Source organism: Kogia breviceps, chromosome 10 (genome assembly GCF_026419965.1).
Source record: "Kogia breviceps isolate mKogBre1 chromosome 10, mKogBre1 haplotype 1, whole genome shotgun sequence".
Lineage (NCBI taxonomy): Eukaryota > Metazoa > Chordata > Mammalia > Artiodactyla > Physeteridae > Kogia > Kogia breviceps.
Genome location: NC_081319.1, coordinates 107368590 through 107601186, shown reverse-complemented (window position 1 = coordinate 107601186; position 232597 = coordinate 107368590). Strand labels below are relative to the sequence as shown.

The following is a 232597-nucleotide window of genomic DNA, read 5'->3' as shown; positions in this document are numbered from 1 at the left end:
TCGCCGGGCCGCCGGGCCTCAAGCCTGAGGCCTAGCCTCACGGTATGCCGCGCCCTGCGCCGCACACGCCCCCTCACAGGTGTCCTTACCCCGAACTCGAGCCTCAGCCTCACCGGGGGCCTAACCCTAACCCTAGCTGCAGCCCATCGCCGGGCCGCCAGGCCTCAAGCCTGAGGCCTAGCCTCACGGTATGCCGCGCCCTGCGCCGCACACGGCCCCTCACAGGTTTCCGTACCCCGATCTCGAGACTCAGCCTCACCGGGGGCCTAACCCTAACCCTAGCTCCAGCCCTTCGCCGGGCCGCCAGGCCTCAAGCCTGAGGCCTAGCCTCACGGTATGCCGCGCCCTGCGCCGCACACGCCCCCTCACACGTGTCCGTACCCCGATCTCGAGCCTCAGCCTCACCGGGGGCCTAACCCTAACCCTAGCTCCAGCCCTTCGCCGGGCCGCCAGGCCTCAAGCCTGAGGCCTAGCCTCACGGTATGCCGCGCCCTGCGCCGCACACGCCCCCTCACACGTGTCCGTACCCCGATCTTGAGCCTCAGCCTCACCTGGGCCCTAACCCTAACCCTAGCTCCAGCCCTTCGCCCGGCCGCCAGGCCTCAAGCCTGAGGCCTAGCCTCACGGTATGCTGCGCCTTGCGCCGCACACGCCCCCCACACGTGTCCGTACCCCGATCTCGATCCTCAGCCTCACCGTGTGCCTCACCCTAAACCTATCTCCAGCCCTGACCCTGACCCCTAGGCCTCCCCCGCAGCCTGAAGCCTGAGGCCTAGCCTAACGGCACGCCACGCCCTATGACGCACACGCCCCCTAACACGCATCCCCACCCCAATCTCGACCCTCAGCCTCACCGGGGGCCTCACCCTAACCCTAGCTCCAGCCCTGACCCTGACCCCTTGGCCTCCAACGCAGCCTGAAGCCTGAGGCCTTGCCTAACGGCACACCGCGCCCTACGACGCACACGCCCCCTAACACGCATCCGCACCCCTATCTCGACCCTCAGCCTCACCGGAAACCTAACCCTAACCCTAGCTCCAGCCCTGACCCTGACCCCTGGGCCTCCCCCGCAGCCTGAAGCCTGAGGCCTAGCCTAACGGCACGCCGTGCCCTACGACGCACACGCCACCTAACACGCATCCGCACCCCGATCTCGACCCTCAGCCTCACCGGGTCCTAACCGTAACCCTAGCTCCAGCCCTGACCCTGACCCCTAGGCCTCCCCCGCAGCCTGAAGCCTGAGGCCTAGCCTAACGGCACGCCGTGCCCTGCGCCGCACACGCCCCCTAACATGTATCCACACCCCGATCTCGACCGTCAACCTCACCGGGGGCCCAACCCTAACCCTAGCTCCAGCCCAGACCCTGACCACGGGACCTCACCCGCAGCCTGAAGCCTGAGGCCTACCCTAACGATAACCCATACCCTGGCCCGTACACTCCCCCTAGCACGTATCTGTACCCCAATCTTTCCCTAACCCTCTCCCGGCGCTAAGCCTAACCGTAAGTCCTGTTCGTGAGACTCGTACAATTAAGACCTTAGTCCCTTTTTTCACCATTTTTGTGCAACCAATCCAGTTAAAATAGGAGGCGTTAACAACTGTAAAATTAATATTAAAAAGATCTCATTCTCTTAGGATTTCAGGAGCGTAATTCTGAAAGCTGGTCTGGAACTGACACTGACACTGAGAGACTTCGTAGCCAGTTGTCTAATTCTACCTAAGTAGGTTTTAACTTCTGACGTAGTATTGATGTATCCATAACAGTCGCTAATGACCACTACACATATTTCTCTTCTTTCTATTAGTATCTGATCTAACATCATTGTTTGGAATTTAATAGTTAAGAGAGGATTCCTTGAAAACGTATGGTTGCAGCTATCAGCAGACATTATTTTGAGAATGGCTAGTGGCATCCTGAGTGTGATATAGCTAAGAAATTGAATTTCAACAATACAGGAATGTGGGGACTTACCTGGCGGTTCAGTGTTTAAGACTTCACCTTCCAATGCAGGGGTTGCCGGTTGGATCCCTGGGCAGGGTGCTAAGATCCCACATGCCTCGCAGCCAAAAAACCAAAACATGAAACAGAAACAATATTGTAATAAATTCAATAGAATTACAAAATGGTCCACATCAAAAAAAAAAACTTAAAAAGAAAACAAAACAAAAATTACAGGAATGCATCTAAATCACATCTACAATGGTCACTTAGGTTTATCTTGGGTGTCTGAACCCTAGTTACTCCTTTTTGACTGTCAAATGCATTCCCGTCCTCAATGCCAAAGCAGATGTACAATTCGTATCCAAAAGACCATAAAACAGGCCACGTTGGTCAGTAAAATTTAAGTTAAACCAGGTATAAGCCAGAGTGACTTCCTCACACCTCAATACGTGAAGAGTTTTTTTCCCTTTTCATTACAAGTCTTTCAATAGAAAGCATTGGTGATCAAAATGTCAATCCATCAGTGTCAGAATGATTCAGCTGTTTGGCCCATGTGTAGACCATGTCCCTCAGCGCTAGGCCTCCTTTATATTTGCCTAGTTAATCCACATTGGGGGAATACTGATCAGCTATCGTGAACATGCTCAGAGGTATGTTAATGAGAAAACGCTTTATATAGGCCATACATTTTATTATTCATACCCAATTGTCACACAAGCATTGTACATGTGCTTTTAGCAGTAGACCTAAAGCAAACAGTGAAACATCATGAGTAAGTACATTCTGATCATTTCACTAGATAGTTTTCCTTTCCTCTTAAACATCAGGGCAAAATGAAGCCAACACAGTAACCTTCATAAATACACACTTCAGTACAGAGGTGTCATTTATCCAATTGCTCCAAGTCCTAAGTAGCTTGAGCGCAAGGACTTCCCTGTGTCTGGAAAACACAGATCAAAGCCAGTAACAAAAAACCAAATACATTATAACCATACTCACCAGTTGACTCAGTAACCAATCCTTTCATTAACTTTTTATGAAGCCATCCGATTCTACATTAAGATTTTTCATTTCTTACCCAGTTTGGCATTATGATATGAAACTTATCAGAGACCTGTGCTTGCCAAAAGGTCCTTCACATAGATCTTCTTGAAGATGGAGCACTTTTGCAAAGTGCTAGAGCACAACAGCAACTATCTATAAAACACATAAGGACTTAAAATTCATGGTTAAACATTTGATCACAATGTAAATGACAAAAGAAGCCATGATTGCTGCTACATACAACATTTAAAAATATATAGAATTATGAGTGAAAAAATTTTACCAGGACATACTAGATGTTTAGGAATTCCATGTAATTTAACATACTAATCAAACATTTCTCTCTGAGATGGCTCAAGGGCCTTCTAAAGCATCTCAAAGTTAGCTGGAGATTAAAAAAACTGTTAGAATTGGCCAAACAACACTTATTCACTGAACCAAAGCAAAGAGATTTCAAACAAAAATAGAGATCACAGACACAGGCAAAGGAACTCACAAGCTCTTTGCAATCAAAAGCAGCATTCCAAGAAAACTTTGGAGGGAGAAACCAAATCCAGGCTTGGCCTAACCCACTTCCAACAAAATCCATCTTAGAAAATCCTGGTCATGCACAACTCTTTTCTCAATGTTCCCTTTGCACAAATGTTCATCACCTTCTGTATCCATCTTATGTTGCCCCTTATTATTTTCTGCATTCAGAAACCACCAGCTCTAGTACAAAGTGACTTTCTTTTCTCTTTGTACCATCAGCCTGTTACCTAGCTGCTCACTTTCTTTATTACGTAGCTTCATAAATGCTTGAACATATGGAACTTCTTTTGTCTTTCTCTTCCTGTGACAAAATAACTCTAGCTGAAGGATAGTATAGTCATTTAGGCTACCATTCAAAGACCACCTTTCCTCGTTCTTCAAGAATGTATCCATACATTGGCCAGACAAAATTACAATAGAATTTCATTCTTTTCATAATCTTAGGTTTACAACTATAGATTGACCTGTATGCCAGGATTTTGCCCATTGGCTAGCAGATGGAACTGAAGAAGAAGCACTTCTTATGTTTGAACTATAGAACACTCACACACAGACTAAGAACAAAACAAAATCCTAAACAACAACTGAAGCCTCATCAAACCAAAGGAACCAGAAACCAAAGAGAAACCAAAAACCAAACAGCACAAGGCTCAAATCAGCTTCCAAGTCTCAACTTAGCCTGTGACCTCTGTTCAAGTGGTGCACCTCCCAAATGAGATTTCCTGGAATGAAAAGTCACCCAAATGGGAACCGAGGTTCCCCCAAATGTACCGGGCTAAAAGGACCTCAGACTGCATGCCAGAGTGTTACCCCATGCTGGCTGAGTTGCTGCAACATCCCAAATGCTATTTTTCTGGTTCCCCAAAATAGTCCCTTGAAGTAGGACATTTGGGGCACTCCAGGCAGGAGGAAGAGAGGAACGTCCTCAAGGCAAAGACAGCTTCAGCAGCTGCTAGGGTAGTTCCTCTTCCACCATCTACTCCTGCCCCAGAGTTCTAACTGCTGGGATGACTGGGGCTCGGCCTTTCCAGGCAAGGGTCCCAGGTGGTCTGACCTCTAAAGGAATTCTGCAACTCTACACTCTCTCGGAAGAGGCTGGTGTGGAGAAAATCTCAGTGTCCGATCAAGTCAGGGTACCTACAGGGGACATCCCCAAGTCAGGCCCACATTGGGTACTAAATGTAATGTCGAAAACTCAACCTCTGTGCACCAGTGCCAAATCGAATCTCAGAGAGAGGGGTTTGCAGGAAGTAGAAAAGAATAGCTTTACTGCTTTGGCAGCCAAAGGGGGACACAGAAAACTCGTGCCCTCAAAAACCATGTGTCCCAATGCAGGAGGATCTGGTGAGGAGGTTTACAGCAATGGTTTAAGGAAACAGTTGATCTTAAGGATTAGTGTGTGTACAGGGCCTTAACTCACCTTAATCTGGCCTCAGATGGTCTCTTGATGAGCTTCTCTGGAATGAAGAAGACTAAAATCTTCTATTTTGTGGGGGATTTAGGTTGGTAAAGAGCCCAAAGATACTCTTACCTGTATCCCTTGAGGGAAAACCAGGATCCTGGCCCAAGGCTGCACTATTGCTTCTTCTTCTTCTTTTTTTTTTTTTTTTGTAGTACGCGGGCCTCTCACTGTTGTGGCCTCTCCCGTTGCGGAGCGCAGGCTCCGGATGCGCAGGCTCATTGGCCATGGCTCACGGGCCCTGCCGCTCCGCGGCATGTGGGATCTTCCCGGACCGGGGCACGAACCCGTGTACCCTGCATCGGCAGGCGGATTCTCAACCACTGCGCCACCAGGGAAGCCCTGCACTATTTCTTCTTGATGGTTTCTCTCTTGTCTCTGCATCTCCTCCCTTCCCTGATTAGCAACTGTTCGAACCTGCCCTTTGGAACTCAGGGAAGGTCCCGGAATCTCTAGCCTAACTAAGGTCCTGACACTCTCCCTAACTAAGGCACTGACACTACTCCTAACTCACTCCCTGACACTGTACCTAACAAAGGTTCTGATGCTAATCCTAACTCAAGCCCTGACACTGTCTCTAACTAAGGCCCAGCATCTGTCCCTAATACAGGCCCTGCTACCAGCAATAACTAAAATCCAGACACTATGCTGAGCTAATATCCTGACCCATTTCTAACCAAGGTCCTGACACTGTCCCTAGGAAAGCCCTGTTGCTATCCCGATGTGAAGACCTGAGGCTGTGCCTAACTCAGGCCCTGATAATGGCTTTAGCAAAGCTCCTGAGGCTGATCCTAATGAGGCCCTTATGCTGCTCCTAAGTCATGCCCTGATACTATCCCTAGCTAAGGTCCTGACGCTAGGCCTCACTCGAGCTCTGTCGCTCTCCCTACCTCAAGCCCTGACACTGGTCCTAAATTAGGTCCTGATGCTCTAAGTAACTAAGGTCTTGGCACTATCCCTAGTTCATGTCCTGACACTATCCCTAGACCTTAACCTAACCTTGTGTTTAACTAATGTTGAGCCTCTTATACTAAATAAATCCCTGTCGCTGTCCCTAACTAAGGCCCTGAAATTAGTCCCGAGGCCGTGACCCTGTCCCTAACTGAGGCCTGGAAGTCCTAACTCAGGCCCTGACACTACAATCTAACTCAGTACCTAAGAAAGGCTCTGATGCTTGTCCTAGGTCATGCCCTGACACTGTCTCTGGGGCCCTGTTGCCATCAATATCTAAAGTCCTGACATTATCCTGAGCCAATATCTTCACCCATGTCTTACCAAGGTCCTGAAACTGTCCCAACGTAAGCCCTGACGCTGTCCCTAAGTGAGGCCCTGAGACTGTCCCTAACAGCGGCCATGAGAATGTCTTTAAAGAAGACCCTAACGTTGATCCTACAGAAGCCCTTATACTGCTCCTAAATCATGCCCTGACACTGTCCCTAACTCAGGCCCTAAAGATAGCCCTCACTTAGGCCCTGTTGCCGTACCTTAGTTAGGCTCTGACGCTATCCCTACATCAGCCCTGACACTGGTCCTGATTAAGGCCCTGACGCTGGTCCTAAGTAAGGCCGTGATGCTCTCAATAACAAATGTCTTCACGCTATCCGTAGCTCACTTCCTGACACTACCCCTTGTCTGGAGGCTGACTCCGTCCCGAGCTAATGTTCTGCCTCTTATACTCCCTGAAGCCCTAATGCTCTCCCCAACTAAGGCGCTGACGCTCTCAATAACTAAGGTCTTCACGCTATCCGTAGCTCACTTCCTGACACTACCCCTCGGCTTGAAGCTGACTCTGTCCGGAGCTAATGTTCTGCCTCTTATACTCCCTGAAGCCCTAATGCTCTCCCTAACTAAGGCCTTGACGCTCTCAATGACTAAGGTCTTCACGCTATCCGTAGCTCACTTCCTGACACTACCCCTCGCCTGGAAGCTGACTCTGTCCCGAGCTAGTGTTCTGCCTCTTATACTCCCTGAAGCCCTAATGCTCTCCCCAACTAAGGCCCTGACAAGCTCTAACTAAAACCCTGACACTCTCTAACTACGGCCCGAAATCTGTCCCTAATATAGGCCTTGCTGATGGCAATAAGTAAAATCCGGACACTATGCTGAGCTAATATCCTGAACCATTTCTAACCAAGGTCCTCACACTGTCCCTAAGAAAGCCCTGTCGCTGTCCCTACGTGAAGACCTGAGGCTGTGCCTAACTCAGACCCTGAAGCTATGCCTAACTGAGGCCTTGATGCTGTGACTAACTCAGGCCCTGACCATGTCTTTAACTAAGACCCTAATGCTGATGCAACAAAGGCCCTGATGCTGCTCCTAAGTCATGCCCAGACAGTGTCCCCAGCTAAGGGCCTGATGCTATGTCTCACTCAGGCCCTGTCGCTCTCCCTGTCAGGCTCTGATGTTGTCCCTACCTGAAGCCCTGACACTTGTCCTAAATAAGGCCCTGATACTCTCAGTGACTAAGGTCTTGACACTATCGCTAGGTCATTTCCTGACACGATCCCTAACCCTAACCCTGTCCCTAGCAAATGTCCTGCCTCTTATACTAACTGAAGCCTTTATGCTGTGAATACCTCAGGCCCTGAATTTAGCCCCAAGGCCGTGACACTGTCCCTAACTAAGGCCTAGATGCTCGTCCTAAATCCCACACTGACACTGTTCCTAACTCAGGCCCTGACACTGTACCTAACAGAGAACCAGATGCTAGTCCTAACACAGGCCCTGACACTGTGTCTAACTAAGGCCCTGCTGCCATCAATATCTAAAGTTCTGACAGTATCCTGAGCTTATATCCTGACCCATCTCTTACTAAGGTCCTGAAACTGTCTCTAAGTAAGCCTTGACGCTGTCCCTAAGTGAGGCCCTGACGCTGTCTCTAACAGAGGCCCTGATAATGTCTTTAACAAACCCCTTAGGCTGTTCCTACTGAGGCCCTTATGGTGCTCCTAAGTCATTCTCTGACACTGCCCCTAGCTAAGGCCCTGACTCTAGGCCTCACTCAGGCCCTGTCGCTCTCCCCAAGTCAGGCTCTGACGCTCTCCCTACCTGAAGCCCTGACACTGGCCCTAAATTAAGCACTGATGCTCTAAGTAGCTATGGTCTTGACACTATCCCTAGGTCATTTCCTGATGCTATCCCTAGACCTTAACCTAACCTTGTCTTTAACTAATGTCGAGCCTCTTATGCGAAATAAATCCCTGATGCTGTCCCTAACTAAGGCCCTGAAATTAGTCCTGAGGCCATGAGCCTGTCCCGAGGCCTGGAAGCTGTCCTTAACAAAGGCCCAAGGTCCTGAAACTGACACTATCAGTTAAAGAACTGAGGCCCTGACACTATCCCTAATTAAGGACTGAGGCTGTCTCTAACTAAGGCCCTGAGTCTGTCTTTAACTAATGGCCTCACTCTTTCCCTAACAAAGGCCATGACGCAGTCCCTAACTAAGGCCCTGACACGGTCCCTAATAACATGAGCTGTCTCTCATTAATGCCCTGATGCGGCCCATAAATGATGTACTGAAGACGGCACTAAGGTCCTGACGATGTCACTAATGACCCCAAATGTCTCTTACTAAGGCCCTCAAATTACCTGAGGCCCTAAAGATGTCCATAGCTAAGTCTCTGACACTATCTCTAACTAAGACCCTCAAGTATTTTTAACTGAGGCCATAACAGTGTCCCTAACGAAGAACTTGACATTGTCTCTAACTAAGGCCCTGAGTCTGTCTTTACCTAACGGCCTCACTTTTTCCCCAACTACTCCCTGATGCTGCCCCTAACCAAGGCCCTGATGGTGTGCCTAATTGCCTGAGCTGTCTTTCACTAATAACCTGACCCTGCCAATAAATAACACCCTGTTTATGTCCCTAATGAACAGCCTGAAGTGTCTCTTACTAAGGTCCTCAAGGTTTTCTCTGAGGCCCTGACACCCTCCTTAATTAACGCCTTGACACTGTCTTTACGTAATGGCCTGATGCAGTTCCGACCTGAGATGCTGATGCTTTAAGACCTTGAAGTCTCTACCTGAGAAGCTGACACTGTCTGTAACTAATTTCCTGACTTTTTCCTTAATTAACATCCTAATTTTGTCCCTAAATAACGGCCTGACACTGGTCCTAACTACAGCCCTGATGCTGACCCTATCTAAGGCCCTGATGATGTCCGTACTAGACTTAGATGTCCCTCACTGTGGTCCTGATCCTGTCCATTACTAAGGCCCTGAATATGTGCTTAAGTAAGTCTCTGACACTGTCCTAAGGCGCTGACCCTCTTCCTAACTAAGGGCCTTGATGCTGTCTCTAAAGAAGGCCCTGACACTGCCCCTAAATAACAGCCTGACACTGGTCCCAAGTATGGACCTGATCCTGTCCGTGACTAAGGCTCTGAAGATGTCCCTCATTAAGTCTCTGACACTGCCCTTAATAAGCCCCTGACGCTGTCCCTATCTGATGGCCTAAGCTATAACTTACAAAGTCCCTAACACTATCCCCAAGACGCTGACGCCCTCCCTAACTTAGCCTTTGATGCTGTCCCTTAGTGCCTAAGCGGTCACAAAATAATACCCTGATTCTATCGCTAAGGCCCTGAATATATCCCTGAGAAAGTCTCTGAAGTGTCCCTAACTAACGGCCTAAACTCTCTCTTACTAAGTCCCTCAAGTTATCTCTGAGGGCCTGACAGCACTGGCCCTAACTAACGTCCTGATGCTGAACCTAACTAAGGCCTTGATGCCGATTCTACCTGAGGCCCTAGAACTGTCTGTAACCAATGACCTGCCTCTTTCCCTAACTAACACCCTAGTTTGGTCCCTCATTAACGTCCTGACACTGGTCGACACTACAGCCCTGATGCTGGCTCAATCTAAGGCCTTGACGATGTCCCTAATAGCCTTAGATGTCCCTCACTGTGGGCCTGACCCTGTCCCTAACCAAGGCCCTGACCCTCTTCCTAACTAAAGCTGTGATGATGTCTCTACCTGAGGTACTGGCACTGTCTATAATAACGGCCGACTCTTTCCCTAACACCCTTATGCTGTCCCTAATAGCCTCGTGTACCTCTCAATAATGCCCTGAGCCTGTCCATAACGAAGGCCCTGAATATGTCCCTAAGTGTGTCTCTGACGCTGTCCTTAACTAAAGCCCTGATGCTCTCTCTACCTAAGGCACCGACACTGTCTGTAATAATGGCCTGACTCTTTCCCTAACTAACACCCTGATGCTATCCCTAACTGAGGCCCTGAAGATGTCCCCAATACCCTTAGGTGTTCCTCAGTATCACCCTGATCCTGTCCATAACGAAGGCCCTGAATATGTACCTAGCTAAGTCTCTGATGCTGGCCCTAACTAAGGCCCTGATGCTGTCTCTACCTCAGAATCTGACATTTGAACGTCCTGACTCTCCCTAACATCCTGACGCTGCCCCTAAGTGAGGCCCCGACACTCTTCTTAACTAAGGACTTGCCGCTGTCCCTACCTAACACCCTGACACTGTCTGTAACTAATGACCTGACTCTTTCCCTGACTAACACCCTCGTTTTGGCCCTAACTAACGCCCTGACACTGGTTCTAATTATGGCCAAGATGCTGGCTCCAAGGCCCCGAAGATATCCCTAAGTAACAGCCTGAACTGTGTCTAACGAAGGCTCTCACGTTTTCTCTAACTGAAGCACTGACACTGTCCCTAACTTAGGCCCTGACGCTGTCCCTTATAGTCTAAGCTGTCACTAAATAATGCCCTGGTCCCGTCCCTGAATATATCCCTAAGTACATCTCTGACGCTGTCCTTAACATCCTGAACTCTCTTCAAGTTCCCTCTGCGGCTCTGACACCGGCCCTTCCTAAGGCCTCGCCCCGGGCTTGTCCCAGGCGGCTGCGCAGTTTTCTCTTGTCCGCGGCTCTAGCCAGCCGCCTGCCGTCGGCCACTCTAAGAGTCTGCGAGGCAGCGTCCCACGTGGGACGTGCCTGTGTCGGCTCAGCTGTGGGAGGAGAGTCACGGCCGCTCCGCCCTCCAGGGGACGGCGGCTCAGGGTAGGAATCTCTCCGCCAGTGTCTGGACACAGGGTTCTGTGCCCTTGCTTGCTGTAAATCCCTTGGAGTTACCGCTAATACTTTTTAAATGGCTATCCCCCTCAGCATATTTATGATTTAAATTATTTACCACATTAAAATTCAGGAATGACATTATTACAAAGAGCAGGAAGACACCGGATGCCCCCCCAATGATCTAGTACTTGGAGGATTTACAATTCTAATGAGAAAGCACTCACTCTCCTCACCCTCTTGGGCGTCAGCACAAGGCGGGGATCAGCTGCGTCCTTTATTTGTCCCTCTGATTTTCCAGAACCTTTCCTTCGAGAAGAAATCTCTGGGCTCTGCGGGAACTGTGAGTGGTGGCCATCAGGTAAATCTGAGCCTGAAAAGCAAGAGGAAGAGAGCTAGAGGCGGAGGGGAGAATCGGTGACGGGGAGAAGCAGGGGCATCCACGTTCAATCGCAGGCTGAGAGTCTGGGTTAGTCTCCACCGAAGCCAAGGACCCCCAGGAGCTGGCCCCGCTGGCCTTGTCACCTGGTGTGGGGACTGGGGACAGCCAGACCTCCATGGCCACTCTCAGAGAAACCAAGAAGGTGGGAGCGCACCCCTGAGAGCCAGATTGAAAACTGGTCACGCTGTGAAACAATAAGATGCCCTTTCCAGAAAAGTGAAGACTGTTCTCTTGGTTCTCAAAGACTTGCAAATACTCCGTGTCCTTCTGGAGGCACGCTGAAGCCTTCAGCCTTTGAGGGCAGTAATGGGAGTGCATCTGGCCTCAAAGCCATCCAGCACTCACTCCTTGAGGGTGCTGAGGATGACCCGTGTCCACCCCTTGGGTGCTGTGGGCCTGAAACTCCCTAACCACAGAGGATGGGAGGGGCCGCACAGATGCTCCACTGGATACCGGGGACTGGGCTGGTGGGTTACAGGCCTTTATCAGATACATGGTTTGCAAACATCTTGTGCCATTTGGGATGGTGGATTATCTTATTCCTTGCTCCTTTCATACACAACTGTTTTTCATTTTGAGGAAGTCCAATTCATCTATTTTGTCTTTTGTTGCTTGGGCTTTCAGTAGATCTAAGAAATCATGACCAAATCCAAGGTCATGAAGATTTACTCTCATGTTTTCTTCTACGAGTTTTATAATTTTGGTTCTTGCATCTAGGCCTTTTGTCCATTTTGCGTTGATTTTGTATATGGGGTGGGGGGAGGTAAGGGTCCAACTTTATTCTTCTGCATGTGGGTATCCAGTTGTTCCAGAACGTGTGCTGTGTGGGAGAAAATACCTGCAAATGATGCGACCAACAAGGACTTAATTCTAAAATATACAAACAGCTCATACAACTCAAAAAAAGGAAAAAAAAATCAATAAGTAGGCAGAAGGTCTAAATAGACATTTCTCCAAAGAAGACATACAGATGGCCAATAGGCACATGAAAAAATGCTCCACATCGCTAATTATTAGAGAATGCAAATCAAAACTACAGTGAGTTATCACCTCATAGTGGTCAGAATGGCCATCATTAAAATGTGTGCAAATAAATGCTAGAAGGGTTATGGAGAAAAGGGAACCCTCCTACACTGTTGGTGGGAATGTAAATTGATGCAGCCACTATGGAAAACAGTATGGAGGTTCCTCAAAAACTAAAAATAGAACTACCATATGATCCAGCAATCCCGCTCCTGGGCAGATATCCAGACAAAACTATAATTCAAAGAGATACGTGCACCCCAGCATTCACAGCAGCACTATTCACAATAGCCAAGACGTGGAGGCAACCTGAATGTCCCTCAACAGATGAGTGGATATAGAAGATGTGGTACATATATGCAATGGAATATTACTCAGCCATAAAACAGAATGAAATAATGCCATTTGCAGCAACATGGATGGACCTAGAGATGATCATACAAAGTGAAGGAAGTCAGACAGAGAACGACAAATACCATATGATATCTCTTATATGTGGATTATAAAATGAGACCCAAATGAACCCATCTACAGAACAAAAACAGACTCACAAATATAGAAAACAGACTTGTGGTTGTCAAGGGGAAGACAGGGGAGAGGGATGGATTGGGAGTTTAGGATTAGTAGATGCAAATTACTATATAGAGGATGGATAGACAAGGTCTTACTGTACAGCACAGGGAACTGTATTCAATAGCCTGTAATAAACCATAATGGAAAAGAATATGAAAAATATGTATATATGTATGTATATACGAATCACTTTGCTGTACAGCAGAAATTAACACGACATTGTAGGTCAACTATACTTCAGTATCGATTAGTTTGAAGGCACTTTTATAAATTAGGTCTTATTTCTCTTGTCCTTTCATCCTGGGACAGATGTATAACAGAAACTAACCTGGATTACTCCGGGATGAACTCATATCACACAGAATTTTAACTGTTGAACAAACCATGAATACCAGTTACACCATGGGATGTCCTGATCCAATATGTAGTTTGTAAACCTTGTAGCAAGACTGCAGAATCCACTAAATTTGGAATTCAAACTGAAATGAAGCCACCTGTCCCATGACTGCTCCACGACTAGTTATACAACATCAATTGGAAACTGTATACAATCAAATGAATGTAGATAGAAACAACTATAGCCTTCCTTTTTTTTTTTCCTTTTAGATGAAGATGGTATTTAAGGCGATGTCTTGGGCCACTTCAGGGTGTTACTCAATTTCCTGGGTATCTCCCATGCACACAGGAGGTACACGTGTTAGTTAACTTGTTTGTGCAACTATATGAAGGTAATTAATACCACAGCACTATATACGTAAAGTGAATTAAATGCTAAAGTCATGTTTTGTATTTTTAATGACAATGAAAAAAAAGTGTAGTGCTGATATTTGTTACAAAAATGAACATTAAAAACATTCTTAGTGAAAAAAGCCATACAGAAAAGGCCACCTAGATCCCATACTCATCTTGTCTGCTTCAAATCCATCAAGGTTGTCCAAATGAGGGGGAAACTCAGTAATGGTTCCAGAAAAAGAAAACTGGATCAGGATGGAAAAAGACATTTTCACACAGTTGGGACAGCAGGTGAAAGTTGAAGTGGGGCTGAGTATTAAATTATACTGTGGACATCAGGATTTCCTCATTTAGGGGGTATATGCTGGTTCCTTGGGCGAAACACACTGAGCATTTTGTGTGAAGTGGCGAACGTGAGTACTTTTTGCCATGATTGCAACTTTTCTGTACATTTTAAATTACTGGAAAGTAAATTACTTTTCTAGACAACCATGTCAGTATCATGCCAGAAAATCAGAAAAGACAGACATCAAATTTTGTTATAGAGGCCAAGACTTACCCAGACCAAGTTCAACCAAGGTTGGGATACTTATTTCCCTTGTAGGAGTCCGCATGGTATAAAGAGGCACCGTGGGAAGAGTATATTAGTAGCTACCATGTCTTGGGTCCTGTGGATTACCTGGGGTGCAGTAGAAACTGTGAGATTTTAGTACTGCAATTTTTCACATTACTTCAAAAACTATGTTAAAAATAAATTCAGTAAAGTTGCAAACTATGTAATCAATATACGCAAATCAGTTTTGTTTCTATACACTAATAATGAACCACCAGCAAGAAAAATTAAGAAAACAATCCCATTTACAATTCCATCAAAAAGTACGAACTATTTAGCAATAAATTTAACCAAGGACATGAAAGACCTATACACAGAAAACTATGAAGCATTGATAAAGGAACTGAAGACACAATAGAAAACAATATTCCATGCTCATGCATCAGAAAAATTACTATTATTAAAATGTTTATTCTACCTAAAGCCATCAACAAACAGTGCCAGGAAAACTAGACACCAGACTCCAAAGAACGACACTGGTCACCATCTACACTGCACGTAAAACTAACTAAAAGCGCACAGTATTCCACGAAAACCCTTTCTCTCCCGAGTCCCCTGAAGACGCACCCCACCCCCCCAGCAGTCAGCTGCACAGGAAGATTCTCCACACTTGCTCGTTTTTTCCTCTTGCAAAGTCTCCTCACCAGTGGTTCCCAAGAAAACCCAGCTCCTGTCTGTGTGGACAATGCCTCATGGTCCAGAAACCTAAGCCCTGACAGGAGGCAAAGCTCCTGTCTGCTTGTCACGGAGCAAAGTCTGTGGGCAGGGTGCACCTGTGCCCCCAGGGGCAGACAGGTGGGTCCGGCGCCCCCTGTGGGACGTCAGAGAAGTGCCGGGAGCGCCGCACTCACAAACCCAGAGGCCTCATCCGGAAGGCTGTTCTGCTGTATATACTAAGTTTGGAAATCCAAACTGAAACGCAGCCAAGTATCTCACTGTATCTTCTCAAAAGATGGCTAAGGAGCAATTAATTACAAACCATATGTAATGAAATGAATGTAGACACAAACTTTACAACTTAAAACAAAATTCACTCAAAATTGCCCATAGACAAATTTAAATGACCAAACTATAAAAATCCTAGAATAAAAGATAATCTACATGACTTTGAGTCTGGTGACCTTATTCAGAAAACCGGAAGACAAACCACAAACTGCAAGAAACTATTTCCCAAACCCATATCTGATAAAGGATCTGTACTCCAGTTATGCCAACAACGCCATTAAAATTTGGTAAAGATTGAAACACACACCTGGCTCAAGAAGATAAACAGGCAGTAAACCATACAAGAATATACTCAGGGTGCTGGTGGAATGCATGTACAACCAACTTCAGAAGACAGTTTGGCAGTTTTTTGCCAAATCTAAACAGTCTCACCTTAGGATCCAAGAAGTGTACCTCTTGTATTTAGACAACTGCTTTGAAAAACTGTGTTCAAACCAAAACTAGCATCAAGTAATGCACAGCAGCTCTATTCATAATGGGTAAAAACGTAAGGATATCAGGATGGCCTTCCGTAGATGAATTCATAAGCAAATTAGGGCACATCCACGTCAAGGGGAGCAGAACACACCACCCCAAAATGTGCCCATTTGACAAAAGGACTATTGGGACTGATTAATTTAAGAAACAGCAGACCCAGGAGAATCTTTCAAAACCAAGTAGAAAATGCCCTTTTAGGAGGTAAATTTACATTTATTAAGGATATCTCCATTTGAAAGGGTACGTCCCTCTCTGGACCAGGATTTGGTCTAAATATCAAGAAAAGCTTGTTGGTACTTCCCTGCTGGTCCAATGGTTAAAACTCCATGCTCCCAATGCAGGGGACCAGGGTTCAATCCCTGGCCAGGGAACTAGATCCCACATGCTGAAATTAAGAGCCCGCATGTCACAACTAAAAATTCACAGGCCACGACTAAGACGCAGTGCAGCCAAATAAATGAAAGTTAAAAAAAACTTGTCAATGAAATAGGCCTGGATGTAAATCTGTGTAACAACCATACCCTTGTTTACTGGGCTTTGACCAATAACATCCCTTAACTGGCTTCCTCCATTCCCTAACATCTTTCCTTTGTTCTCAGCAGAAGATAGCATTTAAGCTAATGGCTTGGGCCGTTTCGGGGAGTGACTCAGTTTTCCTGGGTATCTTTCAAGTATACCGGAGGTATGCACGGTATGTATTAAACTTCCGATTGTTTTCTCCAGTTCGTCTCTTTTTCATTACAAGGGAGATCTCAATAAAGAACATAGAAGTGTAGAGGGAAAATTATTTTTCCTCTCATATACGTGCAATGCAATAGTATTCAGAGATATAAAGGAGTGGACCATCAACCCGTGCAAAAAAAAATAGATGCATCTAACACTTACATTGCTAAGTGAAAGAATCCAGTCTGAAGTGCTACACACTGTACGATCTCATCTATATGACATTCTAGAAAAGGCAAAACTGACAACGGTAAACAGTTTATGGAATATGTGGTTGAAACAGTCCATATGATACTTTAGTGGTGAATAATTGTCACTATGCATTTGTCTACACCCACAGAGTTTTTACAACCCAACAAGTAATTTACAATCTATTCAAACTTAGCGACTTAGGATATGGGAGCGTCAAAGACTGGAATACAGAATGTAACAAAGAATCTAACTGATTCAGAAATGTATGAAAAAACTCACTGTTGGTAGTGGGACAGATGGGCTGACCTGAGTTAACTTTGGAAATGTACACACTCTGTAGGCCAAAGACAAAATGTGCCACACATACACAGGGGACTCTATGTTCTTTCCCATGAGGGGTAGTAGCTAACGGTACTGAAACTACCATATCAGTAATCGAATGGAACAAGCGCTTAATTGAATAAATGACAAGTGGTGGAAGCCAGGTTTCTTACCACTGCAGAGGGATGTTACAGTCAAACAAAGGGAGAAGGTTACAGTATGCATGTCATAACAGATCTGGTTGGAGATATCAGTATAAACTATCTTTAGCCTACACATAGTTCCACATGGAAATCTTTATAATTATGTATATAGACATAGCCTGGGATACATGCATATATTTCTATGTACTGTCAGCTGAGCACATTTAGCTCCCACATGTAAGTTTTTAAAACCATTCTCTAATAAAAAGAACAAGGGCTCTTTGAAGAAAGGGCTGATGCTAGGACTGAGACGGTAAATATAAGAAACACGATAATCTTAAAATATCAGAAAGTAAAGAGGTACCAAAAATTTTAAAAACTCACAAAAGAAAAATTATGTAAAATGAAAACAGGAGGAAATGGAAAAAGCTCTCAACAGCCAAAGCAAGAATTAACTAAGCAGTCTAAAAATGTAGTGCTGGATTATAACCAAAAGTTTACAATAATTATTCACAGGTCCAAACTGGTAAAAATAAATTACATCGTTTTTGATGAATGGTGTTAAACAGAAATCTCCTATGCAGAAAGCTTCTCAACAATATATATAGCCACTCAGCTGTCCATCAAGGATGTGAAGCTAACCCCTCTCTCCTCAAGCATGGGCTCTGCATTATGACTTCCTCCTAAATAAGACACACAGGATGGACACGGGGAAAAAATTAACCGTACTGTGGGAAAACTTGACCAACACTACTTCAGCTGGGTGACCAAAGTTAAGAATATAAGTGAGAAGCTTCCTTAAGAGCCTGTCCTCTTGATATACAGTGAAGAGGAGTCACTTCACCTCTGTGATCTGCTTTCTCAAAGCCAAGTCTAACCACGACAAAACCACCAAGCAAATCCCAGTGCAGGGCAGTCTACAAAATACCTGCCCAGTCCTCCTCCACACTGTCAAGGTCATGGAAACCAGGAGAGTCTGAGCAACTGTCAGAGCCCAGAAGAGACTAAACAGACATCATGACCCCATGTCCTATGAGACCCTGGAATAAGGAAAGGTATAACAAAGTGAATGTGAATAGGGACTTCAGTTAATAGTAAAGTATCAATATGTGTTCATTATTTGTCATGATTCTGTAGAAAATTAGACAGGAAAAATTAAACGTCAAATAAGAAAAACCTACTGTAACAAACCGGAAATCTACAGGAAAAGGGGTATTTCTTTGTAAAAACACACATTACCAAAATGAACCCTAAATTAAGGAAAATACAAAAAGACCAATTAATCACTGAGGAACCTCTCCCCCATACTGGTTATCCTATCACTTTTCCAGGGTTTCCCTCTCCTGGGACAGGGAAGGAGCAGGGACAGAGCTGTCTGGCAGCTCCCCTAGTATATGACCCCACCCGGGGTCTTCACCTCCCCCAGCCACGCCTACCCAGTGAGGACACCTGAGGAAGGACCAGGGGTTATTGATTCAGATGTATCAACCAGGACTTTTTCTCTCCCCAGCAACTGGACACACTTACGGAAGTAAAATAAATGAGTATTTATCGTCAGGGTAGAAATGCATTAATACTTGCAAGTGGCAAGTTGAACGATGGGACTGGACCTGGCAGGTCCCGTGGCTCACACTGTCTCAGTGTGACCTTGCTTCTCTCCACGCCTTTGTCCTGCTCAGTGCCTGTGGGGGACCCCATTCACAGGCACAGGCTCTCGCACTGCCCTTGGGCCAACAGCTGTTCTAGGCTGACAAGCACTCACCATCCATTCTCCGAGAAAGAGTTCCTCCTTTTCCTGGATTCCAAGAAAGTCATGGTTTTAAATGCCTTTGATCTGGCTTGGGTGGCATTCTCACCCTTGACCCATCATCAGAAGATGGAAAATGAGACTGGCTAGATGTGGGTTGTAAACCCATCTTCGAGCTGGTGCAACACGCGCTCATCCTGGAACTGTCTGGAATGGAAGCAGGTGAGATGTAATTCCCAAAGGAAAACTGAGGTGCTTGGGCCTGAGAACAGACGCTGGCTTGGAGAAAGCAGCAGATTCTAAGTCAATGACAGCTCACTGCACAGCACAGAATCTGACACAAAAGGAAGAAAGGGGTTCACTTAGGGTCAGGGCTGCAGCTACTCATCCAGTGCTCTTCCTGTCCTCCCAAGACGGCAAGGAGTTCTTTCACTTGCTGAAAAGTCAGGATCATTGGTGGTGATAAATTCAAGTCTCTTTCCCTGGGCATCAGGTCCTCACATCTCAGAGGCTAGCCCAGAACAGCCCATGTGCCCTCAGAAGACACACAGACCTTATCCCTGCCCCTGAGAGGTGGGAGCCCTTGAGCTATGCCACCTCCCTGGCCATATTAATTACCCATCCCTGAAAAACAATACTGCTCCTTTCCCAGTTTCTTCTCTCTCCTTTACTAAGAGGAATAAACCAAATGCCAGGGTGGTAAGGAAACTCTTGTGCAATGAAGTAACGAGAAGCTCAAGAATTCTTCCATGCTATGGAACCCATAATTGGCAGGCTTTCCAGAGGCCACATGGATGCATATGGCTCTCCAAGACAATGCAGTCTCAGTGTGAACCTCCCATCGGGAGGTCCAGTTGCTCCCATATCTTTGATTCCTAATGAATATGCATGTCAAAAGTTTCTAACGGGGCTTCCCTGGTGGCGCAGTGGTTGAGAGTCCGCCTGCCGACGCAGGGGACATGGGTTCGTGCCCCGGCCCGGGGGAATCCCACGTGCCGCGGAGCGGCTGGGCCCGTGAGCCATGGCCGCTGAGCCTGTGCGTCCAGAGCTTGTGCTCCACGACGGAGAGGCCACAACAATGAGGCCCGCATACCGCAAAAAAAAAAAAAAAAAAAAAAAAAAAAGTTTCTAACGACTGAAAGGACAAAGGACTGCAGGGCCATGGCCTGCTGTATGGATGTTGTGTCAGGGACACACTCCAATGTTTAGAGGATTATTACTTCTCTTGGCAGCCTATGAGGCTGTGAGGGGGAGGCCTTTTTCTCAATCACATGCACCTTGGTAGATGAAACTTGTCAAAGGACTGTCTACACTGCCCAGGTAGCTCTTGAATTGCCTGGCATCATGGTCAGCTCTGTAATTGTCCATGAGGGCCTGACAATGTCCAGGCTGGACTGAGCTAGAGGACCATAGATACCTGCCTGGAGAGTCAGAGGTCAAGGGCTGTCCTGCCTGAGACTTGATTACCTATTCATGCCCACTCAGATGGGACAAAGGATGCCTCCAGTGCAAGGAGGGCCCCACCAGCCCTTAAGAAGGCAGCATCCGGGGGCTGGCAGGTCACTGCACCTGGTCCTGTGTAAATCCACACATGTCCACTGAGCGCCCTCCTGTCTGGGCTGCGCTGGACCCTGGGGCTGCCCAGGCAGAGTAGGGCCAGCATCACCCTCCCCAGGTAGGAGGGCCGAAGGAAACCATGCATGACTTCTGACAGGCTCCTCAATCCTTGACAGAGGTCGAGGTGGATAAGAAACAGTCCGAGACAAGAACAGACATTTCATTCTTCTCTCAGAGCTCAGGACTGGTGGGAGGGAGGCCAGAAAAACAGTTATTGACCTCAGCTCCCTGACTCCTGTCTGACCCTGGGCAAGTCCTATCCATTCTGGAGGCTTCAGAGAGAAGGAGAGGGGAGGGCAATGAGGGCCAATTGTGCATAAACCTAACTCTAACCTTCACCCTAAGAACCCTAACCCCCTAACAACCCTAGCCACAGACCCCTAGACGCTCACCCCTGACCCCTAAACTCTAATCACTGACCCTTTAACCACAACCCACTACCATGACTCTCCAACAATGACCCATAACCCTAAACTGTGATCCCTGAACCCTCACACTGACTCAACCCCAGGCCTAAAACCTGGCCTAGTGGGTACCGAGGGATGACTGTATGAACTCCCAAATAAACCAAGGAATTCAATCTTCCTGACCATGAATTTAGCAATGGTTTCTTAGATTTGACAGTAAAGCATAAGAAATGAAAGAAAAAAATAGATAAATTGGATTTCCTCAAACTTACAAACCTTTGTGCATCAAAAGAGGCTAACCAGAAAATAAAGACAGCCCACAGAATGGAAGACAATATTGACACATTATATATCTGATAAGACTCTTTACCTAGAATATACCCAGGACTTTTACAACTCATCAACAAAAAGACAAACAATAACATTTTTGAAACCGATGAATGGCTTGCACGGACTGCTCTCCAGGCAAGACACACAAATGGTCAACAAGGACACGAAAAGCTGTCAAACATCAGTAGTCATGATGGAAACGCAAATTAAAACCCCACTGTGGTGCCCCTTCACACACACTAGAATAAAAATAAATTTAAAAATAAATTTAAAAATATGTAAATAAAAACAACAAATGCTGGCAACAATGTAGAGAAATTGGAAGCCTTAAAAGTTACTTGTGGAGACGTACAATGGTGCAGTCTATGTGTTCAAAACTTTAGCATTTACTCAAAAATATAAAATATAATTACCATGTGGTTCAACAACTCCATTCCTAGATATATACCCCCAAAATGGAAAACAGGCGTTCAAACAACAACTTGTACACCAATTATTCATAGCAGCACTGTTCACAATAGCTCAAGGTAGAAAAGATTTCAATGTCCATCAGCAGGTAAACGGATAAGCAAAATAAGGTAGATCCATAAGCTGCATTATTCTGTCCTATAAAGGAATAAAGTAAAATTCTACAGCCGCTGTGGAAAACTGTATGGTGGCTCCTCAGAAACGTGGAAAACGTATGATCCCTTGATTCCGCTCCAGGGTGCACACCCAAAATATTGGAAAGCGAGGACTGGAACAGACATTTGTACCCCGTATTCATAGCAACATTATTCACAACAGCCAAAAGGTGGAAGCAGCACAGCACATCCTTCAGCAGATGAATGGACAAGTACAGTGTAGTATATACACAACGGAATATGATTCAACCTTGAAAACTAAGGTAATTCTCACACATGCTACAATGTGGATGAACCTTGAAGTCGTTATGCCAAGTGAAACCAGCCAGACACAGAAAGGACACACGTTCTATGATTCCACTAGTATGAGGTATCCAGATAAGTCAAATTCAAAGACAAAGTAGAATAAGGTTGCCAGGGGTTGAGGTGAGTTAGGGTTTAATGGCTCCGGTTTCACATGGGGAAAATAAAGCTCTGGAGATGGAGGGTGAGGATATTTTTACAACAATGTGAATGTAGGTAATGCCACAGAACTGTATACTTAAAAATGGTTTAAATGGGACTTCCCTCGTGGCACAGTGGTTGAGAATCCTCCTGCCAATGCAGGGGACAAGGGTTCAAGTGCTGGTCCTGGAAGATCCTGCATGTCGCAGAGCCACTAAGCCCGCGAGCCACAGCTACTGAGCCCTCGTGCCACAACTACTGAAACCCATGCGCCTAGAGCCTGTGCTCCACAACAAGAGAAGCCACCGCAATGAGAAGCCTGCACACGGCAACGAAGAGTAGCCCCTGCTCGCCGCAACTAGAGAAAGCCTGCGTGCAGCAACAAAGACCCGACACAGCCAAAAAATAAAATAAAATAAAAAATTTTTAAAGCTTTTAAAAATGGTTTAAATGGTAAATGTTATGTGTTTTTAATCACAATGGGAAAAAATGAATGAAATAATGATCAATGTTACAATGTGGATAAACACAGGAAACATCTAAGTGAAAGAAGCCATACAGAAAAGCCACCCAGATCAGTCTCATCTTGTACACTTTAAATCCAGCAAGGTTTTTAAAGTGAGGAAAAGCCCCAGTGATGGTTCCAAGAAAAGAAAACTGGATTCGAATGGAAAAATACATTTCCACAAAGCTGGGGCAGCTGGTGAAAGTTGAAGCGGGTCTGTGGATAGGATTATAATGTGGAAACCATCATTATTCCTCATTATGGGGTTATGTGCTGGTTCCCTGGGAGAGTGGCCCTCTCACTCTCACAGGACAAAACAAACTGGAGTATTTTGTGAAAGTGGACAACTTTATACTGCTATTTAAAGTTTTTGATACACTTGAAATTTACTAGAAAATAAAGTACTTATCAAAACCACCATGTCACCACGCCAGAAACACAGACATCAAACTCTGTTATAGAGGCCAAGCCCTACCCAGATCCAGTTCACCCGCAGTGGTGATGCTAATCAGCCTTGTAGGCGTCCACATACTACAGGAGGCACCGTGGGAAGGTTACACTGGGAGCCACTATGTCTCGGGTGCTGAGGAAGACCCGGATGTAGCTGAAACCGCGGGATTGCTGAATTCTAGTTTTCCACATTCAACCGCCAAAAAACTGTTACAACTAAAAACTGAATTCAGTAAAGCTGCGGGATACAAAAAAAGAAAAATCAACGCACAAAAATCATTTGCGATTCTATACGCTGATAATGAACCATCAGAAAAAAGAATTTTAAAAAAATCTCACTTACAATCGCATCCAAAAAGATAACGAGGAGTAGATTGAACCAAGGACGTGAAGGACCTGCACACTGAAAATGGAAGACACTGATAAAGGAAACTGAACAGACAAAAATAAATGGAAAGGTACCCCGTGCTCATGAGTAAACAGAATACTGTGAAGATATGCATTCTAAGGTGGGACTTCCCTGGACACCCAGGGGTTGGGACTCTGCACTCCTGCTGCAGGGGCCGCGGGTTCCATCCCTGGTTGGGGAACTAAGATCCCGCATCCTTCATGCCACATGGTGTGGCCCCCAATTTTTTTTAAATAAAAAATATGCATCCTAGCCAAATTAATGTACACATTCAATGCAATCCCTACCCAAAGTCCAATGACATTTTCCATAGAAACAGAACAAACAATCTTAAGTTGTGTGTGGAGCCACGAAGGACCCAGAAGAGCCAGAGCGACCCTGAGGCAGGAGAACGAGCTGGAGGCATCTCGCTCCCTGACTTCACTCTTCATTACGAAGCTACAGTCCCAACGAAGTGTGGCATTGGCACAGAAACAGGCACACGGGCCAGAGGAACAGAGCAGAGAGCCCAGGAGTCAACCTACAGGTATGCGATCAGTTAATTCACAAGAAAGGAGCCCAGAACATACGCCAGGGAAAGGACAGGCCCCTCAATAAACGGTGCTGGGAAAACCAGATGCCACTCGCCAAAGAACAACACTGAACTCTGTCTACACCCCACACAAAAGGGGCCAAACACCCAGTTTTCCACATCAAGCCCTTCCTCTCCTGGGTCCTCTGGAGACAGACACCCGCAGCGGTCAGCCACGCACAGGAACCTTCCCCCCACTTTTCCTCACCTTCTCCCTCAGCGGCATCACCTCCCGGCAGGTCCTGAGGAGACCAGGCTCCTCTGAGCATGAACTGGACCCCCCAGTGTCCCAGAGCTGAAGCCCCGGCGGGTCCTGAGGAGACCCGGTTTCCATTAGTGTGGACTTGACCCCTGGTTGTACCAAAGCCAGGCCATCAGCGTGGACTCAGCCCCACGTGTTCCTGAAGCCAAAGCCCCAGCAGGTCCCGAGGAGACAGGGCTCCTCCCAGCATGAACATGAACAGCATGATCTGAACAGACATCCGGTGAAAAAAGATACAGATAGTAAAAGTCATACAGAAACAAGGTCAACAACATATACCATTAGGGAATTACATATTAAAATCATGAGATACCACAGCACACCTATTACGACTGCTAAGCTCCAAAAATATGACAATACCAATTGCTAGAGGGTGAGGAACAAAAGGAACTCTCCCTCATAGCTGGGAGGATGCCTGTGCAGCCACTTTGTAAGACAATTTGGCAGTTTTTTCCAAAGCTAAACAAGTCTCACGTTGGGATCCAACAATCATACTTCCAGTATTTAGGCAACTGCTTTGAAAATCTATGTCCAAATGCAAACAAGGATGCAATTATGCACAGCAGCACTTCCATAATGGCTAAAAACTTGAAATCAGGACATCCTTCAAAAGATGAATGCATAAGCAAATTGGGGTACATCCATGTCAAGGCGAGTAGAATATGCCACCCCAAAATATGTCTCTCTGGCATAAGGGTTATTGGTCTGCTTTAAAAAAAAATAGGGCTTCCCTGGTGGCCCAGTGGGTAAGAGTCCACCTGCCGATTCAGGGGACACAGGTTCGAGGCCCGGTCCGGGAAGATCTCACATGCCGCAGAGCAACTAAGCCTGTGTGCCACAACTACTGAGCCTGCGCTGTAGAGCCCGCGAGCCACAACTACTGAGCCCATGTGCCACAACTACTGAAGCCCGCACGCCTAGAGCCTGTGCTCCATGACAAGAAAAGCCACCACAATGAGAAGCCCCTGCTCGCCAACACCCAGAGAAAAGCCTGCACGCAGCAATGAAGACCCAATGAAGCCAAAAATAAAATAAATTTTAAAAAAATCTCAGAAAACTGAGATTGCCATTTTATGAAGGGCATTTACAATAGAGAAATCTCCATTTATAAGGGTATGTCTCTCTTTGCACAAAACATAGAAGGATAATAAAATCGTAAGTAACTCTTTCCAATGGGGAAGTCCTGACTTAAATGTGCACACAGCCATACCCTTGTTTACTGTGCTTTGCATGATAACCTTCCATAACTGGCCTTCCCCCCTTCCCCAGCATCTTTTCTGTTTTTAGCTGAAGACGGTATTGAAGGGGATGGTTTTGGTCATTTCAGGGAGTGACTCGGTTTTCCGTGGTATCCCCCCTCTATTCAGAAGGTATACATGTTATTAAACTTCTGCTTTTCTCCTGGTAATCTGTCTTTTATTACAGGGGCGGGGGGGGGGCTCAACCAAGAACCTAGAAAAGTAGAGGGAAAGTTGTTTTTCCTTCCATACACATGCAGTGGAATACTACTCAGCAGAAAGGAATGAACCATCCAGCTATGGAAAGACATGGATAAACCTTCAGCGTGTACTGCTAAGTGAAAAATCCAGCCTGAGCAGGCTGCACACAGTGTGACCCCATTGATGACATCCCGGGAAAGGCAAAGCTACATAGATGATAAGCAGATCATGGGGTGGGGGGTTTGAAGTAGTCCATGTGATACTCTAGGATGGATACCTGTCACTATGCATTTGTCTAAGCCCATAGATGTGTGTAGCCCAAGGGGCCAATCATAATCTACTCAAATTTAGTTATTTAGGGTGTAGGATGTTGCACGATGGAATACGTCATGTGACAGAATCTAACTGTATTAGAAATATATAGAAACAACTCACTGTAGGGGATGGGGTAAAAGCTGCTGACCTAAGTTACCTTTGGAAATGAATGGAATCTGTAGGCTAAAGGCAAAATGGCCCATATATAAACAGTGGGCTTTCTTTTACGAAGTTCTTTCCAGGGTGTAGTAGCTAACAATTCTGAAACCTCTGCACACGTAACCTGGAAAGGAGCAATGCACAGATAAATGGCAGATGGTGGGAGCCAGGCTCCTTGCTGTGGGAGTGCGAACTTACAGGTATGCAAGGGGAGAGCCTCTGCCCTCGTAATCCTGGATCTGGGCTTCCTGGGAGGATGCCGACTGGCCGGGGGGAACACACAGATCTTCACGCCGGGAAGACCCTGCAGACATAGGAACTTCGCACCCCATCTTTCCATCCACACCTGCTGGAAACACTCAGCACTCCGTAATCAGTCAACTGCAGCGTTTAAGACATTCTCACCCCTAAGAAAATAAAGAGCGTGAGGGTCTTGCTTACCCCTAAGCTGTCCCAGCATCTAGGCCCTGGGTGGAGACAGTTTGGGGATTCCTGGGACACTGAATCCAGGCCCTGGGGGTGGAGCCAGGTGGGGGTTCCTGGGCCTCTGAATCCAGGCCCTGGGGGTGGAGCCAGGTTGGGGGTTCCTGGGCCTCTGGCCAGCAGGTGAGAGGAAGGAAGAAGACCAGACCTGAGGATAGAGGGTCCCTGAAGTCTGTGAGCCCAGGAGCCCCGATGGGACTCATTCCCAGCGAGGACATGGGCGGGGCCTGCAGTGGTTCTGTGTTCCCCCTGGGCCCTTTGATGAAGCCATGGCAGCACTGGGCCCAGACGTCTCCTGGCGGCGTCTCAAACTCTGACACAGTGGTTTTACAAAGGAACAAGAGAATGGAGCTGAGCCCCTGACGGCCACTCCTTTCTGGCTCTGAGCTGCTTCCAACAAGACCGCAGTCACCTGCATTAGTCTGCTGTGACCCACCTGCCCCCACTTTGCCTTTCCTCTCCCTCCCTGCGATGATTCCAGGGACATTTCCAGCCCGGACCCCTCTCCCAGGCCAGACGCCTCCGTCCAGTCACTGCACACCCATCTCACCTTGGGGGCTTAGCAGGGTTTCAGAGGACTGGGATCCTGCAGCTCCCCACACCCAGGAGCAGCCCCACCTTCCCAGGTTGCTGAGCCCAGGCACTGGGTGTAACCGAGCAGGACCCTGTGGGGCCTTCGCAGGACAGAGCCCTCCCCCACACCCTCTGCTGTAGCTCCTCTCTGAAGTACCCGGATGACTGTCTGACGCATGCTTCCTCCACCACCAAGGGGAAGAAATTAACTACTTGATGACCAGGAACAGGTAACCCCGGAGCTCCTGGTGCCTAAGAATTTATAACGTTAACCGCCCGTTACCTCACCATCAACCAGAGAACTGTGCACCAGCTGATCACATACCCTGCGACCCCCTCCTTCACTTGGCCTTGAAAATTGCTTTGCTGAAATCCTTCAGGGAGCTCGGGGTTCTAGAGCACAGGCCACCTGGCCTCCTTGTATCGGCACTTTGACAATTCAGGCTGCACCTTCCTCCGCCACCCCCGGTGTCAGTAGACCGGCTCTGCTGCCCTCGGGCGAGTGGACCCACGTTCGGTTCGGTAACACTGGGGCCTCCCAGGCTCCCACTCGCCTTGGGCCCCAGTGACCGTCAGCTCCTCCTCCACAGTCTTGTTGCAGCAAAAACAGAAACGAAGTTTCCCTGCCCCGAGAACAAGGGAAACAAGGGGACAGCGAACAGGCTAGAGAAGAAGCGTAACCTGGCCTGAAAGAGCTCATCACTCCTTGTTTCACTTTGTCACTCATTTGTAGTAACTAGATTTGTACTTCACAAAGCTAACCTCACTCCGACACTATGGGGTTTACACTCGGCACCCATCACCCCTCACCGTGTGTGTTACAGCCCCGGCCTCTCACTCCCTAACCTTATTATGTAACGCACTTACATTCTATACGCCCCTCACAACAAATCACCCCCTATAGTTTTTCATTTCAGAGACAAGGTCACCGGCCGATAAACCAGAGGCAAATGGACACAATTACCAGACTGCCGGACCCCAATTACCGGGCGGCCTGACGCCAACTATGACTGATTTGAAATAATGCAAAGGAAAGGAGGAATGCAAGACCTTCGCTATTTTGATCCTATCCTATATCCCGGGCTGCGAAAGCCCCACATATAAAACCTTCCCTGATTCTCAAGGAGGGGTGCCCAGTTCTTGAGGTCTAGCCAGCTGTGTCTTCCCTGCTGCCTGGCAGAAAAATAAAGCCATCTCTCTCTTCCTCCAAAACCCCTGTCTCCATATTTCTGTTCGGCCTCGGCGCACAGGGAAGCCGATACTTCGACAACAGCCTGTGGCCAGTTCCCACACTAATTCCCCTCTACGCCCACAGCCCTGGCCCAAGTCCGATCTTGTGCCTGGTTCCTCCATCAGACCTGACAAACCTCCCTGCCCCACGGTGCGTCTCACATCCCACCCCAACGTGCTCTTTCTGAAGCATAAACGAGACTGTGACTCTCTCCCTCCTGTAATCCCCCAAAGTTTCCCCACTTTCGCTAGGGTATCTGCCAAGGCCCTGAGAGTCCCCGGCAGCCCCACTAGGCTGCTGACTCCTGGGTTCCCAGACACTGAGCACCTCAGCAGGCCAGGTGACACGGCAGGAAACCCCAGAACTGCTCACCTCCGGAGGGGGCTGGCACTGTCACTGCCTGATCAAAGAGAGCAGAGAAGGGTTCCCCAGCTGGGACACAAACTCTGCACGAGTGGCCTCTCCTTGAGCCATTAGCTCACCTCGTGTGACTCGAGGGAAGGAAGGACCGAGGCACACTTGCTTCCTAAGGAGGATGCTATAGGCTCAGTCATGTCCCCCCAAATCCACATGCTGAATCCCTAACCCCCAGGACGCCAGGACGTGGCTGTATTTGGAGATGGGATTTTTAAAGAGGTGATCAAGGTAAAAATGACGTCACTAGGGTGGATCCTAATCCAATAGGATTGATGTCCTACAGGAAGAGATTAGGACACAGATAGGCACAGGGGGAGACCATGTGAGGACCTGGGGAGAAGATGGCTGTCTAAGCACCAAGGAGCGAGGCCTCAGGAGAAGCCAGCGTGCAGACACCTTGATCTCCGACAGCATCCAGGACTGGGAGACAGGCCTGTTATTCAAGCTGCGCAGTCTGTGGTATTGTTACGGTGGTCCCGAGCAGACTCACAGGGTAACTCAGGGCTCAGACTGGACAGAGCCCGCTCTCCATCCCCTTGTACGTGAGTTACAGGAGCCCCAGGCACTGAGGAGGGGGTCCCTGAGGAGGCACAAGATAGAAGATGCTAGGCATTAACACGACTGCATTCACGTTAAACGTGCCTGAAGTCCATTCACCAGAGATGGTTTTGTCCTGCATGTACATCGGCACCTTCAGTCTGAACTGCAGACCTTTGGCTTCACCACCTCCACTGCGAGCATTAGCTTCACCTGCTGTGGACCATCTCCTATAGGATTTCCAGAACCACAGAGCATCGAAGCTTCACAGAACCCAGAATCTGTGCGCTAGTGTCTGGGCGACCCTCACAGCAGAGCCGCACAGCTGCCCATCAGAACCCATTTCCCTTTTTCCTGTGCACAGCTACCCTGCACATCCCAGCCTTCCCACCCCTTACAGCTGGGGCGCAGTGTCTCGTGTTACCAAGGGGAAGGGGTGGAGGTGGTGAGGGCCTTGGCCAGCCTGCATCCTAGGACGGAGGGCCTGATGTCCCTGTGGTCACCCCACCCCGCTGGTTGAAACACTCACCTGGAAGCAGGGAGGAGAAACAAAGTGGGGGCAGAGCCTGGGAACTGACACCCACCTGCCCTGGACTCTCACAGGAAGGGGACAGAGACATCTTGAGCTTCAGCCCAGTCTTGGGAGACACTATGTTCCAGCAACAAACTTGGCCTTAAAAGCCAAGGTGCTTTACAAACCCCTCCCCAGCTGTCACAGAAAGTCAGGTTTCATCTCATCACACTTTTCTCAAACCCAGCTCACACTGAGACCACCTCTCAGGTGATGGTGCTTCAGAGCAGCCCCTTTAAAAGATCCCTGGATTTCAGCTCTCCCAGCTCTGCCTTCAGTTTAAGGGAGAAGTTTCCTTGACAACCTACCTTGACAAACCTGCTCAGTTTCCTTGACAACCAAGCTTCGCAATCTCCCGAACTCTTCTCCTTCAAACATTCCTATTCTAAGCTTGATGAGCCTAAAGTGACAGTGCTGTCATCACGTGCCACAGGGTGACTCCTCCAAGCCCCTAGTTACTGGTTACATGATGCTACTGATGACGAAATCCCAGAAGAGCCAGCTTTGCAATATCACCATTTCTGGACTCGGCACTGGGTCCCTTTCCACGGACAGAGTGGAGTGGCTGTTTCCACGGGCCCCGTGGTGGAAGAGCTCCCCTAATGCAGCCAGGACTTCATCCTTTCCAGGTGATTCCAGGGTCCTCATTCTCCCCAGGCCCCCACCCACATGGCTGCTGTCTGTGCCAGCCTATACGGGACCTTGGTAATCTCCTAAAATGAGGGTTATGGCCCCAAAAGATGTGTCCCCCCAGAACACGGGAACGGGACCATATCTGGGAAAAGCGTCTTTGTATATGTAGTTAAGGGTCTCGAGGTGAGGTCATCTTGGGTTAGGGTGGCCCTCAATCCAATTGAGAGAGTCCTTAGGAGAGACAAAACAGGAGAGACTCAGACACAGAGGAGAAGCCATATAACGACAAAGGCAGAGATGGGAGAGATGCAGCCGCAAGCCTCGAGACGCCCGGAGCCCCCCAAAGCTGGAAAAGGCAGAAAGAGCCCTATCCTGGAGCCTCTGGAGGGACTTCAGCCCTGTGACTCCTTGATCTCAGATGTCTGGTCTCCAGGACTGGGGGAGGATGAATTCCTGTTGTTTTAAACCACCCAGCTTGTGGTCATTTGTTACAGAAGCCACAGCACAGTCACAGGGAGCCTGCTCTGTAGGACCCTGGAAGTGCGGGTCTCATTAAAGGCCAACAGAGGCTGGACTGCAGAACCCTTAGAGTCAGCACTGGGCCCCAGAAATTCTAAAGCAGTGGCTGGACACCAGAACGTTGAGGGGTCAGTCGGAAGCCCATCGCTAAGGGTGCCGGCTGCACACGGCCTCCCCTGGTTTTTACGCCTGTACATGTTGGGGATAAGTATTTCCATCCTGATTCAGGGCCTCTGATATCACCGTTCACGTTGCTAATTAAGAACCCACCGATTACACAGATGAAAACCCTATCAGGACACTTGCTCCAGCGGTAAACAATTCTGAAGTTGGTCAGAGGTGGGGAATCGTCTCCCAGGCGGCCAGCAGGCCCCCCTCAAGGCGCGTCCTCATTGCAAAGCTGGGGGACCGTGCCGAGGCGTCCCTGAGTAAACGGGAGCTGACCCCCAGGCCAGCTGCTGCTGAGCTGTTCCCACCCTTCCCACGTAAAACACCTGAATGTGTGCAAGGACCTTACAGGTTGCAGGAAAGGGCTTGGAGCCATCCCAGCCACAGCACGCAGGCCGACTTGGGGCCTGCAGGCCAGCCAGGATGGTCATGGCCCCGGGAGCTCTTCTGGAAGCTTTCCATTTCCTTGCCCGACGTACCCCTCCTGTCCCGGCCCCCAGTATTTTTTTCCTTCCTCACCTCTGCCCGGGGAGAAATTCCAGCGGCAGGTATGGGTGACACATCCTCTTCTTTAGCAGGTGGCAGCCCGGCAACTCCTGCAGAAAGTCCAGCAGAGCCCCACTCGCACCGGGCCACGCACAGAGCCGTGGGCCCTACTCCCTCCCAGCAGCCCAGCCCTGAGACTGCTGACGGGGCAGAGAATACGGCGTCAGGCACAGCTGCAGGTGCTCTTGCTGCCTGGAGCGGTGTTTATATAGACCTCAGCCCAGGCACACCTGGGGAGGGCTGGCCGGCCAGGTCAGGCTGCCTACGTCAGCCAATCTTCACCCATCAGGGGCTCACAGTTGCAGAAATGGGCGTTGCTGCACCGGCCAGTTCCAAGGACAGGTGTGGGGTCCTGAGAGTCAGGGTGGACATTGGGTTGCAGCCCTGGCTTGTTTTCTAATCATTTTAACTGGCCCACGAGTGGGAGACAACTTCAAGAAGACTCTCTCCTCATGAGAGGAATCCAGGAGTCAGGGAGAGGAGGGCTGGTGGGTGGAGATAGAGGCCCAGTTCCCCAGGTGCAGTGGAAGCCTCTGGAAGACCCGGTGGAGGGAGGCCACCCAGAGTGACGCCCAGGGTCACAGACCTGTCGGAGCTGCTGTTTGTTAGTTCAGGTCCTGCTCTGAGGTGCTCTGTGTCAGCTCTGACCGACAGGTGGGCTGGGGGTGCTCTGCGATGAGGGCTATGTGCAGGGTTGCTGGGTGCTGAGCCCTGCTGGGTGCCTGCCCAGGGGAGCTCTGTATCCTGGGAGGAACCTGCCCATGAGAGCCCTGTGGGCTGCTGGGTGTTTGTCCAAGTGAACCCTTTATCCTGGGAGGAGCCTGACCACAGGGGCCCCGTGCGCTGGGAGGGGCTTGTGTATGAGCATCCTTTCTGTGCAGCCGGCACAGAGTTGCTTAGCGACACCCCTGTGGGCAGCGCTGGGATGAGGTGAGAACCAAGAGATGCTGGGGCCCCTGAACCCCAAGCTGGCCTCATCAGAGAGATGAGGTCCATAGGCGGGCGCTGACCTCTGCGCTGTGTGACGGAAGCCCCGTGGATACCTCTTGTGTGTTCCACCTGACAGCAAAGAGGCCTCCCCAGGACAGAGCGGACAGCCTGCCTGGGGCAGGTGGGAGGTCCTGGTGACCCTGCAGGGCACACGGGAGGGAAGGGCCGGGCAGGAGGGGGAGGGAGCCCAGGCAGAGCCTTGGGGCCGAGGGGGACTTTCTGGGTCTGAGCTGGGAGTGGACGGGCAGGTGGTGAGTGTGATCCAGGGAAGCTGCCCTGGTGACGTGAGGCTGAAGTCGCTTCAGAGTAACAAGCCTCCCAGGTGACCCCCCAAACAAGATTGAGATGAATCCCATGAAAGGAAGGTTTTGTAGCAGGAATCTCGCCGAAGGGAGGGTTTGCAAAGTAAATCCCCCTAAGAGGAGGCTCTGTGAGCCGGTCCCGGGAGGGGGTGAAGGGAACAGACGCGGAGGCTGCGGGGAGAGGGCAGTCCCCATGGGCGGGCGGCGGGCGCAGACCGCGCTCTGTGGTCCCACAGCTGTGCTTCCGGCTGGATTACTTGGCTTCTCAGAGCCTCAGCTTCCTGGTCTGCTCATGGGGTGATGGCAGCACGGACGGACTAGTAATTTGCTCAGAACAGGGTAGAAAGTGGTCTTGTGGAAATCTCGCAGAACACCATCTGCAGGCGAATCACAGGTCTGTCTTTAGGGTCAGGAGAGCAAATCCAAGCATATTTCCAGCAGAACCTGGGATGGTCTCGGTCTGGTGGACCCTCATGTTTCCTGAATCGTGGAGAGGGAAGACTCTAGTGGACCCTGGCAGGTTCATCCCACACCTGGAAACATCTGGACCTCAAGACCCAGCAGCCCCCAAGCCCCGTGTCTGGGCCTCTGAGAGGCAGGCAGGACAGGCCAGCCTCCTCATCGGCCCCCTTCCTGCCAGAATACGCGGGGCCCAGGCCAACATCAGGGAGAAACAGGGATGGCAGGGGAGCATCCCACGTGGGAAGATGACCCGTGGCAGCTTGTATATGTGACGTCCACACCAGTAATGTGGGTCTGGTGGGACGTGGACACTGGGAGGTGCAGGTGGTGGGTCTGAGCAAGCCGGGGGTCCCCGTGGTGGGGGGGTGCATTGAGCTTTGCCTGTGCCGGTCCCTGGACTCCACTGGCCTTCCCGCTCCTGGTCACCAGGGAGGAGGAGCTGAGCAGGGTTGGTGCAGTGACATTCTCATCCTGTCGGTGCTTCAAGCTCTAGGTCGGGGAGCCTGTGGGGTGGGGGGTCCAGCAGTGCCCACCAGAGAGGCCTGGAGAGGGTGGGCAGGGACCCCTGGTGTGGCTATCACCTGTGCGGAATCTTAGGAGCCAGTGTCCAGCGGGAGCTCTTGCCCTGCACGTGGGTTTCATGTCCACGGCTCAGATCAGCTTCCAGTGGCTCCGTTTGGTTTCTAGGCACAAAGCAAAGTCCTAATACCCAGTATGTCCACTTCCCCTGACAAAGCACGTCTGATCTGGTGCCAGGTGCTGCCTCTGGGCCCCTTCTGACTGGACGCCTGGCAGCCAGTGTCACCGTGTCATGATTCTGCGTCACGTGGTGTTGGGCATTGGGGGGTCCAGGCCCATGAAGGCCCATGCACGGAGCCGGTGCCATGGCTGTAGGTACGCCCTCTAGTCACTCCGTGGGCAGAGACCACCATCCCCGTATGGACGAGGAGACTGAGACAGGGGGGTGGTCTGACACGTGCGCTGGGGTCTGTGGCTGGCATACAGAATGGTCAGCAGGGGGCATGAGGTCAAGGAAGGCTCTCTGTGTGTTTACACGGAAGATGTAAACGTCAGTGCAGATGCAGAGCTGCCTGCAGACACCGCTACGAAAGCCCTGGATTCCTTCTCGAGAACAGCAGGGAGGGGGCGTTCAGGCCACAGAGCAAACAGCCCCTCTGGTTGCTCTTGTGGAGGAGAGGTAGCATAGGCAGGGGACCGGCCCACAAAAACCCCAAACAGCTCCCAGAACAACTCCCGGAATGGCAAAGAGAAGAGGTTCTTCCATCTACTAGCCGTGGAGGGAAGGGTTGGCGTCAGCAGGGCCACCCTCACCCTCGGGGACTTGCTGGGAGGCTCACAGCCGAGATGGGTCACGGTGCACAGTAGCGGGGAACTGGGGCTCCCGTGTGCTGGCCGCCTCCCGCCCACTTCTTCCCGCGAGGGTCACACGAGTGCCTCTTCCCCCAGCCACTCTTGCCCCCAGGGAAGCTCCTTAGAGACTCGGCCCCCAGCTGGGGCGGGTCACATGGTGTTGTCTGCCCTCACCCTCCAAACTGCCAGCGCCCAGGAGGGGGGCTGGTGTTCAGCATATGCACCACATGGCTTGTGCAAACAGTGTAGACACGGGGGGCTGCCCCTAACCGGAGTGAGGGTCTGGATCAGGGCAGGGAGCTGCTCACCAGCTGCATTAGCTTCCTATTACATAACAAATGACCGCAAACAAAGGCTGAGGACAGCAGAAACCTGGAGACGCAGTCCTGGAGCCCAGACGTCTGAGGTCAAGGTGTCCCAGAGCTGAGCTCCCTCCAGAAGCTCCGGGGAGGGTCCCGCCTGCCTCTTCTGGCTTCGGGGGCCCCAGACGGCCCTGGGCTCGTGGCCGCATCCCTCCCATCCGTGCCTCTGTGTTCACGAGGCTTCTCCTCTGAGTCTCGTCTCCTGTCTCTTAAGGACATGGTCCATGGGTTGAGGGCCACCCTCATCCAGGACGACCTCATCTCGAGATCCGTAATTATATCTGCAAAGATCATCTTTCCAATAATGGTCCCATTCCCAGGTTCTGGGGGTCAGGACACGACATAACTTTGGGGGGGCCCCCATTCAACCAACCACTGCAACCCAGTTCCCAGACACCAGCTGAGGGCCATCCTAGCTGAGACCTTCCTCAGGACAGCAGTCAGGCTAGAGACCTTGTCTTTCTGCATGGAGGTGTCTTTTGTTTCTTGTCGCAACTCAGCGCGTGTTGGGAGGGATGCTGCTGGCTGACTTCCCCGTCTGTCCTAGGACCGTGACGAGGTGTTCTCCCTGGGAGTGTGGGAGCGTCACCGGGGCTCCCTGTACACACTCTACACTGACTGCCTGAAAGGCCAGGCCATCATCAGGCCGGGTGAGAAAGTCTCTGAGGATGGAGAACACAGCTGCCCTTGCCTGGTGAGCCCAGGGCCTGATGTCCACCCTGTGGTCAGTCCTGCCTCCCTACATCCTAGGACAGGGTCACACATGTGTATACAGCCGGATGCACAGCAGTGCACGCAGCAGGCCTGATGCCTACTTCTGCCCTGAAGGTGGGGGATTAGTGATGGTGGGACATCCCTGCACGACGTGGGGCCGACCCCGGGAAGGCTGTTGACGTGAAGCATTTGGGGAGCATCTGGAAGGAGCCTTCCCCTGTCGGCGCAGGTGGATTAAGGACACCAACGGAGGAAGAGCAGGTGGGGGAGCCCGGGGAGGGTCCTGGGTCAGCCCTGAGGCCAGACAAAGGGTGTGGAGCTGGGGGTGATGTTGGTGAAGAGGAGGGGCCCAGTTCCGCCACCTCAGGTCCAGCCAGACCCTGGCCCAGAAGAGAAGGGAAGCCAAGTCCCCACTGCTGAAAACACCAGTGTAAGGCATTCACCCTCATCTTCACTGGGGGGAGAAACCCACAAATCTAATTGGAAAGAGTGTTGGTGTTGAGGTGGGAAAGTGTGGGCCCTTGGAGCCTAGAAAGGAGGGTTTCCTGTGGGGAGCAAGGCCACAGGGAGACGGGCACAGACAGGGACGGACGTGGCCAGGCGCTGGGCATGGGATGGGGGGTGGGGATGGACAGGGGCGAGGACAGCAAGCGTCCAGCACTGGGGCACGAGGTCCCATTCTGAGGTCTTGGGGAGTCCAGGCATCTTCCTGGGGCCCCTTGGGGTGGTAACTGCTCATGGTCAACTCTAACATTATGGAAATATTTCTTCCATGTAATTATATGCGGAAAATTTTACAGAAACATACATGTAGTATGAACACATTTGTTTAAAAACCTCAACTACCAGAAATAGATTTGTATAAATACCTATTTGTACATTGATGTGAATGCAGAGAATGGGCTGAAAACATGGGCCTGGCTACATCTGAAAAGGGAAGTTGGTTTAGACGTGGTCAAAAGAGATCTTCACATCAATCCAATTATTTTTTAATTGTTTACATGTTTTATCCCATCATTGTTCATTATTTCTGCAACTGTAGAAATCAATAGAGTGTTTTTAAAAAAGCTAAAACAGCAAGAAATTGTGAAGCACGAAGTCTATGGGTTGTCCATGACAGAATCCCATGCAGCCAGGGCCCCTAGGCATGTCTATTCTAAACCACACGTGAGGGGACTTCCCTGGTGGCACACTGGTTAAGAATCCACCTGCCAATGCAGGGGCCATGGGTTCGAGCCCTGGTCCGGGAAGATCCCACATGTCGTGGAGCAACTAAGGCTGTGCGCCACAACTACTGAGCCTGTGCTCTAGAGCCCGCGAGACAGAACTACTGAGCCCACATGCTGCAACTACTGAAGCCCACGCGCCTAGAGCCCGTGCTCCACAACAAGAGAAGCAACCTCGGTGAGAAGCCCACGAACCGCAACGAAGAGTAGCCCCCGCTCGCCACAGCTAGAGAAAGCCCACGCGCAGCAACGAAGACCTGAGGCAGCCAAAACAACACAAAAAAGTGTTATTAAACTGCATGTGACCCACAGGATCACCGACGTGGATGCTGGAAGCGGCCTTAGAGATATGACCCACTTCCTCAGCTCAGTAAAGGCATCTTTTAGAATAAATCACAAGATAGGGGTCTGTGGTAGGGAATAGGGAGTGTAGACTACAGAAACAAGTGTTCTCCAGAACCAGTGGAAATTCCGGTTCATTCTTTTTTTTTTTTTTTCCAGTTCATTCTTAATTTTACTTTCATCTCAAAATGGCCTTGCCGCATTAAATATTTTAATAAAATCTAATGTAATATAGGGAACCCTTCCAAATGCTGTCTATTGCCAAGTAATGGTTGGGACCTCTTCTCTTCCATCTCCTAATATACCCTCTTTATCCATACTCCTGAATTTTTCTTCCCCCTGGTCACCAAGAACCTTGCAGCCGTTCTAGCGACTACTTAGTCAGACTTCTAATTTCTATAGACTTCAGACTTTTAGGGACAATAAGAGCTTACTCCAAACTTCTTCTTTCTATAATTTAAAAAGTAAAAAAATAAAACAAAACCTTCTCTGGAGCCTGGTTTTTATTCTCCCTCCACCCCCTTGCATCCTTTTACTTTACCGTGCTGTCTGTACCTTCCTTTTGAGGCCAAGCCCCTGGGGGGGGAAATGCCCCGTATGTCCATCACCCAATCACTTTTTTTTCTGGGCAGACTGCTGAACTTGGGGGATTTATTGCACCCAGGTTATATACTCAGCCACAGATGACAATAGAACCCACCCAGGATGGCACCGGTCCAAGGCACTGGGCCATAGGCAACAGTTTCAGTCCCTGTTAGGGTAGCTCTTTGATCAGATGTGCTCTTGATTAGGCAGAATCTGTGGATGAAGACAGTTTCACACACTGGCTGAGTGGGCCAAGTCCCAGCCAGCAGTTCAGCGTCCAGCACCTTGATTCCACCCTGCAGCTTCTATGGACTCACTGTACCGCACTCAGCCTGTTGTTCTGGACCCCTGCCCTGCCCTTTTGCTTTGAGCCCTTCAGCTGGCTCATATGCTTCTTCCTCCAATTCGCCCTCACGGCCCAGAGGGCTCAGAGTGGAACTAGGGCTGGGGCACACCGTTCTCTCTTCCATTCCTGCAAATCCTGCTGGCACACTGATTTGCGTTGCTCAATTCTCTCCAACAGCAGAGCCGACGACCTTTGCATTAAAACGTTTAAATATTCTGATTTACTTGCTGTCGGTCATACATTCCTTACTTCTCCTTCATCTCTGGTCTTTCCTTCTTACTACCCCTTTTTTCTAACAGTTTCTTAAATGACAATGTTCCTCATTTCTGTCCTATTTCTCTCCTTGTTTTTCTCCTCTTTTCTTCCTTCCTCTTCCCTGTCTTTTCCTTCCCTTTCCTTCGTTTTCAGTCTTTGCACCTCCTCCTCATGGCCTCGTCCTCCCTTGAGGATGTACCCTTGAACTCATCTCCAGACCTCTCTCCCAGTCACTGCCTCCTGGACATCCCACATCTGGGTCCCGCGGGCACGCTGGCTTTGTCCAAGACAGACTGTATAATTCTCCCTCTAAACGTACTTGTCCTTCGTGCCTCCCCAGGAAGCATCCATCCCAGCTGTACACTTGTGCCTCGTCCTTGTTTCTTCCTCTATTCTTAGTCGATCTGACCATGCCCCTCCCAGCTGCTCACAGGCCAAAATCTGAACTCTTGGCATATCACACAAGGAACCCCATGATCTGAAACTGCCAACCTCTCTCCAGCCTCATCTCTGACTGTCTGCATTGCCCGCACACGTGCACCTACACACTGGAAAGTCTTTACGGCTCTGTGTGTGGTGCCTTTGCTCAAGCTGCCCTCGTTGATGGAATCCTCTGCTCCCATTTGCCCACTCTTGAAAGCACATGTCTTTCAAGATTCATCTAAAGTTTCTGTGATACTCCCATAAAACTATTCTTCTTCTCACAGGTAGAATTTACAGCTTCCTTTTTATATTTCCTCTGTGCTCTGGGCACACTTTTTTTTTTTCCTGCAACACAAAAGACATTTATTTGTCTTAATTATTAAATGGTAAGGCCCTTGGGGACAAATTCAGCACAGTATTAGTCACACAGCAGGCACTCAATGAATGTTTATTGCATGAATAGGTGAATGAGTGAATGACAATAACTAACTAACTAAACTAGCGAATACTCCCGCTACGAAGGCAAAAATCAGTTTTGTTTCTCAGTGGCCATCCAAAAACCCAAGTATCACTGCCTGGATGTGGGACTGGACACTTGGGGGATATGAGAAAAGTTACGATTTTCATTGCATTGTCCCATCTTCAAGTGGGAAATTTGCTGAAAGAGTACCAAGTTGTTTAGTACTATGAATGTATTGGAAGTCCAGAAACGAGAAAGATGAGCATGTATGTCCATGGTCCCTTAGGATTTCACGTAGGAGCACAGAAAGGATGGGGGCGATCTAGACTAGAAGAAGCAATATCTCTTTTAAAAAGAAGTGAGCAAGCAAAACAACTGCTAAAGCTCCTCAGTGTCTAAAAACTTCAACGATCTTCACAAATACTAGCAATATTTCTATGCTATTTTCAAATGCTATTTCAGTTTTCAATTTCAGCATAATTTCACTGTAGCTCCACATACAACAGGCACTAAATACAAGAAGGGGTCATTTATGCGGTGTTAGAAGCAGAATGAGGAGGACACAAGTCTTCTTAGATCTAACGGTGAGGCCAGGAGAGCATCTCGTTTCAGGGGATCAGGAGATCTAGGCCCTCAGAATGCAGGAGCTGGCAGAGGCCTTACTCGTCATCTAGCCTACCTAACCCCTTATCCAATACCCTTTGTGATGTCATCCAGCCTCTGCCAGGACATGAACAATAATGAGGAGCGGATTATCTTACAAGGGCCTAGAGGATTGGGAAGCATTTCCAGGCAAGGGAAAGAAACGTGGATCCAGAGAACTGCCAGGCTGATAGCTACAGGCCTGCAGAAGGCAGCTTCTGTGAGAAGATGTGCTAACATCTGGACATGTTGAGTGTGAGAGGATATCAGTAAATTCATAGGCAGCTGGCCTGTGGATGGGCACCGTGCCACATCTGGGTATAAGTGAGAGATTAGACCCCTGTAGGGAGAGATCCATATAGAAGCAGGAATTGGAGCCATGGGGCAAATGTTCTACAGAAGTTTATTTTTAAATCAACTTTTCAGTAAGAAAAAATCCAAAAGGTGTGCCAAAAGAAAGTACTTGGATACCTGGACTAGTGTACTTGAAACAGTCTCCTGTTTTAAAGGTGAATGGGTCTGTAATTTATTTTTACTGTGTAGGTCAATATAAAAAATCTGCTTTGTAAAGGCATAAGGCCTCTTAGCATAAATAAAATACAAGAAAATATGAAATATATAATGTAATCGACTGGCTTAGAATGCAATCAAACTCATACACAGTACTGAGACACCTGACTGAACTGTGTTTCAATTTCCACATTTCTTTCATTTCCTTTATGAAAGCTACACTAAGAAAAACAAACTCCCCTGAGTATTCTTATGATACCTTTGGTGAGTGAAACAGTAATCTCAGCAAAGTTCCGTCTTGGTATCAGAAAGCAAAATTTCAGGTTTTTTTTTTTTTTTTTTTTTGGCGAGGGGAGACTAACTGCCATTCAACACCAAAGACACAATATTTATTAGCACTTATTTTTATTGAGAAAATAGTCATCTATGGTTTAAGATATTATGTTATGATCTGCTGAAGTACCATATGGTTCTAGCATATTATGAATGAAATTCCAGACAGAGGTGGAATATTTACTAGGAAAAAGGTCAACATTTAACAGTCCCTGAGAATGTACGTTGAATGTGGTACATCTATATAGACCTAAATTAAAAATGCAAAGGTGACGTAATAAACAATATGGGCTTTTCTACTAACAACTGATCAATTATAAAGGATATTAAAATTTATATATATGCTAGTCTGTTGAAAATTGAGATTCAACATTGTCTTATAAAGATAATCTACTATGGTTACTTTTTATATTTATAAAATACTTTGGTTGGGAAGAAAGCCCTTCGTTACATTGGTAACCCCACGAGGGTCTCTATAGCCCTTCGGCACTCGGGTCATGACGTCGGATCAGCAAGGTGACGACGAGCAGGCTAATCACTGCAAAGTCAGGGGCTTAGAGCAAACCTCCGGGCAGACAGATGGCAACCTGAAGCGGGCATCGTGGTTTTCTACAACAGAACCCGCTAACAAATACCATTTCCTGTGATAAATATCCATGGTCTCAAGGTGGACCAATTAACAAAACCCCAAACCCTTCAACATTATCTAAAGGATTTTGCCCTATCTAAACAAACTGATAAACGCATTTTGTAACGACAACATACAAAATAAGTATAGATTTAACTTAAAATTTATTGTAAAGGACATGTAAATATTTGCTAGACTTATCTGTCTAAGCACAGGCTAACGGTTAGTTAAGTACTTGACAATCTCAAAGCAACTGCTCCCTCGAAGGCCCCTGTTATTGAAGTTTGAGGCATCAAACCTCGTCCTAATTTTTAACTAGGGCTGAATTCAAGATATCAGAACCTTATAATTTTCCAAATCCCCTTAATGATGTAGAGAAGTTTATTTGGACATGAACATTCCATTAGACAGTGCTTCAGCTATTTAACCTAATATCAGGTAACATTCTCTAACAATAGCAATATTAATAAGAGGACGAGAGGACACTTTTGGAGGTAACAGGTATGTAATGGCACAGACTGGTGACTGCCACGGATGTATACTTATACCAAACTCATCAAGTTGTTTACATTAAATATGTACAGCTTTTTGTATGTCAATCATACCTCAATAAAGTGTTTTTTTTTAAAAAAGAACTGTTAGAAGAGGAGTAGGCTGCTTGGAAGGTGATGAGGTTTGCTTCCGTGCAAGTGACAGATGGCCTTCCTCAAAGGCAGAGAAGAGGATGTCTATATCCCATCCAATGAAAAATTGAACAAGTGCAGGCCACAGACACTGGCAAGGGACCTTGGCCTTACTTTCAGGTGCTGGTGACTCAGAAATCCTACTGCTGCCCCTCTTCAGCCCTGCACACCTTTTGTAATTGGGCACCATTGAAACTGCATTTAGGGAAACTTACAATGTGTATCTCTTAGCCACTTAAGTCATAGAATGTGCATAAGGCAATAGCAATGTTGATCAAGACACTGACGTAGGACTTTGATTCCGGCCTGTCCTCCCAACTTGGGCCTTACCTACTCCTTCCTGGTGGCACGGGTATGCCTAGAGAACCTATCAGTGAAGGAGGAACCATCTCTCCTCACCAACCACCAGGTTTCCTTCTCAAAGTCAACTTCTTGCTTCCAGGAGAGGCTGCCTGAAGCCCACCTCTTCCGCACTCTCACCTGAAGAATCAGTTAAAGAGGAGTGGGAAGCCAGGGACCCAGACTCCGGAGACACGGGGAGAGGAGTGCTCTCCGTTTTGTTCTTGTTCCTCCCCAGGTGGCCCACAGCTGGAGGGCCGGTTGGGCGAACAGATTCTGAACCACCTTCGGGGTAGCACGGAGCCTCCTTATTGGCAATTACAAAGCAGTGGAGAGAAATGTGTTTCCAAGAACTGAAGCTAAGAGGAACTAGGCAAGGGTAACTGGGAAAGATTAACCAGAGGAGGCTGCTTCATGTACCCTCTGCTGCCTTTTTCCCCCACAGTGGTTCTGCAAAGGCAGCAGCTGCTATAATTGAGTCTATGCCATCAAGCAAGGTGAATTAGGGAGAGTACCGTAGGGAAAGTACCTCCAAATCTCCCACACACATTCTGCCACCTACCCATCAATGCGAACCTCTTCTAGTATCTTTTCTCTTTTTAGAGCTGCTGCTCTTCTTGCAGTGACCTCAGCCTCATTCCAGTCATACTATTATTATCACCATTTACAGATGAGAAACATTTCTGTGTTCCATAACTCTAGCAGGGTACGCATTTAGAATATGGTCTGCCCTTTGAGAAACTTACTGTTTCCTTAAGAACTGTGTGCCAGATGTCTTCCTTTGTTCTTCCAGACCCATTCTCCACCCTGACTGGTGCAGTGGAAGACAGACCAGAGCGGACCACACAATGGCGCCACCCTCTGATTTCCTGTTGGGCTCAGCCTGTGGGGATCCCGGGGGAGACCAGAAGTGCAGAGGGAAGGAGCTTCCCTTCAGGCCCAGCCGTGTTTGTGCAGCTGTCATTGCTCACCTCTCTTCCTGGGTTCTGGGCTCTCAGTATACTTAGAAGTGGTAAGTGCTTCCCTGTCACAACGGCAGGAGTAAACTTCACTTTTCTTTGTGGTTTCCCTATTCCCTGTCCACACTTATAAACAGGCCCTTTTGTTAAACCCTTCTTATATATTCTAATTTTAAAATATCTTAATCATCTGTTTTCTGCTAGAACCCTAAAGAAAAATCAGTCTTACTCACATAAAGCAGACAACAATTTAAGAGAAAAAAAAATATGTTGGTAAGAACTGTAGATTTCAGAGATGGAAAAACTGATGCGGAACCTTTGCTGTAGGAGCTCAAGCGACCCCAAAGGCCACCACGCACGGACACGTCGCTGATGACCCAGGGAAGCGCCTGTTTCCCTAAAGCCTCCTAACTAGGAGCGTGAGCACAATATCAGGGAGTCTCTCCTCTAGCTGGGTCATTGCCTACCCTTGATGCTTTCTTCCCGAATGAAGCCCTTCTACACAGATGCAGGATGGCAGTTGAAGTTAGTGCTACAGTGTGACACAGTGAACCAGATATTTTCTTCTCCGAGCAGAGGGTACCTGAAGGCTCTAGGAGTTCTTGGGTACCTGGGAGGAAGATGCCAAATGGTGCGGCAGGAAGGGAGGCAGAGGAAGGCAAGTGCAGGTCTAGAAGGCAAGCATGGGTGTGGAGTCTTCTCCGACCACTCCAGTGTGTTCTCCTTACTGGGCTTAGGGCCTGACCTTGCTTTTCAAAGAGACAAGCTGAGGACAAAAGTGGGGACAAACGAAACGTCAAGCCATTATGGCCCAGCAGCCCAGCGAGGCGTGCAGGGTCACGTGAGAGCTGTGTGTAAAGCATGGGAACCGTTTATGATATAAAGTTAAATGAGTCAAGCGGAACATTAACATGTGCCATGGTTACAACTCTGAAAAGTGTATATGAACATAGATTCTAGAAAGATAAAACCGAAAAAAACCATAGGATTATGGGTACTATTTTTTGTCTCTTATGTCTTTGTTGGAAGAGGTAGTCCTCTGTGGGCCTCTTGCCCCCTGAAACCCCTTTCTGGGAATGCCAGGGTACAAGGCCCTGACTGTTCCTTTAGCCATTTCTCAGCATTGCTTGTATAGCTGGTAACCTTGAGAGATGTAACAACGCTCCCCAGACAAAGAGCAGGCTTGCTTACTACTGGCTGTGAAAGCAGCGGATTCCCTAAGCTCTGTGTTCCTCCGCTGTGACGCAAAAGCCGCCGTGTGCACAGCATCTCTTCCAGCCCGCCGCATCGCCTGTGTGGGGACCGAGGGCAAAGGGAACTGACTCAAGCTGCTGCTGTGCTGCGAGTGATACAGTCCTCTGTGTCCGGTCCAGAGGTCTCAAGTCTTCTGCCAACATCCATTCAACAGTAGTAACGGGTTGGTTTACATAGCTTATAAGGAGAGTAACGTCCAATCTCAAAATCAATGTGTGATTATTTCTTTACTATTTCTCTTTCCCACCAAAGTATGGATTTCAGGGGATAAGATTTGCACCTGTCCTTTTCACCACTGTTTTCCCAATGCTGAAGTTAACCCGGCACAGTGTAAGCTTCAACAAACATTTGTTGGGTGACGGATTGAAGGAGCGGAGGTGTCTAAGAAGCAAGTTCTGAAAACGAATTCAAACCCAAATACGGGGTTTGAAGGTTGGAAGGACACTTTGCAATCGTATGTCCCTATTGCTCAGCCACAATTAAAGCGGCATGATTTATCGGGTACCTGAGGCCAGGCCCTCCTCTGGGGGATTTTCCGAAGCTATCACATTTAAATGCTCACGCCGTCCATTTTCCAGGCACCGCCTCGTGTACCGTCAGCCCTACGGGAAGCCGACAGGACTAGCGAGCGAGGGCTGACCTTCCTGAGGGGCTACTGTGCCCACTCGCCCTTCTTGGCAGTAGGTGTGCCAACCTGTACAACCGTCGCATCTGTTCTGTGAGCACATGCCTTGGCTGGGCCAGTTCCTCGCAGCTGGAGAGACTGTAGAGCAGAGTGGAAACTGACCTGCCCGTAGTCGAGCTGCTGCTGAATGGTCGAGCTGCAGGCCGAGCGCACAGCCGCTGGGCTCAGAGAAGAAGACAGAGAAGCGAGGGGCTGTGAGTTCCTTTGTGGAGGTCAGCCGGCCGATAAGCCACGGCAGTGTTGGAGCTGGACCCCAATCGGAGACCCAGTATCACAAGCAACCCCCCAATAGCTTCCTGGACCCCTTTCTATGGTCCGAGGGCCCTGACAGTCCAGCCACCGCAGGTTTCTGGTGACTCGCCAACTCTGCCTGCCTGGTGGCTGCTAATGGATTTGCCTCCCTCTGGCCCAGGGCCGCGGACAAACTTCAGCCAGGATCCCTGGACGTGTCCACAGGCTTGGCTGTTGCAGCAAGAAAGAGGTCAGAGGCCTCACGTTGGTGTTCCCGAATCTGAGGCCTCTGAGACCCTGCGGCTGTGTGACTCTGAGTCAGTCAGCTCTCCTCAGAGCACCGTCATCAGCGACAGGCCTGGACCGGGTAGGTCGGGTGGGCTCTGAAGTCCTTCCCTTTGCTTCTCCCCCATCGTCTGTTGCACCATTTCCTCACAGCACACGTTTGTGACTCCCTTTGGAGGGCCTGTGCTTTTTCCATCCGCATCAGACCCACTAAGTGATGCTTCCTCACCCTCAGTTCCTTTCTGCTGCCCTTGACTACCCCAGGCCCCTCCTGGCTTTCTCAGGAAGTTGCATATCAAAAGTTTCCTGCCCTATATTTTCTTCCCACGGGGCGGGAAAGTTTTGATATCTGTCCTTATACATGACAAAAGATACTTGCATTTTACCATGTAAGTTGGAATTTTGGCTCTCCAGTTAATATTTCATTTCTTCCAGGAAATCTAACGCCTCGACTCTCTTCAACTATCTCTGTTGTAAAAGGCTTATATTCCCGAATATATTCATTCTTCCAGATCAGAAACAAGTCCACTGATGTACATGATATTAACCTGGGAGGCGCCAGTCCTTTATCTGTGTGCGGTAGGCAGGAGAACGAATGAAGTAGCTAGCATGTCATCATTTAGTAAGCGAATAAACACTGATTTATTGAACACTTACTTCCTATGTGCCAGGCACTGTGTCTAGGTGCCAAGAAGACACAATGAACAAGGAAAGAAAGATATATTCAAGTAGTCTATTGTCTAGAGGGAAAAACAGACACATAAAATTATTATATATTCCAGGTCACAACACATCAACACACATGAGCAAGTGATAAACCATGTGGGGAGACCCAGGAAGGCTTTACAAAGGAGGTGACACCTGTTCTGAAAGCTTCATCTGAATTTCAGCCCACAGATCATATTCAGTGACTACTTTTCCCCACAGCTCTGGGCAGGACTTGACACAAAGATAGGTCAGCCAAAGTGTGTGAAGCCGTTAACAAGTTTCTCCATTACTCTTGAGTGGCAAAGGGTCCTCTAGGGGGAGCCAGATGACCGTGGGAAAGGAACAAGCTTTGCGGCATCTTTTGTGGGTTTTTTTAAGATTTTTTTACCACTTTTTCTTATTGAAGTATAATTGACTTAAAATATTTTATTAGTTTCAGGTATGCAACATAGTGATTTGATATTTTTATGCATTATGAAATTATCACCACTACAAGCCTAGTTACCATCTGTCATCCTACAAAGTTATTACAATATTATTGATTAAATTCTCTATGCTGTACATTATATCCTTATGAGTTGTTTATATTATAACTGGAAGTTAGTACCTGTTAATCCCCTGTACCCATTTAGCACACCTCCCCAGCAACCACGAGTTTGTTGTCTGTTCTGTGAGTCTGTTTCTGTTTTGTTTATTTAGTTTTTTTAGATACCACATATAAGAAAAATCATACAATATTTGTCCTTCTCTGTCTGACTTATTTCACTTAGCATATTACTGTCTAAGTCTTCCATCTATGTGTGTCCCCAGTGGCAAGATTTCATTCTTTGTTATGGCTAAGTAATATTCCATGTTATATATACAAATATATATATGTGTGTATATAATATCTGTATGCATCTCACGTCTTCTTTATCCACTCATCTATTAATGGACGCTTGGGTGGCTTCCATATCTTGGCTGTTGTAAATAGTGATGCCAAGAACATCAGGGCCCATATCTTTTTGAATTAGAGTTTTGGGGTTTTGTTCAGGTAAGTACCCAGATGTGGAATTGCTGGATCATGTGGTAGTTCTGTTTTTAATTTTGAGGAAACTCCATATGTTTTTCCATAGTGGCTGCACCAATTTACAATCCCACCGATAGTGCATGAGGGCTCCCTTTTCTCCACAGCCTGGCCAACACTTGCTTTTTGTTATCTTTTTGATAACAGCCTTTCTGACAGGTGTGAGATGATAGCTCATTGTACTTCTGACTTGCATTTGCCTGATGATTAACGATGTTGAGCATCTTTTCATGTGCCCATTTGCCATCTGTATGTCTTCTTTGGAAAAATGCCTTTTCAGATTCTCTGTACACTTTTTAGCTGGATTTTTTTTTTTTTTTTTGATGCTGAGTTGTATCAGTTCTTTGTATATTTTGGATATTAACCCCTCATTTGATGTATCATTTGTAAATATCTTCTCCCATTCGGTAGGTTGTAAGGCACCCTCTTTGATGTTTGTCCAACTCCTCGTTTGCAAAACATTCTTAGTTTAATCAGAGTTGTCCCCAGCTCCAAATCAGTGTGTCTGTATTGTCAGTTATCCTATAAATCTGGATGTTTCTTCCTGAGCAACTTTGTAACTTCCCTTACTTAATGTAAGAAATGAAACTGGATTTCCAGGTGGCACAGTGGGGAAGACTCGGTGCTCCCAGTGCAGGGGGCCCGGGTTCGATCCCTGGTCACGGAACTACATCCCACATGCATGCCGCAACTAAGAGTTCGCATGCCACAACTAAGGAGCCAACATGCCGCAACTAAGGAGCCCTGGAGCCACGACTAAGGAGCCCGGCTGCTGCAACTAAGACCCAATGCAACTAAATAAATAAGTAAATAAATAAATATTTTGTTAAAAAGAAATGAAACTGGAGTCTGCTGATAGTACTTGAGTGTAGGTAACAATTCTAGATCTTTGCATAAAATTTAAAACAAGCGTCCTCATGGGGAGGTTCCTTTCTTTCTCGTTCGAATGTTGATTCTCGCATTGGCTTGGCCATATCTCTGAAGGGGGATTTTTGTTTTTATGTTTCTTTTGAAGAAAAAACAAGTCTTTGAGGCCTGTCTGTGAATTCTTGTTACTTCAGAACACAGCTCTTTTTTTTCTGCTTTTTTTAAAGAAAAAAGGCAGAAATTTATTCTCCCACAGCTCTAGAGGCCAGAAGTCTGAGATCAAGGTATCAGCAGGGCTGGCTCATTCTGAGGGCTTCCTGTGGCTGGCGGACAATCGTCGGTATACCTGGCCCTTGCCTCCATCTTCACATGGACCCTCCTGGTGTGCCCGTCTGTCTCCAAATCTCCCTTTCTTAGGAGGACTGCAGTCATGTTGAACAAGGGCCCACCCTAGTGACTTCATTTTAACTGGATAACCTCTGTAAGGATTCTGTCTCCCAATAAGTTTATATTTTGAGGTTATGGACGTTAAGACCGTAACACATGAATTTGAGGGGAATACAGTTCGACCTGTAACGGTGCCCAAGCTAGAAACCTCAGACTTGGCTTTCAGTGTTGCCTCCCCTGCCCCCTAACCCCAGTCTTTAGCCAAGTTTTGCAGTTTGTCTCCCTGTCCACCCCCAGTCTGCACCTTCATACTCAGGTGACCTCTGCCCTCTGGCTCATCTCCTCCAGCCACTTCTCCCTTGCAAACCGCTGTGGCCCTAAAATCAACTGGCACCATGTTTGTCACATTTTTCTGGTTTCTCAGGGACACAGAGGAACTCTCTAGTGTTAATTCATTTCATCCCCACACTAACACCCCTAAAATGTGGATAATAATAGTAAAAGTATCTACATTTAAGGGGTGTTAGTGTGGGGATGAAATGAATTAATACAAGTATTATGCAGGTGCCAGGGACATAGTAAATACCCTACAAATGTCACCTACTATTATTGGGACTAAATCACAACTACTGCAGGACATGATTCCTAAGTCAAATTATTGCCTGAGATAGCTCTGGGGGTGGAAGGATTGAACAGTTCTGTCTGTACTTTCTACCTTCTGAATTTTTAAGAAGCGGGGCGCCGTGGGGACATTCCCACTGACGAATGGCTCCTGCGCACAGGAGGGGCGCGATTTCCCTAGAACGTTGTGCCTAGTCTTCCGGATGGGCTACCTCTCAGAGGGACACCTTGCACGTTTCAAAAAGTAACTTCCTTAGCGCACATCTGCTTCGTTTTCCTTCCTCTCTCTCCTCTTTGTTTCCTTTTTTTCATATTTAAACTTTTGAGCATATTAACGAGCGAAAAAATTTCCCCAGTACCTCTTTTAACTGCAGCATGATTCAGCACACTTCTGGTCATTCTTTTATTCTGGATATGTGGTTTTTCTTGAACTTTTTTAAGGACCGAGTTCTATGTGCTTGTCCTATGTGACTTACCGTGATGCCAGAAATAGACTGTGATTAATTACACTGTTGCTTTTTTTTTTTTCTGAAACCACAGTCACATTAATGGGTATTTGTCATTTGACATCTATGAGGTACATTTTGTGGTTTATTAATCTGAAGCCAGGATTCAAGGAAAGTACAATTCTCTTTTAAGAAGTTTAGTTGGATGCTGAAAGAATGTGTTTAGGACCACAATGCAGTTCAGAGATAAAACTGGGATTTGATTTCTAAAGAATTAATGCATTGAATTTCATACAAGAACAAAATATCAGCAAAGAGAAGATGGCCCAGTTATTCTGTTATCAGAAATCACATTCTCCTTCCGTACTCTCTGGGGTAGATGCTTAGCTGAGGCTTTCTGGGATGCAGTATCATGTGATGAGAAGCAACAGCGAGAGGTGTGATGAGTAGTGGCAGGTGACTGCTTTGTAGCACTGTTTTCTTCTAGAAGGGAGGTAGGGATCTTAATGGGAGAAGGAAACAAAAAGCACTAAAAGGTAATAGCTCCTAGAAAATATGAAGATGGAACCAAGAACTAGAGGAATTAATGTTGTTAAGGGTTATAGTAGCTTGTGATGTCATTACATAATAAAATATAAGAAAAGTCATGATGTCTGTAAATACCTAATATCTGAAATATTTTAGCAAAACTAAAATAAATACATGAGAACAATAAAGATGGAGGACACACACTATCTGATTCCAAGAATTACTATAAAGCTACAGCAATTAAGATAGTGTGGTATTGATCTAAAGATAGATAAGTAGATCAATGGATTAGAATAGAGAGTCCATCCAAAAATAGAACGATACAAATATAGTCAGTTGACAATTGACAAAGGTGCATAAACAGTTGATGGAGAAAGAAGAGTCTTTTCAGCAAACAGTGTTGGGATAATGTACATCCATATACAAAAAGATGAGCCTCGACCCATACCTCATACCCAATGTCAAAGCTAACCCAGAATGGATCATAAACCTAGGGATAAAACATAAACTATAAAACTTCATGAGGGCTTCCCTGGTGGCGCAGTGGTTGGGGGTCCGCCTGCCGATGCAGGGGACGCGGGTTCGCGCCCCGGTCCGGGAAGATCCCACGTGCTGCAGAGCAGCTGGGCACCTGAGCCGTGGCCTCTGAGCCTGCGTGTCTGGAGGCTGTGCTCTGCGACGGGAGAGGCCACAGCAGTGAGAGGCCCGCGTACCACAAAAAAAACAAACAAAAAACCCACAAAAAACTTCATGAAGAAAATATACCAACTTTTAACATTTTGGTATATGTCTTTGTAGTATTCTCTTCATATAAAATCATATCAGACTGTATATACTATGTTTGTAACCAGCTTTTTGTCACTTAGCATTATATAATTAACATTTTTCCATTCTACTAAAAGGCTCCTCTTACCTCTTCATTGAAGGCCATCCTCGGTTCTAGGATAGAGGAAAGCTATGTAGCAGGCAATTCATTACGAACTTGGGCTCCTACAGTGGAATCCAGAAACACACTTGGTGGCCCAGCCCATCCATCCTGTAGCGTGGCCTCAGAATGAAGAACACAAACCTTTTCCAGTGACAAAACTCAGAACTGTGCTGGAAAATCATGTACCACACAAAGAATCCTGAAATAAAAATACCTGAAAAGAGAGGTGCTCTCTGTAAGTTACCTGCTGCAACAGTGGGGGCATGCAGATGACTTGCTCAGTGTCAATAACTGACGCCGAGAGTATTTGGCCTTTTTCCTCTGGGCTCAACTGCCTGTGTTTTCCAGACCACAACACTCTGCAGTGTCTGTGTCTACACCTGCTACGATCTTAAGAAAATCCCGAACCACATAAATTGTAATAAACCAAGACATTTTGAATTCTACCCTTTAAGTTTGTGATCACATGTAAAAATCATGTCCTGGGTGTAGGTTGGTTGATAGTGATGCATTCATTATAGGAAATGGTCATATGACTTCCTTCTGGAGGAGAGGCCTCTGGGGGAGGGAGTGCTTTGGCCCAAGTCCAGGGGACACAGATATATTTAGCGTCTTACAACCATGAGCTGGTGGGGTTGAGTCAAACCAGTTCTACTCCTCTGTGAGGTCCTCAGGCATCACTTGGTGTATTGAGTAGATTCTATTCTCTGTCGCAGTTTCTCCATGTGAATGTAAGATCCACTTCATAGGAGCAGAGGCTGGACCACATCTGTTTTTTTCACCTCTGTATTCCAAGCATCAAACAAAGTGCTGGCATCTGATGTGTATGAAATTAAAACTGTGTAGGATGGATGGATAGATGGATGGATGGATGGATGGATGGGTGGCTGGATGGATGGATGGATGGATGGGTGGATGGATGGATGGATGGATGGGTGGATGGATGGATGGATGGATGGGTGGATGGATGGATGGGTAGATGGGTGGATGGATGGATGGATGGGTGGATGGATGGATGGATGGGTGGATGGATGGGTGGATGGATGGATGGATGGATGGGTGGATGGATGGATGGGTGGGTGGGTGGGTGGATGGATGGATGGGTGGATGGATGGATGGGTGGGTGGATGGATGGATGGATGGGTGGGTGGATGGATGGATGGATGGATGGGTGGATGGATGGATGGATGGGTGGATGGATGGATGGATGGGTGGATGGATGGATGGATGGATGGGTGGGTGGATGGATGGGTGGGTGGGTGGATGGATGGATGGATGGGTGGGTGGATGGATGGATGGATAGGATGACATGGTATTAATTTGTTGATCCTGTAGTTCAGTTTGAGTGCTTTATTGAAGTCATGTACCCGGGTGTCACACACCGCAAACATCAGCCTTCAGTTTAGGCAGTGTTTCCTCTCAGTCATGAGAGGAACGAGGTAATGAACACTCCTTTCACTTCTCTCTACTCCCTGTAAACCCCTCAGGTTGCTCACTCAGCACATCAACAACAACAGGAATTTGGCACAATCCTTGCAGCCCCTCCCCTCCTTGTCAGGGGATTCCATCAGGGCAGGATTTGTCTCCCAAGCCATCTGCATTTGCTCATTAGGGCCACGCATGTGTGTCCCTTCTGTCAGGTGTCCAGCACAGGCCAACCACGTTCAGCCCTTTGGTAATGTGATTCAGCCCATCCGTGACGATGCTGGCACCCGCTCACCTCAGGTGTGCAAACAGGCACACTCCTCCCTTGTAGACTGTGGGTCTGCGCCCCTCTGTAGCTGCCAGTTTGCTTCCTTTCTCGGATAGAGAAAAATTTATAAAGGGTCCTAGGCGAAAGCAAAGAAAGTAAGCTTTGGGGTCACTTTATGACAGGCATAGTAACTTGAAGTAAGGCTCCTACAGGGCTTTTTAAAAGTTGAAGCCCATACAGGACCCCCATTGCAAGCTTGGCATATCCCTTAGGGCGGCCCTTCAAGGAACCCACATTATCAGGCCCTACCAGGCAACACTCAAGAGATACTTGCTTTTTGTTCACCTCGGTAGAAGTTTATTGAGGGCTGAATGTGGCAGGTACCATGAATTCTTTCTTAAAGAGAATTTACAACTGGGTTAGGATAAAAGGTGATATGATTAGAGAAGAAGGCAAAATATCCTCAGAAGGTGAACTCTACACCCTCCTCGTCCAAGAGGGAAGGAGTGTCTTTCTCTGCCTTCAGGTAGAGAGTAATAAAGCAACTCCTAAAGTTAATCTATTAAAAAAGAGAAAGTTTAAAAAAATTTTAAATGTAATGACATCACACAGACAACTTATATCCATTCAAATATAAGTTGGAAACTGTTAATAAAATGAATCAGAACCACCTCCTAAAAAAATAAAATAAAACCTTCAGGGATTTAGGTTTCAGTTTCAACTATCTGAAATTTAGTTGCAAATTTAGGGGTAAATAACAAAAGCTCTCTAAACAGAAAAACAGATGCAACAGGGTTTATGTACCCTACATAAGTGAGCTCCACCTTCGTCCGGTTGAAAGAAACATAACACTCCTGCTTACTAGACAAAAACTAGTTAACAGAAGATATTTAAAGCAGAAATAATGCTGCCAGAGATGGAATCTCTGAATTTAAAAAAGAGACAGCTGGGGCTTCCCTGGCGGCGCAGTGGTTGAGAGTCTGCCTGCCGATGCAGGGAACACGGGTTCGTGCCCCGGTCCGGGAGGATCCCACGTGCCGCGGAGCGGCTGGGCCCGTGAGCCGTGGCCACCGGGCCTGCGCGTCCGGAGCCTGTGCTCCGCAACGGGAGAGGCCACGGCAGTGAGAGGCCCGCACGTACTGGAAAAAAAAAAAAAAAAAAAAAGAGACAGCTGAAAGTGAAGAATTATATAACACCATTTTATAATATCAGGCACAAGAACTCAAAAGGCAGAATAGTCTTAAGACATTTTACTCTTCAAGCAACCAGTCTTACAATTTCATGGCTCCTCAAACAAAGTACCACACACTTCAAATGTTACCTGATTTTCTAACGTGATAGTCTATACGTAACAGTAAGCTAGATGTTGGGAACACCGAGGAATGTCCTTTAGATGTGATGTGGCATAAATAACAGTTCTACCTTCAGATCAGCCCCTAAGAGCAAATGACCTCCATAATACAACTGCAGCATTTATAAATTGCAGTAAACATAACAGAAAACAAATTCTAGAGCCACTGTTCTGTTTTGTTTTGTTTTAAACACATGAAAGCCATATGGTAATACTCAAATAAGCCCATAGCTTGCAACTCTCCCCAAACAATTGATCTGGTCCCGAGCCCAGGCCCATTTGACGGAGATTGAATCACCCTTAGGATCGGTGCTTTTGCTTGATTTCCCACACAGACCACTGGAATCCAGAACAGGTAGAAATATGGATTGGGAATGTTTCCTAGGAAAAGATGCAGGGAGCGTTAGCACTTGCCTCAGTAAGGCCAGAGGAGAGCTGATTTGTCACCAGAACAGGTTCAGGGCATTCTCATCAATTTGCTGCATCCAGCCAAAGGGCATCTATTCTTTACTAAACCACTGAGGGCAGGGTCAGACCCCCTTGTATCCCCAGCACCTACTGAATGGCACATGGTAGACAATAAATGTATTCTGAGCATATGAAACAATGAATGGAGGTAGATGTCCTTTCCCAAAGAAGAGCAGCCACTGAGAGAGGAAGAGCCACCCTAGCCTAGGGGTGGGGACCTAGGTCCCCGCTGCCTCCTCCCCGAACGTCCAAACTAAGGGGCCAGAGGCCGGAAAGCCAGGCACAGGGTGGCATCTGTGAGCCACTGGGAGCCCCAGCACCCCAGGTAGCAGGAATTTCTAGGGACGCAACAGCTAATAAGGAAGAGAGAGAAATATCCAGAATACTCAGTGTCAACCGGTGGTGGCACGAGAAAGAGAAAATGCACTAGCAGCCAGAGGTGAACTCATTTAGGTAAGGGACCTGGTAAAATGAATGTTCCTACTAGAAAATCTCTCAAGCCATAGGAGAAAAAATTAGACTGTGTTTAGTTCCCTCTGAGAAACCAAAGAATATTCAATGCACTTTAGAAAGAATGCCAACAAAATGCATTAAAATTTTTACAGAATTCATTATTTTTCACGAATTGAAAGAATGGTCCATTATTTGCACAATGCACTGATGTGCTAGATAAATGGGAATTATTTCTCCCAGGCTGAAAGTTATTTTAACAGCTGATTAGAGTTCTATTTTTTTTAAAAAGTGAGACTCAATAGGATAAATCTTCCTGTCCAGTCTAATGTTAGAATATGTCTATACAGGGTTTTGAATGTCTTGATTTTCAGATTCATAAACAATGAAAATGATCTTCAGCTACACCCACCACAGGAAAACAGCTGTAATAACCAAAAGTAAAGGACTGTGTAATACATAGAACCAAAATGAATACAGCTGAAAGTAAGTTCTGCTTTTTTAGATTTAGTTCATTGTTAAATAGCTTGTCAGACTAGCAGGAGAAAGTAGATAATTCAATAGCAAGGGAGACTGAACTAGTACGTTTCAAAATGATCCATTAGTCACCCAGATCGATCATGCTATTCCCAATCCCTTGCTGGAATCCCATCTGAGCGTCATGGTTCTAGGAAGTATAGGAATTCCAGTCACTGATTATTCCTCAAACACAGTCGACAAATGGCAGGCTGCAAAAAGAAAAAGAGAGAAAATTCAACAGAGGCTAAAATCCTTAACAGAAAAAGCTCCTAAAAGTCCATATGAAAAACAAAACCAACTCAATATTTTTAAATGACAAAGGATATGAGTAGACAATTCACATAAGAATTATAAATGGCTAATAAGCATTTTAAAAGATTTTCATCCCCCTGAAGATCAGGGATACACATATCTGACAACAAGATAGCATTTCCAGTTATTAGGTGAGCAAAAATTATAAAGATTGCTAACATCCACTTTTGTGGAGACTGTAGGGCATTGTTTTTCTAAGCATGATCTGAGGACCAACTGCATCAGAATCATTTGGTGGGTTTATTAAAAGGCAAATCACCGAAACCTGGAAACAACCCAGATGTCCTTCAAGTGTTGAGCTGACAAACTGTGTCAGGGAACACGGAACACTAGGGAACACTACTCGGCAATGAAAAGGACGAACTATCAATAGGCAACAACCTGGGTGGGTCTCAAAGGCATTTACTCCGAATGAACGAAGACAGTCTCAAAAGGTTACATACCGTGTGATTCCAGACTCAAAAAGAAAGATGTTGATAGTGGCAGAGAAGAGACTAGTGTTCACCAGGGGTTTGCAGTGCGGAGGCTGTGACTACGGCTCCGCAGCACGAAGGAGCTTCTGCTGGGGTGTTGGAGCTCTTCTGTAACCCAGTTGTGGTGGTCACACAAATCTACTACCTGTGTGTAAAATTCATAGAACTGCACATGCCACCTCCCCAAGACTCAAACTTAACTGTGTGGAGATTGAAAAAAAAAAAAAAAAAACTGACAAGAATATGTATGGAGCCCACCTCAGACCCAACAATCCAAATCCCTGGGAAGGTGGGGCTGAGCCCGTGGGCTTTTCCTAACAAGCTCCTAGTGATTCTCATGGACACCAAGTTTTGAGAACCACTGGCTCTCATAGTTCCTCATATGAGTGTAAATTTGTACTGCGTCCTAGAGGATAACTAGGAATAGCTGTCAAAGTGTGGAATATGCATATGCTTTCGCTCAGCAATCCATTGTTTTTTAGGCGTTTACTGTATGGATATGTTCCCAAGAGTCTGCAAAAGCATGTACAAACATGGTTACTGCAGCTACACCCTAGAGAAAACTGAGAACAACTTAGTCTTCTACCAACAGGAAACAGCAAGATAAATTATGCTACAGCCATACTGTGCATTAGTAAGCACGCGGTGGAGAAGGAGAATGTGCCTATAATTTCATGTACATACTTACATTCTAATATATCTGGGAGGAATCTTCCAGATGTTACTGAACATGCTGCAGCCCCGGGGAGGGGCTTTACCTGCACTCACCCTACCCACTAAAAACATGAGAATGAGTTGCCACATACAAAGCTGGATGTGCAGTTCCTTCTGAAGAATCGGAAGGCCTGGCAGCTGGCGTGGCTCACACACTCTGCCCTTTCCCTCAGCACCGACCTCCGTGTGTGTCGTCAGGTACAGGAGACCTTGAGGTAGGAGGTACCTCAAATTTTGTGTTTGCTTTTTTGTATGTGTCCCTGGGTAAATTGAAATTGATATGAAAGGTCTAACAGAAAGATACAAATTAAATCAAATTTAATGTTTTTATTATTATTGTTCTTCTGGGGCACCTTCTCTCTGAAGAGGCTTTACACACGTTGTGTCTAATTCTCACAGAAGCCTTAGGGTGGATTTTGTTATTCCCCTATACAAATGAGGAAACCGTGGCACGGGGAGGTTAAGTCACTTGCCCAAGGCTCCCTGCCCACCCATCTCTTTGTCCCCTTGGGCTCCGCCTACCTTTCCAAGTAGGTTCTGAATTGACAAAGCAACCCATAAAAATAAAATTCAGCCAATATATAAGCATATTTCCATAATTTCCCGTTAATTAAACAAATATTTATTGAATGTACACTCTGCAACAGAAACCATCTGTTCTAACATTATTTAAATTTGAAATATTTGAGATGAGCAGTGTCCATTCTGTTTTCTGGACCTCCCTGGCTGTATCCCCAAGCGAGCTGTGGAAGAGTTCTTCTCCTTGTCCATAGCCCTCATCCTTCTGATTGGACCCCGGTTCTGATGGTTGGTTCCCTTGCTTACCAGTTGTGGAGCCTTTTGGATATCACTCCTTCTTACATGAATGTTTGCTTTGTGACTCTCCCCTGACCTGCATCACATCTCCCTTCCTCCTTCAGCTCCATTGCTAAGCTGTCTCTCGTTTCCAAAGCATGACTCTTGAAGTTCCTTCTGTCTGACTTGACCTTCTTTACTACTCCCTTGAGCTCTCTAACAGCCTCACGCTTCTGGTCACATCCTCTGAAAGCCTTCCCTGCCCAGCCACCTGGCCCCCTTGGTGGTCACCTCTGCCATGGACTCTTCTGCAACTGCTGTGAGTTTCCTGAAGGTGGCCTTACCTCTGTGTATCTTCCACGGGTGGCACAATACCTGTCGCCCACTGTGTGTCCAACGCATGCTGCCTGACCCAGCTGGAGACTGACCAGATGAACAGCACTTACAACGGACTGCGCATGGGGCAACCCCTCTGATTTAGTGGCTGTCAGAGCCCAGACCCCGCGATGCTGTCTCTCACCAGGCAGTCGCAGGAGTGGCCCAGCTTGAACCCGAAGGGAGGAAGAGCAGTCCCGCAAAGGCTTTCACAGCTCCACCACCTCCTGGCTTCCACGGCCTGGCTGTTAACACAGTTTGGAGCTTGCCCCAGAAGTTGCTTCAGACAGACAGGGTACTAGCCCCACCCCCACCCGAAAGCCCTGACACCCCTTCCAGTCACCACTCTAGGAAGAAGGTGCTAATAAACATTCAAGTCTAGAGTCAGAAAGTTAATGGTGATGCTGTGAGATGGTTGTTTTTATCCACAGAACATCTCCGTGGGCTGCAAAGTCCGTGGAAACAAGCACTGGAGAAACCAGTGGTGTGGTCCTCACTGGCCACCTCTCCCCCCTCCACCTGCCCAGCGTTGGTCATGTATCCCCAGTTGCCCTGAAGGACTTTTCTGAAATCGAATACCCTCTCATTGCCTCAAATTCAATGTGTCTAAACACAAAACTCAGTCTTCCCACTCGAAACGCACTCACTGCGGTCTCCAGTCTCCAGTCTTCCTGGCTTGGACCTCCGGCATCATCTCTCACTCGTTGCCCCCTGAGCCTTCCCCTCTCCTGTGTGATTAGTTACTAAGTCATTGTACTGACGAGAGGCTTCCTTCTCTGCAACTCTTACATTTGTGTTTCTCTCTCATTGCCTCAGCCACCAGCAAGTCCAGACTCCCCTTTACCTCCTATGTTTTCAGACCAGCAATATCTACGGGCAAGGCAGGGCTCAGATGTCACCTCCAGGATTTTCCATTATTCTCTGAGCCTCTGGATTCACTATGTTTCACTTCATGAAATGTCTCTAACCTGAGCTCCATCCTTCCCGCAGCTCCAGGACCTGGCATCTGGGTGCGCCTGTGGAACGGTTATCTGCTTCTAGAACGGGAGGGGGGAGGAGGGATTATTCCACTAGAATACTCACTGATGTCCTTGTTTCATGTTTTGACCCCAGCTGAACCGAAGAGTTCTCAACTTTGTGGGGGTCTGATGTAAGCTATGGAATCCCTCCTCCAAAAGATGAATAAACCCACAAAATGATGGGTTTATTTAGGGAATTATAGGCTCCTGAAGCCTATCCATAATCTCCAGGTTAGGAAGACCTGCTTCATCCTTGCACCCAATCGAGAATGTTACTGTCAAATTAATCTTCCACAGTAATCAAGACACTATGGTACTGGCACAAAAACAGAAATATAGGCCAATGGAACAGGATAAAAGCCCAGAGATAAACCCACGCACATATGGTCACCTCATCTTTGATAAAGGAGACAGGAATGTACAGTGAAGAAAGGACAGCCTCTTCAATAAGTGGTGCTGGGAAAGCTGGACAGGTACATGTAAAAGTATGAGATTAGAACACTCCCTAACACTATACACAAAAATAAGCTCAAAATGGATTAAAGACCTAAATGTAAGGCCAGAAACTATCAAACTCTTAGAGGAAAACATAGGCAGAACACTCTATGACATAAATCACCGCAAGATCCTTTTAGACCCACCTCCTAGAGAAATGGAAATAAAAACAAAAATAAACAAATGGGACCTAAGGAAACTTAAAAGCTTTTGCACAGCAAAGGAAACCATAAACAAGAACAAAAGACAACCCTCAGAATGGGAGAAAATATTTGCAAATGAAGCAACTGACAAAGGATTCATCTCCAAAATTTATAAGCAGCTCATGCAGCTCAATAACAAAAAAACAAACAAGCCAATCCAAAAATGGACAGAAGACCTAAATAGACATTTCTCCAAAGAAGACATACAGATTGCCAAGAAACACATGAAAGAATGCTCAACATCATTAATCATTAGAGAAATGCAAATCAAAACTACAATGAGATATCACCTCACACCGGTCAGAATGGCCATCATCAAAAAATCTAGAAACAATGAATGCTGGACAGGGTGTGGAGAAAAGGGAACCCTCTTGCACTGCTGGTGGGAATGTGAATTGGTACAGCCACTATGGGGAACAGTATGGAGGTTCCTTAAAAAACTACAAATAGAACTACCATACGACCCAGCAATCCCACTACTGGGCATATACCCTGAGAAAAACCACAATTCAAAGAGTCATGTACCAAAATGTTCATTGCAGCTCTATTTACAATAGCCAGGAGATGGAAGCAACCTACGTGTCCATCATCGGATGAATGTATAAAGAAGATGTGGCACATATATACAATGGAATATTACTCAGCCATAAAAAGAAACGAAATTGATTTATTTGTAGTGAGGTGGATGGACCTAGAGTCTGTCATACAGAGGGAAGTAAGTCAGAAAGAGAAAGACAAATACCGTATGCTAACACATATATATGGAATCTAAGAAAAAAAATGTCACGAAGAACCTAGGAGTAAGATGGGAATAAAGACACAGACCTACTAGAGAATGGGCTTGAGGATATGGGGAGGGGGAAGGCTAAGCTGGGACGAGGTGAGAGAGCGGCATGGACACATATACACTATCAAATGTAAAATAGACAGCTAGTGGGAAGCAGCCGCATAGCACAGGGAGATCAGCTCGGTGTTTTGTGACTACCTAGAGGGGTGGGATAGGGAGCCTGGGAGGGAGGGAGACGCAAGAGGGAGGAGATATGGGGATGTATGTATACGTATAGCTGATTCACTTTGTTATAAAGCAGAAACTAACACACCATTGTAAAGCAATTATACTCCAATAAATATGTTAAAAAAAAAAAGAAATCAAATTAATCTTCCCAAAGTATGTCAAGAATCTATATCAGAAATGTACTATCGGGTAGAGCAGAACTTCTTTGGCTTGGTACTCACGGCTCTTTACTAATTGGCTGTGCTTTTGCTCATCCGTATGTGTTTCCAGCTCCCCAGGGTATAATCAGGCTGTTGCTACCAGAGAGAAGCGTGTCATGCGCGGACGTGACCAGCACTACCGGAGCGCCTTCCCGAGCAGGACAGCCACAGCAGCGCCGCAGCCTGCTTCCCGCCACCACGAGGCTGTGCGGCCCGGCCGGAAGCCTATGCGGGTCTCCACTCAGGGCGTCGCCTCCGCGCATCAGCTTTCTTCCTCCAGCTCGCGTGCTGGTCCCTTTACTCAACATGTGGCTCTCGGCTGGGACACTTGTGCCCCCAGGACCCATGTAGCAGTGCCTGGAGGCATTTTTGGTTGTCACAGCTGGGGAATGGGAGCTGCTGGCGTCTAAAGGGTAGAGGGCAGGGGTGCTGCTTCATACCCTACAGCGCATAGGACGGCCCACAGCGCAGACCCTTCAGGCCCCAAACGTCGATAGATCTGAGGTTGAGAAGTCCTGGTCTCCAAGGATCTCTCCACCAACAGTCAATCCTGAAACTTCCTCAAGTCCCACCGCCTCACTGACATTTCCCAGGCCCCTCGAGTCTACCAGGACCTTTCCTTCCTTAGACCCTAGCCTGCTTAGCATCTCCCCAGCTGGCACAGATTAGCACTTGACACTTACATAAGTGTTGCCGAATCTTGCATGTGTTTCATCCCATATCCTCAATTAGGTTACAGGATCATTAAGGACAGTGATGTTTATTTTTCTATAGGTATGAGCATAAGGTAAATATGGAATAAATACTTGTTCACCCAAGTAGTTCCGTGAGCACAGAATGAAAAATCAACTTAAATTCGAAGTTTAATTAAGCCAGTGCTTAAATTTACTGGCTCCTCTGAAGGATGCCAGGGTATGGAAGCAAAGGAATCTTGTTTAAATATAAAAGGGAAGTTCTAGAATTTCCGCAGAATTTAAACTCTTCTTATGCTGAGGAATATACCTGGAAATGGAAGTCAAGTATCAGCTAGAGTCACAACTGTCCTTTGAAATGTAAATAAAATTTGACTCAGCCCTTCAACAATGGGGAAAATCAGCATTTTTCCCACCCAGGAACTCTCTGGGAAGTTCTGTGCGCAGAAGTCCCTTCTTCTGCACACATCCGCTCTGCTGACACTCCCTCACCCTTCACCCCCGTGGCTGCCTGGGCACGCAGCTCCTCTTCCCGTCTCCTGAAATCTCCCACAGAGGACATTTATGTGTGCAGAAGTCCTTAGGGATGGTTAGAGGGACAGGGCGGAAAATGAAATCGTAGAAAACACTATTTGTTTTCAGACAGCCCTATTTTTCAAAGTTCCTCAGTAAACCCAGTCCAGGAGCTTCCCACAGACCCACCCTTTGCTCCAAACTTCAGTCTCTTGCTATGTAGCTCCGTACCTTCTCTGCCTTCTTCCCTTTCCCTAAGACCCTCTGCAGCACTTCTGCAAAGCAGCCAACAAGTCCTGCACCCCAAGCAGGCTAGGCTGGCCTTACCCTAAGCAAAGACAGTTCTCTTCCTAAAAACCCTCCTGCCCTCTGTTCCCTCCTCTGCACAGACGTAACCCCGAGTCCAGTGACCAGAAGAAGCCGCTGCAGAGAACACAGAGCTCGGCAGGGAAGGGCAGGTGCGTGCGCCGGCCCGAGGAGCGGGGACGCTGCTGGTACAGCTCTCACCACTTCGCTGTGTGTCACAGTGGTTTTCTTTCTATCCAGACCTTGGAGGGCTGGGGACACCTTTAAAGCCCCATGTGCCAGCCGGTCAGCAGGCTGGCTGGGCCCCTCAGCACCAGCCAGCATGCCTCTGGCCGCACCCTTGCACCAGGTAAACGCGGATAGAGGCCTCGCTCACCCTAAAGAAACACGGGTAAACACGCCATTGGGGCTGGACTCACGTTTGCTGATGCACAAAAAGTGCTATAAGGTTCTTGACTCTTATTTTGTAAGTGATACAAGCTCATTATAACCTCACTGGGAGAAATGATCTCTGAATATTTTAGTGCATTTTCTGCTCTGAGAAGGGCCCTTAGGGAGTAAGACAAATGACCGGGTCAGTTTTACCCAAGGAAAAGGCCCGTCTTATTTTACAGGGTCAGAAACCCCTTCTGACCTGCTCCTGGGAAGTGTCACATACCACCCCTTAAGTTAAGGTGGATATCCCCTGCGGAAACTCAGAGGCTTTCTTAGTTCTCTTGCCCCTTAGAATGATTTGAATTGTTCGATAAATATTTACTGAGTGCCAACGATTGCTACCAGACACTCATCTAGGTGGTGGGACGCACTGGAGCACACAGATCTCTGCTCATGTGGCCCTTCCTCATGGGAGGAGATAGAGGAGGTGGGCACTCCCCTCATTTCTCTGGGCCTCAGTCTCCTTCCCGAGCAAATAAGGGAGGTTGGACCAGAAATTAAACATCTTCAGAACTTGGGAAACTCATTTGACAGTGCCTGTGTGTTTTAAGAGAGAACATTTCTTCAAGGCTTCTTTTTTTTATCTTTTAAAATTGTAATGAGCTCTGCATTTTATTTCCTGACGTGTCCAAGTGTTGTAAAACATAAAAGCAATGCTTAAAATGATTTATCATGGAGTAAAAATTGTGCCCTGGGAGAACATACCTTGATTATCCAGTGACTGACACACCTGCTCAGAAAGCCACTCCACCTTGAGATGCAGGACTCTTCCTACTCTGGCAGAACACGGGAGTAATTTCTACTGACGTTTTCTGGACAGCCAGTGAAGAAAGCAAGATATCCAGACACACGGTGCTTGAGGTGGGTAGAAGAAACCACTGAGTGGGAACAAATTTTCCGAAAAGGGAAGCTGAAGACAAACTTCCCAGTTGTGCTGCTGACGGGCCCTGAGGTCTGAGCCCTGTTGCTTCCGTCCTTGGCAGAAGAAATGACTTAATGCATGTTTTGCAGCTCCCAGACCCTTTCTATGATCTGACGTAATCCTCACAGTTACCCTGTGAGACGGAGAGCTCGGGCCCTTTTTTACAGATCTGAAAACACAAGCAGAGAGGAAGGGCAACTTGCTTAAGGTCATGCAAGTAGGGGACTCAGACAATGCCCCCTAATGCCAGATTGGTCGCTTCTTCCCTGTACTATATACACTCCCTCTATGGACCTAAAATCCCTATAAATTACTTAAAAGTACAGACCTGCTACGTTGGTCACATAGTGGCTTTGTGTTTTGCTCACTGTCAGGTACCAGTGACATTAAGCAAGGTGCCTAATGGAAGCCCACAGGCTGGCTGGGCAGCAGCTGGCTGGCCGGCCACATCTTCCTTGGGCTAGTTTGCCTCTAGGTGAGGAGCATGTGCCCGGGTCCCACGGCGGTGGTGCAGGGCCTCCCTGCCTGTGTCTCCGAGGCCCCCCCCGTCCACCAGCAGGCCCTGGTAGCTGCCTGGCTACTTTCAGTTGACCTGGCCCATTCACTGAGCCCTTTCCAGAGTAGCCATTGTGTGTGAACTCTGCTGGGAGTCCTCTAGGAAGAAGGACGACTTCTTAGAAGAACTTCTCTAGAAGCCGAGTTCTAAAGAAACCCCCAGTGTGCTTCATCGGGTGAGGACTTTTCTCTGCCTAAGAGATCAAGCGGTGGCTGCTGGGGCGGAGGATGAGGGGAGGCACATCGAGGGTGTCCATCGGGGAGCTCTGGGGGGGTCTTCAGAGCACACTCTCTTCTTCCCGCCCTCCCCTAGGTGAAAGCAGCTTCAGTTTCCTAATCTGTAAAGTGGGAACAATAATAGCCAACTCAATGGTGTTCTCCTTTGGATTTTGAGAACTGAGCCTGACTGTCTTTAGCATTATTCTCCTCTACTCATGTGCCTACTTTGAAATCTGAATCAACAGTTCTCAGAATAATTCAGGTTTGGGTGTGCGTGGAAGGGGGAGGGATGGGGGGGGTCAATGGTTTAGAACTTTGCGGAAAGGTTGGCGATGTCACGCTGACTTTCAGCGGGGGTGTGTGAGAAGCTCAACCACAGAGCTGTCCTGGGAGGGCAGGGCTGGGTGAGGCGAGGCTCTTCAGAGAGGTGGTGACGAGGAGAGACTTCAGGAACGCAGGAAAAGAAGGAGAGCAGGAGGGAATTTCTCTTTGGCCTACAAGGGAACTTGTCTCTGAGGAAGGGGAAAGCACAAAACTGACCACTGAGTAAGGAGCTACATCACGTACCAATTTTCACATACTGGTGAGATCAGTGAAAAGAGAAAGGGAAGGAGACCACATATATCATGAAACTAAGCCATAAATAATGAAAGTACCAGTTACTCCCTAGCAGTATCTGTTTCTAACTGACTTTTTGTTCGATGGGGCAGGTATAAGCAAAAATAGCAAGACCAAAGCAGCAGTTATTTTCTGTGGATAATAACTGAACATGAAAGGCTATTTCCTACATTGATGTATATGATGGGCCAAGTGCCAGCTGAGGTCTCCCGATCCTTGAGAGATGTTTCATGGCTCCATCCCTTTCTTCCACATTCTGTGGGAAGCCCATCGTCCCCTTTGGGACACAGGGACTCTCGTGGGCACTGCTGGGTCCCTGAGCTCACAATCTCCCTCGGGTCTCGGTTCCCACAACTGTCCTTGTCCCTCTCTTCTGCACAGATCCCATGTGGAATTCATTCCTTTTGTGTGAATCCCACACCCCCAAACCAAAACCCGTGATACGAGGTGTGTTGCAAAATATCGCAGGTTCAGCGGGAGAGGGACCCAGACACCAGGCTGCTGCCCTCTTCATCTTTCCCACCAGCCTGCTTCCGGGGCCCTTGCCCTCAGGCTGCCCTCCTTGCAGACATTCCTCTCCCCACTTCTCCACTCTCTTACCCCTCAGACTGGCTCCCCATTCAGCCCCGCCTTCAGCCTCAGCTCAGGCCTTCCCTTTGCTCATGAAGAACTCAACGACCCTGCTAAAATGAATGGGTTTACCCTTCAGTAACACGGAGGCGTTTGCAGATCCTTTGAAGCTTTCCGGTTTTCCTTTTCTTTCTCCTCCACCAGTCTCTCTCAATGCAGGGGAAAAGCACATAGAGGTTTTCCCATTGGTGATATCCTTTGTGCCCCATCTTCCTAGAATGCAGCGCATAGAAAACAAGCATTAGTTTAGAACAGCCAACATTTTTCCTGTTTCTTCAGTAAGTGCAAATGAGTACGATTGAATAAGGAACTGTCCTATTACTTGTCCCTAGAGTGACTCTTGCTGTGCCATACTCACCTAAATGTGAAGCAGAGGCCTTTCGTCATTCTGCCTTCTCAACCCCAGACCGTTTCCACACGTGCCTCTCCGCGCCCTCCACCGCGGGCAGCGGTCCCTCCCTCTCTCTCCTACATCACCGGTATCCCATCCTGCCAACTCCAAGATGAACACCTGACCTCCCGTGCAGGACCTGCGGTTTGTTTTCTTAGTACTCTTTGTAATTATTGCACACAACTTTGTCTTCTCTCCTTAATTGTAAAGGGACGACTTAAGGCTTCAAGAATTTTAAGTCTTGAGGTCATCTAGGTACATACACCAGCAGTGATGTGTCCTTGGTTATAAAAGCCCATCAGTCTAAGTGTCTGTCTCCTCACCTGCAAAACGGAAACGAAAATAGTACCTTCTTCAGAAGTGATGCTGTGAGGATTAAATGAGATTATGCTTCAAAGGGCTATGCACAGTGTTGACACATGAGAAGGCCTCACTAAATGTCAGCTTTTATTATGCTGCGGATGATGATCAAGACGGAAGGCATGAGCAAGATGAAGAGGATGCAGATAATTTGACCAAGTCGGTGAAATAACTGATTGGTCAAGCAAGGGGAAACACACCGGCCCAGGAAGTTACCTGAATTATTGTGGATCAGAAAGAAGCCAGGTTGTTAGCTAGACTTCTTAGCTTTTCAGCCTGTGATGGCATGTTTTGGAGACAATATGGTTTCTTGGGAGATTGTTCTAGCTACCACAAACAGCACAGTGTGTCCCCTCTGCAAATACCACTCTTGGCCAATAGTAAGAATAGGAAGCGATGGGCTTCCCTGGTGGCGCAGTGGTTGAGAGTCCGCCTGCCGATGCAGGGGACGCGGGTTCGTGCCCCGGTCCGGGAGGATCCCACGTGCCGCGGAGCGGCTGGGCCCGTGAGCCGTGGCCGCCGAGCCTGTGCGTCTGGAGCCGGTGCTCCGCAAAGGGAGAGGCCGCAACAGTGAGAGGCCCGCGTACTGGGGAAAAAAAAAAAAAAAAGACTAGGAAGTGATGGCAACGATCAGGCCACTGGCCAACTGGAATGGAAGGGGAATTCTTCCACAGATCATTGTAATTCCCCAAACTGAAAACTTGGCCAAGTAGCCAGAAGGTTCAAAAGGGGCCTCTACTTATCAACCATGGCAGTCGGTTGGGTTTCAGGCCGGGTATCAGTATGAGCTCCGGTCTGCAGCGCAGGCTGGCATATTGCTTCTGTCCTGACTCAAGGAACTCCTGCCATTCTGACTCACCAGCACCTCTTCCTGCAGCTTGTCTATACAAGACTCTCTCCCCCAAGGGCTAACGAATGATAAAACTCATAACCAACAGTTATTAAACGTGTACTAGGTGTCAAGAGCTGTGTTCTTAGAGCAGCATAACAGCCTTATGAGGTGCCTACGTCTGTTATCCCCTTTTTACAGAGGAGAAGACCAGGCTGTGACGTTTGGGTGAGTCTCCGCAGATTACAATTTGTAGTGAAATGCAGACCCGAGCTCCGTGGCTCCAAAGTCCACATTCTTAACTGTTGTACAAAGAGACCGAGCACATCTCAGCCCACGTAATTTAGGGTTATGGTCAGTATCCTAGTTAACAGATTAAATAAGTGCATATCTGGTATGATTTGAAAGGCAGTAAATGGCTATTTAAAACAAACAAGCAAAAGCCACAACTAAAATATCATCTGTATTTCCTGAAATTCTTATATTGCTCATCTCTTTAGATCAATACCCTAAGACTCCATCTACTAGGGAAAGAAATGTGATCTATTAAACAGATGCTATGTGTCAGGTAACTGCCAGGGATCCTGGGCGATTCTTGGGCACATTAAAGTTTGAGAACCTCGCCCTAGAGCATGTCTCCATTTTCTCTGCTTCACCCATCTCCCCTTGTAGATGACTCAGAACTCTCTCTGTTCCTGAGCTCAACACCACTCTTCTGGGAATCTGACAGTATCTGCACCCAGCTGTCCCTTGGGCACTCAGTGGCCTCAAAGTCAGACTTTAAAAAAAAAAAAAGTATTTATTCTATTTATTTCATTTTTGGCTGTGTTGGGTCTTCATTGCACACGGGCTTTCTCTAGTTGTCGTGAGCGGTGGCTACTCTTGGTTGCGGTGCACGGGCTTCTCACTGGGTGGCTTCTCTTGTTGCGGAGCGCGGGCTCTAGGCGTCCGGGCTTCAGCAGTTGTGGCTCGTGGGCTCTAGAGAGCAGGCTCAGTAGCTGTGGCGCACGGGCTTAGTTGCTCCGCGGCATGTGGGATCTTCCCGGACCAGGGCTCGAACCCGTGTCCCCTGCATTAGCAGGCGGATTCTTAACCACTGCGCCACCAGGGAAGGCCCAGACTTTTAAACAATCCTCTCTGACTTCTCCACTCTAGTCAGTGTTGACACCATTTCTTCACCACCCAGGCTGGAAAACTCAGTCTCCCTGGATTCTCCCTTTAACTTGAGAGAACCAACTGAGTCCTATAGGTTCTGCCTTTGGACGCTCCTTGGAATCTCCTTCCTCTGCTTCCCACTCCTGTGGCTTTGTCCCTGTTCAGGAGCTGTTTGCTCTCCACCCCACCCACCACCACCAGGACTGGACGAATGGCCTATGCTGAGAGCCGCTGTCCCAACTCCTGCCTCTCCCCGCCACCGCCCCTGTGCGCGCCACCGCCCCTGTGCGCGCCACCGCCCCGTGCGCGCCACCGCCCCTGTGCGCGCCACCGCCCCGTGCGCGCCACCGCCCCTGTGCGCGCCACCGCCCCGTGCGCGCCACCGCCCCTCTCCCCACCACCGCCCCGTGCGCACCACCGCCCCTCTCCCCACCACCGCCCCGTGCGCGCCACCGCCACTCGGACGACATTGCTGCAAAGGCTTTCCGCCGTCAGATGCTGTCACTGAAGGTCGCCCACAGGGCGGCTCTGACCTACCTCGGTGCCACCTTCTCCAACTCGCAGGCAAGCCCTGGCTCTTCTTGCCCTACCACAGCTCACGAAGTTCTCTCCTTTGGAATTCTCCTGCCCGCTCTCCGCATAAACACTCCTGAGCTTTCATTAAGGCCCTTTAAGGGCACACTTTCTCCAGGGCTTTCGCTGGTGGCTCCTGCTGCTCTGCCCCAGGAAAGTACTTGAGGACGGGACATGTGGGCCTCAATCCCAGCGCAGTGCTGTGCAGCTGGTGGTCACAGAGAAACCAGCCCTGCAGAATGGGATTGAGATGGACAGGTAGGTAAAATGTGGAATAATGGGAACCAGGCTGTCTGAAGCACCAGGAAGACAGTGTTTGAACCTTCGCTCAGCCCACGGTTAGCCACGTGGCCATAGTCGAACTGCCTGGACTTTGATTCTTTATAATTTGATTTTCTTACCGGCAAAAATGAGAATAAGTGTCTCTTTTAGAGAAGTTCTGTGAGGAAGAGAATTAACAAATGCCAAGTGCTGCCTACGTGACCCTCGACAATGGTGTTTTTATTGTTCGTATGCCTCCTGTCCAATAAGCACTGCACACAGTTACTGTGTATTGCTCTCAGCCCTTGGCACCTCCCTTAAAGCCTTATCTTTCTTTGCCATGTTTTCTACTTATTTTAAGGTTGCCTTTCCCTTGACTAAACTTGGAACTTCCTAGAAGAGAGACTGCTTCTTACTTATCTTTGTGTCTGTCATAGAAGCTAGCAACATGCCTGGCACACAGAAGTAGCACAGGTATGTTGGATTTGGTTAAATGTGAGGAGGAGAAAGGAGCCCCAGGTAGGCATGGAGGGTGGGAGGGGGTGTCCTTTGAGGCACAGCAGTGGGGACCTCGGGGACAGCTAGGGGGCAGCCTGAGAACAGCAACAGCAGAGAGACCCAGGGCAGCCAGGGTCATGAGTTTTCGGAATCTGGCAACTTCACAGTTTGCCTGCTGGGGAGGATAAGAGGCTTGTGCTGCAGTGCCGTGTGATGTTCGTGAAGGAGCAGAGCCTTCAGTCACCCAAGCCTGGGTTCAGATTTGGGTTCTGCACTTAACTAGCTCCCTCAGCCTCCCTTCACTCATCCATAAGGCCAAACAAGAATAAGACGATGAGCTCCAGAGGGTTTTGAGAAGATGGGTTCTCGGCAAAGTGCCTTGCATAAAAGTTTTCATCTTTCAACGTGATGACTGAGAGATGTGAGGGAAAATGGTCAAAGGGCAGGATTAGCCTAATTGTTAATCCTGTAGAAACTCCACCACATTTACACCATCTCTTTGGTTGTAGGAAAGCCCCCTTTTGGTCCCTGCCCTCTCATGGGCTAGTAACACAAATGCCAACTACTGGAAGTGATGCTCTACATCACGTGTTGTAACCACCTGCAGCCGGGTGCGCGCGCTGGGGCGGACGCGCGCCGGGTGAGGGGGTACGGGCACGTGGGCCGTCATCCACGCTACTTAGAGCCCAAAACGAGCCGAGGAGTCCAACAGTGGTCAAGTTATTGCCAACTTAATGCTGAAGGAAGCTTCAAATCCTGGCTTGTCTGATTTCAAAGCCAGGCTCTCTCCTTGAGGCCACGATGTCTCAGAAATGAAGAAGACAGCCCCAGTTGTCAGGAAGTTCACAGTCTGATCCCAGATTTGGAGAAGAAGTGAACTGATCGATTGCTATGATCAGAAGGGAGAAACATCACACGCCCTTAGTGACCAAAAATTAAACCGAAAAGAGCCCCCAACTCTTTGCTGATCAACTTCCTCCTACTCCCCTGCACTTTTATCTTCCCTTCTAAGCAGAGGACCAGGGCAAAGACCAGACGAAAACCTCTCCTCTTGTCTGTTTTCTGACATCTGCGCTTTGGGAGAGAGGTACCGCTTCCTGAATCAGTGTTCCAGAATCAGAGCAACGTGAGCCGTGAGATTTCTAAATCCCGTCACGTGAAGTACCAAGTGTGTGTGACGCTGCTTGGTACAGAAATCTGATTTCTTTTTTTCTCACCGCTGTGGCCTCTCCCGTTGCGGAGCACAGGCTCCGGACGCGCAGGCTCAGCGGCCACGGCTCACAGGCCCAGCCGCTCCGCGGCACGTGGGATCCTCCCGGACCGGGGCACGAACCCGTGTCCCCTGCATCGGCAGGCGGACTCTCAACCGCTGCGCCACCAGGGTAGCCCGGAATCTGATTTCTTGAAAGGAAAATGCCCTTTTCGCACCAGCATTCATACTGAAGGGAGGCTGCAGCACCTCACTGCCCTGAGGGACTGAAAAGGGGCAGGAAGGCTGGTCGAAGATTCCGCTGGGGGAGGGTGCTGACCTGAGAGACGGTGATGACTCTTTTCAAGGTCCTTAAGCTCCTCGAAGGGTTACGTTCTGAGGGTTTACCTTGGAAGAAAAGAACAGGCTGGAAGAAATAGGGGAAATATATGCTTACATGGAGGCATATACTAGACTACAGATCCAGAAGCAGCCTTGGAGATTTAGTCAGTCCAACCCTCTCATCTTACACACAAATAGATTAAGGCCCAGAGAGGTGAAGGAGCATGCCTAAGGCCACACAGCCAGCTGATGGCAGGAACCAAATTTTCTCAGCAGCAATTCAACACTCTTCCCACCACATCAAGCTGCAGAACAGTACATTACAGCCTTGGTGGGAAGTGGGGAGGCCAAAACAGCTGTGCACACGCCCAAATCTCCTCACGGATTCTGAGTCCATCCTTTCCCAGCCTGGAGTAATCAATTGACGAGTCAACACCCTTGAGGAGACAATCCGTACGTTGTCCGTTTTCTATGTCTTCCCAGCCCCACTTCCTTCCTGTCAAGCACCGCACCTCGCGGGGAAGGCACAGCAGGCGCTGGGGGCAGCGGCCGCTTGCCGGGCTCAGTACGACGAGCTAACTGAGCAAATGGAAAATGAGAGAAAAAAATCAACGGATTGTCTATAGTTTCTTTTTTACAACCTAAATCAATATCCTCCCTAGTTAATAAAAAGTGAGTGCGTTTTTAAAATACAGATACAAGAAAAAAGTATTTCACATCTGCTCACTCTTATATGTAACTTTTATCACATATTCAGATTGTATGCATCCGAATATCCTTAAATGTTATTTTATACATTTGTTCACATAAGCCCTGTATTTTCGCTATATTTATTCCTAGGTATTTTTCCCTGTTTAAAAAAAATTTCAAACCCACAGAAAAGACAAAGGAACACCTAATTGACCTTTCACCCTAGATCTATCAATTGTTAACATTTTGTCATATTTCTATTCCCTATCTCTTTCTCTGACAAACCGTCTGAAAGTATGTCGCACAAATCAGATCACTTTACATCTAAAACCTTTTGCACATACCATCTAAGCACAAGGACATTCTCCTACATAACCACAATAGCATTATTGCAGCCAACACATTTAACATATAAAGACATATAAGTATTTTCATGTGATTTAATTTGGAGCAGCCTGTGTTGACGAAATCTGGAAACATGTGATGCTACTTCTACCGCATTGACTTGAATCAGCAAAGTCTCAGTTTTGCATTAATGCCAGTCTGGGTTCTGCCATAGCCTCCACCACCTCGCCCACCCCCTGCAGATGTTGACCTTTTCACACCTTAGGCACAGGGACTCTGAAGAAGTAGGCTCAGGGGAGGCTGCATCCTTTCTCATGCAGGGGCTGGCTTTTAGGCTTCTCAGCCAAAGTCATGAAATATTAGTATTAGACTAGCTTGAGAGGTGTCTGGGAATCTCGCTGATTTGAAAACATATATAGCTTATTTCCATTTCATGGAAGCCTCTTGTTTTCCGTCAGACAGAGCAGAGCATCGTGCAGGTGCATTTTTCACCTTAATGTGATGCACTTACTTACTCTGCCTTCTGAGGTGGCGTTTCTTTTTTTTTTGCGGTACGCGGGCCTCTCACTGCTGTGGCCTCTACAGTTGGGAGCACAGGCTCCGGACGCGCAGGCTCAGCGGCCGTGGCTCACGGGCCCAGCCGCTCCGCGGCACGTGGGATCCTCCCGGACCGGGGCACGAACCCGCGTCCCCCGCATCGGCAGGCGGATTCTCAACCACTGCGCCACCAGGGAAGCCCTGAGGTGGCGTTTCTAATCGAGGGTGCTAGCTGGGCGCCCAAGTTCCTGTAAATGCTCCCGTAGGCTCCAAGTAGCTGGCTGTGTGAAACTACAGCTGGGTGGCAAAAGGGAAGGCCCAGTGACACAGAGAAGAGAAGGAACGAGTATTCCAAGAAGCACACCCAAACGGTTAAATTTGAAAAGAGCTGCAAGAAACGTGAAACAAGGGTTGGTCTTCATGGAGAGACTAGAAACTTCTAAAAAAATTTAACACAGTTGCCAAAGACACAAAGAAGCAACTTGCAACCTCTGGCAGGGCCCTTAGAATACTTCTATGTCTGAGCTCCTTAAAATGGATAGCTATGGTGACTTTAAAATAAATAATATCCTGCCTTTGAGGACTGAGATGCTCAATTAAGGGATGAAGGAAGGAACATTCGAGAGTGTACTGCTAGGTCGGCCACTAGCTTTCTTGCCTGCTGAAACGAAGTCCTCAATTTCAGTTATTTAAACACGTAGAGCAGCGTCTGGGGAGAGAATACACTTTCTGATAAGAAAGGAAACTTATTTTTTTTGAAACTGGTTAAAGATTGTCGAGTTTGTCATTCCCAGAGCTGAAAGAGCTACATTACTAAAGGAAGTGAAGACTGTGGTCCCGTATTTGTAAGATGACTGTAACGGTAACAAGAAAAATGATCACATTCACATGCATATTCACAGCTATGAAACTTCGACTTCTTTCCTAAAAATTGATTTTTATTTGTCCCAATATTTTCCTGAAAAGAAAAAAATGTAAGTGGGTTGTAAAGATAGATAGTTGGCGTTTGTTAGGGTGGAAACTACCGTAGAGTATTTTGTAACGGTCAGAATGCAAACATCAAACGAGGCAAACGAGCTAAAAACTTTGCATCAATGTCCATACTGCAGGTTCACTTTTTAAGTAGATAAGCAAAGTTTTAAGAACTTTTAAACATACTAGATCTGTTGAGGATAGAAATGTAGACCGTTGTGCTTTTCTAAATAATAAAATGTACATTGGCCTCAGGAGGTGAGGTGAACGTGCGCTTCTGAGATTCTCTTCCCGTAATGTGAAGGGTCAGTGTTCTTTTTCTTTTATCTGATGGTGGAAAATGTCATAATGATACATCCAACTATATATTCTGCTGCCTCTTTTTCTTTCTTCTGTTTGTCTGAGATCACACATTTGACTTTCCACGTCCCTGCGTGGTCCGGGGAGTGGAAATTCCGAGAGGTCTTACACGGGGAGCGCCCTTCCCTCCAGCCCCTCACACCCAAAGGCAGAGCCATGGAGGGGTCTGAAGCCTGACAAGCTTGGCTCTAAAAAGGGACGCTTTTTATCCCACGCATTTTCTTCTAAATGTGAGGGTATCATTTATTTTGGGTGAAAGCCTGCACAAAAGTGGTTGAGTAAAAAGCACATTCGAATTAAGCTGCTTCCGCTTTCACGCTTGTAGTTTCATTCCTAATTTATAGTTGTCAATTTATAGAATTGAAGCTCCTGGGTTTTGCAACAGTGACAGTAACAAAATCCTTGCCCACTTCTCTGTCTATTTGCTGATGAATTTGGGGAAGAGAGGTGTGGGTTGCACTGGGCCTCCCAGCCTGTGCTTTGGGCAGCCTCTCCTTAGCCAAACACAACAGCCAGTGACCGCAACAAACTTATGTCCCCTACTTCAAACATAGACTCTCCTTGTTATTGTTCATTACAGCAGGTGATGATTCTCTTGGAAGTAATTTTAAAGGAAGTCTTCCAGCCCCTATGGCCCTCGTTCGGCTTATTTGGCAATTACCTCGTGTAATCTTACATGGTTTTGTCAGTATGGCCTGTGTCCACAGTAATGTTTCAGCTTCCTGGATCTCACTTTGCCTGTCTCTCCACGTGCGGTGTGGGAGAATGATGGCTTAACCACAGTCCAGGTTCTAGAAGTCTTGTGAAGCCCTCGTGCGCAGTCTAGTTGGGAGAGGCACGGCTGGGGAGGGGTGGCTGAGAGTCGGACTCAAGGCTGCCTGTCTCGTTTTCAGGAAGCAGAGCCGCTTTCTTCTGCGTGCAACCAGCCTGATCCCCTGGGGCGGGGCGACCCCGTGTCAGGCCCGGAAGCAGCCACCATGGGTACCTGCACTCATTAAAGCCCGACAACCCTGAGGTAGATCCGATGACCATCCCTTTTTCCAGAAGAGGAAGACCAGGCCCGCGCGAGCTCACAGTGGTGACGTAGGGTTGGAAACCTCTTTGCAGTACAGCATGGCAGGTGGTGGGGAAGTGGGTGCCCTCAGGAAGCCCTGCCAGTGCCATGGTTGAAAAGCCACCACCTGCCTTGGGCATCAGGCAAACAAAACACCTCACCCCTGTTTTGCGAAATTTTATCTGAGTGACTTCGTCAAAGTTGCTTCGCCCTGACCCTCATCTCTTTCATATGTAAAACGGGGGTCAGAAAATTTACCCCACATTTACCACGTGCAAGCCATTAAGTGAGGGCCGGCTCTGCCGTAGGGGCTCAACGCGTGTTAGCTGATGCCCGCGCCCTCCCACCCTCAGTGCCCGAGTGACTTCACACGCCATGCGGAAGGTGGTGCCAGCTACGGCCCGCCTCACTCCCCCGTCCTCTGCTAGCCTAGCCGGAGCTACCCCGGTGCCCTCCTGCTGGGAGAGGGTGTCAGGGGTGAAAGAGAGTGTTTTCTAAGGGATGTGACGTGCAGATTTCCCAGGCACTGATTTCTCTTTTAGCTCTATTTACCCCAGTTGGAATTGAATAGCTCCGGAGAGGTGCTTATTCCCAGGGACTAGGTTGAACTGCAGGAGGCCTGGACAGGAAAGCATGATGTTTCGGAGCTCCACCTGTGACACCCTCCGGAAACATCTAAAGGACCTGAGAGCGTGGCGTAAGAGCCATTCCTCCAAGAATTACTTGCAAACATTTCTTCCAACTATGTGCCGGACAGTCTTTAAAATGAAAAATAATTCTTGCTTTACATGTGCCCGTTTTGTGCCAGGCACTACATGAGGTTCTTCACCTACGTCACTGCTAATATTTACGCCAGCTCTATGAAGTAGGTATGACTCTATCCATTTTAGAGATTAAGAAACTAAGCAGAAGTAGAAATAGATTTAGAAAGTGACAGAAGCAAGCTTCAGGTCTGGGGCTCCCTGGATACACGTAGCCTTATCCCTGCTGCTCCATCTTCGCTCTCGCCTCCACTGGCTGCACCCCTGTTCCACCTCTCTGGCTTGGGCAGAAGGTCAAACCCCCTAATCCCAGCTCTGTAACTTCACCCCAACGATCTGAGCATTTATGCCTCACGACAAGGGCTCACTCCTGCTTCTCTTCCAAAGTAACCACCTCCTGGCCAGGCCAGAGTACTGCTCTCTGCCCCCACCTTCCTGGGCTCCACGTCACCTTTGCCTTCTCTGCTCCACCTCTGTCCCTGGACCGTCCAGCCCCAGGTCTCTCGACTCCATTAGTGCACTGGCCCCCAAACCCCCTGTCCGGGCGGCTGCAGCCTCGGCAGGGAAGTAACTTCATGAAGGATATGTGACTCACCTTTTGCAGAGCCCCAGAGACAGGACTTGACCTCCTTTACGGGCACTGGCTCTGACCCTGCGTCTCCACTGGCCTCAGGCGAGAGGCAGCATTTCGTGTGCTTAGGGCTCAGGCTCTGCCTTCACAGGGAGCTGGGCGCGTAGCCAAGCTCCACGTGTGCTGGGACACCCGGGCTCTAATCAGCCATTACACTCTTTGTGAAATGGGAATAAAGTCTCCCAGCAGAGTCATTAGAAAAAAGAGAAACCTTGTTTGACACCTCTCCCATTACTGAAAGTCCAATAGATGGCAGCTCTTATCCGTTTGTCTGTGCTCTTATTTTCTCTGAAAAACGGGATCGGAGCAGCACTGGAGCGGGCACGGACGGCCACGATGCCACGTCCTTCAGCGGGGGTCGTGGTGACGACAATTAACTGTCTCTGGGGACACAGCTGGGATGATTGGGTTCTCCCTGTTTCTCTCAGATGTCTTCACTCCAGACCCCCAGCTCCCTTTGGACCAAAGGGAAGCATTTTTCTGAAAGAGCGGTCGGCCTGCGGACTTGGAGAGAAGAGAAGTCCTCTCGGACCCTGGATTGGAGACCCCGGCACCCAAGCCTCCGCATCAGGGGCTGGCTCGGCAGCACCCCCCGCCTAGGAGTCACCTCTCACGTGTGCAGTGACCTCTGACCCTGAGTACCCCAGCCGGGCCAGGCAAGGCCTCTTCCAAGACTGCCCTCACTTCCGACGCCAGCCACAAGCTCCGGGGCCCCCAGGCCCCCTGCACCTCTGCCCAACAAGCTATAAATTCAGAGGTTCCCACAGCCCCTCAGGCTTGACAATTCCCTGGATGACTCACAGCACTCAGGAAAATGGAACAGCATGATTACAGTTTCATTATAAAGGATGCAGACCAGGACCAGACAAAGAACCTGGGGTCCTCAATGCAAAGCTTCTGTGCCCCGTGTCCTCAGGAGGAGTCGCCCTCCCGGCACCTCAGTGTGTCCCCCAAGCAGGAAGCTCCACTGAGCCTTGGGGTCACGCGTTTATTGGGGTTTCATTCCACAGGCATGATCGATAGAGTCACTGGCCGTGAGGCTGAGTCAATCTCCAGCCCCCTCCCCTCCCCAGAGGTTGGGCTGACCTCACGTGACTCAAAGCCTTGATCCTCGAATGACGTCATTGGTCTTCGCAGTAAGGCCAGCCCCCGTTCTGAAGTATCTAGGGCCCACCAGGAGTCACTTCGTCAGCACAAACTATCAGGGCTTACCAGGAACAGCAGTTCCTCCAGTCACTGGGGAAATTCCAACGATTTTGGGGGTCCCACCCAGGAACTTGGACAAAGGCCAGTTAGACTCTTTATCTGTCAGGGGGATGTGTATCTACTTGCACGAACATTCACACACGTGCACGTGTATGTGTCCTCTGTCATGCACAGGACAAAACCATATCTCCTTAACGTGTCACACAAAGTCCTTCATTATGTGGCCCCGTTCCTCCTTCCCAGCTCCCTCTGGCTGCACACAGCACCTCATTCTTCCCGGGACACCAGCCCTTCCACTGCTTCCCAGGTGCACGTCTCATCCTCACTGCTGGACGTGAGGCTCCTTCACGACCAGAGAAGGAGCCTCGTGTCCATGGCCCTCCCCAGGGAAGCTCTCCCCAGCTCCTTCCAGCAAGGCTGATTGTTCAGTCTTTGGGGTAGCCAAAGCTCTCTGATCATATTTCTATAATCATAATTAACATGATTACTTTTCTATTTAATTTAATAGTTTTCCCCACTTGATTTTTAAGCCTGTGTATACATTAAATGGTGTTTTTGGCTATAAGTAATAGAAAAATCTGGCTTACATCACAAGCACTTTTCTAGTTTACTTAATAAGTCTAGAGATAGCTGAATCCAAAGGGTTTCAGCCATTCAGTGACGCTGTTGAGGACCGGGCTCTTTCTGTCCTTCTACTCTGCCATCCCTGGAGAGCGGGACTGTCTGCCGAGCGTTCATCATTTAACGCAGAGAGATGGCAGCCGCCACAGTTGCAGGCATCATATGCCTTCACAGTTGTCCTAAGCAGGAAGGGAGGGGAGGAACAAAGGACTTGCTCCTCCTGCAAGCTTATAAAAGCTTATATTTATATTATGTAAGATGAATAGAACAAAGACCAAAAAAACCCCTAAAAGCTGAAATGTTATCATTAATATTCCTAGATTATGGGCAATTAAATTATTTTTCTTTTTCTAAAATGCTCACCTTGATTTTTGTGGTTACTGCCAAGGGACACCTCTATATCTCCTGGCTTTGATGACTAGTGTGGTTTATGCTTACAGGTCCCTCAAGACTGTAACCAACAGCAAAAGAATACTTAAATAACTACCACCCCCAGGGCACAGCAAGAGGCAACAGACCTAGGAGCTCAGTCTTTCTGGAAAGAGGCCTATTAGTTAATCATCATAGCTGCAGCTTGAGGGGCTTCTGATTAAGCACACATCTGAGGGCTGACTGTAAACCTTTCCTGATGCCTCTGAGGGTGGGCACGGTCTTCATGCTATCCCTCTGCTGCATGCCAGAGAGCCAGCATTTCTTGAAGGGGAGCTCTTACACATGTCTGCTACCCCAGTTTTTATGTCTGTACCCTGGCTTTTGCAGCTGCCACTCAGGAGACACCCCTTTGCCTGACTCTGGTGGCTGGGGAGCTTGCATTCCTGGCCCCTAGAGGACTGTAACACCTAGAGGGAATGTTCTCAGAAGGCTACACCACCAGAGCTCTTATACGTGTACGGGGCATTGCACAGAGAGCAAAATGAAACACACTCCCAGACTTTTTGTGAAAGAGGCCTACTTGCTTGTCTTGGAGCGTCAGCCTTAGAGGCAACCTTCAGGCTTGGCACATCTAGAGGTCTATGGATGTGCTCGCAGGGAACATAGGCTGGAGGATGCCATCTTTGTGCTCTCCCTCAGCCTCACTACAGCTCACCAGTATCACCCAGAAGTGAGTTTGTATGCTCATCTGGAGCCCCAGATTTTGCAACTGCTGCTCAGGGAACAACTCCAGATCAACTAGCTCCGGGGACCAGAAAAACTTACACATGTGGTCCCACAGGACTGTATATATTTGCATTATTTAAAAGCTGTTACCTGAGGGTCTGGCTTCCAAACAGCCTGAATCTAAGTGCTGACTGAGATCCACCCCTTTGGGACACTGAGTGGTCTTGGCACACCTTCAACTTCTCTACTGGGAGTTATTAAAAATAAAATAGATTGCTTTAACAATCACAAATGTTCAAGAGACATCCAAGGCCATGATTTAATGATAAGGTTTTCCTACACGAGGCCAACCCTTCAAGATTGGGAGAAGTGTTTATTTTATCTAATGTGTAGAAACTAACACAAAGAGTCAAGCAAAATGAAGAAACAGAGGAATATATCCCAAATGAAAGAACAAGATAAAACCTTAGAAATACAGCTTAATGAAACAGACATAAATGATATACTTGATAAAGAGTTCAAAGTAATGGTCATAGAAATGCTCACCAAACTTGGGAGAAGAATGGATGGACACAGTGAGAACTTCAACAAGAGATAGAAAATATAAGAAAATTCCAAACAGAAGTCACAGAACTGAAAAATACAATAACTACATGAAAAAAGACACCAGATGGATTCAACAACAGACTAGATGAAGCAGAAGAAAGGATCAGTGAACTCAAAGACAGGACAAAGGAACTCACCCAATCAAAGCAGCAAAAATAAAAAAGAATGGGAAAAAAAAGAGTGAAGAAAGCTTAAGAGACTTATGGGACAACATCAAGCAGACTAACATTTGCATTACAGAAGTACCAGAATGAGAAGAGGGAGAAAGGGGCAGAAAACTTCTTTAAAGAAATAATGGCTGAAAACTTTCCTAACGTGGGGAAAGAAACAGAAATCCAGTTACAAGAAGCCTAGAGATTTCTGAAAACGATGAACTCAAAGAGACCCACACCATGACACATTATAATTAAAATGTTGAGAACTGAGGCTCAAAGAAGTGAAGTTGTCCCTATCGCAAGGTTAAGTAACCAGATAATATCAGAGCCAGGGCCAGAGTCTAGGTCTTCTCATTTCTAGTCGAGCAGTCTTCACCTCCACCACATTCTCCTAGATCACATCTCACAATAGTGACACAACTTCGACTCCCTAGAAATGTTTGCCCTCTACATTGCCTAGGCACTTGAGGTTCTTGACTAACTACTGCTGCCCAGAAGAGGAAGTGGAGAGACTCAGTGAGCAAGCCCACTGCAACTCAGGGTTTTGGAGTGCTGAGGAGACTCCGTGGGGATAACTTCTCTCTGTACCTTGAGTTATCACTATCATCATTTCAGCATCCAGTTCAGTGACTACACTCATTTCTTTGGGCAACATTATGAACAATGGCTAAAAACTGTTTATTATTTTAAAATCCATCTATTGATCTCTCTTCATTGATTTGGCAATCCCATTTTTCCTATTTCTCTGTGCCCTTTGACAGGGAATTTAAAAGTAATATTAGAGACAGACAAGTTATTCTTATGCTTGAACCAATTCCAAGAACAGTGTTTTCCAGAGTGGTGAATCAGGAGGGGTTGCTTTGGCCTGAGTAGAGGTAGAGGAACATTATCACGGCCTCAGACTGGGTCTAGTGCAAGCATCTCCTCTGATTAAGCACAGGCATCCTCTGAGATGCAACTAAAGGCACTATTGCCTTTGTGGCTCCTTTACATATAAAAATTTTTTAAAATTATTTTATGGCTGTATCGATACAATGACAAACAAAATCCAGGTTGGAGTCATCATTATATACTCACTATTATTATATTTATTCTTTCTTCTGATTTTAAAAGAAATTAAAATTAATTATTTTTGAGGGTAGCGTGGGCCCTGGGCCCTATGCCTCCGGTGCCTGTTGGAAGAGTGGGCCCTGATCAGAATTAGATGGGCTGAGGCAAATCCTGCTCCTGTTGCGTACTCTTCATGGTATCATTAGTTCCCCAAACCCCTGTTTCTTTTTCTCTAAAATGGGGATGATCATCAATCTTCTACCCAGGGCTGCTGTGAGGATAGAAGGAGATAAAACATATAAAAGGAATATCTCCCCCCATCCCTCCAAGTCCTCCCTTTCCTGGCAGACTGATCTGCAGCATGTGTCCTGGATTTCTCCCTTCTGTAATAACCGACAAACCACTGGTCAGTGGCATAGCCGTTAGCAGAATCTACTTTTCTAGATATCAGGTCATTTTTCTCCCTCTGCTCTTGCCAAGACGTTCAGAACATTGCTAAAACTCCCTATTGGAAAGCAATTGATCATTGCCCTATGGAAGAACAATTTTAAGACTATTTGTAAATTCACTTTTTAGTTCCTTATTCCCTCCTTATATGGTTCTTAGAATTCTCCCTTGAACTGGTTGTAACATCTTACTGCTTCCCTTATTTAATTAATGAGTACAATGAAACCTTTGATACATGTTCATTTTATATTTGTATTCGAGTCTGATTTTACCTTTTTGTAAAATTTTTCTTTGACATGTTTCATCACTGATGATGAGATAACTCTTCCCTCCTTTATACAACCTCATCCCCATCTGACATGGACCAAAGCCTAAAACAAGGTCTTTAAATCATTGGCCCATGATAGGTCTAGATTATCTGACAGAAGGAAAGGATATCAAGTAAAACAGATGTTATAAGGTGAACAACTTCACTATGAGAAGTCTGGAAACCCAATCTCTGGTTACTGGTTTGAGATCATCAGATATGCATACTCTCCTTTGAGAAATTTAAAATGTATGTGTTGTGCTAGGCTGAACTACATGAAATTTCTATCTTATATGTTAAAATTGTCAAATATCAGCATATTTAAACCATTCAATCTAATATATAATATATATGTAATATATGTATATATACACATATGTACAGCACACATTTATACAGAGTAAAACTCTAAATGATAATGGAATTTTCTGGGCTAATTTAAGAATAAGCAGAGAACTGCATTTCTTTGTGTTTCTCTGTTTCTTTAAGCTCTTATTTGTGAAACTTTCTGTGACATGTCAAGAGGAGAAGTGCAGTATTGTAAGAAACTTATTAATCCAGGAATTAAAAGTCTAACTCTTGCTCTAAAATGTACTTATTCCATTAGTAAACATCACCTTAGAAAACTTTTCTTTGATGATGAAGGATTTTGCAGTTTCTCTGGAGTACCATTTTGACAATCTGTTTTTCCTGACGGTCTGGAATGAACAGGAAGGAAAGTAGAGTTGGAGCTTGAAATTCTCTGTTTTACTTTTGGCTGGTTAGCATCAAGTTTTGAAGAAAAGCAATTCTTGATATGAAATTTTTTTTCGGATTGACTTCTTTCTACCAAAGGGGAGAGCGGCAAACACAAAGCCTGACTGAGATTCCTTTAGCAGAGCTTCAGTGATTCTGAGTTTGACTCTCCTGTATTTTCATTCTACAGAGCACATCCCTCCCACACAAACTCACACTCTCCCACATCCATCATGGTGAGTGTGCCACTCATGAAGATAATGGCTCAGGCACGCAGGAGGAGGACGATGCCCTGCCCATAATACCACACGTGCTCTAGGTTTCAGTTATGGTAAAGACTTGCATTGAGTCATCTTCACGTTCTCACCTTCTCCTCGGCAGTGCATGTGACCTTCAAGCACAGGTCTTAGAAAAATGACCAGGATGATGGAGAGACAAAAGAGAAAGGGTACACACTGTTTTATATAATAGCTTTATTGAGATATTATTCATATACCACAAAACTCAACCTTTTAAAGTATTATATTCAGTGATTTTAATGCATTAAAAGCATTGTGTAATCATAGACACTAATTTAGAACACTTTTGTCACCCCCCCAAAAAAAAGCTCTCTTACTCATTAGTAGTCAGCTCCCTATTTTCCTCTCCCCCAGCCCCTGGCAACTAGTAATCTACTTTCTATGTCTACGGATTTGTCTATTCTACACATTTTATATAAAAGACTCATACAATATGTGGCCTTTTTTGGTCTGACTTCTTTCACTAACCATGTTTTCAAGGTTCATCCATGTTGCAGTATGTATGAGCACTTCATTCTTTGTATGGCTGAATGATATTTCATTGTATGAATCTATACCACATTTTGTTTATCAATTCATCAACTGATGGATATTTGAAATTTTTCTACTCTTTGGCTAGTATAAAAATGCTGCTACTGTGAACATTTATCTACAAGTTTTTGTGTAGATGTATGTTTTCATTTCTCTTTTTAAAATTGAAGTATAGTTGATTTACAACGTTGGGTCACCCTCTGCTGCACAGCAAAGTGACTCAGTTATACACATATAGACATTCTTTTTTAATATTCTTTTCCATTATGGTTTATCACAGGATAATGAGTATAGTTCCCTGTGCTATATATTAGGACCTTGTTGTTTACCCATCATTTCTCTTGAGTATATATCTAGGAGTGGAATTTTTACGTCATGTGAGAACTCTGTATTTAATATTGTGAAGAACTGCCAACTGTTCTCCAAAGTGGCTGCATCACTTCATATTCCTATAAATAAAGCAAGGGTGTTCCAATTTCTCCACATCCTTGCCAACACTTATTATTTGTCTGCTTGATTATAGTCATCCTAATGGGTGCAAAGTAGTATCTCACTGTGGCTTTGATTTTCGTTTCCTAATGGCTAATGATTTTGAGCATCTTTTCACGTGCTTATTGGTCATTTATATATTTTGTTTGGAGAAATGTCTCTTCAGATCCTTTGTTCTTTTTTTAAAAATTGGGTTATTTTTCTCTTTATTATTAAGTTGTAAAAGTTCTATATTTATTATGAACACAAGTCCCATGTAAGACATATGGTTTTGCAAATATTTTTTCCATTATATGAGTGGTCTTTTCACTTTCTTGATAGTGCATTTTGCAGAACAAAAGTTTTAAAAATTGATCAAGTACAATTCATCTATTTTTTCTTTTGTCACTTATGACTTGGTTTTGTATCTGGGAAGGCTTTGCCTAATTCAAGGATATAAAGATGTACTCCTATAATTTCTCCCAAGAGTGTTATAGTTTTAGCTCTTACATTAAGGTTTATGACCCACACAGAGTTAATATTTGTATATAAGGAAGGAGACCAACTTCATTCTTTGGTATGTGGATGACCAGTTCTCCCAACACTATTTGTTGAAAAGATTTCTCCATTAAATTGTCTTGGCACCCTTGTCAAAAATCAATTGACCACAAATGTAAGGGTTTATTTATGGACTGTAAATTCTTTTCCATTGATCTACATATTTATCCTTATGCCAGTACCACACTGTCTTGCATTCTGTTGTTTTGTAGTAGGCTTTGGAATCGGAAGGATGACATCCTCTTCTAACTTTGTTCTTATTTTACAAGATTATTCTGGCTATTCTGTGTCCCTTGATTTCCATATGAGTTTTCTGCCAAAAAAAAAAAAAAAAGCCAGCTGGGATTTTGATTTGCATTGAATCTGTAGATCAATTTGGGGAGTATTTTCATCTTAACAATAAATATTAGGTATTCCAATCTATGAACATGGAATGTCTTTCCATTAATTTAGGTCTTCTTTAATTTTTTTGATGATGTTCTGTAGCTTTCACTATACAGGTCTTACATTTCCCGTATTAAATTTATCCCTAAGCATTTTATTCTTTTTGAGACTATTGTAAATTGAACCATTTTCTTAATTTCATTTTCAGATTGTTCATTGCTAGTGTATAAAATCAATTATCTTCTGTACACTGATCTTGTACCCTGCAATCTGGATGAATTCATTTATTAGTTCTAATATTTTATTTTGTGGTTTGCTTAAGATTTCTGTATATAAGATTGCGTCATCTGCAAATATAGTTTTAATTCTTTCTTTACAATCTGGATGTCTTTTACTTCTCTTTCTTGTATAATTGCCCTGACTTGATCCTCCAGTACAATGTTGAATAGAAGTGATGAGAGTGGACATTCTTGTCCTCTTTCTGATTTTCGGGGAAAACGTTCAGTCTTTTACTATATAGTGTGATGTTAACTGTGAATTTTTTATAGAAACTCTTTATCACATTGAGAAAATTCCTTTATATTCTTAGGGTTTTGGATGCTTTTATTATGAAATGGTGTGGGATTTTGTAAAATTCTTTTTCTCCATCTATTGAGATGACCATGTAGCTTTGTTAATTATTCTATTATTATGGTGTATCACATTGATTGCTTTTACAATGTCAAACCAACCTTAGATTCGTTAGATAAATCTTACTTGAATTAATCCTCTTTATATGTTTCTGGACTCAGTTTGTTAGTATTTTCTTGAGGACTTTGTGTCTATATTTTTAAGGGATTATTGGTCTATAGTTTTTTTAAAAAATTTTCATTGGAGTATAGTTGCTTTATGATATTGTGTTAGTTTATACTGTACAGCAAAGTGAATCAGCTATACGTATACATGTATCACCTCTTTTTTGGATTTCCTTCTCATTTAGGTCACCACGGAGCACTGAGTAGAGGTCCCTGTGCTAAACAGTAGGTTTTCGTTAGTTATCTATCTTATATATAGTAATGTATATCTGTCATTCCCAATCCCCCAATTCATCCCACCCTCCCCTTCCCCCTTGGTATCCATACGTTTGTTCTCTACGTCTGTGTCTCCATTTCTGCTTTGTAAATAAGATCGTCTATACCAATTTTTTCAGATTCCACATATAAACATTAATATATGATATCTGTTTTTCTCTTTCTGACTTACTTCACTGTGTAACAGTCTCTAGGTCCATCCATGTCTCTATAAATGACCCAATTTCATTCCTTTTTATGGCTGAGTAACATTCCATTGTATATATGTACCACATCTTCTTTATCCATTCCTCTGTTGATGGACATTTAGGTTGCTTCCATGTTCTGGCTGTTGTAGATAGTGGTCTGTAGTTCTGTTTTCTTTTCTTGTGGTGTTTTAATCAGGTTTTGGTACCAGTGTAATGCTAGCTTCATGGAATAAGTTGGAAAGTGTTCCTTCATGTTCTGTATTTTGAAAAAGTTTGAGATGAACTGGAGTTAGTTATGCTTTAAGCATTTGGTAGAATTCATCGGTGAAGCCATGAGAGTCTGAGCTTTTATTTGCAGGAAGCTTTTTGATGACTAATTCAATCTCTTTACTTGTTATATGTCTATTCAGATTTTCTGTCAGTTTTGGTAATTTGTTTCTGGTACACACATGTTAAAAGAAAAAACTTAATTTGAAACTTCTTTCCCTCCCTCCCATCTACCTTGTTAATTAGATTCATCTCCCTGACAGTCACTGTAGAAAAAAATGAGAAAGAAAAAATACTATCTATTTACATATTGCAGATTCCTTTAGATTTTGCTGCCCATGGTTTCTCTTCATATACATGGTCTCCTTCTAGCTACTGCTCCTTGTCTTGAAAACTACTCAACTACAGAGAAACATAAAAAGTCAGGGGCAGTGTGAAGGGGCAGGGGAGAGACTGCCCCAGTAAGATTTAAGTCCATTTTGCTTGGCCACGTGGATAAAAAGTTAGGCACACCAAATTTCACTAATGCCCCCATGTGGGCATCATAAAGCTCTTACAGTGAGTAATGCTAACACAGGTGTGATGATTCATAACTTCAGCAGAAATGAGAACATGAAATCCTGTATTTCCTTCCTCCTTAGAATTATTCAGAGGGAGAGAATACTGTTTCTTCTAGGAAAGTTAATTGCAAGTTTCTTTCCTTTCTTCCTGAATCAAATCTTACATTTATTGATGGAGAACCACTTCCACAAAGAATGAGGTAAAAAAGATTACAATTCTCTTATTAATTCCAAGGTGATTTAACAAAGAGGCATCGATACTACTGTTATTAGAAGGAGATGAATTATTTTCCCCTCAATGTACTTTAAAAAACAAAAACTAAACACCACACCACCACCAAATACCCCTTAAACTTGTATTCAGACAGCGGTGAGAAAAACTATTTTAGCAAAGTTAGCATTTTCCTAGTATTGCCCCATCTTGGATTTGAGTTTTTGAATGGTCATGGGCACTGTCTTTTCTGAGAGGTTTAACAGCCTTTTCTGCAGGCTATTCCCTCCAACTCTACCTTATCACCCTGTACTGTAATATTTTATTTTATTTACCAAGAAGTAAATGTTACAGTCTTGGGGACTTGACTGCACAGAAATTATCTAGCAGTTGTGTCCACTGAAGGGTTTCACTGCATCTGAATTTGCCCTAAACACTTCCCGCCACTGCACGGCTATTAGGTCATGAAAGGAAGACCAGCAGCTTCTCCATGACCTGGCCCCTGGCTTATGGTTTTACAGTTAACTGTGTGCAACCCTGGGATAATCATTTACATTCAATTCTATAGTTTTTCTTACATTTTTTCAAAGCTGCCATTCTTTACCTTTATAAAAATAATGCTTGATTCAAATTGATTACCAGTCTTTTCATTTACTTATAAACTTGTTATTTTGAAATAATTTCAGACTTGCAGAAAAGTTGCAGAAATAACAAAAAGGACCCCCATATCATATTTCCTTCACCAGGTGTCCCCAGGTAGTAATATTTTATCAGATTTGTTTTTCCTATGTTAATGTTTTTAAAAAAGCAGTGATCTCAAGGGGGGGGAGGATTATGGAACGTGTGTTCTCATTTCATCAAGGGGCAGGCAATCAACTACCAATAAAATGTAAAACATGAACAAGGCAGCTCTGTTGCTATTCAAAACTCATCTCCAACTTTCTTAATCAGTTTTTTTCTTGTTTTCCTTCTTAGTTTGTTTGCTTCTGGAGCCCTGTTTCAGAAAGTCTTAGAACATACGTTCTTGCCCATCTAATAAACATTGTAGGACCCAAAAAAGTCTGTCCTCAATTATTTCATAACTGAAACTAAAACAAGTTTTAGCATGTCAATCTGATATTGTAAGCTACACACAGGAAGCCCACGTCTGTCATATTGCTTCTTATAAAGTAGTCTGTAAAGTAAGGCTAACACTCATTTATCAGCATGTATAGCTTAACTCAGATATTAAACAAATTAAAGAGACCTTTATTTTCTACCTGACAGTGACAAAGTAAGTGTCACAACAGGTAGAATAATAACAAAACAAAAATATTTAATATGTCATAAGATGTTTATTTTCTAGTTTGAGAGAAACAAGGACATTATTTTGACACTATAATTACTCTTTCTTTTCCACTTTCTTTCTTGTCCATGGATCTTATCTGCACAGACTTAGATGACTCATAATCCTTGGTTCATGACACACTCACCATTGGTCCATATCTGGCTCTTTTATTAATTTACTTATTTATTTATTTATTCTCAATAATATAAAAACACCCATGAACACACTACCCATCGTCACCCACACACAAGCCAGTACTTTGGCAATAATTTGGTTCTCGTGTTCTGGTCCTCTCCCATTTTATATCCATGCTTCTCCACACCCAGCATTTAGGGCTGTAGCCACCATCCTAAATTCTTTATTTATCATTCCCTTGCCTTTCTTTTTAATGTGAATTTTTTTCTTTGCTTCTCTTGATTAGCAGATCAACTTGTTTTGTTTATTCTTAAGTCCTTCCCAGGTTTCACTCAGATATGCCTTTCACATAATTGTATTTGAGAGAATGTTTTTGTTCATCAGTGTTGAGGAAATCAATTCTTCATTTATTCTTATGACTCGCAAGGGCAGGGGAAAGACCCCATCTCACTGGACAATAAACCCAAGAAGTTGTTCTGTGAGTTGTCTTAGTTACCTCATGCTGAGTCTTCTCATGACACGCCAGCTCTGGGGGGCTTCTCCTCCACCCATGGAATAGGACCTGTGGCTAGCCAAGTTCTGTGATGACTGACGCTGTGAGTTTCCTTTTCAAGAGTTTTTCTATATGATGGCTGACTTATGAACCCACACTGAGGACGTTTTAAAGAAGGGAGGCTGACTTTGGGGGCATTTGGCTGTATTATCCATTGAGGTAAATGGAAGTTGGGTCCACAGAAAGGGAAAATTACAGAGTAGTACAAAGAGCACTGGCTTCAGAGCTTGGAGACATGAATTGTAGTTTCAGTTCTGCTGCAAACTAGCTGTGTGACCTTGGGCAAGTGGTTTTTACCTCTCTGGGCCTCAGCTTCCTCTTCTGTAGAATAAATACTTAAACCAAATAATTTCTAAGGGCCCTTTCAGAGGAGGAACCTGCAGAAAGAGTGGTTAAGTAGGTGGCTGAGGGCTCCAAGGCTCTTCTTTCACGCATTTAGTTGTAGAGTCAACATTCAATTCCTTGAGATCCTACAATGTGCCAGGGATACAGGGATGAATAAAACACTTATGGCTCCTGGCCCAGGAACTCAGAGTCCTGCCACACTGGGAAATATTGGAAAATGTATTTTTCAGTCTGACTTACTAAACGAAGATCTGCTTATGGACAGGACACCATGTTAGGACTCTTTTGAATGTAAGCAACAGAAGCACACTGGCCCTAACTTCAGCAACAGGGGAGCTTTATTTTAAGAACACAGGGGTATGGAGTGTTTCATGAAATCATAAGCAGAAATACAACTGGGACTCAGTAAAAGACCCGAGACATTAGCTTGGTTGTAAGGGGCACCCAGGAAGCCGTCTCTCTCCATCTTTATCTCCAATTCTCCCGTCAGCCTTCTTCAGTCTTCATTTTTTCAGTAGCTGTCACTGGCAGAAAATAGCTTTGACAATTACACTGTTTTATATGGAGGGAGACAAACTCTTTTCCTCTTGGTCTCAGTTCTGAATTCTTAGGAAAGAACTGTGATTGGCCCATTTCGTGTCAGCCACTCCACCCTCCCAATCCAATCTACTGTGGCCAAGTTGGGGTGGAGGTTAGGGAGGTTATGTCACATCAATATGGCCTCTAGCTTTTGCACTACAAGGATGGGGTGTGGGAGACATGCCTGGGAAAGGCATTCTGGCCTCCAGCTCTGACAGAGGCCCGTGATCAACACTGGCTCACTCATGTCTCCATGCTAGGCTCCAGCCCAGAACGGGGACTCAGTAGATGCTTTTTTTGTGGGAGAAGGGTATAGTTGCTTTACAATGTCGTGTTAGGTTCTGTTGTACAACGAAGTGAATCAGCTGTATGTATACATATGTCCCCTCTCTCTCGGACCTCCCTCCTACCCCCACTCTGTCCCATCCATCTAGGTCACCACAGAGCACCGATAAATGCACAAATGGATACTATCAACTAAAAGTGAAATTTTAAGGAAAGGCTCACCAAGAGAACCCCATTTGGGGCTTTAAAATGAAACTAAAAGAATATTAGCCCAAAAGAACAAGTCACACAATTCTGAAATAGATGTTCCTAGAAGGCAGTGAAACTTGACACTAGACACAGTGCATATAGAATCATGTATTAATCCATGTGATGGAAAGAACGGTTGATTATGACCCTTAGGATGAGCGTGTATTTTCTTATAAGGCGTCAAACAAAAAGGAAGTGGTAATAGCATGGTATCTGTTTGGGGATTTCAGTGACTTCGAGCCTTTCTCAAAGCTCCTCACATCCCTTTAAAAATAGACACCAAAAAAGAATGGCCAAGGGAGACAGGGAAGCCCTTTGCAGTTTACCTTCTAATGGTCATGACCTTAAAGTCTAAAGAAAGCTTCGAATGAAGACTTGTGGCACTTTAGAGCTGAAATGAGCCTAACCCAACATCTCATTCTTTGCCCTAATTCTATAGAAGAGACTCAACTATTCACTGCCAGCCAGAGGCAGTGACCCAGCTTGGTGTTCTGGAGAATCACAGTCTTTAGCTATCACTAATGTTATGTGTGTACAATACTTAACATCTGTCCTGTCACTCAGGGCTGAAGAGGAGAACCGAGAGCAAAGGCATAAACTAGGACCATTAACAATTTAGTTATTACCGATGTAGTAAGCAGAGGTCTGGCCCTGACCTGCATGTGCTCAGAGCTACGCATTGTGTTTGCATCCAGTCACTTGCTATGTATTATCTAAATTAGTGCTGTTATGATGGTATTTTGACCTGATTTGTGCCTGAGTATTCTCATCCTCCCGGGGCTGTCTAGCAAATGTTACGTCAAAGCCGGGCCCGAGCCCTGCTGGCCCCTGTGTAGGTGCTCAAAGGAGGGTTACAGGTCAGCATTTATACAGTCAGCCAGCTGGTCAGCATATGAACACACTGTAGTAGGTGAGCTGTAATACTGTATGTTACATTATATTTATTTTTTATAGATAGAAAGAAATAGATATGTGTGTATAGATATATATATTTACATAACATATTTATATAAATGTATATATTAAATATATAGAGAGATATACAGCTTGCGACAAGGGTATCTTTTCCTTAGATTTTATCTATTTTGTATCTCATGGGACTTTTTTAAAGGAAGGAATATTTGGCAAGTTTATTATTAAAAATTTAAAGCTGATCACGTTAAATTAATTTAAAGTTTTAACTTAGATCTAAAGTTCCTTGGGGAAAAAAGCTCATGAAAAATGTTTCAGCATCAGAATTCCACTTGTATCATTCAAGAACAATATACCCATTTACAAAGCCAACATGTTTTCTTCTAAAGCACTGAATGTGCTCTAGGAAAACATACTTCCTGGAGAAGTGATTTCCTTTTGAAAATTTATTTTATTTTGCTCTGACTCTTATTGGTTGGCTAATGATGAGAAGTCTCCCATTGGTGAGGTAATTCTAAATCTGATGCTGTCACCATAGGGGAAAGAATTTCCCCTATGAGAAATTTCTAATTTCTTGCTAAGAGGAAGGAAGTCAGTGCCTGGGACAGATAATCACTTCCCTGAAAGAATAACATCTCTTGATAAGTTGAACTTTTTCAGGTTAAAAATTAATTTTTCAATGCTTAAAAATTGAAATATTGCTATAATTGATAAAGTGGATACAAATTAAAGATTACATGTGTAAGGTAAGCATGGAAAATAAATTTTATGGAAATAGAATTTCTCGGATATTCCTCAGGTCAGAAGAAGTTGTGGGCCAGGTCTTTTGAAAGCAACCCAGAAAATGTTCTATATCTCATACTGGCAGAGGTTAAAGGAGTGTCTACATAGAAAAGGTCAACATTCTGTGCTTTACTGTATGTAACTTATACCTCATTTTAAAAGGCCAAGCAAACTAGCAAGCCAGCTAGAGAGCAGTGCAGAGAGCTTCTCTCCACACTTGCTATCAGCTTTAACCATGCCCTTCTCTGCTCTTGGCTCTGAACCAGCCAGGTACTCTACTCAGCTTTGACCAGTTGCCTGAGGGCGACGGAGAAGTGGTCTGCACGGCTCCGGCTTCCGTTTTGTTGTGGAGGAGGAATGATGTTACCCACTCCCGATTCGACTCCTCCCCCACATGCTGGAATTTGGAAGGGGAACCAGATGGTGTGCAGCCCCTTCTGCCTCTTTCCTCAGCGTGAGATGCTCATGGGAAGCCCACGTTTGCCACGGCTCCTCCGTGCTGCCAGTCCTGCAGAGACAGACCTGCCACGAGGGGAGGACTCTGACATTACCTGTGACTGGGCTGGGAAGCCCATGCTTGCCTGTAAATATAAGTTATTTCTCCATTAATCTATCAACTCATCTACCTTATTTCTTAATTGGTTCAAGCCTCAGGTGGGAGTGAAATGCGAGATCGTTAGGCTCCCACAAAGACCCTCACACTTGCCTTCCAGGCAAGAATAGATAAAAAGCTCCCTGCTTCTCTGAAACTAAAACTGGCATATTTGATTTAAGCCTTGCTAAAGCCTTGTAGAATTATTATATAAGAGTATCAGCTGGCTTTTATTTGTTAACTTTTAAATATCTTTCATTTTGAGGAAAATTAAATCTACTATTATTTTTGATGTTTGAGAATGAATTAATGACACACAGACCCAGAAGCCAGATGTGGATCAACACATTGGCTTTGCTACTGGTAAGGTTAGATTAAAAATCTTGGCTTGCGCCCAAGGCCCAAATGGTCTTCAAGTTACCACCCACCCACAGGCAAAACATCTGTAAGCCTCCCCCAGCAAGGCAGCACCTGGCTCCTTGGGCTCACCCCAGGAGGGGACAAGGACAGGTGCATCCTGTGGCCAGGCTGTTTTAAAAAAGGTTGAGAGAGAGAGAGAGAGACAGAGCACCAAGGGGAGGGAGGAGGGGGAGAAGAGAACTATATATGTTGACCCTGATCCGTAATGGGTAGCACCAGTAGTTATCCTTGCTGAGGAGTTAGAGGAGGGAAAATGTTCTTTCCAATACTTCTGAAAAGTTGGGTTGAGGCAGGAGCAGGTGGGGTCAGGGAGACGTCTCCCTTTGATGGATGATTCCAGTAGGTCACCGAGAATGCTATTGTGAGCCAAAACTGAAACTAGGCTTTGCCTAACAGGCCTTTGCTTGTAATGCACCAAAACTTGAGAGCCCAGCAAAAGTTTTAAATATCATTTTAAAAAGACTGTGCATGCATTTAAATCCCACCTCCCCAACAAATACTCTGCCACCAGCACTATAGCCTCACCAAAAGAGGTCATGAGCCCAGATCAAGTCTCAGGCCAGCCTGGGAACCAGCAAAGGTCATGGGACTAGAGACCCAATGTCCCTCTGTGGGTATAGGGAGTGTCCCTCTCTTCCTCTCCCCTGCCCTTTGCCTGCTGCATACCCTGGTGCTTCTTTTGATTTGAGGGCTTTTCCTTGCTGCTTGTCTCTAGCATCCAAATTGGTAGTCAGGAAGCTGAAGGTAGAAGAGTTCCATTCCAATAAACGTTGGAATTCTCTCAGCAGTGACCTATTGAGTACTTACTATGTGCTATTCTAGGTGCCAGATATGGTACACCAAACAAAATGGTTTCTATTCTAGTGGAAGGAAGCAGCAGTGAACAAGTGATTAATTTTTGGAGATAATTTTTCTTGTGTGTGTTTGCCTTTTACATGCTTTTACATAAACCAGTACATTAATAAGACATATTTCAGTTACTTCAAAGACTGTCATTGAGACAGTTCTTCGAGGAGTGATTATTCTAAGAAGGCATGAGTGACAAATCACAGACACCAACACAGATACACAAAATTGATGTATTGACCATTCAGGCTGTGCAACAAACACTTTCATTTAAAAGCTTACTATATTGCAGGAAGTATATTAAAACCGAAAACTGATTCTTTTTAAATTGTGGACAATAAACCTTGAACTCACTTCTCCACTTTGTTTTAACCAGATAGCCAAAAACAATAGTAAAAGCTTTTGGCCTTTTCTTTTTTTTTTTTTTTCAAATAAAAACAAGTTTGAGAGGCAGATTTTCAAACTTATTCTTCAACCAAGTCACTTTATTGATCTGTGCCCAGTGACAAATGTTTCTTGGAGCCCACATCCTCGGGCTGCCTATGCCTTTTGCCCTTACTGGCTCTTTATAAACAACCATTTATTTATTTTGCAATCCAAAGAAAAGACATTTTTGTCAGATTGCAGCCTGTTGTCTGTATGTAGACTTATAGACTCAGCATGGGAGGAGCCTGAGACACCATGAAGTCCAATCTTGCCTGCAACATAGCTGAGAGATGGTCATCTATATGGTGGCTGCAGGGCCCCAGTGAGCACATGCACTTCTGAGAAGGAAAAACTATTCAATTGTTGTCCAGATGTGACTGTTAGAAAGTTCCCTCATACGTTGTGACACACCACATTAACAAACTGAAGAATAAAAACGATATGATCATCTCAATAAATGCAGAAAAAGCATTTGACAAAATTCAACATCCATTTTTGATAAAAACTCTCCAGAAGGTGGGTATAGAGGGAACATACCTCAACATATTAAAGACCATGTATGACAAGCCCTTCACTAACATCATACTCAATGGTGAAAAGCTGAAAGCATTTCCTCTAACATCAGGAATAAGAAAAGTGTGCCCAGTCTCACAACTTTTGTTCAACATAGTAGTGGAAGTCCTAGACACGGCCATCAGACAAGAAAAACAAATAAAAGACATCCAAATTGGAAAGGAAGAAGTAAAACTGTCACTGTTTGCAGATGACATGACACTATACATATAAAATCCTAAAGATTTTATATGTATATAAAAGTCCTAGACACAGCCATCAGACAAGAAAAGCAAATAAATGTCATCCAAATTGGAAAGGAAGAAGAAAACTGTCACTGTTTGCAGATGACATGACACTATACATATAAAATCCTAAAGACACCATCAAAAAGCTACTAGAAAAAAAAAAAAAAAAGCTACTAGAGCTCATCAATGAATTCAATAAAGTTGCAGGATACAAAACTAATAAACAGAAATCTGTTGTATTTCTGTACACTAACAATGAACTATCAGAAAGAGAAATTAAGGAAACCATCCTATTAGTCATCACATCAAAAAGAATAAAATAGGGCTTCCCTGGTGGCACAGTGGTTGAGAGTCCACCTGTCGATGCAGGGGACACGGGTTCATGCCCCAGTCTGGGAAGATCCCACATGCCGCGGAGCGTCTAGGCCCGTGAGTCATGGCTGCTGAGCCTGAGCATCCGGAGCCTGTGCTCCGCAATGGGAGAGGCCACGACAGTGAGAAGCCTGTGTACTGCAAACAAAAACAAAAACAAAAACAAACCAAAAACAAACAAACAAACAAAAAGAATAAAATACCTAGGAATAAACCAATGTAAGGAAGTAAAAGACCTATACTCAGAAAACTATAAGACACTGATGAAAGAAATTGAAGACAACACAAACAGGTGGAAAGATATACCATGTTCATGGATTAGAAGAATTAATATTGTTAAAATGACCATACTACCCAAGGCAATCTACAGATTCAGTGCAATCCCTATCAAAATACCCATGACATTTTTCACAGAACTAGAACAACTAATTAAAAAATTTGTATGGAAACACAAAAGACCCCAAATAGCCAAAATAATTTTAAGAAAAAAGAACAGAGATGGAGGAATTACACTCCTTGACTTCAGACTATACTACAAAGCTACAGTAATCAAAACAGTGTGGTACCGCCACAAAAACAGACACATAGATCAATGGAACAGAATAGAGAGCCCAGAAATAAACCCACCCACTTATGGTCAATTAACCTATGACAAAGGAGGCAAGCATACACAATGGAGAAAAGACAGTCTCTTCAATACGTGGTACTGGGACAACTTGATAGCTACCTGTAAAAGAGTGAAATTAGAACATTATCTAACACCACATACAAAAATAAACTCAAAATGGAATAAAGACCTAAATGTTAGACTAGAAACCATAAAACTCCTAGAAGAAAACATAAGCAGAACAGTCTTTGACATAACTCATAGCAATATTTTCTTAGATCAGTCTCTCAAGGCAAAAGAAATAAAAGCAAAATTAAATAAATGGGACCTAATCAAACTTGAAAGCTTTTGCACAGCAAAGGAAACCATTGACAAAATGAAAAGACAACCTACTGAATGGGAGAAAAAATTGCAAATGGTACAGATAAGAGGTTAATATTCAAAATATATTAACAGCTCATACAACTCAGCATCAAAAATGCAAACAACCCAGTTAGAAAATGGGCAGAATACCTGAATAGAAATTTTCCCAAAGAAGACATACAAATGCCAACAGGCACATGAAAAGATGCTCAACATCACTATTCATCAGTGAAATGCAAATCAAACCACAGTGAGATATCACCTCCCACCTCTCAGAATAGCTATTATCAAAAAAGCAAGAAATGAGTGTTGCTGAAGATGTGGAGAAAAGGGTACCCTTGTGCACTGTTAGTGGGAATGTAAGTTTGTCCAGCCACTATGCAGAACAGTATAAAGGTTCCGCAAAGAACTAAAAAAAGAATGCCCATATAACCCATTAATTCCACTTCTGGGTATATATCCAAATAAATCAAAATACCTTGTTCAAAAAGATATATGTACCCCTATGTTCATTGCAACACTATTTACAATAGTCAAGATATGGAAGCAACCTGTGTCCATTGATAGATAAATGGATGAAGATATGATGCACACACACACACACACACACACACACACACACACACACACACACACAATGGAATATTACTCAGCCATTAAAAAGAATGAAATCTTGCCATTTGAGGCAACATGGATAGACCTGGAGGATATTATGCTAAGTGAAATAAGTCAGACACGGAAAGACAAACATCATGTGATTTCACTTATATGTGGAACCTAAAAAACAAAACAGGGGCTTCCCTGGTGGTGCAGTGGTTAAGAATCTGCCTGCCAATGCAGGGTTAGGGTTAGGGTTCAAGCCCTGGTCCGGGAAGATCCCACATACCACAGAGCAACTAAGCCCGTGCACCACAACTACTGAGCCTGCGCTCTACAGCCCACAAGCCACAACTACTGAGCCCGCGTGCCTAGAGCCCATGCTCTGCAACAAGAGAAGCCACTGCAATAAGCAGCCCACACACCACAATGAAGAGCGGCCCCCACTCGCCACAACTAGAGAAAGCCTGTGTGCAGCAACAAAGACCCAACACAGCAAAAATAAATAAAATAAATACATTTTTTAAAAGAAAAGGAAAAAAATAAAAAACAAAACAAAATGAAACACAAACAGACTCATAGATAGAGAGAACAAACAGATGGCTGACATAGGGGAGGGATATGTGGGGGACAGATGAAAAAGATGAAGGGGATAAAGAGGTACAAACCTCCAGCTATAAAAAAAAAAGCCTTTCCATAAATTTTGTATAAAATAGATACATAATAAGGACCTCCTGTACAGCATTACAGGAGGGAACTCTACTCAATACTCTGTAATGACCTATATGGGAAAAGAATCTTAAAAAGAGTGGATATATGTGTATGTATAACTGATTCACTTTGCTATACAGCAGAAACAAACACAACATTGTAAATCAACTATACCCCAATAAAAAATTTTAAAAAATTTTTCCCAAAGGAAAAAAAAATAAGTTACAGAGATATAACATACAACGTAGGATATAATATTGTAAAAACTTTGGTGACATATGGTAATTAAATTATTGTAGTGATCATTTCATAATGTATAAAAATATTGAATCACTATGTTGCTATGTTGTATACCTGAAACTACTATAATGTTGTATGTTAATTGTAATTCAATAAATAAATCCAACAAATATAAAAATAAAGAATTAGATTTAATGATTCATTACAAGAACTTAGAGAGTTTGGCAAAGCTGTTATACTCATGGTTACAATTTACTACAGCAAAGGGTACAGATTAAAATCAAAAAGAAAAAGGCACAGAGGGTAGAATGCAGGAGACCAGGCACAAGCTTCGAGGTGTCCCCTCCCACTGGAGTCTTTTTGATAACACTTAATTCTTCCAACAATGATGTGTGACAACATGCAGAAAGTGTTGCCAACCAGGTAAGCTCACCCAAGCCTTTATGTCAAGGGTTTTTATCCAGGTTCAGTCATGTAGACATGGCTGACTCTGTGGCTGAATTTGGTCTCTATTAAGGCCCAACCATAAGTCAGGGTATCAGCATAAACTCTCTGGTGTGGCCTCAGGTACTCTTAACTGACAGGGCTTAGAGGCTATCTCCTGGGAGCCCAGGAGGAGCCTGACCTTCCTTTGGAAACTACAAGTCTGGATGACCCAGACCTGTTGAGTTAACCCTTTACTGCACAGAAGGTAGTCTTCTATTTAAAAAATTTTGCTTTGATACATTTTAGTTAATTAAAACGAATAGTAAATTCAAAAGAAACAAAATGGTATACAATGAAAAGTATTCCTCTCACCTCTACTCAGTTTCCCTCCAAAAACAACCTGTGTTCTCAAATTCTTGTATGTAATTCCAGTTATACTTTAGTTGCCTATGCATATATAAGCAAATATATGTTGTATGTTTGAAACCTCTGGTACAAATAGCAGCTGAGAATTGTGAGTGGAAAAATGACACATTAACCACCAGGTGTTTTTTTTTTTTTTTTTCTTTTGAGGCCACTTGTTCTTCTTCTCCTTCTTTTTTATTGTGGAAAATTTATACAACATGAAATTTATCATTTAAAATATTTTTAGGTGTACAATTCAGTGGTATTGATTACATTCACAATGTTCTGCCACCATTATCACTGTTTCCAAAACTTTTTCAATCACCCCCAAACAGAAACCTTGTACCCAGTATGCTATAACTCCTCATTGCCTCCCCACCCCTACCCAGCCCTTGATAACCTCTAATTTATTTCTATCTCTGTGTATTTGCCTATTCTAGATATTGCAAATAAGAGTAATCATGTGATTTTTTTTGTCCTTTTGTGTCTGGCTTATTGCATTTAGCATATTGTTTTCAAGGTTCATCTGTGTTGTAGCATGAAGTAGAACGTCATTCCTTTTTATGCCCAAATAATATTCTATTGAATGTATATACCACATTTTATGTATCCATTCATCTATTTGTGGATAATTGAATGGTTTCCACCTTTTGACTATTATAAATAATGGTGCAGTAAACATTGGCATAAAGTCTCTGTTTGAGTTCCTGTTTTCAATTCTTTGGGGTATATACCTAGGACTGGAATTCTTGGGTAATGCGGTAATTCTATGTTTAACCTTTTGAGGAGCCACCAAACTGTTTTCCACAATGGCTGGACCATATTAAATTACCATCAGCAATTTCTAATTCTAATTCTAATTTCTCCACATTCTTGCCAACACTTATAATTTTCTATTGTTTTAGTTATAGTCATCCTGGTAGGTGTAAAGTGGTATCATTTTGATTTTGATTTGCATTTCTCTAATGATTCAATGATGTTGAGAATCTTTTCATGTGCTTATTGGCTGGTTGTATATCTTTTTTGGAGAAATGTCTATTCAAGCCCTTTACCCATTTTATTTATTCTTTTATTTGTCTTTGCATTGTTGAGTTGTAGTTCTCTATATATTTTGGATATCAATCCCTTATCAAATATATGATTTGCAAATATTTTTCTCCCATTCTGTAGGGTGTCTTCCACTTTCTTGATAATCTCCTTTGATGTACAAATTTTAAAATTTTGATAGTCAATTTATCTATTTTTTTCTTTCATTGACTGAGCTTTTGGTGTCTTATCTGAGTATTCATTAACAAATTCAAGGTTATGAAGATTTATTCCTATGTTTTCTTCTAAGAGTTGTATTATTTTAGCCCTTATATTTAGGTCATGACTCATTTTGAGTTAATTTTTATATATGTTGTAAGGTAGGGGTCCAACTTCATTCTTTTGCATATGGAAATTCAATTGTCCTTGCACCATTTGTTGAAGAGATGATTTCTTCCCCCATTGAATGGAGTTGGTACCCATGTCAAAAATCAACTAGCCATAGATGTATGGGTTTATTTCCAGACCCTTGATTCTATTCCATTTGTCCATATATCTATTCCTCTGCCAGTATCACATTGTTTTGACTAGTGTAGCTTTGCAGTCAATTTTGAAATCAGAAAGTGTGAGTTTTCCAACTTTGATTTACTTCTTCAAGATAATTTGTCTATTTGGGGCCCCTTGCAATTCCCTATCATTCTGAGGATCAACTTTTCCATTTCTGCAGAAAAGGTTATTGGTATTTTGAAAAGGACTTCATTGAATCTGTAGATTGTTATGAGTAGTATTAACATATTAACAACATTAAATCTTCCAGCCCATAAGCATGGGGTGCCTTTCCACTTATTTTTGTCTTCTTTAATTTCTTTAAGCAATATTTTATAGTTTTCAATGTAAAGTCTTTCCTGGTTAAATTTATTCCTAGGTATTTATTATTTTAGATGCTAATGTAAATAAAATTGACTTCTAAATTTCCTTTTTGATTGTTTACTGCTGTCGTACAGAAACACAACTTAATTTTTGTGTGTTGACCTTGCAACCTACAACTTCACTGGATTTGTTTTCTTGTGGATTCTTTAGGAGTCTGTATATATAGAATCATGTCCTTTGCAAATGCAGATAGTTTTCCTTCTTCCTTTCCAATTTGGATGCCTTTTGTTTCTTTTTATTGTCTAATTGCTCTAGCTAGAACATTCAGTACAATTTTGAATAGCAGGAGGGGAAATGGGTATGCTTGTCTTGTTTCTGATCTTAGGGGAAAGCTTTCTTTCACAACTGAGAAATATATTAACTGTGGGTTTTTAATAAATGATTTTTGTCATGTTTAGGAAGTTTTCTTCTATTCCTAGTTTCTCAGTGATTTTTCAACCATGAAAGAGTTGTTGAATTTTGTCAAATGCCTTTTCTGCATCAATCTAGATGATCATATGTTCCCCCTTCCTTCTATTAATGTGATCAATCTATTACATTGATTGCTTTTCTTACTTTAAAACACCTTTGCATTCCTGGCATAAATCCCACTTGGTCATGGTGTATTGTCCTTTCAATATGCCATTGGATTCCATTTGCTAATATTTTGTTGAGGATTTTTGCATCTATGTTCATAAAAGATATTGGTTTGTAATTTTTCTTTCTTGTAATGTCTTCTTCTGACTTTGATGTCAGGGTGATTCTGGTCTCATGGAATGAGTTAGGAAGTATTCTCTCCTTTTCTATATTTTGGGAAGAGTTGATAAAGGATTGATTGTTAGTTCTTCTTTAAGTGTTTTGTAGAATTCACCAGTGAAGTCATCTGGTCCTGGACATTTCATTGTTTGGAGGTTTTTGGATTGCTGATTAAATCTATTTACTTGTTACAGATCTGTTGAGATTTTCTATTTCTTCTTCAGTCAATTTGTCCATTTTATCTGGGTTATCTAATTTGTTGGTTACAATTGTTCATAGTATCCTCTTATAATCTTGTTATTTCTGTAAAATACATGTCCCCACTTTTATTTTTTATTTTAGTTATTTGTGTCTTCTCTTTTTCCTTTGTCAGTATAGCTAAAAGTTTGTCAATTTTGTTATTTTTTCAAAAAAACAATTTTTGGTCTTGTTGACTTTCTATTTTTCTATTCTTTATTTCATTTATCTCCTCTCTAATATTTATTATTTTCTTCCTTCTTTTAGTTTTGCAGAAGGATGTGTAGTTTTCCCTCTCTCTCTCTCTTTTTCATAGATCCTCCAGGTGTAAAGTTAGGTTATGGATTTGGAATCTTTTTTCTGTTTTAATGTAGATATTTACAGCTATAAGTTTCCCCTTGAGCACTGCTTTTGCTGCATCCCATGAGTTTTCATTTTTCTTCATCTCTAAGTATTTCTAATTTCCCTTGTGGTTTCTTCTTTGAGCCATTTGTTGTTTAATAGCATGTTGTTTAATTTCCACATATTTGTGACCAGTTTTGCTTCTGTTTTTTTGTTTCTAGCTTATTCCACTGAGATTGGAGAAGATACTTCGTATTATTTCAATCTTTTAAAATTTACTGAGACAGTTTGTGCCCTAATATATGTTCTATCTTTGGGATTGTTCCACATGTACTTAAAAAGAATGTGTATTCTGATGTTGTTGGGTGGGGTGTTCTGCATATCTTTGTTAGATCTAGGTTTATAGTATTATTTGAGTCCTCTATTTCTTATTGATTTTCTTTCTCTATGTCCTATCTATTATTGAAAATGATATATTGAAATCTTCAACTATTATTATAGAAATATTTTTCCCTTCAATTCTGTCACTGTTTCCTTCATATATTTTGACTGCTGTTTTATGCACATATATTTATAATTATTAGATATTTTTCGTGAATTTACTCCTATACTCTTGCCAACACAGTGCTATCAAACTTTCATCTCTGCCAATATGCTTGGTTTATTCGAACTTTTCTTACTATGAGTGCAATTGAGCATCTTTTTATGTGCTAAAAGTCATTTGTTTTTTCTTTTCTATAAACCCTCGGCTCATATTCTGAGCTCATTTGTCTGCTACTTAAATATTACTGACATATATATACATATATATGTGTATATATAAAATCACAATATATTGGGGTAATTAGTTCTTTGTTTCAATGTGATTTGTAAATATCCATTTACTCAGTGTATCATTTGTTCTTTGACTCTGCTTATGATGGCTTTTGTTATGCAGAAATGTTTGACTTTCATGTATCTAAATTTATGAATATTTTCTGAGTTTAGTATAATAGTTAGCCAGGGATGCTTCACTCAATGGTAGTTTTAAAAACTTTTTTTTCTTTAGTTTTTAGGGGTTTTTGTTTTGTTTTGTTTTGTACCTTCTGGTTTCATTTTTTTCAAACTTATTATTAAATAAGTTCCATTGGGAATGTATGCTGGTGCAAAGTGTAAGGTATGGATTCATACTTATTTATTTTTCCAGATGGTTTTCCAATTATCCCAGACTATGTCTTGACAACAGGCTTTTATGTGACTTAGCTTTAACAATCTGATATTCTCCCTGATCAGGCAGATTTCTACTCACCACAGCATTACTTAAGAAAAGCCCACCTAAGAATGTAACTCTGTCCTATATTTTGCTACCAAATCTGTCCATAGTAGAAAAGGCATCTATGGATCCCTAAGGTAGATAATTTGTCACCAGGTCACTATTCCTGTTTGCTCTACTCTGACCTGTTCCAGTTTAGTAAATGGACTTTCTGTAGTCAAGACCCCATCTGTACCCCATTTCAGGACCATGTCTTTATTTTGTACAGATTTGAGTGGGCCACTGCCTTGAAAACTTGTTTAGTACCCTTATTTCCTTCATGACTGAGAAATGGAGCCCTATTATAACTTGTAGTGAGAATACTCTAAGGTCAATCATTTATCAGATGATCTGTACCTCTGAATGTTGTTTCCTCAGACTTCCTATTGTGAAGCTCCATGGAGAAAGTATTTGCAAATCACACATCTGCTAAAAATAAACAAACAAACAAACACCTTGTTTCTTCCTTTTTATGGCTAATATTCCACTGTATATATGTACCACATCTTCTTTATCCATTCATCTGTTGATGGACATTTAGGTTGCTTCCATGTCCCGGCTATTGTAAATAATGTTGTGATAAACATTGGGGTGCATTGTCTTTTTGAATTATGGTTTTCTCAGTATATATACCCAGTGATGGGATTGCTGGGTCATATGGTAGTTCTATTTTTCATTTTTAAAGGAATCTCCATACTGTTCTCCACAGTGGCTGTATCAATTTACATTCCCACCAACAGGGCAAGTGGGTTCCCTTTGTTACAAAGTGAAGTAAGTCAGAAAGAGAAAAACAAATATCGTATATTAACGCATATATGTGGAATCTAGAAAAATAGTACAGATGAACCTATTTGCGGGGCAGGAATAGAGACACAGATGTAGAGAACAGACGTGTGGACAAGGGGTGTAGGAAGGGGAGGTGGGATAAATTGGGAGATTGGGATTGACATATATACACTACCATGTGTAAAACAGATAGCTAGAGGGAACCTGCTGTATGGAGCAGGAGTTCAGCTCGGTGCTCTGCAGTGATGTAGATGGGTGGGATGCGGGGGGAGGCAGGTCCAAGAGGGAGGGGATATATGTGTACATATAGCTGATTCACTTCATTGTACAGCAGAAACTAACACAACATAGTAAAGCAACCATATCCCAATTAAGAAAAAAAAACCAAACCTTGTATCTGGAATACATAAATAATTCTCAAAGCCCAATAATAAGACAATAAACTACCCTATCAAAATGTTCAATTTGTATAGACATTTTAACAAAGAAGATTAACATATAGAAAATAAGCACAGGAAAACATATTCAGTATCATATGTCATTAAGGAATGAGATACCACTTCACATCTATTAGAATATCTAAAATTACAGAGAATAACCAAAGTAGGTGTTGGTAAAAATGGGGAACAACTGGACCTCTCATACACTTTTGGTGGGAATGTAAGTCAAACATATTCAAACGTACACCTTCCATATGATACAGCCATGTTTATACAAAGATTATACATAAATATTTATGACAGCTTTATGTGTCATAACCTGAAAACAATCTACATGTCCACCAACAGGTGAATGGATAAACAAATTTGGTATATCCATACAGTTGAATAGTACTCAATAATAGAAAGGAAATCTATATTGACACATGCAACAATATGGATGAATCTCAAAATAACTGTGCAAAGTGAAGGCGGACAGACCAAAAAAGTGTACAAACTCATGATTCTATTTATATAAAATTCTAGAAAGTACTAACTAATCTTTAGTGACAGAAAGCTGGTCAGTGGTTGCCTGGGGATGGAAGGTATACAGAGAGGGGAAGGAGAGAGAAATTACTAAAAGGTTCATAAGGAAACTTTTGGGGATGATGGATAAATTTATTTACTCACTTGATTGTGATGATGGCTTCGAGGCAAAACAACAAATTATACAGTTCAAACATGTACAATTTATTGTATATCAATTACACCTATGTCAATAAAGTTGTAAAAGATAGGTATATAAGCTGAGAATTGATATTCGAGTCTGTATGCAATAAGCAAGTCACAGGAAGGTTTTGAGAGAAAGGTGATTCCCATAGGGCTATATGTAAAATTATAATCGAATTGATGAAACTCATATTTATGGGAAATTTTTTCAAATTATTACTCCCTAGAATGAAATATGTGGTACTAGGTTAGAGTTAGAGACATCAGAATGAGCTCATGTTTAGCTTAACACAGACAGACACAGATGGATAGATAAAGAAATTATAGATATTTGTGTATACATGGGTTAGTGTATATACATATATATATGTATATATGTCCTAACTCTGTCTACTAAGAGGGCCTAGAAGCAGTGGGACCATAGTAGCGATGAGCATACTCAGATCTTGATTTCTAACAACACCATTCTCTGATAAAAGGAACAAGGGATCTTTGGAGAAAAGGCTAAGTCTGTGGCAGGGAAAATACAAGGTGAGACTGGAGCATGTAGTAGTGCCAGCAATAAAGGAAGCACTCAAAAACAAAATGATTCAATCATGTCAAAGGGACACCAGAGCCAAGCTGAAAGAGCTCCCAATGGCAAAATTTGGAAAACTTTGAGCAACAAAATAAATAACATAGTATTGGACTATAACCCAAAGTGTAGAATAAACATCCATGAGTCCATACTGATATAAATAAGTGGTTGAATGAGTGAATAAATGAAGAAAGAAAGAAAGAAAGAAAGAAGAAAGGGATCTTATATATAAAAGAATGACTAATAATTTATGTAAATACTTTGCCTTCCAAGAGGTATTGTTTATCTTTCCTCCCTGCCCCAGACTCCTCTTGAGTATGGGCTCTGCTTGATGACTTGCTTCCAAGGAGAAGAATAAGGACAAGGTAGGGGTAACTTTACAGCAAGGATACCTGGAAAACACTACTTCAGTCAGGTGGTCAAGATTACCATCACTGATAAGTCACATTGATAACATGTAACCCTAATATGATCAGAATGGCACTTCACCTCTGTGGTCTTCCTTCTAAAAACCCATAACCATAGTCTAACCATGAGCAAACATCAGACAAACCCAAACTGAGTAACATTTCTACAAATACCTGACTAATACTCCTCAAAACTTTCAAGTTTATCAAAAACAAAGGAAGTTTGAAAATCTGTCAAAGGCCAGAGGAGATGACTAAATGTAATAATTGTATCCTTGATGGGATTCCAGAATAGAAAAAAGACATTAGTGTAAATTAGTGAAATCTGGATAAAATGTGGAGTTTAGTTAACGGTAATGTACCAGTGTTGGTTACGTAGTTTTGACAAATGTACTATGGTTTTGTATGATGTTAACAATAGGGGATAAGTCAGACAGAGAAAGAAAAATAAGGTATATCACTTATATGTGGAATCTAAAAAATACATTAAAGTAGTGACTATAACAAAAAAGAAGCCGTCTCACAGATATAGAGAACAAACTAGTGGTTACCAGTGGGGAGAAGGAAGAGGGGAGGGGCAATATAGGGTTAGGGGATTAAGAGTTCCCCTATTATTGTTATTATTATAAAATAAGCTACAAGGATATATTGTGCAACACAGGGAATATAGTTATACATGGAGTATAACCTTTAAAAATTGTGTAACACTATGTTGTACACCTGTAACATATAATATTGTACATCAATTATACTTCAATAAAAATTAAATAGATAGAGAGATAAAAGACAATGGGGAAAGATAGAGCAAGTTTCTGCCCTTTCTTTGCAACTTTTCTATAAATCTAAACCTATTCTAAAATAAAATGTTTATTTTTAAAAGTATTATCCACCTTATTCTGATCTTTAGGCAGACTCTTACAAAGCAAAACAAACAAACAAACAAAAACAAAGTGAAAACTATGGCCAAGATCTACTTTGTTCATCTCAAAGTGATATCTCATGAGAAAAGAAGAGAAAGTCCTCCTATTCCAAATCTAACACTTGGCTCTGGGTGTTACTGACTAAATCCCCAAAGTTTTATAGCTTAAATCTGAGGTCTTAGTATTCCCAACCTGATAAATGAAGTTCCAAAAAGGAAATCATTAGTGAGCTAACAGGGGTCTAGTGAACTTGTTGAAGGTCGCCAGAGAAGCAAATTATGTTGATGGCTTCTTCCAGTTGGGGAGAGAAGCCTTAGAAGAAAGGTGCTGGAAGGCTTTATCCAAGGACAGAGGGTGAGGGGATGATCTCCACTATCAGAAATAAAGGCTGAGAACACAAGTCTCCGAAGTTCCTGGTTGTCGTATATTAAGTCTCCCTGAAATATCATGAATTTCCTGTATCCTCCAGCTGAGTTAGATCCTCTATTCTGCTTTCAAAACACATGAAATATCCCATTTTTGCACCTGTGATTATTTAGTTAGTATTTCTTTCCCTAGCCAGATGGTAAACCCCATGAAGGTCATGCCTTTGCCTGTATCCTTCCCCACTCCCCTCAACCCACTCTGACCTTGGGCCTTGTACTCAATAAATATTTTGTATTAGTTTCTGCCCTAACATTACCACAAACTTAGTAACTTAAAACAACACAAATTCATTAGCTTACAGTTCTGTAGGTCAGAAATCTGACATGGTTTTCACTAGAATAAAATTAATGTATTAGAAAAGCTACTTTCCTTTCTGGAGGTTCTAGAGGAAATCTGTTTCCTCCTACTTTGGCTTGCTGGCAGAATCCAGTTCCTAGCAGTTGTAGGATGTAGGCTCATGTTTTCTTGCTGACTGTAATCTGAGAGCTATTCCTAGCTTCTAGAGACCATGGGATTCCTTGGCTCTTGGCCCCCTTCCTCCATCTTTAACGAAGTGGCACTTTTCACACTGCATCTTTCCAACTCACTCTTCTTTTGTCATCTTCCACTTTTAAGGGTTGAGCCAGGATAATCTCCCCATCTCAGGGATCTTAACCTTAATCATATCTGCAAAGCCCGTTTTGCCATTTGAGGTAAGATATTCACAGATACCAGGGATTAGGATGTGGACATCTCTGGGAGGAGAGCATTTTTCTGCCTACCACCACATTTGTTGAATGAGTCAAATTATAGAGTGAAAAGTTCTGTTTTAATACACTACAGGAACTTTGTAAGTTTTGTAATTTCTTCACATTCGTTATTTGTTGTTACATCATTCATTTTTTTCTGTAGTGATTAGTTTTGTTATAATTGGCAGTGAGACTGTAAAAAACAAAAGAAGTGTTCCACTTTAGAAAAGCAAATCATAAAAGCACTTACTAAGATGTCCCAGGGACTCCTCTAAGTGCTTCAGATGCATTACATCCTTTGATCCTCACAAACCCTAGGAACTTAATACAGGTATTATATCCTCATTTTGCAGATGAGGAAGCCAAGTTTAAAATATTTCATAAATCTTCCAAGTTTATACAGCTCATCACTAGTGGAGGAGCTAGAGTTCAAAACCAGTTCTGACAAAGTCCAGAGCAGACAAAGTAGCTACCCAAGGAGCAACTCTGCCTAGCAAGGAAGAGATTAATACAGGAAACCCTAGCATTAGCCCTTAGCTGAGTTGCAGAGTGAAAAAATCCCAAGAGTTGGAAAGGATGGTGTCTAACTACCAACAGAGAGAAAAGAAAAATGAATTCTTTGTGGCCTGAACAAAGGAAAAAATAAGAACAAGTAGGACAAGGCTGAAACTAGGGGTGGATGAGAGAAGCTGATCTGAGTGTGGGAAGGGATCCAGGAACTGACTTCTGTCACTCTACTGAAATTGTACATGTATAAAATTTATTTTTGTCATCTTTAAATCTTCTCAGCATTTCCCCCAACAGCGTTATTGAGATACAATTTATTGCCATAATATTCACCCTTTTAAAGTGTAAAATTCAATGATTTTTAGTATATATATATATATATATTCAGACAACCGTGCAACCATCATCACAATCTAATTGCAGAATATTTCTAATTACCTAAAAGAAACCCAGTGCCCACCAGCCGTCACTCTGCATTCCGAATTCCCGCTCCTCAGCCTGAGGCAACCACTAATTTATTTTTGGTCTGTATAGATTTGCCTATTCTGGACATTTCATGTGAAATGAATCATGCAATATTTATCCTTTTGTGTCTGGTTTCTTTCACTGTGCACCATGTCTTCAAGGTTCATCCATGTTACAGCATGTATCAGAATTTCATTTTATTTTAAAGCTAAATATCATTCGAGTGTATAATATACCACATTTTGTTTACCCATTCATCTGTTGATGGACTTTTGTGTTCTTCCCACCTTTTGGCTATTGGGAATAATGCTGCTATGAACATGATGTACTAATATCTGTTCAGGTCCCTGATTTCAATCCCCTTGTGTATATACTCAGAAGTGGAATCCTGGATCATATGGTGATTCTGTGTTTAAATGTAATTATACAGAATGTAAAAGCGTCTGCACTATTTTACATTTTCACCAAAAGTGTGAAAGAGTTCCAGTTTCTCCACATTCTCACCAACACTTGTTGTTTTCTGTATTTGGGGGGTTTAAAATAATAGTCATTCTAGTGCTGTGACATGGTATCTCATGATTTTGATGTGTATTTCCTTAATGATTAGTGATGTTGAACTTTATGTATTTATTGGCCATTTGTATATCTTCTTTGGAGAAATGTCTGTTCAAGATGTTTGCCCATTTTTGAATTGTGTTGTTTGTTTTTTATGGTTGTTGAGTTTTAGGCATTCTTTATATATTCTGGATAGTAATGCATTATCAGATATGTGGTTTGCAAATATTTTCTCTCATTCTGTGGGTTGCCTTTTTACTGTATTGATAGTGTTTTATGCAAAGAGTTTTAAATTCTGATGGAATCTGATTCGTGTATTTTTTCTTTTGTTGCCTGTGATTTGGGTGTCATATCCAAGATATTCCAAATCTAATGTCATGAAATTTTGAGTTAATTTTGTATATGGTGTTGGGTAAGGGTCTAAATTCATTCTTTTGTATATGGATACCCAGTTTTCCCAGCACCATTTGTTGAAAATAACATCTTTCCCCTTGAATGGTTTGAGTGTACTTGTCAAAAAACAATTGACATATATTTGTGGGCTTATATCTGAGCCCTCTGTCTCATCTATTGGTCTATGCTTATGTCTTCATGTCAGTACCACACTGTTTTGACTTCTGTAAATTTGTATTGTAGTAAGTTTTTAAATCAGGAAGTTTGAGTACTCCAAATTTGGTATTTTTTTCTGGACTTTTGGGGCAATATAAAGTCCCTTTCAGATTCCATACGAATTTTAGTATGAATTTTTTATTTCTGCAAAAAAAATTGTTGAGATTTTGGTAGGGATTGTATTGACTCTATAGATCCCTTTGGGGAGTAGTGACATCTTAAAAATATGACAATTGAACATGGGACGTATCTCTATTTATCTCTAATTTCTTTCAACAATGTTTTATAGTTTTCAGTACAAGTTTTTCACCTCCTTGGTTAACTCCTAAGTTGTTTATTATTTTCAATACTATGTAAATGAAGTTGTTTTCTTAATTTCCCTTTTGGGTTGCTTATTGTAAGTGTATAGAAAAGCAAATGGTTTTTGTGTGTTGATCTTGTATTCTGCAACTTGGCTGAAATTGCATATTAGTTCTAACAGTTTTTGTTTCTCTCTGTCTCTGTCTCTGTCTCTCTTTTGCTCTGTGTGTGTGTGTGTGTGTGTGTGTGTGTGTGTGTGTGTGTGTGTATGAAAGTTTGGGGTTTTTCTACATATAAAATCATGTCATCTGTGAATAGATATGATTTTACTTTTTCCTTTCTAGTTTTAATATTTTTATTCATTTTCTTGACTAATTGCTATGGCTATGTTATGGACTGAATGCTCCCCCACCCCCACTGTCAAATTCACATGTTGAAGCCCTAATCCTCAAACTACTGATATTTGGAAATGGATCCTTTGGTAGGTAATCTGGTCATGAGAGAGGAGTCCTCATGAATGGGATTCATACCCTTATTTAAAAAAAAAAAAACACACAAGAGAGATGATCTCTCTTTTTCAGCAAAGTGAGGGTACAGCAAGGGGGAGGCGATCAGCAAACCAAAAGTAGAGTTCTCACCAGGACCCATATTTCCTTTGATCTTAGCTTTCCCAGACTCCAGGACTGTGAGAAATAAGTGTCTGTTGTTTAAGCTGCCTGGTTTATGGTATTTTGTTACAGCAGCCCAAACTGACTAAAACAGGCTAGAACTTTCAATATTCTGTTGAATAGAAATGGTAAAAATTAACATTCTGGTCTTGTTTCTGATTTTAGAGGAAAAGCTCTCAGTCTTTCACCGCTGAGTGTGATGTTAGCTGTGGGTTTTTCATATATAGCCTTTATTATGTTGAGTAGTTTTCTTCTATTTCTAGTTTGTTGAGTGTTTTTATCCATGAAAGGGCATTGGATTTTGTCAATTGCTTTTCCTGCATTAATTGAGATGATCATGTAATTTTCCCCTCTGCATTCTGTTAATAGGTGTATTTCACGATTGATTTTCATATGTTGAAGCATCTTCACATTGCAGGAATAAATCCCACTTGGCCATGGTGTCTAATCCTTTCAATATGCTCATGAATTCAGTTTGGTTATATTTTCTTGAAGGCTTTTGGATCAATAATTCATAAAGGACATTCGTCTGTAGCTTTCTTTTCTTGTAGCATTCTGTGGCTTTGGTATCAGGGCATTGGTAGCCTCTTAGAATAAGTTTAGAAGTATTCCCTTCTCTTGAATTTTTTGAGTTTGAGAAGGATTGCTGTTATTTCTTCTTTAAGTGTTTGGTAGAATGTACCAGTGATGCCATCTGCTCCTGGGCTTTTCTTTGTAGGGAGGTTTTTGATTACTGATTCAATCTCCTCACTAGTTATAGATCTACTCAGATTTTCTATTTCTTCATGATTCAGTCTTGGTGGGTTTTGTGTCTCTAGGATTTTGTCCATTTCATTTTGGTTATCCAATTTGTTGGCATACAGTTGTTTATGTGCCCTCATAATCTTTTGTATATCTGTACATTTGGTAGTAATTTCCCCACTTTCATTTCTGATTTTAGTAACCTGAGTCTTTCTTTTTGCCTCAGTCCAGCTAGCTAAAGGTATGTCAATTTTGTTGATTTCTTTGAAGAGCCAACTTCTGGGTTCATTGAATTTCTCCATTGTTTTTCTATTCTCTATTTTATTTATCTCTGTTGTAATCTTTATTATTTCCTTCCTTCTGCTAGCTTTGAGGTTAGTTTGTTCTTCTTTTTCTAGTTCCTTAAAGGATAAATTTAGATTGTTGATTTCAGATCTTTCTTCTTCTTTAAAGTAAGCATTTACAGTTATAAATTTTCCTCTTTGCAGTGCTTTCACTGCATCTTATCAATTTTGGTATGTTGTATTTTCATTTTTATTCAATTCTAAGTATTTTCTAATTTCTTTTGTGATTTCTTCTTTGACCAAGAAAGAAGAAATCTTTGCTTGTTAAAGACTATACCTTTACATGATTACATATTTGTAAAATTTTTTAACATCTTTATTGGAGTAGAATTGCTTTACAAGGGTGTGTTAGTTTCTGCTGTATAACAAAGTGAATCAGCTATACGTATACATATATCCCCATATCTCCTCCCTCTTGCGTCTCCCTCCCACCCTCCCTATCCCACCCCTCTAGGTGGTCACACAGCACCGAGCTCATCTCCCTGTGCTATGCGGCTGCTTCCCACTAGTTATCTATTTTACATTTGATAGTGTATATATGTCCATGCCACTCTCTCACTTTGTCCCAGCTTACCCTTCCCCCTCCCCAAGTCCTCAAGTCCATTCTTTACATCTGTGTCTTTATTCCTGTCCTGCCCCTAGGTTCTTCAGAACCACTTTTTTGTTGTTTTGTTTTAGATTCCACATGTATGTGTTAGCATACAGTATTTGTTTTTCTCTTTCTGACTTACTTCACTCTGTATGACAGTCCCTAGGTCCACCCACCTCACTACAAATAACTCAATTTCATTTCTTTTTATGGCTGAGTAATATTCCATTGTATATATGTGCCACATCTTCTTTATCCATTCATCTGTTGATAGACAGAAATTTTTTGTTTTCTTTCTGTTATTAATCTCTAACTTCAACTTGCATTTAGAAAAGGTATTTTGTGTGATATCAATTTTAAAAAATCTATTGAGACTAGTTTTGTGGCCTAACGTATGGTCTATCCTGGAGAATGTGCCATGTGCACTTGAGAAGAATGCAACAGAATGTATGCTGTTGTTGTTGGATGAAGTGTTCTGTGTATGTTTGTTAGATCTAGATGGTTTGTTGTGTTGTTCAAGTCTTCTGTTTTCTTATTTATTTCTGTCTGGTTGTTCTATCCATTAAAAAAAATAAATTTATTTATTTATTGGTTGGTTGCATTGGGTCTTTGTTGCTGCACGCGGGCTTCCTCTAGTTGCAGCGAGCAGGGTCTACTCTTCATTGCAGTGTGCAGGCTTCTCATTGTGGTGGCTTCTCTTGTTGCAGAGCACAGACTCTAGAGCATGCGGGCTTCGGTAGTTGTTGCACACAGGCTCAGTACTTGTGGCTCACAGGCTCTAGAGAGCAGGCTCAGTAGCTGTGGTGCACAGGCTTAGTTGCTTCGCGGCACGTGGGATCTTCCTGGACCAGGGCTTGAACCTGTGTCCCCTGCATTGGCAGGCAGATTCTTAACCACTGCACCACCAGGGAAGTCCCTGTTCTATTCATTATTGAAGGTGGGGTAATGAAATCTCCAACTATTATTTGAGAACTGTCAATATCTCCCTTAAATTTTGTTAGTTTTTGCTTCATATATATTTTGAGGACCTGTTATTAGGTGTGTAAATATTTATAATGGTTATATAATCTTGCTGTATTGAAACTTATTAATATATAATGAGTTTTTTGTCTCTTACAGGCTTATTTAAGTCTATTTTGTATGATATTAGTATAACCTCCCCAACTCTCTTGGTTACTATTTACATAGAATACCTTTTTCCATCTTTCCACCCTAAATCCTTTTGTGTCTTTGAATCTAAAGTGAATTCATTGTAGGCAGCATATAGTTGGGTTATTTTTAAAAATCCATTCTGCAAATCTCTGTCTTTTCATTTGAGAGTTTAATCCATTTACATTTAAACTACTGATAAGGAGGGGCTTGCTTCTGTCATTTTGCTATTTGTTTTCTGTAGGGTTTATTGCTTCTTTGTCCTTCATTTCCTGCATTACTGTATTATTTTGTGTTTAATTGAAACATTCTCCTTCTCTTCTCATTTCCTTCTATGTACTACTATAGCTATTTTCTTTATGGTTACCATGGGGGTTATATTTAATATCTTAAAATTATAACATTCTAGTTTGAGGTTTACCAGTTTGAGTTTAATACCATACAAAATCTCTGCTCCTATACAGCTCTGTCCCCACCCTCTGTCAGTTATTGATGTCACAAATTACAAAGTTGCACACTGTGTTTCCTAAAACAATGACTAGTAATTGTTTTTCTACGCATTTGTCTTTTAAAACTTGTAGAAAATAAAGAAGAGTTACAAACCCCAAATACAATAATACTAGTGTTTTATAATGCCTATGTATTTACTTTTACTGGAAACATTTATTTCTTCAAATGGCTTTGAGATCCTGTCTAGCATCCTTTTATTTCAACCTGAAGAATTTCCTTTAGCATTTCTTGCAAGGAGGTCAGATGCTAATGATTCCCCTCAGCTTTTGTTTACCTGGAAATGTCTTAATTTCTCCTTTATTTTTGAAGAAGAGTTTTGTTAAATGTAGAATTCTCAGTTGACAGTTTTCTTCTCTCAGTACTTTAATTATCTCAATCCAATGCCTTCTGGTCTCCAAGGCTTCTGGGTGTCATATGTGTGATGAAGAACTTCTCTCTTCTACTTTCAAGATATTCTTTGTCTTTGTTTTCCAACAGTTTGAGTGTAACGTACCTCAGTGTGAATGTCTTTGAATTTATCCTGCTTGGAGTCCATTGAGCTTCTTGGATTTGAAGATTCATACCTGGCTTGAAATTGGGGAAGTTTTTAGTCATTATTTCTTCAAATATCTCTCTGCACCTTTCTCTCTCTCCTCTTCTGGGACAATGCATATGTTCCTTTTCTTGATGATGTTCCACAGATCCCTTAGGCTCTATTCCTATTTCTTCAACCTTTTTCCTTTCTGTTCCTTAGACTTGATCATTTCAATTGTCCTTTCTTCAAGTTTACTGATTCTTTCTTCTGCCTGCTCCAATATGGTTTTGAATCCCTTTAGTGAAATTTTCATTTCAGTTATACTTTTCAATTTCAGGATTTGTTTTTGTTCCTTTTATGCTTTCTGTGTCTTTATTGATATTTCTATTCTGTCCATACATTGTTTTCCTGACTTTTTCCATGTCTTCCTTTAGCTCTTTGAGCATCTTTAAGAAAGTTGCTTTAAAGACTTTGTCAAGTCTGGTATTTGGTCTTCCTCAGGAATCATTTCTATCCATATATTTTGTCTCTCTGCATGGGTCATACTTTCCTGTTTCTTTGTATGCCTTATAATTTGTTGTTGTTGTTCAAACCTGGACATTTGAATCTTATAATACGGTGACTCTGGAAATTAGATTCTCTCCATTCCCCAAGGTCTGCTGTTTTGTTTTGTTTTTTTCCCTATGAAGAAAGGCAGACAAACTTTTGAAATATTGGGAGCATTATATGCCATGCACTCTGACCTTTACATGTGCCATTTTATTGCTGAAAACTATTTGTGAAATGGAATGAGACCTTTCCCTTATGTTAAAAAATGTATAGTGTAATAAATCTTTGATGTTTGCTAGATTATTTTGAGACCTTTTCCATTTCCCCAAATTTGCAAATATCTTTGTGTCATAGCAGTTGAATTTCTTCTGAGGCTATCTCACAAAGAACAAAGCTTTTATCTATTTATGGTGATGAATAGAGTACAACAAACCCTAAATGAAATTTGGATACTGATCGGTGGGTAAGCACACACATGAACTAAGTGACTTGGTGCTACACATTATAAAGCAAAAATGATTCAAATTTGCCTCAGCAAAATTATACATGACCACATGTTAACGACCTTTGACATCTCTCATGTTTAATCTTTAAATGCTGTGGTACAGATTTAGACCATAAGTAGTATTTATATTTTTCCTTTGTTCATTTCAGTTTTCTCTCTCTCTCCCTGCCTTCCTCCATCCTTCCCTCCATCCCTCTTTCTCTCTCTCACGGCAGAAAAAAGAAAATCTGAGCTGCTTATTTAGGACAGGTCTTGTCATTGTGCTTAATTTAAAAAGTCACAACAGCCTTAATAAAAATGATAGAATCCTTATATTCTGTACATAAAAACGACCACCAAGTTCTTACCAGGGGCAAGACACTGAGTTGTTTACATGTTTCTTTGCCCTGCCCATGCAGTATAATCACCCAGGGAACTTTTTAAAACAAAGATACCCAGGTCTAGGCTCAGACCTGCTGAACCAAAGGCAGGTAACCAGTGGATTCTTGGGCTCCTAGCTACACTAGCTACTTTCATATACATCCCTTAATTCTCATAACTGTGCTAGGTGGTATCTTGTCACACACTACGCCTGAGATGACTGACTCACTTTAGCAACTTGCCCAGGGTTACATGGCTGTTGAGTGTAGCAAGATTTAAACTGAAATCTGTTTGATGCCATAGCCCATGTTCTTTCCACTGTGTGATAAGTTAACAAATGCTACAGAAATTTAATCTTTGTAGGTTTGTTTTTTTTCTCTTTCCACCATTCCTCCTTGATATCCTTGGCTGTACTGTGTGTTTTATTTAAATGGAAAAATATATCAAGAATTTCCCTTTTGTAAGAACCTCTTTTATTTTTGTGGTTCCTATAATACCAGCTGCTCCTCCATCTCTCTAATTCTTTTTTGTTTGTTTGTTTTACTGAGATATAATTAACACATAACATTGTATTAGTTTTAGGTGTACAACATAATAATTTGATATATGTATATATTGTGAAATGACATCACAAATAAGCTTAGCTAACACATATCACCTCACATAGTTACGAATGTTTCCTTCTGTGATAAGAACTATTAAGATCGACTATCTCAGCAACTTTGAAATATACAGTACAGTATTAGTAACTATAGTCACCATGCTGTTCATTATATCTGCAGAACGTATTCATCTCATAACTGAAAGTTTGTACATTTTGACCACCCTCACCCACTTCTCCCACGCCCACCCACTGCTTCTGGCAAATACCAATCTATTCTCCTTTTCTCTGAGGTTTTGTGTTTTTTTTTCCCACATATAAGTGAGATCATACTGTATTTGTATTTCTCTGCATGACTTATTTCACTTAGCATACTGCCTTCAAGGTCCATTCATGTTGTCACAAATGGCAGGATTTTTTAATGGCTAAATAATATTCCATTATAGATATAGATCTATAAAATCACATTTTCTTTATCCATTGATCCATTATTGGACACTTAGATTGGTTCCCAGCCTAGGCTATTTTGAAATTGCTGCAGTGAATATTGGGTGCAGCCATCTCTTTGAGATAGTGATATAGTGATTTCATTTCCTTCAGACATATACCAAGTAGTGGAATTGCTGGGTCATATGGTAGTCTTATTTTTAACCTTTTGAGGAAACTCCACACCATTTTCCACTGTGGTGTATCAGTTTACATTCCCACCGATGGTGCACAGGGATTCTTTTTCTTCACATCCTTGCCTGCATTTGTTATCTCTTATCTTTTTGATGACAGTCATACTAATATGTGTGAGGTGATAAATCATTGTGGTTTTGATTTGCGTTTCTCTGATGATTAGTGACGTTAAGCATTTTTTCATGTACTTATTGGCCATCTGTATGTCTTCTTTGGAAAAATGTCTAGTTCTTTTGCCCACTTTGTAGTTCAGATTGTTTGTTTTTATGCTGTTGAGGTGTATGAGTTTTATATATTTGGATATTAACCCCTTATCAAATATATGATTTGCAAATATTTTATCCCATTCTGTATGTTACCTTTTCATTTAGGTGATGTTTTCCTTTGTTGTACAGAAGCCTTTTTAGTCTGATACAGTCGTATTTGTTTATTTTTGCTTTCGTTGCCTTTGTTTTTGGTATCAAATACAAAAAAACTTTGTCAAGGCCTATGTCAAAGAGTTTACCCTCAATGTTTTCTCCTAGGAGTTGTATGGTTTCAGTTCTTATGTTCAAGTCTTTAATCCATTTTGAGCTGATTTTTTTGTGTATGGTATACGATAAGGGTCTGGTTTCATTCTTTGGCATGTGGCTGTCCAGTTTTCCAAACACCACTTATTGAAGAGACTGTCTTTTCCCCATTGTATATTCTTGACTCTTTCATCATAAATTAATTAACCATATGTGCGTGGTTTTATTTTTTGGCTTTATATTCTGTTCCCTTGATCTATGTGTCTGTTTTTATGCCAAGTCTATACTATATTACAAAGCCATAGCTTTGTAACATAGTTTGAAATCGGGAAGTGTGATGCTTCCAGCTTTGTTCTTCTTTCTCAAGATGGCTTTGGCTATTTGGGGTCTTCTGTGGTTCTATGCAACTTCTAGAATTGTTTATTCTATTTCTTTGGGGAAAAAAAATGCCATTGAAATTTTGATAGGGATGACATTAATTCTGTAGCTTGCTTCGAGTAGCATGGACATTTTAACAATATTAATTCTTCCAATTTATGAGCACAGAATATATTTCCATTTATTTGTGTCATCTTCAATTTCTTTTCTCCATGTCTTATAGTTTTCAGAATATAGGTCTTTCACCTTCCTGGTTAAATTTATTCCCACCTACTTAATTTTTTTGGATACAATTGTAAATGGCATTCTTTTCTTCATTTCTCTTTCTGATAGTTCATTGCTAGTGTATAGAAATACAACTGACTTTTGTATATTGATTTTGTATCTTGCAACTTTATTTGTTTATTAGTTCTAACAGTGTTGGTGGAGTCTTTTAGGATTTTCTATATATAATATTATGTCATCTGCAGATAGAGAGTTTTCCTTCTTTCTTTTCGATTTGGATGTCATTTATTTCTTCTTCTTCCTAGTTGTTCTGGCTAGGAATTCCAGTACTATGTTAAATAAAAGTGGCAAGAGGAGGCATCCTTGTCTTGTTCCTGAGCTTAGGGAAAAAGCTTTCAGCTTTCCACCATTGAGTATGATGTTAATAGAATCTTCCATACAGGTAAATAGTTTTGAGAGGGATAAACAGGCAACAGTAAAGGTTACCACTTCTGAAGTATTAGTGTAAAACCTTATTCATATGCTTCATATTTTTGGTAGAATCATCACTAGACATTTCTTGCATTAGCACATTAACTTTAGTTCTCATCAAATGGGTTAAATGAGATGTAACTATTAATTTAACTTAGTGAATATATTTCAGTGTTATTTGGAAAAACTTCTGCCACTACACTGTGCTGGCCATCATTATCACATAATAAAATCATGACCCAGTCATCTAGTCAGAATTTCAATTTTTAAGTTTCATCCATATTTACTTTTTTAGCGTTCACAGACATCACTTTGCTAAAGGTTCATCTAATAATTACCAGCAAGTCAAACATCAGCAAGTCAAAACACTAAAGATGGTGGAGTGGAAAGATGAAAGAGGCCAGACCCTGATGGGCACCCAAACCTAATCTCACTGCCTCCAGACCCCATTCTATCACAAAAAATAATAATTCCTATTTCTTTAACTCACTAGCAGCCAGGTTTTCTATTTGCAGCTTCAAAATTCTTAACTAATCTCTATGTACGGTAGGCAGAATAAATCCAAGATGTCCACATCCTAATCCCCTGTGAATATGCTGCCGCCTTACATGGCAAAATGCACTTTGCAGACGTGATTAAGGTTAAGAACCTTGAGATAGAGATATTATCCTGGCCCAGTCTAAACATGTGAATCCTTAAAAGTGGAAGACAATGAAAGAAGAGTGGTTCAGAGAAACGCAGTATGCTAAGGATTCGGGCTGCTAATGCTTTGAAGATGGAGAAAGCAATCTAGTGACCTCCAGAAGCTAGAAATGGCCCTCAGCGTACAGCCAGCAAGAAAACATGGACATAGGTTTGCAGCGACTGAATTCTGCCAGCAGACCAATGAGGAGGAACCAGATTCTCCTCTACAACCTCCAGAAAGGAAGGCAGCCTGCCAACACCTGAATTTTAGCCCAGTGAAACCCATGTCAGACCTCTAACCTGCAGAACTGTAAGCTAATCAATTTGTTTCGTTTTAAGCCACCAAGTTTGTGGTAAATTGTTAAAGCAGCAAGAGAAAATTAATTAACATAATATTATCTCAGGAAATTCAATTTCTCTCTCCTAGAACTAGAAGAATTTTTGTAATTCAAGAATTTAGTTTTATGAAATTAAACCCATATCTTCTCTGCATTAAAAGGAAACTATGCTTTCCCGAGACTCTCAGACATGTGCCTGGCTGTGCCCTGTATTATCGTTTTTTTGTTTTGGTTTGGGTTTTTTTGTTAGTCTATACTCTAAGAAGACAAGGAAATTTCTGTATTGCTCTCTGTTATTCTTCAGAATTACATCTGGAGTTGTGGTTCCCCTTTGTTGCTTCCTTCATCAACTTAGACAAACTCAGCCAAGCAGAGACAAATATTTATCAGAGGTTCTTCTTTTAGGAGAATTAGAATCACCGTATATGTCTAGAAATATAAGTGTGTGAAATAAAAAACAATAAGTTCTAATCTGTGATTCTATTAATCAGGTCAATGTATGAAAAATGTTTAATATTATTAAAACTTTAAAACAATTTTATTATTTAAAAAGTGGTTGTTAGAAATCCATGTGGGGTTGCTCTGTAATTATCTCTAATGAAATACAGTATTGTAAGTAAGTGCGCACAGTACAGAGAGAATTCACATTGAAGTAGCACTTAAGTGCTGGTGCCCTGAAGCCACGGCACCTGGTAGAAATACCACACTTTCCACTTACTCAGCACATGATTATGGGGAGTTACCGTCTTTTAACTTAGTTTTTGGTCAGTTAAAATGGGAATCATAGAACCGTAAGCATTAATTACCCATACTAATGCTAAAAAATTATTTGTTGTGTATATAAAATTCAAATTTAATTTTTTTTTCTGACAACCCTACCCATACTTGAGCTGCCAAAGATATGCAGAATAATTTGACTCCACGGGAAGAGGGGGAGTCCAATCCAGGCACACAGGACCCATCTGAGACTGAAGCTAGACCAGGACAACAAAGCGTTCCGTTTCCCAGCACAAAGATAGTGAGAGCTGAGGAACAAGCAGTGGCCGTCTACCACTGGGAGGTGACATATTTACACAGAATTTTTAAAATCATTTTTGTGAAATTCAGATTTAGCTCTAGCTTTACTTGCTAAATCTGGTAACGCTAGTGTTGCAGTTCCCAGCCCTCTCCCAGCGGCAGGAGCCCTCCAAGGTACTGGTATGGGATCCTGGGCCAGGACTGTTTTCTGTCCCTCCTCCAAAGACAGATCGTTTTTATTTTTAGTCTTTCCTCAGGCACAATGCATGCTCCTTTGTGCATGTCCCTCTCCCAGAGGCATAAAGCTTTAGTCGCAAAGGGGAGAAAGGCCTGGATGGGACTCGGATTTCCCTGGGCTGGCAGCACTCCCTTCCTCCACGTCTGCACCCCACAGGGGCTGCCTTCCCCCTCCTACCCCCAGCCCCAACAGCACCGAGAGGGATCTGATGAAAGTCTGTGGGGAAGAGCCTGTGAGTGGGCACAGACTCTCCTCCTGTCGCCTGGGGGCCGTTCACACTAGCTCGTACTTGACCTCTAGCAATCTGTTACCAAAATTTTAGCTCTTACCTACTTGTATGGTGCCCGAGATCTTTTCCTGCTATGTTCTACCAGGGGTGGGCAAGTGCTTGTATCCTCTCTACCCTTGAAAGGGCCTACCTTTCCTTGGACTTGGGGCTATTTAGTTTACCTGTGACCTCAGGTCTCTGATGGGTTCAAGAAAAGTTATATAGTTTATCTAGTCTTACTTGTTCGAGTGGGATCAATACTCTTTGCCTTCTGTATGTTTAGAACTCCTTGCCTCTCCAGTTTTTACGTCTTAAGTGAAATTTCAATTAGGATATAACAAAGTACATAGTTTTTTTTATTGCAATAAAGAAAATGCATGGTGCCTTATCTTTCTTATTATCCAAATATATATTAGGGGCATTTGTTTGACCAACAGTATAACCACACAGATGTTTCTGCCAGGGACTTTTAGGAGGACTGAGAGCCATTTTTCAAGGCGGCTGTCTCGCCTTTATACTACTTGTCACCCGAGGAATACCTGCTGACCGTAATCAGGGTTGTCAGAACTACCAAGCCACTGAAGTTGAGGTGGATGATAAAATAAATTATTTCGAATTAAGATCTCATAAAACCATCTCTGGAGTCTCTTATTTAGAATACACAGGCACCGGGGCTTCCCTGGTGGCGCAGTGGTTGAGAATCCGCCTGCCGATGCAGGGCACACGGGTTCGAGCCCCGGTCTGGGAGGATCCCACATGCCGCGGAGCAACTAGGCCCGTGAGCCACAACTACTGAGCCTGCGCGTCTGGAGCCTGTGCTCCGCAACAGGAGAGGCCGCGACAGTGAGAGGCTCGCGTGCCGCGATGAAGAGTGGCCCCTGCTCGCCGCAACTGGAGAAAGCCCTCGCAGAGCAACGAAGACCCGACGCAGCCAAAAATAAATATACAATAAATAAATAAATTTAGAATACACAGGCATCTTTATTGTCTTTACAGGTTTCGGTATTGCATAGTTCACTTCCTCCTTATTTGTTGCCTATTAGAGCTAATTTGAAGTGATACACTAGAAAGAGGCCTACTGCATGACATGTATAATTTGTTCTACCAGTGGGGTTTCAGAGTTGTTGCCTTTATCTGGCCCTTATTCCTATTATTATTTTCTATTGCTGACAACATAACTGGAATGTGATTTGTGAGTAGCTTAGTCATCACGCTAGTGTTCAGTTGGAAAACTTGAGACACACCACGTCCATATTTAATTTCACCCTCTTTGGGTCTCTCTCTCTCTTGTTTCATTTTTGTAACTCCATCAGCTATTCCTGGAAGACTCTATTTTATTCACCTTTCACTATTCCCTTCTTATCTCCCAATACCTATTTTAGTACTTTATGTAAAATTGGAATAGTTACTTGTTTACAAAATTATTGAAATAACATGCTTATAACTATGACCTAATCATGGTGGTATCTGCTTATCTCTCAGAACAAAGGTAGGAAAAAGAATCACTTTTTAGAGCAATCAAAATATTGTGATTTATGCGGTAAGACACAACAAAATTCAAGTCATCGTTGGGTTTTCTATATTTCCTGGAGCAATTTAGCTGTGTATTTTCTACCTAGGTAACCCAGGGGTGTCTGAAACTCAGCGTGTCCAGACAATAACCATCTCTCCCCCACCAACCCTGCTCCTCCTCCTGTGTTCCCACCCTTGTGAATGGCACCACCATCTATACAGTTACCAAAGCTAGAAACCTGGGGGGACCCTTTGCTCTTCTCCCTTTCCAATTTCCTATAGCCAATGAATCTTCAAGTCGTACGAATTCTGCCTCTTCCCTTGTCCCCAACCAGGCCTTCTCTCCATCCCCTCTGCCAATCTTTATTTAGGGCTCTCATTATTTTTCACCAGGCAATGGCCTTCTAAGTGATCTCCCCATCTTCAGCCTTACCTACTAAAATATGACATACTCCAAAAAGCCCTCAAGATGCTCATTCTAAAATCCAAATCCTGCAACAGGCCCCCAACATCTCTGAGAGGGAGTCTCAACTTCCCGGCATGGCATAGGAAGATGTCTTTAAACTGGCTCTGGCCCGCTTCCACTGGAGTCTTGCCTCTCTCCACTTGGCATTCTACGTCGCCACCTTGGTAAACCACCTCAGGTCCCCAAAGGTGCCACAGTCTCTCTTGCCAACATGCCTTTGTGTCTTTGTGTAACATCCTCTTTCGGAACCGTCCTTTATTCAGGCTTCATCATCTGGCCGAGGGCTATCAGGGATGCAACCTGGACTGGTGGCTTCTGAGCTAGGCAGGCTTGAGTATGAAAACCGGCTTAGCCATTTGCTCAACCTCTTTGAGCTTAATTCTCTTATCTGTAAAAAGGGGAAAATAATACCAACCTTCCTGGACTGCTAGGATGAACTAGAAATAGCCAATAGAAAGGGTATGGTGGTAAAAACAACACCACACACAACTCATGTTATGGTACAAGTAAGCTTCTAAGTACTTTATTCATATTAACTCATTTATTATTCCACACTCAGTTCAAGAGCCACCTCTTCCACGGAGCCCTTCTTGATTTTTCAAAACTTGATGAGATGTCTTTGCTGATCATTTTCTCTTTGTCCCCCCAAATCCATTCTTACCCTTCTCTGTCCTGCAAGTGCCCTGGGAGAGTGTACATATGGAACAAATCACTTGGGCTCCTTTGCTGGCCTCCAGGTAGGTTTATTTTTTAAGTGAAATCAGAGAGCAGTTGGAGAGAGAGGCTAGGGTATCTCTTCCCCATGGCCTCCCTGACAAAGTCATGGTTCTGGCAGTGGCTGCTTCCTTCTCTGTATTAGTTTGCTAGAACTGCTGCCATAACCAAGTACCACAGGCTGGACAGACAACATCTGTTATTTCCTTTAAGAGCAGAACATTATTGTGTCTCAGTTCTGGAGGCTGGAAGTCCAAGACCAAGGTGTCAGCAGGGTTGGTTCCTCCTGAGGCCTCTCTCCTTGGTGTGTAGACAGCTGTCTTCTCCCTGGGTCCTCATAAGGTCTTCCCTCTGTGTGTGTCTGTGTCCTAATCGCCTCTTCCTTATTAAGATAGGATGCATCGTTTTATAGAAAAGAAGAGCCAGCTAAGGCAGTCTGAGTGCCCTCATCTAAGTTCCAAAAAGCAAGTTTTACAAGCTCAGAGTATACCATATTACCTGGAAGTTATTCATGTGTAAGTCCCTATTTCCAATGAGCTTATAAATACATGTGAGTTAAGTGTGCGGCAGTTTGGGTTTTATTTCTGTATCCTCAGCTTCTAGCACGATGCATAGAACCTAGTAGGTTTTCAATAAATGTTGGTCAAATGAATAAAAATGTCACCTTAATGCTTGGAAATGGGGTCGCAAAAGGATATCTAAGGCCATGTTACCTGGGGGGCAGTAACTAGGCTGAGGGACAGTAGGCAGTGAGGGGGGGTTAAGAGAAGAAAGAGGATGCTCAATTAAAGCATTTATGTGCCCAAACCCTCCACTTTATGCAAATCTAACCGCTTTTAGGAAACTGTCCATTCTCCTTGAAATAAGTACTCTTTCAAGCATTGTTGTCTCGTCAATTTAATATTATAAGGAAAATCTATTAGGCTCTCGTGGTTACTCTGAGATAGTTCCTAGGGAAAATATTCAAATTGAACCTAACACAACTATTGATTTGTTTTGGGGAAGATCAATATGCATTTTTCTTCAGGGAGAAATACTGACATTGACTTTTCTTTAGCCAATACTTCTCTTCTGGAAAGTAGCAGCTGCTATAACTATTGAGGAGAGACCAAGTCCTGCCACATAGAAGCAGCTGAAGACAGCCTGGCTCTGTCCAGTAATGGGAGACAGCTACTCCTTTTCAACATTTCACACCTGGAACTATTTGTAAATAAAGAGGAAGGTGCTTAAATAACAATTAAGTATGTTTTCTTATTTAAAGCTAATGTGTATTTCCCCAAAATACATCATAGATCTAGGGAAACCAGTTGTCCTGGATTGCCAAGGATTAAAGGGCTTCCTGAGACACAGGACTTCCAGTTCTAAAATGAGGGAAATCCTGGGCAAACTGGGACAAGATAGTAACACTCATGACAGATGCTTTATACTGAGTGAAGGGACCAAACTGTCCCCTCTTTTTTATGTGATAACGAAACATTTTAGACATAAGAAATTTCACAAAATTAAAAAGAACAGAAAGTGACTGATACATATATTTTTTTTTAGGAAATAGGTAAAGAGGGCTAAGGGATTATTCTCTTAACTCAGTGAAACTTCACACTTAACAACTAGAGGAGAGCATGGTCTGTTTCAAGGTAGTTCTGACTACCACAGAGTAGACATTTTACCTCTGCAGCCCTATTGCAGCCAGATATGTAATTCTGGAGATCAGAATCAACACTTATACCGACTCTGAAGTTCTAGAGTTACTATTACTCAAAGAAAAAAAACACACACATACCTTTATACCAAAAAGAAGCTTCATACATGGCTTGAATAAAATAACCACAAAGCCGAGAGCTTCCTGCCCCATTTGCTTCGTTGTTATGACTGCAATGAAAATAGTGAGATTTTAAAGCAAAAGTTCACCTTAAATTGTACATTTTTTTTATTATATTCAATATCTTGCAATAACCTATAATGGAAAATAATCTGAAAACGTGTAATATATATAACTGAATCACTTAGCTATACACATGAAACCAACACAATATTGTAAATGACTATACTTCAAAAAAGTATACACATTTTTAGAAGCACTGCAGTGAGGAAAGATGTCCACATACCATACTGTCTTATATATCAATTATCTATCTCTCTAACCAACCACTGCACTTGCCCTTGGGCTTCCTTACAAAACCTTGACAAGCAGGAGAGGAGACTGCTATTTAAAAGTCACAAAGTTTTCTATGTTTAGAGACAGAGATCTCACATCACCTTGAAGACAAACTGTGCCTTTGATAGGGTAAAAGCACCATCATGGACCCTTTAATTACAAGAGAGGTAAAGTAAGGACTCCCTTGTATTTTGGAGCAGAATGGGGGAGAAACTGATGCCATTATAAAGCCAAATATAAATGTTTTTAGATTGAGACATTGCTCTAGTCTGTACAGTATGCAAGTTGTGTGCTGGTGAATCAGGGCGAGCATTGCCTCAGACTTTCCTGCCCTCTTTCAGGGGTTACTGGATGTATGAGAGGTGAAAGAGAAACACACCCGAACTTCCTGTGAACTGAATACACCTCGTGCTACAGTGGCCTGACCCTCCTTGCAGTAGCTGCTCCTGTGCTAGTGGTTGTCTATGCAGATCTGGAGTTGAAGCCCTGCATAGAAAGGACACAGGTATGACAGAGATGGTAAAAAGTGCAGGCCAACTAGCACTGGAAAGGTGCCAGTCTTTGAACAGCAACATGCAGCTCTGAGTGAAATTGTCTTGTCTGGGTGGAGGCAGGTGGTCTCCTGCAGACCAAGAGATGGTCAGTGAGAAAACACAAATGCCCTGTCATGGATAAGAAAGAAAATGATCCTGATCTACTGTTTAGCCTGAGTAACACTTTATGTATAACGGTCTTTCTGTAATTCACAGGGTTTTAATGATGAATGACAAATCAAAATGATAAATATTAACAAATTGCCCAACAGAGTGTTGAACAATGACACCATTATGTCATATGAAATGGACTTCCCCTCTCACAATAAGTGAAATTTCTCTTGGGACATTCCATCCTCTGAGGAAAGCCCCTTCTCCCTCCAGCCCCCTACCCAGACACTTTTTAATGTCTTCAGATCTAGTTCAATTTCTGTTTCACATAAAAAGGGGAAAAAAACCAAAACTAACCAACGTGAAGCTCTTCAGTAGGAAAGAACTCTAAAGTAACATTCAGCAGAGGGGGGTCAGTTTCTCTAAGGAGAGCTGCCCTTGCCCGGCTGTTTCTCAGAGCTGGGGCTTCTCTCGCCATCTTCTCTCGTGTCTTCATTTCAGGGCTGCCCCCAACCGCCAAAGGCATTTGAAGAAGCAGAAGTACGCCTCCCAGAGGGCAGCTGGGCATGCAGGTGTGGTAAATGCAGATGGATCCTCTGTCCAGGGACACTTAGGGACTATCCCACTCTCCACTAGATTGCAGGCCACGCAGTCACTTTGAATAGGGTTTTAGGAAGATGTGGAGACCGTGAAAACCGCCTGAATCACTTAGCTATACACATGAAACCAGCTAACATCACCTATTAGTGTACATTTAAGTGGTTATCAAGTGAGAGAAAGAGAGAGGGAAAGAGACATACAGAGAAAGAAATGTCGTCCCTGGGCTTCCCTGGTGGCGCAGCGGTTGAGAGTCCGCCCGCCGATGCAGGGGACGCGGGTTCGCGCCCCGGTCCGGGAGGATCCCACGTGCCGCGGAGCGGCTGGGCCCGTGAGCCATGGGCGCTGGGTCTGCGCGTCCGGAGCCTGTGCTCCGCAACGGGAGAGGCCGCAGCAGTCAGAGGCCCGTGTACAGCAAAACAAACAAACAAACAAACAAAAACAAACAGGGCTTCCCCGGCGGCGCAGAGGTTGAGAGTCCGCCCGCCGATGCAGGGGACGCTGGTTCGTGCCCCGGTCCGGGAAGATCCCACATGCCGCGGAGCGGCTGGGCCCGTGAGCCATGGCCGCTGGGCCTGCGCGTCCAGAGCCTGTGCTCCTCAACAGGAGAGGCCACGACAATGAGAGGCCCGTGTACCGCAAAAAAAAAAAAAAAAAAAAAAAAAAAAAGAAATGTCGTCCCTGAAAGATCTCATCCCTGTGGGCCCAGTGCACAAACAACACCGGCAGCAGCTGCATGTGCTCTCCACTGGCTGGAGACATTTCTGATCATCATGACTGAGGGGTGCCACTGGCATCCAGCTGTAGAGGCCAGGGATACTGCTGAACATCGTACAACGCACAGGACAGCCCCACAAGAAAAAAAAAACAAAAAGATCTAGCCCCAAATGTCAGCAGTGCTGAGGCTGAGACACTCCAGATTACAGTATGTTCAAAAGGCCAAGGAAGGTCACGTAACTACCTCCCACGTGGGCCAAGGTTTATCTCAATTCTCTGAATTATCAGCAACACCTGTAATGACCTGGCTGGCTCTAATGGCTGAGCTTCTGCCCGCGGGCTTTTACACACTCCCACCTTAAAGTTCAAAGTTATTGCTCACTAACTGGTTATCCTTAACCACATGCGTATGGTCCCTGCTGGCCCACGTGACTAGTAACCATTCCGCACTGTGCACACATGAAAGCTTTATTTGTTTGGGAGTTGCTGCCAAAATTTATGGTGTTGGCTGTGCTGCGACACAGGAAAACAGCAGGAAGAAAAGTAGAAGTAAAAATCTTACATGGAGTGGAATTCCACTAGGCTTATGATGCCTTAACAATGTTATGAAGAAGACAATGCAAGTAAATAGATTCTACTCTAAATGTGAAGCAAGTCAGCTTCATCTAGGAGTCTTCTTCCCTCCCTTCTTTCCATTATCAGCAGCTATAAAGAATAAAAGAGGAAGACAGGAAGGAGCTTGGAAATGAGTATGTCACCTGTTCAGCATGAGAGCTGAACCTGAAAATCTCTGAGGTGGTACTATGAAAATTAAAAGAGAAAACCAGGACATGTCAAAATGGATCAGACTTTCTCTTTTCCTTTTCTTTAGTCACAGAATTGCAACACATGACAATGACAATTTGGGGATTATGATGCAGAGATCTGGGGTTAGCTTCAAGGATAAGGTGGACGGGAGTGCAGGGAGATAGAGTCCCTTATGGAAAACTTTCCTGACACACCCACGTGCACACACGCACGCACACACAGACATGCACACACACACGCACACAGACACACAGGCACACAAATACAGACACACAAATGCACACACACGCCCACACCATAGCTGGTTCTGAGCTTAGGAGAACTTGTTAAGCAGATGGTCTGAGCTAGAAAAATAAGTTTATAAGAAGTGAATAAGAGAAAGAAAATGTTCCAAATGGATGGCAGAAGAAAAATTGGGTATGGCTCTGTCATTTATGGGCAAATACTAACTCAAGAATTGTTCATGTTTTCGAAAGTTCACCTGAACTGGAAGGAACAACAGCACAAGTAGAGGAGGGAAATAAAAGTCGTCCTCTGATTGCTGGCCAGGGCCTTTGAAAATTCACAGCCCAACGCTCCATTTTAAGGAGGAAAAAAATGGTTCAGAATAGTTGATCATCTTGCCCAATAGCACTCGGAGATTTAGGGATACAGGTTGGTTTTGGGATTCCCCAAGCAGCCCACTAACCATGCTGTGCTGTCTCTAAGCAGGAAGGCAGTAAAAGTAATGACGGTTAGGGGCAGAGGAGGTGGGCTGTCCAGGTGACTGGGAGGTGGGAGGGAAAAGAGGAAGTGAAGGTGGCGGGGGAGGAACACCCCAGAAGCAAGGGTCAGGAAGGGTCCTATCCTACCACGGGGGACAGTTTGGGTGTACACCAAGCGGGGCTTCCTACACATGGGGCTCTGGTACCTGTTGTGGCCCAGAAGACATCAACAAGGAGGGAAATGACCAAGATGGAGTCTGCAAGTTCTTTTCAAAATGTCAGCATTCCTCAGAACCTCACTACTGTGTCCTCAGTCTTCTGGAATTTGTGAATTTATTCCACAAATATTTTCTGAACACCTATTTTGTGCCAGGCCCTGTCCCTGGCCAATGTGGCTGCAGCAGTGAATAAGACAGACAAGGTCCTTTTCCTCTGCAGGATGCTTTCCAGTGAGATAGATAGCAAATAAATACGAGAATGTCCACTCATCTTAAGTGCTATGAAGAAAACAATACAGGGTAATATGATGGTGACTGCGGGATCTCCTTTAGATTGGGTGATGAGGAAACGCCTCTTTGAGGAGGTGACATTTGGGCTGGGAGCTTGAAGAGAAGAGCCAGCTAGTGACTGAGATGGCTGGGTAGAGAGCACAGCCCACACAAAGGCTCAAGGCCATGGTCAAGTGATCAAGCGCCATGGGTGGCACGTTCAATGAACACACAGAAAGTCTGTGTGGCTGCGACTCGGGAAAGAAAGAGGCGCAGAAGAAATGAGGTCATCGGAGGTGAGCCCGGCCGTCTCAGAATGAGGCATCTGTTCATTTAACAAATAATTATCAAGCACCCACGATGTGCAGGGCACTGCTGAGGGTATAAAAATAAAATGGCTAAACGCCTAGTTCAAGGATTGTGTCCGCAGGGAAGAAGTCAGGAGTTTAGTAAGGGTGACAGAATACTTACACAATTCTGCTACAGGTTAGAAAGTATTCCACTCCAGGCAGAGCCACAACGCAGACATTACCGTGCTGCTTAGCAAGGAAAGGGGCTTTCCGGAAGCAATTGTATCAACATATCCCTGCAACTACTAGAGCCAGTTTACAATCTGAAGGGGACACACTGGCCGTCCAAAGTCACGGTATGACGTCTGACATCCGGACATCTGCTCCGCCAGGGTCGGGAGGTTAGGTCATCCCAGAGATGAGTCACCGAGCCCACCTTTCTCCACCGGGTGAGCCTTCTCGCTCTTCGTGGGTGCGGCAGGGCCGTAGGAATCCCCCCACCCGGCCTAAATCGGTAGCACTCAGAAAACCCAGGCAGGGGAGCCTGAGAGACCAAGGCTTCGATTAGCACCTGATTCACCCAGGCAGTCAAGGCAGGGCGGCGACTGCCGGTAACAGGCCCCCAGTGGCCCGGGGGAAAGGCCTGCGGGAGTTTTGGTGACCCTGACCCCGGGGGAGCGACCCGTGACACGCCTCACTGGGTAGGGGCTGCGCCTGCGTGACCACCGGCCCCGCCCCGTCTCGGAACGCGCAGGGCGACGGCGGCCGGGGCGGGGGTGCGCGTGCGCCCTGGGCCCGGGCCCCCGAGGAGCCAGAATCCTGGAGGCCCCCAATCCCAGGAGTCATGTCCCTGCGCCCCGGCCCCCGGGAGACATAATCCCTGCGCCCCCGCCGCGCCCCTAGGAACCGCGTCCACAAGTCCCGGGGGCCGGCGTGGCAGGCGCCGGGCTCACTCCGGGAGGGGGTGGGCGCCGCGAGCCCCTTCCCGCAGGGGCGCCTGTGCCGTTGCCCGGCGGCCGGGGAGCCCGGGGGCCGCGGGGGACAGGAGCGCAGCGGACAGAGAGGCCTGGGCGCCGCCGGTCCGTGTTGCTGTTTACGCTGCGGGCGCGCCGTGCCCCCTGCCCGCCCGCCCGCTGCTCCCCCGCCCGCTCCAACATGCCCTCAGTGCGCCTGTCGCCGCGCCCCGGGCGCTAGACCGCGCGGCCGCCATGGGGAATGGGATGAACAAGGTAACGTGTCCCTCGTCCCTGCCCTCTGCCTCCCCTCCTCAGCCTGCCTGCGCGGGGCTTTGCCGGCGAGGGGAGCCCTCCGCGCCCCCGGGCCCCCGAGAGGCGGGGGCCGCCGCGAGCCTGCGTCTGCGAGGCCCCCGGGCCCCGCCGCTTCCGGCTGTGGCAGAGAGCTCGCCGTGCCCTTTAGCGGCACCGGCTCTGTTCTGCCCCGACTTGGGCTGAGCTCGCGAGGGTTGTGGTTTCTGCCTTTTCTCCCCTCCCCTTCACCCCCAGGCTCGGCTCTTGAAGCATCACCACCCACATCATTACTAAAGTGGAATAGATAAGTGTCTTCTCTTCCGTAATTTCCTCTTCCCAGATTTTGTTTTTTCCGTGTGCGCAGATAACTTTTTCTTGTGGGCAGAAAAGTTGACAGAGGCCGAAATCCTGAGGTGCTTTTAATTCCCGGGGGGGCGGGTGGTGAGAACACAGATTCAGAGCCGATTTATCCAGATCGTGTGGTTTCTGCGCAGGGCGACCTGTGTCTTCTAGAACAGAAAACCCGGCTTGCTCTGCTCTCCGGCGCCCCAGACCCTTCTTCCGAGGCCATGGGATGGTCTGTGCCTTTCCTGCCGGTGGAGGGGACCAGATTCCAGCTCTTCCAGTTGAGAGTTGCCTGGGGTGTATTCATGTCAAACGCAAGGTTAAGGAGCTTTTGATCTGGTACTGCTGGTTTAAAGAAAAGACTTACAAAACTTTTTTTTAAAAAGCCCTCATCTTCACGGGTCTTTGAAATGGTCCTGGATCAGAGATTCGTCTCCGGTCTGCTTCTCCTCTCCAGTGTAGTCCACTCACCCGCGTCTCCGCGCACTTTCAGCTTCCCTACTGGGTGGGTATAGAGCTGATTTGTCAGCCCTGGGGTTCTTTCAGCTGGAGTGTTAGCAGTCCAGGCAGGTAGGAAAGGTACCCACTCAACTCTTCACCTGCCACATCAAGTGTACTGTCACGGAGATTCAGTTTATATAAAAGGGAGATTGTGTGGTTTAGGCCTGCGTACCTGAGGTTTTTTGGTAACCAGAATGGTATTCCTTGTGAGGGCTTTTTTGGTGGGAAGGGTGGGTGGAAAGAGACTCTTTCTTTCTTGGGTAAGTACGCACAGTATGTATGTCCCCATTAGCACTAGAATCCATCAGCACCATGTGCTTCTGCTTTTTTAGTGCAAACAGAACAATAAAGGGGCTTCTTCAGTCTGGGCTCTGTTTGCCTTCCCATTAGTTGTGGTCACACCTCAGCTTTACTTTGTTTTTTTCCTACAGCTATTTCCCCTTGAGGTGTTCACTCTCCACCTCTTTCAGCATTTAATTTGTAATATTTTTCTATTATAACTCAAAGAACGTGTTTAGAAATACAAATCATTGCCTAAGTGTTCAAAATTAATCGCAGGCTTTTCAGCAAAATCATATTCATATCATGATTTTTACCTTTCAAAGAAGGCACTACATTTCTTGATGATGTTATTCTCAGGACCATCTTATATTGTAAGTAGAGCCACTATCTCCAACGTAGAGACAGGGAAACATACAGACAGACAGATATAGAGACACCATTAAATCAACGAATTGTTATTGTGTACTTACGTTGAGGGGGCTAGGAGAGGTGCAATGGTAAAAAACACAGACAGAAGTCTTTCACAGAACCTTCAGTATAGACCAGCAATTGCCCAATAGGAATATCATGTGAGCTATATATGTAACTTAAATTTTTCTAGTAGCCACATTAAAAAAGTAAAAAACTAATTTTAATAATACATTTAACTGAAACATGTTGAGAATATTGTTGTTTCAACATTTAACCATGATAAAGTTACTCTTAGAATGGTTTGTTTATATTTTTTGTACTAAGTCTTCAAAGTCTGGTGTGTATTTGATACTTAAATCACATCTCATTTGGGATTAGCCGCATTTTAAGTACTCAAAGCCACTGTGGCTAATGGCTACTGTATTACACAACACGGGTTGTGTGAGTGTGTGTGTGTGTGTGTGTGTGTGTGTGTGTGTGTGTGTGTGTTTGAGAAAGAGAGAGAAAACAAACACAAGGTGGGGAGGAGTGGAGGCTCCAGAAGGTAAGATAGGCAGTTTCTTGAGAGTCGGGTAGGTAGATGTGATGAGCACAGCCTAGAAGCAGCCTTCAGTCCAGGCCAAGGATCAGGCTGGAGAAAAGATGTCTGAGCTGAGATCTGAAGAATTGCTCTAAGCTGCAAGGTTATTTAGTGGCAAAGTAGATTGCTGGAAGCGAGAAATTAAAAGCCTTAATTAGAATTTGCTCATGTGTTAGTGTGTGACTTGGAACTAGGCTTCATTTTTTCTGTTTTTTTAAAAAAAAGAATGGTTGATTTGCAGACCTAGTGGAATTAGTATACGGTGCTAGCCGTAGAAATGCTTTTCTAAGAACATTTATAGATAAAAACGCAGTGCCTTTGGAACCGAAAACTTTATTTGCCGTGTGTGTGCCCTAAGGTGCCTGGGACAAGATTTATTTCCAGTCTCACAAAAGTCGGTCATCCTTGGCAAAAGGAAACTTATGAACTAAACAATGCAGCGGTTTTTGAATACAGCGGTTTTTATTTCTATTCTTTGTCCTCGTGGAGGATCTTCTCATCCATACGCCCCAGTCTCCTGTGTGGCAGAATATCGTGCCCATCTCAGTTAGGTGTACACAGCATGCTATTTGCAGAGTGTTAGGGGAAGAAGTATTTGTATTCTGGCCAATTAAAGATGATGAGGAAACAGAGAAGAGAATACAGCAGTTGTAATCTTTTTTTTTTTTTTTTGAGCCTCATACGATGTGCCTGCAGTTTATAAAATCTAAGCTTCACTATAGCCCTAGGAGTCAGTCTGTCTTATCTTACTCTCTGTGCAGATTACGAAATGGAGACTCAGATTAAGTAGCAAGTCTAAGGTCCTAATGCTAGGAAGTGGCAGAGCTGGGTTTTGAACCCAGTTCCTGCTGATGTTGAAGATAGTCAAGTCTTTTTTTGAACTAGAATACCAGTTCATTCCAAGTGATTTCCAAAGACACTGAAAAACCCTCCCCAGAGTCCCAAATTAGCTGCAAAATAGGAAAAGCCATCTCCTCTCTCCCTTCATGTTTGATATTGATAAGGAGGAGAGGGTTAAGTCAGGCAACTACAACTAGTTTTTCATTGTTTTTTGTGCAGTTTCCAAATAGATCCTCTAAAGTGACCAAAATTATAGTCACTAATGAATTTACGGTGTGCCAAGGCCTGTTTTGAGACTTCACCACATGAAGTAACTCGTCGAATCCCCACCACAAATCCACGAAGCAGGTGCTGCCATTTCCATGCCTGCTTTACAGATGACCTGGCCAGAGTCACCCGTCGGGTGAGTGGTGGCTCTTGGCTTCATGCAGATTGCCTCGCCTTGCTGCTGAAGGCCAGTCCAACAAGTGTCTCTAGTAGGATTAAGTTAAACTAAACAGGCAGCTGCAAGCAAATGTGTTTCTGTGGAGCCTTTGAAAATTCCTAGTTGAGTTGAAGTTCTCTGAAAGGTCTGACCCCCAAATCTTTTGGGGGAGGGCCTATTAAAAAAAGTCCTTGGGCTTCCCTGGTGGCGCAGTGGTTGGGAGCCCGCCTGCCGATGCAGGGGACAAGGGTTTGTGCCCCGGTCTGGGAGGATCCCACATGCCATGGAGCGGCTGGGCCTGTGAGCCGTGGCCTCTGGGCCTGCGCGTCCGGAGCCTGTGCTCCGCAACGGGAGAGGCCACAGCAGTGAGAGGCCCGCGTACCGCAAAAAAAAAAAAAAAAAAAGGCCTCATTCTCATCTTATTAGTCTTAAGTACTGTAACAGCCCATTAAAAACAAAAATCTAATTTCTGGCCAAGCATTCTATTAGAGAAATGTGCATGTTTTTATCTTGAGCCACCTGAACTAATGATCTAAAAGTGAGCTGAAGCATTACCATTCTGGGGCAGGTCGTAAGGACCCAGCGTTGGTTCACTTCATCCAGCACACAGCTGCCCAGTCTGGTGGCCTTTTCCTTCCTCACTGCCCTGTTTCCCCTGAAAGCATCCTACCTGGTGGAAACAGATGCTGCCCAGTATTTCATGGGCAGCTTGCTCATGGCAGCGGGGGGCAAACACTTAACTTGGTGCATCACTTTTCATGAGAAGCCCGCTGTTGTGAAAGAGGGCAGAGCTGTCAGAAAGCCCGATGGTGGTGTCTGCCTCTCCGCTGCTGCGCGGGTGTGTGCTTGAACCAGTCACTCAGCGCTTCAGAGCACCAGTTTCTTCGTTGCCCTTGTTTCATAGCGATGGTGGTTTGCTTAACTAGTCTCCTTATTTGGCTCTAAAATGAGTATAATGTTATTTCCCCCAGTTACTACCCAGATTCTTGGGAGAAACAAATGAGAATGTATTAGAAGACATCTCTGCAAACTGTAAAGTCCAAATATGCACTGCTATTAGTGTTCTTGGATTTTTCCCATCAGCGGTGACAGGGAAGACATCTGCTTTAGATATGCTTGACATCTGTTTTAGGATGACTTCTCTTCTTAAGAAGACAAGGGAGTACAGTTGAGAAAGGAGTATAGTCCAAGGGCAAAGAGCAAGGAGAATACGTCCCCCTCGGCACAGACCGTTCCTCCACCTCTGCACTGTTGACGTTTGGGGCTGGATCATTCTTTGACGTGGACCCCAGTGGGGGCTTCATGGCGTCGTGGTGAACAACACACCAGCCTCCACCCGCCAGATGCCAGTAGCACTCTCCCCTCATGGTGACAACCAGAAATTTCTCTGGGCACTGCCAGGTGTCCTCTGGAGGGTAAAACTGCAGTTGAGAACCACTGGCCTAGGGTTCTCCATTCACAATCTCCTGAGCCCTGTGTGATATGGAACTGAATCTTTATCAGAAAGTGGCATGAGGCTGAAAAGGTTGAGGAGCATGGATTTAGTTGGGGAAGGGGCTAGAAGGTCAGACATCCCTGTGCTGTTAGATGCTGTTCTTTCCCCAGTGGAGCCCCAGATGTGGCTGCCTGCATAACTCATTCATCTGTCCATTCACCAGTTCATCAAATTAGGTTATTGAATCCCTGCTATTGTCAAGGCACCGTGCTAGCTCCTGTGGTGGGAAAGAACATGAAAGACAAGGCCCTGCCACCCAGATTGGTCACAGGCAGCCTACAGAGGAGTCCTGCAGGGGGGAGCATGCCGCAGGCGGCGCGGCTGTGGGCCCGGTGGATGCACGGTTCCATGCCGGTGGTTTCTGTCTTCTCCACACTACCCCTTGAATGTGTTTTCTTCTCAACGTTACAGTTTTATTTCATTTTAAAGAAACAGATGCTTAAGGCACTGTCCTAAGTGCACACAAGAGTATTCTCGGATTCTTCCTTTCATAAATGCAAACTTAAGTCCATGGCCAAATGGCATTAAGAAAGTCTGTGACATTTAGACCTTCAGGGAATCCACCGAAGTCTTCCCCGTTGCCCCTGGCTTTGAAATCCACAGAGTCCTTTCTAACTTAGGAAGAATTAAGATTCCCCCGCCCCATGACCCTGTACTGCTACGTGATCAGGAATTTTATCTTACATCTGTTTGGGTGGTGCTCTCCGATTCCATGGCATCCTGAAGTACTAAGAAAAATGTTTAAAAAATAAACTCAAAATATTTCCTGTCTTAGAAGCAATGTTGTTTTGTGCCCAAGTGCTTTTTTGTGGCGAAGGATTTGATTTTGTCCGTGTCTCTGTGGTCAGCGTTAGTACAGTGTGGCTGTGAAGGATGCTGACCAAGAGGAGCCATCAGCCATGGTCAGACGGGGTTTCTGCGGGGTGACCTTCGTTATCTCTCCCAGATAGTGTTTGAGTAGAAAACAAGGATCACTTTTGACCAGCAGAGCGGCAGAGAGTGTTTCCCTTTGTGGTGTGTTTCACCACCTTTTGTTCACTGATTATCACTTCCTGTGCCCATCTCTGGGCCTGGCTTTTGGGACACAGCAGGGAACAAGACAGACAACCCCTGCTTCAAGGTCAATCAAAAAAGTAAGCAAACAAATGAAAAAATTTTTATGTACTGATCAATGTGATAAAGAAAAGAAAGCCGGGTAACGGTAACGTGATGGAGGGTGCCAGGGAGTTTGATGGTCAGGGAAGAGCTCCCTGGGAGCTGTTCTCTCATATGAGACCTAAGTGACAAGCAGCCACCCAGGTGCATGATGGGGCATGAACATCCTCAGCAGAGGGAAAGAACAGTGGTTTCCAAGGCCCAAGGGTGGTTGGGACCAATTCGCTCCTTTTCTTTTAGAGCCACAGAACATTTCCACGTTGCATTTACAGACGTTTTCCTGGATCTGTCCTTCTCACTATGCGGCGATAACTTCACTCCCCCTGTGTTCTTGCTTCTGGCTTTTGAGTGCGGACTTTCCGTGAATTCCCTGGCCAGCCACTTTGTCCTGGATACACACTCTGTCCTTCCCTGGCCTCCGCCGTGAGCCTGCTGGGAAAAGACTTCATTTCATTTTCTCTTTCTCTGTACTTAGGGATTACCAGCGACAATAATATCAGGGACGTCAACCAGTCACATTTTTTGAGTTTTAAGTTTGAACTGAGGCTGACTGGTGTAGAAATTTAAATATTTACGGGCTTTTTATTCTCCTTGAAAACAAAAATGTAATTTCTCTCCCTGGCAATGGCTGCTTCTCCAGCCTTCCTGGATCTTGTTTTGTAACTTTATATGGAAGAAACTACAGAAACTGGGATTGAGCAATTTGCTTTCTGTTTCCAGCCCCTGAACCTGTAGCTTATTCTCCTGGTCTGGAAAATGGAGTTAAAAGTCGACTCTGGCACAACTCTGTCCTCTCCTTACAATTAAAATATTTAAGTGCGTGTAAAACGTGCATCTTCCATGATTTTTGGTAAGTTGCCTCCTTGATTTTGCCAAGTTCAGACCTCTGTCCTTGTTAGCGCTCTGCCCCGGGGTCTCTTCTGGGAGCCGCTCTCCTTTAACACCAGCCCCAGAGCCACTGGCCCTGAACAGAACACTTCCCAGAGCAGAAAGGGGCAAAGCTTGATCTCTCAGGCCTCACTCATCGTGGTTTTCCGTCTTTCTCTTCCTTGCTGGGCCCCCTCCCACCTGACTCACGTTGTCTATGCGTTCGTTTGTTGAAGAAACATTTACTTAAGTAGCTACCAATCAATGGAGAAACACTCAAGTTTAGAGAAAACATATTCACAAATATGATGCAGGCAGCAGATAGAGGTCATAAACTAGATGTCTATGGGTCATACTCCGCCTACATATGTTTTATTTATCACAGTATTTAAGGTTTTAAAAAAATATAGTTGACGGTATTTGAAAATTGGGCTGTTTCCGGTAAAACCCAGATGTTGGAGTTGGGGATCCTGGCCTGCGTCTCTGCATCATCACCTCAGCCAGGCATGAGGTGGGGGCTAAAGCCTAGAAACCTTCCATCCTTGAAGGTCTTTCTTGCTGAGGTGTCGAATTTCTGCTAGTTACTTGGAGCCCTAAGGAGATTTTAATCTGAAGTCATGTGATCAACTTTGCACCTTGAAGGGGGCTTGCGGAATCCTTTGGAGGGACCAGTCCAGAGGTAGGGAGGTCTCTAAGAGCTGTTGCGGTAGGTCAGGCAGGAGCTGAGCAAAGGCACCGCGCCGGGTCCCAGAGGAGCAGACTAACTGGGGATCCGTGGAGGAGTGGAAGTTAGTGCTGACTGAGGCAGGAGTGGTGTCCAGAGGAGGGAGGAGTCTCCTGCTGGTTCCTGGGGTGCCAGTGGGGCCGCCCTTGCAGGTGGGTAGGGCTTTGCTAGTCTGTGACTTCCTTGAAGGTCTGTGCAGTTCATTTGCATTTGTGCGTTTTTCTGGGTTGAAAGGCCAACATCAGGGTCCCTGGTTGTAAGCGACAGAATCCAGATGTGGCTGCTTTAGGTGGAATGGGTCAGAAGGCTGGGAAGTGTGGAGAACCAGATTTAGGCTGCTCTGCCAGGAGCAGATCCTTCTTAGACCTGGTCTGGTGAGAGCATTTCTGCGGCTGCCCCACGATTGCTACTGCTGCCGCCAGTGGGTCCTGCATGTTCCACCCGCCCTGCTGCAAGAGAGGATGCTGCTCTGAGTTCTCTCTGGCTTCTCGTCTGGAGGAGCTGTGCAGACGTGCTGCACTTACGTCCCATGTCCCTGCTAGAGCAGGAAGGCAAACGGGAGTGGGAATCTTATGTAGGAAGAGCTGGGCTCTGCTTCCCACTAAGACTCCAGAGTGGGGATGGGGTTCTCCAAACACAGGAGAGGGCTTCAGAGGCTAGGAAACCAATAAAATAACTGTCAACTACAGGGTTTATAATTTTCAGACATACCCATGGGATGAGGGACCCCAAAGAGTGAGCATCTCTTCCCTGTTTAGAGAGAGTATTGGGAACAGAGCAGGTGATATTCCAAGGTGGAACCAGTACGGGATATTGGGAAAATAGGGGTTATCTGGCTTGACTGGAGATTGAAGAGAAGTGGGGAATCCTTTAGAGGTAGGAAGCCATGTTGAAATTCTCAGTTCATTTCCAGTTTTGGCCTTCATTTTCTTGGGAAAGGGTTTGCCAGCAAACATTTTGACCTAGAAGATGACCCAGTGAGAATATGGCTTTCAGAAATTAATTTGATGAGACAGAGAGAGAAGTTCAGTGGCTACTGCTCTAGCCTGTGAGGTTCCGGACTGGGATCCATGGCCTCACAACCAGGGGGCAAGGGCCGTGATGGGACTCGGCAGCTCACTGAGGGGTGCCCTGCTGGGAGGGGGCTCCACGTTTTTCATTCTGGGTGACGGGGAGAAGGTGACACCGTGAGGGGACAGGTGGGATCAGTAGTGGGGGCGGGAGGAGAATGGGGTGCAGGGTGTGGAAGACGCCCTGGAGGCGAGTTCCAAAGGGTGGATGCAAGGGTCATAAAATCAGTTCGAGAGCAGTAGAGCCCAGGGATGAGCTAATCTCGTGCCCCTGTTTTATTTTATTTGAAAATAATATGAAATATATTCACTTACGTTTAGTAGAGAAGGTAGTAGAAGTACAAAGAAGAAAAGCAAAAATGGGCCATAATCTTTTCCCCAAATAGCCCCACTTGACTTTCTGGAAAAATTAAATTGAAGTAATACATGTGCACGATATGGAAAAGTGCAAATGGAAATATAAGTGGTCTTCCCAGACCGCCCAGCCCCCAGTGTCCCCTTCACAGAGGTGAGCACAGTAAGAAAGGCATCCCTTTATATTTATCATGATCTTTCCAAGACACAGTAGGTAAAAATACTTCTTTCTAACAGCCCCACACACCTAGCGTCTCGGTGGCACTTAACCTAGAGCCTGAACACTTGCATTGGCTGCCCCTCCTCTGCACCTTCCTCCCGCCTCCTTCATGCCTGCTCCCAGGAGACACTGGCCTCCTTCCTCAGGGCTGGCTGTCTCCACCACCCCCCTGCCTGGCCTTCCTCTCTCCCAGCCCACTTCTTTTGGACATCAGGGCCCCTGAGTGTCATCGCCTCCTGAAGGTCCTCGGGGACCCCAAAGTGGTGAAGGCGCCTCTTCCCTCCCTGGGCAAGCGACTCAGCAGGGAAGCGGGACGCTGGCAGGGCCGTGTCTCTTGGTCACGCTGTATCCCGAGGGCCCAGAGGGTACCCGTGTGTGACAGGAGCTCAGTAAACCACTCAGCCACTGTAATACATTCTGTGACTTCAGGGAAGTGGACGTGCTCCGTGACTGTGTTGTAACTGTCGGCTGTATGAATTGGGAGACTCCTGTGGTCAGTGTTAGGAAAGGAAAGTAATTTTGACACATTCTAAATGGCAAGGAAGCTTTTATTGAAGACCATTCCAAGTGGGAGGTGGAGCTCCGCTCCCAGTGCAACTGGGGCCGGTGAGGTAGTGGATGGAAATCACTGATGGAACTTGATCCGATGCCAAGGGTGGAGGAAGAGGAGCTTGCCTGGTACCAGGAGCGGGTGGGCGCTTGACAAGTGGCTCAGCAGGATTCTTGGCTAAATGTGGCCAAGGACCAGCCAGGTGGAGAAGACTCGAAGTTCAGTCAGGGAGGAAGTCTGTGTCCCCGTCAGCCAAAGGAACTGGGTGATGATTTTGCCCTTGAGTATCTAATAAAGATAGGAGAGACCTTGGAGAACCGCAGATGACACGTGAAAAAGCTCTATGCAGGTGAGAGCTGCCAGAGAGCGTCAGTTCGAGGCGTCTCCAGGTGAACTTGCATTGTTCTTACGTTGTTTTAAAACAGGAACGGTGAACTGTTTACTCCACCCTTCCTCCCAGGAGAATCCCAAAGACTGCTTATGTTTCAAGAAAGACCTGTCAAGTGTTTTAGTTCCTTGGCAGTTTTACGTTTCCTGGTTCCAGGGCTAACCCTGCCCGCCTCAGTGCTGTGACTTTCTAAGTCCCCTGGGGCACTCTCCAAGCCAGTTTTGCCTCCCGGGGTATTGAGTCAGCCAGAGTGACCACATGTCTCCACAACGACGACGTCACTTTTGGATTTTGCCTTTTGTCCTAGATTATTAATAGTACCTCTTTTCACTCTCACAAGTGTCCTATTTTGGTTGATTAGTTCTTTGGTCCCGCATGACAGATGCTGACCCTGGACCCAGTACCGCTGTGTCCCAGTAGATCCCCACAGTGACTTTTTAGCAGGCAGCTGGCTGTCAGGAAGATGCTTGAAGGAATCCAAGCACGGGAAGGACGTTACTACCTGCTGCTTTCAGCTTTCTTAGTGGAAGTGGAAAAAACAATAGGGAGTGTGTAGCAGTGGTGCTGATGAGGGTGTCGCCAGGGCACCAGGGGTTGAAGTGAAGTGTCACCAAGGCCAGTGTGCTGTATGCGCTTGGAGGTCATAGATGGTGTAGCTTCCAAAGCAGTGTCCGTATTTGGATTTCAGAGTTTCCATACAGAATATTGGCAGGACAGGAATTAGCTTCGTGTTTTGCAGGGTGGGGGTGCTTTAGGGTGAGAATTACAGTCACCCAGTCCCACCTCAGGTCTACTGAATCATTCTGTGTGGAGCCTGGGGCTGGGGGCTTCCCAGAAATCTCAAGTTTTAATAGATTCCGCTGATTCTGGTGGATAGTTGGGCTTGAGAACCACTGCCTTAGAAGTAGATGTTTTGCAGCAAATGTGTGTTCTTATTAACGTGCCCGTTGAGACAGTTCTTTCACTCATGTAGCAGCTCTTTATTGAATGGTAATCATGGGCCAAGCCCTGGGCCAGGAACTGGGTGTGCAGCCCAGCAGAGGGGACAGACCTCCACCTAGTAACGTCCGTGACAGTATCAGTGCGAGAGGAAGGCGGTGGGCGCTGAAGCGGGGGTCACCCCAGACGCAGCGCTCAGGACAGGCCTCCCCAGGGCATGAGTCGGAGCTGGGGCCTGAAGGATAGGGAGAGCGGGAGTAGAGCTGCTGCCTGGCCGCGGAACAGCATGTGCGAAGCCTCTGACTGCAGAGGGCGGGTTTGCCGGAGCCGAGAGAGAAGTGGGAGAGGAGGAAGCAGGGGTCGGGCGGGCAGGCAGGACAGGTGGAGGGGATGCTGGCGGCGCTTGGTTTGGGGCTGGACTCAGAAAGCCGGCGAGCCCTGGAGACAAGGATGCCTTGCCGTCCGTGCTGTCCCCCTGGGAAGGTGCTGGGAGGCAGGGGTGGTGGGCACAGGCCTGGGCTGTGCTCCCCCCTCCGGGAGGGCCCCGCCTCGTGCCAGATGCCGTCAGCCGCGGGCCTGTAACACACGCGTCTTCTGGTCTGTGTCTCCCCATAGATCCTGCCTGGCCTGTATATCGGCAACTTCAAAGGTGAGTTCTCCTTTTTTGTTACTGTGGTAAAATATGCAAACTATTAAATACGCCATTTTAACCTCTTTTTAAGCGTGCAGATCAGTGGCATTAAGTACATTCACACCATCGTGCAGCCGTCACCACCGTCCGTCCGCAGAACTCTTTCATTTTCCCAATCTGTCTCCATTGGACACTAACTCCCCATCCCCCAACCCAGCCCCTGGAAACCACACCCCTTTCTGTCTATGAATCTGATGGCTCTAGGGACCTCGTATGAGTGGAGTCATGCAGTATGAGTGCTTTTGTGGCTGACTTATTTCACTGAGCATAACAAGGTTGATTCACTTTTGTAGCCCGCGTCAGCGTTTCCTTCCTGTGTTAAGGCTCAATGATGTTCCAGTGTATGGATGGACCACACTGTGTTCGTCCGTGCCCTGTGGACGGACACTTGGATGCTCCCACTAGCGGTGAGTTCACTTTTTAAAAGATTGCCTTCAGGCTCTCACGCCTGATGGGGTCCAGGTGTAGACGTCAGTTCATCCACAGGCTGGTCTGGACTTAGCCACCGCTGTGCTCTGGTCCTTGTACCCCGACGCCTTGGCCGATGGCTGGCAGAGTGGCGTGGAGCCCTGCCGATTCCACCTTGACCTCTGACCTTCTTTTTAACTCTGCACGCTTGCTGGAGCTTTATTATCAAAAGAAGACGGCTAAAAGACACATTTAGCAGCCGTGTAACTTGTCATCTTTATCACTTTTATTTTCTAGTTATTAATAAATTTTCAGAAACCCATTTTTTAATTACCTGGGGAAAACAAGTGGCAGTTTCATCTCTAGCGGATTATTCTTATCCTGTGTTGACTTTTCTGCTTACACACGTCTCTGCAGCTCGTTGAATGTTTGTTGATATGCTGTCTGCTACTGAACTTTTATTTTTAGCTCGTTTGTCTCAAAATGCTCTGTAGATGCAAAGGTGAGTCGCAACGCACGGAGCCAAGTGCGTGTGGAGGGGAGGGGCTGCCCCCCACGTTGTGAGGAGTTTGAGTGTGTGTGATGGGGCGCCTGGTCTCCCTCGCGCTGGAGATGGACTGGGCCCAGGACACGTGCAGAAACGAGTCTCCTGTTTTGGTGGAGAGGGCCCTCCTCACCACGCCTCCCTCCCCGGACAAACAAGAACGCACTCCTGTCTGTTTTCTGGTTGTTGCTTAAACCTGTGAGTTCAGGTTCACATCGATTGTTAAAGCAGTCTCGATGACTTCTCCGCGTGATGTTCATTTCCTTTTCCCCTGGGCTCCGAGGGCAGCTAACTGGCCTCAGAGAATTCAGCACAGTGAGCTGACAGCTTCTGATTGCTGCGAGAACATGTTAAAAATAGTCCTGGAGTTCCTAAATTAGTAAGCTCTGTAGTTCTGAAAAAGCAGCAAGTGCTTTGTGGCAGGTAGGCGAGTGGTGCTAGAATGAATGCATGAACATCTTTATGGTTATTTAGTGAATTATTATTAACGCTTTCATGGGGAGAGGGGCATGTCTTTGTTTTTGAAAACAACAGAATTTAGGATAAATTCTTGGAAGTAGAATTGCTGGGTGAATATTTTTACAAATCAAAAATGGTAATAAATACCCACCAAATTCAGTACTTCTGCCAGCAGTTTCCAGCACGCTCACAGATGGTGCCAGGCTGCTGCTTGCCAGACCTCGGCTTGAGCAGCAAAGGACTAAGTTCTCCTGAGATTTCGTGCTCGGAAAGAGCTTGTGCACGTGCACGTGGGCTAGCTGATGACCCCACGGCAGGCCTTCCGGCTGCACGCACACTCGTTTCCACGGTGCCCGTGGCTCTGGACAGCCGTCCGCCAGTAACTTGTAGTCCTGAAGAATAAATGTCATCGTTCCAATAGTGTTGGCTGAGCACTTATGCATGTAAATGGGTGGACAGGGCCTGTGCTTATGGGAGGAGTAATCCGAAGGTGGCGCACGCGTGCAGACGGGGCTGCAAGAGGATAGAGAGGAGCGCAGAGCAGAAAGGATGGGGCATCTGCAGGAGTCGCTGCTGGTTTCTCTGGGGCCCAACAGTCAGTTTTCTCGTTTGTGGTATCAAGGGTGGTTGTATTCAAAAACAGTTTTATCCCCAAGCCACCTTTTTTTTTGTTGATTATCTTAATCTGTGTTATAAAAGTATATTTATGGGGTGATGAAAATACTCTAAAGTTAAGATTGTGGTGATGGTTAAACAATTCTGAATATACTAAAAGCCACTGAATTGTACACTTTAAAAGGGTGAATTTTGTGGTATGTGAATTATCTCAAGAACAATGTTTCTTAAAAAAGGAAAACACATATATTTAAACAGTCTTTAAAATTCAAGTCCCGCGTGGAGTCAGAATCTGGAAGAGCCTGGCCCGGAGTGCTTTGCTTTGCCCGCCCCCGGCCGCTCCAGAGGCCTCTGCCGCCTCGTCTGGGCGCCAAAAGCTCCAGCTTGACCTTGTTTCACTGCTCGTCTAAAATGCACATACTGGTGGGGACTGGAAAACCACACGTTGGTGAACATGTGGGGTCTGCCCGCCTGTGGGACCCTAAATAATTCCAGTTCCCGCCAAATTCAGAACTCACTGAGGCCCCCGTTTGGGGTAGTCGGTGGAGGGTCTGCCGGGCCGGGTCCTGTGTGATGGACGTGGAGGCTGCTTGGGGTTGTTGCGGCAGTTAAGAGAGTCTTAAGGTAAAACCAGCGTTTTAAAACTACCTTTAAAGATCATTTTCTTGACTCTAAAAATGTTACAGGCTAATTGCAGAATGTTGAGAAGGGTGTTTCTTAGTTTCTGCTTAATAGGAATGCAGGTTCCCAGCCCTGCCATAGACCTTCAACTAAGTTGGAGCCCAGGAACCTGCCTTTCTAAAAAAACCCGGGTAGTTCATAGGCATGTTAAACTTGTACAACCACCTGTGTTGAATACACACACAAAAACTATAAAGAAGAAAAAAATTTTAAACACTTGTAATTCCATCTCTTCACGATTATCACCGTTTGGGCTAATTCCTTAGAGCAGTTTTCCCCACTGTGCGTGTTTGTCTCTATGTGTTTTTGCAAATTGAGTTTATATTGTATTTGTTGTTTGGTACCTGCTCCCCTCTCCCCCACTAATACCGTATCCTGAGCATTTTCCCATGTCATTAATATTCTCCAGAAACATCATAATTCAACATTTGATGTTCAGTCTATTTTACCCAGTATCATTTTAAAAAGCTTGCCCCAGGCCAGAACAGGGGCAATGGGGGAGCGGACCTCCTTGATTCTTGCTGGACCCTGTTTTGTAGATTAGCAGAAGTTCCAACTTGAGGGGATTTATTCCGACTTTCTTCTACAGGTATGATCACCGGAAGGGAATGTAATTTTGGTGTCTCCTTAGTTTCTCATGCAGATAATTTAATAGCCAACTTGTAACTTATGGACTATTTTGTTTGGAATTTCCAGAAAATTTTCCATTTTTAGTTTTGCCATAAAGTGAATGTAGGTGTTATAAACCACAGTCTTATCTGCATCTGGAGCCATTCCCTGCTGTCTGACATTAGGGTTGATTAGTCTGCAGATTCCTATATCTTATATAGTAAGTTGCTTTTTTGTATTTAATTTTAACTTAGATTACTAATCATTAAGAGGTAGTTAAAAAATATTTGAGGGCTTCCCTGGTGGCGCAGTGGTTGAGAATCCGCCTGCCGATGCAGGAGACGCGGGTTTGTGCCCTGGTCCGGGAGGATCCCACATGCCGTGGAGCAACTGGGCCCGTGAGCCATGGCCGCTAGGCCTGCGCGTCCGGAGCCTGTGCTCCGCAATGGGAGAGGCCGCGACAGTGAGAGGCCCGCATACCGCAAAAAAAAAAAAAAAAAAAAAAAAAAAAAAAATATTTGAAACATCTTTCTTATTACATGTTTCATGTGAAAGAGTAACCTAAGGGTCTACAACTTAACAAGTGTCAACTACAAAGTGACTTCCTTTAAACAGTGACACGCATGATTATAATGTTGATTAATCTAAATACCTTTCAAGTTTTATATGACTACTTTTTAACAAAATATGTGCCAATCAGAAATAAACTTAGTTATCTGCAGAATACCTAAAAGCAATAATCCTAGATTCCCTGAGTCTAGATTATTCTGGTCTAGTCAGTTAGGAATTTTTTTTTGCGGCACGCGGGCCTCTCACTGTCGTGGCCTCTCCCGTTGCGGAGCACAGGCTCCGGACGCGCAGGCCCAGCGGCCACGGCTCATGGGCCCAGCCGTTCCGCGGCACGTGGGATCTTCCCGGACCGGGGCATGAACCCGCGTCCCATGCATTGGCAGGCGGACTCTCAACCACTGCACCACCAGGGAAGCCCCAGTTATGAATTTTTAAGAGAGAAATATGCAAGTCATTTTGTGTTTTTTGGCCGGCTAAACTTAAGGAGTACTTCATTTGCAGAAAACATTAAAATGTCCTCCTCTTTCTTCTATGACAGATGCCAGAGATGCAGAGCAATTGAGCAAGAACAAGGTGACACACATTCTGTCTGTGCACGACAGCGCCAGGCCAACGTTGGAGGTAAGAGAGGGCTGAGCTGCACGCGTGTCTGCACTGTGCTCCTGGGTCCAGGGGGCACTGACGAAGCAGCCATGTTCTCTCCAGCACCAGTGTGCTCCTGTGTCGCTGGCTGTGTTAATCTTGTGCTCAGGCCATGTCTGTGCCTGTGCCTGGTCCATGGCATGTTGGGAGGATGCCTTCTTTTTCTGATTGTCCTCCTGTTACGTGGCTAGCTTGGCTTTCTTGGCTAAATGCCAAAGAACAAGCTGATGCTGCATTTCCCTTTGGAGTTTTTTTTTTTAAGGTTTTTTTTTTTTTTTTTTTTTGTGGTATGCGGGCCTCTCACTGTTGTGGCCTCTCCCATTGGGGAGCACAGGCCCCGGACATGCAGGCTCAGTGGCCATGGCTCACAGGCCTAGCCGCTCCGCGGCATGTGGGATCTTCCTGGACCCGGGGCCTGAACCCGTGTCCCCTGCATCGGCAGGCGGACTCTCAACCACTGCGCCACCTGGGAAGCCCTCCCTTTGGATTTTAAGGACATTTAAAACCTATTTTAATTCCTTTCAAAATTATCTCCCATTTTAGAATCCAGAAGAATTCAGGCTGCTCATTTCCTGATTTTTTCCATTTAAGTTCAATTATTTACTAGGAAAAAAAGGCCATGGAGGATAAATTGTCCCTGGAGATTTTCCGGGGCTTCTCTGTGCACACTATCAGTGCAGAAGCTGTTGTTGTGTTTTAGGTTTTAAAGTAAACAGGGTGTGTCTACCTTTACACTAATTCCAAAAGCATCTTCAATTTTACCCTAATGGACGGTTTGAGTTGTTGGCTGGGAGCAAAATATATTTCTGTTTATTAGCCTTGACAGAGCCCAAACTACCTCTTTTTAGAAAATAATGTGAGTATGGTTGTGATGTGTATGTTTTTCTGTTTTAGGGTTGGGTATTGGAGAGGGAGGCGTGGCTTGTTCTGAAAGAAATAATCCTAGTTCAATCAGTTTACACTTAAATTCATATTATACAAGAGTAGATAATATATTTTTATTTCAAATTTATCTATTTTACTTGGCCGTTAGAGCTGCCAGATTGCAGTCAGTTTCAAATAATTAAGGATATAGAGTCATAAGTGATTCTACTGACATCACCATACAGAGGACGGTGGGATGTGAAGAAACCTCTGTTCCTTTCTCCAGAGTTTTGAGCTTGCACTTCCCTTTGTTGTTTTAGCTCATGGGTTTTGTTAAGGTGCTATAATTTGTGCTGCGGCATGATTTTATTGGAAACAACAAAAAAACATCATTTTTCTGGAGCCTGACATTTCCCTTGAAAATAGCTACTCCATTTTTCATATATCAACAACAGTTTATATTAAACATATAGCCAAGCTATGGCCTAGGTGATAAGTTAAACGTAAACTGGTCATGATTTCCTTCCTCTTAAATCTCAAGATGAGGCTTGAGGTTTCCTTTATTTTAATAAATTGCATGGATGTCCTCCCCACCCTCACCCTCTAGGCTGCCCTGCACCCTGGTGCCCTGTTCGGCACAGCACGTTGTCAGGTAGGAACCCGGCCCCGAAATCTGTCCACACTGGGGCTTCCGTCCGGATACCAGGTCTTCAAGCTCACAGAACTTCCTCCATGTGGGAGTTCTTTGAGCCTCACTGCCCTGCCTGACACTGGAGGTGCTTCTCTGATGGATGAGATCAGGTTTGCTTATCCTCTGAACCCTGGAATGATGTGGTCAGTGGAGGGAAAGAGGTCCGAGCTTCCAGGTACCAGATCTACCGCCTTTTCCCCACGGGACTGCTTTTATTTGGCAACATCCTGTTTCAGCCTTTGGGTGCTTTTATTACCTCTCTTGATAGTAAGTACTTTCCTGTGATTTCGTTTTATTAAGGGTTAGACCTTCGTTTTATAGCATGACATACTTTAACGTTGCCCCTCTTACTTTATTCGTTTTTAACTTCACAAGTAATTCATGAATATATTCTTAGTGTAAAAATTAAAACAATAGATTCTCTGATTGCACAAATGGGGAAGACTGAGGCATCAGAAGTTATTTGATCGGGCGTGCTTGCCTTAAGTGATTGGGATTGAGGAAGTTCGCCCGGGTCCCAGAAGTTCCGGACCTTCGTTTAGCCCTCTGCCTGATGCATAAAGGCAGTTTGTCTCTCTTAGATTTCAAACTCAGTTCCAGAAGCCATAATTTCACCCAGCCTGAGATGAGTCCGGGAAATTACTTGTTTGGAGTCGGTAGGGAATTAATGGATAGATTTTATGTTTCAGCAGCTCCATGTTTTGCTGGCCCTGATCCTTGGATGGAAGTAGGGCAGGGATGAGGTGAGAGGGCAGATGGTTTCAGGGCCCTGATAAAGGGTGGAGGGACAAGGGGTAGGAGAGGAGGGAGCTGGCACCTTGTGCCCTTTCTGAGATCTTCAAAGCCATGCATGTTTATAGAACAGGCCCGAACTTTCTCTGGGCAGCCCCGGGCTGGGCTGGGCTGGGCTGGAAGTGGGGAGGTAGTTACTGTCTAAAATAGAAAGGTTTCAGTCCTGTCACATCCATGCGGGAGTTCTGTGAGCCTTGCTGCCCTGAACAGCACTGTCGGTGCTTCTCTGGTGGATTAGATCAGGTTTGCTTATCCTCTGAACACTGCGGCAAGGTGGTCAGTGGAGGGAAAGAGGTCCAAGGCTCCAATTACTGTCTCTTCAGAAGAGGATCTGAGGGTTAGATCTTCCAGAATAAAGAGTCTTAGAGACTTGGCAGAAACTTAGGAACCTCACACTCACTGAGTCAGCTCTAAACTAGTATCTGAGATTTTGAGGAGCTCTGGCTCCATTTTTATGGCTACTGCTCTTTGTTTGACGTAGAAATCCCAGCTGAAAAGGGTCCTAGAGATCACCTACCTGACTCCATCACTGTGTGGACAAGAAGCTGAAGTTCAGAGACATGAAGGAACTCTCACAATCCCACAGCTGTTTTAGATAGCTTGATGGAAACCTGAGTCTTCTCTCCCAGGCCAGAGATTTTCCCAGAATGCTTCACTGCCTTGGTCCTCTTATAGCATGACTGATGCTTCTGACTTTGCTAGCAGTATTAGTAGATATTGACACATCAGCTTTGGAAAGCTTGTACCATTTGTTCCCTCACTGACACTGTATCAAAATACCTATTTCCCCAGACCATCACCAGCACAGAGTTTTGCTCTTCTTTACTTTTAATTAGCAGTATTTTTTTTAAATTAGCAGTATTTTTGTTTTGTTTTATTTTTGGTGAATGCCTTCCTCACACTGTCGAGTCCCCTGTGCAGACAGTTCTTCCATTTGAAGGCAGGGAGTGGGTGGTTTACTCTTGAGCTCCTGATGCATGCAGGGCCCTGGGACAGGTGCTAGAGATAAAGTGAATGCCAGTGTCTGCCATGGTGAAGCCCTCAGTGAATAAACAAAATATACACGGTAACTCTTTTATACATATCACTAATAATTACCGTCAGGCTCAGGGCAGGAACCACTCAGAGAACAAGGTTCCTCCTTTACCATGTCAGTCTGGAGGCATCTGCAGTGCTAGGCTTTTGGCTGGGCCTTTGGAGACGACGGGGGTTTAGAAAATCTGGTTGGTGCTGTTCTGGCTGGTAGAGTGCCAGGATATGCCTTCTGGCGGGGCCCTGACTCCACGGAATGACATCAGTCCTGCTCGTCCCCCATGGGCCCTGGGGACCCAGCCTGGACGATAGCGGTCACCTGGTTCCTTTGTAGCATAACCAGACCTGGTGGCCTGCTCACGTCACCTGTTAGCAAATGGCAGAGCCGGGGGAGAAATCGTTGCCATGTAGACAAATTTCAAGTAGGAATTAAGCCAAAATCTGTAATTATAACATTTAAGGGGGAAAAAAGTCCCTTCCTCCGATTCCACATTGAGGACTGGGTGGGGCAGTGGCCTGTGTTTTGCTGAAAGTGTTTCCTTATTTGTGAGCTGTGTTTTCAGTGCCTACTGGTTGCTCCAGATTGGAGGGATGGTGAAAACTCCTGTCACAAAGACGGTGCTTTTTCAAATCAGAAACCCCGTGTTGTTTGTAGGTGCTGAGGAAGTAATATTGAGCAATGAAAGGTTTCTCCCTTCCTCTGAAAAAAGAACCAGAAGTCTATCTTTCTAATGTAAAAATTTCAGAGTTTGTTTCATTTTTCATGTTGGGTATTTAACCAGAGCACCTGCAGGAAACAACTATTTTTCACTATTAACAAAAATGCTTTAAAAAGTATTCTCATTCCTTAACTGGGCTAATAACAGAAACAGTTTAATTTTTAAATGATTTATATTTTAGGATTAAATAGAAAAAAAATAGTTTATATACATATATTCAAATCAGGGCATCGCATGCATGCCAGATAGATTTTTTGAGCTTGAGTTCGGCTTGGATATTCTTCCCATTTTAAGTTGTGACTTTCGTATTTTGAACCATTTAAGCGTTTGTTTTTATTTTTGTTTTTGTTTTCATAGGCCAGCATTTATTCCTGGTGATTCTGTTTTATATTTCCTTTAACACAAATGACATTTTCTTGAGGTATCCAGACTCAGAATTTAATTTTGTTAGTTTTGTTTGTAGTTGACCACTTCTCCTGGTTCTGATACTTACTGTTATTTATGTGTCTGTACATATAGGTGTGTATCTCCAAGAGATGCCCAGTCTGCTTGGACAGTGGTGCTGAGAGCCTGAGGGGCTCCTGTAGGGATCTCGTTCCCCTGCTGCATTTCTGTCTGGTGTCCCACCCCGTTTCTCACCCTCGAAATTTTTGTTGGCTTCCTAAATGTAAAACAAGACCAATCCAAGGTGTGAAATGGCATTTGAAGTTTAAGAAACTGTGCTTCTGTGTCCACTTCTTTCTTCCACCCTTCTTTTGCCCACCCAAGCCCTACCCTCCCTCACACCTTGGCCCAGCTCCCTTCAGAGAAGGACACTCCCAGTGACCTCCAACCTCAGGAATTCTTCCCTTTTTCCTGTAATACTTCTAGCGTGCACTCTCTCTTGGGCCCTGGGCTGTGCATGCTCGGTGACAGACCCTTCAGGCCGTCAAATGGCTGTCTAACCTCCGTCTGATGGTCCAGCTCCTCAGCATCTCCATCCCAGGTCCTCAGCTGGTCTTAGGCCACTGTGGGCAGTGGATTTCTGCCACGTTGGATCTCCTGGTCTCCCCAGCACTCAGCCTGGATCTGGTTCTGCAGATGCTTGCTGACAAACTCAGAGCCGAGTGCATTTAAGCTCCACTCCCAAGTGGGAAGCCATGTCTTCGGTCATCTGTGGCTGCCTTAAGGGTGTGAAAGAAGAGCAGTGTCAGGAATGGTTTATTGACCACCAGTGATCTGTGAGGCCAGAGGTCTGTTAATGCAGCGCAGCCTCCCTGCCCTCCCCCCACTGTCAGGAAGCCTGGGCAGGTGCAGATGTTCTGCCGTACACAGCTGGAGGGGCCTCCAGTTCCCAATCCCCTCTTGCTAAGTGCCTGCAACCACGTGACTCTTCTGTGACTCTCTGGCTGACCTCTCAGCGGTGCTTCAGCTACCTTTGGTCTGCGTTTTGGAAGCCTGGTCCTACAGGGAAAGCACAGGCTAAGACACGGATGGTGGATGACCAATTAAAAGAAGAGTGGCCCCAGCCAAGGCACCTCGAGGTCGGGAGGGTCGGCTGAGACGTCCTCTCAGATCTCAGGAGCTTGTGGCCAGATCCTGAAAGGCTGGGAGGACTTTCCAGGCACCAGGGCCGTGTTCTGACTCATCAGGGAGACCTTGGTTACCTTGTCCTCCTCTGGAGGACAGACCCAGCTCTGCCTTTCTGCCTACCTGGTGACCATGTCAGCTCGGCTCTTGGGACTCTGAGGCCCCTCCTGTCCATGACCTTCAAGTCACAGGGGCTATTGGCCACATTTCCCCTGGCACGAGGAAGAGGATTGCTGAAAGCCACATGCCTTGTCCTGTACACACAGGTGTAGGCAGGGAGGTTCACTGCAGCTCTGTTTGTAATGCAAAATATTGGAGCCAAGCCACATGTTCAGCGGAGGGGTGCCTGTCAGCTGCGATCCATCTGTGCAAAAGAAATACTCTGCAGCAGTTCACAGAGAAGAGGAAGGCTTACATGTGTGCACAGGAAAAGGTTAATTGCTAGGCAAAAGAAGCAAGTTGTAGAATAATATACGCAATCTGATCCCAGTTGTGTAAAATTGCATAACAATACGTGTATTCCTGTATGTACATAGATAAGTGTATAAATGCACAGATAAGAGTTTGAAAGGACCGTGTCAGACTCCTGGGAGTGGTGAAGAGAGAGCAGCAGGGGAGGAGAGGATGGAGAGGATGAGCCTCACTCTTCTCTCTGTTTATTTGCTACAGTGGGAGCATCTTCCTAGTGTCATTTTGAAGGAAGAGAGGGAGGGAAGGGAGTACGCAGGTGGCCGCACTTGGTGTCTGGAGTGGTGCCGGGTGGATTGCGTTTGGATGTCCAGGCTTGGCTGGAATGGGCTCTGTGTCTGGTAACAATGTTTCCACGGATTCACATGTGACTGTGTGACCTCAGACACACTGCATGCATGTCATCCTCCTCGGTCAGTGGATACAAAGCATCCCTTTGAGTCATCTTAATCTTCAAAGGGAGAAGAAAGCCCATGACACACCTTTCAACTATTTACATTTTATTTTCAATATCAGTTATGTTGTACTTCTTGAATGTTTCCGTTAAATGAGTCTATGTCCTTTTTTAGGATTCACAGATCCCCTAGTGATACAGCTTGAAGCACGGGGCAGGGTTTCCTGGTCGGATTGGTCGGTGTGGATGAGTTCTGTTACTTTACTGGCATTACAGAAACCACCACACTATCGTAATTGCTGGTGAGGTCCAGGGCCTTTGAAAGCAAATCGTTGTTCGACCTGGGATCGTTCTCAGGTTGACAGTTGTTTCCATCTCTCCGGTAAAGTCTTTGAGTATCGGTGGCACCTCCTGTGCCAGAAGTTTGCAGCTTTCGTGTGTTGAGGTAAATTTCTTTGAAGCCAACCCCAGACTTAAATAGAAATGACTCAAATAGAAATGATTATGGTAGGTATCGAAAACTGTCTAGTAATCGCTCTTTCTTGAATCCAGCTGTGTCTGAGTTCCCTGTGTGGGGGCCGTCAAGTGCAAAGAAGGCGGCCTCCTCCCCTGGCTGCTGGCCTTCTGTGACAAAGGGAATTAATTCTGAAGCCGGAATTCCAGCGCGGGTGAGCCAGAGGGGCTGAAACTGCCGAGGCCTGCGTTCGGTCCAGGCAGGAAAGCGGTGCTTCTTGTCTCTGAGTGGAAGAGACGGGTTAACTTCCCTCTGCCCGGCTCCCTGGAGCCCCTGGCACCCCAGCTGTTGGCGTCCTTGCTAGTTCTCACACTTGCCGACCAGCCTCCACGTAACTGAAGACTTTTGCAGAACACTCTTCTTCCTGGACTTTTCCCCTCAGTCAAGCCCCTGTTTCTTGAGCATCTCCTGCTGAGCTTCCGTCTCCTGTGTCTTCTGCAGACTCCCTCCCCTGTGCGGTCACGTCCTGAGCATGGGTGCCAAGTGCTGCTCCTGGAGGGGCTCTCCTAGCTGAGACCCCTCCCAGTCCTCAGCGGGGACTATGCTAGTGGCAGGAGCTGCCAGGACTTCCACATCAAGGTCTCAGGAGCAGCGTGTGACACGTGGTCCCTCCGCTCTGCTCCGGCTGGAATGGCCGTGGGCACTGACAGTGCGGCAGGATTGCCCCCGCGCGCTGGATGGCGGCTGGTCTGTTTATACAACACCCTCGTGCCCTCGGGCTGGGGCTTGGGGAAGACTTTGTGAAGAGGAGGGTTGGGGCAGCCTTGCAGGACTGGTATGTCTGCTTCAGTGGGGAGGTGGGTCTCAAGTAGAACCAACCCTTCTGGGCTGGTCAGGAAGGGGGAAATAAGGACACGTGTGGATGTCGTCTGGTTCCCGAGTGGGGAGGGTGGTCAGCGTGGCGGGGTGAGGGTGGTGCCATCTTCAGTTCTCCTTTTGGCTAAATTGGGAGTTATTCCTTCAGATTCGGCAAATGTTAATTGAGTACCTACCTTGTTGAGGGATTGGGGATAAAATGCGAAGAGAGATAAGCTGTGACCCAGCACCAAGAAGAGACAGGCACGGAAATCCTTAAACGGGGCGGAGCTGCGGACGCAGGACAGGGCTGAGGGGCCTGGGGCGCCACCCCCGCTGGGGCAGCCCGGCCCCGCCCCAGAGCTGGCGGTGTGGAGCGACCCTACGGCATGGGGGGGTCTGCTGGGTAGTGGTGGTGAGGAGGGGCACTCGGGGGGGGGCGGGATTCTGGGTGAGGGCGTGTGTGCGGGGCGCCAGGTGCGCAAAGCGCGGGGCTCCGCAGAGCAGGGATGCCAGGAGCCAGGCCGGAGGAGGAGGCGCGGGGCAGATGAGGAAAGGTTTTCTTCGTCACGCTGAGGAGTCTGAGCTTCGTCTCGTGTGAGGCGGAGACTCAGCCAAGATGTATGAACAAAGTCGGGTGACACATTCACATTTCTTTTGCAAGGTGTTGACTAGGGGATGGGATGGAGTGAGGGAGACAGAAACCAGAGAAACTGCTGGGAAGCTCTTAACGGTAATTCTGGTCCGAAATCGTGAGGGCTGAGCCGGGGTGCCGGGAAGTAGAGGGGTCACCTCCACAAAGTGACACAGCAAGGTTAGAAGTCAAAGGATGGGAAACGGGTCTACAGCAAACATGAACCAAAAGAAAGGTGGCATAGTAATAGTTTTATCAGACAAAATAGAATTCTCGTGGGCACCTTACAACACCCTAAGCAGATTTGCCATTTTCAGGGGCTCCTATCATTCATTAGCAGGTAGGCACTGCCAGTGGGCCCTGTGCCTGCCACACCGGCAAGGGAAGTGGCCCAACCTGACTCCAGAAGCTGGGCGTGAAGCAACGGTGCCAGCTGGTGTCATCGCCTCACTGCAGCCGCGGTCCCGCCTTGCCCTCTCTGTGCTCTGACTCCTGGGATGTTGCGGGACGTTGGCGTGTGCCGGCGCGGAAACCGGCAGTGGCCCCAGGTCTGGAGTGAGACGTTACTTCTCTCCCCTCAGCTACCGCCACGAGGAGCGCAGATGTGGTTTCAACACTCGTAACTGAGCAGGGCGTCTGCAGCCAGCTCTCCTCTCTCCTCTAAGGGAAAGTCACTGGGTCGGCAGTGAGGGCGGAGGCTGGCCGACGGGGAGGACACGGGTGCATCTGGATCCTGAGGGCGCTCCTCCTGCTCTTGAGGCCCCACCGTGGGCAGGCTTGGTTGCTTCCCAGACTCGTCCCAACTAAAGGAAGAGCATCTGTGCAACTACTGCCAGAGCCAGAGAGAGGAGAGGCCACCCTGCATTGTCCCAGCGGCTGCAGAGGGACGCTGCCCTGACCTGTGTGATCACCTGCGGCGTCTCAGACAGCAGAGCGGAGCCTGGACTTCGGCTTGAGCGTTCCAGCCCCGGAAACCGTTCCCCACCAGAGTAGCTCAGAGGGCGTGGCCGACTGAACTGGCCTTCAGAGTCGCCGGGGCCTAGCGACGGTGGAGCTGCTCCAACCTGAACGTACCTGTGTAACCAGACCAGCCCCACGGAATCCAAGTGGAAGACACTCCCAGATCCCCAGATCAACGCAAAGGGACTGAATTCGAAGGGCCTTGTAGAACACGCCGGCTCACAGCGAACGACCTTCCCCACTGTTTGCCTTTCTCCCACGCCCCCTCCCGTGTTCCTGTAACCTGACACTTCCCCGCTTTTCCTCTGGAACCCTCTCCTGCTGCCACCCCTGCACTCGCAGTGGCTTCAGGACCAGTGCTTTCAACCAGTTGTCTTGACGTCCTGCCCACCCCCATGAGGGGCCTCTGGCCTCCCCGCGCAGTTCTCCCCTCTGTGCCCAGTGCGAGAGGATGCAGCTGTCAAAATAAAAATAGCCCGTCAGCTTGCTTTCAGCGGCAGCCGTCTGGGAGGGAGGGCTTGGTGGAGTGTTGCCCTTCAAGGGAGGCCTGGGACACCGGGCGAAGCAGAGTCAGTCTTAGAGGAGAGCCAGGAAGGCGCCCCTCCCCTGTGGTGTGGGAGGTTGGACCCCCACACCGCGGCATGTCAGTGACCTGAGCGCCAGGGAGATCCAGTGCGATCTGACCGTCCACACGTACCTGCCTTGGAGAACGCGCCCTTCCTCGCGCCCAGGAGAAGCGGAATCACGGACTCAGCGCAGGCCTTTACTGCACCCCACCTCTGCGTGTCCTTACTCTGATCCCACCCACGCAGGGCTGGCCATCTCGCAGGGCAGTGCCCTGCTGTGGGTCAGCGTTTGCTTCATTCTCGAAACGCACCATTTCTGGGGTCTGACCCCACCTGGAGGACGTGATGTTAGGCCCCGGGGACCTTGAATGCTGCTTAGAAAATAAAGCTCCTCCGGTGCCGAGGATCGCGCCCCAGTGGAATCCGCGGCGTTGGCCACTTGCCCGCAGGAAGGTCTCGTCCCATTGGGAGGGAGGGAGTCTGGACTCATCGGCTTGGCAAAACCTGCAAGAGGGACCACAGACGACATTCCGAATGCTGAGCTCCTTGCGGAGGAGGGCTGGGCACCCTCCTGCACAGGGGTGAGGCCAGCCGGCAGCGCACCCACGCGTGAGCCTGGCCCTCCGAAGCCCCGGGCGGCACCTCTGCAGCCTGGCCTGTGCTGGCGACAACACGCGCCTTGTTCCTTTGTTAGCACCTCCAACCGCTCAGCGCCTCACAGGTGGAATCAAATATCCTTTTGTAAAAAAGTCCTGTGTGCCTGTCTTCAGAGTGAGGAAGGGAGCCAAGCGCAGGTGATGGTTTAGAATCAGGCAGCCCCAAGGCCGTCCCCCCACAGCCCACGTGCGGAAGAGGAATGCGGGCTCCGGGTTGTCACGGTGACCTTGGGAGGCGTCACTGTCTGGCCAGGGCTCAGCGCACCTTCTGTCGGGCCGGCTGGTGAACACGCTGGGCTCCAGGAACCTGAGGTTTCCGGGCACCGCTCTGCGGCCCCCTCCCACCCGTGTCCTGAGAGACGCTGCAGGCCACACGCAGGCGAACAGGCGGGCTGTGTCCCGACGCACGCGGGCCTGTTTGTCACCTCTGGTCTTGGTGGCCAGGTGGCAGGGAGCGTAGCTGGGGTGCACCTCAGGGACTGAGCCAGCGGCTTCCAGGGGCCTGTGTTGGGTCTGAAACTTGGGGCCACTGAGTCCCCAGTTTAATGCACTCCTGGACATTTCTGAGCATCTGGCCAACCTCCACCTTAGTAATGGTTTTTCATTGTTAGTGAGACCGGCCACAGCATCCTGCTGAGATTTAGCGCTCCTAGGACCCTGCAGATGGAGACATCGCCCTTTAAGACAGCTTGGCCGGCCTGCCTGCCCTGGGCGGTGCTTCCGGCCAACTCTAGGGACCTCTGGCCCCCCTGGACACGGGACTCTCAGGGCACATTGGACTTTAATATTCTAAAAGTGGATCTCCCTTCCTTCACTTAGTGACCATGTATTGATGGTCTCTGGAGAGAGAGGTGCTAGGGTGCTGCGAGAAAGTTGAGTAAGAGATGGGGCCCAGGCACTGAAGGAAACGGGGGTCTAAGGGAGAGGCTGATCCTCAGGTCAGTTACCGTCCTCTCTGCTGGGGCCCCGGCACCCTGTGTGGCCCGTTGGGTGTTGGGGGGCAGTTAGAGGAATCGCTGGAGTCCGCCTGGGACGGGGGTGCTTTCGGAGGAAGTGCCCCCCAGGACTCCTGAGGGAGAAAAGGACCCACAGGAGCCTGGGGAGGGGTGGGCAGGAAAGTGCAGGACGCCTGGGGGGCTCAGGCAGCAGGTGCCTGGGCTTGGTGAGCTGGAGGAAGGGGGGTCGAAACAGAGCCACAGAGCTTGGGAGGGGGTCTTTTTACTTTGCAGATGGGGTGTTTCACCAGCCGAGACACGTGATCAGATAAAAATCCACCTTTGTGTCTTTTACAGGCAAACTTGGTCCACTGCTGAGATCACTCCTGAGGGGTGTCTCATTCACGTCCCGTGACTTTCGACACGGTCGTGTAGCATTAACGCCCGTTAGGTTACACCGTAGAATTGCTCGATTTGGGGAGATTTTTGCCAAAACTGCCCTGTTTTCACGAGTCACGTCGGGCGCACCAGCAGGTCCTCAGACAGAACCCAGATCACAGAAGAGGGTTGGGTGGTTCGGCTGGCGTGACCTCCCCATCGCCCGCCCTCGCAGCCTGAGGGACTCCGCGGGCTGTGCCCACGTTAGCAAAAGGAGTTGGAGCAAAAATAAGCCTCGGGGTTCTCCACCTGTTGACCGGACGAGTCAAATGTATGTCGTTTTTTGACTAACCTGAAAGAAGCCAGCAGGTGCTGGAGGGTTCTCATTTGCATTTTTTCTCACAAAATCAAGCTGAGGGCTAAATCTTGTCTCTCCACTCTGACCTTCCCACCCCTCCCCTCCCCACCAAGCACCACAGAGTTCTTGGAAGTTGTTATTTGTGGTGGTGTTTCCTAAATTTAGCTGATGCAGGAAGAATCAGTGGCAAATGGGGACGTTAAGAAAATGCGTCTTCGGTTTAGAACCTGGATGTAAGACGTGTATTATACGGCACGACTAAAGGGCCGCATTTAGCTTCTGGGGTGATTTTCTACAGTAGTTTCTTGGAGACTTTTGCTGCGGTGTAAACAACCAAAAAGAGAGGGGGTGGGGCCCTCACCCTCTGCACCTTCCCTGTTTGGTGTTTATGCTGATTTCCAGTTCTTAGTCCACAGATGTACGTCGGGTTTTCCAGATGTAATCGCTTTATGGGTATAATTTTGTACTGTACTTTTTCCCTTTAAAATGTTATTGGCTGGGTGAAAATTCTTAAATCGAGGAGAAATACTAATCAAAATGCATGTGCCAGGAACTGGGCTTGGCTTCCGCGTACATGAACAATTGGGGCATCTTCCTGGGCTTCTCTGCACTGAGACTCTGCCGGGAGGGGCCCTGGAAACACACAGTGAGGCTGTCAAACCTGGTATGTTTGTCCAAAAGCAATTTCAAGTCAGCAGTTGCCGTCTGTTGGGTATGTGACCTTTAAGAGTGGGGCCAGGCTAATTTTTTCAGAGTTTACCTACCTTTAGGTTTATATAAAAGTGCAGAAGTTGTCAAATTCATAGAGACAGAAAGTAGAAGGCTCCCAGGGGCTGGGGAGGGGTGGGAGCTAGTGTTTAATGGGGACCGAGTTTCCATTTGGGAAGATGAAAGGGTTCTGAAGATGGGTGGCAGGGATGTGAATGTGAATACATTTAATACCTGTGAGCTGTATACTTAAAATGGTTAATTCTATGTTATGTATATTTTACCACACCAAAAAAGTGGAGAGAGTGATTGTCTCAAGTGAGAGAGACTTTTTTAAAATTAGTATATAAGCTGTGGTCCTGCTCCCGATCAGCTGTGAGACAGTTCAAATTTAATTCTTTTTTTTTCAACACTGTATTCCCAGTTCTATTTATATATTTATTTTTTATTTTTGGCTGTGCTGGGTCTTCATTTCTTTGCACAGGCTTTCTCTAGTTGTGGTGAGCAGGGGCTACTCTTCGTTGCCGTGCACGGGCTTCTCATTGCGGTGGCTTCTCTTGTTGCAGAGAACAGGCTCTAGGTGCACGGGCTTCGGTGGTTGCAGCACATGGGCTCAGTAGTTGCAGCGCATGGGCTCAGTAGTTGTGGCGCACAGGCTCTAGGGTGCGGGGGCTCAGCAGTTGTGGCTCGCGGGCTCTAGAGTGCGGGCTCAGTGGTTGTGGGGCACGGGCTTAGTTGCTCTGTGGCATGTGGGATCTTCCCAGAACAGGGCTCGAACCCATGTCCCCTGCATTGGCAGGCGGATTCTTAACCGTTGCGCCACCAGGGAAGTCACCAAATTTAATTCTCTTTAATTGTATGTTTCTTTTCTGGACTCAAGAGGTTTTGGGGAATGTGGTGAAACCACCTCTTCGTGAGGTCTTCAGCTTATTTTCTCAAGCCGTGCAGTACAGCCCCCAAACATGCTGGTCAAAGGAAAAACGCAGTCTCTTCAGGGGTCCTCCCATGCACACCCAAGTTGCTGCTGGCACTGAACGGGATAAATGAGAAGCCAAGATTTCTGGTTATGTCATTTCTGCCTGGATTTCCCAATTCCTGCCCCTTAGTGAGCCCCTGCGCCTCCTACTGACATTTCCTCTTAGGTTGTTAAATAGGCAGAAAGTAGTCACTTTCCATAACTGTTCTCCATTAGCTTCCTGGGAGAGAGAAGACAGCTGTGAAGGGCTTGGCCTTTCCTTTGAAAAGTAGAATGTCAACTAGGTTCTTCAGAAGACTCTTACTTATGGTGTTTCAGAAAGAAAAGAACAGTGAAGTTTAGAAATTGTACTTGAAACAAGCGAGAGTTTGATTCCTTCACTAGTCCTGAAATCAGAACCTTAGCCCTGCTTTTCAAGTACTCGCCTACGTATCGTTTTAAGTGTAATCTTTAAGTTTCAGACCCAAAGAAAGGCAAAAACCTTACTCTTGGTGGTTACTATGCTTGTTGAAACAGAAAACTGAAAATTATTAGAACTTTTGAGAATACGGACTTAGAAAGCTTTAACCTTTTGTTCAAGAAGAGCCTCTGGAATACTTTCTAAACTTTCTTTTCAGTCAAGTGATGACTACCGCTTCTTTTAACACTTAGCAAAAACAAACACTTCATCCAAAGAGCGCTCCTTGGCAAATCCCACCTAACTCTTACTTCTTTCCTGGGTTTTCCTAATTTTTTTCCTACATTGTGTCACATCAGTGTGACTTTATGTCACACTAATTGATGTGTCACTTGGTATTGTGGCTATTTAGTGTATATGTTTTTTGCCTTTTTCCCCCCTCCGGCTCCCATTTCATCAGTATTGGCGCCATTCTCAGGACATGTGAGGCCATTCAAAATGTCATGTAGTCCGAAGAAATTGGTTGCTCTTTCTTTGTCCCTCATAGAAACCATGGCCGTCTTAACTGAGCTTGTTTTTGTACTTCAGTGGGCACTCCTGGGCCAGCTCTCTAAGTTGAGAGTCTGTAACTCGACATTTATTAGCTCCATAAAAGTTTAATGTCAACTAGCTTTCTAACAATCACTTTTTTGAAGTATCATGGAAATACTGAATTTTTATTTATTTAGTGAGAATTTTGTTTCAAAGAAGATAACTGATTTTAGGGTTTTTTAAAAAAAATATTAGTGATAATATGAAGGAGGAAATACCACCTAGCAAATGCTATAGTAAGGGAAACAGTGCTGCTATTTTTATTACTTATGAATTCTTCAGATTGCTCTAGAATTTTGTCCTATAATAAGATGTTCTTTATTTTTTGGCTAAAGTTTCTGTAACCTAGCTAAACATCTGTCTCTCTGAACTCCAGCACTACAGAATGGTCCTTTGTTTAGGTCCAGGTAGATGAAAATTCTGTTCCACATCATATTAAAACATTTGCAGAGCCCAGTCCTTTAATAATTTCAAGTCTGTCCAGCTTTCTCATTAGCGTTGAGATCTTTCGCTGCCAGCACTCTTGCTGCTTTCTGAATTAGTAATTAACTGAATTGTACACATGTGCAGGCATCTGAAGCCTTTTTTCAGGCACCTTATGTTCTGCAGTCTGTGGCCTCCAAGAAAGATACTTTTTGTGCTTTGTTAATGACTAAGCCAGGATAAGTAGAGGTCGGTGGTGAGCAACTGAACCTTTTCGACCGTTTTGACTCCTTTCTTCACTGTATTTGCATAGTCTGTTCCCTTCTCATTGTAGATCACGGTGAGCTGCCTCTTAGCTGTGTCCTGCTGGAGCGTGTGTGCGCGCGTGCCCCCCAGCATGGCGTGGCTCTTGTTTTTGTGGTCACCAGAATAAGGCCTGGGCACCTCACAATATTTTTCTTCCCTGGTACTATTCTTACGATGTGATCTTCCTGTTAACTGATTTTCACCTTGTTCTTATCATCCAACAGACATTTAGTAAGTGCCTGTGGTATGCCAGACATATTCCAGGGAAGGTTGTTATTGCTGTTATTCTATCTTTGAGAGAACATGATCTTATATTTTATATTTTCAGCGTCCTTCCTTTGCAGTAGGCGATCCCCAGACTTGTGGCCGGGAGCCCCTTTGTTCCTCCTTCAACGCGTCATAGATGGGAAGCCGTCATTGCCACGTGCCTGTCCCAGCTAGTGAGGCTGAGGGGACCCACATGGCCGAAAGGTGGCTTCCTCAGCCCCGGCGGGCATGGAGTGGGGACACCCCTTGCCACCTTCTCCCGGTTTGCTCCTGCTGCGTGGGGCTGGCCTCCTTCCCTTTGCACGTCAGGCACCGCAGAGGGGAATGAGACCCCGTCCAGAGAACCCTGAAGGAGCAGAGCGCTTCCCCCGACACCGTGCTGGCGTTGATGGCGGACGCTCTCCCTTAGCTAAGAGCCGTGTACCCTCCCCTCCTTCTCTTCCTTGGCTCCGTTTTTTTCTCTCCTCCCGACGTACGACGTACGGGCTGGGCCGGTTCTGGATTCTGCAGAATTAAGGGGCTGCCAGTCAGCAAGTGTGGCAGGCGCTTTCATCCCACGTTAGAGGGACCCAGCTCGGCATCGCTGACCGGCAAGTCGCTCAGGCTGACAGTCGCAGGAGAAGGGAAAGTGGAACCCTCAGAGCCCTTGCTGTCACTCTGGAAGGGTTGCTCTGAAGGAAATTGGGGGAACTGTGTGGGAGGGAAGTATTTCACAAGCTTCTGGGCCTGATCCAGCCAACTCTCACTTAAGAGTAAAAGGAAAAACGTAAATGAGTCATTTCAATGGCGGATTGCAAGATGATCGGTGTGTGTCTACACCAGCAAGCCTGTTGGCCTCCATGAGGCGAGGCGTGAAATGACTCTTTTTAACAGTATCGTTTCCTTTTCCATTTTCTTTCCCTTCAAATCAGGGCTGTCAAAGCTCTCGGGGTTTGGAGGTGCTTTAGAACTTCAGGCAGCTGCTTCACTGTTTCCCGCAGAGCCGAGTGCCCGGAGTCCAGGGGGACGGGGACAGAGACAGAAGGAGACAGTGAGGTGACGAAGCGACGCTTGGGTGGGGGACGGCTTTTGCTGCTTCACGTTCTTTTCCCGGCAGCCGACCCGTAGCACGTTAGCGTGTTTGGCCACGTGTGGAGCGTTCCTCTGTGGATAAGTAGCGGTAAAACGCATCTTCTCGGAGATCCAAAGGAGCCTTTGCTGGAAGATGTCATGACTGACTCAAAACTGAAAAATACATATATATACATATATACATACACGTGTGTGTGTGTGTGTGTGTGTGTGTGTGTGTGTGTGTGTGAAATAAGCAGGAGAAATGATTTTTCTGACCTCTCATAACGGTGGGGGACAGGAAGGGGGATTGTGTCGCTCAGACCTTAGTTGCAGACAACAGAGTCCACTCTAAGGCACTTCAGCAGAAAGGGGCTTGTTAAGAGAGAGCCAAGGGCTGTGATCTCCAAAGAGCTGGAGAGGCAGGCTGCCAAATGCAGCTCAAGGAACAACACCCAGTGCACAACGTACAGCTGCCCACTGCGACCTGCTGCCACGTCCGCCCAGCACTTCCCGCCTCTGCCGCCACCTGCACCTGCCGAGCAGGTGCTCTTTACCCATCTGACTCTTCCCATGTCCTGTTTCCAAATCTGCCTCGAGTAGGTGTGTCAGATGATGCAACCAGGTCCCGAGTCTGCACCCGAACAGCAAGGGGGGTTGAGAAACATCGTTTCTATAGCTTCTGTGTTGGAAAGTGGGACCCACAGCGTGGAGAAGTACCACATGTTCCTCACAAGACTGCACTAGCAAATGCAACACAGAAATTCCTCATGATAGGAGTTGAGTGTAAAATTTTAATGACCAACTGCAAAAAAAAATTGCAAATAATTCTGGAAATAATTTTATGCTTTCAACTGCTAAGGGACTTGTGGTTGTCTGTACCATGATTCCACATATTTCTCCTTCTTTGACTCTTTTAGGTTGGTTACTTTTCTAGTTTCTGATAATGTTTCCCCCCATTAATTATCTATGACCTGGTGGCTAGATTCTGTTAGATTAGGCTATCAAGAGAGAAGGGTTTAAAAGTGGTTTATTTAAGTCTTCATGAAGCCATATTCCTTCGCAAAGTTTGCTGAGATTTCTAGACTTTGTATATTTACTTGACGTTGAAGACCTTTTGAATTATACTTTAAATCCCTCCAAAGAAGAGGCAACCGAGTTTTTAATAAAACTCAAATTTGGCGTGAATTTTTTATAGTATGAATTTACATAAACATTTTTATAGATTTTTATAGTGAACAATGTGAAGTTCATTTTTTTTTCAAATTGGGTCATTCTTTTAAAAAAAAGTATTAGTTTGGTACGTAAACTTCTACTCTTCTGAAAAGCAAGCAAAATAAATCAAATTGTTTCCAGTGTGTGAAGCTCCTACCGTTGCACCAGTGAAACTGTAACTCTCCTCCTCCTAAGACTGTCATATAACATGTCATCGTGATACGGTTTTTACTCTCAGTGCTTCCTTTTTGGCCATTCGGGATCTTAAATGAAATAGATTTAAAGAGTAGAGTATTTGAACAAGCATCAGAGACGATAGTTTTGAAACTTGTAGACATTTCCTGGGAAGGACTCAATTATCTCGCTTTTTTGATAAACCCTGTCTAACCTACAAACTAGAGCATGGACATTTGTGTGTACGGTCATAGACAATGACCAGGAACTTAACTAAGAGTCTTCCTCCAGTTCCTTGGCGATAGAAGATGAGGGAAAAACTTCTCCCTTTTACTTTTTATTTTTTGACCTGAGTAAATAGTTCCTTTAAATATTTTTCTCCGCAGAGTATCATCTTTTTATCTTACTTTATTTTTTATCATTCCACAGGGGGTTAAATACCTGTGCATTCCAGCAGCGGATTCACCATCTCAGAACCTGTAAGTTTTTTTCTGTATTATTTGGACATATTAAAGATAAAGGACTTCGAGTCATCAGAGCGGAGGGGCCTCGTCGCACAGCTGCTGCCCTGCAGCGGGGTGGGAGGCCCAAGAGGCCGGCGCTCCTGGTTTGCGGGTCCTTCTCCCGTGCAGCTCTGACGGTGGGCTGCGTATAAGGAGCCTAGTTTTGTAAAGGGTGCCTCAGACCACACCTTTAGCATGTTCACCCTCTCTCTGGAAGCTGCTGCATTTTGTCCAACAGAAACAGAATATGAGCCACACGTATCATTTTAAATATTCTATGAGCCACATTAAAAAGTAAAAAAGAGACAGGTGACAATAATTTTAATAATACGTTTTAGGGCTTCCCTGGTGGCGCAGTGGTTGGGAGTCCGCCTGCTGATGCGGGGGGCGCGGGTTCGTGCCCCGGTCCGGGAGGATCCCACGTGCCGCGGAGCGGCTGGGCCCGTGAGCCGTGGCCGCTGGGCCTGCGCGTCCGGAGCCTGTGCTCCGCAGCGGGAGAGGCCACCGCAGTGGGAGGCCCGCGTATCACAAAAAAACCCACAAAAAAAAAAAAATAATAATACGTTTTATTTAACCCAATATACTCAAAATACTGTAAGTTCAACACGTGCTCAGCATTTTAAAAATGAGATATTTTATATCCTTTTATACATACAAAGTCTTCAAAAGCTGGTGTGCTTTTTACACTTACATCACGTTGCATCGGGACCAGCTCTGTCCCAGGCGCCCAGCAGCCTCACATGGCCGGCGCCCACCTGAGGGACTGCGTCCTTGGAAAGCTGGTCTGAGTTGAGAGACCAGGTTTTTCTGCTTAGGAAAGTCCTGCCCTCGCTTCCCCCCAGCAGAATTCACCTCCGCCGCCGCTTCAGCTCTGTCCGTCCCTCCAAAGGGAGGGTCATCGTTGCTCTCCTTTCCAGAGGTCGTACGAGGCCTGTGGGACTGGGCCTTGGCGAATGGGGGACGGCTTGGAGACCACCGAGGTTACAGCTGGGACGCCCCACTCCTCGGTGGCTGGAGGTGACGTGGACGAGATGAAAGTGTTCCTGAGCCTGGATGTGAGCCAGGCAGGCTGAGAGGCACAGGAGCCGAGGGCCCGGCCTCTGCCTCTCAGACTCGCCTTTGCTGCCTGTTTTAGGTCAGACACAGCAACCCTTCCAGAACGGCGTGTTGCCGCGTTTCATCGGGGAAGAGGCTGTGGCGTTTGAGGATTTGGGAGCCCACGGGCTTTGTCAGGCTTGGGAACCTTCATGGTTCTCAAGCTTTATCGCCTGCAAGTCCCACATATCAGAAGTGCAGAGCATACAAGCATCCCCCTCTGAAGGCTGTCCGATACTGAAGGTCAGCCAACCTTGGTTTCTCACTGCTGGAGAGCAGAGAAGTCACAGGTTATGCAATAATTTTGTGAGGTCTACCTGTTTGGAAAAACGGGAGACTGTAGTCACATGGACTGATGGGGGGAAAGAGTAAAGGTGAGGGCAGGGGCAGGAGGTGTCGAGTCAGACCAGGAAGGGGCAGGGGAGGCTGGACGCAGGGCCAAAACCTCCTACCCAAAGCCTGTGTTTCCACAACAGCTCTCCATATTTCACAGAAAAGGTCAATCTTTAAGATCGAGGATGGTGAAGGAAAGATTTTCTAGGATCACCAGGAAAACAGTCTCAGCCTAGATCTGGAAGGAGAAGAAGTATCAGAGAGCTTCCTTGGCTAGTAGTCGTGTCGAGAAACAGAAGTGGTTGGAGGGCATGGTGTCTACGGAAGGAAGTGAGCCACTGCCTTTCTCTCGAGACCACGGCAATCTTCTGCCCGTGTTTTGGTGGCTATTTTTAGAATGGCTGCTCTGCTCTTATCTCAAACCGAAATTCTAACATACTGTTGAACTTGCCGGTGCCTGCTTGGCATTCTGACCCTTGGGAAGAATCCGACTGCAGCAGCGCATGGGTGTGTGTGGTCAGGGCAGACGGGCCCTCGGCTCCCAGTGCCCCGGGACTCTTGAGCTTCGGTGGAGGCAGGCAGTGCGCTCCACGTCAGGGGCGAGGGCCCTGACTCGCCAGGTGAAGGCAGCGCTCCGCGGTCCTGCCCCGGGCGGACACGTGAGCGGCAGGCCCGGACCTCTTAGAGGTCTCAGGTTCAAAAGCAGCTGCCTCTGCCTCGGGCCCCTGAACTTCAGTTCACTCATCTGCAAACGCCTGCCTCCAGGAGTTGTGGAGATGAGACCATGTGTGTGGAAGTGTTCTCTGTGCCTCCGAGCACTTTTGAAATGAAGCGTGTTTTTGCTCAGAGTGCGTTGGTGCGGCCGGGGAGTTACAAGAAGGGTAGTCTGGCGCTCAGGGGGCCCATTACGGCTGCCGGGAAGCTGTGACCCAGGGAAGGACGGGAACGGAGGGCGCAGCAGCCGGTCCCCTGACTTCCCACGTCTCCTGGGTCTGTGCAGCTCTTCTGGCAAGACCAGCCCGAGCCCAGTCAACCCGGGGCTGGAGGACTAGCTCGTAAGATTTGAACCGGTCCTCTCCCGTCCCAAGTATGTACAGATGTCTTGTTACGATGTGTGGTCTGCCTTCGTACCCTTTCCTTGAACCTGGCCGAGAGTGTGGTCCAGCAGGTGGGTGCTGCGGCGTCTGAGCTTGGGGCTGGTGACAGGTCGAGCTGGGCAGTGGCCGTTGCTGCCGTTGTGAGTGAAGCCCTGCAGCAGCCCGACCTCGGGTTCAGCTGGAAGAGGGGGTCCAGACCATAACTCAGGGAAAGACAGTTGTGCTCATAGGCGCGTGTGTGATTCTTTAGGGAGACTTTTATTTTTGATCCATGAGCAATAGCAAAGCTTATACACAAGTAAGAATTTAGGTGCATAAACGTCTGCAACTCGATAAATGTTTCTTGCTTTAGTGAAGTTATATAGAGATCGTGAAGTTAAGCTTGGAATTCGAGGGTACTTCATATGTTAAGAGATAGCCTATGAAATAGTTTGAAGTTCTCTACCTGTTAAAGACATTTCACTGGAAAGCACACCTGCCTTTTAACAGCGAGCACGCGTTCATGACACGGTGAGGCGGTTAGCGCCGGCAGGCGGAACCCCTGACCTCTCCCTGTCTCCCGCCTCGCTTTGGGTAGCTTGTATTTTCACTCACCAAAGCAGCAGGAGCGCATGCAGGCCGACCGTGACCTTCAGTTTCTGCGTCACCAACCGATGTAGATGGTCGGGAGGCACATCCTCTTACTGCTCTGGAAACCCAGTTAGAACCAGGGGTCCTTCAGTCTAGCAGCTTTTACTTCCTGGTGCCTAAGAGTTCCTATATTTAAGGACAAAAATAAATTCTAGAAAACTGTATTGCTTCTTTTTTTAACTTAAAGATTTTTAAAAGTTATTTCCAACTTTGGATGTAATTTAAGGTTTTATATATCCTAACTCTTTCCCCACCAATCCCTATACCAGCAGGAATTCTTCTTGCTAATTCGGCTTAGTAAGAGGGTTGTGACCTTTGGAGACTAACTGCGTTCGGTCACTGCAGACGCCCCAGAAAGGTCAGCTTTCTGTCTTGGCCGTACTCCTCCAAACTCCCCTCTGATCTTCCAGGAACTTGAAATGCAGAACCCTGGCTGGAGACAGCGGTAACACATCAGAATTTTAGCTTGGTCCCCCCACCACCCTGCCTCACAAAGTCAGGACACGTGAAAGTTCAGGTTCTCACGGTGGCGACAGCCCCACAGACCCCAGGCTGACGCGTTCTGCGTGATTTGCAGAATTGGAGGCATCGTCGGGTTTATACCAAACGCACACCCGTCCTGCCAGTGGCCGACGTGCAGTGGTTGAGTGAACTGAGGCTTTTGGAAATGTTTGCCTTTGCTTTCTGTCTGTGCTTCCCCGGGCAAGTCATTTGAACCTCACTTGTCTCCCCAGTGAAATACCTGTCTCACGCGATTTCTGTCGCATTCGGTGAGGTAGTGCAAGTGTGTAAAGACGCTAAGTGTCTCCAAAGAATCAGATTCCATATTCTGCCTCTTCAAGAAAGGAGTGTTAACGTGTCTTGAGAGTGAATGGCTGGAGGTATCACAGCTTATTTTATTCATTCTTAGTTTAATACTTATCAGATTGGTATTTGTATTTAGACACCACAAGGGAAGGGTTCTCTTTTTTGTCCTCTCTGTGGAGCTGCAGCATCGCATCTTCGCAGCAGAAACTTGGTGACAACCGTGGCTTGAGAGTCGAGCAGGGTCTCAGGTTCCTGAGGTTTTTGTGGAGAGAAGGGGCAACAGAAATGCAGAGAGCTTGCGTTAAACCCTCCTTGCTTTATTCCACCTCCTGTCTTTTTGTGTGTGTTTTCTTTAGTTTAGCTCATGTCTTCTGTACTTCCAGCTCTCTTTTTCTCTCATTTACATTTTTCTTTATTTTTATGATTAAAAAGCAGTTTTGCAAGATCAGAGCTAAGTGGGCCCTGATGTGCTCTGTCCTGCTTCCAGACAAAGATGCACATACACGCCTGCACATACATGACTCCTGAGGACTGTGCAGTCGCAGAAATGAGAAATACGTGGAAAACGTGTATTGCGTTTTTCATAAGACTTCACTTATTTCAACTTAAAAACCTATTTTTTAGTCTTAGACTACGTCATCCTTGCTTTTTTGGGGTGGAACTGTTCTTTGTGAAATGAGGTTGTAGTAGATGGTAGAGAGGGGGTGTGTGTTTGTTTGTTTTTAAAATGACCTTACTTGGTGGAATGAAAAGTACAGTACACATACCGCCCGCAATTTTTCTTTAAATGTTGACAGTGCAGGAAATGTAAAAGTTGCGGAAGCCTTGACATAAATGTGCTGAAGGCTGTGTGCAGTCTGCTCCGGGTGAGGAAGTTTCCTTCCCGCTCATCTCGGGTGCGGTGAGCGCCGCCCGGTCAGCGCGGGGCCTGCGGGGCTGGACTGACTGTGCCCAGGAGGAAGCAGCTCTCTTATCTGAGCCCACCCTCCAGAGCCTGCGCCCAGAGAGGACACTCCACCCGTCGGCTTTTTTTTAAAACACTCTTTTCTGAGGGAAGAAACCCCTAAGGGTGCCGGCCTTCCCTGGTCTTTCTCTCCTTTGCTCTCCTATATGCGTACTGCACACACGTGCGTACACACACACACACACACACACACGTCCATACTCTGATGAGGGGCAGGAGGAGTGGCCTGGATCTTGTGGCTTGTGCTGTCAGCGCAGCCTGGTCTGGCACTGCTGGCTTTGGGGTGAGCCCGGCTGCCCCCCAAGGCGCTGAGCCAGACCTCCCACAAGCAGAGTCCTTCCCAGCAGGACAGGACCACCTCAGACCCCCCAGCGGTGGGGACCACAGCCTCCAAGTCTTGCAGTCTTGGAGTAAGAAGAGATTGTCCAGACTCAAAGAATGAGCGTCGTATGGTGTGGCTTGGCTGGATTCGTCCAGCATCCTTTCCCGAAGGCCAGGAAAACCCGGCTTGTCCTGCCCTCGGCCTCTGGATGGAGAGGGCGGGCTGGGACGCACTGGCCAGCGGGGAGGGCCAGCACAGACTGCGGAGGAGGACGACGGGGACAGCGGCACAGCTGCCGGGCTGTGTACCGGCCCCACGGAGGGGCGTCTCTCGCCCGGCCCCCGTACCGTCGGCGATCGCCGGCCACTGCACGCTGGCAGCCAGGCGCGCGTGTAGACGCGTGTCCTTCCGGACACGCCCAGGTGGCCGTCCTCCGACAGAGCTTAGCCGCGTGTCTCTGCGTGGAAGTAAAGGTACAGCACGAAGACCAGGAATAGGGAACGGGCGTTCAGTGAAACAGCCTGTGGCGGATGTGCTTCCCTCTGGGCTTCTGCTTTGATCCAGGGTTGAGCAACGTGCGGCCCGGAGCCCCGGGTATTTCCCAGTGTGGAGGAGGGGGTGTGATGACCGGGCCAGGGCTTATGTCACGAGCTTCCCTGGAAATAACCCACCCCAAGGGCACTGAGCGCGCCTACCTCCTGGCTTTCCTTGAAGAGGCGCTTCTAGGATTTTTGTCTGTCCAGCTTGGCCTCGTGCCCGGTCTTGCCCATGAGTCAAGTTTCGAGGTGGGGCTCTGAGCGGGCCCTCCGTGGGCATCATCAAGCTCCGGGGTCAGAGCCCTCGTCCCAACACAGTGACGGGCAGGAGCCGTCGGTGGGTTTCTCCTGGACTTGACGCCTGATGCAGACGGAGCTGAAAGAGGAAAGGCTGCGGGGAGACCCTCCTCACAGCTTCCTTGTCTGGGGGCCCCTCTCACGCACGCTCTGGGCTCTGGCCACTTTAGATGTTTCCCTGCTGACCACACCCCACCTCAGTCTCTCAGGCTGAGATGTGGCAAAACTGACCCTTGAACCCAGCACCACACCTTATTCAGGACCTAGGTTTCATCCTGCCTGTGGTTTCGGACATGCAGGCGTCAAAGGCAGACAGAAGAGGTTCCCACCCTGGGGTTTCAGCAGAGGGGCTCACTTGTCATCTCTGCAAGGTGTCGCTGGCCTCCCCAGGGCCGACAGGCCCCCGGGACAAGCCGCCCGCCTGGTGTGACCTCCACAGTACGATCCGAGGCCGTCCGTGCTCCCCAAGCACGCAGGCCGTCGTCTCTCGTTTCCTGAGTGGCTCTTCCTCTGCCGGGAGGGTGTTCTTCCCACCTCTCTCATCTCAGACACGGCCCTCCTGGACCAGAGAGCCCCACAGAGGCCAGGCGAGAGCGTGGGCTGCATGGAGAGGCCTCTTGGGAGCCCTTGGCCGCTGCAGTGCGGCCAGCCTAGGGTGCGGAGGTGTGTGCCCTCAGCCACTAGCCTGCAGTGGAGGCGAGCCTGGGTCCTGGGCGAACTGCCTAGCCCTGGACCTACGGTCAAACCTGCCCACCCTCTGGCGTGTGGGCAGGGGAAACCACGAGGCGGAGGGGGGACGGGCCGCCTGCAGCCACTCCTCGGTCACGTGAGTGGCTCCGTGTCTTTAAAACCGTTGCACTTGTTAATATCAGGTAGACAGGGCTGGGCTGTAAATAGCAGAATATCTGATTGACGGTGTTTTAAGTTACAAAGACATTGATTTACTTCACTCCCTGCCCAAGAAGCCTGGGGTGGGTGCTCCAGGTCTGGGCAGCAGCTCCTGGAGCCCCCTTCCACCCCGGAGGCCTGCCACCTGTGGTCGCAGAGCGGCTGATGCAACTCTGGGCACAAGCCACTTCCCAGTCCCCTGGCAGGAAGCCTGGGGCAAAGATGCCCTTCCTTTTATCGGGAGGGGCCCCCAGCCCACAGCCTCCCCTTTATTTCTCTGTGGCCGGAACGGGAGGGAAGACGGGCCTCCGAGGGACTGGGAGCTGCCGCCCCGACAGCCTCGGGGTGACGGAGGAGACCCCCCTCGGCCCCAGCACTTCCCAATCCTCAGAAGAGTTCACCGCCAGCTCCACCTGCTGAGAGACGGGATGGGCGGCTCTCCCCGCCCTGGACCGTCACTCCTGCCTGCGCACAGGCAGCCTGGCCTCCCTGGCGTCTGCCTCGCAGCCCGGCTCCGAGGTCTCCCCGGATCTCAGGATCACAGCAGGAATCTTCCTTGCCTGGCTTACAACAAGTCTGTTAGGGGGAGTAGCGTTGCGGCGCCCTCCCTGCTCACTTTGTACGTTTACGCCGGGAGCGTTTGCCCCTGGGAAAGTCAGCAGAAGCATCCCTTGCCCTGCTCTATAGTCAGGTTTCAGGTGAGAGTCTGGAGTCTGTGGGTGGGACCCTGGCCCCTCCACACATGGTGGCATCAGGCCTGCCACGACAGTTTCCTCGGTGCCAGCTGCCCTGATGTAGCCGGGCACCGGCACTTGGGTTGCTGAGTTTCTTCTGCAGTCGATAGCTGGCTGAGCTTCTTTGTCCCACCACCTGAATTTCCCCATTCTTACTAGATTACTTCACCCTGACATGAGACAGCACACCTAGTTTGTGTGGCTGGGAACTACATGTTCTTCCGCTCTGAATCGCTTGCACCTTAGCAGAGTCCCCGCTACATAATCAGTGCTCAGCAGGAGTTGTGACTGAGTCCATGGGCGGCTTCAGGTGTTTCGCTGCATTATAAGCCATTTAAAGGCAGGAGACATCGAAAAGCACGTACTCTGTAGTTCCCCTCAGAGTATTTGTACTTAACCCACCTACCCATCTAGAACACGCTGGTGCACACAGCGGGGCATGAACCAGGGGCAGGAGAAGGGCGTCGTATAACAGCTGAGGGTCAGGAGAGAAGACCGTGGTTTCATCTGCATGCGGGACCTCAGAGTTTGCAAAGCACGTTGGTATGCGTTTCTTTGTCCCAGCCTTTGAGACACAGCAGCTCCCACTTTCTAAGTGAGGTTAAGGGAAGCCACGTGATATTCCCAAAGTCCCATATCCAGCGAGGCCTCGCGGGACTGGAGCTGCAGTTCCCCTTCCCCGGCCTGGAGGACGGACAGACAGGACCTCTCCACAGACGGTCAGAAATGAACTGGCCTTGGGGCTCCGGGAGCCCACGCTGGGTGGGCACCTCGCTCGCCTGGGTGGCTGGTAGGCAGGTCACTGTACTGCTGGGTGTTGAGGGACCCAAAGTGCCCATGGGGCTGGGCAGGACCCACCCCCCAGCAAGTCAGTGGCAACTGTGTGTTTCAGGGATCCCTTGCAGAGAACATCTGAAAATTCCAGCGGATGGGCTGCCCTCCCGGACCTCAGCGGTGCGGGTCGGACTCAAAGCCGAGGCCACTCCAGCCCCGGGCGGTGACTGGGGTCTGAAACTGTGAACTCAAGACATTTACAATAAACCTCAGTGGATTTTTCTTTTCATCACATGTTGAGTAAAGTACAGAGATGTCACGTCTCTCCTTTTTCCTCACCCCCAGGACAAGACATTTCAAAGAAAGTATTCAATTCATCCACGAGTGCCGCCTGCGAGGCGAGGGCTGCCTTGTTCACTGGTACGTGTGCCACTGCCGGATGATGCCGGGCATCTTCTGCCCACCTGCCCCAGACGCCCAGTACACACCCCACCTGACCCCACCTGTTTGTCAGCCGTTGTTTGCTTTTGTGCAAAGAGAACCGTACATTCTTTCTTTCCTTTTCACTTAGGATTTTCATTTTCTCAGTTAGGTGTCTGCAGGGACTGTTGAGGTCACGACACAGAAACTCCTTTTCCAGCCTTCCTCAGAGATCCCGTCAGGATATGGGCTCCACCCAGTGCCCATTCAAAACACTGCTGCTTGCTGGAGAGTTTTGATTGCATGTGTGTGGGTGTTTAGCATTGCGTTACTGTCACACCAAAATGACCATTTCTTCTCAGTTTATAGATTGGAGCTTTCATGTGTTTGGGGCTTATACTCTGCTTTAAAGAGAACTGAATAGACTCTTAGAATCAAGCAGTTCCTATGCAACTCTCCACCTGCACTCAGCTGCCGTCTGTGTGGTACATACACACACACCTGTGCGCACATCGTGCAGAGAAAGCGTCTCTGAGACACAGAACTCAAGCACAGTGCCCCGCACCTGACACATCACAAGCGCTCAGGGAATGTGGGCCCTCGTTTCATCACTGCCCATTTTCATTTTTCTTTTAAAAAGAGCGGGACATGTAATAAACACAAAGTGCAGGTTTTATGACATTTGCTCACATTTGCTTCAAAACACTCTGGTGCAGTCAGAGCCGTTTCAAGGGGCCCTGGAGTCCTGTGCCTGGTGAGCTAGCATCTGCCCGGTGCAGCCCAAGAGGATGTATTTTTTTTTAACGCTCTCTCAGTTTTTCTGATACACAGGAAGAACCACTACTCGAGAGTGGTTTTTTACTATTATTATTATTTGTATTTGAATATGTGCAGGCCTGATATTCTAGGAATTTGTGTCTCATACAGTTGTGTCAATTTGAAGATAGGCTTTTCTAAAAATGAGAAATTTGCTAAACTTCCCCATCTTAAACCGTTGCTGAGCACTCCACGTCTGACGCAGCACAACCTCTCCGTGACCGCCTTAATTTGCATGTGCATTTAAAATCGGGCCCCTTCCTCAGCCTGCGAGAGAAAATTGACCGTTATGTCCCGCAGAGCGTGCCCACGCTGGCACTCTGCTTATGTATGTGAAGAAGATCACAAAATATTTGGTAAGGGCTTCTGTATGTAATGAGTTTTTTAAGTTATAGGCTTGGCCCTTATATCCCTAAGAAAAGCAGACTTTAAAAACGTGAAGCTGTCTAAACGGCTGCGGATTATAACTGGGTTTGTCGCTCAGATCCTGGACCCCTCCAGTCCCCGGATGTCCTTTAGTTACTTTATCTGTGCAGGGAAATGGGGACTGTCTGAAGAGGAGCTCGGGAGCAATAGAGAATCAGAAAATGAGGTGTCCGGAGACACAGCCAGTAGAAAACCGGTAAAAAAAAAATGAGGCTACACGGGTGAAGAATGCCTGAGAGTCTAGCGTCGTAAGGTAGAGAGAGCTGGTGCGTTCTGAGTAATTTCCTAGTGCCGTACTGGCTCGCTGTCCGCTCGTACTCTGAGGCGGGAAGGCGTCCTCAGTGAGCCCTCCGAGTCCCCGACCCTCCCTTGCCTGTGTGGCTCTTGGCCCTGCAGCCTGGCCGGCGTCTCCAGGAGCGTGACCCTGGTGGTTGCGTACATCATGACGGTCACCGACTTGGGCTGGGAAGACGCCCTGCGCACTGTGCGTGCGGGGAGGTCCTGCGCAAACCCCAACCTGGGCTTCCAGAGGCAGCTGCAGGAGTTTGAGGAGCGCCAGGTCCATCAGGTGAGCGCGCTCAGGGGCTGGGAACACACCTCCGTCTCTCCGTGCCCGCCTGGACTCGTGGAGGCGGGAAAGGCCCCCAGAGGCCGGCTGGCCCAAGGACGCCCCGTCAGCCCCTCTGCAGTAGCACCGGCCCCTCGTCCACCAGCCGCTGCGGCCATTCCGTTTTCGCACCGTCCTCGGGCCCCACGTTAGCTTCCGTTTCTCTGTCTTGGGGTCGAGTGCCATTTCCTTGGTCAGGCTTGCTTTCACGTTCTCAGGCCAGAACTTGGAAGAAGCAGTCATTTCTCTTGCTAGACACTGGCTGGCCAGCCTCAGAGCTGACTGCCCGATGCCCCTGGGCCCCCTGTTCATAGGGGCAAACCTGCACCATCAGGTAACAGGCGGGAGTGTAGGGGATGAGCTGTGTGACGTCCTGGTTTGTTTCACTTCTCCAGTTCCGCCAGTGGCTGAAGGAGGAGTACGGAGAGAGCCCTTTGCGGGATGCAGAAGAAGCCAGAGGCATTCTGGGTAAATACAAAGAGCAGAGGCGCGCGGAACCCCCACCTGGTGCCAGGCGCTGGGGTGGCCTCCCGGCCTCGCCTCCTCTGGCCTACGGCAGCTGCACCACGGAGACCTAGCCGAGCCCTCGGCGCCCCTGCCCGCGGACGGGAAGGGGTGTCCCGGTGGATCCAGGCCCACCCCCGAGACCCCAGCAGCACCGCCCCTGGCTTCTGCGCCACCCATCCGCTGCTGCCTCACACCCGTGGGCGGGCTGGGGAGTGAGTTCTGAAGGCGCGCGCTGCGGGAGCTGCCCCGAAAGCCACGCTGCGGGCGTCGGCCTCACTGCCTTTCCCCGTGCGAGGTCCTCTGGAAGGCACTTGGAGGTGGCCGTGGAGGGCCCCCTGCTGCAGCCGGCCCTGCCCAGCCCCGCCCTTCCGTGCCCTGCTCGGTGGTGCCCGCCTGAACCGCCTGCCCTTGGGTCGTGTGGGGAGCCCCCCAGACGCCCGCCCTCAGTCCCGTCCAGCGTCCCCTTCTCCTGGCCCCCTGCTCTTCTCACTCTGGGGGCCTCCTCGCCAGGCTTGCATGCACCTTTGGGATCTGGGAAGAGAGAGCAGTCGTTAGGCGCTGTCACGGTTTGCGCTTAAAAATACATTTTAAATGCCTGAGCACTTGTTAAGCGCCTTTGTGTCTGCTGTGGATTTGGGATTTGATCTCAGCTACCTCATGAAATGGTTTTTGGAAAAGTGTTTTTCATTATTCCAATCAACTCTGCCTCACGGTTGAAAGTGTTTGGTCACGGTTGCTTTTGAAGCCGAAGGGAAAAGGATCATATCACTGGGCCACTCGAAGCTTCTGACGCGGGTTTTGGGAGCGCTTTGTGGCGGGCAAATCCGACGCCAGGCCAAGCTGGCTGGCCGGGCTCCGCACTCGTGCAGGCCCCAGACATGCAGCGAGAAAGGAAAGCGCAGCCGCGGAGCTCCTCACCTACAGCCAAGACAGTTGGCTCTGAAGTAAGGTTTTCCTTAAACCAAAAAGAAATGTAAATATGTTAACAGAAGAAGTATTTAGGAGTCAGCTTGAAGGCTTAAATGCGGGTACGATGTGAACGCCTGGATCTGTTCCTGTAACCGGAAATGTTGTCCTAATATTGGTCGCCGGTAACATTCTTTCTCCACAGCCACCCCAGGGATTCTGAAGGACTGGGCCTCTCTCAGAAGACTGTAATGTCCCTGAAATATTGCAAAGCCAGAGTTTAGGTGCTGCCCAGAAGAAAAGCAACCAGAGTTCATTCTTCAGTGTCCAGAAGTAATTTGTGGACTCGCCTGTTATCATTTTAAACAATACATATGCAATCGTGTCATCCTATGTTGGGAACTCCGCGTCCTCTTTGACAAGGGAAGGATTTTTACCTAATTCACCGGCTGCGGCTCCTCCTTTGCCCTTGGCCCGGCTGCCCCAGCCGGTGGCCGTGCCTGAGGGCACTGTCTCCTGGGCTCTTTCGTCCCGGGCTCTCGCTTCCACCCCACGTGCACGCGTCTGTGGTGAAGGGCAGCTCCACGCGCTGCGCCCGCCCTTAGCTGGGGTGTGGGCCCCACTTCTGCGACGGGCGCCAAGAGGCCCGTTCGGACGCTGCCCCTGGCAGCGGTGCTGCTTTATTTTAAGGCCACTGCCTTCCTCCGGAAGGAGGGTAGTGACGGCAGGAGATGTGACCTACTTTCCCTGGGAGAGAAGGCGGGTCCCCCGCCTGAGCAGAGGGGAGTCGGGGGTGCGCGGGGCCACCTCCCAGCTCTGTGCTCTCCGCCTCAACGTGAAGGACACTAGCTGGTGTGAAAAGCACTTTAAGTCCGTTTCCCAGCGCTCTCTCGTCTAACTCCAGTGGGGGAAGAAGGAAATCTAACTTCTTCCTTAAAGGAGAGGTTTGGCGGGACTACAGGAGCGGAGGTGCGCGGGCTCGTTGGCTGAAGGAGGCTCGACCCGTGCGCTCCTGGCAAGGGCTCGGGGCAGCTCACTTTGTGCCAGGACGGCCCCTGATGGGCGTGGGGTGACAGGCATCACAGTGCTTATCCTGGCTTAACAGGCCTACCTGGGTGAGGAACAGGTGGTGCCCGTGGAGGTGCCAGGCCTCGAGGCCCTGAGGTGTCTCCACCGCCCACCTGCGAGGGCGTGCCAGGGGGCGTGAGGAAACAGCATGAGGGGGGCAGGGTTTCTGGCCATGGCGCCGACCCCGTGGGCTCCCCTACCCCTCGTGGCACCCACAACAATCACCTAGTAATCGGTGCTCTGCGGGCCACGAACTCTCACCTTGAAGCTGTTTAAACCCACAGAGAAGGTATTATTTCCCTCACTTGAGGCTCAGGGGGGCCAAGAAACACACCAAGACCTAAAAATGTTAGCGCTACTTTGCCCGAACCGGGGTCTTCTGATCTCAAATCAGTGTGCGATGTGAGAGGGAGGGGCAGAGAGAGGGCCCTGGGCTTTGCACTTGGAGGTTTGCGAGGTTCTAAAGCCGGGGCCCCAGGGCCGGCGCCACTGCCGTGGGCACAGCTGCCCGAGCCGGAGCCAGCGCCGCTGCCGTGGGCAGCCAGAGCCTCTCCCTGCTCCCCCCAGTTTCTGTGGGGGTTTTGTTTGGGGCCATGGTGGGTGGTGGCCAAAAGTACACGGACGTTTCCGTTAGGATGGTATTGACCAAGCTTAGATGTGAGAGGCAGAGGCCCCTTCTCCGAGACCAGAGCAGGTGTTCAGGTCCCATGGACATGGGGACAGTGAAGCCCCCTGCCCCAGGGGCCTTGCCTTGTTAGAGGAGGGGGTCGTGGCCCTGGCAGTTTCTTTAGGCTGTCTTTTCTGTGATGTTCCTTGAACATGGGTCTGTCCAGCCTGGGCCTCAGGATCGTGGCCGTGGTGGAGGAGACCTGCCCTGCCTCTCTTCATTCGGTCATTTGCCAGCTCGCTTGAGAAATGCCTATCCATCCCAGCAGGCGCTCTGGGACTCAGGCAGGATGCACAGATCCACCCCTGATTCTCAGAAAGCCTAGCTTGGTGGGGTTGGCAGTTAGGAAAACTGGCGGCTACGGAGCAGAGGCCGTAAGCACTGGCGTGGGTGCTCCCGGTGCCGTGTGTGGGGAAGGGAGCGGAGAGGCCATTCCAGTTTGGTGAGGGAGGTCGTGTCCCAGGACGGCATCTCAGAGGAGGTGGTACCTGGTCGGGGCCTGAAGCGTGAGTGCTGGAGGCGGCTGGCACGGTGGGTGCAGGGGAGTCCAGGCAGGGGCCTGGCACGCATGCAGGAGAGGCCACGGTCACTCTGGGTGACCAGAGCAGGCACACGGGTGGGCGCTGATGAGAGGTGCGGACAAACCTGCAGAAAGAGGCAAAGGCCCAGGCTTTCGCTCTCTGCTTGGTACAGTGACTGGTTTCCTTCTCACGCCGGCCCTGGAGCTGACCAGGCGCAGAGGGCGGGTGCCCTGCAGCTTCCCGCGGTCTGGTCCCCAGGCGTGGAGCCTTGCAAGCGCGTGGACGCCGCTTTGTGGGCGCGGAGTGGGGCTTGCCGAAGGCGCTGGGCAAGCGGGCGCCGTGATGGGGCGGGGGGAGGGGGCCCACGCTGGGGGCCTGTCGGGGGGCAGCAGCCACGGCCATCCAGGCGACAGTCGCGGCGCCCAGAGCGGGGCTTCGGTGCGGAGGCACAGGGGCTTGAGGGAGACTGCGGAGGGGGAGGCCAGTGCTCCCAGGACCAGAACCCCCGAGGGGCTTGCCTCCCCGGCGACGGCTCTGCCCACACCGAGGTGGGGTGTGGACCCTGGCGCGTTGAGGGCAGACTGAAGGGGCCGCTGGCCGAGGTGTCCACGGGGCTCACCCCCTGCTGGCACCGGCTTCACGCACCAGGGGCTCAAGTCTGTCCACAGACCCGGACAGGCTCCCAGGCACCATACTTGTGACCATTCATGTCCAATCCAAATGTCCAATGTATTAGTTTATTGTGAAAGATAAAACATTAGCTTTATGAAGACTAATTTTATCCACTAACTAGGCTCTCTTTCATTATCAGATTTTTGGAGGCCGACATGCTGTACACCTTAACTTAAGCAATGTTAGATGTCAGTTATATCTGAATAAAGCGGGAAAAAAAACAGGAGTAAAGCACCTTGTAAGTTAGTGCTGAGGTGTCTCCCTACGCTCCTGGACGTGGGGCTGAGACCTGGGGGTGGGGTGTCCTGACGGGCGGGCGAGTCGGGAGAGGCTCGCGGTTGCCATAGCGCCCTGGAGCGCTCCTGCAGCCTCCAGCCTCCTGTGTCCCTGTCTCCTCAGCAGCCGCCCTGCTCCGCACTCCCACTGTCTGAGCTGGTTCTGACTGCACGTCTCTCAGAGCAGCTTTGTTAACCTTGGGCTTCTCCCTGGGGATAGGCTCCCACTGGGCCTTTTCATGTGTGGGGAGCTGGCTCTCTCCAGCTTCTGTCTCAGCAGGGGACACACTTCCAGCTTCGGGGGCTGCTTCCTGTTGCTGCTGCGTGAGACAGCCTGCAAATTCCAGGGGCTGCTGTGCACACAGCTGTGTCCCGTTGTTTTTAGTTTTATTGCAGAGGCCTCCGTAGCCTTCAGGGGAGCCATGGGGGCCACGTCAAGGGGCATTAGGACCTTGGGCAGCAGAACCTGGGCGCCCAGGGAGAGTCAGAGCTGGCCACGACAGGCTGCCCTGCACACCAGCATCTAGTCTTGCAAATAGGGAACATGCCAAGGCTCAATAGCCTGTGATCCCACATTAGGTGACCCCTCCCATCCTGACCCTGCGTTATTAATCATTTTATCGAGACTGTGCTTTCAACACGCTTGTATTTATAGATGTACTTAACAAGAAATCACCAAGGCTTCGGAGGGAAGTTCCTCTTCCCTTTCCTTTCTATTGCCCAGAGAAAGGGAGGACAAAAAAAAAAAAAAAAAAAAGCCTTTGACTTGTCCCCGGAGGCTTGAGAATGTTCACTGTCCCTTCTGAGGATTTACTGGGGTCTCGCTAGGCCCCCAGCTGTCAGGACACCCAGGCTGTCAGGTGCTTGAATCCGGTGACACCGGCTGCATTTCACCGGGACGCTTTGCTCTCTTATTTCCTCCCAGCTGCAACAGCGGGACGTGATCGCGGCCAGTATCAGAATTAGCGTTCTCTTCTGCAGCCTCGGGGGCTCCACCACCCCGACGCGAGGCCGCAGGGCTGCTCTGGGCTCACTGTCGGGGAAGCGTTGCCATCCGTGGCTGAACGAACACCTGCAAGTCTGGTGTATTTGGCTCCAGACGATTGTCAGGAGTTGACAGTTCACAGTTCATTTCCTGAAGCTTCTGGTTCAGTTGTGAGAGTGGGTGTGTAAAGGGCTCCGTCAGCCTTGACTGAGCACAGGCCGCCGGCGTTCTGATCCAGGCGGTGTGCTGCATCTATGGGGATGGGGTCAGACCTGAGAACGTCCTTTATACCAAGGCCTGCGTAGGAAAACTAGACGGGGCAGGAGGGCTGGTTCTGGGGGAGAACAATCCCTTCTAGTATCGATAGTTGGGGACAGTTTTTAGAAACAATGCTGATCGTATGCCAAGTGCGTTTTGTGAGCTCGACCCGGGGAGACACATTAGCTCACGGGGGTCGGGGCCTGGCCCCCCGGACACTCTCACGATGAGCCCGAGTGTGATGGGACCTGGACGTGTGTGTCCCTCCGGCCCCAGAGAGGGACAGAGTCCACTTGCCCCCAGACATGGCCAGACCAGCGCAAACAGGAGCCGTGCTTTCTGGCGAGCGGCCCGGCCTGTCAGTCGGCTCTGGGTCTCCCCGAGGCACTGGTGGGAGCGTTGTTGGAAAATAATCATCAAATGGGCTCCGTGTGCTCCAGAGGAACGTCACCTGCTCTGCAAAGGGTGTGCCCTTCGCAGCAAGAGGCCGCGGGCGTCCAGCTTCCTCAGAGGGCATCCAGAGGGGCCCGTCCCAGCTCCGCTGGACGTTCGATTCCCCTTGGCATGTGTGAGGCACGCACCTGCCAGCGGGAATAGCAGGACGGTGCGAGATCAGGTGCGTGTCAGGTGTGCCGCGCGGTGGGCTGCTCCCGCGGCACGAGGGCCCCCCCCGAGTCATCCGCTGCTGGCAGCTCGGAGCTGCGGGTACCGGTGCGCAGCTCGGGGCAGAGGTGGTGCCGGGCGGGGAGAGCGCAGCCGAGGCCTGGACCCGTGACCAGGTGGCCTGGTAGAAGCCTGCTGCGCCCCCAGTTCCCTGGACTCCCTTGGGAGCCCCCTAGGAGGCAGCCCCACTCTGTGGGGACTTCTTCTCAGACCCGCCTGGAAGAAACTCCCTGGGAGGGATGAGCCGGGCTGGACGGCACCCATTTGGTGGCACAGGGGCGTGGCCAGAGCCCGCCTCGCAGCCCCCCGGGGGGCCCCTTATGGTCTAGGAAGGCCCCTTTGGCCCCCTATCCCCTTCTGGGGGGCAGGACAGGCAGCCTCTGGACGGTCAACAGTCACTGAGCACTTAGTGTGTGACGTTCCCAAAACCACATCCTCTCGACGATCTTGTCACATAGGTTTTACTTTTATCCCCAATTTTCAGATGAAGAAACTCTAGAAATTCTAGAGAACTTGAGTGTTGCCCAGTCTCAGGCCAGAAAGTGTCAGAGTGAGGCCTGACCCCACTGCGCTAAGGTCACCGCTCCCTGTAAATGCCAGCGTCCCTGGTGCAGTGCCAGTGGGGGCGGGCGTCCACGCTGGAGTTCTCTCCTGAGGTCGGGACCTCCTGCGGAGACCGAGGAGGAACACAGGTGAGGCACGAGGGGAGCCTTTCTTCTTTCCACCACATTCCCTTGCGTGGGCGCTGTGTCCGCCATACGTGCCTCCGCCGGGCCTTCCTGATTCCTCCCAGGGTGGCGGGCAGAGTCCTGGGGTGTCGGGGCGCCCCAGGAGGCCCTCTGCAGGAACACAGAATTGGACCGGGGTGGGGTTGGTGCTGGGAGCCCAGCGCCCGATGCAGATGGTGTTCTGTCCTTGAGGTGCAGCGTTACACAAGTTGAGGGGCTCCGGGGGTGGGGGGTTGTGCAAGAAGCCCAGGGATCTGCTGTTATTCAGCTCAAATAACTCAGTGGAGACTCTTCAAGGACAGAGGCAGGGGAAGCAACAGTGGGTGTTGAGGAACTGGGGCCTCCTTCCGACTTTGGGGGTGGGGGCAGGGCTGGGGGCAGGGAGGCAGGGCAGGTCTTCAAGAAGGATGGGAAGGCTGGGGGCAGAAGTGGTTTCCCGTCCCGTGTCCTGTCCTGACCCCCCAGACCCACCAGGACGCTGGCTGGCAGGTATTCTGCTCGCTGTGGGCCCGACTCCTTCCTGCAGGCAGCCCTGGCCCTCAGCTTGGGTGGGACGGAGACTCCGTGGTAGGAAGAGGAAGTACCACCGGCTTGCGAGAAGTATCCGTGTCAGCAGCTGATGCTAAACGTGGGTCTGGGAGAGGAGTCTGGGTTCTCCTCCGCGCTTTGCCCCGGAAGCATGCTGTCAGGGGCTCGGCCTGTGACTCACCGCTTTCGTCTTTCAAACGCATCCCAGAAGCATCCGTGCCTGCCAGTGTGCCCGGCGTGCCCCCCGATCTGTACTTCCCGTGGCCCGTCTGGATAAAGGACCCCCTCCAAGGGAAGGCCGGCAGGGTCGGGTGGCCTCTGACATCTGCTATGAGCTGTGCGCCCCTGTGAAGGGCCGGGGAGGATGGACTGCGGGCCTCAGTCAGGCCCCAGCGCCCAGCGCGTGCAGGGGCCCAGCAGCTCGTGCAGGCCACCGTGGGGGAGGGGAGGAGCCAGGCTTGGCGGCCCTGCCTTCAGAGGCTTTTTAACTGAGTTGGGGAGAGGGGGCAGGCACTGGGGAATGTCCTGTGAGCAAATGCTGAGCTAGAGGCACAAACGCAGGCCAGGAGGCCCCTGCGGTGGAGGGTGCGCTGGCGGGGGGTGGAAAGGGAGGGGATCCAAGGGCCTGCTGGGCAGAGGGCGAATGAGGGGGGCGGCACGGCCAGGTGCACTTGGAAGCAGATGTGCAGGGCATCTGGGGGCCTGGCTATGACTGGCGGGCAGGATGGGCTGGAGGTGGGGGAAGAGCTGTGAGGAAGGGCAGGCGTCAGCCCGATGGGATCCCACGGGACCTTCCCAAATACGAATCCACCAGACCAGGTCACCGGCACGTTGAAGTAGCGGCGGGCAGTGCTGGTTTGGGTTCCCCAGAGGCAGAGAGGGTCAAGTGCCGAAGGTGACAGGCTGGTGGCACCTGTAACGGGAGGGGGAGGAGGCTGGCGGGGCAAGGGGCTATCAGGCCCGGGGCGAGGCCGGGGGGCCCCAGAGAGCGGCCAGAGCCCGGCGGCGCTCACGTGCTCACAGGCTGGCGCGGCCCGGAGTCCCCGGGTGCTGCAGTGCGACCCTGCGGAGGTCCTCCTGCGCGAGCGTGTCCCCGGCAGGGCCGCCCAAGTCCTTCAGCCGAACTCCGGACTCCAGAGCTGGAGCCTGCGGGCAGCATGGTCACCGAGTGCCCCTGGCCACCTGCAGTCCCCGCTCCGCCCCCCGGTGCGGCACCAGAACTTCGGGGAATCCCTCCCGCCCCTCCTCGCAGCCGTCCCTCCAGGGGGGCAGCAGGGCCTCACCGCTCCCAGCGCAGGAGATGTGGAGACGCAGTGGCCACAGAGCATTTACTACCAATAACTTTTAGTAATAAACAACTAAACGTTGGTCTGTCTACCGAGAGCCAGCAATCCTAAACCATTGCAGTGCTCAGATACTCCTCCCCCCAGATTTCTTTGGTTGATCCAAGTCTAAATAACGGCTGTGTCTGCTGTAGAGTCTTAATAATATTACATCACCTTTCGATGAGGGTGTTTTTATTACATCATCTTTAATTAACAATGTTTTCTACACGATGTGAATGTAGAGGATCCCAGTTAACAGGCAGCACCAGCTAGTCTTAGTTTTGCCTTTTTCTTTTTCACTAAATTCAGAAAGACTTGGAATCCGAGCCCCATGGGGGCAGTTTCCTCTCCACCCTGCAGAGTAGATTTGAAATAACCAAGGGCAGCCCCTCTGTATCCACCTGAACATTTACTTGCCTTTACAATTTTGGGACTGGAGAGATATTTGAAAGCTACCAGAATTGGTCCCAGAGACGCATAGACATGCTATTTATGGAATTTGATGTGATATGGGTTTTCTATGAATCTCTCCCAATTATGCTTTTGAAACTTTTCCTAACTATTGGTTTGGATATATCTGTTGCTTAACATGAAAGAAATTTTTCAAAATTAAAATAAAGCAAAAGAGGTCTGTGATCAATGATGAGTGAAGGCAGATTGACAAATCTGACATAAAGAGAAGTTCGGTTCTCCTTATGTTTATTTGTTAACTTTTGCAACAAATTTGCAAAAGTTGAGGCTTTAAAACAAATTGTAATTATTCATTAATGTGACAGACCAACATATAGGTACATACGTATTTCCCCAATTTTCAAAATATACTTTATTGCAATTGAAAAGTATTAGTCCATGACTTTTTTCTTCTTTTTACTGTGATATTTATTTTATTTTTGTTCTCATTTATTTATTGGAACGATAAGTATAAAATTCAACAAGAACATTTTTTTTTTTTTTTTTTTTTTTTTTTTTTTTTTTTGCAGTATGCGGGCCTCTCACTGTTGTGGCCTCTCCCGTTGCGGAGCACAGGCTCCGGACGCACAGGCTCAGCGGCCATGGCTCACGGGCTTAGTTGCTCCGCGGCATGTGGGATCTTCCCGGACCAGGGCACGAACCCGTGTCTCCTGCATCGGCAGGCGGATTCTCAACCACTGCGCCACCAGGGAAGCCAACAAGAACATTTTTAACAGCATGTGTTTCTTTTCTGTCCCGTATTCTTTTTTGTTTAGTTCCGTGACCATTACTGGCTGTCACACAGAGGACCCTGGTGTCATGTATGCTGTGTGGAGCTGTGCTCACAGGGTCCCTAGGAAACGCTGAGGCCCTGAAGCCCACTGGTTTTACTGCAGCCTATGTGCATGTGTCCCCCGACCCCATTCTGATTTGGTTTTTTCACGTTTCCTAATACCCGAGACTTCACTAATCTGTTTGTATTTCATTCTCTGTAGAGGCACAACTGAAAAGATAATGAAAATTCTCTGATTTTTCAAATGTTCATTTTTTCTGGCCCTTTCTTCAAAGTTAATTGAAGATTATCGTTGTTATTTCGGGGACCTTCCGTGAGAAAGCGCTCTATGTTTCCTGTGCAATGTTCTCCTGTGGGTGTCCCTTCCATTAAGAGGCTCACATATGCGAGTCTACACCTCACAAGAGGCGAGCAGAGGCTGAAGCACCCCCCCTCCCATCAGTGTGTCTTTGAAATGCCATCTCTCCTAGTGCACCTCAGAGGCTCAGCTATATAATAATTCTACGTACATACAACTTTTTAAGACTGTCTCCTCTTGGAAAAATCACGATGCTCCTCTGTTTGTTGAGGGACCTAATTTAAGTGTTTGTGAGATTCTGATGAATCCGTCATAAAGCATATGCCCCTCCCCTGTGCCAAAACTCACCAAGTGCATTTCTTTCTTTTTTTTTTTCTACTTAAGTTTAGTTGATTTAGCTTCAAGTGTAGAGCAAAATGACTGTTTTACGTGCTTTTTTCAGATTATTTTCCACCGTAGGTTATTACAAGATACTGAGTAGAGTTCCCTGTGCTGCACAGTAAATCCTTGTCGCTCACCAAACGCAGTTCTAATGTGGGAGTACCAGCCTCGGCAGCGGGCCCTCAGCTGCCTGGGGGCGGGGCCGGGGCGGGGCCGGGGGCGGGGCCTGGCTCGCGGCTGGTGCTGAGTCTTGCGGTCAGAGCTCGCGCCGGAGTCTCGCTCCCAGCAGGCTGTCCCGCCCCCTTGGGCCAGCGAGCAGCGAGCAGGGCGCCCCAGAGGCCCCAGCTCTGCTCTGCTCGCTCCCCAGACCCCAGGCCCCGGTCTGTGCGTTCCCTCCGGGCCCCTCACGACGGTGCGCTGTGGGAGCCCCATCCTCACTTTCGGGCTCGCGAGAGGGTGGGCTGAGCCTCCGACGGAGGACAGGAGCCCCTCCGCTCACCGAGTCCCGCCTACCCACCCACCCAGTTTTCAGAAATGTGCTCAGGACCTCGTTGGCCCGCCTAAAGTTAGCACCTTGGCAACTAGGAGTCTGAGCCCACTGTGGACCAGGCAGGCCCCGGTTCAGCCCACCTGGAGTTTCCTAACCTCCCCTGTGTGCTGACATCATTTGTTTCTGAGCCTCTCTTTAAAAAATAAATACATCAAAGTCGAATGTTCTGGGAAATGAATCTTAGCCTCTTAAGCATTCTTATTATCAAGGCCTCACCACTAGGACCCTAATCTTATTTTATGTTGCTTCTTAAGCTAAAAAAATAATTCTGCTGACTTTCTGTTTATTTTCTGTATTTAAGTCAATCAGTCAAAACTGTTGGTGGCCCCGTTGTGCTCACAGCCCTGGGTCAGGTCCCCGCCCAGCCGAGCCCAGGTGTCCCCCCAGGGTGCAGGCCTGTTCCGGGGTGTCCTCTGCGGCTCCCTTCTGCAGCCCCAACCAGAGCCCAGCCACACTTGACTGGCTTCAGCTACCTTCCTGTGGCTTGGATTTCTAAACTCTTACATATTTCATACAGGACCGTGGACCTTATTCTTGTTACCTTTCACTCCAATCCATGCACTTGCTATCTGATAGCCTTGTTCTGTTTCCTGGATTTCTTCATTCACTGCCTTTCTCACAATTTACATTCATTTCTCAGAAGAGTTTTGATGCTGATTGTTTGCTGTGAAACTAGCTCTGGACAAAGTTCACGGTACCAGTTGAAACGGTTGCTTAAAGCCACTTTTCTTCTCTCTAGAGAAGCACAACTTCTGGTCCTAGAATCACACACCTCTTTGGAAAAGACACGCGCTGACGTCGGGCGACCGACCGGAATGTCGCGCCGTAAGGCAGCCTGCTGGCGGCAAGGCTCCTGTGCAGCCTCCCGATGGGATCTGAAGTGCTTTACTGTATTACAGTCTCCAGACATATCTGTTCTATTTTACCACTTCTTTTCTTCAGGTTCCTCTGGGAAGAGTCCAGACTCTCCAGATTTTCTGTTCATTAGCTTCTTCCTGAGATTATGAAAATTTGTTTTCCCTCACAAAATGCACGAAGTCTACAGTGCCATTCAGAAAATTACTTTTATTTTGTGAATCCTATAACGCTTCATAAAGTGTTTCCATATAGACAGCACCTTCACGTACGTTGACTCATTTTCGCAGCAAAGCTGTGGAATCGCCAGCACCCACGCTCAGCTGCTAAGTAGCAGAAGATGACCTCGAACTCAGGTCCGACCCATGGCCCATTGCTCTTTGCTCTGTACCGTGTTGGAACCAATGAGCAACGAGCTCTCCGTGTGAGCCAAACAAAGATAACCTGCCAAAATCATTTAGAAACAAAGGTTGAGGCAACGCTATCATGTGACATGGTCGGGTCCCAGTGGATTGACTTATGAATTAATAAAGTGGAATTGAATCGTAGAAGAGGCCTCAGTTACCTGGTCCACGAGAGACCAGATCCTGTCTCCACGTGATACATTTACACAGGGAAGTGTCTTTCCTCAAGGACTGTGGATCTGAAACCGTCTTGAGGCTTGTAGACTTGACTTGGTTGTGTCTGAGATCCACTAAACAGGTCTAGACATGCCAGTGGGTGGCATCTGGGTTAGGAGGGGCAGCAGGTAGAGACGGTGTCTGTCTAGGAGGGGCCTGTTGGAAGAACCAAGACAAAGGTGCAGAAAATAAGCCAGAGGCAGGGCAGGAGCTGCCCGGGAGAAGCAATGGGGCAGGTGGCCCAAGAACTGAGCAGACAGGAAGGAGGGACATTGGTCCAGGTGGGGATGGACTGTCCAGGAGCAGTGCCCTGCGGTCCTGGGGACCTGCCAGGCGGAGTGAGGGATGCTGCTGTCTGCACTGCACAGGTTGGCACCACGTCACACGGTCTCACAAACACAACTCTGGACCGATGACAGCTGTTCCATCTAACACCAAACCATCAGACATACCTTAACATTCTTTTAAGACCAAAGAATCAGTCTCCTCTTGTCCAGAATTGTTTTGCCCCAAAACAAAACAAAACAAAAGCTCTCAAGTCCATGGGAAAGAATTGACTCAAAAGAGAAGTTTGTGTAGGAAAGGAAACAATGGGGGCAATTGAAAAGTAGTTATAACAACCATTATAAAAAGGCAATGAGTAAATATTTTAACAGACGGTGATGGTTAAGTATAGTGGTGAATAGGTCTCTGACTTCCTTAGCTAGAATAAACCCAGTTGGGATGTTGAATCAGTAACCCCGCCCTCCCTCTTTGGTTTCTATAAGTTTAAAACTCAAAGCTAAGAAAGCAGGGAACCATCATGCCCTTTGGAAGTAAAAGACAAGTTCGTATTTTGGAAAATAGCCTAACCTGCGCCACTTGGGTAGTGAGGGCTTTTACCTCAGCCACATGCCTCTCGCTCCGATCCTGGCACTTGACAACTGCCAAGATCTGGAAAGAAAACTTGCAAACTCACTTCTGAAGCTTATATTTATGTATTTGTCAAAAAGAGGTAGGCAGAAAACCACGACTTTGGATCTTCTCTAGAGATGTCACCTTTTTCTTATTCCCGTGTTTTAGGAGATGCTTATTTTTAACACGTGTTTGTTGCCTGGACCCTGTTCAGCAGAACCTCACTGTAAAATTGTGCACGTTTCACAGAACACGCGTGAGACAAACAATTTTCTAGGAAACCAGTGGGATTTATTTGGGTAGATCAGCATCCTTCCTGCCCTCAGCCCACTTCGGAAGTTGGGCCTAATCAGAGTTATTTATCGTTCAGTAATTTTTCCTGAAATGTTGGCAGGCATCACCCGCCTTCCTAGCTGCCATATCCGTCAGGGCCAGTGTGGGTTCTCCTGTCCTCAGTTTACCGGGTCTTAAAATAGAGACAGAATTTCAGTGTTTTGTCTCGGGTCAGATGTAGAGTCATCAAAAGAGAAAAGTATATTTTTGTGTGCGTGGCCTTTGGGGGAAATTTAAATTGTTGAACTTATCTCTTCCAAGCCCGCACAGCTTCCAGCTAAAGGAGATAGGGGTGAATTTACTATCAACACCTTCCTTTACCCGAAACTCTGCCACAGTGAGGTCTTGGGATGACTTACCCAACAGCCTCAATTTCTAACCCAATTCCCGATTTACTTGGGTCCATCAGAGCTGAAGATTCTAAAAATTTCAATACACACACTTAGGGCTGCGTGTGTATTGGGTCAAGTAGGTATTTATAACTTGACCAGGGAAAGCTCTCCCGCCTGAGACAGGTTACCAATGCCTGGAAACGACTAGCCCTCCAGGTAAGAGAGGATATTTCTGCTCCCCAAGAAGGCATGTGCTGTCGCATTTACAATAAAAGAGACCCCAGAATGTCTTTGAATAGCAACAACAGCTGTTACTTAAGGCGCACCAAAGGAGACAGACTTGTTTTTTTTTACTGTGACAGAGGTTTGAGTCGGCCATGGGGGATTCTGGGGGGTTTCAAACCTTTTCCCCCTTTGCATTTCATGCCACGCTAGGCATGCTTCACCATGAATTACTTCACGTGCTAACAGAAAACGGAGAAGGTCTTACAGGGCAGACCCCTGCTGGTCGCCCGTCTTCTTCCTGGCCGGGTTGGACATGGGTGGCCATGCGTACACAGTGTTTTTCATAGAAGGACACACACCAGCACTGGCTACACAGCCCGTTGGGTGGCATCTGGTGCTAACAGACGATGCAGCTGTTTGGCAAAAACACCTCAGGCTGGTTCTAACGGCCACTCGGGCCAGCAGAAGGCGGGCGCGGACCCCGCTTGGGGACACTGCTGCCCAGAGTCAAAGCAAGTCGCTGGGCTCAGGTCGGCCCTGTTTTGATTCTTCCTTCTGCAAAACGTTTACCCTCCTATTGTTTTCCTCATGTTTTTTTTTAAAAAACAGCTTTATTGAGGTCAAATTTACATGCTATATGTAAATAGTACACATCTACAGTGTACTATTGAGTGAGGTTAAGAACACCCACCAAGTTGTGCAGCTGTCACCGTGAGCCATGCAGAGCATTCGCCTCGCCCCTCCTTCCCACACTGACGGCCGCCCACAGACCGCGCTCTTTCTCTGTAGAGCTGCCTCTCAGGGTAGGTCATGTAAATGGGACCATACGGTGTGTGGTCTTGGGGTCTGGCGTCCTTCCCGGTGTAAGGTTTCTGAGAGTCAGCCACGGTGCATCTCGTGTTGGTGTTTCTTTCCTTTTTAAATTGGAGTTAAGGGTCGCCGTGGGGCCTGCCGCGTGACGAGGTCTGGAGGCCCTGTGACTGTCGCGCGTGGATCGGGGGGCTGCCCCTGGCGTCCGGGAGCCAAAGCCCAGTGATGCTGCCCAGCGTCCTCCGCGGATAATGAACTGTGTCCCCGAATGTCAGCGGCGCTGACGTTGCGAATCCCTGGCGGGGCTTCACAAGCTCCCTCTTATCCTCAGCGTACCTGTCTAAAGCCACGTGTTGCCGGGCGCGAGCCTTCCCTTTGACTGTACTGAATGTCATTGAATTGGGATGCTGTTTGTCTCGTTTCTATGTATGTTTAAAATATAAACTCATTTGTGAAACATAATTTTTTTTACCATTTGGGAAAATTTTGGAATCTCCTAAAATATTATTCATTGGGTTGCACTGTCCACCAGAGAGAAAGGTGAGGAAAAAGAGTATACAATTCTTGTTTCCTGCTTGAGAGCTCAGTATTACTTGGTTTGGGAAATTTAGCTACAGAAATGTAGCAAATGGAGTGGCTTGTACAGCTTTAAGTTCCAGGAGCTGCAGGAATCGTGGGGAGGCTTATAATAGAGGAATTTAATAAAGGACATTAAGTTTGTTTAGCAACAAATTGCACTATAATTTTTGTGGCTTAGGGTCCAACGTTACGCACTCTGGTTATATTTTTCCACTTCAGCTCCAGAATTTTGACTCTACTATTTATTCTTAACATTAATGAATAAAGTTTACAGGGGGCAGGGATTAAAAGAAAGAGATCCAAAAACAAAACTAAAGAAGTTCTTATCACCCAGCATAAAACCCCTCTTGGGAAAAAGAAGAAATCAGTCAGAATTTAAATACTTTGTTTTATCTGAGACCAGGGACCTCGGACTGCTCGATTTTTCCTCCGGGGCTGTTGAGGTGCCAGGAGGCGGGATTCTGTCCTGGTTCTCTTGAGCTTTGTGTGATGATGAATAAGAAACACAGTTCTCTGGAGCTTAATAATGTAGGAGGAGACCCAAGCGCTGTGAGCCGGCAAAACTATCCTCGACAGGGTTACCTTTGGGAACTTGACAAATAAACAGGGCGTTTCAACTGCCCTGGGTAACTTCTCACTCCCACCACTCTGGGCTCCGCCTCAGCCCCGGGGCGGGGGTGGGGGTGGGGCGGGCAGGAGTGCTGGTTGGCTGGGGCCGGCAGAGCTGGGTCTCTTGCAGGCTCCCCTGCATCTGACCTCCTGTACCGCCTCTGGGTCTCATGAGCACCGCCTGCCAGAAATACACGGTGGCAGTAAAATGAGGGCAAAATGCAAATGCACACGCACATGTGTGCACACATATAGCATACATGTATACACGGGCACCTGCATATGCAGTATATGCCTGTACAGTCCTGCGTCCACACACAACACATACACACAACATGTGTGCATGGCACACATGCACACACACATTCCTCATAATGACCGTAAGCACTTTGTACACATTTATTCATCACTGCCAGATAGTTATTTTGTGTCTGTGTTACGGTTGAGGATTCTTAGGCTCAGAGAGGTTGAGTAATTTGATCAGGGCCACACAGCTGATAAGTAGTAGAGTTTAGAAATTAGAACGAAGTTTTCTGTAAATCCAAATTCCAAAGAAAGAAGCAGTACAAAAGGAGATCTGGCCTTTAAAAAGCTGTAACCCAGGGACTTCCCTGGTGGTCCAGTGGTTACAAATACACCTTCCAATTCAGGGGATGTGGGTTCAATCCCAGGTCAGGGAACTAAGATCCCACATGCATGGGGCAACTAAGCCCACAGCTCTGGAGCCTGCCCAACACAACCAGAGAGAAGCCTGCACGCTGCAACGAAATACCCTGCGTGCCGCAACTAAAACCTGACGCAACCAAATAAATAAATAAAATTTTTTTTTTAAAAAAAAGCTGTAACCCCAACATAAAAATACCAGTGGTTGTGGCAGTGGGAGGAGATGAGTAGACAGTACAAATACTGTGTATGATGTTATAATGTGGATGCACATCATTATACATTTGTCCAAACCTGCAGAATGCACAGCACTGAGAGTGGACCCTGATGTGAGCTATGGGTGATGCTGACGTCGTAACTGGGTCCATATAGGTTCATCAGTTGTAACACCTGCATCGTCTGGTGGGGATGCTGATAGCAGGGGAGGATCTGTGTGTGTGTGTCTGTGTTTGTATGTGTCTGTGTGTGTCTGTGTGTGTCTCTGTATGTCTGTGTGTGTGTCTGTGTCTGTGTGTGTGTCTCTGTGTGTGTCTGTGCCTGTCTGTGTCTCTTCTCTCTGTGTGTGTGTCTGTGTCTCTGTGTGTCTCTGTGTGTGTCTGTGTGTGTGCCTGTGTGTCTCTGTATGTCTGTGTGTGTGTCTGTGTCTGTGTCTCTGTGTGTGTCTGTGTGTGTGCCTGTGTGCGTCTCTGTCTGTGTGTGTCTGTCTGTCTCTGTGTGTGTCTCTGTGTGTCTGTGTTTGCATCTGTGTGTGTGTCTCTGTGTCTGTGTGTGTCTGTGTGTCTCTGTGTGTGTGTGGTTGTGTGTGTCTGTGTGTCTATGTCTCTGTGTGTGTGTGTCTTTGTGTGTGTGTGTCTCTGTGTCTGTGTGTGCCTTGTGTGTGTGTCTCTGTGTGTGTGTCTGTGTCTGTCTGTCTCTGTGTCTGTATGTGTCTGTGTCTGTGTGTCTGTGTGTGTCTCTGTGTGTGTCTCTGTCTGTGTGTGTCTGTGTGTGTGTGTCTGTGTGTCTCTGTGGGGGGGGCAGGGGTACATGGGAGATCTCTGTACCTTTCAATTTTGTTGTGAACCTAAAACTGCTCTAAATAAAGAAAGCCTGTAACAAAAAAAAAGATATAACTCCACACTTGTGCCCCAGCTCAGTTGTTTCAACACCCTTTACCGAAGATTCAACTTGGTTGATCAAATGCCTGAATCTGAAACTCTGGATATGATCAACTTTGGTCTGTCTGTCTGCCTCTCTCTCTCAAGATAAACTTAGCTTTTTTTCTGAAGATAAAAATGACATATGCTAATTACTGAAATAGTATACATGTATATGAAATATTTTTTTAAAGTAAAAATTATCTCCACCTCTTCATCTAGAGATAAGCAATGTGAACACATCCAACTAGTCCTCCTGCAGTCTCTCTAGGCAGATTAGATAGATAGATGATAGACAGAGAAAGCTGGTAGGGTTTTACATAAGAGATTCTAGAGTATAGATAGGTAATTAAAAGAAGGAGATCTAACTGAAGGTCTCCTTCCCACTCTGACTAAAAACCAAACTACTGTCGGCATAAGTATTTTGATGTTCACTGGCGGAGGTGGTAGGGAGGGGGAGTGTTCTGAGAATTACCTTTGTGTTCATCTTGGCTCCACGACTGGTTAACCAGCGAAGCTCCCAGAACCTCAGAGAGAAGCAGCTGTTTGTCCTGCTTACCACCTCCCCTGTAAGAACGTGTCTGTTCTTCCATTATGGTGATACTCTGACCCCTGGGAAATGCTCACTGCCAGCACATACCAAAAATCTCGGGGTGCAGGAAATTCTCAGTTCAGTAGGAAAGTGTCCCCCTTGGACCTTGACCCCCAAACCTGCGTTCCCGGGACAAAGCTGCTCTGTCTTGTCCACGGCCTCCTCCCCCGTACCTGCCTCCTCTTTTCAAGTCTCCCTTCTGTGACCTCCTTCTCATTCTAAGGTCTTCTTTGGAGACCTTTCCTTTTGTAAATAAGAGGATTTCAAGCACTGCTATTTTTAGCTGACGTCACTTCTATATGCTGAGCCCCCTGGTTTCCAGATTCCCACACCAGCTCCTCCGACAGCACATGGCTCTCTAGTGAGATTTTTACCCTCACGCTCCTGCCCTTAGGAAGCAGAGGCACCTTTCACTGGTCCTGCCGGAGACACCCGTTTCCTGCGGGCTGCCTCACGGACAGCAGGGGGGGCGCCAGCCCCCTCCTCCAGCCCCGTTTGCCGAGGGCTTTACTGCCCCACGTCACTCGGCGTCGGGTACATCTGACCCTTCCGTTCGCAGGCTGCTGGTCACACAGTCGGAAGCGGTGTCTCCAGGACTCAGACGAGCGTGGCCTTGACCCTGCTGTGCGCCGGGTCCGAGGCAGAAACGCCCCCATGAGCTCTTGCCCTGCCCCAGGCCAGGGACGAGGCCCACAGGAGTGTGGAGAACTTGGGTCCTGACCACACAGGTGGCCTGCAGGCAGGACCTCACAGGCAGCTTCAGGCGAGTTCTTGCCCCACCCTTGCCCTTGGGGGCTGTCGGGTAAGCCCCCCACAGGAGTTATAGAGAAAGTTCTGGATTAGGAACCGTGAATGGAGCACGGCTGCCAGCCACCTGGGGTCCCAAGCTTCGCTGGCTTTTTTAAAAAAGAAATCCAAAATATACAAAGTACAGTATAACAAACAGCCAGGTTTCCACTATAAGTATTGGTACTTAATAGTTTGTCGGGCTTCCCTGGTGGCGCAGTGGTTGAGAGTCCGCCTGCCGATGCAGGGGACGCGGGTTCGTGCCCCGGTCCGGGAGGATCCCACGTGCCGCGGAGCGGCTGGGCCCGTGAGCCGTGGCCGCTGAGCCTGTGTGTCCGGAGCCTGTGCTCCGCAACGGGAGAGGCCACAACAGTGAGAGGCCCGCGTACCACAAAAAAACAAAACAAAACAAAAACAAAAACAAACAAAAAAAATAGTTTGTCATGTTTACTTTTCTATAAAATGCTACAAATATAATTTCTAGAACCTTTATAAAAACCAGCAAAAAACAGCATATACTATTCACAGATGTACGTATAAAGGCTAGAAATAGGTGGGGAGATAATGGGCCCAAATCGCTGTCGTGGTGCCTCTGGGGCAGGACTGGGGCGGAAATTGCAAAGCCAGGAACATCCATACCGAGTGAGTGACCTCCCCTGCCCCCCCAGGACAGAGAGATCCACCTGAGATCACAAGGTCTTCCGGAAGGTCCGCCTGGCCTTCGGTCCAGGCCTTCAGCTCCCTGGGAGGGGCTGTGAGACCCCGGGCTGTGGAGGGCAGGACGTGGCAGAGACTGGTGGCATGAACACGCCTCTCCCAAGAGCCTCCTGGGCGATTCCCTCCCAGGCTGCTTTGCTGTCCCTTGGGATGCCACGCACCCCAAGGCATCCTTGCTTCTGCACAGCTCACCACTCAGGCTGGCCTGCTCCCTCTCGTGGGGGCCCGTCTCAGGGGAAGACGCCGAGCTCCCTCTCCCCCAGGACTCGGCCCCCTGAGCCCTCCCTGCTTCCCCTAGGCACGTCCCTTGCTGCACCCACAGAACCTCGTCCTACAGAAGCCTTTTCACATATCACTTGACACACTGTACCGTGCACTGTGTGTGCATGTCCGTGTGTGTGTGTGTGTGTGTGTGTGTGTGTGTGTGTGTGTGTGTGTGTGGAGAGAGAGCTCCGTTAAGCCGGGGTAGTGTCTTAGCTCAGCAGCCAGCTTCCTACGTGCTGTCTGGCGTAGGTTATTAAACGAGTCATTCATTCAGTGCGAGTGTGGCGTTTGGGTGATTCTAAGCCAGTGTACTCAAGACTCTTCCATGATCACTGGGATAGATCACCCGCTGATACTTCCGGGTAAAACCTACGTCTGGTGTGAGGTTTGCTGTTAATGACAGAAGGCGGAAATCCACCGAGTCAGTTTGACTGGACTGAGGTACGAACTACCAGAGGCAGCTTCAACAAGCGTTTATTTCTCACAGCTCCAGAGTCTGTGACGCCAGGATCGAGGTGTCGGCAGATCTGGTGTCTGGTGAGGCCCCCTTCCCGGTTCACAGACGGCTGTCTCACTGCTGTGTCCTCTCGTGGCAGAAGGGGCGCGGGAGCCCTCTGGGGTCCCTTCGGAAGGGACACTGATCCCACTCATGAGGCTCCATCCTCAGGACCTGATCACCTCCCGCCTCCTCACACCATCACCTTGGGGTTAGGGTTTCACACGTGCGTTTCGTGGGGACACAAACGTTCAGTCTATAGCATCTACATCTCAAATAGCCATTCTGCAAATCACAAATGTTGGGGACCGATGTCCTGTCCGGTTAGTACTGCATGTTTTTAACCTGGAAACAGCTGACAAGGAGCTTGTTCTCAGCCGGAAGAAGGCTCTGGGGCGCTGTTTGCTCGCTCTTTATCACCGCCATCTTCCATTCACAGTTTCTTGCTAATAGTTCTTTTGGGGGCTGTCTGCTCAACCCCAGAAGATGCTACTGCAAATCCACATAAGGGGCCCCGCCGTGCCCCGTGCAGGGGCCACCGTCACTCTCCAGGCTAAGCGTGAGGTCGGCTCATTTTTTAAACTTCACATTAAAACAAATAGAAACAGAAGTCCTGACATATCCTTTTGGAGATGCTTTTGTGCTCTGCTGACTAAGGAGGCACTCACCTGGACCTGCGGTACCCCAGCCCCTAGAATAGCGCGGGGCACGTGGCAGGTACACGACACAGGCTAGTTGAAGGAGAGAAGGAATTAGGACCAAAGTCACTTTCATGCATCAAAGACTGACACATGCCGGCAGGTGATAAACGGTCAGGTGGAGCTAAGCCTCAGTGCCTGGCTTCTCGGGACTGGCGCTCGCTCTAGCCTTGGGGGCCTCAGGCGGCGCTCCAGACTTCCACGCATGCGCCCTGCGGAGTCTGAGCGGGCAAGTGATGCCTCGGGAAGTGCAGGGAGTAACGGGGGGGCCTGGGATGAGAACTCGGGGGTGTCCGTCCTTAGGCTCTGCCTTTTGTGTTGTCACCTCCCAAAGTGAGTCGGGAGCCAGGCTGACACGGAACAGCTTGTGCGTCCCTGTGACTCGGCCCAGCTCCCGACTTTGCGAACCCGGGAGTCCGCCGGGCCCCGGGGCATCACGGGCAAACCAAGAGAGGGGCTTGGCCTCACTCGTGTCACTCAGGCCTTGTTTTCGGAAAGTTCCATGTCAGAGTGTCTCACAATAATAAAGGTACATGTTAAAGTGCCTCATTGTAGATGAATTCAACAGCCGTGCTCAGGGGCAGCGCCTCCCCCTTGCTTCTGGGGCTGCCCCCACCGCCCCCGGGGCTCTGGACCCCCGCCCCCCCGCGCCCCCCGCCCCCGGGGCTCTGGACACCCTCCCCCCACGCCCCCCCCGCCCCCGGGGCTCTGGACCCCCGGTGCCCCCCCTCTCCTCCTCTGGGCTCCTGCGTCCGGCACGCGTGAGCAAAGGAGCTTTTAGGATCCGCGTGCGTGTGCGCGTTAGAGGCCGAGCTCCCCGGGGTCCTGTGACCCACGTGTCCCTCTTTCCTGGCTGCTGGAACGGCACTCAGTTCTGTGGAGGCGACTTACACTCTCCTGGATTCTGTTTCCTTAGGAAATACTTCTAGAAAAATGGGGACAGACACTTGGTTCCGCGTTTCCGGCTCCCCGGGCTGGCGGAAGCTGGAGCTGTTTCCAAGCCCGACGCCTGCGGCCCACTTGCCAGGGGCCGCTCCTGAGCGATGCGAGTCTGGGCTCGGGGGCGGGGCGGGGTGGCACCTCTGCTCGCTGCCGGCACCGCCCGCGGCTCGGGCCGAGGCTCCCCCAGAAGGTGGTGTTTGGCTGCAAGTGTGACCGTGAACCGGAGACTCGGAAACCGGGGCGAGGTTCCAGCGAGGCCGCCCTGCAGTCTGTTCCGAACAAGGCGACCCTGCCGTGGGGTCCAGTTGTGAGCCTGAGACGTGTGGGGCTAGAAAACTGGGACGGCTTTGAAAAACAGAGGGAGGTGCCACGAGGGCGCAGACAGCCCCCCGAAGGAGCCCCCCGAAGGTCAAAACCGGCCTGATGCGAGCAGCCAAGTTGACAGTGGCTCCTACAACATCAATTACAAGAGTTGGACCCTAATCCACAGAACAAAATAAGTATTCGTGAGTCGACGGTGATGTAAATAAACAAACAACTAGATAAACAAACGGCAGAGACGCGCAGCTCTTCCTTACAGAACTCAAGTTAACAAATGTGGAAGAAAGGAGGCAAGTACCAAATCACCAATAGGCAAACATTACAGTAAAAGTCACTGCAGGAAAGAGCCACTGACGGATACAAAAATCACTGGGCTAAGCTTTGAGAAAAAACAAGGTGTTTTCATCGTCTCAACTTATCTCCCCCAAGAGACTGATCAATTAGAAGGAGAAAAATAATAACTTTATGGTCTTTACCATGGAGAACATCTGCAGCCATCGTAACCAAGGGAGGAAAGTAACATCTCCAGGAAGAAGATGCACCCCTGATGTGATGCTCCGAGGAGGACCGAGTACCATCTCCATGGGATTCCTGCCAAAATGCATCACCCCAACCAATCAGTACTTGAGAGAACGTCAGACAAGCCCTCATTCTGAGACTTTCTGCGAGCTCACTAACTAGAACCATCAAGGGTCAAGGGTGTGAGAGACAAGAAAAATTGAGAAACCGTAAGAAACATTCCAGTGATCTGTCTGCTCTCCTAACAAACCAAAGAGATGGGGGTTGAGATGGGGAGCTGCCCGTAAGCCCTTAGCCAGAGCGGGGCTGGAAGCGGGGCTGGAAGGCTTGAGAGTCCAGTGAAACGTGGCCCTGAGGTCTCTGCAGGGATGAAATGAAGTATGAGAGAAAAGCACCTGCATGTGGCCAACGTAGATGGACAGGTAGGGTAGTGCAGACTCAAATTTCTTATTTAAAAAAAATTAGCCTCCTTTGAAAAATTACCTGAATTCTTGACTTCATGTTGGCTGCCAGAGAGCTTACTTCGTACAGAGCGCTAGTCTGGAAGTCCTGCGAAAAATAAAAGAATTAGAAAATGTGATACTTACCTTTAGAACTGGGGGGGGGGGAATCAGATATTACCAGAGAAATACACAAATCAAAGATTAAAATATGCCTCTAAGCACTAACCACACACTTCCCTCAACTTCAGTGTTAGCTACCAGTCTGACCTTTGCCTCTAAATTGCAATAGTTTGAGGACACTTGTCAATCTATCCGTGGCTCCTCTCACAGCCGAGGGAGTGCCTCGCATGCTGTAAAAGGCACTCACAAATCTTTGCTGTGTGAATAAAATGTCTTACAATTTTTAAAAATGCTTCTAACGAATGGCTAAAGAAACGTCGCGTATACACACACGGGATGCTGTTTGGTCTTAAAACAAGGACATCCTGCCATTTGCGACAAGACGGACAGACCTCGATGGAGGATATGGCACTCAGTGAGGCAGGCAGGCGCAGGGCACAGCCTTTGTGGCCTCACTTGTAACGTGGAATCTCAAATAGTCACACAGAAGAGGGGAGAAGAGTGGTTGCCAGGGGCTGGAGGAGGACGGGAGAGGTAGGTGATGGTCAGACAGCGCAGCTGCACTTGTGCGGGACAAGTTCGGGCAGCGTGTGTACAGCCTGGTGCGGAGAGCGCGGTGAGGCACTTACACTCGGCTGAGAGCCCTGACCTTACGGAAAGTGTTCTTACCACAGAAGAACAACAGCAATAGTACTAGTAACAGTAGTAATAAAGGGGGATGGGAGGAAACTTTGGGAGGCGATGGATATGTTTCTGGCCTTGGTGGTGGTGATGGTTTCCCAGATTATACTTATCCCCAAGCTCAAGTTATATACATTAAGTATGTACAGCTTTTTCCATGTCAAACATACCTCAATAAAGCAGTTTAACATTTCAATACATAATTAATTCATTTTTTAAAGCCACGCCCATAGGTATTACACATACTCTGATGTAGAACTTCTGCTAAGCAAAGGGACAGCCCATTAAAGGTGAATGGGACAGACGGGACCAGCCCAGGAAGAGGAAGTCAAAGCTGTGGTTGAATGCTTGAATTCAGGCTGCGAGGAGAATATTCTGGGATGGAGAGAGACCCACCTTTCTCTGCCGAAGACACAGCACTGAATCACGAGGAGCTGGTAGAGGTGAGGGGCTTTTCTGGGTGAAGAGGGCAGAATAGGCCACTGGGCCCAAGGTGATGAGGGTAACTGGTATCAGGAAGACAAACATCTCTGAGGTATTTGGTCAGATAATCGGCGTTGGTTCAAGAGCGCCGTGAGGCCTGGAGATGCTGAAAAGCGGGGCAGGAGCTCAGTGAGACGCCACCAGAATACGAGAGACACGATTGCCGAGCAGGAGGTCCCTGAAGGCCAGACCCAGGCACATGGTGGAGAAGGGGCTGTTCGGCCTCTGCGGAGGCGCTGAGAGCTCAGAAGAGGGATGGCGCCGTTGGATTTTTGCCAGAAGTATGTCATCGGCGGTTTGTAATAAAAGTAGTTCCTCCAAGGTAAAGACCAGAGAACCAGAGGTAGTCAACTGAAAATGTATCGAGGGCAGGAAGCACGCTCTAATATATCCTTGCGTTTTCCCAAAGCACCTCGCTTGCCCAGAAGACCATCTCTGAATGTTGACAGTGGCGTTCTGCGTTTCCCTGCCAAGAGCTTCAAACCAAGCCAGACTTCAAGCAATCCAGAAAAAGACACCAGCGTGAAAATAGGAGTAATTTGAACCAAAGATGTTTGAGGAAGGAATTGTACAGCAAGAAAGAAGAGAACGCAAGCCTGGCACAGACTGAGGGCTGCAGAAGCGTGCAGGTCAAGAGGTGGTAGCATAGCCTTTGACATAACCCAACATGGGCAATCAGTCTTAGTGTGTGTGGATGTTCTGTCCTTAGAACATGTTTTTATGGTTTTGGTTATACCATATTTTCTCGCTAAAAAAGTGTAAACTTCAGAAAGAACATGGAGGAAAGGACAATTCATGTGGACAACGCGTGAGCTCCCGCCACGGGGTCCCTAACGCGCGCGTGTTTTCTCGGTTAAGACCACGCCAAGCGTGTGACGTGCATCCAACTCTTCTCCTTTAACTTCGTATCATCAGCGTTTTCCCCAAATTAACAAAAATTTTCGGAACTGTAATTTCCCAACTGTGTGGATGTGCTAACGTGTATTTAATTGTCCCCAATGATTAGATATTCAACTTCATTCCAAGTGTTACAGTGACAAAGCTGAGGTGAGCATTTTGAACAAGGATGTCCAGCCACACTTGTCTCGCGCGGTCTCGTTTAAAGGGGTGTGAACTCGCTATCCCTCTGCACCGATCACTCACTCGTGTATCCGTTCACGGAGCATCTGATGTGTGCGGACGCGGCCCTGCCCTCACGGGGCCACCCTCTGGAGCGCGGAGGCGACAGGCGTGCACGGTCAAGGGCAGCAGAGGCCGCCCTGCGTGGGACCTGAACGACCGTCCGATCCAGCACTGCTCCCGAGCCGCAGTTTTCAGCGTTGGTCACCCTGGGCCCAGCTCAGAGGAGGCGGGTGGCCGAGGGGCCTCTGTGCCCAGCTCGCCTGCTCTCAGGGGCTCATGCCTAAGCGTAATCACAGCCCCTGCCCCTTCCCCGCCAGCTCTCCGCGGGCTACAAGGAGGCTGAGAAGGGAGCCCCGCCTGGCAGCCGCGGAGCAGACTCAAGGCTGGGCCTCTGCACTTGCCCTGAGCCCTTCCCCAAGGGAAGCCTGGAGGAGACCTCTGACCTCCCTGCAGTCGTGGGAACGGCCGTGGCCGTGGGAACCGGGCCTGCCCGCGCGCGGCCCCCCGGGGGGGCTGAGCGGCCTCCCGGCTGAGAGCAGCTGTGCTCACAGGGCGCCCTGCCGAGTTTCTCCTCTTCCCTCCTGACCCTTCCCCTCCCCCGCTGGCCCTCCCAGCGCGTCTCCTTCCCGGGCCGGGGAGCCTTCGGGAAGCCACCTCGGGCGGCGGCTCCCACCAGGGACACCCCGAAGCCGCGCCGGTGAAACCTCCTGGGAGGGAAGTGTGGCACCGAGGTCGGGGGAAGCCGCGTCCCTCCTGACCCCCCCCTGCCCCCAGCCTGAGCGTCCCCGGGCGGCGAACCGAGAAGCTCGCGGCCAGGAGCCGCAGGACCCTCCCCTCCCTCCCGCCGGGGCCTGTGCGCCGCGGACCTGCCTCCGCAGCCGGTTGCAGCCGCTCGGACGCCGCCCGCGTCCGGCTCCAGGTCAGGCTCGCCAGCCCCGGGCCTCGACGTGCTCACCCGCTGGGCTGGTCCTCGGCGCACCGTGGCCCCAGCCCAGCCCACCCCGCCGCACAGCGTCTCCCTGAAGCTCGAGCGGGGCTGTGTGTCCTTTCCGCCCTAAAGCGGTCGGGGTGCCCCCCGTGGCCCCCTTTCTCCCAGCTGTGTTCAGAGCGAGCAGTGCTGGGGGGCCCTGGAGTCCAGCTCCCGCCCTCTGAGGCAGAGGCCGGCTCCCGGGCCCAGCGGCTGGGTCTGAGCCCAGCACTCGCAGTGACGCCGAAGGACCGGTGTCCCGCCCGTCCCCCGTAGGTCCCTCGGCTGTCCGTGAGGCTCCCGTGGTCCTCCTGGGGGGCACCGAGCCCCCTCCCTGGCCCTTTCCCCCGAGTCCCCCTCCCCCCCGGGGGCACCTTCCCCCATGGCGTCCCCGCCTCTGACGTCCTTCGTCCCTTCTGAGACACTGAAGCCTTCAAGGTTCAGGTCAAACACCATCTTCACGACGCTGTGAGTTCCCTCGTGGCCGCCCCCTTTCTGTCTGATCAGAGCTGCTTCTGGGGGGGAGGGGGCAGGGGAGGGCGCGGCGGGGAGGCTCCGGGCAGGCCGTCCTCCTGGCTTCCTAGTTGTGCCAGGTGCCGCGCCTCCCACAATCTCAGAAGAAAACCTTTGCTGAGATTCAGGGTGTAATTCCAGCCCGAAACGGGTGCGAGGGAAATCAGGGTCCTTGCTTCCAATTTCGGGACTCTGCTTTCCAAAGCCTCGCCCTCCTGGAAGAGGGGGGCCTGCAGCAGAATATTACCGCGGGAGCGCCTGCGCCAGGCTGGAGAGGGGTCTCGGGACGTCACAGGAGTGTTCATTACCACGTGGGGAGGTCAGCCCCTGACCCCACCTGGGAGCCTGCAGGGCGGGCACGGGGGCCAGATCACGGGCGGGGCACCTGCTCCTACCGAGACCTGGCCGCAGAGTGGGGGTCGCAGCCTGGGGCAAAGCTGGGGCCCTGAGGCTCTGCTGCTGCAGGTTGAGACACCTGGACGACGGGACGGAACGCTGGGGGCGCGCTGCTGGACGGACACCGGCGAGCTCATGGGGTCTCCTCACAGAGCACCGCAGCGCCCACATCACTGAGACCTGTGCGTGATTGTCAGCGTGTCAAGAATAAGCTTTTTCCCTGAACATTATTCAGTAAAAGCGAATGCAAAAAACCAGCACCCACTAAATATATGATCGTCACCTGGGTGCTTTAACTTGAGAAGCAAAATAAACAGGGACTTTGCTGATGGACCCTGAACTTGATTTTCAAAAGGAAGAAATCTTGAAGGAATTGGGAAGTTTCAGTGAACTTTTAAAAAGGAATATTGATTTTTAATTTATAAAGATGGAGGCAGAGAAGAATGGATTAGGAGCACTTTTGTTATAGATGCTGCAAAAAGAAGTCAAGAAATAGCAAAAATGTACCCCCAGAAAGGAGGGCATGTTAATTTATAACATAAAAAGTTTATGTAAGTCACAAATTGCCAAAATGCAAACTTTTAAGGCTCCCAAAAGTTCTGTGTAGGTCACCCAGGACGAACACCCCCAAGTACAACCTGTAAGAATCCATTTACAACCTGTGACCATCAGGGACGCTGGTGACACTTTGTTCACGATAAAAGCAAAGTGCATCCACCAAAGAAACGGAGTGAGGCTGTTCACAGCGCAGCTCCCCTGAGGCGTTATCTTCTGTCTAAGTTGGTTCCTTTTTACATTTGACAGACGATACCAAATAAAAACAGAGAACCGAATTCAGTCAGCAGAAAGGAACACTCAAGTTCGTGGGTTTATTCGAAATGCACTGCCTACTGGCATTGAATGATGATTCTGCAGAGAGTTGAAAGAAAAAGCGCAACGTTTAGAAGAGAAAGGGAATTTCTGAAGGGAGTTTCAAAACAGAAATTTCAGTTTAAATGAGACGAAGGACACAGGCTCGTTCAGTAACCACTGAGAGCCTCCGGGGTGCTGGGGGCCCGGGACGAGCTGCAAGGGTCAGACAGTTTCCGGGGCGCTGCGAGGCCACACACAAAGGGCCAGAGGGGGCAGAAGGGGAGGACGGCCCCCACAAGGCCAGCAGGGAGGAGAGCTCGCCGCCCGCCGGAGACCTCAGCCAGGTCCCGGCAGAACCGTCCCCCGCCGCCCACGTCAGGCCTGTTGCTGGTGCGGTCCGATGAGCCTCGTGAAACTCAACCTACCACGACGTACGCCTTTCGACAGAGCCGAACATCTGTCGCTGTCCAGATTGTCCCCGTCACTGCCCGGGGCCATGAGTACCTTGGCCACACGGACCTTGCAGAACTCTGAAGATTGGAGGTGAAGCGGCCAGTCGGGTCACCAGGGCCTGAGTCTGCGTGGTAGGCGCCTCCAGCCATCCCGCCATACCCTCCTGTGGCCTGTGGGCAAGGCAGGTGGGGCAGGCACCCCTCTGATAGAGGAAGCACCTCGGCTGCACGCGAGGAGGGGGCCGAGGGCGGGTGGGCTCTGCCCCTCGAGGCAGGCCTCACTTCGCCCTCAGTGTCCCAGGTGCCATGCTCCCCCCCGGGGGAGACCCCACTTTCACAGCGCCAGGCTTTGTTCCGTTCAGAGCTCGGAAGCAGGAATTCCACATCCCATTTCCCAGGGGGTCCGCTTCCATGGCTGCGGGTGGCTTGGCAGGATCGGTGGGGAAGGGGTAGGCGAGCCCCTCCATCAGGCCGCGTCTGACTCGGCCTGGCAGTCCTCTCGCACTTCTCCACAGGGCCAATCATCTGCAGTCATAAATGAAGGCCTTAGAACCTTAAAAAGAAAATGCGTTCAGGTTGTTTGCGCTAACCACACGTGGAGAGTAGTTGAAAGAGAGTTTTTTGAGCTGCTTAACATCCAGGTTAAAGGAAAGTTAGCGACTCTTGCTAAAATCAGTTAATGTGCATAAAGCACTTAAACGGCTGCGTGTCAGAGGCTGTCTGACATATAAAGCACAGAGCAAAGGAGGAACCAGTGATTTCCAGCCGAAAATAGCATCTGTGAATCTGCCCAAGCAGCAGGGACACGACGGCCCTCCCTGGCCAGCCTCTCCCCTTCCCTGCTCGTGCCGGCCGCCCCTCGGTTCCCACACCAGGCCTCGATCCCCCTGCCGGAAGCCGGGGTCAGTGGGGGCTTCTCTGCTCCCACCTCAGGGGGAGGTGCCGTGCCCTCCAGCAGACCGAGGGGAACGGGCCCGGCGCGGCGCGTTGGCGGACTGCACAGATGAGGACCGCGGGCCGGAGGAGACGCGCGCTGCGCCCCGCGGCAGGGTCCTGGGCCGCCTGGCCGCCCTGGACTCTCTGAGCCGGCAGGAGCGCCCCCTCCTCCGAACGCTACCGCTCCCCTTGCTTGGAAACGATGCACAGGCCCCGCTTCTGCCAGACGACACGTGCCCACTCAGGCTCAGCTGGCCACTGGGGTCAGGCGACCAGACAGCCTGGCTGGGGGTGTGCGGGGAGGGACCCACGGCGTGCGGGGTGGTGCTCCTGGACCTGGGCTGGTCCCCTGGCCACTGGCGCAGCGGACCTTCAGGGAAGACAGGCAGGACCGCACACCTAGCAAGGAGATGCTGGACACACGCAGGAAGGAGGAGAGGGCGACGGCCGCACCAAGGAGGGTAGCAACGCCTCGGGCAGGGAGGGTGGTGGGAGAAGTCTCTGCAGCCGCACACGTGGCTCCGGGAGCCTGGGCGGGGCGGGGGCAGCAGTGTCGCCAGCCCCAGAGACCTGTCAGGAAGGGGTGCCCCCAGCGTCCCGTCTGGTCCCCGTGCAGCCCGCTCCTCGGCCCCGATCTTTGGGCCTGGAGATGCCAGTCATTTTTGCTCGAGCTCACGGCACACGCACCCGGGCCCCCGGCACGCTGCCGCCCTCCTCTGACCGCCCTCCACGCACCCCGGTCCGAGAGGCCCTCGCTCTCCCTGGGCTCCCCCGGGGCTCCTGCCTCGGCCAGGCCACGCCAGGCCACGCCAGGCCATCCTTCCTTCCACCAGGGGCGCAGGAGTCACGGGGAGAGGAAGCTCAGAGAACAGCACTGGCTCTTCCTGACCCCGTCTCTATGGCCTGTGGCCGGGAAGGTTCTGGATGCACGCGGCTCTGTTGGCCTGAGTTCTCAGAGGTGACGAGCAGGGCAAATGACTTGCGTGAACAAGAAGCGGCCCTGCGTGGTTCCAAGCCCCTGAGGTTGGGGGGACTGGGTACCGGGACATAACCAACTGTCACAAGCTGCCACCGACAGGACCCGCAAGTCTCAGAAGTGGCACTTCTTATGCGACAAGTGACAGTGTGCCCCACAGCGTCCAGCTGGAAGGAGGGTCGAGCTGGAGAACAACCCAGCCTGTGAACTGCTGCAAAGGGGAGGAACTGGCTTTTCACCTATTGCTTCAATTTTCAGAAAATTGCCCAAAGACTTTGCAAACCATTTGCCCTTTGGTTGGCTCGGTGAAGGGAGTTGGCGGAATCATAAGGTCCCTTGTTAAAGCCACGTCACTGCTTATGTAGAGTCATAGAAAGGAGGCGTCATAGGAGACTTCTCAGAACGCTGGCAAGAAGAGGAGACAAAAGGGAACAGCTGCTTACACGGTGTATTTGACTCTGTGGCGGTACGCGGGCCTCTTGCCGCCGTGGCCTCTCCCGTCGCAGAGCACAGGCTCCGGACGCGCAGGCTCAGCGGCCACGGCTCACGGGCCCAGCCGCTCCGTGGCACGTGGGATCCTCCCGGACCGGGGCACGAACCCGCGTCCCCCGCATCGGCAGGCGGACCCTCAACCACTGCGCCACCAGGGAAGCCCTGACTCTGTGACTTCTTACTACATAATTGATTAAAATCACAAGTCCAGTTTCCTGTATGCCTGGCAGTGGGTTGTCCTCTGTGCCAGTGGGCAACAGGGTCCAAGAGCCAATGCTCGAGGCTGTTCTGCAGAGCTCATTCATTGAAGAAATGCAGGGCACTTAGCAAATTAAATTAGGAAAGTGTATACAGCTCTACATGAAAAAAGATCCAGGTTTAGGTGCCCTGTTGGTATTGCCAAGGAGTTCATCACATTACCAAGTTCAACTCAATTCCTTTAAACTGGGTGCACTGTGACAGCATTTAACATACAATTTCTTTTCCAGAGGATTCCACCCCAACTGCTGTCCTGTATAAGTAGCTTATAAGGTTCGATTTTCCCAGAGGATTAAATATTTGAAAGCAGGACCTGTTTCCTCAGAGGGAATATAGCTTCGTGGAGAAGAATGAAGTGAAGACCAGAAGTCAGGTCAGTGGCTTATTTTTAAAAAAGGCAGTTTTTCTTACTCTGAACTTACCATAACCAGCAAGGCCACTGGTCCTAAGAGCCGAAAGAAGAAAACAATTGTTTAGGGTTGGAAGAAGTTTCAGTGGTTGCTGCTTCCAGCCTCAGTGGAGGCTGGAGAAGAGGCGGGGAAGGCCGCGTCTTGCCCACTCACTGGGGGTGGGGGGACCAGGCTGCCGTGCAAGTGCCGCCAGGCTGACAGGCCTGTGCTCAGAGGCTGCTTTTGAAAGATTATCACGACAGGCAGCCAAGGACCTGTCGACCCGGGTCGGGACCTCAGCGGACCCCCTTTGAATCTCTTTTCTTATCTGTACCCGGGCCCGAGCACTGCCTGCCCTGCCCCCTGGGGCAGCCTTGGTTGGAGATCAAGTGAGATAAAGTCTGTGAAACTTCCCTAAGTGCTGAAGCACAACGTTAGTGATAATGGTCCTGCCCTGTCGAACACGGGATGTGCCAGGCATGGGCTCAGCACCATCTCGTTATCACAGAACGCTGGGAGGCAAGAAAGCTGTCACCTCCACTGTACACGGGAAGGTAAGACTGCCATTAAATAGTCCATCAAGACCTCAGGAACTTGAACCAGCTCTCCCACACCGGAGCATTTAATTATTAATAATATCATACAGTAAGAATACCATATTGCAGACTACAGCATTATGTCACGATATAATACTGTGATACCTTAATATACAGCAATACTGCTATACTACACTAGTACTCTGATACACGAGCACCATATCGCTGTAGTATCAGAGTATATTGTATGGTATATACTATAGCATATTACTATAGTACTGTATTATTACTGTATATTACTGTACTATTACGTAGGATATATTACTATTTATATGAAGACATAATAATACAATAATAATATAATAGTACTGCCTTATAGGGTGCCACGGTCAAAGGCGCTAATTAGCATTGCATACACATACAGCCAAAGAGCATTAGAGGAGCTCTTTATCTGATAAGAACTGCACCATAACAAAAAAACATTTTTAGTATTTTCCTGTTTTTTTACAAATAACTAAAAATCACTGCCCTTTAAGTGTTTTCAATGATATCATTGCACTGTTTTTAATACATTTAGTTCCCTCCTTCTGAAAGAATAATTAGTGAGAAAATAGGTTTATATCCACAACAAGGGTTTCAATCATTTATTTTTTGTGTCTAGTATGGGTTTTTCTAAACTACTTTTCCTGCATACAAATGTATACTTTTAAGATTGATTTTTAAAATACTGAATTTACGTAAATTCAACTTCTCTTACAGCTTCTTTACAATAAATATGAAATGAAAAGTGAGCTCCGGCATTCGGACTGGGCTGCATCCACAGCAGCACTTCTACATCTGGACAATTCACTGAAGTAAATCACCTCCTCACAGAATACGGTGATGAGCCCTGTTTTGGAGAGACACTCAATCAACTGAGTTCTTACTTGTTTTCACTTTTTTACAAGCCGTGACACTTGAAGACAATGTCTAGTCTTTCACTGAAGGGCACTTTGATTTCCTCAAGTGTTGGGGGGGGGCCAACTTTAAAACTTCTGTCATTTCTCTTTCAACTGTGACTACAATGGAAAAGTCTTCCGAGAGCAGCTGGCGGGGCCTGCCTGTCACCCACCGCTTCCCAGGGCCAGTGAGGACACCAAGAGTTGCAGTGATTAAAATACACTCTTCTGTGTATCCGCCTCATCATAAAAGAGAAAATACCACTCCTGGAAGATCAGTCTGACAAATGAGTAAACCAGAAGATGGCGTTGAAGGTTTGCAATCACATTTTAAAACAAGGTAACGTGGTTTTCAACGTCTGAAAGAGGATGAGTGAGGAGAACGTTGAAACAGCTAAATCTGGGCAGAGGACACGTGTGCGAAAGTGCAAAAGCTCGAGCGTGCCATTTTTGTTCTTAGCAATCTTCCGTCTGTTGCTGGTGAGCACTGATTAAAGTGTAAAGATGTTCCCTTCGTTCACCAAGGTATCCCAGGTGCCAAGAACGGTTCCTAATAAGCAGAGGTGCTCGAAAAATATTTGTTGAATGAATGAATCCATGAAAGAAGAAGAAAAACCACCGTGACCAGAATTTTCTTTGAAAAAAAAAAAAAACCTGTTGTTTATTACATAGATTCTGATAATGGAAAACTTACTTAAGTGAATAAAAGCATGACATCCTGTTAATTTCTGAGAAAGTCATTGGTTTGAGGAAAAGCATCTCCACTCTGCACCTCATGCCTGTTTTGCTCTAGCCTGAACTTACTTTGTTCTTTGGGTAGGAGACAGTGGCCCAATATATAAGATTAAAAGAAAGACTGAGAAATCAGTGAAATCAAAAGCTTCTCAAGAGTTGCGAGTTGACCCGGGATGGTGGTGGTCTAAAATCATACAGAAACCAGTGATCTGACGGTTTACCTGAAATCGTTAACTACACAAACATGCTGAAGCATCCAAGATGCTCTGGGCGGGGTTAGTGGGCAGGTGCTCAGGGAGTTTATGTTGATGTTAAGGAGATCCTGGGAAATTAAGTAAAATCACTCCTCTGAAATATTGTTCCTATTCTGGACATTTAAAACCCCACCTGTAAATTGTTTCTTAGCCGGTTCAGCTTAAAACGATGTCGCTTTGAGGTGAACTGAAGCCCAGAAGCAGTTAAGCACTTGGGTGCCTGGGGATCCTTCCCGTTCTTTCCTGTTGCCATGATTAAAACGTCGGGGGCTGTGCACTGTCTGAGGCACTGCAGTTCACCAGTTTCATAGACACACGAGTATGTCAGCGTTTCAAACATGCGGGCAGTGGGTGAGCCGCAGTTCATAGCTCAAGGGATCTGGGACATTTCCTTTTTTCTTTTCAATGAGTGTGATGTTCTCTAAACGCCGCGGAGGGGCGGGGCTCTCGGTGACAGCGGCCGAGCCAAGGGTGGCCCCCACCTATCCGCAGGTCTTCCACGTGGACAGCCCTCTGTCTTTGGTTACGCCGAGCCCCCTTCGCGCCAGACTGCCGCCCCTGCACGGCCCCGGCTACCCGCCCCTGCACAGCCCCTGCTACCCGCCCTTGCAGCGCCGCTGTAGCGTAACTTTCGTTAGTTACCGGCGGGCCTCCCGCAGTCCCTGCGCGCAGGCCAAGTCCCCTTTCGCGCCTTGCCCTTGGCAGGAAACCGCCCGACTGAGGTTCCCGTGCGCCCGACTCGAGGTGCGTCCCCAGCGCGGCCCCGCGCGCCCAGCCTTGCGCCCGCAGCCCCCCAGTCCCGCCAGGAGGCGCCCCCGGTTCGCCCCGCCCCGCCCCAGGCCCCGCCCCCAGCGGGGCTTTTAAGCTTTATAAAGTTCCTCTTTCGCACTTCGGAGGCTTAGTTTCACTGCTTGAACTTGGGACTCACCGCTGCCCTCAGCTCCGCGCCGGGGGCAAGGTAAGACTTGGGTCGGGAAGGAGCACGGCTGCGAGGCGGGCCCCACAGCGAACCCGGCGGAGACCAGCGGTCTCGGGGTCCGTCTCGAGGGCAGCGCAGGGGAGCCCAGCGTGGCGCCAGCAGGGAGCACGCCCCTCGAGGGCGCCCCGACGCCCGTTCCATCCGCTCTTGGCCGGGCACTCCCGCGGCCCCAGCGCCCGTGGGTCGGCCCAGCCTGGGCCCGGGGAGGCCACGCTCTGGACCGGGTCGGATAACGAGCTCGTCGGGGCCCAGGAGTGGCCGAGGTGGGGCCGTCGAAGGGACCCACACCGGGCGGCAGGCTTGACCGCAGGGACGGTTCCTTACCCCCGGGGCTGCCTCTCGGGCTCCTCCTTCTTGAGGGGCTCAAACTCTCCTCGGCCTCCGGCTCTCGGCTTCCCGGCTGGTGGTGGAAGAGGAGGCGCTCCGGACTTCGGCCACTCCGTCCCCGCGCTCCGCGACCCCTCGCCTTACCGGGCACCGTCCCCGCCTCCGCTCTCCCTGCCGGCCTCCGGCTCCAGCAGAAGCTGGGCGCGCGGGGATCCCCCGCTACGAGGCTGCGCTGCTCGCTGAGGCCGGCTCGCGCTCTGCCTCTTGGGGCTCGCGGGGCCACCTAATCGTCGCCAGCTGCCGGGGCCCAGGGGCAAAGAGGGCGGGTCCCGGAGAGCGCCGCGGGGGGAGCTGCGGGCGCCGCGCGCCTGGGACGCCGGCCCGAAGGGGAGCCCGCGTGCGAGACACGCCGGGCCACCAGGGAGTGGGAACCCGGGAGAGGGCACGAGTGGAAGCTGACAGTGGCGCGGGAAATGGCCTGGCCTCGGCTCGGGGCTGGGCAGGGGAGCAGGAAGTACGAGTGCGCAGTGTCACGCGCCGTGGCGGCGGGATCTGGGGGGCGGTGGGGGCGCCAAGGCCAGAGCCGCGAGTCTGGGCAGCGCGCGGGCTGCGGGGCGTGTGACAGAACGGAGAGTCCGGAAGGTGGGGCGGGAGGACGGCCTCCGGGGAGGCGGCAGGACGGCGCGCGCCCAGGGCACCAGCCGGGCCGGCGGAGAGGTGCCTCCTCTTGGGCCTTAGGCGCCCCCGACTCGCTGGCGCGCGCCTCGCCGCCTCGGAGAGTCCGGGGCCTCGTGGTCACTGCCGGAGGGCGGCCCTCCTCTCCCCCACAGCGCAGAGCGGGTGCAGGAGCGGATCTTGAGCGTGCGAGGGGGCCGCGCCGGCGCGCTGGACATGAACCTGGAGGGCAGCAGCCGAGGCGGCGAGTTCGGCATGAGCTCCGTGAGCTGCGGCAACGGGAAGCTCCGCCAGTGGCTGATCGACCAGATCGACAGCGGCAAGTACCCCGGGCTGGTGTGGGAGAACGAGGAGAAGAGCATCTTCCGCATCCCCTGGAAGCACGCGGGCAAGCAGGACTACAACCGCGAGGAGGACGCCGCCCTCTTCAAGGTGCCTGGGGGCGGGGCGGGGCGGGGCGGGGCGCCCGGCCTGACCCGGGCTCGGCGGGGCCGGCCGTCCTCAGCGCGGAGGGGCGCGCGGGGCCCTGGAGCGTCCCAAGCCCGGGGAGGGGGAGAGGTTTCCGGTTCTCTCGTAACCCCGCGGAGGGAGGAGCGGGTCCCAGGTCAGAGCGTGTGGGGCGCGCCGTCCCCGAGGGCCAGGGAGAGGGGCGGTCCAAGGCCGCACCTCTGTTTCCGTGGGAGCCTCTTGGTGAGCCTCTGAATCCCTCTTCGCCCCCCTTGGTCAGCAGGCGTCTGGGTCTCAGGGTCCCCTCCTGTGAGGGCCGCTGGGTGCGCTGGACTGAGACCCCCTTCCCCCCCCCCCCCCCCCCGTCTGGTCTCCGTTCCTCTGCGTCTGTTCTCTCCCGCCTCTCCCCGGATAGTTTTTCCTCTTCTCACTCTCCCTCCCCGGCCTGCACTCTCCTAGCTCCTGTGTGTCGTCTCGTCTCTGTGTGACCCCCTCTTTCCAAGGCTCTCTGGAAGGTGTTCTCGGGGTCCCTCTCCCCTCCCCATCCCTCTTGTGTTTCTCTCCCTTCCTCTTTCTCCTCTCTGTCCCGCGCAGGGTCTCTCTGGGGGTTTCTCTCTCGCCCTTTGCGTGTGCGTCCCTGTCCTGACTGCTTCCCCAGCGACCTGCGCCTTGGGGCCCAGCCCTACCACCAGTGGGCAGAGCAGGCGGGCGACGGGGACTTCCTCGGGGAACTGCCTTGCAGAATACCTCGGATCCTCTGACGTCCAGAGGCGCTCTATTGGGGGGGCCTCGCCCCACAGCTCTGTCCCTACTTCCAAGCCAACTCGCTCCAGACCCTGTGGGTGGAGCCCTTCCAGGGGTCGTCCAGTCTCACCCGCCTTTTACAAGCACCTGCTGTCTTTCTGCCTCACGTTTGGGGCGACGGTGTGACTCTGAAGCCCCCGACACCATTCTTTCCTTCACGCCTCCGGTCCCCGGATTCTGTTTTGAAAGACCGGTGTTTTGACGTTTTCCCCTCTTCCTTCCCGCCAGGCTTGGGCGCTATTTAAGGGGAAGTTCCGGGAAGGCATCGACAAGCCCGACCCTCCTACCTGGAAGACGCGCTTGCGCTGCGCCCTGAACAAGAGCAACGACTTCGAGGAGCTGGTGGAGCGGAGCCAGCTGGACATCTCGGAGCCCTACAAGGTGTACAGGATCGTCCCCGAGGGGGCCAAGAAAGGTGGGCCTCCCGCTCGGGCCGCCTGGCGCCGCGGCGCCTCCGCTCCGCTGCCGGGGTCCCTGTCTCTGTTCGCTGCTCTTTATAGCCTGCCGGCCGCAGCCTCCCGTTCACGCCCAGCGGACGACTTACCCAAGTCCTCCGGGTCGTAACTTGACATTCCCGCGGTTTTCGTGCAGAATGATTTCTCGGGCTCCGAGTCTCTGCCTGTGTGTGTGCTTTCCGGTAGTTCTCCTAAGACGTGGGCCAGATTTCCAAGCCCAAAGTGGAAAAGCTGTTTGAAGCTTTACGCGTCCATCAGTCTCTCGTGATTAGCCGTTTTGTAGAAGGGAAGCGTTCGTGATCCGTATATACGGTAACCATTCACAGTAACAGAAGCGTCAACGTTTAGGGTGTGCTGTGGTCCACTGGGGTGCTTGTTAAAATTCCGATTCCCACTCTCCAAGATGCGGACCTGGGTGTCAGAGTAGAGCCCGGGAATCTGCAGTTTAAACAAACCGCCTGGTGACCTCGCTAGCCGCGCTCTTGCCGGGGAGCCCTCGACGCCACAAGGCCCGCCACACACGGGCTTCATCTGTTTCTCTACTGCGCTCCATACATTGGGCCTTGTAGGAACCAGTTTAACGGCCTGGGTAAAAAATTGCCCAAGGAAACTGCAGAAAAATGCCTTACTCGTCAGCACGGTGTTATGCGCTCCAGGAAGTAAACGCTCAGGTAATTTCTCTCAGTCCTTCCAGTTCCCTTTTCCAACGCTGCGCATCTCCCCTTTGCCCAAACACCCAGGAGCGAAGCAGCTGACCCTGGAGGACCCACAGGTGCCCATGAGCCACCCGTACAGCGTGCCGGCTCCTTACTCCTCGCTCCCAGCCCAGGTACGGGAGGGGCGGGGCTTCGAGGAGGGGAGGCTGGGTCTGTGCGAGGCCGCCTGAGCCAGACCCCGCACAACGGGAAAGACCTGCAGGCAAAGCAGCAGAACTCCGTTTTTGCTGTCTGTCCATCTGCCAAACCAAATCCCAGGTCACTGGATGAACGTCTGGGTTTCCACCTGGTGTCGCTGGCTTGAAGTTAGGGCGGGGAGGGTGGGTGTGTCTGCCTGTCAGTTAGACTCTGAGATCTGGGAAACCGACCTTAGAGTCCAGGATTTGGGGAGCAGGGCTTTATCATGTGAAACCACACGGCAGCTGATCCCTGCAGACGCGTCTGATGTGAATCACAGCTCTGTTTTATTCACTCTGCCGGTAAAGGAAGGCACATTTCCCTGCGGTACTTTGGTGCCGGGTTTGCCCATATGATGAAGCCTCACGCAGATCATCACGTTACAACACTGTCTCCATTGTGCCTTCTGGTTCTTCATGGCGGGTTTCCACCAAGCCTCTTCAGAAGCTAAGGGGGCTCCCGAGGAGTCTGGGGGCTCCCCGAGGCCGGCCCCGGGCTGGTCGCTCTCCCCCCAGCTCCCCTCTGGCCCCTCCAGCAGGCTCACACCTACATGATTCCGCCCCACGACCGAGGCTGGAGAGAGTTCGTCCCTGATCAGCCCCACCCGGAGACCCCGTATCAGTGTCCTGTGACCTTCGGGCCTCGCAGCCACCACTGGCAAGGCCCAGCCTGTGAAAACGGTAAGGAGGGCGCTGGGGCAGTTCCCGTGGCCAGAGGGCCTGGCCCCGCCTGGCCTGTCCTCTGCACCGTCCGTCCCACGGCTCTCACGTCCTCCGAGCCGCTGAGAAAGGCCCCACGTGCGGTGAAGGAGGGAAGAGGCCCCCAGAGGAGGACACCGAGGTTCACGGACGCCCGGTCCGCTGTGTGCCAGGACCCAGGCTCCGGGCTGCCTCGAGGAACCTCCTTTAAGCATTGCAGGGATCTTGCCAGGGCCCCGGAAACCGCCCTGTTTGGTATAGGGACTTGCTCACAGAACGTAGGCAACGTGCCCGAAGCTACGCGGTGAGAGCGAGGGGCTGCGTTCAACTCCTGACCTCCTGGCTCCAGAGCCCGGCCACGCAGGACGGGGATGTCAGATTTCAGACTGCTCGGCTATACGTTCTCAATTAGCTACTTAATAACTTAGCATGTTTCTTCCTTCCTGAATGATCGTAACGTTTATTTTTTAACCTTGGGCACAGAGTAGTTGGCTTTGTCAGCCTTCCCAGAGAGAAGACTAGACTGTCCCTTAAATGCTGACCGGCTCGGCTACGCTCGCGCGAAGTCAGCGCCCCGCAGCTGAGCCCCGGGCACCCCTCCGCGGGGACAGCAGCGGGTTATTGCGCTGGCGGATCTCTCTCAAGCACTGGCGTGCCCGCCGCAGTCGTTCCTGGGATTAGAGGGGACAGTAAGAAGGGGATAGGAGTAAATACTATGGAGAAGACATAAAAGGTCTCCACCAGAGGGTGCCCGGTTGGTGTTGGTGCCGGACTAGATTGGATGTGTCCCCCGGAGGCCTTCCCCGGACATCAGGATGAGATCTCTCAGCGAAAGCACTAATTTGCTAAGTGCCGAGAAAACTTCACACAGCACGTCCGTGCAGCAAAGCACAAGCTTTCAGGCATTCTGAGCTGTTATTTAAATAGAAATCCTGAGGCCAGTCAACACGCAGATGCCTTCATGTGTTCTAGGAGTATTTTCTCCTTTTTCCAGCCAGGTCCGGGGCACTCTGGGCTTGTGGGATTGAAGACGTATGCCATTATTTAAGATTTGTATTGAGTGGCATGTTTACAAAAATGCGGAGAATTCGGCTCTCTTAGCTTCTCAAGAGTGATCTGCAGTGAAGGTTTATCTTCCGTACTGCAGTGGGGGAATCAGCTGACGCTGGACGGGTTTCTGGAATTCAGACCCGGGTCCAGGGCATGAGCTCTGCTCAGCTAGTGACCCTGGAGAAGAGGCAACGCCTAGAGCTGTGAGAGGACAGACTGGCGGACACGTCTCGAAGCATAAGTGACATTAAAGGACGCGCCAGCACAACGAGGTTCTACCACATACTGTTTCCCTGCTGACGTTTAACACGACGCAGGGCGGCTGTGCCGGCCAGGGACGTGGCTCAGCCCCTCCTGATTCCAGAAGCAGCGACCAGGGGAATGGGGACAAAGCCGCGGGCAGGGTTTCGAGCCGGCTCTTGGGCGTCAGAGCTCACGGAGAGAGGCCCGGCTCCCGGCTTGCCGCGAGCCTGCTGCGTGAACAGGGGTGAAGCACGCTGTCCCTCTGGGCCTCGGTTACCCTGCGAATCCGTGATGGAGGGGTGTCGGGCAAAGGGCACAAACTTCCAGTTGGGAGATGAATAAACTCTGGGCCTTCGGGCTGGCGAGCACAGTTAGCGATGCTCTGCCGCTTGGAAAGCTGCTAGGAAAGTAGGTCTGCCGTGTTCTCAGCGCGGGCTCGCTCTCCAGGGCCCAGCCCCCCCCCCCACCGGGCTGGTGCACCCCGGGGCGGCGGGACCCCCAGGGAGCCCCCTCCTCTCCCTCTCTGCCTCGAGGGACCCTGTTCAGAACGCCTCTGATTTTCATTTGCAAATGCAGGTTGCCAGGTGACGGGAACCTTTTATGCTTGTGCCCCGCCCGAGTCCCAGGCTCCCGGGATCCCCATAGAGCCAAGCATAAGGTCTGCCGAAGCCTTGGCCCTCTCAGGTGAGTGGGGCTCCCCGGAGGCGGCGTGTGTGAGGGTCCGCTCCGCTTTGGGTGGACTCGTGGGGCTGGTGAGCACAGCTGGGGCCTGGGCGCGGCGGGACGCCTCCGACTCCCAGCTGGGAGAACGAGGTTATAGCCAAGAGAGCACCGCGAGAGAGGCCGGCTTCCGACCCTGATCCACTTCTGCGGGCTGGTCTGAACTGAGCCATTCTAAGCTCTGCACCGGCGTCCGAGTGTCCAGGAATGGGCAGGCACTCCAGTTCCGTTTACCGAGGGCCCCTCTTCAGCCAGCACCCCCATGACGCAGTGCAGCCTCTTGCAACAGCGCAGGGGCTGCTCGTTTTGGAAGCTCATCATCCTTGCAGGCTTAGCCACAAACAGTCGACCCCATCGGTTTCCCGGGACACGAGTTTGGGTTCTTCTCATCACGTTCGGTGCCTAAGTGAGGAGCGTCTTGCTCTTCCTCCGAACATGACGTGTGACTTGCAAACAGATACAGATCAGATCTGGCTTTTAGAGTCTCTTCTCTAAAGGAATCCCCATACCTCAGCGGTCTCGCCTGTTTTAAGGAGGAGGATACCTCGAGGTTTACTGAGCACATGTAGCGTATGTATATTTATTTTTTAGGTAATGTTTTGGTTGTTTTAAAATGAGATTTGCACATATTAAAAATGGATAGCTTAAGCTTCAGAACTCTCACCTTGCCCCCTGGCCTCTTTGAAAATCAGCGACAGAAGCCATAAGCTGAATTCTCAAGGTTTCAGGAGAGGAGAGCTGGGGGCCCTTCCTTGCACCCAGGGGAGCTGGCCCACTGTGGGGTTCCTTTTGGTTCTGAGATTCTGAAGGAAGCTTGCTGCCTTTCTTCTTAGATGCTCCTGGACCGTGGAGGGAGGAGAGGTTTCTGAGCAGAAGTTTTAGGAACTTTCAAACCCTTTTCTCGAGCACATAAGACTTGTGTGGGTGTCTGAAGAGTAGGAAACAAACAGCTATTTATATCCCTGTGACCTCGTGATTTCTGATGACGTTCAGTGAAATGAAACCTCGAGTGGCCGACACCCACTCCTCGGGGTTCACAGCAGCAGAAGTCACAGAGGAGGCTTGAGGCAGTGATGTGGGTTGTTTGAGTCTCAAAACCTGCCCTTGAGGGATGAGAGGCTTTTGTGGGTTTCTCTGGGTGTGCGCAGTACAGACTAATTACCAGCCTGGCCCTTTTATCAGAGGACTGACACCCGTTTCAGGTTTGAACCCCGCAGTTACTATGGGAGCTCTTGCCTCTCAGGAAGCCCTCTGGCACTTCAGGTCAGTGGCCCTTGGCAAACCTGGCTAGTTCCTTTCAGCCCATGGGTCGCATTTTAAAGAAGGTTCTGAAATCAGCAAAGTTTCAGAAATGAGTTCATCTTGTTCAGTGTTTGAGAAGCACAGTTCTAGAGCCAGCCTCAAACTCAAACACAAAGCGAAGTGGGTCTCAGCGGACTTTACGCTTGGGACGTTCCCCTCACGAGGTAATTTTATTATACAAGTAGTACGTACCCAGTGGAAAAATAATTTAAAAATCAGAAAAGCAAAGAATGGAAAATAGAAACATCATAGTCCCACCACCCAGAGATCACCCTGTCAAGGCTTACCCTTCCCAAAACTTCAGTGCGTACCTGGATGTGTATCTTTTTTTTTTTTTTTTTTTTTTATGTAACTGGTATCATATTGATATTTTAGGGTAGTTTTGGATGTGTGGACATATTTGCTTTTTTTTCTGAAACACCATTGTACTCTTTTTGCTAGTAGAAATTATTTAAACTTAGGGTTTGCTTCTTCCAAAATCAAAACTGATTGCTGTGCTTAAAATGAACTTTTGTTCAGCGGCACACGACTCACTGTATTAGACCTAAGTGTTATCATCACCACCCCTTGTGCTCTCCGCACCGCCTCCCCCCCCCCAAATCCATGTCCCATACATTTGGAAAATGCTGGGCTAGAGGACCTCACACAGACTCGTACAGAACTTCTCCACCATGGGGTGAGTCTCCAGGAGGGACATAAGGCCTTGCAACGTCTGTCCCCCAGGCCCCTTCTTACGAGCGTCCCACCAAGGACACTTTGCTCTGGGCAGTCGTTTGGCATTCTGGTGGGCACCAGCACCTTGGCTCCTTAGCACTGACCCCGACGGGTCTGTGTTTGCAGACTGCCGGCTCCACATCTGCCTGTACTACCGGGAAGTCCTGGTGAAAGAGCTGACCACATCCAGCCCCGAAGGCTGCCGGCTCTCCCACGCCCACACCTATGACGCCAGCAGCCTGGACCAGGTCCTCTTTCCCTACCCGGAGGACAACGGCCAGAGGAAGAACATCGAGAAGCTGCTGAGCCACCTGGAAAGGGGCGTGGTCCTCTGGATGGCCCCCGACGGGCTTTACGCCAAGAGGCTGTGCCAGAGCAGGGTCTACTGGGACGGGCCCCTGGCACTGTGCAGCGACCGGCCCAACAAGCTGGAGAGAGACCAGGCCTGCAAGCTCTTTGACACGCAGCAGTTCTTATCAGGTGAGGTGGCGCATGTTTGCCGGAATGGGCCCTATACCTGTGAGGCTTGGGGAGGATGGAGCTGGCGACGGCACGGCTGCCACAGGGGGCAAAGGCCGCAGGCCACTCCCAGCAGGCCTGCCTTCTGTGAACCCCGGAGCCCGCTGGGCCCACTCCCAGAGTAGGTCTCCTGTTGGTCCACCTGCCACCCCGTCAGCAGAGGGTTGTGCAGAGGGGGAGGTTGTCGGGGGCTGTGGTTCAGGCTGAGGTCCTGAAATGCTGGGATTCATCCAATACTCACCAACTAGTAAGGTTCATATTTTACCGGCAAGTGTGTTCTCAGCAAGCGTATCTGTCGATGTTTCAGCTCTTTTAAGGTTCCTAGAAAAATCGTAAGGTTAGAAGTATACTGTGAGTGTCCGTGGTTCTGAGATGTAGCAGCCCTGAGCAGATGCTTTCCAGCAGCTGGGACCACGGGCGAGTGTGTTGAACTGATTTTGCAGAGGGGAAATTAGGAGACGGCTTTGAGTTGTTTCTAGGTTTCAAATCACATTTTCCAGAACCAGGAGGTTTTGTTTTCCTAGTTTTGATTTCATGACAATTCAATCAGCCCTGGGCCGCCTTCTGTGAGGCCTGCGGCCACCTTCTGGCGGGGGGCGGTCCAGAGTGTCCACTTAGCCGCCCCTTTCACAGCGCTGCTTCTGGACAGAGAAGCGGCTCTCCCTGCCGGCTACCGCCCGTGCTTCCTCGACCGCATCCTTAACTCTTCTCGGACAGGCGCGTCCTCAGAAACGCCCTGTGTCTTTGGGCTGTCCCGGGCCTCTCCTTTCCCTGAAGCTGCTTCGTGATTCCGTTCACGTGAAGCACAAGGTGCCTCTGTGCTCCACCACCAACGACACTCGCTCTGCCTCTGGGGCTCAAGTGGCCCACGTTTGCTCAGGCTCCCCCAAACTCTCTTTTGCTGCCCCAAACGAACGTGCCCCTGGATGACTCACCCTCCCCCAGAGGCAAAATGGGAGGAAGAGGGACAGCTGAGGCTCTGGTCTCCAGGCAGCCCCTCCCGGCCCAGGCTGCGAGCTGCCTCCCTGCGGGCCGTCCTGTCCATCCTGGGCCCCAGCGTGTGGACCGAGGGGGCCTCCGAGGAGGGGCCGAGGGCCGCACCTCTGGGGTCTGAAAGAGCCCTGGCTTTGGATCTCCTCCGAGGCCGTGGGTCTTGGAAGCAGAAGACATGCTGGGCCGGGGGCTTCATCCAGGGCAGGGGCCTGCCAGCGGTTGGCCTCCTGGGGCGGGGCGCTCGCTCCTGTTTGTCTTGCGACCAAGCGCCGCTTCGGTTTGGCTCCTTCCTCTGTGACCCAGGGCTGTGCTGTGTGCCCAGTGCAACCTCTTATCTTGAAGTGTTTACTGAGGTTCAAGGAGGAAACTGTGAACTAAAAAGCTGCAGCTGTGCAGACCAGCCCCACAGCCGCGGATTCCCGCGAACATTCTCGAGCTACCAGGCATCTCGGCCGACTTTTTCAGAGAACTGTGCCAACGCGGCAGGCGTGGGTGTCACCTCCCACCTCGCACTGTGGAAGCTTTGCACACGTTCTGCCGAAGTCGGTTAGGTTTGATTTGAATTCTGGAAGAAATAAAAGCAGGAAGTCAAGTGGTCCAGTGAGTGAGCTAGAAACTTTTCTTCGGTTGAAAGAGAACAGTGGAAATCTTTTGACATCCACCCATTCAGGACCCGCACTGCTGGGGACAGCCCCGCCCGCCGTGCAGCGGCTCTCGTCTGATAAGGCGGCAGCCGCAGCTCTGCAGACGGGCTAGCGCCTGCGTGAACACGCTTCTTCTGGGGACCTGACGTTTGACCCTAGAGACGAGCAGGACAGCCGGAGGCCTGAGGGTGGGCGGGGACAGCGTCCAGTCGGGGTGAACGCAGGCGCCTTCGGGACACGCATCCACAGAGGTGGGCCCGGCGCTTCATCCAGCGCCGCCCTCCCACCTCAAACCCACGGCTGCCCCTGATGGGCTCAGTCTCCCAGATTCTGCGGTGCCCGAGCCACGTGGACCGCGGGCTTGAGGGCTCAGCAGCTCTGAGATGAGGTTTTTAAGCCATCCTGGATCAAGTCAGAGAAGTCTGATTTTAAAGGCAGATTTCTCCGTGTGTGAGTGATTCTTTTGGCTCCGTTTCCTTTCCTTCCTCCTTCACCCCTTCCTGCTGCCTTCGCCTCCTCTGGGCCCACGGCTGCAGAGCCAGGTCGCCCCCTTAGGGCGTGGCCCCCGTGCAGTGAAGGCGGGGCCTCGGGAGAGAGCCGCGTGAACACGCGTGCGCAGCAGCCCTGCTCTGGCCTCCACGTCAGCGTGGGCTCCCTCCCCCGCCTGCGTCCTGCGCTCGGCGTTCTGAGCTGTTTCTCTCGGGGTCTCTGCAGAGCTGCAAGCCTTTGCTCACCACGGCCGGCCTCTGCCACGGTTCCAGGTGACGCTGTGCTTCGGGGAAGAGTTTCCGGATCCCCAGAGGCAACGGAAGCTCATTACTGCTCACGTGAGTGTCCAGTCACCTTCGGGTGTTTGAGTTTCCCTGACCTTCGTCAGGGTCAGGGCCCCATTTAGAGAAGTTCGGACGAGAAGTAAGTGTCCAGGGACCTGGGCAGAGGGGATGGAGGGAGGGAAGGTGTCCAGCGAGTGGTGCAGGGGTGCAGCCCAAGGACCACGCGCCTCACAGCCCTGGACGTCTGCTCGTCGCCGCTGGGGTGACCTCCAGCCCTGGGCCCACCCGTCCCATCTTTTTTATTTTTCAAGGACATTGTCATAGTCCCATTTTATAGGGTCTTAAAAGGATGATGCTAAAAGTTGCCCTTTAAAATTCTTCACGTTTAATATTGCTTTTAAAATGCCATCCAGCTGATCTTCACTTGAAGGGGAAGCTTTTCCCAAGTGGGAGGCTGTCCACTGACTTGAGTATTTTGTAGGCTCCCTCCAAGTGTCCCCCCAAATCCTCTTCTATCTCTGGATTTTTAGAAATTATTTAATTTTGGGAAACCAAGGGCCATGTGCTATTTGGAGGCGTGAAATCTCTCAAGGACTTCAAGTAGCTCAGGCCACGGTCATGTTCTCCAGCAGAGCTTAAGAAGCATTCACCTGCGCAAAGTAAACATCTTTCACAGAAAAGGAAAGAAAAAGGGTTAGATAGATAACATGTAGCATTAATTTGCCACAGAAAACAGAGTTTTGAATACTTAACATTTTTGAATTTGAAATTTGAAGACTCTGTATTGCTACATACCTGTAAGGGTTATTAATGGGCCCAGGTAATGAGCAGGAATAGGTAAAAAGTTAACATCAAAAAATAACAGAATGCAAGTCAGAATTTATTTTATTTTTTAAAACACCTTTATTGGAGTATAATTGCTTTACAATGGTGTGTTAGCTTCTGCTGTATAACAAAGTGAATCAGTTATACACATACATATGTTCCCATATCATTTCCCTCTTGCGTCTCCCTCCCTCCCACCCTCCCTATCCCACCCCTCTAGGTGGTCACAGAGCACGAGCTGATCTCCCTGTGCTGTGCGGCTGCTTCCCACTAGCTCTCCACCCTATGTTTGGTAGTGTATATATGTCCGTGCCACTCTCTCACTTCGTCCCAGCTTACCCTGCCCCCTCCCCGTGTCCTCAAGCCCATTCTCTACATCTGCAACTTTATTCCTGTCCTGCCCCTAGGTTCATCAGCACCATTTTTATTTTAGATTCCATATGTATGTGTTAGCATATGGTATTTGTTTTTCTGCTTCTGACTTACTTCCCTCTGTATGACAGACTCTAGGTCCATCCACCTCACTACAAATAACTCAATTTCGTTTCTTTTTATGGCTAATAGTCCATCGTATATATGTGCCACATCTTCCTTATCCATTCATCTGGCGATGGACACTTAGGTTGCTTCCATGTCCTGGCTATTGTAAATAGAGCTGCAGTGAACATTGTGGTACATCTAATAATGTTCCTTATTGAAATCGGAAATAAAACACTATCTAATCTTAAACACACACCCCCTGCTTCTTGATTATAAAATCAAAAAACAACCAACCAATAAACAGAAATATAATGCCCATAAACTTTAGAGTTTTCTCATGGATTCTCTCCAGTAATCGATAGATTTATTGATATAATAACGGATTCTTGTTAACAACTGTCAGAGGACTAAGTAGTCTCGGTCCTGGTGAGTAACATCTCTGAAGGCAGTGGTGAGCGCCTGCGCCTGAGTCTCAGGGCTTTGGACGCACCGGCCTGGGTCGGTGAGGACGTAGCCCCAGCTGGGACCGTGCGCCCGAGCTGATGGAGGGCGGACGCGTGCGCTCAGGAGTCCTGCTCCTTTTATTATGGATTTAATTTACTTCAGTTATACGTCAAATGAGTTACTCTTGAGTCATCTTATGTCATATAACGTAAAGGCTCACGCTAAGAGCACAGTCAATTGGCTGCAAGCATTCGGATCTCTCAGGTGCTGCAAATTCAGGAAGAGCTGAATGTTAGATACTTTCTGGTGAACGTGGTCCACACTAATAACCAAACTGGAGGAATCTTGGGTCAGTTCACTTCTCTTTTTCCACAGTAGCAGTTTTGCTGTTGTTTGGTTTTGCTTCTTTTTTCTTTCTTTTATGTTTGGTTTAGAAATATACAGATTACCAGGCCATCCATGAATTGTAAATCACTGAGCCCCTCCACCCCTGTCAAACTGCAGGAGTGGAAAAATAAATCCATTGGCCTAAATTACCCAATTACCTTAAATTTACCTTTAACTTGGTCATTTTATCCAATTTGCTTCATTCGGTCCTAGTTTAACGTAAATTTCAAGCGGCAGTTGGTTTACAAGTACCATCTTTACCTTTCCCTTCAACTGAAACCCAGGAGAATTAAGTATATTCTGTTTATAGGTTGCTGCATGCAAGGACTCACAAAAAAATCCGTTCTCCAGAAGGCTCCCCGGATGACGTGTTTTGATGAGTCATAGCACCTAACTTTAGACTTGACTGTAGACTTAGATATGGAGGGTTTAGAAAAAAGAGATCAGTAACATCTTTTTTCAATCTTTCACTAAAGGTCGAACCTCTGCTAGCCAGACAGCTGTATTATTTTGCTCAGCAAAACAGTGGACATTTCCTGAGAGGCTACGACTTACCCGAGCACATCAGCGGCCCCGAGGATTTCCACAGACCCGTCCGCCACTCCTCCATCCAAGAGTGAGAGCGCCAAGACCAGAGACGTTGCTTCATTGTAAATGAAGAGAACAGCTGACTGAACCCCTACTTTTCCTTTTGAGGAATGTGGAAATTGGGGCTTCAGTCCCAGACGTGAGGAAAACATTTGTAGAAAATGAGCTCCATTTAATTGACAGATGAGCTTTTTCCAAAAGGAAGAATGGTTCAGGGTCTTCTGTAGACCCTGACGGTAATGTGAAAACTCACTAAAGTGTGTTTACATTTACTGAAATGCCATGTCCAGTTTGATGTGGACTCTTTCGTGCGTGAAGACAGAAACCTGTGTTTCAGTGCTGGCCACTAAGGACAGCGTGAAGGCGCCCAAGTGCCATTCTGTTTCTCAGGGAAGTAAAACCTAAGTTTGAGTCTGCTCTGCCCACAGGAGAAATGCACGGACACCTGTGGACGGCTGCTCTGTAGGAAACGCTTGCTGATAGAAGGACACAGACTCAGCCCTGGGGGCCCCTCCCCAGGGTGGCCCCCGCCCACCTGTCATCCACGCTCCCTATGGCCCCAGAGGCCAGTAGAGACTCCGCTGTGTTTTCTTGAGCCACAAGCATTAGGGCCGCCCTGAATAGAGCATTTTGTCTACTAAGGACTGGTTAAGATAGTTGTCTTTTTGTCTCTCATTCTATAGAAATTATTGCTAAAACATTTTTTCTTAAAGACAACAACAAAAAAAGACAGATCAACAATCCAAGTGCTAAAGATGTATTTTTGAAACTTGGTCGACATGTCCCCTCTTGTCCTGCTTGTTTGTTAGGCGACCGGTTACCATGGCAACACTAAGAGGAGGAGCCCCTACTGGTCCGGGTGGTGAGTCCTGCAGGGAAGGGAGGACAGGGCTTCACAGATTGAGTAACTGCAGCTCACTGAGCTGTTTTTGCTTATTTGGTATCCTCGTGCCAGTGACGGTTTGACAGGGCCTTAAAATGCTGGGCTTTTTCCAAATACAGCTTCTCATAGAGTTACTCAGATCTCCACTTGCTTACTTAAAGCTGATCACTTATTTGTTGTTCCTTCTGGAAAAGTCGAGATGTTTAGACTGTGATGTAGCAGCTGTACTTTTGTCACTTTGGGGCTCAGCACAGCACTCGGTAGTTCTCTTATTCCAGTCTTTATTTTTAATTCGTTCAACAAACTTGCATTAGACAGATTGCAGCTTTTATCCAGCTTAGTAAGCCATGAAGCCTGAGAATGTCGTTTCTTTCTCTTTTTTCTTTTGAAGAAGTTTTTAGGGATAAAATAATACATATCAAGTACAGAAAATGTAAACTGTATAAAAGGGCAAAAACGAAGCGAATCTTCCTGTTTTCCAGCCCAAATCCTCCTCCCTAGAGCTGTCCACAAGAAGAGTCTGATTCTTCCAACACGTTTTACTTTTCTATAAATACACGTAAACTTAAAAGACCTTGAGGGCCGTCCGTGCGCTCACTTGAATGCAGAATTCTGTTAATCCCACGACACAGAGTCACCTCTTTCTGGTCAGAGGTGGAGCTTCAGCATATCCTCCTCGTGGTTGTCAGCACAGTTTACGGTGGTGCGTTAGCCACTCGGAATAA

General features: G+C 47.8%; 2 protein-coding genes and 1 long non-coding RNA gene across 13 annotated transcripts; 2 read left to right on the top strand and 1 right to left on the bottom strand.

Annotated features, from left to right (window-relative positions):
- Positions 1–91513: 91513 nt before the first annotated feature.
- LOC131764616 (uncharacterized) lies at positions 91514–134451 on the bottom strand. 3 transcript variants are annotated; one of them, XR_010835215.1, is made up of 3 exons: positions 133410–134451; positions 128607–128695; positions 91514–91717 (listed from the first exon to the last, which is right to left on the bottom strand). It is a non-coding gene; the product is annotated as an uncharacterized lncRNA (long non-coding RNA). The 3 variants fall into 3 exon arrangements; XR_010835214.1 differs by lacking the exon at positions 91514–91717 and adding an exon at positions 125093–127208; XR_010835216.1 differs by lacking the exon at positions 91514–91717 and adding an exon at positions 125093–126500.
- DUSP22 (dual specificity phosphatase 22) lies at positions 133978–215765 on the top strand. Of its 9 annotated transcripts, XR_010835212.1 has the most exons (10): positions 134408–134457; positions 146236–146269; positions 146605–146718; positions 150736–150818; positions 169701–169750; positions 178597–178671; positions 180310–180481; positions 180916–180988; positions 213408–213550; positions 214862–215765. XR_010835212.1 is itself a non-coding variant. In XM_067006868.1 (9 exons), the coding sequence occupies exons 3-9, from the start codon at positions 146640–146642 to the stop codon at positions 192855–192857; spliced, it is 555 nt and encodes a 184-aa protein (XP_066862969.1). In that variant the 5' UTR covers positions 134408–134457; positions 146236–146269; positions 146605–146639; the 3' UTR covers positions 192858–192872. The 9 variants fall into 9 exon arrangements, 7 of the variants coding, with proteins under 7 accessions (XP_058934054.1, XP_058934053.1, XP_066862972.1 ...); XM_067006868.1 differs by lacking the exons at positions 213408–213550; positions 214862–215765 and adding an exon at positions 192835–192872; XM_067006867.1 differs by lacking the exons at positions 213408–213550; positions 214862–215765 and adding an exon at positions 182139–182326.
- Positions 215766–216935: 1170 nt separating this feature from the next.
- IRF4 (interferon regulatory factor 4) lies at positions 216936–231630 on the top strand. The gene is made up of 9 exons (XM_059078066.2): positions 216936–216987; positions 218166–218442; positions 219490–219676; positions 220457–220545; positions 221145–221289; positions 223177–223284; positions 225463–225816; positions 228207–228319; positions 230878–231630. The coding sequence occupies exons 2-9, from the start codon at positions 218227–218229 to the stop codon at positions 231019–231021; spliced, it is 1356 nt and encodes a 451-aa protein (XP_058934049.1). The 5' UTR covers positions 216936–216987; positions 218166–218226; the 3' UTR covers positions 231022–231630.
- The last annotated feature ends 967 nt before the right edge of the window (positions 231631–232597 follow it).

What these genes read in the sequence shown, in the direction of transcription:
- IRF4 (XM_059078066.2), top strand. Translation starts at nt 218,227, where the DNA reads ATGAACCTGGAGGGCAGCAGCCGAGGCGGCGAGTTCGGCATGAGCTCC. An exon ending in CGAAGCCTTGGCCCTCTCAG is followed by an intron (nt 223,285 to 225,462) that starts GTGAGTGGGGCT and finishes CTGTGTTTGCAG; the next exon opens with ACTGCCGGCTCCACATCTGC. An exon ending in CACGCAGCAGTTCTTATCAG is followed by an intron (nt 225,817 to 228,206) that starts GTGAGGTGGCGC and finishes GGGTCTCTGCAG; the next exon opens with AGCTGCAAGCCTTTGCTCAC.
- DUSP22 (XM_059078070.2), top strand. Translation starts at nt 134,437, where the DNA reads ATGGGGAATGGGATGAACAAG. An exon ending in GCGCCAGGCCAACGTTGGAG is followed by an intron (nt 150,819 to 169,700) that starts GTAAGAGAGGGC and finishes ATCATTCCACAG; the next exon opens with GGGGTTAAATACCTGTGCAT. An exon ending in GAGGGCTGCCTTGTTCACTG is followed by an intron (nt 178,672 to 180,309) that starts GTACGTGTGCCA and finishes TTGGCCCTGCAG; the next exon opens with CCTGGCCGGCGTCTCCAGGA.